At 38.7% G+C, this 268,877-nt stretch overlaps 22 protein-coding genes across 36 annotated transcripts; 11 read left to right on the forward strand and 11 right to left on the reverse strand.

The window, feature by feature from the left end:
• Positions 1–689: 689 nt before the first annotated feature.
• On the reverse strand, positions 690–19,201 carry LOC122671745 (kinesin-like protein KIN-12E). 4 transcript variants are annotated; one of them, XM_043869145.1, is made up of 34 exons: positions 18,348–19,201; positions 18,099–18,254; positions 17,881–17,964; positions 17,678–17,797; positions 17,477–17,590; positions 17,302–17,394; positions 17,063–17,223; positions 16,910–16,984; positions 16,182–16,269; positions 16,004–16,062; positions 15,674–15,737; positions 15,506–15,571; positions 15,251–15,418; positions 15,052–15,156; positions 14,407–14,642; positions 14,224–14,293; positions 14,081–14,134; positions 13,903–13,982; positions 13,462–13,528; positions 13,323–13,379; positions 10,678–12,837; positions 9,101–10,498; positions 8,900–9,007; positions 5,036–5,202; positions 4,878–4,947; positions 4,692–4,766; positions 3,998–4,237; positions 3,635–3,733; positions 3,472–3,546; positions 3,296–3,354; positions 1,829–1,940; positions 1,615–1,725; positions 1,371–1,538; positions 690–1,105 (listed from the first exon to the last, which is right to left on the reverse strand). In XM_043869145.1, the coding sequence occupies exons 1-34, from the start codon at positions 18,918–18,920 to the stop codon at positions 1,082–1,084; spliced, it is 7,356 nt and encodes a 2,451-aa protein (XP_043725080.1). In that variant the 5' UTR covers positions 18,921–19,201; the 3' UTR covers positions 690–1,081. The 4 variants fall into 4 exon arrangements, with proteins under 4 accessions (XP_043725080.1, XP_043725081.1, XP_043725079.1 ...); XM_043869146.1 differs by having other exon boundaries at positions 10,678–12,780; positions 14,072–14,134; XM_043869144.1 differs by having other exon boundaries at positions 14,072–14,134.
• Positions 19,202–22,386: 3,185 nt separating this feature from the next.
• Positions 22,387–34,978, forward strand: LOC122671748 (26S proteasome non-ATPase regulatory subunit 7 homolog A). The gene is made up of 10 exons (XM_043869152.1): positions 22,387–22,699; positions 30,070–30,162; positions 30,273–30,354; positions 31,759–31,855; positions 32,060–32,135; positions 32,295–32,353; positions 32,565–32,687; positions 34,133–34,190; positions 34,279–34,364; positions 34,661–34,978. Exons 1-10 carry the CDS (start codon positions 22,513–22,515, stop codon positions 34,730–34,732), a joined length of 933 nt encoding a protein of 310 aa, XP_043725087.1. The 5' UTR covers positions 22,387–22,512; the 3' UTR covers positions 34,733–34,978.
• A 30,210-nt stretch (positions 34,979–65,188) lies between these two features.
• LOC122670391 lies at positions 65,189–67,240 on the reverse strand. Its single transcript, XM_043867244.1, has one exon. It carries the CDS (start codon positions 66,837–66,839, stop codon positions 65,223–65,225), a length of 1,617 nt encoding a protein of 538 aa, XP_043723179.1. The 5' UTR covers positions 66,840–67,240; the 3' UTR covers positions 65,189–65,222.
• Positions 67,241–73,925: 6,685 nt separating this feature from the next.
• LOC122670890 (ubiquitin-40S ribosomal protein S27a) lies at positions 73,926–74,468 on the forward strand. The gene has a single exon (XM_043867911.1). It carries the CDS (start codon positions 73,991–73,993, stop codon positions 74,459–74,461), a length of 471 nt encoding a protein of 156 aa, XP_043723846.1. The 5' UTR covers positions 73,926–73,990; the 3' UTR covers positions 74,462–74,468.
• Positions 74,469–81,306: 6,838 nt separating this feature from the next.
• LOC122670888 lies at positions 81,307–85,906 on the reverse strand. Its single transcript, XM_043867907.1, has 8 exons — positions 85,507–85,906; positions 83,876–83,909; positions 83,462–83,695; positions 83,281–83,370; positions 82,601–82,666; positions 82,010–82,101; positions 81,855–81,902; positions 81,307–81,610 (listed from the first exon to the last, which is right to left on the reverse strand). The coding sequence occupies exons 1-8, from the start codon at positions 85,863–85,865 to the stop codon at positions 81,493–81,495; spliced, it is 1,041 nt and encodes a 346-aa protein (XP_043723842.1). The 5' UTR covers positions 85,866–85,906; the 3' UTR covers positions 81,307–81,492.
• Positions 85,907–90,629: 4,723 nt separating this feature from the next.
• LOC122670889 lies at positions 90,630–96,436 on the forward strand. 2 transcript variants are annotated; one of them, XM_043867908.1, is made up of 7 exons: positions 90,630–90,866; positions 91,558–91,657; positions 94,971–95,066; positions 95,177–95,229; positions 95,544–95,592; positions 96,076–96,123; positions 96,268–96,436. In XM_043867908.1, exons 1-7 carry the CDS (start codon positions 90,643–90,645, stop codon positions 96,358–96,360), a joined length of 663 nt encoding a protein of 220 aa, XP_043723843.1. In that variant the 5' UTR covers positions 90,630–90,642; the 3' UTR covers positions 96,361–96,436. The 2 variants fall into 2 exon arrangements, with proteins under 2 accessions (XP_043723843.1, XP_043723844.1); XM_043867909.1 differs by lacking the exon at positions 96,076–96,123.
• An 887-nt stretch (positions 96,437–97,323) lies between these two features.
• Positions 97,324–100,773, reverse strand: LOC122670885 (probable protein phosphatase 2C 49). The gene is made up of 5 exons (XM_043867905.1): positions 100,383–100,773; positions 98,850–99,047; positions 98,523–98,761; positions 97,838–98,411; positions 97,324–97,692 (listed from the first exon to the last, which is right to left on the reverse strand). The coding sequence occupies exons 1-4, from the start codon at positions 100,569–100,571 to the stop codon at positions 97,847–97,849; spliced, it is 1,191 nt and encodes a 396-aa protein (XP_043723840.1). The 5' UTR covers positions 100,572–100,773; the 3' UTR covers positions 97,324–97,692; positions 97,838–97,846.
• A 7,424-nt stretch (positions 100,774–108,197) lies between these two features.
• Positions 108,198–113,965, reverse strand: LOC122670883 (hydroxyproline O-galactosyltransferase GALT3). Its single transcript, XM_043867903.1, has 8 exons — positions 113,701–113,965; positions 112,520–113,461; positions 111,490–111,728; positions 111,094–111,372; positions 110,477–110,605; positions 109,658–109,834; positions 109,458–109,565; positions 108,198–108,752 (listed from the first exon to the last, which is right to left on the reverse strand). The coding sequence occupies exons 2-8, from the start codon at positions 113,292–113,294 to the stop codon at positions 108,546–108,548; spliced, it is 1,914 nt and encodes a 637-aa protein (XP_043723838.1). The 5' UTR covers positions 113,295–113,461; positions 113,701–113,965; the 3' UTR covers positions 108,198–108,545.
• Positions 113,966–114,702: 737 nt separating this feature from the next.
• On the forward strand, positions 114,703–116,600 carry LOC122670884 (pentatricopeptide repeat-containing protein At1g26900, mitochondrial-like). The gene has a single exon (XM_043867904.1). It carries the CDS (start codon positions 114,788–114,790, stop codon positions 116,534–116,536), a length of 1,749 nt encoding a protein of 582 aa, XP_043723839.1. The 5' UTR covers positions 114,703–114,787; the 3' UTR covers positions 116,537–116,600.
• A 699-nt stretch (positions 116,601–117,299) lies between these two features.
• LOC122670886 (probable receptor-like protein kinase At5g18500) lies at positions 117,300–122,424 on the reverse strand. Its single transcript, XM_043867906.1, is given in 10 exon segments — positions 117,300–117,687; positions 117,690–117,776; positions 118,343–118,555; positions 119,963–120,092; positions 120,287–120,457; positions 120,557–120,679; positions 121,125–121,229; positions 121,335–122,009; positions 122,205–122,260; positions 122,336–122,424. Coding segments are annotated over 8 exon segments (1,560 nt in total). The 5' UTR covers positions 121,985–122,009; positions 122,205–122,260; positions 122,336–122,424; the 3' UTR covers positions 117,300–117,606.
• A 10,466-nt stretch (positions 122,425–132,890) lies between these two features.
• Positions 132,891–134,028, forward strand: LOC122672563. Its single transcript, XM_043870024.1, has 2 exons — positions 132,891–133,596; positions 133,781–134,028. The coding sequence occupies exons 1-2, from the start codon at positions 132,891–132,893 to the stop codon at positions 134,026–134,028; spliced, it is 954 nt and encodes a 317-aa protein (XP_043725959.1).
• A 6,564-nt stretch (positions 134,029–140,592) lies between these two features.
• Positions 140,593–174,017, forward strand: LOC122670377 (serine/threonine-protein kinase haspin homolog). 4 transcript variants are annotated; one of them, XM_043867224.1, is made up of 17 exons: positions 140,593–140,643; positions 140,777–140,891; positions 141,009–141,086; positions 142,072–142,168; positions 142,720–143,231; positions 146,322–146,445; positions 146,527–146,636; positions 146,960–147,071; positions 147,448–147,540; positions 147,625–147,686; positions 147,793–147,923; positions 148,020–148,090; positions 148,175–148,227; positions 148,613–148,679; positions 148,888–149,047; positions 162,288–162,297; positions 174,007–174,017. In XM_043867224.1, exons 1-15 carry the CDS (start codon positions 140,628–140,630, stop codon positions 149,035–149,037), a joined length of 1,791 nt encoding a protein of 596 aa, XP_043723159.1. In that variant the 5' UTR covers positions 140,593–140,627; the 3' UTR covers positions 149,038–149,047; positions 162,288–162,297; positions 174,007–174,017. The 4 variants fall into 4 exon arrangements, with proteins under 4 accessions (XP_043723159.1, XP_043723157.1, XP_043723160.1 ...); XM_043867222.1 differs by lacking the exons at positions 162,288–162,297; positions 174,007–174,017 and having other exon boundaries at positions 148,888–149,178; XM_043867225.1 differs by lacking the exons at positions 147,448–147,540; positions 162,288–162,297; positions 174,007–174,017 and having other exon boundaries at positions 148,888–149,178.
• Positions 150,367–153,394, forward strand: LOC122670376 (G8 domain-containing protein DDB_G0286311-like). The gene is made up of 4 exons (XM_043867221.1): positions 150,367–150,709; positions 151,053–152,573; positions 152,698–152,755; positions 152,846–153,394. Exons 1-4 carry the CDS (start codon positions 150,637–150,639, stop codon positions 153,093–153,095), a joined length of 1,902 nt encoding a protein of 633 aa, XP_043723156.1. The 5' UTR covers positions 150,367–150,636; the 3' UTR covers positions 153,096–153,394.
• Positions 153,679–159,063, reverse strand: LOC122670378 (nuclear envelope-associated protein 2-like). Of its 2 annotated transcripts, XM_043867227.1 has the most exons (7): positions 158,834–159,063; positions 157,942–158,173; positions 157,685–157,792; positions 156,414–156,455; positions 155,134–155,595; positions 154,921–155,022; positions 153,679–154,176 (listed from the first exon to the last, which is right to left on the reverse strand). In XM_043867227.1, the coding sequence occupies exons 2-7, from the start codon at positions 158,122–158,124 to the stop codon at positions 154,009–154,011; spliced, it is 1,065 nt and encodes a 354-aa protein (XP_043723162.1). In that variant the 5' UTR covers positions 158,125–158,173; positions 158,834–159,063; the 3' UTR covers positions 153,679–154,008. The 2 variants fall into 2 exon arrangements, with proteins under 2 accessions (XP_043723162.1, XP_043723163.1); XM_043867228.1 differs by lacking the exon at positions 156,414–156,455.
• On the reverse strand, positions 169,065–179,980 carry LOC122670379 (novel plant SNARE 13-like). The gene is made up of 10 exons (XM_043867229.1): positions 179,670–179,980; positions 177,118–177,210; positions 176,761–176,854; positions 176,586–176,623; positions 171,251–171,348; positions 170,458–170,537; positions 170,321–170,377; positions 170,124–170,216; positions 169,964–170,038; positions 169,065–169,471 (listed from the first exon to the last, which is right to left on the reverse strand). Exons 1-10 carry the CDS (start codon positions 179,744–179,746, stop codon positions 169,373–169,375), a joined length of 804 nt encoding a protein of 267 aa, XP_043723164.1. The 5' UTR covers positions 179,747–179,980; the 3' UTR covers positions 169,065–169,372.
• Positions 179,981–193,337: 13,357 nt separating this feature from the next.
• Positions 193,338–201,198, forward strand: LOC122671638 (pyruvate dehydrogenase (acetyl-transferring) kinase, mitochondrial-like). 2 transcript variants are annotated; one of them, XM_043868975.1, is made up of 7 exons: positions 193,521–193,652; positions 194,613–194,728; positions 194,910–195,168; positions 195,329–195,509; positions 196,214–196,361; positions 197,366–197,579; positions 200,945–201,198. In XM_043868975.1, exons 2-7 carry the CDS (start codon positions 194,690–194,692, stop codon positions 201,001–201,003), a joined length of 900 nt encoding a protein of 299 aa, XP_043724910.1. In that variant the 5' UTR covers positions 193,521–193,652; positions 194,613–194,689; the 3' UTR covers positions 201,004–201,198. The 2 variants fall into 2 exon arrangements, with proteins under 2 accessions (XP_043724909.1, XP_043724910.1); XM_043868974.1 differs by lacking the exon at positions 194,613–194,728 and having other exon boundaries at positions 193,338–193,652.
• Positions 201,199–205,679: 4,481 nt separating this feature from the next.
• Positions 205,680–206,330, reverse strand: LOC122672564. The gene has a single exon (XM_043870025.1). The coding sequence runs from the start codon at positions 206,328–206,330 to the stop codon at positions 205,680–205,682; it is 651 nt and encodes a 216-aa protein (XP_043725960.1).
• A 1,253-nt stretch (positions 206,331–207,583) lies between these two features.
• Positions 207,584–211,891, forward strand: LOC122672777. Its single transcript, XM_043870266.1, has 3 exons — positions 207,584–207,914; positions 209,569–211,009; positions 211,101–211,891. Exons 1-3 carry the CDS (start codon positions 207,620–207,622, stop codon positions 211,285–211,287), a joined length of 1,923 nt encoding a protein of 640 aa, XP_043726201.1. The 5' UTR covers positions 207,584–207,619; the 3' UTR covers positions 211,288–211,891.
• Positions 211,892–215,619: 3,728 nt separating this feature from the next.
• Positions 215,620–219,422, reverse strand: LOC122671472. 2 transcript variants are annotated; one of them, XM_043868702.1, is made up of 7 exons: positions 219,269–219,422; positions 217,797–219,190; positions 217,022–217,708; positions 216,830–216,913; positions 216,661–216,736; positions 216,110–216,426; positions 215,620–215,995 (listed from the first exon to the last, which is right to left on the reverse strand). In XM_043868702.1, exons 2-7 carry the CDS (start codon positions 219,144–219,146, stop codon positions 215,768–215,770), a joined length of 2,742 nt encoding a protein of 913 aa, XP_043724637.1. In that variant the 5' UTR covers positions 219,147–219,190; positions 219,269–219,422; the 3' UTR covers positions 215,620–215,767. The 2 variants fall into 2 exon arrangements, with proteins under 2 accessions (XP_043724637.1, XP_043724638.1); XM_043868703.1 differs by having other exon boundaries at positions 215,620–215,980; positions 219,269–219,418.
• Positions 219,423–228,819: 9,397 nt separating this feature from the next.
• On the forward strand, positions 228,820–239,457 carry LOC122672634 (pectinesterase-like). Its single transcript, XM_043870095.1, has 4 exons — positions 228,820–228,828; positions 233,471–233,479; positions 237,265–238,293; positions 238,742–239,457. Exons 3-4 carry the CDS (start codon positions 237,267–237,269, stop codon positions 239,440–239,442), a joined length of 1,728 nt encoding a protein of 575 aa, XP_043726030.1. The 5' UTR covers positions 228,820–228,828; positions 233,471–233,479; positions 237,265–237,266; the 3' UTR covers positions 239,443–239,457.
• Positions 239,458–243,676: 4,219 nt separating this feature from the next.
• LOC122672565 lies at positions 243,677–244,555 on the reverse strand. Its single transcript, XM_043870026.1, has one exon. The coding sequence runs from the start codon at positions 244,553–244,555 to the stop codon at positions 243,677–243,679; it is 879 nt and encodes a 292-aa protein (XP_043725961.1).
• A 6,312-nt stretch (positions 244,556–250,867) lies between these two features.
• Positions 250,868–267,866, forward strand: LOC122672635. Of its 5 annotated transcripts, none has more exons than XR_006334445.1 (4): positions 250,868–251,553; positions 251,584–252,020; positions 252,127–252,196; positions 267,752–267,866. XR_006334445.1 is itself a non-coding variant. In XM_043870096.1 (3 exons), exons 1-2 carry the CDS (start codon positions 250,922–250,924, stop codon positions 252,017–252,019), a joined length of 1,068 nt encoding a protein of 355 aa, XP_043726031.1. In that variant the 5' UTR covers positions 250,868–250,921; the 3' UTR covers position 252,020; positions 252,127–252,672. The 5 variants fall into 5 exon arrangements, 2 of the variants coding, with proteins under 2 accessions (XP_043726031.1, XP_043726032.1); XR_006334447.1 differs by having other exon boundaries at positions 267,777–267,866; XR_006334446.1 differs by lacking the exon at positions 267,752–267,866 and adding an exon at positions 254,752–255,481.
• The last annotated feature ends 1,011 nt before the right edge of the window (positions 267,867–268,877 follow it).

Below are 268,877 nucleotides of genomic sequence, written 5' to 3' on the forward strand. Positions count from 1 at the left end.
TTGGCGGAGAAGCAACATTTTGCCTTACCATTCCTTCTGCTATGGCTTACCGACTGAGATTGACACTGAGACATTATCCTCTCCACGATGAGCTAGGAAGTTGCAGAAGAAGCAAAAGAGAAAGGGTTCCCACCGACAACACAGTAACAACTTCTTCAGCCTCGCCAACGATATCTTCATTCTTCAGGGGATCTGGCTGCAGTTTTGGAAGAGCAGGCAAACAGTCCAGAACTGAATTTCATCCCTAAGAATGGAATTTTTTTTTCAGACCTAAAAGATTTGGGGAGATGAGGGCATTTCGGTCAATTAAAACACTATTCTTCCCTATGAGACTAACTGAAGTTTCATCCCTAGTGAGGGTAAAAATGTAATAGCACCTCATCCTGAGGTACATATGAAATTAAGGGTATAATGGGTATTTATGTTACATTTGAGCGATGGCATCATCACTTAACTGTTCTAATCTAACGATAGGGATACGGATGTAAAAATATATCAAAATACAGGGGAGGTTTTTGAAATTGATCAAATTTTGAGGATAGTAGACATAATAGTTTGAAAGCACAGGGGTGGTAAACGTAAATTTCCCTCAAATATATATTGCATCTTCAACTGCGTAGTATTGAAGTTCTAATTCAATTGTACAAGTTTACCAATAAAAAAAAAAATTTCAATTGTACAAGGCATAATAATTTTGGTGGGGATTTTCCAGGAAAGGGAAAATCTTGCATAACATTATATATTGACGTCCCCTTCATTAACATATCAGCAACCACCACCAATAAATTTTATATTGATTTCAACTTGAGGTGTTGAAATGGGAAATATTGTCAGAAACAGATCTTGATCTGGACCATTTCCATATCCACAACATTCATAGGAAATTTTTGTCATGAATCTGATGATCTGCACCAACACACAACACGTCAGAGTTTCTCTTCTATCCTTGGACCTCAGATCATAGTTCATGAGTTTCACTTCACACCATACTGCAGCTGAGAAAGCAAATGACCCCTATTTTGATCCATTTTTGTCCTGCGTTGTAGTCATGAGGTTAAAGAAGTGCATAATGAAGTTCAAGCTACTCAAATTTAGTCTCTGATTCCTGTAAGACATCATAATAGTCACTGCATCAGTAGGTAATCAATTTGCAAGTAAATCAAATTTATCATCCAATTGTCAAATACTGGGGAATCCCACCTATTTATGTGGGGGGTGGGTGTTTGGGGTAGGATGATGAGATTAGTTGCCAAAGCAAGGAACTTGGCCAAGTCAGTCCTGTCAGGATTGGCCAAGTTACATGGTCGGCATAGGATCCTTTGATGTAATCTAAAATGCATCTGCCGTGTGGCATCCTAATAAGCACTTGCCTGTCTTCTGTTTCTGTGCCTTTGTTCTTCTTTGCCCTTGCTCTTTGGATTGCTGCTCTCCGACTTGCAATACCAAGCAAGTTCATCATTCACACGAGAAAGAAGCTGCTGTGAATGTGCTAGCCTCTTGTTAAGCTCTCTATTGCCGGCCCTTACTGGGTTTTGCTCCTATTGGGGAAAAATAAACTTCAGCACAGGAAGAATCAGAGGTTTTTCTCATGAAAAACAAATGCATGCATGATACCATCATCTTTGGAGGCTGTTGAATATGCTGATGGACATTCAGTGAACCAAGAACTTTCTTCAACATTTCATCCAGGTCTGCACTCTTCCTCTTTAGACTTGTATTCTCCATCTGTGTAAAAGATTAGAACAATCATAAGGAGAAATCCATGGACAAGACAGGGTGTGTACTAAGAGCAGTCATGAGCTTTATTTCTGTGTTTTGAATCACTAACCTGCAACATTTCATTCTGTGCTGCGAGTAATTGATTTCGCTGTTGAAGTTGCTCAACTGTCAGCTGTGCAGCTAGTGTATCTGCTTCTCTTTTATTTATTTCCTCAATGCAACTGCAAAAGTAAGAAATCCGTGCAGCAGAAATGCTAACTTATGTAAGAAGATGTAGAACTAGAGTGAGCAGAATGTTAGGCTGACACTGCCAGGATCCCTGTCATGCAGTGGGCCACCATGTATTGTCATGGGGCCCAATGCATAGCATAGATTCCGCCATGTGTCATCCAATGGTGTGTTTGGAAGGCACTCCTAATGAGCAATTGTTGAGTTCTGCAGCAGAAAAGTATTTCTTTGGAGGAAATATAAGGTGTCAAATGGAGTTTGATTTCTAGACTGTAAAAGAAGTATCAGCACGTAGGCTCGTTTGTTTAGAGGGGAAGGTGGGGTGGGATTGTTGGGAAGATGGGACCCACATGTTGGTGGGGTTTTGTTGGGATGGAAATGTTGAAGTAAAGTTACTTTTCCCATGAACAGTAACCAAAGTCCTACCAAATTGGTGGGACTTTGGATAACGAAGGGGTGGGATTTTGAAGTGCCACATCAGCAGACAAAGCAATTAATGATGTCCCCTGAGCTTTTGAAAGTTCACCACCCCAAATTAACTAAACAAGGTTGGGGTGGGATTTTGAAGTGCCACATCAGCATTTTCCCACCCCAATTCCCCCACCCCACCTAAGTTCCCTCTAAACAAACGGGGCCTTAAGGAGTGAACAAATGCCACCCCTGAATTGGAGTTGATATACAGGATCTCAATGGTAGAAAGATCAAAAGACAACTACAATAACCCCTTCTTTTGATTTCTGAAACAAAATTGATTTTTAAAATTTCTTGTTCCCCTCCCCCTTTTTTTTTACAATCATCCAATATAATAAAATACATTAGATGCTCACAATCACCTGAAGGCCTACTTCTGATACAGGGAACCTCCTAACTGAACAAAGTGAGTTAGTTTGGACCCTTGGTTGCATGCACCATTATGCTGTAAAAGTTTAAGACACTTTTTGGTGATTGCCCCCCTTGTTTCTGTAGGTGAATAGGTCATATTGTTCACATGGATAAGAGCTCAAAACTATGTTGAACTAATATCTGATTTAATGAATTCATTTTATTTTCTAGTCTTTCCTCTTGCTTCATCATCAGTTGTCCAGTTTCTATAGCCTAGACTGCTGATCTGATCCCGGTTTCCAAGCAATAAATAAACAAATAAAAAGGAACAATACTTTGTTTATTTAAATCTATTTCTTTTTTGCTCTGTTTTATGGGTTAGGCTTTGGGAAGAAAGACACTCACCTCTTTCTTTCAACTGTCAAATTGTTAAAATCTTTTCATAGATTTAGAATGTCCTGATCCTAACCAGACAGAAATAAACTTCAATCTTTTGGGGGTCAGAGCGAGGTAAGGAGAAGTTTACCTCTCTCTTTCCGTTGTCAAGTCATTAATCTTTTTCCGTAGCTTGAGAATCTCCTGCTCCTAAACCAACAGAAAATAATTAAGATTAAGTTTTAAAAAATGATATTACAGAACCAGGCAGCCAAAAGCTACTGAATGTTTTAACGACAGTGAATAAAACATCTTGACAAATACAACCATTGCAAGGGACTCTTCTGTTTGACGGTGAGCTTCCTCCAGTAATTTTTGAATTTGGTCCTGGTCTATCAGATTCTAGTGCCAAAAAATGCATGCCGAATTAGATGGATGTGTCTTTTGAAAACTGCAACGAGGCTCTTTGGGGTGCAAGACTGGTACTTACTGCGTAGTTGGTTATGTCCAATTTGACTCCAAGTAAATCCCTAATCACATCATGCGTCATGTTTTCTGCTGCTGAAAGTCTGGCATTCAACATACATACCTGAGAGCAATTTAACTTGTATGAATGCAAACTGTAACAACTATAACACAATATTTTTTTTGCAATATCAAATTCTACACACTCAAGAACAGGTCCAAGATTGAAGGAGACATCATCATTTCAAAAATTTTATACCACCATTTGTAGCAAAGGCATCATTGCGAAGAAGAAAAGGAAGCACTAAAGATTTGGTCACCAGATATACAACTTAGTTGGACAAGATGGGTTTTCCATAAGGATATCAATAAGACAGACGGTTATTACCTCTTTGTGCCTTTTAGCAGTTAGTGCCTCCAGGTCTTCAATTCTGAGCTTGGCCATAGACAACTCCTGATCTTTCTCTGAGTTCATCTGCTGAACTAAACTTGCAATGCATCTGAATGGTGAGCTAGAACCTCTAGTCCTTGTTGCTGTTTTCTCACTTTTATCTAATGTTAATGCTGCAGAAGTGGAAGTTGATGGATCTGATATTACCTCCCGAACCATGTTCTCCAATGCCTTGTACTGTTTCATTGCAAGAAGAATAGATACATCAAACCAATATTAACATATGAAGAATGATTTTGCCCGGAAAAATGAGTAATTGAAGCCTTTCATTCTCTACATCCAAGACACACACATAATATTCAAGAGTGGGAGATATCCTGCATCATGATTAACCCATTCAGATGTGCCTTGTCATCCAATTCAAAGGTTTTTTTACTTTTTTGGTTCTGGATCTCTTTCATCAGTGTCCCAACCAACCCACAGATTGAAAGAGATAAGATGCTTTGGAACATCTGATTGGGCATAATCTTGGTATATGAGAGACTTATGCAGGACATGACATAAAGGATAAGCATTCTACTTGTGCAGAACAACAAGGATCAAACTGGCACACTTCCCTGCAACAGTTCAGATCTCAATAACATAGACATACATGAAAAACAAAATTCAGCTTATGAATCTTCCATTGTACCTTTTGCTGGTATTGTGTTGCCTGGGCTTCAGCATGCAATACCAGTTCCGAGATATACTCCTTGCACTGTTTTATCTTCATAAAACAGATCATTTTGTCAGTACAAGAAAAGGCAGATGCCTGAAGAATTCCACTAAAAGTGGGATTTGCAAGAAAAGATAAATGATCTAGAAGGATATGAATCACCTCTTCAGCCTGGTCTGCTTTCTCCATTTCAAGAAACCTTATTCTCTCTAGTATTCCATTATCAATGTGCCTGCACATGGAAGCAGAATTCTTTCAAACTTCAGGTATCGAAACCAGAAAACAAACGTATTTGAACCACAAAAGAAGGTTTTTACAACTTTGATGTTTGATCTTCTTCTTGGTCTTCAACATTTGAATTTCCAGAATCCATATTTTCTGCTGCGGTCTCAACAGTCAACATTCTGTGTCTTAAAGCTTGGAGTTCTAGTTCCAAATCATCTCTCATTCTGTGGTGCCTCTCTACCTCCTTGCTCATTTCATAAACCTGCAAAAGGGATTTTGTGACTTCAGTAATTTGAAAAACAGTACCCAGTCAAAGGAGGCAAGTTAAAGCCTAAGGTGATGCATCCATGATATCAAAGCAGAGCTGCATAAACTGCTGATAATTTTTACTCCTGAAGTTGAGTTGCATTTTTAATACTTTAAAATGGAGAAGTTGGACTAACAGAGTGGTTAAAAATTCAAAATATAGATACAACTCAAGTACTCAACTCAAAACTCAGCCGTATCCCAACTAACTGGGGTCAGCTACATGGATGATGGATTCTTTTTCTCCATTCAGCTCTCCTCAAAGATTACTCGTCCTAAGTTATGAATGTCTTTCCTCACCACTTCTCCTAGAGTCATTTTAGGCCTACCCCTGGCTCTTTTACCTCCTTCAATCTAAATCAAATCACCCCTCCATACTGGAGCATTCAAGGCCTCCATTGCACATGTCCATGTCACCTCAAACAACTTTCATGCAACTTATCATGTATCAAAGCTACTCCTAAATTAGCTGTAATAAGGTCATTCCTTATTGGGAAAATTACTTGTACACCCCATGTACTATGGCCCGATTGCTTGATAAACCCAACTTTTCAAACAATTACTTGACACCCCATGAAAATTGACGGTGTTAGTCTGCTGTTAGTGGTTTAATGGAAAATTCCACTTCACCCTTATCAGCTATTCAATTGAAACGTGTGAAGTTAAAATTACCAAATTACCCTTTAACTACTTCTTCCTCCAACCACACCTCCTGCTGCAACCCACCCGTACCCCCTGAACTTCACGCCACCCCCGCTGCAGTCCTCTCCACCCCTGCCCTTGCCCTGCACTCCCAGCGACCACCGCCAAACCCACCCCAGGCCCCAGCCCATCCGCATGGGGACGAAAAAGTAGGGCTTGGGACTTGGGGTGGGCTTTACTCTTTGTGACGGCGAGCCATTCGACCTGCAACTCTGCAGGAGAGGAGGAAATTGGGTGATTCCTACAACCTCCAAAACCACTACTGGCCTCAATGAAAACACCCATTTTGGTGATTCCTACAGTCTTGATGAGCGATTGCTGAACTGGTGTCTTTGTGGGTATGAAAATGGCATTCATGAGGTTCTCGGACCTCCCCTAGAATTCCCATTTCGAAGCCTCAAATTGTCCCGCAAAGCCACCTTCCTTCCCCCTATTTGCGCTGTAGCAGTATCTGAGAAAGTGGAGAAGACTGGAAACGAGCTCAGAAACCTAACCCTCGAAGAGGCTCACAGCCTTGTTGATTGGTTACAGGATGAGTTCGGTGTCTCTGTTGCTGCCTTTGCACCGGCCGCGGCTGCCACAGCAGACCTCGATTGGGTTTCAGATTTCAGAGGCATTTCACTTTGATTCTTTGATCCTTTCCTCAGATTTTTTAACCTTTGACTTAGGCCATTCATAAAATCCTCTGGCTTTTGTGAAATTAGAATGACGGATGACAAGAACCCACTTTCGCCTTAACCATCGTGAGCCAAAACTCCAGTTGCAGAAATCTTCTCACTACAATTGAAGACCCAAAGAAAGGCGTCTCAAAATCTGAACTTCCCTCTAGAAAATCACAAGACAAATAACAATCATGTCATAAAATCTCTTGTGACTATAATGCAATAATCCAAACCGACAAATGTAAAGGGCGAAACGCTCAAAATCCAAACCAAGGAACAAAACTGGAAGAAGGTACTAAAATCTTAATTGGGTCTTTCCAGAACTCACACCATCTCAAAATCTGACCAACATTCCCAAAACACAGAACCCGTTCTTCAATTTCCTTTGCATGTTTTTGGCTTAGCGATGCAAGTGCAAGCACTCAGATTTGGATCCTCCCGTGTAATTTTTAACATCGCAGGATAGGATCTTTCATTTCTTTGCATCTTTTCACATAATAGATCCATCAATGGCAGTGCTGAATTGGAGCCAGAGGTTTCAAATTATTCAAGGTGTAGCATCTGCTCTGTTTTATCTGCGCCAAGAATGGGAGCAGGTTGTGGTTCACAGAGATGTCGACACGAATGTCGGCTATACGGAACGGAGGGGGAGCACCTGGATCAAAATCGTCTTTGTTGCCGACCTCATTAACCACATTCACACCATTCAAGACTATATTCTCTGCTCCTTTGCCCTCTTCATCAATGGATGGGACCTTCAATGGAGCGCTCACCTCGAGTCCCCAATCTCTCCCTAATCTCTCCCTCTAGAACCATTTGAAAGGCAGATCAGAAGGCGACTGAGATCTGTTGGTCAAACAACAGCTCCGCCCTTACATTTGGGCATTCAGGTGGGCTGGGGCCTGGGGTTTGGCGGTGGTCGCTGGGAGTGTAGGGCAAGGGTGGCAGGGATGGCAGGGGCAGGGGTGGCGTGAAGTTAAGGGGGTAGGGGTGGGTTGCAGCAGGAGGTGTGGTTGCATGAAGAAGAAGAAGAAGTTAAAGGTAAGTTGGTCATTTTAGTTTCATAAGTTTAAGTTGAATAACTCTAAAGGGTAGTTTGGACATTTATGATTTTTCTAACCCATGACGTCATCACTAAACGGTGACTGACTAACGGATAGGGGCTAGTTGGAAGAAATTTTAAAATGCAGGGGGTGTTCAAGTACTTGTTTGAATAGTTGGGGTGATCAAGCAATCGGGCCATAGTACAGGGGGTGTACAAGTAATTTTCCCTTCCTAATTTTATTTTTTATAGTTTTACCACTCATCCCTCTCAATATCCTCATTTCAGCTACACTAAGTTTGTTCATTTGTTGTTTCTTCATTGCCAAACACTCAGCTCCATACATCATTGCTGGTTGTATAACTGTCCTATAAAATTTCCTTTGAATTATAAAGGAATACATCAATCACACAAGACTCCGAACGCACCCCTCCACGTCATCCAGCCTATTTCAATTCTTTGTGCAACATCATCTTATATTTCTCCTTTATTTATGATTGAACCTATTTACCCAAAATTTTCACTTTGTGGTATCTCCCTATTATCAATTTTCATTACCTTACTTTCAGTCCTTTTGTTATTAAAGTTACATGCCATATACTCTGTTTTTATTCTATTTATTTTAAAACCTTTTGATTCCAAGGTTGATCTCCATAATTCCAACTTTATATTTATCTCTGCTTCTGTTTCATTCATCAAAACAATATCTGCAAAAAACATACATCAAGGGATCTAATCTTGAATGTCTCTAGTCAGTTTGCCAATGATAAGCGCAAATAAATATGGGTTTAAGGCTGATCCTTGATGTGATCCAATTGTAATTGGGAATCCACTGCCCATACCCCACCCCAACAGTTCTTATACTAGTAGTCACTACACCATTATTCATATTTTTAACTATGTCCACATATTTAGTCGAAACACTTTTCTTCTCTAGACTTGCCAAATTAACTCTTTAGGGACTCTATCATAAGCTTTTTCTAAATCAATAAAGACCATATGGAGTTTCTTCTAACGTTTTCTAAATCTTCCATTAGTTTCCTAAACAAATAAATAGCTTATGTGATTGATCTTCCTGGCATAAAACCATATTGGTTATCCCAAATATTAGTTTCTTATCTTAGGCGGGTTTCAATTACTCCCTCCCATAATTTCATACTATGGCTCATAAGTTTTATTCCTTTATAGTCATTATAGCTTTGAATATAAATGGAAAATAAACAGATTGAATTACACAAGTAGCTTACCTTTTTCTCCAGCACATCCACTGTACACTCAAGCTCCCCAACAGAACGTTCAAGAATCTTAACCTCCTCCTCCTTCTGTTCTGCATAGATTTTGCTTGCTTCTGACTCCTGAAAGAGTTTAAATCCAAGTAGAATTGGAAATAAGATCCAGCAAAAATAAATCCAGTGTGATAGATCACAAGGAAGTTTCTAAATTCATACCTGGCGAGCTTCAATAGCAATGGCCTCATTCTCTTCAGCTAAAGTATTTGCCATTTCAAGCTTTCTATTCAGGGATATGACCTCTTCATACAAGCAGTCCCTCTCAGCACTGACCCTTCTCAGGTCATTCTCAATGTCCACAATTGAAGTTAGAATCTTTTCCTCCACAGAAGAAGCCAGACGAATTATTTCTTTCTCCAAACATATCACAACCTCATTTGTTTCTTCCAATTGCTGTTCAGCACTGTTTTTTCTTACATAAAGATCTTCTAAGAGGTGTCTCAGCTCTGTGTTTTGATTTGACAATGTGATTACTGTAGCTTGAGCTTGTTCAAGTTGAGAATTTGAGATAGAAAGTGCAGCTACACGATCATCCAACTCAGCTCGGAGTTTTTGTTGTTGAATTAAGATGTCATCAAGCTGAGTTGTTTTTACTGCTAACTCATGTTGAACAGAGGTCAGAGCTGCAACATTCTGCTCCATTTCTGTTTTCTTGTCATTGGCACTGGCAGCTGATTCTTGCAATAAACTAAGATCAAAAAGCAACCCTTTCAAAATAACATCTTTCCGGGACAATTCCCTTTTAAGTGACAAATTTTCAAATAGAAGACTATCAAAGCTTTGACTCAGTTCATCTTCCTTCAATTTTGCAAATGTTCCACAGGAATAATTGTCGTCCTGTGTGTTTACTAGCGTAGAAAGTTCCTCCTGTGGGTTCTTATTTTGGCTTTGTTCCAAAATTCCTTTAACCACAGAGCCATCCTCCCCTGTATTCATGCATATGGTACCCAAATTGTTTAATGACGAGCAACATTCTCTTTGTCTATTTTGGAAAAGGCCAAGATCTGCTTTTAATATTGGGATTTTCCCAAAATGTTTTCCAACATGGCACTGATATAGCACAAACAAAGCAAAATCATACTGCATCATGCTGGACCAAATATCTTCCAATGATGATCTTGAGTTGTGAAGATGGTCCCATATGTCACGTCGCAAGGAAAAAATATCAGAGAATAAAACTTTGAACCAGTCTTCCACATTTCTCTGCATTTGAAAAAATGATCCTTCCAGCAAAGAAAATGAACTTGTTACTTCTACCAAACTGGAACTGATTTGGTCCCGCATAAATTCATATTCTTCTTCTTTGAGATACAAGGAAGCCTTAAGTTGTTGAACTTCTTCAACCAAGCAAGCTCTTTCTACCATCAACGTTTCGCCTGCTTGCTTCCACTCATCAGTCGTGTGTTTTGCAGTTTCATTTGCTTTCAACAACGCATTTAACATAGCATCAGCCTCTTTCATAGTAGCTTGAGCCTCCTCACATTTGTTGAGGAAGCTGTTAACCCTGTCTCCCTCTTCAATAACTAACCTGGGATTGCTGAGCTTGAAATGCAAGACCTGTAAAGAATGTTTTTTTTTAAAATGTCAGTTAACCCATGTCTTTTGTTCTTCAAATTTATGGTATTTGTAAAAAAATAGTGTTAGAAATATGGTACAACTAACTCATCCCATTCATTTGTCTGGTCAGGCAAGACACATATTTTTGGGTAAAAGGCTGGAGTTTAAGTCAGTGTTACCTCTTTGTCCTTGTTGCAGTTTACTACATCCTGCTCAAAGGATTGAATCTGTTGACCCATCTCCATCACATCAAGCTTATCATGTACTTTCTTATCTGCGTGGAAATGGTCATTATTCCCTAAGGCAACTGATTCATGGAAACACCTTCCTTGTACATAAGGACAACATGCAATTTCCTTGTCATTAAAGAAAGTTTCCAAGTGAACTTGTATTTCCAGGAAACTATTGAATACCAATTGCAAATCCTTCCTCAGGGATTGTATCGTTGCATCATTGCAAAATAAATTTTCAATAGGCTTCTGAGAATCTCCCAATTTTCCTTTATCTAGCATGAATGATACATCTCTTTCAGATATTGAGTCCCAGTCAAACCCATTGAATTCTACTGGGAGTACACAACAGGAATTAGATGATGATGTTTCATCAAATTCACCCATAAGAGCAATTCTTGATGTAGAAGGATCAGAGCTGAGTTGAAAAGAATCAATACTTGATGCATCTGTTGCTGGAAGATCTCTGACTTTTCCCAGCAAGCCATACACATTCAAGAGCTTTCCAATGCCAGTATTGAGGGAATTCAGTGCCTTGTTTGTTTGACCAAGCTTATCATTTATTTCCTTAACAATGTGATACTCGTTTTCAAGCATTTGAGACCCACAGGTCACCAATGATGATGGTCCCATCATGTAACTTCCAGCAACTTTATTTTGCTCTTTCAACTCTACAAAGTTCTTCTTCATGACACGGATCTCTTCAGCCAAGTCTTGAATAAGCTGCATGAATATAGAAGTAGTCTCAAGAATTTCGGACGGAAGGGAAGACAAATGCATCTGAGTATCTATATAAGCTGCATGAATGGCACTCTCAGCCTCCAATACTCTTTGTCTTGTCATCTCAAACTGAACCTCAATAGCTTCTAATGTTTGAACACTTGCTTTATCCTTCATCTCTGGAACCATATCCTTACCACCCTGAGTGGGACTAGCCCAAATTAACCCATGAATTTCTTGTTCACTGCCATTCTTATGAGTACCACTCTGGAAATCCAAAAGCCTTTTCACTATGATGAATGCAGCATCAGCACGTTTTACTGCTTCAGTAATATGTTTCTCATTATTTTTAAGTTTCTTCTCTAGTTCTTGCACCACAGAATTCTTCTCATTCAGCAATTTTCTTAACTGATTTGCTTCCTTGGTACTTTGATCGTTTTCTAACTGCTGAACTTCAGTTATGGCTAGTGTTGCCCCCTTCAAGGAACTCAATTTCAACTTCATCTCCTGTCCTATTTTTTGTGCCTCCTCAAGACTGTTTTCTAGACATAATATTGTTTTCTCCTTCTCAACAAAGACTTTGGCAGCTCTCTGTGCTTGTTCACTAATTATCCTTTGAGGAAAGGACATTGAAATACTTTCTATATGGTTGGAGGCATCTTCAAGGGACTTGCAACCTTCCAGTAGGAAGTTTGTAAGGTCCAAAGTTGCCTTCTCCCATTCCTCAGACAATGCCTTTATTGCATCCTCCCCAGAAGCTACACTGTTTCTCAGTCTTGTATTTTCTTGGGTCAGCGAACATAATTTCTCCTCAAGTGTAACAAGCTCTTCTTGTAAGTGAAGAATTGTCTCAGCTGTCTCCATCTCAACCTGCTTTCGAATTTGTTCAGCTTCATGTTGGTTGGATAATTGTGATGCTTGATTATCTTGGTATCGCCTATTCAGTATCCTGGCCTCCTCAAGTTCCCTCTGCATCTTGTCAAATGTATCTTGTTGAACCAATCTTGTAAAGCCACCTATGCCCTCAGTCATAAGACCTGTATCTTGATGCCCTAGTTCAGTTTTTGGGCATCCTTCCAACAGTCCACACTGAGTACCAACATTAAGAGGGAACTTTATGTCTTTGCTATCTTTGTTCATTAAGAATTCCATGTATTGGGAATGCCCCTGTTGAAGAATATCCAGCTCTTCAACTAACTGAACCTGCTCAGATTCCATGGTTTCAATCAGGGATCCTTCATCCCTCAGTTCTTTCTCAGTGACAGTAAATGCCCATTCTAAGACATCTCCAAACTTCCGGTTTTTTTGTAATCCTATGGACTCATCGGCGACCTGATAATTGGATGCAATTTCATGTTCTGAATCAGATGTAACTGATATGATATCAACCTGTAGAAGTTGTATTTCATCAGCAACCAAAAAATGCTTCTGCCAATTTTGTAAATTTCTATTGCAATTTGATATCTTAGTATATCATTATAATCATCACCTGAGCCCTACTTGCGGTCATAATTCAAGGTGACAAATCATGCAACAATTAGATTTTTTTCCTCTAGCATGATTTATTTACTATCTTTTGGATTTAGTGCTTTTTTTATTTTACCAAGGAAAACTTCTTTGGTGAAAATTTCTCAGCATGATCTTACTCTCAAAATATGCCTTGCAAAATAGATGGCAACATTTTAAACATGCTGAAATCTTATTTTTTCTGTGAAATGTCATAGTAGCAGATGCAAGCGGAGCATTTAATTGTCCCCCCCCCCCCCAAAAAAAAAAAAAAAAGACATCAGTTTTTTGAAAGATTTTAGTTCTTATATAAGCCTTATGCAAGGCAAATGCAGATGAGAATGAAAATGTAAGCTTAATTTGCTAACCGTGGAGTATTTATTTGTGTGTTTAATTGAATCTTCTCCACATAAGGAATCTGCAACCTGCAAATGTTGCAAAATTAAACTTAGACAACGATTTATACCATATAACCAAATGCATTAATAATTTACTGAATATCCTTACTGAATGAGATGCAGCATTGTTACATTCCAAATACTCTTTCAATTCCTTCTGCAATTCGTCAAGTTTCCTGTTGACATGAACCATGAACAAGATAACAGTTAGAGAGAGAGAGAGAGAGAGAGAGAGAGAGTCTCAGCAACTGTAGTATTTAATGATATGAACATGGTAAGATAGAGTCATGTGACTACTATGGAACAGTATCTGTTGCACAACAAAAATGCATCATGCTTCGGTTTTAACTTGACAGTATTAGAAACAAGTAAATAGAATGGATTTTGATAGCTGAAAAAATAATGTTTAGGATAAAACTTTAAAAAGGCTGAAGTGTGTTGACAAGCACTTAATTCGCCCACACATGCACAACCAAAAAATAATTGGAATGGCCAATCGGACCAAAAAATTCAAACACTTTCAAAACAAAGGTTTAAAAGAGAGAGAGACCTAGTCAGTTCCATGTTGCATTTAATTGAGGCACTAAGATTCTTCCTGCAATCTTCCAACTCCTTTAAGGTGTCAGTATCCTGCAAGACAGAGAAGCATGTTAGGATAAAAATATATAAGCATACAAACATACAGCTGCCGGTAGAAGAAAAAACAATTTATTTTAAACCTGAACTACCCTTCTTTGGCAGAGTTCAAGTGGCTCATGGTTTCTTTCAAGGGCTTCCAGAAGCTGCAAATATCAAAAACAGTTTGAGAAAGCCAAAACCACTGAAGGAAGAGAGTTCTCGTGGAAAATATAAAAAAATTATCTGCACAGACCTGATCACGCATTTCCGAAACCTCAGCCAACAAAGTTTCACGCTCCCCTTGTTTATAGAAATCTTGAAGCCTAACGAGTAAGAAAAACAATGCAATAGAATGAGTATTTTTATCTCATCTTGGTGTATAACTTTATATAAAGGACAGATGTCTAGTTGCTAAGGAATATTTCAAAAGAACTACACTCTCAGATGATCAAGGAGTCTCATGTTCTCCAAAGAAAATCGAGTCAATTCTGGATTTCTATCAATTCTGGCTTGAAGCAGCTGAATCTCTTTGGATAAAACACTATTTTCTTCCATGAGATACTGATCTCCAGACACTAGGCCGTCTGCAAGTAACTCAAGCCTCTTAATTTTCTCCCCAGTAAGTCTTAGCATCATTTTGGTACATTGAGCATCCTCTTCCCTTTGATGCACCTATAAACAATGTGAAAGCTGTGCAATCAGTGCCACTCCAATAAATCCAAAGCAACTATTGTTTAATACATAATTTCAAGCTTTTGAAGAAGTTAAAGAATATTCACTAACTACTGGGACTCATGGTATATAGAAGCAAGATTCTAAATCTCAGTTTTGAGGCTGGTTTCAGTCAGGCCCGAACCGAGATGTGTCTGATTTTGTTTCGAGGTTTCGATACTGGGTTCCGATCCTTGGCCATCTTGGGTTGAAACCCATAGTCGAAACTTCTGGGTTTCGTTTCGGCCAGGCCTGAAACCAAGACAACTCAAAGGTTTTGATCAGTTTCGACCGAGATTTAGTTCCATGTATAGAAGAAAACTTATCAAATGATTTTAAATTGAAAAGTACATTTAGTAAACAGGTATACCAAATGGTTCATGTGTTCAACTTCAGCTTCTAACTTCCTGACTGCAGCCTCTGCCGTTTTCTCTCTCCTCAGGGCACCAACTAAAGCAGCTTCTAGACATTTTATCTGATATGAAACAGCAATTCTCATTCATGACTAAATGATGCCACTTCTCCAACAAAAGCAAGTATATTTTGATGTGGATGTTATGGGATTTTACCTTGCTCTCTGGGACTCCTGTATTATTCTCACCATCCAGGGGTCTTCCTTCAAGAGAAGAGTCACATTCTTCATGACAATCACCTGATTTGGATTGTTCAGACCTTGGGCAGCTAAGTAATGGAGACCTTGATAGGTTATGATGCTTGAGGAGAATGGTCAGCTGGCCCTGTTTGTTACCCATTCAATTCACTCATTTCCACTACTTGAAATGTGACTAAAGAAAAATCTTCCAAAAAGCACAAGCAACCCAAACCTTTAATTGTTGTACTTCCCGCTGCAATGCCACTACGTCACCTGAAGCATCTTCATTCACTTTAGCCTAGAAAGAAAACAAAATAAAATTTTATTAAGTAAATTCTTTTTTCCCAACAACTTTGATTTTCCATCACAAAACAGAGAAATATGAGTTTCATAAGTATACATTGTTTTGAATAAGTTTGGCACGCTGAGCAAACTTCAGAGTACTTAATGTTTCATTTGCAGAGCTGCAAAAGAAATAAAGAACAATGAACAAATGTGTTGAGATGTTGGGAGTTATAGAGGTATAGTCCCACATCAGTTGTTTTGGTCCTTTGGACCTCAAATGTGTCTAAATATACCCCTAGGCCATCTCCACCAAATGCCTTGAGGTTTTGGGTCACACCCCCAAGTGGTATTTTGTGGGCTTTCCCACTTTATTTGACAAACTAAGCAAGAAATAAAAGAAAAACACTCTAGAATGCCAAAACAAGCAAAACCGAAGAAAACACACCAAATTGATGGGCTGACATTAGCAATGATTGTTGTCTTCGAGTTTCCACCAAGAGAATCCTGCATCAAAAAATGTAGAAAAAGGTTGACAAATTATCCAAAATTTAACTATTTAACAGAAGAATCAAGACATATTGACAGATACAAGACATTTTATCGAGAAAATTTTCATCTCTGACCTGAAGGAGAAATGTGAGCCTTGAATCTCTATACGGGATATGACGGTGTTTCCCTTGAGCAACATCCACCAGAGTCATGATCACAAGACTGCATGCAGAAAAACCGACAAAGACATGAAACTAAACCACACACAGTTCAAAAATCTCTTACATAAAGGAGGGGGGAATATAAATAAACCTTCCATAAACTCAGCTTTAAGCCTTATATTTACACAGAACAGTGAAAGAAGCAGAAGAAGATAGAAAGAGATCATTCGCTGCCTTCACTGTGCATGAGGCATTTGGACTAAGTGTTGGGGACCCAGCAAAAGGGTCAACTGGATGAAAAGAAACTATTTTGATGAACTCATAAAGTCCAGGACCTTCTTCTCAGTTTATTCACCATATCCATTCATAAAGATCCAAAAAAAAGAAGGAAAAAAAATATACACATACACGCATTTTAAGAAGGCAATCCCCACACACCCATCAAGAGGCATGGAGAACACTTCTTTCTGTTTCAATGTAACCATCTCAACTTTCACATTAGAAAGAACAAATTGTGAACATAACAGAAAATTTGAAGGAAATGGCAAATCCCTTCTAGAAATGCCATTAAAATGCAGAACGATTTTACCTGCATCAAGCAACCAAACAAGAAGACTCTATACAAAAACAAGAAGAAAACAAACACAAAGAGTCACTGCATTAACCACAAAATAACTTGGGAAACAGGCCTCTGAATATACCCCAGAGTTGAGAGGGATTTGTTGATATTTGCAGCCTCCTTCAAACGCTCTCCTTCTGCACCAGAACTTTTCTGCCTAATACCATCAAGATGGTTTAGTGAGTGGACAAGTTGTAATATAGCCATATTGGCAATCCTGGAATGCAAAACTTACCTCTCAGAACCAGCTAGATCAACCAAATTTAATCTTGCAAATCTAAGGTGGTTCATGGAATCTTTATCCCATCGGCTCTCGATGATACAAGTGAAGACACTGTGAGACCGGCTGCTCTCACTGTTCATGTGGGTTGCCGCCATTTTTCTGTTTGCAGCACCCTGATAGATGCATAAATAATGAACAGATTTGTCCTCACTAATTGATAAAAGATACCTAAGTTTTATTATCAATCAAACCTGTAACAAAAGTTCCACAACATCTCTGACAGTGGTAACTTCATGTTCCGTAAGGTTTTCAACATATACACCTTTCTTCATGTCTTCCCTTAGCTACAAGTGAGGAACTCAAGCATTAATACATCACGCGAACTACATATCAGAAACCAAAACAGATCAGAAAGAAATAAAGTACTTGTAGATTAGTTGATGAAGGTTCAAGCAGGTCCGTTATCTGCTCATTGTAAATCTCAAGGAAGGAACACTTGCAACTGTACTTTAACTTCTCATCCCTTCGGTTCTCCTCCTCCTGCACCAAAATGAAGTTTTTGGTTTAAATTATTTCTTTGTTGATTGAAGGAAATATGGAGGATATCAATTAGGAGTTCTATCTTACGGCTCTAATCGTCATAAATAAATATTCGAAAATACGGGGGGTAAGCCCACAATATTCATTGAGCTTTCCATCCATCTCGAATATTTCACCCATCATAGTATACGTCTTCCCACTACCAGTCTGCAAAGAACACATCTAGACTTCAGTAATTGACCCACATCTGCTTACAACCATCCAAAATCTCCAGCCAGAGCCAAGCCTACCTGACCATAGGCGAACATACAGCTGTTATAACCAGACATACAATTCTCCACCATGGGCAAGCCCACAACCTTGAAGAGCTCCTCCTATAACAAATTTTGGCCATGCCATATGAGAACCAGCATAAACTGTGCTAGATAACTTATGACATGCTGCATAGACTGTACATAAAGGATGCCAAAGAAGTAAGCAATGCTATGACAAATTTATCAAATGGAACCTGGGATATAGTTTCACATGCAATGTGATCAAAAGTAAATCTGGTTTCAGGATGCCCGAGCCACGTTAAACTCTGTACACTGTCCTGCCTTAGGCATCTTCCGTAGCCTTGCAAAGCTCTCTCTGTAGTACTGAATGGTCGAATTCGTATCAGAACCTAAACGCAAGCATGATGCATCGTCTTAGGTCATGATAAAATTAGAAGTAAATATGAGAGAAAGAGGGAGAGGAGTACAGGGAGAGGACAAACCTGCACATTATGATCCATCCAGAAAGATGGATCTTCAACAAGCTCAAAGTACGGAACTTCCGTATATGATGCAAAAGGTCCAATTGAGATCCCTCTAGGAACTCTAGAAGAGGTCCCTCCTCTTGCTCCAATGTATTGAAGTGTTCGAGTGCCAGTACAAATACCCAACGCTGCACTGTTAGAAACCTTAAAAATACTCTTTGCTGGAGTGCTCTGAGCTGAGTTTGGTTCGGAGTGAGCTTTCCCACGAGCAGAACTTCTGTGGATTCCACTGTTGAGACCCGTATTTGGTATCCCCTTTCTCAACGCAAGCGAATAATCAAAAGCTCCAATCCTTCCATCCGATAACCCACCAACCTTACTACTTTCGAATTTAGTGACAGAGTCCGGATCGTATTCTTCAATTCCCCTGGCGTATTGTGAAGGGTCGGGAATAGCATTAAGAGGGGTTCTAGGTGGGGGGAAAGGGATTGAATCTGTGGGATTGTCGAATTCATTCTCGTTCCCTTCCGACCGCATGTTTCTTAAACTGTTCCGTCTGACGATTCCGAAGGAAGACGTGTCCCTCGACATGATCAACTCCTTTGATATCCCAGAGCTAATGATCAGCTTATTCAGATTTCAGATAAGAGGATGTGAGCCCTAACTTCACCCATGCAGAACAACAACTGGTGAAGTGAAGTTGAAACATGAGATTTGCGAGTGCAAATTAGGAGAGTTTGGATGAAATTAGGAGTTCAGACTCATCGGAACTGTGATTCTGTCCGCCATTAACGAGCTGCTTCGAGATCTTGAGACTTAAAGTCAATTTGTAACACAGTAAATGGAGTGAGAGAGGAGACGAGACAGAATAAAGGAGATTATGATTTATGAGGGCAAGAGATCAGCAGAATCGCCTGAAGGATGATGATGCCCCGCCCATTTCAAAATTTTAAAATATTCTGTTTCAATGGGGACTGACCGGTAAATGCTCGCGTGCTCTTCCTGTGTCTAGGATTAGGAACCACGCGACCAGTTAGCTGGCGCTCTTTTTGGGATAAAAGGGAAAGAATTATATTACTAGAGAAGGAATTTACATCCTAGGGTAATATTGTCCGGCTGCATCTTTAGAAGCCAGATGCACCGGTGGGGAATGGAATCTATACAAAGAGATATCTCAGTTGGATAATGGACAAAATTGGCTAGCCAATCGGCACAGTGATTGCCTTCCATGTAGCAAAAATGAAAGGAAGATAAATGGAAAGAGGATGCCAAGTTCTTGATCTGGTAGATAATTTTCCACGTATGCCAGTGGGTTGAGGAAGCCCCAATGATGCTGTCCACTATCGCTTTGGAATCAGAGTAGATGATTAGATGATGGAGATTCATCTCTCTAACAGTTTCTAACCCCCGAAGAATGGCAAGTAACTCCACTTGAAGATGGAGATAGTAGCTTGGGCATCCGCTTTCGCAAAGATTATAGTTCCCTCATGAGTCCTACCAATGCAACCATAGCCCCCCATTCCCTCTCTAATTGAGCTATCGCAGTTAATTGCAACGTAGTTAGCTGGCCGCAGGGGGGGGGGAGGGATCATCTGTGGAAGGTCTAGTGCTTGGGCTTGAGAAGAATCGGGATGCCCCAGTTTGTGAAGAACTCTCTATTGTAGGTGTTGTCTCTGATTTTTCCTTTAAATATAGAGAATCACAGCCTAGTGTCTTGAACAATAGACTGCACCACTTGATGGACAAACCGGTTAGAGGTGGCACGAACTCTACCATTCCTCTTTTCCCATTTTATATAGAGAATCGCAGCCTGGTGCTCTTTTTTATGGTGAAAACAGTTTTCTTCACCACTCACGATTGTTATAGCAAACACCAATCAAAAACACGAAAAGAAACAAGCACAGAGCAAGAGGACACGGAGATATAACATGGTTCACACACCAGTATGGTATGCTACATTCACAGGCGAAGGCGAAGATGATTCACTATGCAAATCGGAGAAAAATTACAATAGAGATCTCTCAAGAACACCCAAAACGGTGTTGTTGTTCTCTTCCATAAACCCTAAAAAGTAAAAACCCCAACTCTTACTCTTCTTTACAATAAAGCAGGTAAAGAACATAAATACTCATCCATCGGATCTGGGTCGGGTCAAACTGTACCACGGGGGCTTCGCCCTCGCGCCCCCAACGAGATCAATGATGGGTTCGATAGGCCCAAACCCTTTGCTACCATCACAGATTTCAGAAAAAAGTTCCATTCAGGTCGCCACCAAAAAATGTCGGAGCGGGTCATTCTTTGAAACGGGTCCAAGAATTTGAGACATACATAACAACGATGAATAGATTCTAGGCACTATGACCATCACAGGAGGTAGATTAGTACAAGTGATCGTTGTGTAGTGCCTGCATCAACGTGAGGCGCGGGGCTAATGAAATCGCATATAGGGGCATCAATATAGATGCAACTTTGTAACTTCTTGGGGGTTCAGGATGTTACTTTCACACACTTCTTTCTTTTTCCCTTTACTTTAAAAATATCCTTTTTTTGGATTTTCATCCACTTAAGTGCGGTGCACTACGCAATGCACCACACTTAAGAATCCAACTGTAAAAACATGGTCAGTGGCGTATTTTTATCCTCTCAAGTGTTGGGTGGACAGTTGGATTCTCGAGTGTGGTGTACTGGGCAGTGCACTGCATCTGAAAGGATAAATTTCCCCTTCTTTCCTTATCTCATTATTCTTGTCCAAGGATTTTAAATTCAGAACTAGGGTTCAAATCGGAACCAGCCATAATTGATCCAAAAACCAAATCGATCCTTCATATATGCAAACTTGGTGATCTGCTCTCAAAAGTTTAAAAATCGTGATTTGTCATTCTTGACTCTGGTTCAAATCGGTTGATTCAACTGATACAATTCCGTTATTTAAAATAGGGGAAAGAGAACACTAATAGATGGTGTAGCCCCTGCACCAACGTGGGAGCCAATGAGAGTGTGCATAGAAGCATGAAGAGATTTTCATTTTCATTAGGGGCTGAGTGGTTTTTTCGCTCACTCCTATGTATGGGCGTAGGAACCACACGATCGATTAGGAATATGTCGATCACACAGTACCCCGAACACACTAGTCCACTTCATTCATCTTATCTTAATCCTCTGGGCAATATCACCTTCTTTATATACGATTAATCCCATATTTCTTTGAGGGATCTCTCTCTCACCAATGATGACCGCTTTATAGAATAGAATAAAAACAAAGATGGCCGTAGATCAGCTTACTCTCCACTTAGTCCCTAAGATTTAAGCGTAAACACCGAAGATGAAAAGTCTTGTGAATTCAAGAACATCTTATGCCTGACGGGAAGATTTGAACATTTTAATATCCACAATAGAATGGTCTTAACAAATCCAAACCCGACCTTCACCTCGAAAAATTATCAAGTCAAGTACTTGACGAGGTCAAGTGCGCATCGTGCAACTGGGCACTGCCCATGTGCGCACAATGGGCCCCACCGTGCGCACATAGGTGGTACCCAGCCGCACGATGCACACTTGACCGCGTCAAGTACTGTCAAGTACTTGACGCGATAACGATCCACCCTTCACCTCTGCGTCTATTAATTTGCTCCTCTGATAGTACTTGACGCGATAACGATCCACCCTTCACCTCTGCGTCTATTACTTTGCTCCTCACATGAAATAACCTTGTGATACCGTTTCGTCACACCACATTGTTGCATTCCCTTATGTTGTTTTTTCTTTTAAAATTTTTGGGTAGATTATGTTGCAGGTTCAGACTCAACGATCACAGAAGTGAGTTATTGACTCAGTTGGATCGGCCAGCAGCGGAGGGATTTTTATTTCTGTCTTTTGAGTTTTAAAACATTGTTTGAAGAGTCACATAAACCCTTGTCCCTTTTAGTGTTTTACATCAAAGTATTCATTGCCAAAAGAGGAAATAAATATAAAAGAAAGGGTAATGAAAGTCAAAATCGGAAATAAAAACAAGAGAAAGCTTGTATAACTCGGTTTCCTTTGGCCAGGGAATCTCATACCTACCTTGGATCGAAAGTCAAGACTCGAGACTCTGCAAATCATTTTATAGTTTCGACATCATTTTGGTAGCTAATCGAGTAGAGTTTCTGGAAAGAGTGAGCGTGCCAAAGGAGAAGATCTTGTGATGGATGTTATCAAGACACAGCAGATCTCGGCAAGGCCGATAGAGAAGGTTATAGTTCACCCTCTCGTTCTTCTCAGTATTGTCGATAATTACAACAGAGTCGCTAGGGATACTCGGAAGCGCGTTATTGGTGTCCTACTCGGGAGCTCCTTTAAGGGAACTGTTGATGTTACCAACAGCTATGCAGGTTCAGTTCTCCTTTCTCATATATATATTTTTAAAGAAAACTCATGAAAAAAACCAAAACAGAAAAGTTGCAAATTCATTCACGAAACGCTGTATCTGAGAGTTTTGTTGAGAATTTGATTTGGTTGAGTTAACGAGGGTTTAGGATTTTGGCATTTTTAAGCAAAATAGTGCCTTTGTTTTGGTATCAGATTTAGTAATGAGAATAGGTACGAGGCCTGTTGAATTTGCCTCACCTAGGTGATGGAGGAAAATTTTGAATATGGGTCTAAGTCCTGTTGGGAAGGAAAATTAGGGTTTACACCTTGCGTTGATGTTTTAGTATTTTAGAAAGTTCAACATTGGTCTTCTCCCTGTAGAGATAGCTTGACAAGTCATATTTTGGCATTTTAACCTGAAGCATACCACATGTAGGGTTTTGCTCATCAGAATTCTTATATATTTCTGTAAGGAATTAGTCTCGTCCTTGGTTATTTGTTAGCCTACCACACTATGAGGATGACCTTTTTGGTTCCATTCACTATCCTTCTTTAACCTAGTTTGTGAAGTAGTTGTAGCTTTAACTGAATTCTCTACCTTTAAAAATTCCAAATTTATTGTAGACCTTTGTAACTGTGAATGGAGTGTTTCCGTGATGAAGGCTCAAGCTTAGCCCTTAATTGGGGTACCCCTTGGACCATTTGCTTGTAGGATTTGGTATCTTCCTACTTTAGTTCATTGCACCTGTCTGTAGTGTGTTTTTGTGTGTGTTTTAATGTCCTACTTACAGGGAGCTATGTTGCATAGACATGAGTATAAAATTCATAATTTTTCACAGATTTGGAGTGTCAAAGTTGTCAAAATCTAAAGAACAGTGTTCATGAATGTGGCAGTAATTTTCAAATAGAAGATATATATATATGTATATATTGTTGGGGGGGGGGTGATGATACAGTTACACACGTTTAGGAGTTATTTTGTAATTTTATTGCAATTAGAAGGTTAGCTGTCGTAGGAGTCAGTAGGAGATTGAGTCAAGTTCCAAGTCTATTTTCAGTTTCAGATTATGAGTAGGAATGCTTTGGGTCTATTTATATTTGATGTAATCCATCGATAGAGATGGAATTGATTGTAATAACTACTTACGTTGAGTGCTGCTCTTGTACAAACCTTTGCAAGTGTTATCTCTTTCTCTTCTCTCTCTCACCTTACTGCTTGATTCGATTCTGGTATTTCTTCCCTGGTCTGTCTTACTCTTTTATTGCACTTCTTCTTATATTTCTTCTCCTTGTTATTTTCTACTATTCCCTTGTTTTGCTCTTACTTTTGGTTACTGAATCCCCTTCGTTCTTGCTATCTGCGATATATTTGGGTTGGCATAAATTGATAGAACTCATTGATTACTTACCGGATTGGCTTGAAATTTTCGGTGGTGTTCACTTACCTTAGAGGGCGATTCAGACCCTAGAGTGCCCCACAGTGCTCTGTTGTGAGAAACCTGATGAACTTCAGACCTGGTTCTAAGTTCTTCCGCCAGATTAGTGATGCAAGCAGGCCCAATGAGCAATTCTGTGATCAGAGCTGTTATAAAGGAAGCAACTGCATTGTTAGGGGAGGAAATCAGATCGATGGAAGAGGAAGGAGAAGAGATGAGATTAATCTTCTTAAGAGGAAGAGGAGGAAAAAATGTGGAAGAAGAGAGGAGAAGAGAATAGAATAGAACAAAAGATAGAAATTAGGTACCAATCCCGCATGCACTGCTCAACAACACCAGAATTCTTAAAAAAAAAAACATATTCTTTACTCAAATCATCGCTAATTGATGGGGGTGTATTACATATATAAGTACCTAAAATTCCTAAATTGATTCATAAAAGCACTCCTAAATCCTAATCAATGTAACACACTCAATATATAAACTCATAACCGAACTCTATCTAACTATTAAGTATTCTAATCTAACTCAAACATTTAACTAAATTACTAATCCAGTGTACTAAATTTATTCCCACTTTATGGGCTTATAATTTTGGCCCATTACAATGAAACCCAAAAAAAAAGGCCCAACCTATAATTTAACTACTCAAAAGTCAATTTCTGCCCATTAACACCTTATGGATCTCCCAAGATTTGATATAGGCTTCTATACGGAATTAATGCCTTATGCAGCTGCATCAATTCCCCCGGTGTTGAGAAAAACTTGCCCTCGAGTTTTGTAGAAGGACAGAAATAAAGACACAATAATGGGGGGTTGCTGCTCCTGGTCTGTAACTTGAACAAAATCCAAAATATGTAGCTTTGATGTTGCATCTGTGTCTTGAAACATGTGGGGAATAACAAATTCAATGAACACCCGTTGTTGTAGTTGAATCTGTTATTGCGTCACCCACAATAACCGTCTTGTCTCCCTTAACTATTACTTGTCCCACATCAGAGCGGTTTTTCCTCTTGCGTTGATCCTTTCAGCTCTTTCTATGGGTGCATTGTGGGTGTCGCTTCGATCAGCTATAAGGAGTTATCATGTGGTAACCCTTTCAAAACAAAATTGTGTTGTAGATGGGAGGGCTTTAACATACATACATTTGCTTCATTATTGAGAACACCTTGTCGAGCTTCCAACCATTGTCAACCAACTTTGATGATGTGTTTTGAAGGATCAAACACCTCATAATAAGCACCATCAAAATATGGAGAAATAAAAAATTCAACATAAACATCATCTTCAGATTCTGTTGCTCTTTGATAACATCTCCACCACAGACCGCAAGCTGAAATTGTCGCTCTGTTCTTCATCGACGAATAGAATGGCAATATCCTGTTGGGCAAACGAACGCTGGTCTTGAGAATTTAGGGTTCCATGGCCAGGTTGGGCTCTAATGCCAAATGATGCAATCTGAAAATCCAGATTATGGATCTCAGATGCAAGCAAGCCCAATGATCAAATCTGTTATCAGAACTGAGATAAAGGAAAAAATTGCGTTGTTAAGGGAAGAAATCAGATCGATGGAAGGGAAGGGAAAAGAGATGAGATCAATCTTCCTGGGAGGAAGAAGAGAGGAGAAGAGAAGAAGTCAAGTTTGGGATACCAATCCCGTATGTACAACTTAATGACACCAGAACTCTTGAAAAAAACTCATTTTCTTTACTCAAATCATCTCTAATTGATGGTGGTGTATTACATACCTAAAGACCTTCTAAAGTTCTTAAATTGACTCATAAAAGCACTTTTAAATCCTAATCACTCTAACACACCCAATAAGGTAAATAAAGAACTCTATCTAGTTATTAAGTATTCTAATCTCACTCAAATACTTGACTAAACTACTAATCCCGTATACTTTTATCCCCGCTTATGGGCTTGCAAATTAAACCCATTACAATGAATCAACCTATAATATAACTACCCAAAGTTGAATTTCAGTCCATTGGACTGCCACTAACACCTTATAAGTCTCCCAAGCTTGGATATAGGCCTTCATATGGGATTAATGCCTAATGTAACTGCATCAATCAGTTTCAGCAGACTCAATTCTTTTAATAACTAGTTGTTTGACCTGATGGTTGTTTGCATTCAATAGATCTAGAAGAGAACAATCCCTGCCCAACATTTCGTGTTGATTGGATTGCTATTGCATGAGATGTGATGATCGAAACCAAACAGGGTTACCGCTGGTTCTCCTCTTCTTATCGTGAGGAAGGAGGAGGACTTTCTCTTATTTGCTGCCAAAAGCATATTTTATATTATTTACACGAAACCCTCTCCTCTTTTAGGATCCTTTTGTTTTTTTTCCCATGCTTGTTTAAATTTCATATTTGTCCTTTCCTTTGGTTGTTAGTTTTTTATTCGTCCCAATTTCTATTTTTCCTTTCCAAAAGGGTCCTAAACTATTCTGAATATTTACGAAATTGCGACTGTTCATTGTAATTGAATTTTCCATTATTTTGGTTGGCCCATAGCAAACAAATTTGGGGTTTCGGAACCCTAGGTTGCATCAGGAGGCAATGATGAGCATTTTAAGAATAAATGATGAACTAAACCTTGAGAGGTGTTGCAAGAGAAATTTTTTGGGGCATCAAAGCTGATGGGTATGAAACTTGTAATCGCTTTCGTTGAAGGAGTTCATGCTACATTATGTGAAGGGATTAAAAAGGGCATACCCAAACTCCCACCACTGCGGGGTTTGGGGAGGATCATAATGTACACAGCCTCACCCCCGTTTTGCGGAGAGGTTGTTTCTAGGGACTTGAACCCGTGACCACTTGGTCAGTGGTCACAATGGAGCAACCTTATTGTTGCACCAAGGTCCACCCTTATGTGAAGGGATTGTACATTGCTATTAATCACGATTCATCTCATCACTATCTGTTTGCTACCGTTTCACCTAAAAGCTCGAACTGTTAGGGAAGGGCAGCGTCAATGTATGCATCGACACTCCCCCACACATGCAGGCCAAGATCCCATGGTCCTTGCACGTGGAGCTCACACGACATTTCCTTAATGCGGCACCGAGGGAGAAGAAATGTCGGGAAAATTCTTTCGATGCACTTCCTAGGAGTCGAACACTTGACCTCTCTACTCTGATACCATGTTGGTTACCGTTTCACCTAAAACCTCGAACTGTTAGGGAAGGGCAGCGTCAATGTATACATCAACACTATCAAATACTGACGATGCTCGACCTATATTATTAGCAAGTATTTGTCACAGCTAAAAGTTGTGAGCTCTGTGTTCTTTGTATAAGGAACATCCGATTTGTAACATGAGGTATTTTTCTTTTGCCACTTATCTTCATGATTTTGTGTAGATTAGTGGGTCATTTGAACCGAAAGGCTGCAATAAGATCACAGTTTCAGCATGGTCTCAGTTAAAGATTTTGTGTCAATAGAAGAATCTTTCACTTGGGAGCTTTTTTATGAGTTTTTGAAATGGATGAGTATATCTGGATGAATTCTCTCTCTCTCTCTCTCTCTTTTGGGAGAGGGTTCTTTGAGCAAGTGGCATAGGGGAGTGCACCAATGAGGTGCAACAAAACGGTTTCATACATAAGGGGAGCAGAGAGGTAATTTCATGTGAGGAAGGGAGAGATAGAAAGAGATTGTGCTAGCGTACCCTTCACTGGCTGCTCGGAGAACCTGTTCCTTTTTTTTTTTTAATGATTTTATTACTTTTGTAACAGGCAATCATTCACAAATTATTTGGTTTTGGTGTTTATGCGCCCCTACAATCTATTCATGGTAGGACATGGTTTCTCTTGACGAGCATATCTAGAGAGATATCTTTTGACGAACGTTGCAGTTCTACCATTTAGAATGCTGATGTGGTAAATCAAACTTTGGATGGATAGATCACCCTTTGATTGTCTACATTTCCCATCTAACCATATGGCCCACGTTGATTTTTTAGATTGGAGGAGGATTGATATGGTAACTCTTACAGTTAGACAGAAAGGGGATCATGTGGATTGACCAATGGTCAAATTTTGTTGCGGAACTCATCCATATGGCCCACTATGTGTTGAACCTTTTCCCTCTATATTGTCAGCCATCCAAATGTTGACCAAAATTGGCCTTTTTATGGTATGATATTGTATAGTGTCTTTCAGCTGAAGCATACACTAACGAATCAAGGGTGTTTTGGACAAGTGGTGGTCCATGAATTCTGTGCACCAAGTGGACATGAGGTAGATATACGCAGTATAAAACCTAGAAACTAGATTCTCCTACAAAGATAACATGCTAAACTAAGGAAGTTACCAAATACGCTTAAAGACTGTTTAGTTAAGGAGGGCAGCAACATACATGATGCACATACATGAGGGGGACAGCAATAACAATGAGCAATGAACAACAGAAATTATAGGCTACATTCATTCATCTAAGAAATATTCAATTAGATGCCATAGAGGTCAGAATTCAGATAACACTTAGTCAAATACTAGCATGCAGGAGCTTTCAAGAATCCTAAAATTATAGGACTAAGCATAAGTAAAAGTAGCAGCCAACATCCATGTTACGACAGCAACACATTCTACATAAAGAAACTATAACATACAATAGGTGAAAGGAGAATTAAAGAACAGGGTAGGAGAAATACGTACCACTCAGAGTTAGGGGCTGCAGTTAGTGAACAGCTTCCATAAAGTTGTACTTCTGTTCATTAACTTCACTGTACAACAGAAAATTAAAAAAACTAGATAGCAGTATCATGGGGATGGCGTATGGAGAAAAAGAAGGCAGCAACATAAAGGGAGGGGACAGAACTTGTGGGGTAAATTAAAATAAAACAAAATAAAAAAGAAAGAGAGAACAGAAATAGAAGGAGTAGGGAGCAGGACTTAGAAGAAGAAAAAGAAAAAGATCGTGACAAGAAGAAGAGGAAGAGAAATTGAGAGAGGGAGAGTGAGACTCACGCATGGGGGAAGCAATTCCATTCTTTATTAATTCTTCATCTATTCTGTTACAGCCTTGCCAAAGAGGCACTAAAAGAGGAGACAAGTCAAACCTTGGGGCTGAGGCAATTTGGATTTCCTCCAGCCGTGGCGGGAGCTGGAGGGTCCAGCCCAGCCAAACAGGGAGGGTTTTGGTCACTTCACAGGTGGGACCCAAGTGCCCCCCCCCCTCTTTGAAATGACCATACCCCCCCTGTTTTTGTTGGCTTGGACCCTCCAGCTTCTGCCACGGCTGGAGGAGAGCCAGATCCGGGGCTGAGGTCGGTCGTTACAGGAGGTAGTTATAACTACCTCTAAAAGACAAAAAAAAAAAAAACAAAAAACTAAAGAGTGGGGGAGGCTAACTTGTGGGGAAGGGGAAATGGGACAATTACATCATAAAAAAAATAAAGAAAAGAAAAGAACCCTTCTCCTCACATACACTCATAAACTAAAATAGAAATAGAAATAATAAATAAATAGAAAACAGAATGACTAGCTAATGATAAAAGCCGCTGCAAGTGGGGTCCACAGGCTGCGTTGTAGCAATACGATAGCTGTAGATCTCATCGTCAATCCACAGAGAAGAAGTGGATGGCTGAGATCTACAACGTCTCCTCTGGTAAACTCAGAGTCCTCGCTTGGATGGTGTGATGTCCTCATCAGTGACCAAGGCTGCTTATCTGGAGACACCTCTCTATGCATGTTTCTTTCGATACTTGTGCCTTCCTAGTAAAGTTTTTTTAATATTGCATGGTTTCTTAATTTGTTGTATGTGTTCCTAGTGGATGAATTTCTGAGTCATGCAACCTGAGATGGTTGTATCTAGTCAATATAATTTTTTGGCACAATTTGGAATTTACTTCATTCTTGCTTTTCATCAGTCTTTGCTTCTCAATGATACAGTCTTGCATGCGGAGGTTTAATTATTATCTGTGTAAATGTTTATATCTCAAATTTGCAGTGCCCTTTGAAGAAGATGACAAGGATCCAAGCATCTGGTTTCTCGACCACAACTACCATGAATCAATGTTTTCTATGTTCAAGAGAATAAATGGTATTCTTTTTCTGATCCATTGGCAATATGAAACTCTTTTTATCACATCTTGTAGAGAGAATCTGCTGGGTTGTTCAATATATAACCAAATTTGCTGATATGTATTTCAGCCAAGGAGCATGTTGTCGGTTGGTACAGCACAGGTCCAAAGCTGCGGGAAAATGACCTGGATATTCACGGATTATTCCATGAGTAAGAAAAAAAAAATTTAATTCCCATGAACAGAATTGATAAGAGCACATTAACATCTTTTGTTGGCCTTCATCATTGATGCCTTTCCCCTCCTTTCTTTGACCTATTTTCGCCCAAAATTCTTTGATATTTTTCTTTTTTTATAGTTGCTCATCTTTAGATGATTTCGCTGATGAGCTTTGGTGGGTTGTGGGACTTTAATGAGCTTAAGAATAGAGCTTTTGGTGTATGTACATAGCCATCTTCTTTAATCTGAACTAGGAATTTATAGTTATGTTAGAATCTGTCCTCCCTCCACTTCTGGTTATGTTAGGATTTGTCCTTTGTGATGTTCTATGAGTAAGGTCTGAATTTCTGGCTTCTTCTTCCCATTTGTTTACAAGTTGCTGAAGTGTCGGTTTAGGAGGCTGTCTCTGTTGAAAAGATGTTGAACAATTTGCTGCCTTCTCCAGCTATACTTTCTTTTAACGTTTCTTGAATAATTTACTCCCCACTCGCCTTTAAAAGAAATTGAATGATGATTTGTTATGATAGGCCTTTGTTCCAGGCATACTCCAAAATTGATTAGTGTTTGAATGGAACTTTGCTGTGACTTTCTTCCATTCTGCAGTGACGCGAGGAAGAGATCTTTCTCTCTAATATAAATTTCACAAATCTGTGAGACTGACAGTTCCTGTCGAAATGTATTCTTAACGTTTAGTTTACACCATAAGTTCTCTGTAGACACTATTGGGAAATGAAGGTTTTATGATTTTATTGGGGGTGGTGCAGTGTTCTCTGTTTAGAACTAGATTTATGCATGGAGGGAGAGGATGGTCATTTAACTCTTTTGCACCCATAAATATTTTTTGAATTAAATTGGGACTTAAGAAGACAGAAATCTCATCACAGGTTATCCTATCAGTGTTTTTGCCACAACTTAGTTTAGGTGCTTTATTTGTCTTTGGTTCCATCGTTTGTTGCTTTGTCTGGTTTAATACAACTGCTTATCCTAGTGAGTTTTTCGGGCCCACTGGGCCTCCCTATCTGATAGAAAAGGGGCCAATGATCCTGAACTGATCTTACCTGGGATCGCAAGTCCCAAGTTTGTGTATGATGAGCAGTTCTAATTTTGAAAGATGAATTTGGATTTGGAAGATCTTGGTCTTGTTGGGAAGCTAACCGAACAATCTTAAATGACCCGAGAGAAACTTGAAGAATTGGCTCCCCTCTCCAACAACCAAAAAAAAAAAAAAAGAATCTTCTGCTGTATGCAATGGATGTTAAGTTTTGCAGCATTGTTGTTTATTAGTGGAAATACCAAAAGAAAATGAACTTCTTTGGTATTTATTATCACTTTGTTGACAATGTGAATTGGAGACATTGGTAATTCATTTTCCTCTAATTTTGATTTTGATATTGTAGCTATGTTCCAAACCCTGTCTTGGTCATTATTGATGTCCAACCAAAAGAGCTGGGAATACCCACTAAAGCTTACTATGCTGTTGAGGAGGTCAAGGAGGTGAGTAAAATCAATTTTCTTGTTTAGCAGTGGCCATACTGTTTCGTGCATGTTATAAGCTGCCGTAATATATCCAATACAATCTAGAAACTTGAAGTAGGGAGAGATGAATAAAAGTTACAGACTGTTGATTGTTTCTTTGCATGCATGCTGCTTCCATATACTGTTTACTGTTGAGAGCTGAATTTCTGTTTGGTTATCCAGAATGCAACTCAGAAAAGCCAGAAGGTGTTTGTGCATGTACCTTCGGAAATTGCTGCTCATGAAGTAGAGGAAATTGGTATGCTACGAGACCAGACTCTCATGTCTCTATTGAACTTTTTTCCCTCACTTCAAGTTTACTCTTTTTTTGCTTTCTAAGTATTTGAAAATTCCCCCTTCCCCTCTTTTTATGTTGATTCACATCTCTGGTACTTACCACTTTATCAATATTAAATAGGAGTAGAGCATTTACTCAGGGATGTGAAGGATACAACAATTAGCACCCTTGCAACAGAGGTTCTTTCTCTTTCTCCCTACTGCGCTGTTGATATAATTGTTATCTTTTTACATATCAGTTTTTGTATGCTTTTCTTATATTTAATTCAGAAAGAGAAGAAAGAAGTGGGAGGTATTAGTATGTATGTATGTGTGTGTGTGTATATATATATATATATATTTCGACTTCTTTTGAGAACAGAATTAACATTTCAGTCCTTGTTTTGTACAGGTTACAGGCAAACTTGCAGCATTGAAGGGGCTGGATGCACGACTCCGAGAGATACGTGCCTATCTTGATCTTGTTGTTGATGGAAAACTCCCCTTGAATCATGAGATTCTGTACCATCTACAGGTACATTTCTTCTTTACTTATAATAAATTGCATCTCAAAGCCTGGAATAACCTTCTCCTTGGATTACCTTGTCCAATCCCCTCTCTCTCTCTCTCCTCTGAGGATTACATTGTCTGATTCTCTCTCTTTGATTGTAGTAGGTTTTTCTGGAAGTGGTGTGGAGAGATGGCTGATGACTTGTTAGATTTTGAAATTGGGTGGAGTAGTAAAGAAGCTAGGTCCCATACTTTTAGCGCTTTTTGGCATAGAGATGAATCCCATGGACCGAAAGCAATATTCTTAGATTTATGGGATGTTTTAGTCCTCTAAACAGTATATAATCAATAAATTCATGCCAACCTTGCCTTGTGTACTCCATCTTGTCCAAAATACCCATGAAATCATTGTTCATTTGGTAAACAGAGCCCAAGATGGTCATTTGGCTGCTTAGGAGTATTGGATCATCATTGAGGACCAAGTCAGGTTCTTAGGGAGAAACAGAAGTTAAATGAACTATTTTTCTAGCAGTAATGCTTTGCGGATGGATAACTACAAAGATGAAAGTGGTTTTACCGTTAGATAATTAAATAATTTATTCAAGAAGATGAAAAATGGCCATTGAGAACCTGGAGAGGATCATTTTGAGTAAATTGTGATTGTAATCATGGCCAATTTGTGTGATTTAGATACTTGGGCCCTAGTGTGTCAGATACCCAAGGAACCATACCATATAAGATATGGAGCATTGAAACAAGCTGAAAGGGGAAATTCCCAGAAACTTGTCTCTGAATGTGGAAATTATTTATACCTATGGACCTAGAATCTTTCTCTATCATGGATGAAACCAATTAAATTCATGTATTTCAAATCTCGAGAATATGGAGATGGCAAATTAGTTTAGCTACTCTTTTGATTGATCAACCAAACTTAACAAATCGATGTCACTAGTTGAATGTATTGCTACTGAATCAGAGTCTAGTTAACCATTAGACCTGTGGATTATGTACTGCCAATTGAAATGAATTGGGTTGAAAATGGGTAGCCCTTTCTTGTGTGGTTGTAGAGGTCCATCAAGGATGAAGGGCCTGAGGCTTGTCATGTATATTTTCAGGAAATGTTACGAGGATTTGGTCAGCCAATTCTCTAGCTGACTCTATTACTGAAGAAGATTTCTTTTTGTAGGGCATAATCCAATTGTGTAGTGCTCTTGTGGGTGGCCTTGTTTTGAATAAGAACTTATTAACCAAAGATTAAAAAAAGGAAAAATGTTCTCTGTATGGTACTCTGGTGGGAAGCCTGGGGGATGATTGTCCTCTGGTTCATCATAAATGTTCTCCATGCTCAACAATAAATGATGTGATTGTGTACTTTCTGAAGGGTTTGATAATTTTTTTGGGCCTTTTTATTTTGTTATGGTGTCTTCTTTGTTATGATGTTGTATTCTCGTCAATATCCTCCCTTGTTAGGATGTCTTCAACCTTCTTCCGAATCTTAATGTGGCCGAGTTGATCAAGGCTTTTGCCGGTAAGGAAAGAGAGCCCTCAGTATTTTGTATCTTTGGCTGGTCCAGCTGGTAATTTGGAGCTTATTTCTCTTACCTTTGTATTTGCAGTGAAAACAAATGATATGATGTTGGTTATTTATCTATCCTCCCTCATCCGGAGTGTAATTGCCCTACATAACCTGATCAACAACAAGGTAATATGCTCACCTTGTCTAAATTCACAGTTCAGCTATAGCAAGTGGATCTAATGCATTGAGTTTGGGCTGAATTCAAAGATAAGCGTCAATATCCCATCAATGTTTGCTGGTGCAGTATTTTCTTGTATTTGTCAAGGGGGAAGATAATTTCATAACCCTCCTTATGAGCTAACTTATTATAAAGTGATACAGTACTCCTATATTAGCCCACAAGTTTTGTTTGCTATTCAATGCGATAATAGGCTGTTTCTCTATACTGCATGATGACCGAAAATATGGGGATTTGGTTTCAGATGCTTAACAAAGAACATGAGAAAGCTGAAGATGCGAAGCCAGCAGCAACGCCATCTACATCTGGGAGCTGAAAACAGGATCCACCGTGCTCAGATTTCCTGCCACCATAGAGCTCACGCTTCAATTGCACAATGCGCCAACTATGTTCCTCTTTGTATTCTGCTGTTATCTCTGAGTGGGACTGGAGAGAGCATGGATCTTTGAATCTATACCTTGATCCGTCGCCCTCTGATATAAATTTTTTTTTCGGGATAGTTTTTTGTACTCAATGTCTTTAGGTACATTAGACCAGATACTGTTTTGACAGCATGGATTGCCCCCCAAAAAGAAAAAAAAGAAAAAAAAGAAATCATATCAAGTGATTCAGTGTTTCGACAGCATGGATCTCTCCCCCTTTCCTCCTCCTCCTCCTCCCCCCCCCCCCCCCCAAAAAAAAAAAAAAAAAAAGAAAGAAAGAAAAATTTCATACTACGTGATTCAGGTCCCATATTACATGGGTGAATCAATTTCTGTTATTTTTTGGAGGCCCAAGTATGGGAAACGTATCATTTGGTACGCAAAATGAATTCAGTTTGTTTTTGGATCAATTTGTTGTTTTTGCACTTTACATAATAGAATCTGACGGAATTTCACATTATATTGTATTTGGTGTGCATTCTAGGCCAATTTTGCATTCTCAAACCATAAAAACAATTATTTTTATCATTTGAGAATGCGAAATCAAACTTAGAATGCATTCTAAGAATGTATACCAAACACAGTCTACTTAAGTTATCTTGGGCTGTATTTGGTATGCATTCTCTCAATATATTAGAATGTATTCCTAGATCCAGAATATATTCCAAGAATGAATGCATCAAACACAGCTTAAATTTCAAAATATGCAAGGAATGATGTCAAACAAAGTTTTGAACTTAAACAAGACCAAAATGTCTTTCGTTTGAATCTATGGTTTTAGTGCAAGGTATCAGATTGGGTTTCGATCATCTTATAAAATTGATATGATGCAGATGCAGATTTACATGGTTTAGTTTGTATCAAACAAGTTTGCCCTCGATCTCGATCTGTTTACCATTACCATTGTCTCACAGGAATGGCGAGTACTGCGATAGGCCCTCCTACGGTCAAATATACAGCTCTTCGATCATCAGTCATTCCAATCCACTTGTGAAGTTGGGGGGGAGTCGGAAAAGTGAATATGGATAAAGAAAGTGCTGTGGATCGACTCCCTGCAGAAAACTCCGAAGCATATGGTGGTGACACCTGAGAACTGGAAGCCAGGCGAACCAGTACTGATGATATATCGCTCCTAAGTACCGCCGTCTCTAATAAGGAGGCGAAGGAGTTGTTCCCCGGGGGTTACCAGACTACTAAGGTTCCCTCCGGAAAGGACTACATATATCCGCTTCACCAACGTTTGATCATATCGTCTCCTCATCCTTTCCCTCTTCTCTCTAGCGCTTATTAGCATTATATAGACGGATGCAAGAGTAATATTATGGTGTAGTAGTCTGGAAAATTATCTCTTCAAATTCGCTGCCCGATCAGTTCCTCAGTCCCTCTAAGAAAGGGGTGGACCCTACCCAGGCAGAATGTTTGGGCAGAGGTAGGGTGGTCATTGTGCCCCCTTCTATTTTATGGGATCTGGGGTCTGGGGGATTAATGAAAAACAAAAAAGGGGAAAGGTTATACACTAAGCCCTAATATGTTAATGACTAATTGCACTTTGATGTCTTAATTTGGTTTGAATCTGTTGATATTTTAGCATGGTTTATATTTTGATATTTAAAAAAAAATAAATAAATCTACTCTTAATAGTCTTATTAAGAACACTTCCATCAATACGAGATTAGGCAGTATCGGAATACCGATATGGCAAATCTACTATAAATGTTTGAAACCATAGAATTGATCTGAATTGGTTAAGAATCGGCCAAAATATGCTCTAGTCTCAGAAATCTAGTACAGATGATATTAATCCAGATTGACTTGAATTGAAATTGTTATTGGCGTGGATCTAGCCGATGCAATTTGGTGATGACACATAGTCCTTATTCTTTGACAAAAATGCCCTTCTAAAATGGTAGTACAAAGAGATATTTATTTATTTATTTGGTAAATACAAAGAGATATTTATGGAAGTATATAGACTTGTGTTATTACAAAATTAGTGTGAAAGACTATCCAGATTTGTGCTACTTGTCCTTTTAAGTGAAGAATTTTCTAGGCAAAGTATGTGCGGCTAATTAAGGGAGATAGATTAACCCCTAATGTCATAGGTATGGAGAAATCCGTGATTAAATAATATTAGAGCTATAAATGTTTATATAGAGATTATTTGTATTCTGTAACAAATATTATATGAATTGCGATGGCATTTCTTTCATGTTTTTTTGTACCATATTGTTGTCATAATCATCATGTGAAGAGTTATCACACATTGTTTGTTGTTATACCCTCTTATTTAAATCTCATTTGGTTTGGTAAATAAGAAACTACAATAAAAAGGAACAAAAGAAAAAATAAGTTTAATAGCGGATTTGTCTACAACTTGAGATATTGGAGGAAACTAAGATAAGGTCATTGCAGATTAAGCATTTTCTGTGTGTACGCAAAGAAACGATGATGGCTACATGACTAACCCCAACACCTTTATTCAAGCACCAATGTATACCTAGAGCAAGGATGTAAAGTGTTCATTGTTGTTCGTAGAGAGAAAATGCGGAAGTGAGACAGGGTCACAGCGGCGGAAGGAGATTGAAGAAGGCGTTGAACGTTAGCTTCTGTAAAAGGTGTTGCATATGCAATTCGCCAATTGATAATTTTGAGCTAGTAAGGTTCACATTGATTCCTTTGCGCACAGAATTCACTTCTGAACCTGATGTTCAACCAAAATGAATGAAATCATGCAGTTGGAGTATGTTTTATACCACTATCACTTCTGACCTCAAATATGTTGTTTGATTGTTTGCTGAAGCTGTAAATACGCCCCTTGAGTAATATCTTGTGAACCATCCTATAGATTTATACCTTTAAATCTGACTTTTGTCAAAAAATAAATTAAAATAATTCATTTATTTATTAGTGAAAAAGAGAAAAGTATATCTCTCTCTCTCTCTCTCTCTCTTTGCAGTCGTTGGAAAGTAAGCAAGCAAGCAAAAGAAGCCAATACAACGAAGGTGAGATTTTTGCATACAATTTCGCTTCTTGTTGCGATGATGTTTCCACTGAATTTCAACTTTCGGATCGGTTGTTTTAGAAAGTTCTCTCTTATGGCATACAAAAATTTATAGAAGAATAAACGAAGGAAGAAACACCAGGTTAAGAAAGGAGTAACAAGAGGGAAGTGAAAGATAGAACAGACATGAGAAATGCTATTTGGTTTGTTGTTTTGCCTTAATGATCAAGCTTCGGAAGTGTTCTCTAATACCTGTTTGGAAGACTTTCTAGAGATAGCCAGTGGATTTTCTGATTAGGTGAAAGAGCATGATTTTGAAACAGACCAATTGCTGAAGCATGTGGATAAGATTCTCAGCTGCATGGAGAAAAAGTAGAAGATATTACATGGCACTCACCTGGAGATTCCGGGCAAGCCAAGAAAATTTAATATCATGATCAAATACTTTATATTTAAATGACCAGCGAGACAGATCGGGCTTATCATCTAAGATCTGTAAAATACCACAGACATCAGATCTTCCCAAATTGCTAAATTACCAATAATCTTATGCATTTTAAATTCAATGGGCATGCCAAACTAAGATAGAGTTCATGTGGCAAGTATTGAACTGGAAAATTTTTCAATGCGTAGGAGGTCGGCATAGTAAACCTCAACAAATTCCTTTCTAGTAAAATCATAGCATCCAAATCAAACATGCAGAGCCAATCGAACTGGAAATGCATGAACCGTGGACATGGACAAGGAGTGTTCGGCACAGCAACCCCAAGAGCCCCAAGTATTCACTGATGAATTGTTATTTGACATGCAAATGAATATTCAAGTTTCTGTTAGAAGGAGAAAGAATATCTAACTATTGGTCTGTTTGATGCAAGGTTATGGTAGAGACTTTTGTGCTCTTGCTTCATTACCTGAAAATCATGTCAATGGTAAGTCTAACCAAGGGGAACACAACCCCTGCCAACCCCCGAATTTTTATCCTATGCAGTTATTGCTTGCACGGTGCAGTACTGCATCGTGCGGCTGCTGCAGAGGCCACATGGCCTCTGCTGCACCGCACGATGCAGTACTGCACCGTGCAGTTACAAGAGAGGATAACCCCCCCCCCCCCCCCAAAACCCAACAAAAAAAGGGCGGTTTGTATGGCCTCTTACAAGCTGTAATACTATCCACTTTCCATACTATGAATATTAAGGAGTAACCCCCCTCCCAGAAAAACAAAAAAGGGCGATTCTTTTCTTTCACATTGCCCATGGTAACTAAAGATTCAAATTCCAGGATTACAGCTCCCTGTTGAGTTTTCATGATGAACAACATCTATGCAAAGTTATAGATACTATTAATAGCTAACGGAAATCAACAGGACTGAGATGGACAAGCATACAAGGTTCTTACAGGTAAGGTTACCTAGGGTTTTAAAATGGCTGTGGAGACATAACAGGGTCCAGTTGATGGTGGCTTCACAAAACGAATGATTTTCTATGAGTATACCTTAGGCCTTCATATAGGCTTTACTCATAATTCAAGGTGTTGGACTGTTGGGTAAAAAGCCCGGTAGCAAAGGAACCAGGGAAACTTGTAGATTCCATAGAAAAAATAAATGACAATGTTCTTGGTTCTTACAATTTACTTCACAAATCATGATTTGGTGTAAAAGTCCCAGGCTTTTCTTACACATAACATTTGGATCCTCCTCAGAAATAATGTATGGATTAGTCATTGTAGAACACTTACTCTTTAATAGTTCACTTTAAAGTGGACTAGGTCTAACACCCATACCTCCCAAAACTCTATTTTAACACACAACCCCCCCTTAAAGTAAACAACCCTATCTTGGGAGCCCCTATATGTTATTTTCGAACCAGGGAAACCAACGGGAGATCCATTGCAGCCAGGATCAACACAATAAGGAAGAACAAATTGAATATAATTGAAACTTTATTGCTTTTTTTTTTTATTTTTTATTTTGCTGTTTACATATGAAAGAACAAACATAAAAGGATAAGAATAATAAAGGGATATAGAATAGGGGATAGGATCAACTCTCTTAGCCAGACTCTCTCAGCCCATCATCCTCTCACCTAGGGCCTCTCACCATGGTCTCTCACCGTTGCAGCATCTAACAGCTTCAACCATAACTCTTTTCTCTTCAATCTCTGTCTTTCTCTGCTCAGTCTCATACTTTTATTTATAATAACGCAATTACAAAGCAACCCAGTGTTCCAATCTAATTAAGAAACTAAATAAATTTGGAAAAGGAAACTACTAATTTATAATACCCATAAAAGAGAAACTTAAGCCTACCTTCTAATTCTGAAATTATAAACTAATCAAATTAGAAGACTGAAAAGAATCTCAGAAATCCTGCTCTAAGCCAGCTGTCAAGGTGGGCCACAGCACTGTTCATGTGAACAGTAACACGTGGCACTGTTCATGTGAACAGTAACTTCTGAATAAACCCTTATTCAGAAGTTAAATCCACTTTGCACTGTAAATGTAGGGTTCACAGCATCAGTCTTGCACATACAAAGAAGAACTTCAAATCATTTCTCCAATGTCAGGAAGATGTCTCCCAACAAATTCTAAACCATATTTAAGTGATTATTAAATAAAGAGAAAAGGCAAAACGAGGCCAAGATTTACAAATCTGAAAAAGACACCAGCACAAACAATTATTGGTACACTACATATTCAATATAAAGGAATTTTTGAAGTATTATATGGTCAAAAAAATAAAAAATTTAGTTTACATAATAAATACAGATAGTGAACTATAAATCCATTTTGCACTGTAAATGTGGGGTTCACAGATCGCTGCAGATTTTCCATATATATGTCATTAATTAATAAGGAAGCAGGAAACTAAAACCTTCATGCAGGCTAATAGGTTATACTCGCAGTTTATAAATGAACAGACCTTTACAGATGATATAAAAGGCATCCAATGGGGGAATGGATTCACGATCAGAGTAACAATTATAGGCAACCGAACAGGGGACATCAATTTCCATCTTAGCCCTGCATTCAAATTTTTTTGGCTGACAGTAGTAAGTCGGAAAGCATGGGACCCAAAATGGATGCGAAGTTGCTAACCTATAGGATGAAGGCAATTTGAAGGCAAAAAAATTCCATAACACAAGACACACCTGATACTTGCAACCAGTTCTTAAGTGGTAAGGGTCCAACTGCAAGAACATTCTTGGACCAAAAAAGTGAAAAAATGGTAGCCATACAGCTACATTGATAAAAGGAAGACAATTACAAAGAAATATTGTCTAAAAAAGCATATGAAAGCAGAATTTTTACAAAGGAATATTGGCCAGCAATAAAATTTTGTCAATCTTCACAAGTTGGCACCACACAAACATGTTAGGAAGTTAACGAAAGGCATAAGCTTCTTTGAGTGAATCAAAAAGCATACGTCACTTCTAGAATCAAGTGGCTCTCCTGATGGTGATTCAAGAGTCCCTTCTATGACTAACATAGAAAGAAAATGATTGTAGGAGAGGGCTTTGGCTCTTCCATGGAACCCAAGCCAATGGGTCCTTAAAAAAGTGAGGTTCCCCCCTGCTATCCTTAAAAACAAACCTGGACAGGCCTAGTTTCCCCTACAAACAATAGATTTTGTGGCAACCCAAAAGAGGATACCAAGAGATCCAATAACTCAGTGCAACCATTTTAAGAGGGAAAGAGTCCCATACTGAAAACAATCTCTTACAGTGCTGAAGCTTTTCCGTCTTTAGACATAACTGCTAAATAAATGAGCTTAACGTAGTTCTTTCAGCGATACGGGATGGATGCTATTTCATGTTCTTAGAGATCCTCACATCTCTTTAAATCCCAAATCCTCTGCAGTATGGTAAAAAACGAACTTGTCCAAAGCTCTATACTCCTCACACCAAAAGGCACAAAACGTGAATACAAAAACTAAAAGTCACCAGTCACTGTTACCCATGGTATTCAAAAAACATTCAAAGAAAGGCTCAATATCAGCAACACAACTGAGAAATAAAATTAAGAGGTACTCAAATGTTCTACTCCGCATAGCAAGAAGACAATCATGAGCGAGAAGGCATTATGGCATGTATGCTCACTCTCTTTCCTTCCTTCCCTTTTATAGTAGTAAGATATGTATCCATAATCCCAAGAAAGGGAAATCTAACCTCATGTGCAAGTGATTGCATATCAAAAGATTATATAATTAGATAAATCAGCATTTATACATCAAACAGCACAAGGAATTGACATTGAAGGTTCAGATGCCATAGAGCCTTGCTTCCAGAAACAAACACAACTAGAAACATGATGCTACATAGAGATCAATATAGACCTAAAACTTGAAATTATGGTCGATTCCTCCCAATAAAAAATAAATCCAGAACTTAAATAGAAATAAAACCTAATGAATGGGAGGAAATATGAGGGTGGCCAATCCATGGATCATCAGGCAATGAAGGTTGATGACTGCAAATCCAATGCAACAGAATTAAGACCAAAATTCCCTAGAACATCTTTTTCAAGCAACTCCATTGCTGTCTTCTGCTTCTGTTCCTCATCAAGAAGGTTCATTACTTCATTTTCACATTTCTCTTTTCCAATGATCTGTAGGTATGCTTCTTTGTCAGTCTGGTATTTTTCCTCGTACGGCTTCTTCTCTTCTGGGCTGAGGTTCTTCCATTTCAATCCCAATATGTTTGAGGTTTCTTTGAACTGTGCCTGTGGGTTCTCTTTATTTACCTATATCAACATCCCCGGAGAACAATTTCAGGAGGAATCAAGCAGGAAATTGCTAAATATGTGAAGCTATTTCTTCCCCCTGTTTACCTTGTTCCATTGGTCTCTGCACCATAGGATATAAGCCAGAGATGGCTATTTGATGACTGGGTCTGCCTTCTTCTTTCTCTTAACATAAGTCCTGCCTCCAAGTCTATAAGGGGAAAAAAATACCACAGGTGCTATAAGGAACAAAAAACACCACAGGTGAAAGCTGTACAGGTGCAATTTCCATTAGTCCACCATGACCAACAACACCATAGGTGCTATGAGAACATATTTAGGCATTTAACTAGTAGAATATTGTGGCAGTCTACCAATGATAACATCCCAATACAGAGACAGGCAGGGATTTGAACAACATAAACAGAGCCAGGCTGAAAGATTTCACCATCCAAAAAAACCAATTAAAAATAGCAGAAATGAAGAATTTTTTAAACTGCTGCTCTTCGTCCCCATGCATAAACCTATAGACTGAAATATAGATAGACCAATAAAGTTGATTTATAGCCCCTCAGTTCACTTGTTGTGCATTCTATCCACAGATTAGTCACAAAGTTCAAGTGGATTTGATTCACAAATGATTCAAAGGATTTTCCCCATTGTAATCATTTGTTGGTTTTGAACTTATAATTTTATGTGAATTGATGCCTTGAAAATGTATGGATATTCAGTACAGGGTCCTCCCTCCCTACCATCTCTCCTGCTCTCACATTCCCTCTTCTTGCCTGTTTTTGTGACTTTCTTTGAGATTTTTTTATTAGTAATATATATATATTTTTTGGGTGGGGCGAAGGGGTTGGGAAAAGGAGGACAGAAGCCTGAAGAAATCAATTGTAGATCATATTGACAATATCTCCTCAGAACAAGTAGAAGCAAATAGCACAGCCACAAATAAAATGGTCATAAACAATCAGGGAACCCAATGGTATTAATATTTTTAGCAACTGTTTTATAAAATGCTGTTTCAGATTGGAAAGAAAAACCAATACCTAAAAATCCAGAGGCTACAGCTTCTACAAATGTTCAGAACATGGACAAAGGCTCATGATTAGGTAGTAACCAACCTCACTCCTTACATGTTAAACTTGAAAATTCAAAATCGTTATGGGTTAACCAGAGTTAGCATGTTAAATTTAAAACCAACCGTTGGATACCTCCACGACACGTGTTGTCTTCCTAGTGTGGAACTAGGGAAGGAACTGGGGGATGAGAACCGGAGGAGATAAAAATCCGGGTATGCTAGCACCCTATGTGTCTATCTCTCTCTTCCCCCTTTGAAATGATTCCCTTACCCCTCAAAGGTAGGAATAGAGAGATAATGAATGTGAGCTTATATAATTCACATTCCGATTTATTTTTGAAACCATGAGAAGGAGAGAAATAAATTCTGATGTTGTAAATAGTTAAGACTATTGCAATTTATATATCAAACACATTGCTATAACAATAATGTTTAATTTACATTAAAAAAAAAACAATAACTTTTAGCCACAGAAAGAAACATAGGAATGCAAGGAATCAATGACGACCAAATTATTATTATTATTATTACAAAAAAGTAATGTGTGAGAGTGTGTTATAGACCGATCCATCAGGGTTTCAGGCAAGTTTCTAGTATTTTTGGATGAGGAGAGAGGGGCCAACAGAGAAAAAATGGATACAGGTCCACATAATCACATTGGAGGTCTCGGCCAAGGTACTGAACTCTTTCCAATCTTGGAGTAATGTTAAGGTGACAGAGGCAGATGAAGCCATCGAAATTGATAAATATAGCTTCGGGATTATGAGGATGGAACGCCACCAGCCTGACTAGATAGGAATAGCATGGGGGTTTAACAAATGGTGGTAGTGGACCGAATGGCAGCTTATGTCTCATCAACCATCGTTGTTTCTCCTTTGACTGGAAAACCCATAAAGTAATCAACGTTTTTGCACAATTGAGCAATGCTATCTGGAGTAGGCCGTCAGTAGACTCTCCCATGACGTATTGATGGGTCTGGACCGCGAATGGAACTCCAATTATCTCCATATGCTGCTGCTCATCTACCTTATACGGATCATAAACCCAAAGTTGGAAACCTATCCAATGAATGACTCCTCTTATTACGGTGGCCTCCATCGATAGATCCAAACGCGAACAAGAGCTAGTGACAGTGACAGCCACCGTGGATTGCCTCCATTTGCACGTCTCTGAGGAGAAAGTCTCAATCTTAATGGTGTTCCTTGTATTATTAATGTTCAAATCGCCAGTCTCAGCATACACCACTTTGTATCGGATTGATGAAGTATTGGCATTGGCAGTGGAAGAGGATACATCATCACAATCGGCGGCGACAGCAAGACCCATGATTGGCATAGAAGACCCAGACCTTGACTTTGACTTGAACGATTGTTGATTACGAGGAGGAAGTCGGTAACACTCCTTGGTGATAGGGTTGAATATATAATAGATACTGCGGTGAATACCACAAAGAAGAAGACCATTGGAAGAACAGATGATGTTGCCGAGCTTATTTAGAAGTTTTTGAGATGATTCCAAACTGATGATATCTCCACCTTCTCTCGCTGCCAAACAAGTCGATTTTGGTGGTGATGCTAAGAATTTAAATGGGGTTTGGAAGAAGCCCAAGAGGCCGCATTGACAATGAGGAGATGCACTATTGCTGCTGCTTCCATGGGAGAAATAAATATTACGGAAACAAGGGTTGGAGATAAGGTTGTGCCACCTCTTTGATACACACTTGCATCTGAAGACTGATTCGAGTGGCAAACGAATTAGAATCTCTGTTAGAATGTCGTCGCTGCAACACAAATCTGCACCAACATCCCTGACTTGTGTGTTGAAGATCTCTACTGGATAGAGCCTTCCCAGAACTTTCATAAGAGGTGCACCAAAACCCTGAAACTTCTCTACCTCAAGGGTTGCACTCATCACCACCAGTTTCATATCAGGCCTATTTTTCAGTACTACTTTCAACAGCCCAAATAGAACATCTGTTGCTGAAGTTTTTTCATGAGCCTCATCAAGTATAATAACTTTATAATGTTCCAGAAGGGGATCTGACATAGCTTCTCTCAAAAGCATACCATCTGTTAAATACCTACAAGCCAGTAACACAAAAACAACAAATTCAGGAACAAATGTTAGCAAGAACTATTGAACAGCCAGTATTCAGATTCAATATTGTTTCATTAATACAACAAAGGAACTTACTTTAGAACAGTTTTTGAACTACTGCAATCTTTAAACTGGATGCTGTAACCAACTTCTTCTCCAATTGTTACATCCATCTCTTCGGCAACTCGACGGGATGCAGACATCACATCCACCCTACAAGGCTGTGTGCAGGCTATCATCATCTTTTTATGTTTGTCAGGTGTCTCTAAGTCAATAGCATCCAAAACAAACTGAGGGATCTGTAGAGCAGCAATATACATATTGTCAAATATTTTTCTTGTAGAATAAACACAGAAAATGAATCGAGCTCCCCAATCCAAGCTATTTTCCCTAAAAGGTAAGAGGTTCTTTTTACTATGAAGCCCAGCCCCTAATAATGTCTCATTTGACAAACATCAAGACCATCTACTTCATGTTGATTTCCACATCTATGCATACCAACAAGTCCAAAATAGACACTTAAAATGCTCTTTTTGAGTTTCCAATGAAGAAATCAGTCCATCTCCTAAATCTACTATTCCAAACTGTTGCATACAACAAGCCATAAAAAGGAAGTTTAATTATGCTCTTGTTCTAGTCTGCGACAAAAAAATTACTCCATTCATCAATCCATTATTCTAGAGTTTCCATAATAAGCGCACCCGAGGATGCTATGAACGAGATATAATCACTAGAAGTTTGTCCCTGTCCATGATAGAGGCAATCAAAATGCAAGCAATGTCAACAGTTTAGAGAGCTATGTAATTGTACATCTACACATTCAAACATACATATGATGACTACAAGTGATACGAACTTGAAGAATGTTATGTGCCTAATGGGACTCAATTTAGTGTATGGGATTTAACACATTTCATCAGCTCTTGAGTTTTTGGAGTATCAGTCTTTTAGCGTTCCAGAGCTAATGCAAGGCGATAAATCAAACTTTTTAACCTATCACATACTACGCTGGCCAAATCTAGCACCCATATACTAGATCGAGCCTCATTAGGCACATAGCAAAGCAACAAAAGAAGGTCTATGCCAAAAAATAAACAGAACTCCTTGGCATCGTGTAACATATATTAACACACAAACACAAACATAACCTATACCGGTTATTCCTCCAAATTCAATAGCCTACACAGGTTATTCCTCCAAATTCAAAAATATGAGTTTCGAAATCACCATAAGAACCAAGGTACAACAGAACGTACCTCGGACAACTAGATAGGTTGCCTGCCAAAACTATTACCAGATCGACATCGGAGGCGGTCCAAACCTAGTTACGAGAAAGATTATTATAGAGAATGGGACTCTGTCTTTACGCAAAACTCATGGAAAAAACCATCCATTCAAATACCAAAGAGGTGGAGAAGAGGGGGAAATTTTTTATTATCCACACCAACCTGAGTTGTTTTGCCGCTACCAGTTTCTCCAACTAGTATCAAGGACCGGTAAGCCTTTAGAGCCTGGAAGAATTCTTCTTTTTGCTGCCATACAGGAAGAGTCTTCCTTTTCTCCAGGATTTCAAAGTACCTCTGTGAGTAAGGTCGGCCATTCCATTTATTAATGGCATGGCTGAGCAATGAGCGACCATTAATACACGCTTTCTTCACGGGGACAGAAGTTTCGCCCACCACATCATACAATCTCACCTTCCCTTTCCTATCTGTAGACATTCTTATTAATGACTCAAATTCAATAAACCTGGATGAACGAAGAAGCTAATAAGGAGAAAACAAAACCCAAAATCGCCGAATTGTAATCGTGAACAAACGGGTGCAGGGCCGAATTTGATAGGAGATACCAGAACGATGAGTCAAAAAGTATATATAGAATAGCGACCTGATCTCCTATGAAGAAGATAAACAAGAAAATGCGGTCTTAACACGGTAGGAATCCGAGTCCGGATCAGGGTAGGAATCCGAGTCCTGATCTGTTTCTGCGTTTTACACGCAGGCAGAGGGAAGTAAGGGTGTCTCAAAACCAAATCAGAACTGAATACAGAACCCAAAACCAATCCGAACCGAATAAATTCGGTTTGGTTTCAGGTCTGCTATATGCGGATTTAATTCGTTTCGATTTAGTTACGGTTTTATGTCAAAATCTATCGGTTTGAACTGCAATCGAACCGAATACCGCACTTATTCTTCACAAAACCTCATCCTTGCCCTTCCAGATCTACAGAGGACGAACCGCCTTCTTGGAAATCTAGGGCTCTTGCGATGTGCCGGCAGAGAGTTCCAGATTCTAATGTTAGTTTTATTGAAGAGACTTTGTTCATTTCTTGAATGAGTTTGGTAGAAGCTTGAATGAGTTAATATCATATTCATATAGATGATGATGTGCGGTTCTCAAAAAAACCCCTTTCTGTGATTTTTTATCTCCCTGATTCAACTACCAAAAGAAAGGGGAAAAATATTGAAAACCCTCTTTCATGCCCTCTTTTCTCTCCCAGAGCTCTCTCTCTCTCTCGTTTTCTCCCCAAAACTCGAAAACCAAGAAGGGAGACATATCTCTTTTGCTTCTTTTTTTTGTCTTATGAACCAACCCTCAAGATCTCACTGGAATTTCCTCTGTCGAACCTTTATCGTCGAAATCAATGTAACCATTAAACATGGGAGGTTGAGATGATATTTTCACACACTAAATTCTGAGAATCAACCATGGAGGACTTCGATCCTATTACAGAGTTGCCTTCTGTGGTCAAATTATAGCCAGAACACGAGAGGCGCAACATTCGACGCTCCTAAACTCAGTCTCAAAATGTTGGATCTCACAAGGATTTCAACTGTGAATCGATAACTCAAGCCGCAAAATGTTCAAATTTTTGTTGAGTTGCTGCAATCTCAGGCGAGCTGTCGTGATCTCAGACTAGCTGCTTCAATTTCCAGATTGCACACATCAAGTTGATTTAAATCAAACTTCACCAGAGGTAAGCATTCATCAGATTCTCATTTTAGTTAAATAAGTATTCCACTTCTCATCTTCTTTCCCAATTTTGATTTGGAAATAATTGAATATTGAAATCCAATTTATGACATTCCATCCCTAATTTTATTCTTTTTTTAATTATTCATACCAATCCATGTGAATCATTGATCTGCAAAATGTTCAAATTTTTGTTGAGTTGCTGCAATCTCGGGCGAGCTGTCGTGATCTCAGACTAGCTGCTTCAATTTCCAGATTGCACACATCAAGTTGATTTAAATCAAACTTCACCAGAGGTAAGCATTCATCAGATTCTCATTTTAGTTAAATAAGTATTCCACTTCTCATCTTCTTTCCCAATTTTGATTCGGAAATAATTGAATATTGAAATCCAATTTATGACATTCCATCCCTAATTTTATTCTTTTTTAATTATTCATACCAATCCATGTGAATCATTGATCTGCAAAATGTTCAAATTTTTGTTGAGTTGCTGCAATCTCAGGCGAGCTGTCGTGATCTCAGACTAGCTGCTTCAATTTCCAGATTGCACACATCAAGTTGATTTAAATCAAACTTCACTAGAGGTAAGCATTCATCAGATTCTCATTTTAGTTAAATAAGTATTCCACTTCTCATCTTCTTTCCCAATTTTGATTTGGAAATAATTGAATATTGAAATCCAATTTATGACATTCCATCCCTAATTTTATTCTTTTTTTAATTATTCATACCAATCCATGTGAATCATTGATCTGCAAAATGTTCAAATTTTTGTTGAGTTGCTGCAATCTCAGGCGAGCTGTCGTGATCTCAGACTAGCTGCTTCAATTTCCAGATTGCACACATCAAGTTGATTTAAATCAAACTTCACCAGAGGTAAGCATTCATCAGATTCTCATTTTAGTTAAATAAGTATTCCACTTCTCATCTTCTTTCCCAATTTTGATTTGGAAATAATTGAATATTGAAATCCAATTTATGACATTCCATCCCTAATTTTATTCTTTTTTTAATTATTCATACCAATCCATGTGAATCATTGATCTGCATGTATATTGTTATGATGAATTTTCGTGATGAATTATTCCAATTTGTGGATTTCTAACGAAATTGGGAGGTCTCGACTCTGGAACCGGATGTTCTGATATTCAAATCGAAGCACCGGTGTTGAATAAAAAATCTGTCTTGTGTTCTACCACTCATCACTTCGATCACTGGGCGTGATTCAATATCTTGGAGCCATGATCGAGTTCTTGTTAACCTTGATTTCATTTGGGAGATTTAGATATTTCGGCTATAATGACGACGTAGATTCTACAGCTTTCAGAAGTTGAGATTAGAAGGAGAACTGATATTCTCACATTACACATATTTCATCGAGGATTTTAAATGCAGCAAGTAGCCGCCACAGCTTCTGTCTCCTCCCTTTTTCTTTTTAGTTTATCCATTAATCTCAGTCTATAATAATTCCCCACCCCCCTGATATTGATCCATTCACATCTGGTCCCTTCGTGTTTAATCGCTGTCAAGAATCCCTGCTGTGGGACACAACATCCCAACATCTCTTCAGGTAACTCCCTTTACTGCAACTCGCATTTTATTTCTTTCTTTCCATTTTACTTCCAACTATACATTTTTTCCTGTATGGAATGCTTTCCCCATACCCTGAAGTATTGAGCTTCTGTTGTGGTCTCTATGATTGATTCACTATGATTGACCTTTGCTGGAATCTTTTAGACATTCGTCGGTTTCCGATCATCTTCCTCAGCAATGGCTGAAAATCCAAAAACTCTTTTCTGTGATTTTTTCTACAAATTCTTCCATTCTTTTATTTTGACTACTTTTTAATGGGGGAATGGATTCACGATCAGAGTAACAATTATAGGCAACCGAACAGGGGACATCAATTTCCATCTTAGCCCTGCATTCAAATTTTTGTGGCTGACAGTAGTAAGTTGGAAAGCATGGGACCCAAAATGGATGCGAAGTTGCTAACCTACAGGATGAATGCAATTTGAAGGCAAAAAAATTCCATAATACAAGACACCTGATTCTTGCAACCAGTTCTTCCAACTGCAAGAACATTCTTGGACCAAAAAAGTGAAAAAATGGTAGCCATACAGCTACATTGATAAAGGAAGACAATTACAAAGAAATATTGTCTAAAAAAGCATATGAAAGCAGAATTTTTACAAAGTAATCTTAGCCCAGCAATAAAATTTTGTCAATCTTCACAAGTCGGCATAAGCTTCTTCGAGTGAATCAAAAAGCATACAAGGTCACTTCTAGAATCAAGTGGCTCTCCTGATGGTGATTCAAGAGTCCCTTCTATGACTAACATAGAAAGGAAATTATTGTAGGAGAGGCCTTTGGCTCTTCCATGGAACCCAAGCCAATGGGTCCTTAAAAAAGTGAGGTCCCCCCTGCTATCCTTAAAAACAAACCTGGACAGGCCTAGTTTCCCCTACAAACAACCACCAGAATAGATTTTGTGGCAACCCAAAAGAGGATACCAAGAGATCCAATAACTCAGTGCAACCATTTTAAGAGGGAAAGAGTCCCATACTGAAAACAATCTCTTACAGTGCTGAAGCTTTTCCGTCTTTAGACATAACTGCTAAATAAATGAGCTTAACTTATTAGTTCTTTCAGCGATATGGGACGGATGCTATTTCATGTTCTTAGAGATCCTCACATCTCTTTAATCCCAAATCCTCTGCAGTATGGTAAAAAATGAACTTGTTCAAAGCTCTATACTCCTCACACCAAAAGGCACAAAACTTGAATACAAAAACTAAGGGGAGTCAGGGTTGGATTGGGGTTTGAAAAGCCCAGCCCAACCCGACCCTGTTGCAGCCCTATGTAAGTCTGAAAATTTTTGCCTTGAAAGCGGGTCAGATTGGGCCGGGCCAAGGTTGAGGCCTCAGGTTAAGCCTGGCCCGACCCGGCCCTGTTTTAAGTTATACTATAAAATATATATTGATAATATACATATATATATATATATATATATATATATATATATATATATATATATATATAAAACTTTAAAGTGAGTTCATCTTTCATCTTATTTTTTTAATCTTTTTTCACTGATTACCTTCTTTCCTACTAAACTCTTTCTTCTGCCATAAACTTCAAGAAAATTGTATTCAAAATAATGATTTCTTTGTTTCCGTTTATTTGTACCACCTGAGGCATGCATTTAGCTTTTAATGGATTGGATAGGTAGTCTTTGGTAGGTATCATTACTCTTGTCCTCTTAAAACCCAAAAAAAACAAAAAAAGCTCATGTCTTCTTGCATGTGCTTTTAATTCTTGCAATTGCCACTCAAGTTCACCAGGGAACAAAGATAAAGAGGAATTCACACAAACCTCAACATATGACCTGTTTTAACTTGATTTGGAGTTATATTTGATCAATTATACTTGCTTCTGTGAAGTTAGATAGGTGAGAAAATATTTGAACAGAGATTTGCTATTGGAAATGAAATCACAGATCTTGGAATCCAGTACCAAGCTTATCTCGGATTAAGAATTGGACATGTGAATAATTCAGGAATTTGAGTACAAGATTAACAAATTGATTCAAGTTTGTTAAATGGCAATAAAGCTTTGCGATAATTCTTCTTATCTCTGCTGGGATGCTTGTTGAAACCAACAGAAGTGGGGTAAATTTATGTTATTTATGTATAACTTGAAGTAGAATTGAGAGTGGGAATCTTGTAACTCTTCACAAGTAATTAATGTCAGACTTTGAATTGAATTATTTTTTTGAATAATCTTGTAACTCTTCACAAGTAATTAATGTCAGACTTTGAATTGAATTATTTTTTTGAATATACTGCATCATTTTAGTTGGTCTGATCAAGAGCTGTTTCTTTCAAGGTTTGAACCCCGTATGAGGAGTTGGTGCATTCTATTTCTTCTAGAGAAGTGCTTGTTCATTCATCTGGAAGACTAAGTTGAACCTTGAACACGTACTGTTCAAAAATTTAATGGCCATTTTTCGGGATGTTATATGCAATGATGGGATTGTGAGAGATTGTCTGTAGCAATTATGTGGCCCAATTTGAGTAAATATGGTTGGGAGGCTGAAACTAATCCCAAGACTTTCTATCCTACGGTTGAGCCATTAAGTGTTTTAGCTAGCTGTCTAACAGTCTAAGGCAGTTCCTGATTCTTCTCCAAGCAACAATTCATCGTGGGAAATGATGAAGGTATTCATTTGTTCAGTTAATTTCCAATTTCATGTCTCTTTATATTACCTACTGACTTTTTTGTTTTAATTTTTATGAATGTTTTTTCTCTTATAATTTTCAGGAAATACTACTTTGCTCAGTTATTTTCAAGAATGAGCCTATTGATCAAGTCATTTTCTATGTACCCATGCTGTCCTAATATGTTTGATGGGAGTTCTTGCCGATAATTTGTAAAGACATGTCACTTAAGTTTGGGTTTTCGCCAAGGTAAAATTATACCACACTTATGGGAGAAGAAATCTGATTTGTTATCGGAAGTCTATTCAAGAATTACGAGATCTTGTCTATTTTTGAATGAACACGTTTGAGTTGCTATTTCATACATGGGAACCTCGTACTATGTTTACAAACCAATTCCTTAACTCCCTTTTTCCACAAGCAATCTCCCCTCTCTAATATCTCTTCTTTGCACCCACACATGGTCACACATGCATGTTTACTAGTATATATATATATATATATATATATATTTTAAACTTCAGTCATCACCTACATTTTGTTATATAATATATTATATATAAAGATAATAAGTAATATGGGAAAATTACGTCTATCACCTTTGTGTTTTCACACAATTACATCTATCACCCCTAAAATTTTAAAAATTACATATGTACCTATGAGTGCTAACTCTGTTAGTTTTATTTTGAAAAGACAATTTTGCCCTTTCTTATTTATTATTAAGGAAATTTATGTTTATCACTCCTGTGGTTTTAAACAATTACGTCTGCCACCCCCTAATTTTGTTTTAAAATTCACCAAATAAAAAAGGTGTTTTTACAAATTTACCCCCCATTTGTTTGAAACACCATCGTCTCAGAAGGGAAAGTCGTTGCACACACATCCTCTGCAAAATCAAGCGTAGCACTTCCGTAGGAGCAGCAGGTGATCGCAAAATGTAAGGTCGTCGGCTCCCAAACCCTTGTCACTCCAGAGAATAGGGTATGCAACGATAACAAGGTTGGATGGGGTGAGTTTATTAATAACAAATAAGAAAGAGCAAAATTGTCTTTTCAAAATAAAGCTAATAGAGTTAGCACTTAGGGATATGTACGTAATTTTTAAAACTCCAAGGGTGATAGACGTAATTATTTGAAAACACAGGGGTGGTAGACATAAATTTTCTTTATGTAAAAGCACCTTCATTAAGGGTATTATGGGCATTTAGTTAATATTTAGGCAATGTCATCATCACTTAACTGTTCTCATCTAATGGTAGAGGTACATTTGTCAGAATCTTTCAAAATATAGGGGAGGTTTATGAAATAGATGAAATTTCAAGGGTGGTAGACGTAATTGTTTGAAACCACAGGGGTGGCAAACATAATTTTTCTTACATTTTATTATAGTGTTATTTTACGTAAAATTGATAATTTTCTCCCCGGCCCATTCAAGCACATGCATTTCCTTCCCCCTCCTCATAATCAGGGCCAATCAGGGTTGGATTTTTCAGGCCCTAAGTCGGGCTCGGGTTGGACCTGCAACCCTATGGAAGACTATGGAAGGCATGTGTGTCAAGGCTAACTAAGGGAGATGGATTACGGAATCGTAATATCCCTATTGACCCCGATGTCGTAGGTGTTGAGAAATCCATAGTTAAATAATATTAGCTATAAATGTTTATATAGAGATTATTTGTATTCCGTACCAAATACCATATGAGTTGCATGGCATCCCTTTCATGTATTTTTGTAGCTTACCATTGTCATAATCATCATGTGAAGAGTTATCACACATTGTTTATTGTTATACCCTCTTATTTAAGTTTCATCTGGTTTGGTAAAAAAGAAACAGCACTAAAATGGAGCAAAAGGAAAAATATGTTTTATAGCGGATTTCTCTACAACTTGAGATATTGGAGAAAACTAAAATAAGCTCGGATTAATTAGTTTTTGTGTGTACACAAAGAACGACAAAGAACAATGATAGCAACATGGCTGATAACCTCAACGTCTTTATTCAAGCACCAATAAATATCTAGAGCAATGACCAATTTACCAAGTGGGTTCCGATAACAGTTACTGATATATCTGAACCACTCTGACACCTCAAGATGAGTTTCAATCACGGTAGTGTTCACTTGGAGCATTTCAGAGAATCTGGCTAAGGAAGTGAGTTGGGGTTGCACCGGCAAAATGAGATTAAAGCGGAACATTGCAAATTTTCATATGCAGATCCACCCAAATTTTACGTTTACGGATGTACGAAAGTTCGAAGGGCATTAGATGTCAGGGATTTAGCTGTGAAGAAGAAGGCCAACACTCATCTGAAGCACGGAACCTCGAAGTCCTTTGCTAAAGAGATCCTGCAAATTGACATTCAAGAAATGCCAAAAAGGACGGCTTGGAAAGACTGGGAGACTCAAAGTCTAAGTGATGATCAGATCCGTTATGCTGCACTTAACTGCTACCTTGTAGCTGCTATTGGCAACAAACTCTATTAAATGTAATAAGTGAATTTCTTTGTGATGCTTTTGTTTTTACAGTCTAAGTGAAAGAGATTATATGTACCTGTTCCTACTTTACTCAATGAATGCTTGATATATATTTTTTTTTCCCAAGAAAATTACACCTAACGCTCCTAATTGGTTAGAATATCTATCCTTTATGCTGGGTATTTGCCAAGTTTTCTCAATCTTATTGTTTACCTCTTGTTATTGCTTCTGTTGAATTTTGGCAAATGGAAACAGCTGTAACAGAATTCTACTGAGTTTTGTAGGTCCGTTCTGTTACTAGAGTGGACCACTTCGATCAGGTTTCTACCTTATTTTGATATCTCAAGCAAGATTTATAAATTTTCTCCTATTTCTGGTCTATATGCTCTGTTTCTGCGACCCTGTGTGTACTAGTCTCTTGCATGCCACTATTCGTAGTGTTTCATCTTGCATGATCTTTTGGCAGTGTAGGGAGGAACAAAAAGTACAGCAAAAAAGATTTAGAGGAGTTAGAATTGACCATTAGATTCAAAGCTCCAAACCCTGAGCCCAATCATTTTGGATACCATGTCTCTGCAGGGTATTGAATGATAACGACAAAATCTTCATATTTGAAGTCTCCTACCGTCCTATGCACCTGTGAATTCTCAAACCTCAAACAAAAACCATACCATCATGCAGTCTGGGAATAAAGAGCAAAGGTGTCAGGATATGCTTTGCTTTGTAGCTCAAAGCATCTATCTGCCCTATAATGTCCAGCTATAGAGCTGTTGAACGTTAGCTTCTGTAAAAGGTGTTGCATATGCAAGTCGCCAATTGATAATTTTGAGCTAGTAAGGTTCACATTGATTCCTTGGGGCACAGAATTCACTTCTGACCGTGATGTTCAACCAAAATGAATGAAATCATGCAGTTGGAGTATGTTTTATACCACTATCACTTCTGACCTTAAATATGTTGTTTGATTGTTTGCTGAAGCTATAAATACGCCCCTTGAGTAATACCTTGTGAACCATCCTATAGATTTATACCTTTAAATCTGACTTTTGTCAAAAAATAAATTAAAATAATTCATTTATTTATTAGTGAAAAAGAGAAAAGTATATCTCTCTCTCTCTCTCTTTGCAGTCGGTGGAAAGTAAGCAAGCAAGCAAAAGAAGCCAATACAACGAAAGTGAGATTTTTGCCATACAATTTCGCTTCTTGTTGCGATGATATTTCCACTGAATTTCAACTTTCAGATCGGTTGTTTTAGAAAGTTCTCTCTTATGGCATACAAAAATTTATAGAAATAAACGAAGGAAGAAACACCAGGTTAAGAAAGGAGTAACAAGAGGGAAGTGAAAAATAGAACAGACATGAGAGATGCTATTTGGTTTGTTGTTTTGCCTTAATGATCAAGCTTTGGAAGTGTTCTCTAATACCTGTTTGGAAGACCTTCTAGAGATAGCCAGCATGATTTTGAAACAGACCAATTGCTGAAGCATGTGGATAAGATTCTCAGCTGCATGGAGAAAAAGTAGAAGATATTACATGGCGCTCACCTGGAGATTCCGGGCAAGCCAAGAAAATTCAATATCACGATCAAATACTTTATATTTAAATGACCAGCGAGACAGATCGGGCTTATCCTCTAAGATCTGTAAAATACCACAGACATCAGATCTTCTCAAATTGCTAAATTACCAATAATCTTATGTATTTTAAGTTCAATGGGCATGTCAAACTAAGATAGAGTTCATGTGGCAAGTATTGAACTGGAAAAATTTTCAATGCCTAGGAGGTCGGCATAGTAAACCTCAACAAAATCCTTTCTAGTAAAATCATAGCATCCAAATCAAACATGCAGAGCCAATTGAACTGGAGGCATAGTAAACCTCAACAAATTCCTTTCTAGTAAAATCATAGCATCCAAATCAAACATGCAGAGCCAATCGAACTGGATATGCATGAACCGTGGACATAGACAAGCAGTGTTCGGCACAGCAACCCCAAGAGCCCCAAGTATTCACCGATGAATTGTTATTTGACACGCATATGAATATTCAAGTTTCTGTTAGAAGGAGAAAGAATATCTAACTATTGGTCTGTTTGATGCAAGGTTATGGGAGAGACTTTTGTGCTCTTGCTTCATTACCTGAAAATCATGTCAATGGTAAGTGTACCGAAGGGGAACACAACCTCTGCCAACCCCCAAATTTTTATCCTATGCAGTTACTGCACGGTGCAGTACTGCATCATGCGGCGGAGATGGATTTTGGGGAAGATGAGGGTATTTTAGTAATTATGCCCTAACAAGGGCATTTTGGTAATTAGATTGGATTAGGTTCTTAAGAACAAATAGTGAGGGTACGAGGAATATTGGGTGCATTATAGTAACAGAAATGAACAGGACTGAGATGGACGAGCATACAAGGTTCTTACAGGTAAGGTTACCTAGGGTTTTAAAATGGCTGTGGAGACATAACAGGGTCCAGTTGATGGTGGCTTCACAAAACGAATGATTTTCTATGGGTATACCTTAGGCCTTCATATAAGCTTTACTCATAATTCAAGGTGTTGGACTGTTGGGTAAAAAGCCCGATAGCAATGGAACCAGGGAAACTTGTAGATTCCATAGAAAAAATAAATGACAATGTTCTTGGTTCTTACAATTTACTTCACAAATCATGATTTGGTGTAAAGGTCCCAGGCTTTTCTTAACGCATAACATTTGGATCCTCCTCAGAAATAATGTATGAATCAGTCTTTGTAGAACAATTACTCTTTAATAGTTCACTTTAAAGTGGACTAGGTCTAACACCTATACCTCCCAACACTCTATTTTAACAACCCCCCCCCCCCTCCCTTAAAGTAAACAACCCTGTTTTGGGAGCCCCTATATGTTATTCCTCTAATGCAAAGGTTGACCTCGAATCATGGAAACCAACCGGAAGATCAATTGCAGCCAGGATCAACACAATATAGAGAATTCAAGCACAAATTCTGATGTTGTAAATAGTTAAGACTATTGCAATTTATATATCAAACACATTGCTATAACAATAATGTTTAATTTACATTAAAAAAAAAAACACAATAACTTTTAGCCACAGAAAGAAACATAGGAATGCAAGGACTCAATGACCACCAAATTATTATATTAGAAAAAAGTAAGTGTGTGAGAGTGTGTTATAGGTTGATCGATCAGGGTTTCAGGCAATCTAAATTTCTAGTATTTTTGGATGAGGAGAGATGGGCCAACAGAGAAAAAATGGATGCAGGTCCACATAATCATATTGGAGGTCTCGGCCAAGGTACTGAACTCTTTCCAATCTTGGAGTAATGTTAAGGTGATAGAGGCAGATGAAACCATCGAAATTGATAAGTATAGCTTCGGGATTATAAGGATGGAACGCCACCAGCCTGACTAGAAAGGATTAGCATGGCGGTTTAACAAATGGTGGTAGTGGACCGACCGGCAGCTTATGTCTCATCAACCATCGTTGTTTCTCCTTTGACTGGAAAACCCATAAAGTAATCAACGTTTTTGCACAATTGAGCAATGCTATCTGGAGTAGGCCGTCAGTAGACTCTCCCATGACGTATTGATGGGTCTGGACCGCGAATGGAACTCCAATTATCTCCATATGCTGCTGCTCATCTACCTTATACGGATCATAAACCCAAAGTTGGAAACCTATCCAATGAATGACTCCTCTTATTACGGTGGCCTCCATCGATAGATCCAAACGCGAACAAGAGCTAGTGACAGTGACAGCCACCGTGGATTGCCTCCATTTGCACGTCTCTGAGGAGAAAGTCTCAATCTTAATGGTGTTCCTTGTATTATTAATGTTCAAATCGCCAGTCTCAGCATACACCACTTTGTATCGGATTGATGAAGTATTGGCATTGGCAGTGGAAGAGGATACATCATCACAATCGGCGGCGACAGCAAGACCCATGATTGGCATAGAAGACCCAGACCTTGACTTTGACTTGAACGATTGTTGATTACGAGGAGGAAGTCGGTAACACTCCTTGGTGATAGGGTTGAATATATAATAGATACTGCGGTGAATACCGCAAAGAAGAAGACCATTGGAAGAACAGATGATGCTGCCAAGCTTATTTAGAAGTTTTTGAGATGATTCCAAACTGATGATATCTCCACCTTCTCTCGCTGCCAAACAAGTCGATTTTGGTGGTGATGTTGCTAAGAATTTAAATGGGGTTTGGAAGAAGCCCAAGAGGCCGCATTGACAATGAGGAGATGCACTATTGTTGCTGCTTCCATGGGAGAAATAAATATTACGGAAACAAGGGTCCGAGATAAGGTTGTGCCACCTCTTTGATACACACTTGCATCTGAAGACTGATTCGAGTGGCAAACGAATTAGAATCTCTGTTAGAATGTCGTCGCTGCTACACAATTCTACGGCAACATCCCTGACTTGTGTGTTGAAGATCTTTATCGGATGGAGGCCTCCACGAACTTTCATTAGAGGTGCACCATAGAAGTAACCCTGAAACTTCTCTACCTCAAGTGTTGCACTCATCACCACCAGTTTCATATCAGGTCTATTTTTCAGTACTACTTTCAAAAGCCCACAAAGAACATCTGTTGCTGAAGTTCTTTCATGAGCCTCATCAAGTATAATAACTCTATAACGTTCCAGAAGGGGATCTGACATAGCTTCTCTCAAAAGCATACCATCTGTTAAATACCTACAAGCCAGTAACACAAAAACAACAAATTCAAGACAAATGTTAGCAACAAGAACAACTGAACAGCCAGTATTCATATTCATCATTATTGCATTAATTAATACAACAAAGGAACTTACTTTAGAACAGTTTTTGAACTACTGCAATCTTTAAACTGGATGCTGTAACCAACTTCTTCTCCAATTGTTACATCCATCTCTTTGGCAACTCGACGGGACGCAGACATCGCATCCACCCTACAAGGCTGCGTGCAGGCTATCATCATCTTTCTTCGTTTGTCAGGTGTCTCTAAGTCAACAGCATCCAAAACAAACTGAGGGATCTGTACAGCAGCAATATACATATTGTCAAATATTTTTCTTGTAGAATAAACACACACAATGTATTGAGCTCCTATTTTCCTTAGGAGCGAAGAGGTTCTTGTTACTATGAAGCCCAGCCCCTCATAATGTATCATTTGACAAACATCAAGACCATCAACTTCATGCTGATTTCCACATCTATGCATACCAACGAGTAAAAAATAGACACTTAAAATGTTCTTTTTGAGTTTCCAATGAAGAAATCAATCCATCTCCTAAATCTAATATTTCAAACTGTTCCTTAAAACAAACCACAAAAAGGAAGTTTAATTATGCTCTTTTTCTAGTTTGCAATAAAAAATTTACTCTATTCATCAATCCATTATTCCAGAGATTCCATAATAAGCACATCAGAAGATGCTATGAACGAGATATCAACAGTTTAGAGGGCTATGTAATTGTACATCTATCTACACATTGAAACATACATATAATGACTACAAGTGAGATACAAACTTGAAGAATGTTATGTGCCTAATGGGGCTTGATCTAATGTATGGGTTCTAGATTTAAGATGTTCCATCAGCTCTTGAGCTTTTGAAGTGTCGGTCTTTTGGCGTATCCAAAAGCTCCAGAACTGATGCAACACGTTAAATCAAGCCTTTTAACCTTTCACATACTACGCCGGTCAAATCTAGCGGCCATACACTAGATCGAGCCTCATTTGGCACATAGCAAATCAATAAAAAAAGCAATGTCTAAGCGAAAAAACTAAATGGAACTCTTTGGCATCATTTAACATAGATTAACACACAAAACATAACCTATACCGGTTATTCCTCCAAATTCAACAATATGTATTTCAAAATCACCAAAGAACCAAGGTATATTTAATTTATTTTCGATTATTCAATTTTCGTAAAAAATTTCGACGTATTTCACTTTATTATTATTATGAGAATCAATTCAATAGAACGTACCACCGAAAACTAGATAGGTTGCTTCCCGAAACTATTACCGCAGATCGACATAGGAGGCAGTCCAAACCTAATTACACAGTAAGAGAAAGATAATTATAGAGAATGGGACTATGTAATTACGCAAAACTCATGAAAAAACCAACCATTTAAATACCAAAGAGGTAGAGAAGAGGGGGAAATTTTGATTATCCACACTAACCTGAGTTGTTTTGCCGCTACCAGTTTCTCCAACTAATATCAAGGACCGGTTAGCCTTCAGAGCCTGGAAGAATTCTTCTTTTTGCTGCCATACAGGAAGAGTCTTCCTCTTCTCCAGGATTTCAAAGTACTTCTGTGAGTAAGGTCGGCCATTCCATTTATTAATGGCATGGCTGAGCAATGAGCGACCACTAATACAAGCTTTCTTCATCGGGACAGAAGTTTCGCCCACCACATCATACAAGCTCACCTTCCCTTTCCTATCTGTCGACATTCTTCCTAAGGATTCAAATTCCATAAACCTAGATGAACCAAAAAGCAAATAAGGAGAAAGCAAAACTCAAAATCCCCGAATTCTAATCGTGAACAAACGGATGCAAGACCGAAATTGATATGAGATTGCAGAACGAGGAGTAAGAAAGAAGATATAGACTGCTGAATGATCTCCGATAAAAACCCTAATAATAGATGATCTAAAACAAGAGACAAACAAGAAACAGGGTAAGAACTAGGAATCCGATTCCTGATCTTATCAGGGTTCTGGGTTTTAAATGTAGAGGAGGCATAGCGAACTAAGTGTTTCAAAACTAAACCAGAACCAAATACTGAACCCGAAACCGATTCGAATCGTATAAATTCGGTTTGGTTTCGGATCTGCTATATGTATATTTAATTCGATTCAATTTGGTTATGGTTTTATGTCAAAACCCATCGATCTAAACTGAAACCGAACCAAATACTACATTTCAATTCAAAACGGCAAAATCTATATGACTATCTTTTTGTATTCCACTATTTCCCATTCCTCTTTACTATTTTATAATTTTACTTTTACTTCAACTCATCGTTTCTTCGAGTCTACTTTGCAGTCTGAATCGGTGCACCCTCCATATCTCCCAAGTCCCAACCTACAAGGCTGCCTGCAACAGTGTAACCGAATTAGACTCGAATAGAAATCGTATTTGAGAACTGAATTAGAATCGTAATTGAACCAAACCAAACGGGTGTCAATCGATCGGGTCAGACCAATTTCGGTCTGTCCTAATCGGATTTCCCCACTTTAGGATCTCATTCTGTGATTGACCCGTTTAAGTAATCAGGCCTCATATACTAAGTATAATCTCATTTATAAATGGTCGGTTGGATACCGGTTCTTACTCGAGTTACCAATTATTGGGCTAAATGGGCCTTCACCGTCAAGTCTCAATATTGAGGGCAGACTAACAAGAGAATAATGACCAACATTTGTTTGATTTTGGGTTTTATGATTCTCACATGTGCCAAGTTAGCATTCCCAAAAATTACTCGATGCGTGCATGAAATTCTCCACATGATCCATGATCCAATGCAAATGAACTTATTTTAGTTGTCTCCAATATCTCAAGTTGTATTTCATCAAATATATATATATATCTCAAGTTGTAGACAAATCCGCTATTGACCATTATTTTTCCTTTTGTTCTAATTTACCAAACACCATTTTGTTTTGAATAGTGTTTTGGAGAACGTTATCAAATGATCATTTTCGATATCAGAATGACGTTCTAGACCAAGAACGCAAAAGAACGTTTCTAATTAAGAACAGACGTTCTTTATTCAGACCGTTACCAAACGCACCCTTAAACAAAAGGGTATGTCTGGTTGGCTATTTGGGAGGAAAACATGAATTATTGGGAGATTTCCACCATTTTAAACCCAGTAAAAATGAAATAGTATTTATGTTCAAGCATGTTTTAATTAATAGTTCTATGTACTTTTTTTGTGGTTTCTATTGGCTGAGGGGGAAAGTCTGAACTGTTATTCAAGAAGGTCCGAGAGAGGGTTGAAGGGAGTGTCGAGGGAGGGAAGAGGGAAGGATTTTTGAAATGCTACTTCCACGAGTACTCTTCACTCGTAGGCAGGTAGAGCCCGAACCCGAAACATGAAATGGGTTATTCATTTGAAATTGGGCCAAGTAATCACAACCACACGATCCCTTTAATCCACGTGGCACTCTCATAAGGCTGCACCGCCAATGCACTGCCAGATCTTGCACTGCAGAGGATCTTTACCGACCCACCCCTTTGCTCCTCCAACACCCTCTGCAACTTCTGTTTCTATCGCTGTAGCTGATGAAGATTCCACATCCGCATCATCTCCTATCGCCTTAAACTGATATAAAACATGATTCCTAAACTCTGAAGCAGCAAATAGAAACCCGGTTTTCAGAATGCAAATTGCAACGGTAACTGGCATTGTATCAAAATGCTTAATCCTCAGCTCCGTAATAGGTTCGTTTTCGGCTTTATCAAAAAAACAAAAGGTTTAATTCTTTGTGCAGACCTTCTTAGGTCTACAGTCTATATATTGTCAGTGTCAACACTACCTCCTTCTTCCACCACCCATCACCACCACCGGCCACCGGCCACCCAAGACCTTCTCAACTTTTCTCTCTTCTTTCTGTTAGTATTCTCTGGTCAACCACAATGCAAGGATTATATCAATCCTTGTTTCCTGAGACAGATGATCATTCTTGGCTTCCTAAGACGGAATTCCATGCGGTTGCCTTCTCGGGTGGTGTTATCAACACCGTGATCACTGGAAATCCTACTGCGGTAAGCCTTTGGATAGATTGGATTCGCATCTCGTATAGGAATCTTGACCAAATTCTTATAGGCTTGGACACTCAGTCGTCTCTAAACAGGGGGTTGGAGTTATAAGTCGTATCACACTTATTGTTCTGTGCTTTGAGTCTCACTGCTTAATGTATAGGGCGAGTTCCATCGAGGAAAAAGACTAGGCGCGTATTGCGGAAAAGGTGAGAGACATGGGAGACTTGTCAATATTTCTTGGAGACGAAGACGAAAACCTCATTTTTACTGGCGATGGAATCAGAGGTGATGCTAGAAATATCTTCAATGACTTTCGTTCAAAGGTTCGGAGATCATTGGACATTAGAGATCTCGTTCATGATCCATGATCCAATGTAAATGAGCTTATTTTAGTTTTCTCCAATATCTCAAGTTGTAGACAAATCCGCTATACAACATAATTTTTCCTTTTGTTCTATTTTAACTAACCATATGAGACTTAAATAGGAGGGTATAACAATAAACAATCTGTGATAACTCTTCATATTAGAATTATGACAATAATGTGGTACAAAAAAACACATGAAAGGGACGCTGCTTCAACTCAAATGGCATCTGGTACGGAATACAAATACTCAATATAACCATTTACGATTCTAATATTATTTAACTATGAATTTGTTTGAAGGGGGTGAATGTTAACATACCTGAAACGACTCACAACCATTCAAATGGAACATTCTCACAAAGTGGATTCCATCTGAACGGCTATGAGTCCTACCTGAACATTCCCTCCACTCGTCCACTATGTATGGGTGAAGTCTTTTTACGTTTATGTGATTTCGCTTCCGGCTTCCCTTGTTTTCACAATCTTTTATGAATGTAGATTTAATTTTATTAGAAATACTTAACAGGCTACATAGAAGTTTGGAAAATAGAAAACCCTAATACCAAAGAAAAAAAAACCTAAAGCAAACAAACCAATTTCTTCACCGCAAATTTAAAAAAATAAAAAAATAAAAAAATAAAAAACCATTCTCTTTCACCATGTATGTGATCAAATGTCGCAAGATATCCATAATGGTTCCTCGAATTGACCCTTGAGCTTCTCACCATCCTTCACCTTATTACTCTCCAAAGACAAGAAACCCAATTCAATCTCCTCCGTTGATGACGATGATGGATGGTACCACACAGGTGTACCATTCTCATATCCATTCCACGTCAGCCTCTGCAACTCACTCCCATCCAACCTCACAATGTACATATCCCCGTAAGGTTGAAATTGGTTCGGCAATGAAACCGGCTCCGCCGTTACGCCGCCCATATTCGCCGTGAATAAGAGCCACGACGAGTCTGAATTGAAGCACACGTGGTTGATCCTCTCCCTATCCACGTCACTCGATCCCTCTGGTCCTGCCACGTATACTCTCCGAAGGTCTGAACAATCTGGTCGGATCAGGTATATGCTGAAGGCACTAACGTTGTCGGGGTTGTGACGGTTCGATGAGAAGGCTATAAGTTTTCCGTCAGGAGACCAGTTAGGCATTGTGTCTATCCAGGGCCCTTCCGTTAATTGACGGATCCCACCGTTAAATTCCCCATCTACGGCGTCGACTATAAACAGGTTCTTGTGACCGGATCTCCCAGACCTGAAAACCACGAACTTGCCGTCCGGCGAACACGAAGGAAAGGCATTGTTTCCGGTGTCATCTCTTGTAAGGATCTTCACAGTGGCCGGAATCTCTTCTCCTCCATCATCTGTAAGATCTGTTGGATCAAAAGTAATCCGTGCAATCTGGACCGTTCTTTTGACTGACTCGAATATAGGTCCGATAGACGTGTAGATAACATTATCTTGTGTTGGGTCCCACGAAGTACAGAAGGCGGTTCTATCTTTCAGAACCACCCATCTCTTTGTGCCGTCGCTTCTCACTATCTTCAACTCAGAATTCATTTCGAAATCGTGGTTGAAAGCTATCAAATCGCCTTTAGGAGAGAACGAAGGGAACGATCCATTGAGCCGTATCATCCTCAGCTCCTTTATGGGAGAAGTTACAGGATCCAGGTGTGGAATCGTTGTCTCTCCCGGAGCTGACTCACCTCGGAATCGGTGGTATCCCAGGAAACCACCTTTAGGGGAGAAAAAAGGATTGTAATGGTGGAAGTTTGGGTTCAGAGACTCTGTGACTCTGTAAAACGATTCTGATTCTAAATCATAGATCTCGATGTGCCGGTATTTACTATCTCGCCGTCGACTTGCGAAGGCAACGCAATTACGATCTCGTGAGGCTGATGGGGTAAACGCGTGGACTCTTGGTGGGGTTATCCGACGACTGCTGCTGTCACAGGCGTCCAAATGTTGGAAATTTTCAGGGAGATCTACTCGGAAAATGCTCCACCACCCATCATCGGCTTTCCGATGGAAGAAAATAGTGGAATCGCCGAACCACGTTGGCCATCCGCCGCGCTTACAGACGACCGTGCGTTTATTAGGATTGGAGGGTGAGAAAACGACGATATCCGTATCGAGTTCCTGAAACTCTCCCTTCCAAGGACGGAACCCGTAAGAAGCTACAGCGATGAACTTCCCAGTCGGCGAAACCGCCGGACTATAATCGACTGCTCCTTTAGGAGTTAACCGGATGATTTTCCGGTCACCAAGCTGGGTCATGTAAACCGCAGACCAGCTAGTGAACGGTTTATCAGCCGGTTCGTGAGCCGACACATAGTACAATCGGCCGTCTCGTACAACCGGTCGGTCGTGAAACAGGCTCTCGGACACGGTAGGCAGTTGCTCTGGTTTGGGATTTTCAGGGCGGTTGAAGTAAATTCGAGGTGAGCCGGTCCTCTCGGAGACGTAAACAAGGGTTGGGTCTTCATCGACAAACTAACCATTAAAGTTGATGGAGGTACCGTCTGTGAGACGATGCTCTATCCACTGAGTCAGTGTGTCATGTTTAGAAGGTAAAGCGATGGAGAAAACATCGAAGCCGTAGTACGGCCTGTCTACGGTGGTGAAGACGATGGTTCCTTTGGCTGGCATCATCGTGAATGTGAATCAGGTGGGGTTTGAGGTAAGTAAGCTGATGAGCTGACATAGGCATGGGTCGGATCGAGTCGAGTCGAGTTGAGCGGCGAATTTATAGAGATGAATGACCTAAAGGAGCATATCCTTTTTTGTTCTTTTATTTATATTTATATATCTCTCGGTTGGTTGCGCATTGCGTGACGTAGGACTGCAATAGGGTCGGGTTGGTCCAGGTTGTATAGAATCCTAGCCCAGCCCTAAGTCCCATTCACTAGGCCTAGGCCCCACCCAACCCTGACTCAGGGTCAGAAAAATCCAATCCTGACCTGCCTTCAGGGTCGGGCCGGCCTGACCCTGATTGGCCCTTATCATGAGGGAGAGAAAAGGAAATGCGTGGGCTGGAATGGGTCGAGGAGAAAATTATCAATTTCACGTAAAATAACATTGTAATAAAATGTACTATATCACTTATTGTCTTCATATATAATATATTATATAAAAAAATATGGGTGACATTTAAAGTTTATAGAATATATATTATATCAATATATACTTTATAGTATAATTTAAAACAGGGTCAGGCCGGGCCGGGCTAGGCCAGACTTAGCCCAAGCTCTCAACCTTGACCCGACCCTAACTCGGGGCCAAAAATTTCTAGCCTTGACCACCCTCTGGGCCAAATTTCTCAGCCCAGACCCTGTTTGGGCACAGGGCGGGCTAGAGTGGGTTCGGGCCAACAGGACCAAACTTGCACCCGCCGTGACGTAGGTAAGATTGAATTGAATTGAATTGGGTTTTATCGAACTTGTATAAATCAAAATTGAACTGAACCAACAAAATGCACACCAATTGAAATAAAAAACGGACCAAAGCTGATAAAAAACCGGGACCGGATAGAAAGGTAACCATAACCATAGGAAAAAGGAGAGAGAAAAAAAAACTCAGAATTTTCCTATTGATTTCCTTACATGTAAAACTTAAATTGGATCCGTTACCCAAAAAAAAAAAAAAAAACTTAAATTGGATCGGACTGAACCCGATAATAATCTAACACAGTTAGGTTGAATTGAAATTGATTCATCCCAACCAAATCGATCGATTGACACCCTTTGTTTCAATTCATAATTAGAACAAAAACCAGCCATTTAAAACTGAACAACATCCTAATTCCTAAACCATTAGTTTTAGAAAGTGAAATCGATTTGATTTGGTTTCCATTTTAGACTAAAAATCATTGGTTTGAATTGAACCAAATTGAATTGAAATCCGTACAATCATGTGTCTTTGTTAAGGTGTGTGGAATTATCTACTATGAACTTCGTTTTTGATATTTGTAAAAAAGGTTGAAATGTATAAAATTTGACATCATGGGTCTATATCTAAATGATTTTATAATTTTCTTATCAATTTATTTGTTTTCAGTAGATTGTTTCATTGAAATCGAATTTGAACTGAATCACCCTAAACCACATAAGAAATTGAAGGAAACCTAAATTGATTCCTTTCGATTTGATGTCAATTAAAATTATTTGGTTTTGATTCAATTACAATTTGTATATATTTTATAGGAGAATGTTCTCTGTGCTACAGCGTAGCCTGCGCTCAAGCGCATGGGTAGCCTGTGTAGGGGCATGGTGGTCATTGAACCCATCCCCATGTACCTGGGAGCGGGCTGCACTGCAGCACAGAGAACAACACCCCATATTTTATTCAGGACCAAATTGAAATCAAAACAACTAATCCTTATCCTTATTGGGTGAAATAATTTTTGTTCAAACCAATGACCTCGAACCTTTTTAGTCCTCAAACCTTTTTAGTCCACAAGAACTTTCCACGAAAGGAAATATTTATCAAATAATTAATGTCTTAATAGCTATCGACACTACCCTTGGAATCTAAACCAATAGGAACTCACTCCCAAAGGAAATGTTTATTAAATTATCAAGCTATTGTTACCTATCGACACTCGCCTTGGAGTCCAATCCAATAGAATCTTTCTCCAAAAGAAAATTATTTATTAAATAATCAAGGTCTTGTTACCTATGGCTAGGGGTGGAAGTTTGGAATCCGGATCAGCTACCCACTTGGGGACAGGTAGGGCCAGATCTAAATCCTCCATGGGGTGTGGGTCCGGCTAGGGGTGTAAATTTGAAATCCGGATCAGCTACCCACATGGGAACAGATCTGACCCCATCCCACACCCCCATGGAGGGTTTAGATCTGTCCTCACCTGTCCTCATGCGGATAGCAGATCTAAACTCGTAAGTTTGGCTCTGTCAGCTTGAGTCCGAACAGAATCCTAGGCTGGATTTTTTAATCACTAGGGCGTGTTAAGGTTGAATTTTCAAACCTTGAGTCAGGGTAGGGTTGGGCTAGGGTTGGAGCATAGGGCTAAGCCCAACCTGACCTGGGCTTGTGTTAGGTTATGCTTTACAATTTATTGATTACATTTTATAATTTTTGTTTAGTATTTAATTATCTATTGAATAAACATATTTAAAATTTTAAAATTAGATTAAGTTTTTTACCTAATAAAAGTCTAATAATCAATTAAGTATGAAACAAACCTGGCCCAAATAGGGTTAATTAAGGCCGACTTGGGCTAGGCTAGGTTGAGCCTGATAGGATTGAGCCAACCCGATCTAAGGTCGAGTGGAATTAGATTGAGCTAAGAAGACTCAAGATTGGACTAAAATTTTAAAAAACCCGGCCTTCTTTCACCCTAGTTATGACTATGGACACTGCCCTTGGAGTTCCTTGCAAAAGAAACTTTCTTCAGAAGGAAATATTCATTAAATATTCAAGGTCTAACATATATGATTATATTAACAAAAAGGCCAAAAAACCAAAAAAGAAGCAAGGTCCAATTTGGTTGGCGAATCATGGATAATCTTATCTCTTTGTTACTTTCCATGTAACTTTCTTTGGTCAGTTTTGTACTTTTGTTAATTGCCATGTGAAAGGGATCTTGTGGACTAATTATTCGGTCAGTTTTGTATTGATAATTGCCATGTGAAAGGGATCTTGTGGTCTAATTATCCATAAAATTTCCATTTCATTCAAGGTTTCTTTTTGAAGAAAAAAAATTGAATTTTAGTACTTACGGAAAATTTTATAGCTGGTGTATCCGAACTCTGAAGGACATTCACTGGGTTTCACCCAAAAAACAAAAGAAAACACATCCACTAGGTTGGACTTTGGAGATGTCACATATTTGTCCTGTGATAAAATTGAAAGTACCATTAAAATATAGATTATGAAGGTATAAATTTCTCACAAAATGGAATCATACTTATTATTGTTATGAAGATTTATTTCAAATTTTAAATTGTTTATAGACTATAGAGATATGCATTTATTGAAGGGTATTAAGATACGTACAAATTGCTATGATTTTGGATTTAAGTACAAGGTTGCTTAAAGCAATACACATTGCATATCAAGTTTGGAACAAACAGGTTGTTGCTTTCAGCTAATATTTATAGAAAATACTAGGGTTTTAGAGTAGATGGGATCTATCCAGTGAGACCCACCACAACCTGATTCCTTAATCAAGTAGACTTATATTAGGACATATAAAAAGGTATAGAATATACCCAACAATCTCCTCCTATATTCTATATATAGTTAACATCAAGAATAGATAAATATTATTCAAACGAAATATTGAATTAAATAAACAAAATATTTAAAACTTAAACGGATTATAAAGTAAACTATAAGAAATAAAAACCTTCGAGTTTTAGATCGACTCTAAACTCAAACAATAAGAAGTTCCACATGCAAGTGAACAAAAAAGAAAAAGATCCTTATAATCTTTAATGAGTTTACTCATCAAATAAGTCATCTTCATTGAGATCCATATTTAAACGTTATCCTCCATTTTCGCCAACCTCTGTAATTTATGAAATATGAATTTCATAAGAAAAATGAATTCAATCATTTGCATAAAGATATAATAGTATCTAGTTCAACAAGAAGAATTTAGTACAATTCATATAATGGCTAAAAATGAATCAAAATTCAACAATAAGCATTATCGTCAAGTTTCTATACAAGAACAAGACCCTATATAGTCTCTTTTATAAGGACCATATCATGTTTTCTTTTGGAATATTATAATCGTCACAGCAATCACAAATGTTATATCATCAAATTTGAAATGACACATCATGCTATGAAGAACTAGAAGACAAGCATAATAGTAACAAAACATATCGAAGACAAGCATTCCTCTCTGTATGATGCCCAATCATCCAGTCAAACTAATCACCAGTAAACATGCTCTAATTGTACAACAAAACCAAAATCAAGAAACTAATATGACCTTATGTAGGAATTTGGGAACCATTGAGAGAAAAATGCATGTTTGGCTTTTACAATCAGGGCATATATACCATAACAAGGAATGTGAATCACAACCAAGCACAACTACCTGTGAGATGAAAGACCCAATTAGATTTCTAACTGAAAGGACAAAAAAAAAGAAAGAGAGAAAAGGAGTATTGCAGGTCTGACAATCAATACAATGGGTTTTCCAAAAGATCAACAGAGTTATGCCACATTCAGTGATGATGATAGATAATCCATGTTACTTAATCAGGCAAAAGGTTTAAGAAAAATGTGATTCCCTTTAAGCAAGCCAATGGAAAATCAGTTTTTTAAAGGCATGCAGTTATTGAAAAGAGATGACTGAGAAGAGTTAGGTTTTTTTACCATACTGGTGCCCATGAAGTAGAGAGCTCAAGGAAAGGATAAGGCCACCTAGGAGAAGCACAAATAAATTGTCATATACTTCTGCAAACCTGAACATCAAACAATGTCTTCTCATAACAATAGTAATTTGTTCTGAGCAAATAGAAAAAAGTTACCATGAAAAGCCGCACGCATGAAGAACCCACTGAAAAATGACACAGAGACAGCCTCTGAGAACCAAATACGCAAGCCGGAACCAAGGGAATGGCTATAAACAAGAAAAAAAAAATAATTTTCATAATTTCTTCTTTGGGGAGACGAGGAGAAAAGAGAATTGTTCAGGACAAGTAAGGTACTCACTGAGTATACAACAAGGATGGTTTTGCTACAGGTTATAAATACATGTTGCACACATGAAAAGAGCTAGCATATAATTCAGTGGGTCTTATTAATTGTTGGGGTTACCAAGCCAAAGCTATATGATGTCTGCCCATCTACAAGTAACTAATTGGCTATACTTCTGTTTTTTTTGGTTGGGGTGGGGTGGGGTGGGGTGGGGTGGGGAGGGGTGGGGATCATTTGGGTGGTTAAAACAATGCTGCTGATTGATTTGAGTAGTGAGAAGAAGAAAATAAATGTTATGCTCTTCATGAGATGTGCACTATGTGTGTTACCATTAAGCAATTGATAGAACCATCCAATCTAACACCTTATATTTCTGAAAATAAAATGAAGAACTATCTTTGTCACAATGCCATCAACTTATAAGCGTGTTAAGTGCAGTGTCAAGGATACATTTTATGAACACATCTCCAGAATCCATAATCCATGGAAGAATTGGGCCAAACCGTCGTACATGTCACCCGACAGAGCCCTCTAAGCCAGGGAAACAGTCACGCTGTTAATGTCCTTTGGAACAAAGTTAAAATTACAAGCAACAAAGTATGAAGTTAAAAATTGAATGTCTTCAGTTTGCACTACGGTTGATACTGCTAGATAATCAGTTCGTAGATAGACTTACGGTTACCAGCATGATAAGGCAGCAATTAAGAACCCATACTTGGATAGACATTATGGGAAACACATGGCATGTACAACATTGAGATCATCTTGACAGTTAAAAAAACTATAATTTTCTCCATCGTCGCCTATCGGAGTTGAACGTCGGTCATCTGAATGGGCAGAACAAGACCATAACTAGAGTGAATTTTTCAATTGTCTCTGTGTCAAACTAAATCCATGCGAAGATGAATAAAATCCTAATGTAGGTCCTGTAGAGCATTCTTCCAGTTCCGAACAGTCATGATCCGATCAATGAGAAGTGCTAGCATCATAAAATTGCACACAATGATGAAGTAAACGGTTTAGGGGGAGGAGAAGTGGATGAAGTTTGAAGTGGCCATGGTTTGGTCATGAAGATGAAGCCTAATCATGCAATCTTATTTATGCAAACATAATCAATGATTGCAAAAGTGGAAGAAAATGATAAATTTCAAACTTGCAGAGCACACGCACAAAAGCGGACAAAAAAAATATAAATAAGGATTAGAATGTTAGATGGGAGAGAAACGTCCCAACTCCCAACCCTGCACTTCGTCCCTGTTCACGATAGAGATAGAATTTTTCAATGAAAATGAGAAGAAGTTTGAGAGAAGTTGCAAAAAGACGGTTATTTTTTTTTTTGGGGGGGGGGGGGGGTTGGGATAGATCATTTCAAGGTTCCATGGATTGAAGATTTGGTTAGACCAGTTGACCCTACTTTCAAGGCGTTTGATACATTAGCTCTCCTTTGGTTCTGCTGCGCCTGGCCAGTATTGTTGTGGACCTATGGTATGGACTTTTGTAGTTCTAACCCATGAACGGGCCAAGATCATGTGAGAGAAACCGATTTGTAAGGGTTATTCTGACAATTCACTGATGTGAAAGGATCTTTTTGTAATTTCATCGCACATCTAAAAAACCCTAGAGCCAAATCATACTAATAGAGTATAACACGTCCATCTCAAATTCTCAATAGGGAAAGGCAGAGAGGCCAGAAGAGACGAGTGTGAAAATCAGAAACCCTAGATTGGTGTTCCCAATCGTTCTTCTCCCCGAAGATGCAGATCTTCGTGAAAACCCTAACAGGGAAGACCATCACCCTTGAGGTGGAGTCTTCTGACACGATCGATAATGTGAAGGCAAAGATCCAAGACAAGGAGGGCATCCCTCCCGATCAGCAGCGCCTCATCTTCGCTGGAAAGCAGCTCGAGGACGGAAGAACCCTAGCCGATTACAACATCCAGAAGGAATCGACCCTTCACTTGGTTCTCCGTCTGAGGGGAGGAGCTAAGAAGCGAAAGAAGAAGACCTACACTAAGCCCAAGAAGATCAAGCACAAGAAGAAGAAGGTTAAGCTCGCCGTGCTTCAATTCTACAAGGTCGATGATTCGGGGAAGGTTCAGAGGCTCAGGAAGGAGTGCCCCAATGCTGAGTGTGGCGCCGGGACCTTCATGGCCAACCATTTTGATCGTCACTACTGTGGCAAATGTGGACTTACCTATGTCTATCAGAAGGCTGGTGGTGAATGAGGAGAAATATGGCTGCGCTTCTGGGGAGTATTCTTACTCCTCAATTTCTTTAGGATTTTCAGAGTTGTTTTGTTGTTATGCCTTCGATCAATAGGATCGTTTCTTTTGTTTTCCTCATAATATTGAGGATTATGAACGTCGTAGTGTGTTATAATTTTTGTTTCTGAGTGGGTGGATGGTTTATCAGAGTAGCGATACATTTTTTTCTCTACTTCGTTTCAACTTTTTGGATTAACCTTTCTTCTTTATATTCCTCTTTAATCTAATAAGCTTTGCTAGTTCCTGTGCCCTTTTTTTGATTTCTTAGCATTCACGTGTTATGCATTAGGATTAGGCTTATTAGAGTTGTCCCGCTTTGAATCTTTTTGTTAATTCTGAGATGAAATAATCTTTGAACGTTATAGTTGATTGATGGAAGTGGTTCTTTGTTTCATTTGCTGATTGTGGGTTTATTTGATAATCAGTTGCTTCTCTCTGTGACTCTGTTCTTCCCCCCTCCCCTCTCCACCCCTTACCTGGCTTGGCATTTTTGGTATCCCTGACATATACTGGGACATATATATGATCACTAAATTTCTCTCGTCGCTAATTTGAGTCTGCAATGGGCTTCGAAGCGGAGAATACATGGACAACCTTTTATGAACTGCCCTTCCTCTGGGCTCTGGTGAGGTTTGGTTGGATTCTTTCTGTGGCCTCCTATATCTTTCGTGGCCTTGATTGTCTTAACTCAGGTTTGGCTGATTGATCTGTTTTATTCTTAGAATACTATATTTCGTTTAATCTACAATCACAAATCAAGCTAGGATAAGGCTGTGACGATTTTAGGGCCTTCTTTTGATGATTAAGAGGGAATATTCTTATGTTTTTAGGACAGATCAACTTGAGTTCTAGCTATAAGATATGTTTTTTTGATAAGCTTATCTTCTACCTATAAGATATGTGTTTTTGAGTTCTACTCAAGATATATCTTGCCTTGTTGTCAAGGTTTTCTAGGGTTTTGATGATTCATTTTTAATGGCTTGGATCAAATCTGATTCAAATAGGAACTGAATTAGCCTGAAATCGGCAAGTACCCTACAAATTGGAATTGACAACAAGAAAAATTGTCAGGAATTTGTTTTTTTGTCTTTTGATTCAAAAGACTTGTAGGTAGATTTGAGGTGCGTTTCACTGATTTTCTGCCATCACTGACTAAAAGAAATTGAATCGTGGGTAGTGAAAGGGAAATGAATTAGATTCAAATGGATTCATAAGGTTCTGTTTGGTTTCGTAAATCAGTTGGAGCTGACACTGATTCTGGATGGTATTCCACTAAGCTGCGTACTGTGGATTCATTATTCCAGAAAATAAATTGTTCCGTTGTCATGATTCTGTGATGTGAATCTTCCTGAAAAACTGTTAGGTTGCCCCGAGTCCGTCATTTGGATTTATCTTGAATCTATTTGAATAACTGTTTGGTTACCCCAAGTCTATCAGTTATTAAACCTTACATTTAGAAGTACAAGACACATTAACCAAAAATATAAAAAAATAATACGATTTCCATAGTAACATTCCCAAATAATTAATTAAATCCAATTACCACCCAACCTTATATAACCTAAAATTACTAATATGCCATTGTTATGTGTGAGTGTGTGCTTAGGTGTAGGGGCAGCAAGGGGTGGGGGTGAGTGTGTGCTTAGGTGTAGGGGCAGAAAGGTGTGAGGCTGACTGTGTGCTCAGGTGTAGGGGCAGCAAGGGGTGAGGCTGACTGTGTGAGTGTTGTGTTCAGGTGTAGGGGTAGCAAGGGGTGGGGTGAGTGTGTGCTCAGGTATGACAACATAGGTGTAGAAGCAGCAAGGGGTGGGGGTGAGTGTGTGCTGCTCAGGTGTAGGGGCAGCAAGGGGTGAGGGTGATTGTGTGAGTGTTGTGTTCAGGTGTAGGGGTAACAAGGGGTGGGGTGAGTGTGTGCTCAGTTATGACAACATAGAGGGTATGACTCAGTGTATCAGTTCATTTCAAGATAAGAAATTAAATAAGAAGCTAAAGCTACTGCTACATAAGAGTCGTGATGGAGTTGAATCATCATCTCCCAGGTGCTCTTCCTTTTGAGTTAAAGACTCACCTGCCTACATGAACCATGTCACAAAAACGTAGAACAACTGAACAAGAACGAAAAAAACATTTGAAGCCAACCCACAGGGGAACTATTAAACGCAATCAACTAAAAGAAGGGAATTTTCTAGCAACATCTCTTGAACTTGCATTAGAAAAGAAGGTAATTTTCCAGTTGGGAATCCACTCTAGTCTAAGAGAAATTAACACCTTGAGAGCTACTGTGAATCCATCCCATTACACCTATTTTTGGAATTAACAGTCCTCTTCAGGTTTCTAATTTCAACTACAACTCAAAATTAGAAACTCTTACCTCTAATAGAAAATGTGTCGTGACTTCCCAATTGGTACAACCTTATGGTAGACTCAAGGTTTAGATCAAGCCCTTCCAAGTGAATTCCATTGTGTTATAAGGGTGCAATGCCACTATATTCCAATGGCAGGCCTTAATGGTTGCAACTCCTTGGCAAGTAATTAACACAGTCTATGATGGCTCCCATACACTTCAGTTACAGATAGTTGACAAACTGGCATATCTATAAGAGCTTGGACAACCTACCTAATGGTATTTTCTAATTAACCAAGGTGCAGCCAGAGTGAGAGCAGATGCAGGAAGAAAAGAGCAACAGCACCCAAGATTATATTTGACAACTTGTACATGGCGCCTTTGTTTTTTTTTTTTTCCTTTTTTCTTCTTTGTGGAAGGGGGGTGGGGGTGGGGTAGGAATACCAAAACAAACACCAAAGGTGTGGAAAAGTCTCATGAAAGAGATATCTCAAGCACTTGAATTAGAGGACCTGAAGTGCTTTTTCTCTTAACTATATCATCCTCTGCCCAAGCAATTTGAAGGTGCAGTCTTTGTACCAAAAAAAAGATACAAGGTGTAGTAATGATTGGAAATAAACATTAACAATTTTAATAGATACACGTATAAGATACAAGGTGTAATAATGATTGGAAATAAACATCAACAATTTTAATAGATACATGTATAAGATACAAGGTGTAGTAATGACTGGAAATAATATAACACCCTCTGCCCAAACAATCTGAATAGATACATGTATAATCTATAGTCTGCCCAAGCAATTTGAATAGATACATGTATAGTTGCTTCCACTTTCCAGCATGCACTAGCTAATTGCTATACACTCAAAGAGAGCCAAATATCCATGTTGCTGTTTTTTTTTTTTTTTTTCCCTCTAAACTTACACTGACCCGAGTATCCAAGCACCAAGTGGTCTTGAGTATAGATTGTCATTCCCAGTAAGGCCTTGAGGATGACATAAATAGGTTTCAATTGCTGATTGCGTAGCAACAGACTTGGCTAGTTTCCAAGTATATAAACCAAACGAGCATGATTGTATGACTGAAAATAATATGACCCAGATTAATCTGATCCAAAACTCAATTTTTATTATGTTTTTTCTAATAAAATTATGTTCCCAAATCATTATAGTTCAAATCCATCAATTCCTAATATTTAATCCAAGTTCCTGCAATCCTATGCTTGTGTCTACCATATTTTCCTTCTCTATTCAGAACTGAGAATATGCCCTGAAGCACAGCTGGTCTAAAATAGACTCAAAGGTCTAAGAATTTTGTCCTAATAGAACCACAAGGTTCTTTAGGTACCATGGTCCACTCGAGCAGGGACTTTAGAGTTCAGCCGAATAGTTATCACCTCCAATACCTCCAATTCCTCTAATAGTGGGGAGTGGATCCCATCTTGGGCAGTGATTTCGGGCAGGGGATAGGATGGTTATTTCTGCCCCATGTGAGGAATTGGAGGAATTGAAGGGGGCAGCAAATTGGGGGGATAACGATTTGAGTTCAGCCCCATTGATTACTTATTTTTTTTCTGAGGAAGAAGGCATAAGTTCTCCTTCTCCAGTAAAACCCTAAATCTGGTTCTGTCCTTGGCTTCGAGATAATTTATGGGACACATTGTATAATTTAAACCAAAGGGTAAAGCTGTTTGTAACCATCCCGGTTATAACATATCGGTTATGTTGTAACCGTATTTTATTTCCCTTTTTACCCTTAAATTTTATGTACACTTTTTTTTTCTTTCTGGTGAGGATGTTTTTATAATTTCCCCCTCTCCCCCTCTCTCTCGCACCTTCTTCTCCGCCTTCGGTGTTCCCTCTTCCTCTGCCTCCCCCTGCTTTGCATCCAATCATGCCATGGACGAAGCAACGATGTCAGGCGATCAGCCAGGTTTCGTATATTTTATGGTTCCATCTATCCTACAGGCGAGAAGCCGTTGCCGCATCTGACTGATGATGCCATTTATCCCGTCTCTGGTGTGGCTCTTTGTCTCCACTCCCTACCTGAAAGGAAAGGAAAATGAGAGAGGAAGTGGCGATATATCACATACTTGCAAAAAACAAAGGATGGGTCATTGGGTTGGGAAGATCAGCATAGACATGTGCTCATCATGAATGAAGCAGATACAATAATTGGGGGGGGGGGGGGGGGTTGCAGAGTTTTTACTAGATCATGTAATATCTAGTGGATGGCGAGTTGACTGGCTGGCAAGTTCTTCTCAAGTTCTGGAGTTATTAATGATAGAAACAAACTACAACAACCATGTATGTGATCACGAAGGATCTTCACTTTTCGGCCCTTCAGCTTAAGAAATTGGTGATAGAAATTTCTCTCCAGGGATCATGAGGGTGTTTTTGGAACTGGTTTCAGCAAAGTTCCTTCGTGTAGATGTCGAGCATATTTGATTGGGAATTACAGTGCTCATTGCCGCTGTCGATGTGTTGCTCTCAATTACAGAGCAAGTCCCCATGATTCAAGCTCTCTCTCTCTAAAACACCCGGATCCCAGAGCAAAGCCCGTGGCCGGGTTGCTCCCGATTAAGACCACAAGCAGAGGCAAAGGAGCCACCGATGGTTGCAGCTCCTTCCAGGTGAGATTTTGTCGTCGGTTGCAGCTCTTCAAACCCAATGGAGTCCATTCTATTGCAATTTTAAATAGTGGGTTTTGAAATTATGTTGTAATTTATTCTTAGACATTGAAGTTTCATAAAAGGCTATTTACAGGGATGGGAGCGAGGGAGGGGGAGTTGCAGGGTAGGGAAGGGTGGGGTGCAATCGGAGTTTCGAACCGAATTAAATTACTGGCGGCGAGAATTGATCGGTGAGAAGGTAAAGCGATGCTCCTGCCGGAATTTGGAGGGTGTATGTGTGATTTGTGGAGGGATCGGAAAGAAAGAAATAAATTTACATTTTTGACCCTTATAAATAATTGATACGTCAAATCATAAAGGGCAAAACTGTATGGTTACAAAATCTGCATGTAACCTTCTTGATTACAAACAGACGCACCCTAAACCAAAAAGCCCTAAATCAAATGCCGTGTATTTGTGAAACATACATCCAATATTTGTTACCAATGACAAATTGTGACGAAGGAAGAAGATAACAAGAATCTCACCTGTACTGGAACCCTACTTGAATATCAATTTAATTTGAAACAAAAAATAAACAAAACCCTAAATCAACTATAAAATTTATGCCAATAGAGAAAATGCAAGAGAGAAAGAGAGTGCAGAGATGAAGGGTAATGAAAAAGAGAGAAATGGACCAAACAGAGATGAAATAGGGTAATGAAAGTGAGAAGATTGAGATCGATGAAGATATAAAGAGAGGGAGAGAGAGAGATTGTTACCTTTTTCAGCAGCTTGGTAGCAGGTCTCGTCCAAGCTCAACCAAGCTTTTCGTTAATCAAACCAACTCTAAGGTTGAAGCCACGGAAGGGGTGTAAACTCTGAAGAACAAGGTCGACAGAGTGAAAGAGAGCAGAGACGGGAGAGAGAGAGAGAGAGAGAGAGCGCAGAGGTTACAAATGTAAACGTTCAGGCCAAGGAAGACGACGACAAGTAGAGGAGAAGCTTGGTCGCGATTTTCAAATCGTTTTTCGATTTAGGGCACCAACCTTATGATTCAAAGTTGGATGATGCTATTTATACTAAGCTTAGAATTTGTAATTCATATTTGAGTTCACCTAAAGAGTTGAACTCAAATATGGATCACGTTTAGTGTAAAAATCGGAATCATGTAATTCGCATAATCCATTGGAATTAGTAAACCAAACGGTTTTATTAACTTAGAATTGTGATTCTACAGAGTTGCGTTCAAATTTACGCAACCAAACACAACCTAAGGAATTTGTCTATGATATTGAATGTTTGTAAACAATTTTATCTCGGTCTGTGTTAAGGAGGTGGATGGACAGCGGTTATGGTAGTTCATAAATTAGCCAACTTAGCTAGAATTAGTCATATGCACGGGGATGTTCTAAACAATATTGTCAACCTCTAATATTCCTAGTTTTAATAAATTTCGTTGAGGTGACCATAAAAAAAAAAAAAAAAAAATTCTTTGGGCAAAAGTATGCTAACTGGTCATGTAGTCCCTGTACAAGCATGGGAGCCAATGAGAGGACACACAGGCATTAGTTTGAATAAATGTTAAATTTCACTGTGGGTTGAGAGACTCGCATAAATTATAAAAAAAAAAAAAAAAAAAAAAGGATGGTTGTAGTAATTTGACACAATCCTGATTCTGATCCTCAGAAGAGAGTCCTTTTCGACTCTTGTCATTCGTCCTCAACTGGCGCTACCGATCTCATCGTCCAGGTTGACGCTATTGACAAGGAATCTAATTCCACTTCATTTTTCAAAGGGGCCTAAATTACAGTTCATTACATTGCTTCTCAATCAAAGGGGTAAGCATAAGCATATAAAAAGTTTCTAGTTTCTCCCATTCAAAATAGTATGAATTCAACCTGGTACAATATAAATCTTTTCCAAGTTATGGAGGAAATTCTGTAAACATTCCCCTCAGTATGCCCAATCATCCAACCAAACTAATCACCAGCAAACACGCTCTAATTGTACAACAAAACCCAAATCAAGAAACTAATATGACCTTATGTAGGCATTTGGGAACCATTTAGAGAAAAATGCATGTTTGGCTTTTACAATCAGCGCATATATACCATAACAAGGAATGTGAATCACAGCCAAGCACAAATACCTGTGAGATGAAAGACCCAATTAGATTTCTGACTGAAGGAAAAACCAAAAAACATACAATGGGTTTTCTCAAAGATCAACAGAGTTGTGCTACATTCAGTAATGATGATAGATAATCCATGTTACTTAATCAGGAAAAAAGTTTAAGAAAGTTGTGATTCCCTTTAAGCAAGCCAATGACAAATTAGTTTTTCCAAGGCATGCAGTGATTGAAAAGAGATGATTGACAAGAGTTGTTTTTTTACCATACTGGTGCCCATGGAGTAGAGAGCTCAAGGAAAGGATAAGGCCACCTAGGAGAAGCACAACTAAATTGTCATAAACTTCCGCAAACCCAAACCTCAAACAATGTCTACTTATAACAATAGTAATTTGTTATGAGAAAATAGAAGAAAGTTACCATGAAAAGCCGGACGCATGAAGAACCCATTGAAAAATGACATAGAGACAGCTCCAGAGAACCAAATACGCAACCCGAAACCAAGGGAATGGCTATAAACAAGAACAAAAAAAGGGAAATTTCATAGTTTCTTCTTTGAGGAGACAAGGAGAAAAGAGAACTGTTCAGGACAAGTAAGGTACTCACTGAGTATACAGCAAGGATGGTTTTGCCACAGGTTATAAATACATGTTGTACACATGAAAAGAGCTTGCATATATTATTCGGTGGATCTTATTGTTGGGGTTAGCAAGCCAAAACTATTTGATCTCTGCCCTTCTACAAGTAATTAATTGGCTACACTCTTTTTTTGGGGGTGGGGGGGGGGGGGTTTGGGGTTTGGGGAACAGAAAGGAAGCTGATCATTTGGGTGGTTAAAACAATGCTGCTGGTTGATCCAATTAGTGAGAAGAAGAAAATAAATGTTATGCTCTTCATGAGATGTGCACTATGTGTTACCATTAAGCAATTGATAGAACCATCCAGTCTGACACCTTATATTTCTGAAAATAAAATGAAGAACAATCTCTGTAACAATGCCATCATACTTACAAGCCTGTTAAGAGCAGTGTCAAGGAGAAGAAACACTAGATTGAGAGTATGCATTAACCCCATCAACTGTCAACAAGAAGCAAGCAACTTTTAGTAAAGTGAATAGGGATAGAAGCTCCAAAAGTACAAACTTATCACTCAGTAAAGTAACCTAGATGGGAACACCCAAAAAACAAAGGAGAGCATTAAGTTCTTAGATTTTATTCTCCTCTTTTGTTCAAATAGATATTGAGATTTATGCTTGATCCATCCTATGAATTCAAAATTCTCGAGCCATTAGAAAAGAATTCCAAAGATGAGGAGATCAGAACTCTGTTCTCTTCCCATTTTGATCTTGTTTTGTATAAATACCAATGATGAGAACCACAGAAGTAGGCAGCTGTGGAAGAACTACTTCACCTGGGGTTACACAGTGCATTTATGTGTAATAACTGATCCCCGACTAGGAACCAGCTATTGTGCCATGATATTTGTTTTATGTAACAAATAACCTGGAAATAACCATATAGAAGTTTTGGATCAACAGTTGTTCCATAATAGTATATCTTCCATGCATACCCCAAGACTCCAAGTTATTGTAAAGGATATTGTATTATAGATTAAATTGCCATCATTTTATCTAACAGAATTCATTTGATGTCAAAATTTAATCATTTAAATGTTCAGGGAAAGAGTCTCACCAGGTTAAGGGTAAAATGTTCAATTGACAAAAATGGAACTATAACAAACCAAAAGACAATGTCCGTGATTATTACAGCACCTGCACTAGTCTGTAAAAGAAAGCACCAGTTTCAGCTAAAATTCATTTGAGTAATAAAATTTTCACAATAATCATGGAAGATCTATCTCAGATAGATTAACCTGATAAATAGTTTGCATTAGATATCCCCAAAATCCAGCCCTTTGCAGAGTCTCCTCCTGCTCCCAATGGCTCTGTAACTTTATTGTACCCCTGATTTGGTTTGTTGTCAAAGATATTGATGTTGCAGATTTATTATTCTCTTCTAAATCTCTTTTCTGCAAATGATCACCTTCCTCATATTCAGGTTTCTTGAAACACGTCCACCATCCATAGGCAGATATAATGGTGCCAAGCTACATCCAAAAAGGACAGGCATTCAGCTGAACGATTCCTTAAACAACCAAGTGTTATATTTAGGGTGTTAAAATAAATTTGTTTTTATCTACAAGGAAAACCAGTTTTCCAGTAGTTTACATTCTTATTGTTGACCTAAAAACAAATCAAAGAGAGAGCAAAGAAAATGTAGGACATACCGTAAAATAGACAATGACCAATGTAAAAGTCCACCTGTAGATCAGTTGCATCATGAAAATATAAGTTTAGTTTCCTTTGTTGTCGACTCAAAAGAAGTTCATCTTAAAAACCATAATTGCTGAATAGAAACTAAGGCTATATCCAGAATGAGAATGCTTCTAGTTGATGATATAATGTGAAACACTACTGCTGAATATTACTTGCAAGTCCAGATGTATAGGGAAAACTGTTTTGTTTTGTTTTTTTATTTTTTTAAGGGGGAAGTAAAGATGAATACAAATACATCAAAATCCTTAACATGCTTGGGCAAAATAAATGCCCTCCTAATAAAGGAAATACATCTTATGGAAAATCATGTTGAATATGACAAAAATGACCACTAACAAACCAAAATGAATCATCAAACAAGAATAATAATTTCTTTCTTTTTTCACTCGCATTAAAAAGGATTGAAACTTATGATTTAGTGGATGATAGGATCCTTACAGAAGTGGGATGGTGAATAGTTGAACAGGATTAGTTTGATGGATCTCAAATAGCTGGGATAGAACCTTGTGTTGTTGACAAAAAAGTATATATAGCACTTTTCCCATTAGCAGATCATACTTAACAGACAAATAGGATTTAAAACACCCATCAAAAGAATAGAAGCAAAAAAAAGAGCCATTTTAAGAAATATAATTCACCAGAGCATAAGAATTTTCGGTTACTTGACCAAGAATAAAGTAAGCAAGCATAGCAGAGGATGAAATTTGCCAACCATTTCACCTTCTTACTTGCCTACACTGATAGTAGGACTCTTTAAGGAACAAATAAGCTGAACAACAGCACTATCAGGAGGTCCTATTGTATATTTTTCTAGCTATATGTGTACCTTTATGACAGAGAACAAATACTGAAAAGATTCAGAACCATTAATGTGCTGTCATATCCTTATTTCTTGTATCTTTTAACTGTCCATTTCCAAATTTGGGCATCTTTGTAACCGAATATTGAGCAAAGAAAGAGTGCTGTCCTAAATTACAGAGCAGGTGAACAAAGGCTGAAAGCAGGAGGAAAATTCAATCTGTGGGAGACAAAACAGACTTGAAAACTAGCTAATTTTTATTCATTAGCTAATGTTTCCATTAACAAATTTGATGAAATACAAGCTGTTACTCCTTTACAGATACTTGCATAGCTTCATGCTTATCCTCTGTTTTTGAACTGGAGGTAAATGATTCAGGGTCACTTAATAGAGTTATTATTTGTCATTCTAAGTATTAATTATAGGTTCACTTGTGCAATTTGAAGGAACCATTCTCATTGGAAATTATCTCCAGCCTCCAAAACTTGCTGTCAGGGTAAGAGGCATGAAGGTCAGAGCACACAGAGCCACTTGCCGTCAAAGCCAGTACCCCAAGCCTTGCTTGGCCGGGTTTTATATTTCAATAGATACAAACTGATGCCCCTAGAGGTAGAACATCAAATTCATCCAAGATTTATGAACAAAACCCAGATTTTGCAGAGACTGTTTTAGGCTTTTTTGTTCAAATTCCGGAATAGCAGTCTATGCAACTACCCCCAACTACTACTGCCTGGGACTGTATGTGTTTGTGTTGTGACTTGTGAGAGAATAAGTGTGACTCACTCGGTATAATAAAGGAAGATGCTGGAATCGTATCGACGGACATCCCAGCACAGAAGGCCGACCATGACGGCAGCAGAGAAGATTCGTAGAGAAAGGAGCCATACAGGGTGAAGTCCTCGCCAGCAAGTAGTCCAGAGCTGAGAAGAATCGAGGTGACCTGAGCGCCTGACTATTAAACCCTCAGCTTCAAAGCCCCCATCTCGGTCGGACTGAGCAACTAAGAGACTCTCGTACATGGTCTGGTCGTAATCGCATTTGCCACCACCTTCTTTCCTTTGGAGCATCCACACAGCGAACAAGATGGCTCCTGCCACAATGCCGAAGCAGACGAAATCATACCAGTACATCACCAGAGCCATATTCGGATCTCAAACACAAACACAAACACCACTAGTTGAAGATTGATTTATTGATTGATTGATGATGGGTCGGTCTCTAAGTTTTGAACAAAACCCAGTTGCATCAAATTCAAAGCAAGCGAAGATGATCTAGCTTGAAATAATATTCATATCATCGTATCTGTAGAGAATTTTAGTTAGTAGTTGCAGCGACTATTGTTTTACAACTTAAAAGTCTTTATAAAACAACTGTTTGATCATCTCTCTCTCTCTCACTTTCCAGTTTCCAGAGAATTTGGTGGTGGAGTGGCGGGCTGGTAGCTACGACCGTTTGGTTTTGACCTTCATGGGTATGTCTGAATCATCACGTACGTACACATGTCTTTTCAATGCAGTGGATATTTATGAAAATGAAAAAAGACGGGTGTCATCATTTCATGCAGTTGTTGATTTCCAGGCTTGTTTGTTTACACACGAATAATTATCGGCATCACCTCAATAGGGAGAGGGGATCCCACTTTGGGCAGTATTTTTGGGCGGGGGTAGGATGGTTATTTTTGTTTTCATATGAGAAATTGAAGGAATTGGAGGGGGTAGCGAATTGGAGGAGACAAAGATTTATTTACACATCCCTCTCCCTTTGTTTTCAAAAATTACACTTGTACCCCTTCTGGCTGACTGTATTAATCAGGTGTTAATTGTGAAACATAGAAGATCATTTTACCCTTAACCCTTTCTCTGCATCATCTACCTCAATTCGCCCTCCTCAACCCTTTCCCTGCAACCCCACCCCAGCCCTACTATCAATGCAACTCACCTATAGAATGTTGGGTGAGACAGTCTTTTCACTTCTCACTGTGTCTGACGCTGCACGTGCAATCCGAGTAGAGTGCTGGAAGCCAAGTCCATAGAATCACTTGGGAACATGAAAAGACAAAAAAAAAAAAAAAATACATACAAACGTTTGTTTTAGACACATTTGGGAATATGGCCTCAAGTCCAGCTATGGATATTCACCAACCATTCAACATACAACAATAAAGTTTTAAAATTCTTTCACGTTTTCTTTCAAACTAGCTTAGAGAGGTTAGCACTTTGAGAAGGATATGGGGTTGGAAGTTACTGAACAAGTCATACGAGACTAACTGATAAAGTCCATGCAAATTAAGTATAAACAGTAATAAGAGAAGAAAGTGTGATTATGACCGGTCAGGCTCTAGAACCACAAATAACTGTAGCTTTTTACACATCCGGCCAGAAAACCAGCAAAAACCATAATAAATAAGGGAGCAAGTGATCCAATTGTAGGAATATAACCCATCCTTTCACAGAAACAACTGAACAAAAATCTACCAAAAGCTTATAAGATCCCAATTTGGATCTTCTAGTGCCGAGCTGCTCGGCAGGGTAAAGCGGTCATTTATCGTCTTGCTGTGTCTTGGCAGTAGGGTCCTGTCGGATAGTTTGGCAGTAGGGGATCAGGGTCTGATCCCAATCCTAGATATACCCCCAGGAGCCAAATACCATGCTACAAACCTTCACGAAAAGTAAAAAATACCAAATACCGCATATTTTGACCTATTTAAGGTGAAAATTGGGATTGTTCCCTAAGCAAAATTAGGATAAAGTTGCGCCAAAAGATTTCAATTCAAGATAAATTCATGAGGAAATGGGGATTTCTTTAGGATCTACTCCACCGTCTAGAAATTGATTGATCGATAAAGATACATGTATCTGGTGTCCTGCCCGAGAAAGAGACCCAAGTCCTAGTAACCCCGCTAAGTGGTGATTCAACATTGATTTTATAACTTGGAATCAAGCGGAAAGGTTTATAAAAGATCAGCAAGGTGCAAGTCAGCAATGAAGACTAGGGGGGATAAACACTAGGTCCAACGGGATCATAGAACTCATATTTATCGATCGATGTGTCGGCCGGGCTGATATTGTCTTGATGGGAAATTGATACCGAGCTGATACAGTTTGGCCAATGCGATTAAATTTTTATTTTTTGTTTGTATTTTTAACTTTGTAATGTCATTTTTTAGCAGAGAGAGCGCATCGGTGGGTGGGAAGGATTTAACCCAAGCATGGTTTGAGGTATCGGATCGGATCGGTCGAATTTTAGTTGGATCGGATCGGTATCGGCTGAGATCGATCCCGATATCGGTCCAATCCAGTTGTACGAACAGAGGTAAAAATGTAAAATATTAGTTTGTGTTTTTTAAGAAAACAGGAACAAAAGTGTCATATTTGTCCGAGTTTGAGCAATCCCAATCCGTATCGGCAGATTCGATCCCTATCCGATCCGATCCAGCCGATACCGAGATCACGAAACATGAACCCAAGACACCCTCCCCCCCACCTGAATCACTCTTAAGCCCACAAAGCCCTTTGGAATGAATTCTACGATAGAAGAAGCATATAGGATCTCCACTTTGTGTCTTTGTTCTCTTAGTCTGTCTCTCTTTGGTGGAGAAGACAGGAACCGATAATTGTCCTTCAACAATTGCTGGTGGTAATGTTGGCTCTTCATTATTTTGAGGTATTAGCGGCACTGAATATGGTGGTGCTGGTGGCAGTGCCAATCGTAGTTGTTGTTATAGTGACGAGATCCTCCATCTCTACTAATCAAGGTTTTGGTAGTCCAGGAATCCGTCCTGAATCAGGCCAGATTAGACGAAATTGCTTTGATTTTTAATAAAAATCAGTTTTTATTTATCTTTTTATCCTTGGGTGGTACCAATGAATCGGTACCAAATCAATTATGAATTGGCATTGACCTCCACTGATAATGATCTATCCGAGACTGATAACCATGCTTGTGACTCGTTCCATCCTCCCTGTCTTTCTCCTCGTATTCTCCTTCCGGCTCCGTTTGGTTGCAAGAGAAATCAAAAGAAAGGGAAGGAAAAAATTTCAAACCTAAAAAAGAAATTTCTGTAATCATTACCCCGTGTAATTGCATAAACTACTTAAATTTCATACCATATTTAGTAATGATACATTTTACATTTTAAACCAAAGGAAATTAGATGCAAAGTAAATTAAAATTTTATAACCAAATATGGAATGATTTGAAGTTATTGATATTGTCACATGGGGTAATGATTGCAAAAATTTCTTTTTAAAATATGAAAATTTCACTTCCCTTCCTTTGAATTCCCTTTGCAACCAAACTGAGCCTCCCTTTTAGAAAAGGGAAAGTAATTTTCTTTCCAAGAGTGCTAGCATAGATTATCTATTTCCCTGCTTGGCCTTGGTGTCATTACTTTTATTTTTTGGTAAGTGGTTAATTTATTTCAAAGGGGGGCGAGAGGAGCGCGAGACATCTTAATTACAAAGATCCAAGAGACGATAATGGCCACATAGTCTGTCTTGCCACAGACAGGGCCCTCCGGGTTAAAGAGTGCGTCACACGGTTCGCTTCTCCAGAGATACAAGAAAAGGAGCAACTATCAATTTGGGAGGTCAATACCTGAACGTCATGAAGGGTGATCATGATAGAGGTAGGAGGGTGACACGTTGACTCATTAAGGAAAGCAACCAAATCAACGTTATCAGACTCAACCAAAACTTGAGAGTATCCCATTTCCACGGCCTTTTGAAGTCCTTTAAACACCGCCAACGCTTTGCCTGCAATTACATCAGGAAGGTGGGACGGTTCTAACAAGGCCAGCAACGATCTTCTACCATAATCTCTCAAGATGACACCCACCCCACCTCTAGAACCATCAAGTGGAAACGCTGTGTCACAGTTCACCTTAATAACATCCGCTGGTGGGGCAGTCCAGGATGAAGATGTGGGCTACATTTCCTGGCTACTCTCACCTGAGATTGAGTGACCTGGAGTGTTGGAGAAGAATTCCCAATGGGCTTTATGCGCTCCGGTAAACACCTCCTCAGGGGTCCACTCCTTCTTACCAAGTACATTGTCATTCCTTGCCAACCACAGGGAGCCTTGGTGTCATGATTCACGCCTCCCACTTTTGAGCCCATCTGATGAGTTGCTCGTTGCATCATGTGAGGGCCTAAAAGATTAAAACCATTTTAATTTATTTATTACAAGCAAAACGGTATCGGGTAGGATATTAATATTAAAATTCTAAGTAGGGTTTCCAGATCCTTTCCAATTACATTTAATCACTAGAATCCATCTTACATCATCCATGGGTGTGGTACGTGGAGATCTGGATCTTTTATTTTCGAGCTGTCCCTACTTTCGTGTGCCCCACACATAGCAAGGCGGTCTCGACTGCCTTGTCCCCACTCAAGTAGGGATAAGGCAGTCTTTTAGCTACCTTGTTGTGTCTGGGATGCACAAGGCAATACGGGCATCTCGATAGTAAAGGAGCCCAACACGCCACCCCATGGATGGTGGGAATTTTTTCACGTTTCTAAAGGCAGCAAAAAGACCGCCATACTCCTATCTAGGGGGGTACGGCAGTCTTTTCTGTCTTGCTGTGTCTAGGGCGCGGCAGGCAGCTCGAACGTAGAGGATCCGGATCCTTCAAAAGGTGGCTTTCCATCCACCGGCCACCGGGTGGTGGAGGGAAACTGTCATTTTCTATTTTCTTTTTATGAAATCTTCAGATTTGACCTTCACACCCTTTGTGCTTAGAGCTTCAAAGAGGCAGGGTGAAGAAGCCATGACTGTTCACGAATATAAAAGAAGAAGAAGAAGATATCTATATATTAGTAAGGAGGACGAGGAAACAAGGAAGATCAGGATTTGGTGTTCCATCGTCTCACTCTTAGATCTTGTAGAACTTAATTTATCTGCTCTCTCTCTCTCTCGGCCATGTCTGCGGCAGCAACTTTGGTTTCAAGCTCGACTCTCAACTCTCTCGCACAATTTAGAAAAACGAGGAAGAAGATTCTTGAGAATACCGTTTCAACTTTCAGAAGTTCCTCAAGTCCTCTCACTGTAATCTTTCTCAGAAACTCATATGGATACAAGAGAAATTCAATCTCCATCACCAGGATCAAACGTCTTTCACCTGTCATGCAATGGCAGGATTGCTCGTAAGGTTTTCTTCTTCGCATCCATTAAAGAAATGTATATTTCAACCAATGATTCTCAAACCGTCTGGAATCGAATGGATGCTAAAAACTGTTGTTTGAGATCAGAACTGGAACTAGTCCTGTCTTAATGCTTTCGGCGTTTGCCCATTTGCATTCTAAGGACCCACTGGCTTAGGTTCCATGGAATAGTCAAAGCCCTCTCCTACAATCTTTTCCTTTCTATGTTAGTCATAGAAGGGACTCCTGAATCACCATCAGGAGAGCCACTTGATTCTAGAAGTGACCTTGTATGCTTTCTGATTCACTCGAAGAAGCTTATGCCTTTCGTTAAATTCCTAACATGTTTGTGTGGTGCTGACTTGTGAAGATTTACAAAATTATATTGCTGGGCCAAGATTCCTTTGTAAAAAATTCTGCTTTCATTTGGTTTTTTAGCCAATATTTCTTTATAATTCTCTTCATTTATCAATGTAGCTGTATGGCTTCCATTTTTTCACTTTTTTGGTCCAAGAATGTTCTTGCAGTTAGACCCTTACCACTTAAGAACTGGTTGCAAGATCTCAGATGTCTTGTATTATGGAATTTCTTTTGCCCTCAAATGGCATTCATCCTATGGGTTAGCAACTTTGCATCCATTTTTGGTCCCATGCTTTCCGACTTACTACTGTCAGCCACAAAAATTTGAATGCAGGGCTAAGATGGAAATTCATGTCCCCTGTTCTGTTGCCTATGATTGTTACTCTGATCGTGAATCCATTCCCCATTGGATGCCTTTCATATCATCTGTAAAGGTGTGTACAGTTATAAACTACGAGTATAACCTATGACTCTGCATGAAGGTTTTAGTTTCCTGCTTCCCCTTATTACTGAGATATATATTGAAAATCTGCAGCGATCTGTGAACCCTACATTTACAGCACAAAATGGATATATAGTTCACTATCTGTATTTATTATCTAAACTAATTTTTTTTTATTTTTGACCATCTAATACTTCAAAAATTCCTTTATACTGAATATGTAGTACCAATAATTGTTCATGCAGGTGCCTTTTTCAGATTTGTAAATCTCAGCCTCTTTTTGCTTTTTCTTTTTATTTAATAATTACACAATAATACGGTTTAGAATTTGTTGGGAGACATCTTCCTGACATTGGAGAAATGATTTGAAGCTCTTCTTTGTATGTGCAAGACTGATGCTTTGACCCCAAAACGCCACGCTATAATAAGTCCCATCGTCAATACACATGTATAAGTTTTAACATAATTCTTGTATTTGACATCTTATTTCCTCCCTTCATTTACCTAGTGGGGAACTAAACAGAGAGAAAGGGTGGGGCAATTAAATTATAGTTTTTCTTATCAAAAAGGCTCAAAATTTTAGTCTTGACTAGTTGGATCAGTTTATCTCCCTTGGACCCCCCCCCCCCCGCTCTTCTTTCCAAAAAAAAAGTTGATCTCCCTTGGATGGAAAGAGTAATGAGAACATGGAATCCAACTCCAAACAGAAATGGAGAAGATGCTGAATTTAAATTCCAGTCTTCAGAACTCCAAATCCCTTCAATCTTCTGACAGTGAGCTGATGTAGATCGAAGCACGAAGAAGAAAATAGCAGGGAATTTTTTTTTTCAGAAGTTACTGTTCACATGAACAGTAGACCATGTGTTAGTGTTCATGTGGTACTGTTCACATGGACAGTGCTGTGGCCCACCTTGACAGCTGGCTTAGAGGAGGATTTCTGAGATTCTTTTCAGTCTTCTAATTTCAGAATTAGAAGGTAGGCTTAAGTTTCTATTTTATGGGTTTTATGAATTAGTAGTTTCCTTTTCTAGATTTAATTAGTTTCTTAATTAGATTGGGATTGGGTTGCTTTGTAATTGGGTTATTATAAATAGAATTATGAGGCTGAGTAGAGGACAGAGATTGAAGAGAAAAGAGTTATGGTTGAAGCTGTTAGACGTGGCAACAGTGAGAGACCGTGGGTGAGAGGCCCTAGGTGAGAGGATGATGGGCTGAGAGAGCTGATCCTATCCCCCCCTTCTATATCCCTTTATTCTTCCTCTTATCCTTTTATGTTTCTTCTTTCATATGTAAACAGGAAAAAAAAAAAATCAAGAAGTTTCAATTATTGTGTTGATCATGGCTGCAATTGATCTCTACTGGTTTCCCTGGTTCGAGGTCAACTTTTGCATTAGAGGAATAACATATAGGGGCTCCCAAAACAGGGTTGTTTACTTTAAGGGGGGGTGGTTAGAATAGAGTTTTGGGAGGTATGGGTGTTAGACCTAGTCCACTTTAAAGTGAACTATAGAAGAGACTAATAGTTCTACAAACACTGATCCATACATTATTTCAGAGGAGGATCCAAATAGTATGCGTAAGAAAAGCCTGGGACTTTTACACCAAATCATGATTTGTGATGTAAATTGTAAGAACCAAGAACATTGTCATTTATTTTTTCTCTGGAATCTACAAGTTTACATCGTTCCATTGCTATCGGGCTTTTTACCCAATAGTCCAACATCTTGAATTATGAATAAAGCTTATATGAAGGTCTAAGGTATACCCATAGAAAAACACTCGTTTTGTAAAGCCACCATCAACTGGACCCTGTTATGTCTCCACAGCCATTGTAAAACCCTAGGTAACCGTACCTGTAAGAACCTTGTATACTCATCCATCTCAGTCCTGTTCATTTCCGTTAGCTATTAATAGTATCTATAACTTTGCATAGATGTTGATCATCATGAAAACTCAACAGGGAAAGCTGTAATCTTGGAATATGAATCTTTAGTTACTGTGGGCAATGTTAAAGAAAAGAACTGCCCTTTTTTTTTGGGAGGGGGGTTACTCCTTAATGTTCATAGTATGGAATGTGGATAGTATTACAGCTTGTAAGAGGCCATACAAACCACCTTTTTTTTTTGTGGGGGGATTTTTTTTTTGGGGGGGGGGGTGTGTTAGTCTTGTTTTATATCTGATAAAACTGATCTTGAAGCTGGCTCTGGTTGAACCTATTTAGATCATCCATAGAGTTCCAATTTTCAAAACTATGCTTTTCTTTACAATGCTTCACATGATCCTACATTGATCTTGCTTTCCTGTCCTCCATTTTTTCTATTTTATTTTATTTTTCTTCTGAATTTCTCAACTAACATGTATTGTAGATGAAAGAATGCATTTGTGTGTGTGTGTCGCGGGGGGGCAGGGGGGGGGGGGAGGTTGGCAGGGGTTGTGTTCCCCTTGGTTAGATTTACCATTGACATGCTTTTCAGGCAATGAAGCAAGAGCACAAAAGTCTCTACCATAACCTTGTTCAAACCACCTTTTTTTTTTTTTGTGGGGGGGATTGGGGGGGGGGGGGGGGTTAGTCTTGTTTTATATCTGATAAAACTGGTCTTGAAGCTGGCTCTGGTTGAACCTATTTAGATCATCCATACAGTTCCAATTTTCAAAACTATGCTTTTCTTTACAATGCTTCACATGATCTTACATTGATATTGCTTTCCTGTCCTCCATTTTTTGTATTTTATTTTATTTTTCTTCTGAATTTCTCAACTAACATGTATTGTAGATGAAAGAATGCATTTGTGTGTGTGTGTTGCGGGGGCGGGGGGGTTGGCAGTGGTTGTGTTCCCCTTGGTTAGATTTACCATTGACATGCTTTTCAGGCAATGAAGCAAGAGCACAAAAGTCTCTACCATAACCTTGTATCAAACAGACCAATAGTTAGATATTCTTTCTCCTTCCAACAGAAACCTGGAATGGTTTAATTTTGGGATATTCAAATGCATGTCAAATAACAATTCATTGGTGAATACTTGGGGCTCTTGGGGTTGCTGTGCCGAACACTCCTGGTCCATGTCCACAGGTCATGCGTTTCCAGTTCAATTGGCTCTGCATGTTTAATTTGAATGCTATGATTTTACTACAAAGGAATTTGTTGAGGTTTACTATGCCGACCTCCTAGGCATTGAAATTTTTTCCAGTTCAATACTTGCCACATGAACTCTATCTTAGTTTGACATGCCCATTGAATTTAAAATACATAAGATTATTGGTAATTTAACAATTTGGGAAGATCTGATGTCTCTGGTATTTTACAGATTGTAGAGGATAAGCCTGATCTGTCTCGCTGGTCATTTAAATATAAAGTATTCGGTCGTGATATTGAATTTTCTTGGCTTGCCCGGAATCTCCAGGTGAGTGCCATGTAACATCTTCTACTTGTTCTCCCTACAGCTGAGAATGTTATCCACATGCTTCAGCAATTGGTCTGTTTCAAAATAATGCTCTTTCAACTTCCTTGCAGCCTATACCTAATCAGAAAATCCACTGGCTATCTCTAGAAGGTCTTCCAAACAGGTATTAGAGAACACTTCCGAAGCTTGATCATAAGGCAAAACAACAAACCAAATAGCACCTCTCATTTCTTTTCTATTTCACTTCCCTCTTGTTACTCCTTTCTTAACCTGGTGTTTCTTCCTTTGTTTATTCTTCTATAAATTTTTGTATGCCATATGCATGCTACTATGCTATAATTGAGCATGTGGGGACATGCTTATTCAGCCTTCAGATTTTTTTCTACGTGATATGTATGGTGATTTGAGTTTTACTGGATTTACTCATGTTTCTTGATCAGCCTTTAAATTTTTATCTACTGACCCTTGAAATGGCAGGGGAGCTGTCAGATTTTACCCAAAAGGTCCTTCATCATGCATTGTAGACGTGAGTATGGTTTATAAATATTGGTATATTGGTTTCTACACTACTCTGTGCTTCTCTTCTCTCTCTCTCTCTCTCTCTCTCTCTAGTTCCTATATTAGGCCCACATGGTTGAATCATGCCAGCAAATCCAATTCATGCCCCATGCTGCAGCAGGACCAACAGGATCAATCATAATCAATTGAAATCTCTAGTATGTTGGGTTGATCCCTTTTCTCACCCATATAAAATGATGCGTCTCTTTTGGTTGTTGATAATGCCCAGGGGAAATTACTAGGGTATGCAGATCAACCAAACACTGCAGTCTTCCAATATACTCATCTCCTTTTTTGGGCTCATCAATTGGATCTGGCATGTATGACTTTACTGTGAGCGTAGTAAGGGAAACAGAGGAAGGAAACTACCATAAAATTCGTTTGCTGTTGTTTCCTCTTTCATTGGTTCAAATTTTATTAGAGATCCTAACTCTTGTGATTCTCAACTCAGCTTACTTTGTCATATGAAGTCCCACAAATTTTGATTCCGGTGTCATCGGTAAGTGTCTTTATAAATCACATTCAACTTACCACTATATATCTAAGATATTTGAATTGCTTTTTCATAGAGAACTTACATCTTGGTTGAACTAGAATAAATTGACAGAACTCAGTGTTTCCTTTTGTTCCAATTTTTCTCTAGGCACTGCAACCGTTTCTCAAAGGTTTGCTCCTGCGTGGTTTGGAGCGGTTTGCAAAGATTGCTAAAAGCCAACTTGACTTTACAAAGTTATAATGGGCACAACTGTGTACTTGAGTCCCAGAATAAATAATTATTCCATTGCTTCACCAATTCTCAAAACTCATCCCCCTCCCCCTTCTTCCCCTTCCGGGAAAAAATTTATTTGATGGATTATGTACATTTGCACACTCTGTAACCGGTTATACAGTTGTATGAATCTAACACTATGTGACTTCAATCTGCTATTACGTGCCCCAAAACATGTGCTGTGGGGATCTATTAGGAAACTAAATCCAACTTTTGATCTGAGACAAGAAGGAACTGAATTTCTAGGTCTCTTTAAGAGAGTTCAAGCTAGCCTCTGGTTAAACTAAGCTTGTGAGAAAAGAACTGAATCATTGCAAATGCAAGAACCTCTTTTCCTGTAGATCACTTCATCTTGAGACTTGTATCAGTAAGCCTGGATACAAAACAATATCATGAAATATGTCGTGGAATCCAAGAGAGAGTAATAATTGGCCGAGAAAGAGAGAGAAAGAGAACATCATGGTTGCCGATGATACTGGGTTTAAAGCAAGTGAAGTCAGCATCAAGCATTCGAGCACATACCTACAAAATATTTATTTTTACATTCCAAATCCGTTAGTCAACTCCTCTGTTTACCAAATCTTCGAGGCAACATCTTGTTCCACAGAAACATTTGAATGCTGCTTTACTTTCGAAGCTTTTTTGATATTTTATGGGAAAGTAAAGAAACTGGGTCGTCGTAGCCGACCTCTTTGGCTTGGCTTGGGAAAAGTTTAGCAGAGTTATCCACGGGAAAAGGAATTTGCATTTCCAACCATGTGAGGTTAGCTTGTAGATGTGAAGAAACTTTAGAGAAAGGTACATTTTTGGGAGCCCAGTTTTAGGTGAGCGAGTAGAAGAAAAACAAAAAAATTCCTTGCAACAAATGCAAAAATGGTCAACATTGCTGAACTGGTAATGGTGAAAAAAGCTATTAGACCTTAAATTACGAATGGCAGCTGAAAAATGAACTATATACATATACATGAAGAAGCTGAACAAAGCACAAACAGGCGGAAGGGTTGGACTCCATCCAATACATCACGCCCACCTCAATTTACCCAACAAACGTGAAAATAGAATAGTTTAGAGAACTACAAACAATGGCGATACTCTTTCCCAATCCACCTTCTAAATAAATATTTACAACAATCGTACGCAACAACACAAGTTATAATAAAACACAGCCCATAACCTGACCACCCCTAACCCGCTCCTACAAAACTGCTGGCTGCTTTTTCCTATCTGAAACAGCCTCAAAACAGAAATAAACCCTCTCCTCGCTGTGATGGTTTTAATGAAGATAAGTCACATTTACACAAGTTATGAAAAATCAGAACTACCAGTGCCAATTTCAATCCGAATCCATCGTAACCAGTATCTGTTCAGAATAGGACAAATCAATCATGGCTGATTCCTCCAATCCGAATCAACCGATCCAGATCCGATTTTTGAAACAATGCACTCAACAGTATCAGCTGCCATCCAGCAAGTTCCTCAGGCTACATAGAGCCTCCGCAGAGAGGCTGCAGCACTTCAATCTCCTTTGTCTTGGTGGAGATGGTTCCCTTTGATGGTCAGGCGAGGAAAAGCAAACAACAATCACAGTAAGGTTGTCAAAGGTGTTGAGACGGAGAGCTTCCATGACCAGGTCTCTCGCAGACTTCTCTGGGTCATCATGTCGGCGAAGTCCACGGCGCACAACGCTGACAGCATGTTGACTTGACATGACATCCCAGATGCCATCACACCCAATTATGAGGAACTCGTCATCTTCTGTAAGGACCACCTGCCTGAACTCCGGCTCCCCAATGAGAGGTGAGGAAGAACCCCGTGGTAACTTCATATCCCAATCTCCCAACGCCCGGGAGACAGATAGGACACCATTGAGATACCCATCATCAACAAACCCACCCAGCTCCTTCACACGCTTAAGTTCTGATGGATAGATGGGCTTGTGGTCTTGAGACATATCAATTGCTTCTCCTTTCCGGCAAAGGACTGCCCTGCAATCCCCAGCATTAGCTACTAGCAAAAGCCTGCGACAAGGAAGGAAAAAGGATCAGAGAAAGTCATATAAAGGCCAACATCACTACAGAAAATTCTTAAACACAAAGACTCCCTATTCCAAGTTAGCAGCTAAGACTAACCTTCCAAGGACAAGGGCAGTGAGTGCTGTTGTGCCAGATGAACTGCTAACAGTGCAGTCATCTGCCAACGCAAGGTCAGCTAGAAGGAATGCCTTGCGGAAGGAATTTTCAACTTCTTCTAAGAAAATATCATTAGCATCCTCTGATAACTCTGGGAAATCTGCTTCTTCAAAGAAGAACCTCATTGCATTCCTCCTCACATATGCCGCTGCATCAGGGCCTCCATGACCATCAAACACCTATATTACGATCCAGCTCAGTTAGTAACAGAACAAAAAGGAGTAAGTTGACACATGAACCCATAAAAGATCAGGCTATATTAATTACCCCATAAAAGGCACTTGGGTTAGGACATCTGATGAGTGACCCCAATTGTGTAGAAAGATCATCAATCCTTATATGTTCATCTTCCATGAATCTCCTAGGCCCAACGTCAGCAAAGCTACCTGAACGGATGGTTGGGACAAACTGAAGAATGGCAGATTCAACAGCATTATCTGAAATGGTGCCCAATGTCGTCGCATCCTGCAAAAATAAGGAAGTCAAAGATCAGTTATTCTCGCAGCTCAAAACCAAGTAAAAATGTAGTCTGTTCAAAGCACCTGAATAAGGGTGAGAACTCATCAAAAGAAGCAAATGGCAAAACTCTTATTGCTGACTATATAATCACAAGCGGAACAAATAATATCTCAGAACTCGATCAAACTGTAGCAAAGCTCTTGTAGGTAAAAAATAAATTGAATTACTGTTGAGATGTTGAGAGTTATAGAGTTATAGTTCCACATCAGTACAATCAGGTTCTTGGTGCCTTCATATACTTGAAGAGCTATCGCCACTTAATGCCTTATGGTATTGAATTGGATCCTCCAACATGATAACAGAGCCTAAGTCCTTTTTATCCTCCCCAAGTAGTCTTGTCCAAGTTTAGAGTCAGATATCGAAATCTACATCTGTTTGCCCATGTCCTTGGTGCCTTCATATAATTGAGGAACTATCTTCACTTAATGCCTTTAAGGTTTTGGGTTGGACTCTCCAACATTGACAGAGTAATGAACACAAATACTTGTACTTTACTAGAATTTTGCACTAGGAACAGGTAAAATTCTAATACTAATTTATCTTTTTTTTTGGGGGGGGGGGGGGAATCGGCAACCAAGAAGGTAAAGGAATCAAATATCATGAAGAAAGCTAACACACACACACACAAAACACAAAAAAAAAAAGACAATCCTTCCCCAACCCCCTAAAAAAAAAGAAAGAAGAAAGCATATATATATATATATATATATTTGGTTCAGCATCAGATTGAAGTCATTATTCGCTCTGAAACATGAGATATGATGTTGCTAATCGCAGTGAATTTATTTCATAGAGGGCATAAATTTACATACATAACAGAACCAGGTCCACAAGATGTAGTAAATTTCATTAAAAAAAAAAGTTAAGAGGGGGGAGCAGACTTTTTTGCTGTCAAGTGACACGCCAAAATTGTGCAATATTCTTCAAACTCTAAAGATATGATGATCCTATGTAAAACCTGTTCATAAATTTTGATGGATCATCCAGCACCAAGCTTTCTGAAGCAAAAATTCCTTAAACAAAGCGAAAAAAAGTTCACATATAGTAATTCAGCTTCTAAAATTAATCAAGAATATCAAACATTCGAAAGTATAATTTAAGAAACTATAGAAAGAACAAACATGAAAAATCCTTCATCATCGTCTAACTTTCATCCTTAGTTCTTTAAAAAGAAAATCCAATCCTTGCTAAACGGCGTATTAAAAAAAACGAAGGCTATAGAATCGGACATCAAATCTCGCAGAACAACCACTAAAGGAAGAAAAAAAATAAGGAACTCACCCCTTCGGAGCGCGAAATGTCGGTGGAAACCGAATCCAGGGTACGAATTTGGTCAATTAAAGGAGGCGAAGGTGGAGAGACGACGACGATATCATCAATCTTCTGAATATTGCTTCCCTTCGCGATTCGGTACTGAACATCCAAAACAGAAATGCTTTGGTGACAAACAACCTCTGCTCCTGCTACCATTTTTAATCCACGATCATCAGAAACAACAACAGACGAAAAAGTTCTTCGAAGTCCTTCCAGTGGACAAATCTCAACAGAATTCAGAATCGGATCTTTTGTTGTCGCAGAAAAATTAGGTTTTTAAAATCGTTTTAATGGATGAAAACAGAAATGAAATGTTTCGATAAGTTAGGGTTTCTTCTCTTCACAGTCTCTCTTTCGATTTTCGTTTTCTCGCCAAAGAAGTAAATCTAGATCAACTATGCTCGAACTTCAATTTATAGTTCCAGGATATGGAAAATGAACCCGGCCGTCACTAGAAGCTTTGGAAGTCTGACCGACACGTGGGATATTTTAGACCATTTGATTAAGAGACTTTCATATCACGAAACTTGTGATTGGTGCATGACCTTGCCACGTTGTTATTTCGATATTTCTTGGTTGACGCGTGAAGCGTGACTTTGACGAGGGGACACGGTTGGTTCGATCAAACTGACCAAAATACCCTTATCGGCACCTACCCAGTGCCGACGTTGTGTTTGACTTTGTCCCATTATATAATGAGGGTGTTTAGGGAATTAAATAATTTTTTAAGAAACGTAGGCACGTGGGAGAAAGCGGAAAAGTAAGCTATGGGTTTGTCAAGGAATCTTAGGGGTAATATTGGAATTGCACATCTTAATAGCCGATGGAAGGATCTGGATGATTTCTGCTTTCACACCTTCTTACGTCTGCTTACGTCACTATTTTATTAGTGGTCCATGAATGGGATTCCTCTTACCTTGTGACTTAAAATACCCTGTTATCATATAAAATTACAATTAATTTTTTTTTTTTTTTTGTTTTCCCAAGAGGAAAAGTGGATTCCATGCGGGTGGTGCTCAGATCTGAAAGAAGGTCCTAGTACAAGGACTTGAAGGTTATTTCATATGAAGGAAAGAATTTTCTAAGCAAACCAAGTAAGAGGGTGCACCAATGGGTTGCGATCAAACAAAATCAATCATAGAAGAGAAAGAAGGTCGAGATAGGCATAAAGGTGCTAACATATCTTACCCGAATGGCTCAAAGAATCATTTCTCATTCATACTATTGTTTATGGCAATGAAAGACAAATACCTCCACTATAGGCTAGTCCTTTGAGATGAAAATTTAACATGATATCAAAACTTATCTTAGATATTCATCTACATGTGAAGATAGTGTTGGATACCCATATCAACTTCGATGAGACTTAACTTTAGATGAATTAAAAAAAAATGATAAAGTTTTCCTCCACCCATGGAGGATGATTCACCTATCATTCTAGGGTTCACAAATCCCTCTTGAAGTTTTATTATATTCTGAAATACCCTCTCAATACTCGTTCCCATCCCTCAGTGAATGGAATCCCATTCACCGTGGGTGAAGGAAACTCAATCGAAAAAAGAATACAAAAGATATCCCAAACAAAAAAAGACCTAATTTTCGTTCACCTACAACGAAGAAGAAATCCCCTTACCATTGATTAGACTAGTGAGGGGTATTTACAGTGTTTTATAAAATATTTCTATAATTTAAATAGAAATTAATGTTAAAAATTATTATTAAAAAAATTACTTCAAAATGATTTCATTTCATAATTCATTTGAAAATAGGCATAGCCTAAAGAAAACCTTAAATTGATAAAAATGGTTTAAATAATTCTACAAGATACATTTACATAATTTATTTGAAAACAAGCATAGCCTAAAGAAAACCTTAAACTGATGAGATGAGATGGCTTATTAAATAACTCTACAAGAATCTTTAGTAGGTGATCATGAATACTTTGGATGTTTCTCCTTCAAGTTTGTTTTCAAGACCACGTGAGAAATAATTTTTTTTTTGGTATTTCCAAAGCATGAATAGGATGATTTAAATGATACTAAATAAATGATTTATAATAGTTGTGCTTTTCAGCTTAAATTATCAAAAAGAACTTTGGTAACGGAGCCAGTGCCACTTGATTGTCAACACCTGTTTAATCATCTATTGCTAATCATACAAAATATAAGAAGGGGGAATTCTTTATGATTTGTGATTTCTCAAGGCTTCTCAAATTGTGCCCTTGTGCCAAGTGGAAGAGGGATGTGATCATTGGACAGTTAGATACGTATAGAAAATAGTTTAAGTTTGTCACCTGTCAAATATCAGAACCAAATTCTTTGTAATTTGAGTTGAGAATTTATTTTTTACCATTTTTTTTTAATGTCTAATGGATTTTCAAAGCTTTATTTGTTACTTTGTCAATCTCTGTTTTTTTTAAATTTTAATTTGGGCATTGCTATTATATCAATTTCTTTTTTCTTTTTCTTTTTTTTTATTTGGGCATTGCTATTATGTCAGTTTTTTTTTGGGTAGAATGAATGTCTATTCAGCATAACAGATTACACTCATGTTACTCATAACAGGTGTTACGAAGAAACATGGATCGGAATTGAACCACATATTCTGATCCGAAAGAGTCTGAGCCCTCTTGGCAAGGGTATCTACTATCTACTATAGAGTTAACTTCACTTGGAATACATAAGAAAATACATTCATCAAATATATTATATATGTTGGGTTAAACTTAAGCTATAAGCATGGTTTCTTTGGCTTTACATTTTTAGAAATTTCAATTCCTTCTAATTTTCCACATAGCAAATATTTCAATAGCAAAGAAAAACCCAGTTTTTTTTTTTATCGAATCAATCATTTTGCGTATCAAATATATATTATTTGGAAAAGAGATCACCACCTGACACATGTTTGTGCAAAATGACCGTCGCATCGCCTGGAACCTCATAAATGACTAGGGGTGTGGCGGTTATTTTGCACACCCCTGTGTCAGGGCACAAGGGCGGCATGTCTGGCGCGACCAGATGGTGCTCTTTCTCCCAAATTATTTTTTAGGGAAAGAAGGTTGTCAGGGTTGCGAAGCCAATGGAGTGTGCACATAGGCATCCAATAGAGATGACGGGCTCACTAGATAGGGTGGTCATTTCAACCCTCCTTGTGTCTTAGCATAGATACCACTCGACTTGACAGCAATCCCTCGCCGATTATTTTTTCTGGCAAAGTATATCTAATCAAAGGCCTAGTTAGATAAGATTTGGTCAGTCCATAAATCTGCCATGTGGTATTGTGGTACACTGGATGGATCCAAAATTGTTGCATATATACTCTGTTCCTTGTTCACATGTCAGGTTTAATCGTGTCTTTTCCCATAAAAAAAAAATGTGTTAAACAACGATAATTCTTAAATAGTGATTACAATTTTTTATCACCAAAGTGGTAAGAAGCTGTAACATTCTTCTAATTTTTCTAGTCTTATACTAAAAAATTATTTACTATAGAGACAGAAAATATTTCCAAAAAATTCAATTATTCAATACGAATTTTATGTGAAATGATAAAATTTACCCTTTTACTGAAAAAAAACAATGTGTCATACCAGAAAGGGCAAAAAAATATAAGGTTACATCTCTTATTATAGATTGTAACTAACCTTGGTTACAATGAAACCTTCTCTTCAAATTATTAGGAGAGAATGCGAAATAGTGATTGGATTACCAAAGGTTCATGAACATAGAGCCGTGGTCCTTCAATTTACGTAAACCTTTTAATTGGGTACATTTGCCTAGCCAATAGAAATACTAACAAGTGTCGTAGTTAATGGGACCCAGTTAGATATGTTTCAACCCAAGAGTGGAGGGGAGAAACCAAAAAAAAATCTCAACCACCACTTGTTCCATTTTGTAAATAAAGAGTTTGAATTGGTTAAGCAATTGATGAGTCCAGGAAACACCAACAACATGAACAGCCAATCCTTTTTAATTTAAATTTCCTGTAGTATCCGCGGGGCGGCGATGCACATCGACGGCACAATAGAGAGCATGCGTGCCATATGTGCCATCTGGCCTTTGCTTTCTTCGGTGTTTTCCTAATGTTTTAAAAAGCAAAAAAGATAATGAAGAGTTTATTTCGGATTTTGCACCCTTTATCACCAGTTATTAGGTAGGAATTAGAATGGGACCCAATCATAAACTAAAACTGGGAAATTATAGGAATATAGGATCAGTGGATCACCACGCCCTCATCATTATCCACTCTATTATTGCTGGATTCCAGTTTGCTTTACCTAATCAGGGTTACACACTTTGTTTGGACCCTTTCTGTCATTTCATTTTCCATCCAGAATCTTAGAGAGAGTTATCCTCTCAAGTGCGGTGCAATGCACCTTTAAAATGCAACCAACGATGATCAAGAGCATATTATTGGATTTTTATCGTCTCAAGTGCAGTGGTTATCGTCGGATGTACTTTGACTGTGCGTTGGACTGTGCACCACATTTGAAAGGATGAGAGAGAGAGAGTTTGGTGTTGCATTGGTAAGAGTTAGGGAGTGGAGTAAAAGGGTATCAAAAGGATCAAGGGATGTGATCTCAGAATAATTCACTAATAACAGATTGGTCGCTTGGTCTCTACACAAACGTCTGGGCCAATGGGTGAGCACAATTGGGTATCTACTTAGGGCGCAGAAGCATCATCGTATCTTACGGTGCTTTATGAGAGGACGTAGAAAACACCACCAAGTAGAGATCTTTTTCCCTAAATGGGTTAGTTTGTTTTGGTGTAAATTTATACTTGGAAATTTTCACTTCAAAAAATTTAACATGTAAAGTTGAAAAATATTCCAATGTTTGGTTTTTTATGAAAAAAAATATTGAAAAAGTTTCAACAATAAAATTTTATATTTAATAAGTAAAATTTACCAAGGAAAATTTTCCAGGTAAAATTTTATTCGGAGACAAATGGAAGAAAAATAGGGACAATTTCTTAGATCTATCGGATAAGAAAAGGAATTACAAAATCAGTGGGTATATAAATTAAGTGTAAATCCTCTGATTTTGTAATCATTTTTCTTATCTTGTAGATCTGGGAAATTATCCCATAGGAGAAAATTGGGTGTCCAATTAAGGGTGTAAAAAGTGAATCAAAACTGAAATCTACAGTTTAAATCAATTTGGTTTTGGTTTTGACTACTAATCTTTGGTTCGTTTAGGTTGTGGACCTAAAAATCGTCTGTTCCAAACCAACTAACCGAATAAACCAAAAACCATTAAACCAAATAGAAATCCAATGATTTGTAGATTTCATCTTTCTCAAATTAAACCGGATAACTGAAACGGACTAATATTTGTTTCGATTTGGAAAATGTTTGATATCAGTTTTATATGTATTTTCCACCAGCAAGCATTGTGAAATTAATGCGGATGGAGACTGATAGGCTTTTCTTCATTCAGTTTTTTACTATAATTGTGTTATCAATTGAAGGTTTATTCTCTCCAACCAAAGATTTCAGGTAAGACAGCTGACACAGTAGGAAGTATGAGGTTAGATCTCGTTCTAGCACTCATGACTCTCAAATCCTTAAGGTAGAAAAAAACCCTAATTTCAACAGGAAAGAACAACAAACAATGCAATTTCATTAAGGGTTATTTTCAAATGCCCCCTGAAAATGGTCAAACTTACAGTTGTCCTCCTAAACTTTTATTAATTCCCCATGCACCCCTACTTTCCAAACTAAGTACCACTATAGTCCCTGCTGTTAGACAGAGACGTTATAACATAACTGATCCTAGTTTTTGAACTTCGATGGAGCATTCTGCCCCTAGATAGGGTAAAATGATCAAAATGACCTTACCTGGAAAAAAAAAAAAAAAAAAAAAAAAAAACCTGCAACTTATCTTCTCCAAATCGTTTAGGGTTTGGGGAAGATGAGTTTTTGAACCTGCAACTCACCTGCAACCATGTAATGTCCCCACCTTCATATACACAGAGACGACTCCCCTCAGATCTGAAACCCAACAATCCGATCCCAAAAACCCCAGAATCGGCTTCCCTCGGATCTGTAAACCCAACAATCCTATCACAAAATCCCTAGAATCGACTCCTCTCAAATCTGAAAACTCAAGTGATTCAGTCTCAAAAGTCCTAGAAACCCTAGAATCGGTTCCCCTCAATCTGAAAAACCTAATGATCCGGTCCCAAAATCCCTAGATACCCTAGAATTGACTCCCCTCAGATTTAAAATACAACGACCTGATCTCAAAATTAGGAATCCTCTCCACCAAAAAGTATAATAGCTTTCCTAACTGGATCATAATAGTAATCCTCATAGATAAATTACAAAAACTGAATCCCAATCTTGCTCTCAGTTCTATTTGCCGTGAAGCAACTGAGAGACTCTTTGGCATATTTTTCCAATCTTGTCCTTCGTCAAAAAGAATATGGGTAGGTGGACCTTTGGGACTTGGAACAGAGTTTCTGCAAGGAAATAGTATTAAAGATGCTTTTTCAAACCTAATCACCGACCCATCTAAAGCAAAAGTGGATGCTTTTTCACTCCTTTCAATCTCTTCCCATCGGGACCTCTTCCTGTGTATGTGAAGGTGGGGACATTACATGGTTTCAAGGGATGATTGCAAATGGGTTGAAAGATACTTGCAACTCATCTTCCCCAAATCGATTTGGGGAAGATGAGTTGCAGGGTTTTTTTTTTTTTTTTTTTTTTTTCAAATAAGGGCATTTTTGTCATTCTATCCTATCAAGGGGCAGAATGATCCATCAATGTTAAAAAACTGGGCTTTGTTATAACATAACGGATCTGTCTAACGGGAGGGATTATAGTGGTACTTAGTTTGGAAAACAGAGGTGCACGTGGAATTAGTGAAAGTTTAAGGAGACAACTGTAAGTTTAGCCATTTTCAAAGGGGGCATTTGGAAATAACCCTTTTATTAATAAACTTCAAGATACTTCAGTTCGCCCAAAACGCCTCTTATAAGGAACTTGGATTACAAAAGGGAAAAAGAAAAATTTCTAAGGCATGGTAGACCCCTTAAACGTGTGAATTTGATCCTGAAACCGAAATTATGGCTCGCATAATTCCACCCAAGTGAAAAATTACAGCTCTTAGGAATTGTGCTGGCAAATTAGTACGTTCGACTTGATCAGGTGGACTTCTGCCGGTCATTGATTGGGGTATCGGTATCAAATCAAGGGTAAAATCATCTAAAAATAATAATAATAATGAAACCAAGGGTAACCGACCAATCTGGGCTGATCCGGATTGATAGCGGCAAAGACCGATACCCATATCTCAATCCTTGCTGCTGGTCCAAACGATCCAGAGATTCTTCAGAGATCATCTCTACATCACCAAAGGTCCAACCACAACAGAAGAGGCGCCTATCAAGGGGAAGAAACCTTCACACATATAACCCCAAGATCCTCCCAAAAGAAATTGATACATGCGGATTGGGCAGTGGGCAGTTTGAGTCCGAGACATTTGAGCTCCTGAAGTTATAAACTAGGCTGGGCCTTTGGCTTGGTTGAGCTCAGCTCATATGTGCATGGGTGGACAAGGGTCAATTTTATCATAGATTTCTCATCAACCTATGGATGGTTATGGAACCTCTATCAGACCACTGTGATGTTCACATCCACTTACCTGTAGATTCCTGTTCTCAGAGGTTAACCATTGGAAACAATTCAACTTTCATTGTTTACACTGTAACAGACCCTGTATGTACTAGACCTAAACGGTGAAGAGAGAATATGAACTGATAGTTCAGAAAGGAAGCATGAAATAAGAATCAATTAAAATGATCTTTGCACCTGATGGGGTTGGGGGATCTCTAGATGACCTGTTACAAGCGAAAGTCAACATCATGATTCATACTACAGTAGTACATAGTGTACAAAAATAGTAATCGGATAGTATGTCCATAAAAGAAGCATAAATCAAACAATTACACTTTCTGGGTAATTAAGATGGGTTGAATCAGAAGTGTACAATATTAGTAAAGCTCTTCAAACCTTGCCTGTGGAACTCCAGTTTCAGTTAATCTCTCACTTTAAAACTGGCTTGGATGGGTCCTAGTGAGAAAAGAGTGTCATTCAGTAGCATACGACGTCACTCCACATTTGAAGTCACTCACAGCAGAGAGGTTGATGTTGTACTTGCAGTTTCTCCCAAAGGCATAAAACCAGCCTTGGACCTTGATAATGGGCTAGAACATAATCTGATTCACATCCAGTATTGTAAAATCTATCATCATTGATGTAGTGCACTTCCTGGCCACTCTTCTTAAATTGTTCAATCCATATGCCCAATGCAACATCTTCTAGTTTAAAAAGCTTGAAAGCAACACAAGAAGAAAGAAAGTGTTAATGGACCAAGTATGAGGGTTCAAATATGGTAATCCTTGTCAAAAACTAAACCACGGATCCCATCTTTGGAACATCAAAACCCCAATCCCATCTTTGAAATTTCATTCATTGAAAATATTCTTATAGAGAATTTCAGGGGAATTATGGTCATGATTATATGGTGTCTCAACTTAAGAAATGTTGCCGTTCATTTATCGATTTACTTGTCCTTTTAGAAATTTGTACTGTTCCATTTAATTATCCGAATGAAAACTAACACAAGAAGGCAAACCAAAAGAAACATATGTAGGCTACAAACAAAGTTACATGCATAACTGCAAAGCTTAAACAGCATAACAGGCATGCTCCAAGCCTGTTCAGGCCTCGGTTAGGGATAATGCCAACTGTCTCTGCTTTTGAGAAACACTCTTCTCAAAATTCTCATCAAAACCGTGCTTATCGATCATATTTGAATCTGAAGCATTTGGGTGATGATTTTAAGATTAAGATAAAACAGCCAATGGTACTATATCAAATTATCAAGACTAGCAAAGATGCAACAAGTTGTTAATATTTCATAGAAAAACAAAACTATAAAGCCATGTAACAAGGTTCCAGGAAACTATGATACATCCAGAGTGAAGCATCTGCAGTAGTATGTTTTTCCTATTGTTATATAAATGATATTATTACCATAAGATGCCCTTCTTGGTGGCCTTGAACAATGAATTTTGCAATGTCTCGAGAAATAATATATCCCGGACCATGAGCCCAGGGGGGGTATGAAGCATGTGGCCACTCCTGCACAATCGAACCCTCATTAAAGTGGAACTTCTATTTAATTCAAATCCGAAAGTTTCTCTTTTTGAAAGTGAAAAGCTTAAAATTGATACCTCCACATTGATGTACCATTTGCTGTCTCTGTCTCTTTGAGGTTCTGAATCAAAGGATATACGACCATACAAGAGACCATTAGAGACCTTTCCTTCAAGACTAGAGAGAACTTCATCAATCCTAACAAAAGCATCGTCATCGGTTTTCATTATATATTTAGCAGGAAGAATTTTAATCTGCAAAGACATAAGGAGAATGCTATTACCTGACAAAGGAGGAAAAAAAGTAAATATTGCATGATTGAAGAGAAATATATAGCAAGTACAAAGGCATCATATGTACATACACAGTACAAAGGCATCATGTGTACATACACATGAAAATACAGAGGCCTCTAACCTGATTAGGTCCACTAAAAGATATCTACAACAGAAATCTGAGAATGTCTTCCTTGAATATGTCAGATGATCTAAACTATTCAACTTTACTCAAATTTGATGGTCGAAAAAAGACTCAATATTACAGGAAATAAGTCAATAACTGTACAGATCAGACAGCCAAAATTATCTAACTATGCTGATTTTTGGTCATGGAGATTTCCATGCAACAACAGTCCCAACTAGGGGTGAAGTTGCCCAATGTACTTGAAATTTAGGTCTTTGTGGGCAGCCCCATAAACACCCAAATTCCAAACCCCATATCTGCACCTTATGTGGAGTTCCTATTTCTGAGTTTTAGGAAATTATAAAACTAACAAAAAATATGAAAGTTAAAAAATCAACTCAGATGAATATTGACCCTTTAAAAACATAAATTCACTTTTTTTTTTAACTTCAAACGGAAGTGTCACCCATTTAGCTAAAATTTGAATGACATACCCCCAGGATGCAAATAGCAATGGTTTTCAAGGTGATCAGACTATAATAATCAACAAATGGCACCAGCTGGATATCTCCAAAGAATTGAGATTCTCTCCACAGCTTGATGTTGACTTGCTTATTCTTCTGCTGCAGATTTGGAAAGCATGAAGTCGTCAGTTCAACAGCTTTTCTGATAAAACAAAAATAGAATGTTGGTTGCAAAAGCATCACAAGTATATTGATCCAGGCGAAGTCAGATTGACTCCATAAATAATGGACAGACTCATACCAAAGCTTTCTCTTCTCAGTCCATAAATAACCAGTGGAAGTAAAGAAAAAGCAATGTAAAATTCTTTCTGATAAAGATCAGGAGAAACTGTAGCTACTGAGGAAAGACCATAGGTCTCTCTTTTCGCTGCATAAATGACTAACAGAAGTGGAGAATGATGACAGCCTATAATTGTCTATGGTAAAGATCAGGAGAAATTGTAGATATTGAAGGAAATCTTTTTATCAAGTAAACAACTGGGTTTAAAAGTTCCATTTATTGCAGATCCAAATCTTAATCTAGTACCTTGAACTATTCAACAATCTGAAGTACATCAAGCTCTCTTGAACTGCAATGTATCACTTACAAGACCAACAAAAAAGCGGACAGCCACATCCCCAGAACGTACAGCTTTGTACTGCATCCAAGACCTTCTCAATGCCATTCGGCGCTCAAAATTATTTCCAGTTGAGAAAACTCCAACCAAAAGTTTAAGCCTTTTCTTAGAGACTGGAGGAGCTTTCAGGTCCTCAGCATCACCAATTACATCCAGATCTTCAGAAACAGGTAAACCATTAGCTAGCGCAGATAAGAGACTTAAACCACCAGCCACTTTGACTCCACTAACCAACCATGGTTCAAATTTCTGCAGTGGAAGAGATAAAATCAATCATAAGGAAAACAAATCCTAAAACTGCAGAATTCTAATGTATGCACCAGCCTTGTCACTTGATCTATGATTAGACATACATGCGTCACCTACCTCCCTGTATGCAAAAGATGTTTCATGCCTTCCATTCACAGTCATATGGAATCCTTCTGAACCAACCCAAACTGTGGCAGTAAATGGATTTCCTTCGACAAATGGGAAGTTAACAACGCTTATCTGGGAAGTCCCCTCAGAAGCATTTGTTCTCTTGCTACTATTAGGCTGAATCCCACCAAGGTTCTCCCCAACCACAGTTCTTATGATTTGTTCATTGCATCGAACGAGTCCATCAACTGTTAGATGTCAGCCAAGATTAGTTAAAGAACTTCCATTGAAAGGAATATAATACCCTATCCAGTAAAAATCAAGAAGCAATAAAGAAGACATATAAACAACAGGTTTAGAATTTGTCATGTTTTGCTTAAAATATACTCAAAATCTACTGGTTATGGAAGAGACAGAAAGTAAACCATAGAGTACTAATGTGGTTATCGAGGCATTTGCATTTTTAGGGTCATGCCAACCAAAACATTTGCATCTGTATCCTTTAATTAACAAATGTATGAGCACTTCCTGCAGTATTTAGATACTTTGGGCCCAACAAGACAATATTAACTTCATAGTGTCATGAGAGTAGATGGGCTTGGGAATAAGGTATTCCAATGAAAAAACGACAATTGGTGTCATGGAGGATTTCACTTATTGGGGGACCATATAATTGATCCGCATTGAGTATCCCACTTGGTCAAGAGTACAATTCAATTAAATTCAAGCAACCAACTGATGTAGAGTGTTTCCCTGAGTTTTCAGTATATATTTAACCTTTTAGAAAAACAAGAAGATTGGATGTGATGCAATTGTCTTGACTGAGTTAACTTCTTTACTGAGAAGAGTTTCTTGTTTGTAACAAGTCACCCACTCTAAATTTCTATATTCAACATTCCAGTATTCGTAAGGGAAGTTAGCTACTTAGAAACAAAACTAGTGATTAAAAAATGTTATACACCTCATACAAATTATTACAAATAACATAAAACTGAAGGGCTCCAGAGAATAAGCAGTAGCGGGAAATGAAATGCCAAACCTTTCAGGTTACTAGTGGAACCACGAGCAGGACATCTTTCTTCTTTGCCCCACCCCGACTCGGTACTCCACATATTCTGAACTATGACTGGATCTTCTATCAGTTTATTCCCTGGCAAAGTAACATTATAGTGCAATATAATAGGAGGCTTAGGCTCCCCTTTAAGTTGTGAACCTATAAGTTCAATTTGAAAGCCCCCACGATGTACATCAGGAATGCCAATCACTGTAATGGAAGAACCATCGACGAGCCCACAAGGAAAATTGAGGACAACTCCATCACTAGATATTGTATTATCCAACATACTTACAGAGAAAGGACAGTTCTCATTTTCAGCATCACATCTGGGTTCGCTACTATTCATAAACCTGAAAGACTTCTCGTCAATAGTGGCCAACAATTCCTTCCAAGCATTGGAAGCTTCTTTGACCCCTTGAGCTGTTTCAGGCAAAGAATCTGACCTAGCTAATAGGAAGCGCATCTGAGCCCATACAACCATGAACCTGGATTCCTCTACTGAAAAATTCGTCGGGGAGTAAAGATCACTCAGTCCTTCAACGTTAATAAGGTTAGGCCTCTTCAGACGATTTCGTATTTCCTGCTTTTGCGAAGGCTTAATGGCACCTTTGTCTTCTAAATGAGAACTATTGGTTGGATGGTTTCTAAAAAAACTATAGGCAGAGTGCTTCTGTGACTGATTTTCCATTAGGCTGTACCGAAGAACCAAAACCATAGCGAGTACGATGATCAAAATGCCTCCAGACCACTTCTTCATGATCAACTCTCTTGAATCAAATACTTACTGAGCATGCCAACTACAGCTTCCCCCGCGAAGGTAACTAAATTGTCTTCTTCAATTCCCTCCAGAACGAAACAAGCCCGGTATATGCTTCCAAAAGGGAAACAAAAACAGAGAAGATCTGGATCCCTCTGTGTTTAGAGCTATCAGGAAAAGAAGGAAAAAGGTGAAAGTAAAATGAAGTAACACAACGGCAACAAATGATAAAGATATACCCACCTCACGAAGAAAAAAAAGGTCTTTACTCTATGGTGAACGACCATGAGAGTGACAGACGAAAATTTGAAATCTAGGCCATCGAGACAGAAGCTCTCCAAGCTTCGAGATCCTGCCAATGTTGCTAGAAGAATTAATCTCAAAGATTTCTTAACACTAAACCGACCTTTGAAATCTGAGAGCAGTAGAGAAGTAGAAGCCTTCAAGCTCTTCTTCTTCTTCTTCGTCTTCTGCTTCTCCCACTAACTCTAGTAATGTCGATCCCTGCAACTTTTTGGGATTCGGTGCACCGCCATTACTTCATCGTCTACTGCTCACTAACTACTGCTGTTCCACTTCCACTTCCACCACTGCGAAGCAGCTTACTACTGTATAAGCCTACTAGGATACGCTCCGAGTGTCATGCGCACCCGTGTCTTATGGCAACTTTTTTGGATACTCGCCGGAAAGAGATCTCAGCATCTCTCGAATAATTTGTGCAAGCATTTACCCGGCAACGGCGCATTTGGATGTTACTTGCCACGTCGCATTTAGGGATGGTATCGCTATCGCCCACACACCGCAGATACACTTGCTAATAATACCAGAACCGGTTGGACCAATCGATAAAAATTGGATCAGATCGGATTGAATCTTTATAGGTTTGGTTTCAATTCAATATCAAAAACCGACCAATGAACACCCCTACTTGGCCTAATATGGGCTAAAATAGAATTAAATTTAATGAATTTTTTTTTTCTTGTTTGCGCATGATGAACATCAATAAATTTAATAAGGGGTTTTTGGTCATTTTGATCAATCGATTGTCACCATCTGACGACCTTGTGCGCAATCATGCACTTGGAGGTTGATGCACAAAACTTTTTGCATATACATAATGGACTCCACTGATTGATGTAAAATATCAAATTATTCATTTTATATTATAAATTTTGGATTTGACTACTAATAAACCCATATTTTTTTAAAAATGATTAAATTGCTTTGACAATAATTAATAGTGACAGAATAAGACAATCGAACCATCGAAATTGGACACAAACCAGACCAAACCAATCAAACCTGGTTTGACCGTCCATTCCGTTCCAGTTCTTAATACCCAAATTACAGCACCATAGACGAAGAGCGCAGTGGTGTAGAAGGCGGGAAAATTATTAGCAGTGTTGGGAGAAATGCACGACAGAAAAACAACAGAGCGATTAGCGATAAAACCAGTCATTACGGCCAAAAAAATTGTGTAACACTTGGGGCTAATGATCTTAACCTTAATTACTAATTTGGTTTGGCGGCAACATTCCAGATTCCGGTTCTTCATTCGTTGCCAAAAATATTTTTCCATTTCTTTGGATCATGAAAACCTAATTCCTTCATTGAAATCATGCAATCAGACCTCAGAAGCCTCGCAAATCCATGCCCACATGATCAAGACTGGACTCGACGTCATCCCCTTCACTGTGAGCAAACTTCTTGCTTCTTGCGCACTCCTCGACATGGACTATGCCGCCTCAATTTTCAACCAGATCCAGAACCCCAATCTCTTCATGTTCAACACAATGCTGAGAGGCTACTCGATTTGTGAACATGCCCAACAAGCCCTTTTACTCTTCAACTCCATTAGGGCTCTGGGAATTCCGCTAGATCAGTTCTCCTTCATCTCCACTCTCAAATCTTGTGCTCGCGAATTAGCCCTTCAAACCGGCCTAGGGATTCATGCAGTTGTTGTTCGGTGTGGGTACGAGTTTTTGATCAATGTGAGGAACACACTCCTTCATTTTTACTGTGATTGCGGAAGGACTAGAGACGCCCATCAGTTGTTCGATGAATTACCTCAAGTAAGAGATTCGGTCTCTTGGAACGTTTTGATGGATGGCTATATCCATATTTCTCAACCGACTGTAGTAATGGATTTATTTGCGGAAATGCATATTTCAGGTTTTCAGGTCAACACCCCAACGGTATTGAGTGGTTTGTCTGCCTGTGGTGAAACAAGTGATCTCCTCGGAGGAGAATCTCTTCATGCTGCTTGCATCAAGTGTGGGTTCTGTGCTGACAAAAAAGTGGTAGCTGCTACCATAACCATGTACTCTAAAACTGGATGCATGGATTCTGCGTGGCAGACATTTCACGGGCTCAGAGAGAAAGATATTGTTTTATGGAATTGCATCATAGACGGGAACGCCAAAAATGGTCTACTAGAAGAATCATTAGCTTTATTACGACTGATGAAACTTGATCGAGTGAAACCTAATTCGGCCACACTTGCTGGTTTGCTGGGGGCTTGTGCCTCTAAGGGAGCTCTTGACATGGGTCATTCCGTTTATGAATATATACAAGAGGAAAGACTGCAGTTGGATGCTGTTCTTGGTACAGCTCTTATAGATATGTTCTCTAAATGCGGGTTCCTAGAGAGATCTGTTGAGATTTTTCATAGGATGACGAGTAAAGATGTGAAAACTTGGACAGCGATGATTGCAGGTTATGGGTTTCATGGCCAGGGAAAAAACGCCATTCGGCTCTTCAATGAGATGGAAAAGGAGGAAGTAAGGCCTACTGATGTCACCTTCTTGGCTTTGTTAAGCTCTTGCAGCCATGGAGGCCTGGTGGCCGAGGGGAAGGAGTTATTTGAGAGGATGGTTCAAACATATAGGTTGTCACCTAAGATTGAACACTATGGGTGTATGATCGACCTATTGGGTCGTGCTGGGTTGTTGGAGGAAGCTTACAAACTGATCAAGTGCTTGCCCATTGAGAGGGATGCTACAGCTTGGCGTGCATTACTTGCGGCGTGCCGGGTCCATGGTAATATTGAACTGGGGGAAAGTGTCAAGGGAGAATTGATTGAGTTTAATGATGAACACCCGACTGATTCAATCCTTCTGTTGAGCACTTATGCCATGGCAGGGCGGTGGTCTGATGTCGCAAGAATGGAAGTTGAGGAACCAAAGGTGGTTCCAAAAGAAACAGGTCGCAGTTCAATTGAGGTGGTGGATGGTTTAGGATGAGAAGATAGTTGTTGAATTCATTATCATTTAGAGCTTTCCCAAGTTTTCCCCATGGTCCCTGCAAAAAAATAACTGCGTGGGTGACGAATTTTCTTCTCCTGTCCACTGCCCGGACAGGACCGTGTTGTCCCCTCACATGGGGGTGCGAAATGACGACTTAACCTCACCCGAGCAGTGTGTTCAGTCAGGAGTAGGTCGTCATTTCGCACCCCCCATGTGAGGGGACAGCACGGTCCTGTCCGGGCAGCGGACAGGAGAGGATAACGATTCGATGGATGACACATGAAGGGCAGGAATGCGATAAGTCCTTAGCTGGAGGCACAAATAGAGGTGACTACACAGCAACACTGAGCTCTTGCGTTCCCTTGAAACCCCATAGTTAGAGCAACACAAGGAATGCTAGTAGAGCTCTCCCTACTGTTTTGTCATGTGTAGAGCATTACAGAGCTTCTTCTTTACATCCCTATACTCATTATGTCGATGTAACTTGCTTGTGCTATAGAAATTTAAATCCAGGAGCCTTCTAAGTGATGGCCCATTTTGTTCTTCATGTTGTACGTTTCTTAAGAATCAATGAAGAACTACCATTTGATAGAATACACGTTAGAATGTGGTACAGGATATTGCTCCCAATGTGAACTTCTAACTGAAAGACCAACCTAGTATGACACAAAATTTAAGGCATAGACTGCTATTTCCCACTGAGCTCTGGACCCAAACACAATAAGGCGGAGGAAGAGCACGCTAAACCTTCTGCCAACCGTTTCCATCAACACCAACAGAAGCTTATATGCATATATATAACACACAAAAAAATCATTTTCACAGCACAATGATTTTATAAAAAAACTCCATGAGCAAACATCTGTACACACCAATGGTCATTTGGGTTCTTCATTGTAACATCCTTCACACACAAAACAATCTCCTCTCCAAAATCTACACATAAGATGCAAGTCGCCCAAGAGCGAATAACATTCCACTTCCACTTCTGATCGTCCATACTTCCCTCTTTGTCTGATCTTACACAGGCAAAGTTCAATAATGGAGGTGGTCAAAGAATGTATGTATTACCTTCTATATATCCCTTGAATTCTCAAATGGTCACTGCTATAATTACATCCGCTTGTTCCTTCTGCTTTCAGATCTGAAATCCATAGTCACTTTTATCAGTGTCAGAATTTTCTCTCTGTGAATCAACCTCCATGCTCGCTGCTTGACTCCTTCGGTGTCTTCTATCCTGGGAATTTTCAAAACAAAGTCATCATTCAGAGCCGCTGAGTGGAAGTATAACTCATAACTCTTACTAATATGCCTGGCATTTCTAAAACAGGCAATGGAACTTTGAACTTTACGACAAAAGATTAGTGTTTTGGGCTTCCCCATTTTTGGGAATGAGCAACCAAGAAATGTGACAGACAAATTCATTTTGGATTAGATATGAACCACCCAGAGAGATAAAAAGGCAAAAATGTAGAATCAACACTGAATTACGGAGGAGAATATTGATACATGAATCCCAGATATCTACATAAATGAAAGTATTGATACATGTCTGATACAGACTTGTTTCCTAAAAGGTAGACTTTAATCAGGTCTGAAACTTGAGAAGTCATGTACCATAAATGGATGCTTTTAAAATTCTGCCCTTTTGTATTTGGATCATTTTTTAGGGTGTCAAATCACTTCATTTTCTGAAAATGATTTTGGTAAAGATAAAAGCATTGCAGAGATAATTCCTATGATTGTGAAACCACTGCTAAATTCCATGGTTAAGGAATTTGAAATATCACATCAGAAGCATACCTCTCGATGTATAGGATATTCATCTGACTCAAGCATGCGAACAACTTGGCCCATCTTTGGTCTCTTGTGCGAGTCCGGATCAACACACCGTAAAGCAGTCAAAAGGGCTCTTTTGAGGGCCCTAGTTGATGGCCTTCTCTCAATATTTGGGTCCACAACTTCTTCAGAGCGCCTACTGCCAACCATCATCTTGAGCCAGTCAACCAGATTCACCTGCAAGTGCCACCAAATCACATTCAGAGAGATTGAGATGTCAATATTTATGAAATGTTAAAACATACTTATCAAACCAAAGTGAAACCCTGCTTCTTTTTTGTTTTTGTTTTTGTTTTTGTTTTTTTTTGGGTGGGGGGGGGGGGGGGCAACATTATGAAAGGTTCAAGTCTCTAAATTGAGCTTGAATTTTTCCAATGTGAACTCAAAAACCCCAAAATGATACAACCAATCCATGAAGGCTTGAAGTAGAGAGCTGGTGAGATATACTAATCCAACAAAGATGCTAGGGATATATATATTGTGGAGTTCAATCCCTTCTAGTTAAGTTTGGTGAGGATTTAATAAATTATCAACAAAACAAAATTCCTAAGAGCATGAGTGCTGGACCAGACCATTTTCATCAAGAAGAGAAAGAGTTGAGTTATTTCAATCAGTTCCTTGAGTAAGCAATCTTGGTCAGAATATACCCTTCAAAAGGTTAAAAAAAATAAAATAAAATAACCCAAAAAACAAAAATGGAACTCTATCTCCTCATTTCCTCTTAATGGCTTTGCCACTTCTCTCCCCAGCAATGACCCACTAATCAGGCCACAAACTTAGAGAATTGGTCATGTGAAGTTCTGGCCATGGATGGATTTCGTTTTGGATTTCACACAGCCAAAATCTCTGATCTGCTCAGAGTTGTCGATGACCTCTCTCTCTTTAACAACAAGAAGATCTCTTGCAACACCTTAACATCACTCAAATCCTCCTGGCTGCAGAGAAACACAGCAACATTAACAGAAATGGCAGTGATGGATTGTTTGCTTTGGTTTCTCCAGCAAAGGAAGTCTGCATTTCACATGTGGATTGTTTTTTCCAGCAAAGACAGTCTCATCAGTTCCAGCAAGGAGAGTCTCTCAGCTAACAGTGACAGAGGTTCGACCAACAGAGCAGTTCTGCAAATTTTCCGAAGTTCATGGTTTTCAGTTGGATTTTGTGACCAGTGGATATGCCTGCAGCTGAGCGTGGGGCAGTGACAAACATGGGAAGTCTGAGTCCATGCATGTATAGAAACTGATCGGAGCATTAGCCAAAGGCTAATCAGAAGGAAGCAAAATGCCTTAGAGAGTTAAACCATCTATTACTTATGGATGCTCAGAAAGTAAATCAATGGAGTTCATGTAGCTAAGAGTGAACCAGGGTTAGATATGAATTTGGATTTACGATAAATTTCATGAAATAACTGAACTTGTAAGAATGACTAGAAGGCTGAAAAGTCATCAAGATCAAGTGAAAATCAAAATTTTCAAATAATTATGATCGTAGTTCATGAATATTCCCTAATCCAATAGCAGAAGCATACACATATGGCTGCTGAACAACAAAATCCCGTAAAACTACCTCTACAGCCGTTTAACATACCTCATCGGCAGGGCGACCGTAGTCCACAGGGTCTCTTCCAGTAATTGCTTCCAAAAGCAAGACCCCAAAGCTATAAATGTCACTCTTTTCATTCAAAAGGCCTGAATTTGCATATTCTGGAGCCACATATCTAGAAAATTAAAGGAAAATATATATGCGTGAGAGAGAGAGAGAGAGAGAGTTCCTCTACTCATAGCATTCACAACTTCTCAATTGAATTTTAAAAACATTGACATTCATCCAAAGAAATACCAGAAAGCACTGATAAGCATAATTGCATAAAATATCCACAACATGAAGCTTGTAAAGTTGAGTTTTAAATACCCAAAGGTCCCCATAACTCGGGTTGTGATATGACTTTTCCCAGAACCCAGCAGCTTAGCCAACCCAAAATCGGATACCTTAGCATTGAAGTCATCATCAATCAATATATTGCTGGACTTGATGTCCCTATGCACCACTTTTGGCTCAATAGCTTCATGCAAGTAAGCAAGCCTGTAGCAAAAATGGAATGCTATTTAAAAAAAATTGAAAAAGAAATCAAAATGTAAGGAAATAAAGTCCACAAATTCATATATGAATGAATCAACTTACGCCTTAGCAGTGCCAAGGAGAACCTTCATGCGGGCTTCCCAAGTAAGATACCCATGCTGACGCATAGCACCATGAAGCCATTGCTCTAAATTCCCATTGTTGACATACTCATAAACCAACAACCTAAAAAAATTTAAAACAATGTAACCAGAACCATTCCCAGACCAATCACTCACACATACGAATCTGTAGGTGAATTCATTCATTTTGCAGAAATATTGGTCCGCATTCTTGTCCAAATAGTCTATCAAAGTAACATTGAATGTATAGGGTGGTGTTCCCATATATGAGCGGTTTTGGTACAAAGAGTTCAAGGTAGTTATTCTAGAACAGCCAAAGTAACATCAGTGCATAGTTCATTCTCCAAAGTATTAAGTAAATTAGTAGAGAGGAAAGGGGTTGAGGAGACGAAGGCACTTCATGGACATAAAAAGTATCCTCGCTACCATATAACATATAAATAGATATAGACATATAAATGTTGAGGTCGAGAGACGGACAGACAGATCAACAGGTATACCAATGAATGGTGGCCATGTTCCTCAAAAGCATGGAAAAAGTATCATACCTGTGAGTGCCTTCAACACAGTACCCCAGTAGGCGAACTAAATTTTTGTGTCGCACCTGGCCTATAGCTTCCACTTCCACTCCAAATTCTCTCTCTGCTTGACCTCTGTAGGAAAGTATCCAATACGTTATATGAGCTACAGACAATTTGAAATAAGAAATAAGGAACACAATGCAATTGGGAATACAGCAATATATTCTTTGAACTTACAGATTGTTAAAGAGTTTCTTCACTGCCACTGGAGTCCCATTTATCAGTTGGCCCTGGTAGACAACTCCATAACCACCCTCGCCAAGGACATTGTCCTTTGAAAACCTGTTGGTTGCAAGCTCTAGATCCCTCAATGTAAACCAGTGGCCCCAACCAAGATGAGAGAACTCAGGCAGGCCAGTTAGAGGTGATGGAGCAGTAATGTGATATGAAGAAGTAGGTCTGTGGACAACATGTGTTCCAGAATTCCCTTCTTCTCCAGATTGAAACCCAGCACCATCTTTCTCCATATGATGAAATGAGCCCAATTGACTGCTATTATCTCCATTCTTTGTTTTGGCCACATTTAAATGGACCAGAACCTTGTCTGACTCTTTATCACTGGATTTATCATCAACAGTGAGGATAATCCCTTCATGGTTTGATACTTGGTCTATCCTTACCTCTTTAATTTCCTTTGAAACAACTGGGATTTGGCTAAGGGGAAGTCTATTCTTGGACCTTCTGGATTTCCTCCGTAAAATAAGACAAAAGGATAGCACAGAGAGAATGATTACAATAAATACACCCACACCTATCCCAATTAAAACCCAAACCCTGAGACCAAAAATGTTCGTTTTCTGGGATAGTACAGCAGTAAGATTAGCCATTTCTCTTTCACCGACGTTAAGGAACCTACAAGACAAAACACAAGAAAAGTGGCCTGAGCTTCCACTCTTTTCCCTTCCACCAAGAAAATTCCAGGAGTTTAAGGATAACAAAAATTGATTAAACAAACCAAAATAATCCATTTCCGATACCCTGTCATATAACATCTTCCTGAAACAAAACTGAAAATCTAAAATTAAAGTAAGATGATCAATCTGGTACCTGCGACGGGATTCAAAAGAAAAGGCTCCACAGAATAGATCTCTGAACCCTCTTCTCCATAAAGAGTCCAAAGGGCAAATAAGTGAACCACCTTAACGCCGGATCTCTGATCATAGAAATGCAGGAACCCATGTTGAGAGAAGCCCAAAGGAAGTCCAAATCAACCTCACTGTGAAAAACACCAGATAAATATGCGATTGAATTGGGTTTTCCCTCCGGGTTTTCTGTGTTGTGTACTAATGGGTCTTTGAATCTAAGCTCAGAGGTAGCTTTCTGATACCACACCTTCTCCTACCTGAAAACGCTAACCCTAACGCCAGATGACAACAATAATACGCAACTGTCGATGAAGAAGGTATTTGCAGAAAATACTGGGACATGGAATTCAGTATTCGTAGTGGGGTGGGGTTAGGGATAATAAGAAGTTATGGAGTAATCAGTGTTAGGTGACAACTGACAAAGAGATGCCTCACGCTTACAAACAGTGAAACAGAAGCATGGAATTGGAAGGTTTCCTGGGTTTTCCCTTGATTTCTTTAATAAATGTCTCTCTTTTGATGATGACTGGTTATCAGAAATTTATAATTCTGAAAGACCCAGAAAAAAAAAAAAGGACTATTTGAGCTTTTACTCTGAATTTTGCCATTTTTTGTTTTTTTTTTGTGTTTTTTTTTTCAATCTCTAATAAGACTTTTTGAATATAATCTCTGAATATCTTATAGAAGCTAACAATCAATAATAATAGATATGTTTCAACGATCAAAGTAAGACAGATTTGGATCATTTTGATGACGAATAAGGAATGTAATCCATTAATTCTCAAGTTGGTCGGTAGTCAAAGAAACAGACTGGATACCAAACCAAAATCTAACACCGTCAAACATCACAATTGCACCTCCACCCCCTATCCTTCCTTTGAATTACGGAAGTACCCTTTTACAAATTGCAACTGTCACGAATAGTGTGACAGAAAAATAGAAAGAGAATGATCTAATGTCGGCGCCCTGACAACCAAAGGATTAAAATCTAATCTTGAATTCTCTCTAATGATTTTCTAAAAAGTGGTCGCTTATAACTTGTGCAAATATTTCTATTTTTCAATTACAGATATTTTTGAAACATCTCTTATGAAGTGGTAAATAGTCAATTTTAAAATAATTATTATTAACCTCTTTTATATATGAATTTATGCGATCTAAAAGGGAAGAACTTGCATTAGTATCTCAATTTCAATTCAAACATGGGAGTGTGTGCGTAAATATAGACTGACTAGTTGGGTGGGATTTTTACCTTTCCATGGGGGTAGGGCGGTACTTTCCATGAGAGCAAGGATGGCATTGTGTATACGTGCAAGAGCCACTCTAACCACGTGACCAAGTAGCGTTCTTTACCTCATATTTATATTATGTGAAAAAGAAGTCTACTTTGTCACGTGGTTCCTATGCTTAGACATAGGAACGCGTGAAATTATCACTCACTCTCTTCTGAAATAAAAAATCTCATGTGTGTTAATGTCGTTGTGCACACTCTCATTAACCCCTGTGTTGTTGCAAGGACTACATGACCAATTCAGCAGTGATCTCTTACTCAAATTGGGGAAGAGAATGATGTTATATTGTGTAGCATACGTTAACGCCTTATTGTGTCCATCTATTTCCTCCTTCCTATGAATAACATATACTTTTATTGTGGAAGAAAATAACTAGACATAAAGAGGTACTAGCGTACAAAAATTTAGGAGAGCGTTTTTTGAGTAGGCAGCATAGAGGAGCACACCAACGAATTGTGTCAAAATAGTATCATGCATGGGAGAGCAACGAGGCCATTTCATGTTTGAAAGAAAAAGATATCCCAGCAACCCTGATAATTTTTTTCCCAAAAATTTATATAGTCTATCACCAATAATTGCAACGTGGTTAATTAGATGAGGTTCAAATTTTTTGGGCGGATAACCCCAAGAAACGAAATAGAGTTGGTCAAGTGGTAAAGAATGAAGAGCCATATGAAAATTATAAAAAAACAGAATTGAACGGTTGAAACTTCAATAAATTTTATTCTTTTTATTATTTTTGTAAAAAGTAAACTATGATTAATAATAAAAAAAAAAAGAAATAAAGTATATAGATAGACGACAATATGCCTTACCTTCTCTTTGTTTGATGCAAATATCCCTAACACCTAATGTAACAACTATGATTTTTATTTTATTTTTTGATAAAACAATTATGACATTTTTTTTTATAATACTATATGTAACGATTCACGTACATTTTATTTTATTTTTAATATTATTGCCCTTCTTTATCTAATAAAAATATAAACAAATAGAGTATTTCGATATTATATGAATTCATTAAAGATATTATCTAGACAACTAGTAGGGGCAATAAACCTTTCTCATCACATCTTTTGGCTTGGTTCCAGCCTTTGTTTGAGGGGATGAGTTGTGATAATGGAGTGGGAGTCACAATTATAGGAAACTGTTTTCTGGACGGGAGTGTGACCTATGCCAGTACTCCCTTGTGTTAATCTCTCTTCTCCTTAAAACAAAGGGGCAAAGGTGTCTTTTCAAATGGAGAAGAGAGAGATAGACTCATGAGAGTGCTGGCATAGGCCACACTCCCGGACAAAGAACTTTCTCCCTACAATTATTTAGCAAAATAGCTATAGCAGTCTAACTGACACTTTGTACCATCATCTTAATTCAAAAAAAAAAGAAAAAGAAAAAAAAAAGTAAAAAGGTACGACTTTGGAACACCATTTTAAGAATCGGAAATCAAATCGATGAATCGATTGATTCAAATCGAGCTCAGTTTATGACCAATCAAAGCTGATTTCTGTCAATTATATTTCATTTTCGATCTGGTCGATTCTGATCCGATCAATATTAGTTGATTTAAATATGAATCTTCAAATCCTAGTTCCATTTTTTTAAACTTTGGGTAGGTGAAAGTTTTCCTTCCCCTTTGTCACTTTCTAAACCACTATACTTTGCCTCCAAGATGTTGAACTTTAATTTTATTTATTTATTGTCTATGAAGATGATTCTCTAAGCTAGCAAGGTACTCTACACCCTCTCACGTTATTTGTTTTAATAAATTTTTTCTCTTACTTAAAAAAAAAATAATATAATCATGTATGTAAGGAGACACAATGGACGCTTTAGGTTCAAAGAGCATTTTCCTTCTCTTTTATTAGTTAGGTTGAAAGTAGGATATTATAAATTCGAGGTTGAAGAGTTTAATAAAACGTTCTAGATAAACAAGCTTTTTAAAGGGTTCTATTTGCAAACAATATATGAGAGTACAACAATGAGGTGCGACAAAAGTAAATAAGCTTCTCTCACATGTGATTAAATGATATCATCTGTCTTGTTTTTTCCTCTCCACCTTTCTTTCTTTTGTAAATTCCTCCTTTTGTTAATTACATCTTCAAAATATGAATAAGGTTGAACATATTCTAATCCAGACTGAGCAACATGATCCAATGTCCTCTACTCACATGTTAAGTTTTAATCCAATTTGAGTTGTCAAGTGGCACATATCCTTTCAAATAAGCAAGATTGGACTGATATAAACCTAATAAAAACCAAAAACCATAATTTTTCCATTAATTTGCTTGTGTATACATGTAAACCCAAAAACGCGACCAAACTCAATTGTACGAAAACAAAAAAACGATAAGAAACCACATCAAATCAGAACAAAATAAAAAACTCCTTTAATAATTTGGTTTCAGGTTGGCCAAATAATATATCAAAAATCGACCAGACAGACCGATTGACACGCCTATTTCCTCTTCTTTTTTGGAGGGGGTGAATAAGATGCCAATATACATGCTCGCGTTTTGATCCTTCTTTTTAATTAAAAAATGGGCTCATGTTCTCTGTGTCATAGCGTAGGCTGCGCCCAAACACATGGGCCTGCCATTCAGGGGACAGGATGGTCATTGCACCCACCCCCATGTGTCTGGGCTTAGCCTACGCCCCTGGCACTGAAAATATTCTCCCTTTAAAAATAGACAAAAAATTACAAAAAACATAAAAGAGTGTAAAGCATGAGTCATAGGGCATATCGCCATTTTTATTTTTTTTTCTTTGTTGCAAATGGAGGAAACTATTGGGAATAATTGTCGGCGGTCTTGTTTTATATTTTTTTAAACATACAAAATAATGCAAGTTGCAAGCCCTGCAAATTAAACATAATAATTGATGCTGATCAACGTATTGGTGTTTGTTTGGATGTTTAATCTTCAAATAGCTTATGGCCTTTTTATACCTAACCACCATTGAGTCCACGGACATAATGATCTGACTTCGGTGAATTAACTCGATTTTCTGTTCTGGGCCATCTGTAATGATCATAGTTTTGGCATAGGTCAACTAATAAAATATTTGGAAAATTGTTTCTGAGTCTTAAAGATTTTTTTTAAGGATTAAAGTTTTCCTCCACCAATAGACGACGGTTCACCCACCATCCCAGGGTCTTAGTACGTTCCAAAACACTCTCTTGGTACCCTTATCCCTCCTTGTGGTGGGTGGAGGGAAATTAGGTATTTTTTTAATGTCTTTTTCATATTTGTAGTTTTATTTTCCGTTTCTTTTTAAATAATGAATAAAACATTATGAAAAGGGATTCGCTATCAAGCTACGTGGCCTGTGTTAACATGGAAACCAATGGGAGTGCAAATAGGCATCCAAGAGGAGGGGTGGGGTGGTGGTGGCCGTCATTTTTCAGTGCCCCATGTGAGAATGTAGGGGGCGGCAGGGTGTTGCCAAGCAGCATTCTTTTTCCCAAGATCTCATTGCCCTTATGTTGGTGCAGAGGACTACACCACCACGCAACGATCTTATGACCATATATCTTTTACTAATGAATGTGTACGTTAACAACCATAAAGCTTCGTAGCTATGTTTTACCAAAAAAAAGTTTCTTAGAACCCTTGTGTGCCCTTGACTGAGATGCTTATTAAACTTGTCCTCTTCTCATAATTTATACATGGGTTGGGTAAGGTCACAATCTGGTTCAGATATGTTGGTTTCATTTATAATCACTGGGCTGATCACGTGGATTTTCTTCCTTTGGTGCAAGAGGTGTGGAACCAGCCGTCTTCTAGTTCTCCTATTTTTTATTTGGTTGGTAAATTGCATCAGCTTAAGCTTAGACTTAAGCATTGGAGTTGGCGGACATTTCATCATCTTGATCACCATGTGGAGGTCCTGGCTAGACAAATTGATGAATTGCAAGACCTTTTGCAGCTCTCACCCCCTGACCCACTTGTTGTGGATAGGGAAAGGTCTCTCTCGGGACAGCTTCGGCATTTGTTAAATATTCGGGAGTCAGAATTGCGGCAACGGTCTCGTGTACGTTGGCTTATGCTTGGTGACCGTAATTCTTGGTTTTTCCATAGAGCCTTGAAGTCCAAGAGAAGTAAGAATCGGGTTTGTGCCATTCATATTGCTGATGGGGATTTTCTTGAAGATGAGGATTTGATTAGAGTTGAGGCAGCCAGGCATTTTGGGGATCAATTCATGGGTTCTCCTCAAGTCATTTGTTCACCTTTTGACCTCCCTTTGAATCGATCTCTGGATTTTGTTGATGGTGTCAACCTCACGAAGGACTTCACTGCGGAGGAAATCAAGGGGGTGGTATTTTCAGCAGATGATGATAGTTCTCCTGGCATAGATGGGTTTGGAGCGTACTTTTTCAAGAAAGTTTGGCCTGTCATTGGTGATGCTGTGTGTAGAGCTGTTTGGGATTTCTTCACCAACCTTCATCTTCCTGAGCAGGTGAAGCTTTCCAGGCTGACCTTGGTTCCCAAGGGTGATGTGCAATCGACCTTCAGTGATTTTCATCTGATTGCTATGAGTTCTTTTCTTTATCGGTTTATTGCAAAACTCTTGGCTAACAGACTTAAATTGGTGATTCATAAGTTGGTTGGCTGCAACCAATCGGGTTTTATGGAAGGGCGTCAGATTGCTGACAATATTCTCTTGTGCCAAGAGTTGCTTTATGGTTACCATTCCAATGGTGGTATGGCTCGTTTTGCTACAAAGATTGACTTGCGCAAAGCTTATGATTCAGTCCAATAGAGCTTTTTATTTACTTTTTTGCACCATTTGCATTTTCCACCTGTGTTTATTAATTGGGTTTCTAGGTGCATTGTGAACCCTAGTTACGTTGTGTTCTTGAATGGTGCTCAATCTCCAAAGTTCTCTGCTAATAGGGGGTTGAGACAGGGTTGCCCTATGTCCCCCTTTTTGTTCAATATTGTGCTCCAGGTTTTTTTAGATTTTCTTGCTAAGGAGGCCATGGCTGGAACTTTTGCATATCATCAGTTTTGTGATAAGCCAGCATTGACTTCTGTTTGTTTCGCCGATCATCTCTTTGTTTTTGGTAAGGCCACCTGTGCTAATGCTGAGACCTTGAAGCGTGTGCTCAATGACTTTTCGGGGTTGTCTGGATTGTCTATCAATGCTGGGAAGTCTTCCATATTTGTTGCTAATACACTGCCTGATGTACGTGCTTTCTTTGTGAGTTCCTTGGGTATTCAAGTTGGAACCCTTCCAATCAAGTACTTAGGTGTTCCACTTGGTTCGAGAAGGCTACGCAGCAATGATTTTATGGAGTTAATTGCAAAGGTTGAGTGCAGAATTTTATCTTGGAAGGCTTGGTTGCTTTTTTTTGCGGGAAGACTTGCTCTTATCCAATCTGTTCTTATGGGCTTGATTTCCAACTGGGTTGCTGTTTTTCGGCTTCCTCCAAAGATGGTTGGGACCCTGGAGGGGATGATGGTGAAATTCCTTTGGAAGGGTTGTTTTGAGCATGGTTCTTATAAAGTGGCATGGAGTGCAGTGTGTCGCCCAAAGGAAGAAGGGGGTTTAGGCCTATGGCACCTACAGGATTGGAACATGGCTGCTTTGATGAGACATATTTGGACTGTGATTTCTGCTACTGACTCCTGCTGGGCTTTGTTTGTGAAGCACAGGTGGTTAAGGCGCCACTCTATTTGGTCCCTACCCATGCCATCTAACTGGTCCTATTACTTTTGTGAAATTTTGAGGACTTGGCGGTTTCCTGAAGGTTGTACTCTATTGCTTATCCATTTTGGCGAGCAAACTTTGTTGTGGTTTGACCCTTGGTTACCTAGTGGTTCCCTTAGGCACTAGGGTGTTCTAGTTGCTGAGGCCCTTGGGCGTAATCCTTTTGATTCAGTGGGCAGTTTGATTCGTGATGGGACATTTTGGGAGGACTCGCGGTTGGATCCGCACATTCAGGAGCGATGGCCAAAAATTGTTTTAACTAAAATCAATGCAAAGCTTCAGGGGGATACCTAGGTTTGGACTCCTACTTCGCATGGGAAGTTTAGCTTACGCACGGCATGGGATGTGGTGCGTGTTCATGGTGGTAGGGTTGGTTGGAGTGACCTGGTTTGGTTCCCATCGGCGCAACCTCGTTTCTCTTTCATTTCATGGTTGGCCTGTCTGGGTAAGCTAACTACTCGTGTTACTCTATTGCAGTGGGGTTTAGCTGTTGATACGTCATGTGTGTTGTGTGATGATGGTATTGATTCTATACAACATCTCTTCTTTCATTGTCCATTTTCTACTGTGGTTTGGAGGGGTGTCCTTCTTCAAAACGGCTTCTCCAGGGACCCTTTTGATTCTTGGGATGCGGAGTTGGCATGGCTGATTGTACACTTCAAGGGCAATACATTGCAAGCATTGATGCGAAAGTTTAGTTTTACGGCAATTATTTATCGCTTGTGGCCAGAGCGGAATGCTAGGATCTTCAGTCAGCGTAGTGATACTACACCAGTGGTTCTACGCCGTATTCTTTTGGATACTCGTGCCACTTTTGAGAGTTACAAGAAGCCGTTGCCTAATACTGCTCTCACCCAGACCTTCTTTTCTCGATGGGGTATGTCAATTCCTCTATCACTTCCTACAGTTTCTTTTCATGCTTGGGTCCCTCCACCGGTTGGGTGGGTTGCCCTTAATTGTGATGGGTCGGTGAGAAATGGAAGAGGTGGATATGGTGCACTTAGTCATGATCATATGGGGCCCCCTTTATTTGCGGTTGCAGGGGGATGCAGTGATGAGAGTATACTGAGTATGGAGTTGGAAGCTATCAAATGTGGGCTTAGCAAGGCTAGTTCTCTTCATCTGCCACATATCCAGGTGCGGTCTGATTCTATGATCGCCATCCATATGATAGTTGGAACCTTCCAGATTTCATGGGTTGTTCGGTGGCTTATCGAGGATATTTGGCAGTTGCGTGGCACCTTTGTTAGCTGTATTTTTGCGCACCATGTTCGTGAAACCAATAGTTGTGCAGATTTTTTTACCAGTGTTTTGCACTCCACGCCCTAGTTGTTTAATTCGGCGAATTATTCGCGAATAATTCGGTCGAACCAAATTTTACGAATAATTCGTCCGAATCCAAATTGGTTTCAAAGAAGCAGCAAAATTCGAAAATAATTTGGGTTCGGCCAAATTATACCCAAATAATTCGGATTTTAATAAATAAAGGGTAAAACTATAAAAGATGAATCATTGGCTATAGGGTTAGGTTTTAGTTTCACGGTTTCAGTGTTTCACACAATAGCACTTTCACTCGATACTCTTTTTCTCTGTTTCTTCTCAATAGAGAATTAGAGATAAGAGGATTGAAGATTTAGAGGTGAGAGTGTGAGACAGCAAGGTTATGGAAGTGGGGCATTAAGTTGGATTGTTGGAACTTGGAACTTAAAGTGAAAGCATAAACCCTTCTTCTTCAATTTGGATCTAAGATATTGCGTTCTCCACTTCTCCCTCTTATCTATAAATCTCACACACCCTAGGTTCTAATTACTTCTTTCGTTCTTTATTATTGCGCACATCAAGCACTGGGTTCTCTCACGCACATCTGTGGTGGTCAAACCCAAATCTGGGTTCTAAACTTCTAATTACTTCTTTCATTCTTTGTTATTGCGCACATCAAGCACTGGGTTTTTTTTTCTTCCTGTTAATTGATTTCTGTTTTCTTATCTGATTTGAAGCCTGGGTTTGGTTAGCATTAATCCCTGATCTCATTCCTAATATTGGTGTTCAATCCCTACTGTTATCAACATCATTATTCTTTGACATCAGAATTTGGGCATCCCCTGTTTTAAGTGTATATTTCAGCAACCTAGATCTGCAACCGCATGCAGGCCTGGTTATCAGAATCAACCCATATTTTGGGGATTTCAAGAGGGTCCTAGGGGAAGAGTTTGATCCAAAATTTGGCCCATTTTGAGCCTTGAATTTTGTGCCACTTAAAAATCTCCTATTTTGATGTTTTCCCTATTTCGGATTTTAAAATTTTAAAATTATTTTCATTCTAACCAGCTGATTGTTTTAATATTTTGGGGGTTGAATTATCAAAATTATTTTCTTTCTTTAAATGTACTGATAAAGCCATTAGCAAAAGAGTTGCCTCTGCTTCTTCTTTTCTTGCAAAATTTTCTTGTAAGAGAAGTAGTATTCCCTCTTCATCAACTACTTGTCCATTCTTCTTCTCCTTAATGGAGATGCCTTTACCCATTTTGAGAAATTCAATTTCTCTTCTCCTCCTCTTCCTATATCTTATCCCACAAGCATTACACAAGGACTGCAAAATAATAAGAATAGCAAATAAGTGAATAAATACACTACATTTGTACACTTAAAATCTGAGAATCTAAATCCTTAGGCAAACAAGTAAATAACCCATTTTGCTACAATTTTTGTTCTTTTCTTTTCAATTTTGTTCTATGGTTCTTATACAATTTGGTTTTATGTTTTGCATCAAATAGGGAAAATGGGAAAATCGAAAGACAAGTTTTGGCAACATGTTGAACAATTGAATAATGGTTACTTCAAGTGTAACTTTTGTGAAAAACAATTTCACGGAGGGGTCACTAGGCTTAAGTATCATTTGGCTCGGGTTAGTGGTCATGATGTTGCCCCTTGTGAAAAAGTAACTGATGATGTCCAAGCACAAGTCATTCTTGTTATTAATTCTGAGACAAGTAATAAAAGACGTAAGAATGAAAGTACTACTTGTTCCAGTTCTTTTTCTATGACTTCACATGGTCAAAGGCAATCCACAATGGAAGAAGCCATACCTAGTATAGATAAGCCAACTTGGGAGAACAGCCTCTGTGAATTCTTTATTAAAAACAACATTCCTTTCAATGTTGTTCAATCGGAGTCTTTCATCAATTTATTAAAGTGTACTGCCCGTTATGGCCCTAGTGTTCCTATTCCAAGTTATTCTACCCTTCGTGGTAGAATTATCCCTGAAGCAAGAAAGGGTCTTGAAAAATATGCTGGAGAAGTAAAGTTGTCTTGGAAGGAAACGGGTTGCACCATTATATCTGACTCAAGGACTGACTTAAAGAGGCGGTCTTTTATTAATGTCATTACTTATTCACCGGGTGATGCTCTTTTCATGAAATCAGAGGAATGTTCTCATGCTAGAGTGACTGGTCCATTTATCTTTGATATTCTAGAAGGTGTGCTTGAAAGTATTGGTCCAGAAAATGTTGTTCAGATAGTGTCAGACAATGCTTCCAATTATGGAAATGCAATTTGATATGCTTCTAGGAAGATACCGTTGGTTGTTTAGGACTCGATGTGCAGCTCATGGAATTAATTTAATGTTGAAGGATATTTATGAGACTATGATATGGGTTCAAGAAATTTTTTATGAAGCAAAAGGCTTAATTGATTATTTTTATAGATCTGTCATTGTCTTACAGTTGATGAGACAATTCACAGACAGAGATCTGAAATACCCTTGTAAAATCAGATTTGCTTCCAACTTCTTAATGCTTCAGTCCATTGTTGAAGTAGAAGAGAAGCTTAGACTCCTAGTTGCATCAGCGGAGTGGAGAGGTCTAAGAAATTCTAGATCTTTTGAAGCAAGTAGGGTATTGAATACTATTCAAAGAGAATCATTTTGGATTGAGTCAAAAGAGATTCTGATGTTTATGGAACCCATCGTTCGGGTTTTTCGTTTTGTTGATGGTGATGGGCTTACCTCGGGGTACTTGTATGAGGCAATGGAAAGAGCAAGAAGGGTACTAGAACAACTTAAGGAGACAGATAATCGGTATGAGCAGATTTTGAAAATCTTTGATAAAAGAAGGGATGAAAACAGTTTGAGTCAAATTCACTATGCCGCTGCCATTCTTAACATTGCTTATTATTGTGGTCCAAGATTTAAAAAGAATCTTAAATTCAAAGAAGCAACAGAGTTCATTGGTGATACATTGGTTCCACAAGCTGAGAGGGGAGATTTTTATGAACAATTGGCATCATATCAAATGAAGAGTTCATTGATTTTTTCTTCAAGTGCCATGATAATGATGGAAAAATGTCGTCCTCGTAAGTTTTATAAGAATTTTTAATTTAAAATTTTTATTCTATTCTTTTTTATGTAAAAATTATTTGTAATTTAGAATTACATATTTATATTTCTTTTATTTTTTTTTTCAATGACAAGAGTTTGGTGGTCTCTTCAAGGTGATATTGTTTCTATCTTACAAAAGTATGCTATTCGAGTTTTAAGCCAACCATGTAGTTCTTCAGCCTGTGAGAGAAATTGAAGTGCTTGAGATGCTGCACAAACAAAAAAAGAGGAACAGGTTGTCAGCAGAGATATTAGTTGATTTAGTTTATGTCAGGATGAAGTCATTGATGATGGAAAAGAAGGCTACACTTGAACAGAAAAATATGTTGCCTATTAATCTTGACAACATAAGTGTCTACTATGATGATGAGAATGTTGAAGACATTGATAGAGAGATTGTTGGATGATGTGGATGATAGCTTTGCTGAAGACTTGTTATTTAGGCTAGTTGGCACTTTTACTGAGAGCGAGACTCAGCCCCCTGATAGTTTTGTTTGACTTATTTAAATTATAGAAACAAGTACGCTACCTTTTGGTTTTTATTGATGTTTATTGTTGGATTTCAACTTTGGACAATGCTCAGGTTGAACTTGGCTATGAATTAATTAGTGGGGATCTATGGAACTTATAGGCTTTTGTCAAATTCATTTAAATGGTTAATATTCTGTCCAAATTGTATTCTAATTTTTATATCACTTACATTTTATGTACACATGCTAATTGATTTAAAATAGTTAATACTTAATACAAATATTAAAAATAATGTCCGAACTTTTTGCCTGAATTTGGTTTTTGTAAACGAATAATTCTCGAATCCGAACTTTATTTAGTCCACTTTTTTGACCAAATCTTTAAAATTACTAATCGCATTATTTCGAATAATTCTTCTCCCGAATAATTCTCGAATTCGAATTTGCTAACTAGGCTCCACGCAGGAGGTCTCATTTTGTGTTGGCTCCCTCCCCACGATTCTTTCTCTTTTATTGCAGAATGATGCTAAGGGGAAGAAATACCCAAGAATGTAATCTTATTATGGTAATCTCTGATATATAAGCTCCCTTTTAACCCCCAAAAAAAAAAAAAAATTTGTTTTCCATGTATAAAGTGGAACGAAAATATTTCATGTAAAATATTTTTTTTTTCTTAGAATTGAAGAAGTAAGAAAATTTCTACCTCAAGGAAAATTCATGTTTTGAACTTTCGACCTAAAAAAAAGAAGGAAAGTTTCATGTAAATTATTATTGGCACAAAAGATTTTACAATTACACTGGACATTCAGAGCGTGACTCCTACTCCAAATAATAAAAAAATGAGGTCTAACATTTTATTTTTAATAATTAATGTGTCCTCTAGGAACCTGACTCTTACGCCAATCAATGTAGGGGCCAATGAGAGTACACATGGAAGCATTAGTAAGAAGCTAAGAGTGAAATTTCGGTCTTTCATGAGGTAAGATGGTCATTTCACCTCATGATCGGTATCGAATCGATATTTGTAATATTTTTTCTTATCTAATAGATCTAGGAAATTGTCCCTTACTAAAACCCTGCTCTCATAGGCCAGTTGGTAAGTGAGAGACGCAATATGATTATATGATACGATCATGGTTCAAAATCTCGTGAAATTTCGACAATATTTTACCAAATTTCGTATATCTCGAGTTGTCCGAGATACGATACCAATCCGAAATGGAAAAGTACCATATTTCGGCGCTATCTTGTGAGATATCGATGAAATATCGTGGACTCACGATATATCGCGAGATATTGAAAAAGTCACTAAAAGTGTCACGCGAGGGCCTAACTTATACCATATTTTGCAGCTCTTGGTAGATATTTCGACCGAGACCTGTCGAAACTCTGTTTTTCTCTTTTCTTCCTCATTTTTTGCTCTTCTTCCTCCCTTCCAAGCATCATCCAAGCATTGTTGAAGCTCCTTGTCGCCGGAAAGACGTTGGAGGGTCATCTAAGTTCATCATCCAAGCCTATTTTCATTATTTAAGGTAAATTCTATTTATCTAAAACTATTTTTTTTAAAAATACTTTGTACAAATGTTATTGAATGTTGATGATATTAATATATGTTAGACACCGGAGGCCGATCTACAGCCTCACGGTCTCGAAATTTTTTTTTCATATGTATTTTTTTTTTCTGATTTTAAAAATTCATTTTTCTACAACTAAAATAGGAAATAATTAGGGGTAATATGACTTAGATGGTAATGAATTAAATATATGTTAGACACCAATGGTCGATCTACGACTTCACGGTGTCGGATTTATTTTTCTGCTCTTAAAGAATTATTTTAATTTTTGAAAATTAAGAAAAATATAAAATTTAAAAAAAAAAACAAACAGAAATAAATAAGGAAAAATATGAGTTTTAAGTTTAAAAAATAATGAAAAAATATGAAAGTTATTTCTACATGTTTTGAAATGCATTACATGTATATTATGTTTACTAATTTTCGATTTTATAGTGTTAGATCAATACTTATATAAACATTATATATAAAAAATTATTTTTCATTATGTGAAAAAGATAAGGGTTTGGGAAAAAAAATATTAAATAACTATACAAGTGTATTAGTAATCTAAAAGTGTCAATTGAAGTGCATCTACATTAAGTTTTTTAATTATTTGTGTTACTTACATTGCAGTAAACAAGTATCATTATGGCGGATCGTGATAGACAACGTGCGAAGGGCAAGCAAAAGGTGGGGGAAAGTAGTCAACAAAGGGGACAGAGGGAATAAAGAGAATAGAGGGAACAAGAGAGACCAGCCAGCCAGCATAGGGGTGACATTGCATGGTTACATGGCACTCCCATTGATGGGGATAAGAGAAAATCTATATGTAACTATTGTCACATGCAATTTATGGGAGGTGGGTCCAGTAGACTTAAACAACATCTGACTGGAGGATCTAAAGATGTTGTAGGTTGTCATATGGTCCCTATTGACGTAGCTAGGAAAATTGGTGATAGTTTGAGGGGAAAGAAGAAGAGGAAGGCTGACAAGCAAAGGATAAGAGAACAACTTGAGAATACAGTGAGGAGTTCGATGGGAGGACGAAGACGATACCATGATGATGATGATCACTCCTCCTCCTCCTCCTCTGATGAGGACATTGCAGTACCTGATGACATACAAACAGCAGAGGAGGCTAGGGATTTTAGGCGGACTGTTTCAAGGAGTAGAGTAAGTTTTCAAGATGATCAGTAGAGACAGAGAGTATGGGGTAGTGGAAGAGCTGGCAGTTCTGGAAGTTCTAGGTTTTTTAATCATTTTAGAAGATCATAAAGTGTGAGGGCAGCCCCAACACCTCTACCAGTACCAGTACCACCATCAGCATCTGATCCTAAATTGCATAAGAAGAAAGGAAGCAGTCAACCCAGAATCAAAGGAGCATGGAAGGGGATGAAGAGATTGGTTAAAGAATCAATAGCTAAGTGGATGCTATATCATACCATCCCAATAAATACTGCACAAGGCCCCCATTATGATACCATGATAGATACCATTGCAGAGGCTGGCCTAGGATTCAAGGGCCCCACCCCATATGAGGTAATGAATGTTTATCTACCTCAACAAAAGAGTGAGATTGATGAGTACATTAGTGAGATGAGGAGTATGTGGGAGACATATGGGGTGACTATAATGGCAGATGGATGGACTAGGTCTACAAGAAAGTCCATCATCAATTTCATGGTTTATTGTGATGGGAGGACAATGTTCCTCAAATATGTGGATGCATCCAAAGAGATAAATGATGCAAAATATATTTACAGATTGTTAAAGGAAGTAGTGGAAAAAGATGTGGGTATTGAGAATATTGTCCAGATTGTAACAGATAATGGAAGTAACTTCAAGCTGTTTGTGAGAAGATGATGAACAATAGTAAGTACCAGCTCTTCTAAACTCCTTTTGCAGCCCATTGCATTGACTTAATGCTAAAGGATATGGAAAAATTAAAGTTGGTGAAGACTGTGGTTGAAAGTGCAATACAAGTCACCAACTTTGTATACAACCACTCCTATACAATCAATCTATTGAGGAAAAAATGTGGGGGTGACTTGGTTAGGCCTGGCATCACAAGATTTGCCACCAACTACATTGCCCTCAAAAGCATTGAGACAAAGAAGGCCGGGCTGAGAAGTATGTTTGCCTCTGAGGAGTGGTTTTGATGGAAGGGTTCCAAGACTGCAAGTGGGAGGGAAGCACAAGCAACGATGTCATCTGAGGACTTCTGGACCAAACTAAGCAAAGTGGTGAAAGTTTTGGAGCCAGTAGTAAAAGTTCTACATGTTGCTGACTCCGCTTTGAAGGGCCCAATCATGTCAGTCATATATGCTGCAATAGACTTGATGAAAGATAGTGTCTACAGTGTGGCTCATCGCAGTAGCAAACACTTCTTAGATATCATCAATGCTCGCTGGGAGAATCAACTTATGCATCCACTGCATAAGGCTGGTGAGTAAATTTGTTTTATGTTTACTAATTCATAGTATTATTATTTATTAATTACTTATGCATTTGACAATACCTCTATTCTATATGTCATATTTCAGCATACTACTTGAACCCTAAGTATCAATATAACAATAGGCTTGGGTTGAAAACTCAACTTATTGATGCTGTGAAACAAGTAGTGAATAAGTTGGAGCTAGATGGTGCACTACAAGCAATTTGCAACAATGAGGTGAGTCTTACAATTCATTTGAAAACTCAACTTATTGATGCTTTCAAACAAATAGTGAAGAAGTACTTACTAATTTTCCATATGGGTGTAAATCAAGGTATTTAGGGATGCATTGGAAAGTTCTGGAACTGAGGCTGCGATACAAGGTAGAGCACGTGGTGATGCTGGTAATTCTTTTAAGTTTAAATTACATATGTATTGAAATTTAAAAGTTGAAACAACATTTGACACATGTTTTTTTTGTTGTAAACTTATAATGCAGCTAAATGGTGGGTGTTGTATGGGGAATCGGCTAAGAACTTAAGAAGAATAGCAATTAAAGTCCTTACCCAAACATGTTCTGCATTTGGTTGTGAGAGGAACTGGAGTACCTTTGCACTCATCCACTCCAAGAGGCGCAACAGATTGGGGTCTCAACGTTTATCTGACATGGTGTATGTGCACTACAACTTGAGGCTGAAACTACAACACATACGCATGGGACATGAGGGACAAAGGGGCACTATTGATCTCGCTGACATCTTTCAAGTTGACTCAGACGATGAGAGGACCCTATTATGGATTGGGTGAGGGATAGAGGTGAGCCAGTGTTGGATGAGGAGGGAGGTAGGCCCGACCCCATGATAGCTTCTGAGATTGGTGCTGGTGTGGATGAGTATATGGGTGACAAGGGTCAGATGCATGCACGGGAAGCCTCACCCATACCATTCCAGCCCACTGGTGGCAATGTTGTTGATGATGAAGACTGGTCTAAGTCCTCAAATGATGATGATGGTGGTGATGGTGATGCTGGTGGTAGTAATGCTGGTGAAGAATTTGACGGCATGCGAGAGCGTTATGTGGTAGGCCAGGATACGGCGCCTGTAGAGCCACTCTGATTCATTGAAGAGACACAGTTTGATCATGCCACACAAGATACGGACCACGGAGCACGTGCCCCCGCACCCCCACCCTCAGGACGCCCCCTACAACCATACAGCAGGAAGCGTAGGGGTCGACAAACACAATTGCAACCTGATCACATAGATATTAATGACCTATCTAGCTCTGTTGGTGGTTTGAGTATGGGTGATAGGGAGGGAGGACCGACTGGACATTGGCATGCTCCATATTTTGACGCACATACCACTCCATTAGCATCGGATTATGGTGCATCACAACCTTACGGTGGATATGGATATGGATATGGATCATCATCATATGGGCAGTTTACTGGGATAGGGGACTATGACTACCAGTCCCAGTCCCAGGGACACACTGGATCATCTTTTATAGATGACATCTTTGCATACCCTAGCCGGCCTAGCTACAAACCTTACCAGCCATACATGCAGCCAATGCCAACGCCTCTTGCGTCGGCGCCGACATCATATCACAGTGGATCATCTTTTTCACGGACTGGATCGATTGGTAACCCTAGTTTATATCCTAAGATTGGATACCTATAGTATGTTGATGACTTCATTTACATGACATTTGTGGATGACTACACTCGTTTCTTCTTCGATTCTATATCGTGGTCCACATATGTCCTTCAAACAGAGAATAATGGACGTCGACTCCAGCGGTGTATAAGTGGGATTGATCCAGGGAGGCACAACAACTATTATTAACACTTGTAAATTATAAGTTGTAATTTGTGAACTTGTGAAGGTGTGCTTTTGACACTTTCTGTATTGCCTTTAAGGCTTTAAGCATTTGAGCTATTGAGTTTTGACTTTTGAGTTATTGACTATTAATGTATTATGGAGTTTATGAGAATATGATTATGAATTATGTCTTATGAGTTTTAATTAGTTTGTTTATATTTCTTTTATGTCTTTAAGGCTTTAACTGCCTAACCAATGTGTATTTAACCAAGGTTTATACATTAGGGTCGGCGACCGTATGTCAATCAAGGGTGCAAGCCTAAAACGCCAATTTCAATTAATGTTTTTGTAATTTTATGGTTTAAATGTGTTTATTTATCTTAAATAATGATGTCCATGAAGTTTCAGGCTTAGATATGGCTAAATAACCCCCGAGATAGACCCTCAAAATATTACAGAATAAATACAATATTTCAAAAATATTTCACAATATTTCGAATATCTCAATAGGTCCGAGATACCGATATATCGCGAAATATTGAACCTTGGATATGATTCAAGTCACATGATTCAAAAGCGTTATAATCATTTCACATCCTTTTCCCTCCAAAAAATGCATTCAAATCAAAATCTCTCTGACAATCCCTCTGCCGAGTCTGCCCTGGTGAAATCTTACGTGCTACTATCGTTAATTTCTCTCGATCTCTGTGTTAGCGCATGGCCGCTCAAAGAGGTAGGCAGAACCCTAATTCATGCTCTTCAATTGTTTCTTTCTTGCGGATGACTCATCGTCTTTTCAAAATTAAATTTTCACTCACAAATCACAAATGCCCTATCCGTCGATTCTATGAGTTACTTTCTTTCAGGCGACAATGGCATCGATCTATGGTCAGACGTCGCAGCTGCTGAAGTTGGACAACCTCAAGTTGCCGTAATTTATAGAAGACGAAGATCCGGAAACTCTGGTGTTGATGTACAAATGTAGGTGTGAACCCTCGGATTTTCACCTTCCACTGCACAACGTTTCTCAAAGTGGTGCTTATTGGGTTTTTTTTTTGTGGTAATTTTTCTTTGCTTGTCTTTTGGTTTGAATTGTAGAAGCCGATCATACAAGGAGAATCGGCTGAGTTTGGCGCCAAACAAAAGAATTAGTTGGAATCGTGCACTTTCGACCAGGTTGCTCTATTTCCTCCAAACTTTAAGAGCATGACATGATCATCTAATACAGAAATGATTCCTTTCATCCCTTGTGTATTTTGGGGCCGATATCATAGCACAGCACAAATAGATGTCACTTTATGACCATCGAAACAAAACGTACCAGAAGCAACATAACACCATTTGATGTAACGTGTAACCAGAGCAAGCAATAATTTTTACTTCGTGTTTTCTAGGATACCAGCAAGGAGACACCTGAAATTTAGTATTGGGATGTCCTCCATCATCAGTGCACTAGTAACCCCATTTTAAGATGGGTTTTGCATATCATATCATGCTGAGTTTTTAGTTATAATAAAAAAAAAAAAATTTAAGATAACACCACACTTCATATTTCTCAGTGTTACCTGAAACATGTGAAAAGTAGTTTTAAATCTTGTTGATGATATAGATTGTGTACCATACCTGTTTCAGTCTTTGAAATAGGTACAGTGCCTGCTGTGTAAATGAAGAGACTGGGTATTGCACCCATTAGTATACCATGTGTGTTTTTGAGATTTTGTTTATTTGGTTGAAATGACTCCTGCTGCCATAATTGAGACTATCCATTGAATTTTTAGGTATGTCAAGGCTTCTAACATTTATATTTGATTCCTTTATTTGTTTTCAATTGAGCTATTTGGGATTTGAGTTTGTAGATTCGTTAGCCTTTTTTTTTTATTACCCATTTAGCTATATAGCCATAGAAGTATCTCAGCATGTGGTTTTTGGAAAACTGTGTCTTTCAGACCGTAGTTGACTTCCCATGTTTCGTTAATAGCCTTGTATTAGATAATTCTAGTACCTTATATTTCAATAATTCAAATGAAAACATATGTGCCTTTATATTTCATTTTCTTTAAAGCAAATAACATCGTCCGGTTTCCCTTAACATGTTTGTCAATGAGCCTATATCTCATGGAGCCACGGATTCAATCTTAGGAATTTACTTTGTGTCGAACAGAGGGAGAACTAGCATTGCCATTTCTGCTGATGCGGAACATAGGCATCAACTAAAACAAAAGGAAGCAAAGAAGAAACCTAAACGAGCTCTTCACAATGTATGATGCTGGCTACTCCATTCTCTTTTTTTACCTTGAATGTTATTGTCAATCTTCTTTTATCAACTATAGTTCTTGACTTATATGCAAAAAAGAAAAACTATATTATGGTACAGCTTATGATTTGTATATTTTGCTAAATCATGTAAATGAATGTATATATAGGGAGAATGTTCTCTGTGCCGCAGCGCAGCCTACGCCCAAGCACAAGGGTAACCTGTGTAGGGGGGCAGGGTGGTCATTGCGCCCACCCCCATGTGCCTGGGCGCAGGTTGCGCTGCGGCACAGAGAACAGCGCCCCATATATATATATATATTAATTTACTTTTTTTTCTCCAAAGTTGTGCCTTGTTTCTTAGCTGAAATGCCTGCCGTATTACCTTAGTTGCGCTTGCACATTAGCCTAAATCACTGGCTATTATGTTTGATTGAAGCATTGAGATTAACATTTTCGATGATAAATTCATCAGCACAATTTTATGAAAAGACCAGAAGGACACGAGAGTCAATTTGATATGATCTTTTTCTACTTACTTTTTTTATGTTTGCAGCGGAAAATTCCAAAACCTCCTGACTATGGGAAAGAGCGAGCTTATTTCAAAGAGGTAGACTCCTTTGAGTTGGTGGAGGAAAGTCCCTCACCTAAAAACTTTGGGACATGGTCCATGGGCATCCAAAGTGATCAGGTTATTATACCAGATGTGGCCTCAAGATTAGGAAAATGGCTAATCTCAAGGCAGCCAACTCACAGTTGTGGGTCTTCTAGCTCACTGATTAAGATATTGGAAACTCCAGAGGTTCCTATAGAGTCAACCCATGGTGATGTTTCCAAGTCTTCAAATGAGAAAACCCCTGTTCTGATTTCTGCACAGAAGAGCAATATTGAAGCTCTAGAGATGGGAGATGTCAGTTCTGATGATTTAGGAAAAGCAATTACAAAGCTCACTCTGACATCAGACTCTGCATCTGTAGATGGCAATCACCAAGACTCTTTCTCCATGCTGCTAAGATTTTGCAAGCAGTCTTCTCCTTCAACTCTGTTGGATGTTTTCTCCCTGTATTGGTTAGTTCCATTCTTTATTATTATTATTATTTTCTCATTTTGAAAAATAAAAAAAGTTTACTTGTGAAGGCTTCTCTCAAAATGTTTCAATAGTAGCTTCTCTAGTAAGAATAATAGGGATTTCCTAACTTCTAACAAATGGCTAAACTTGCTAATCCTTCTCCAGATTTTTGTCCAATCTATTCAATTAAACACCACAAATAAATAGATGATATCACTCTATCATAAAATTACTTTGGTAGTAAAGATGCTTATAGACCTTGAACTTTGTGTATAAAGTCCTATTTCTTCTCCAAAAATAGTAGTTCTTTTAAATGTCCTCATGATAGGCTGAGCAGGACAGGGTGTTTGATTTGAGCCATGTGAGGAGCTAATAGCTAATCCAATTTCTGGATAAATAGAGGATTCAACGCATGTCGAGTTTCAGCTCCACCTCAGTTATCATACCCCTCCATGCATTTTCTTCCCCTTCTAATTTCAACAGTTCAAGTGTTCTGCACTGAGAATTGACACATAGGTTAAGGTAGGGTGGGTCTACCTGCCTTTGTTATTTGGTGCCACCTTTTGTGACATGCAGATATGGTGCCTCATTGCCACTCCTGACCCTCTCTTGAAAAAAATATAGTAGTTGTAGTAGTATTAGTCACGTAGATAAGTCACTTAGGGCTTATTTTAGTGGAAATAAGCTTTGGGTTGAGTCATATATGTATTGGGACTTTGATCCCATGGGTTTACTTTGTAATTGGCTAATTTAATGAGCCTAAAAAATGGGTAGAAAGTAGGAAAACGGGGTTTGCTTCATTAGTTTAGTTAGAGTCCTATTTTGAGTCTGTTTTCTTTGTTATTTCACTTTCCTAGTCAATTTAGGATACTTTATTAGTTAAGGATTGGATTAGGCCTTTCCTTTTTTGTGTCTAAGTCTATTTTTGAGTCTTCTATGTAAGTTGGTACTTGAGGCCAACATTATATACGAATTTGATTAATGAAATATTGGCTTTAGCCATTATGAAAATCCTAAGATAGGATGGGTGAGATGCCCAGGCTGAGATATAGCCAAACCCACCTTTCACCATTCCCTTCCATTGGTTCTTGATTTTAAACCCTAGTTTCAGTCAAATCGAGTTCAAGAGTGATACAAGCTTTTGGGATTTCTTTTCAACAGATTGTTACACCGATTTCTTGAAGATTATTACATCAAGATCATTGCTGCTTCAACAGGTTACAAATTTGTGCGTTTTTATTTGTTACTTCAACCAAGGAAACTGTTCCCTCATTTGAGTTCCCATTGTTCTCTTGGTTCCCTCATATGATTTGAGTTCCCGTTGTTCTCTTGGTTCCCTCATATGATTTTAGTCCCATTGTCCTCTTGATTCGCTCATATGATTTCTTGTTTATTGGATTGTTTTCTATTTGATCCTGCCTGGGATTAGACCTATTCTGGTTCTAGTCTTACATTAATTAGTAATGTGGTGACCATAGTATTGATTACGATGATGATGATAATGCTGATAGACACAAGTACAAAAACTTTGTTTGTTATTACTATGGCTGTTTCAGGACCACTTAATGTAAGACTAGATTACCTAGTCCCAAAATAACCCACAATTCAAAAATAGCAAGTAGGACAGAAATAGAAAGTTAGGGTTTAAAACCAAACCAGCCTGTAGAATGTCTCCAAATTTAGGTCGAATGGAGATGATGTTGAAGAGAAGCTGCACTCCAAATTTTAGCCAATTCTAATGGCTTGAAGCTGAGATATGAAGACAACCCCAATTTAGAAGGCTTGGAGATAAATTGCAAACCAGCACTGCACTTGGGCTCCAAGTAGGATCGAGTGTAGGGCTAGATGGGATGAAGCTCTGCAGAAAATTTGGTGTGGTACTGATGGACGGAAGTGGAGATATGATTTGCGGATGAAAATAGAAGGTTAAGGCTGTGGAACAATCCAGCCAATAGGACGGCCTGCAACAAGGATCGAATGGGGTGTATGGTGGTGTGATTCTATGCTCCAAAGCCCAGCAGATTTTGATGGAGCTCATGTGGAGATGTGTAGCCTTGAAGTTACAGCAGGAACTGGGACAGAACTGAATCCGCAAGGTGTGAAAAATCTCCTTATGTTGATCAAGAACAGCAGTAGCAGTCTTAGATGAGTCTGGAGATTGATTGCGGCCTTCGAATGAGTCTTCACAGCACTGTTGCCAGCAAATAACAATCACTAGTCTTAATCACAGGAACAGTGGCAACACAAAAGAGTTTGATTGCAAGGAAGAGAAGATAAGAGGGAGAAAGGGGTAGGGGGGATTCAGTTCTCACAGCCAGGCTCTTAGCAGCCCTTCATGTCACAACCATTGGACAAGAGAATCTTTTTGCTTCAAATCAATATTCATTTAACTATTCAAAGTCATGGGGAGGCTTCTAAAAGCCTTTGCAATATATAGAGGGCTTATACTGGCTCCTCAAGTTGCAAGAGAATGGAAACTTAACTTGAAAATAGAAACTAACTAATTAGTAACTAGGATTGACTAGAATAGAAACTAAATATGCTGCAGCTGGCTTTCTTCTTCATGTGGACCCCACCTAATATTCTTTCAGCCATTGACTAAGTTATGTGGTCCTCACCAAAGACTCAGCCAGCCTTGTAGTCCAAAATTTGTCAATGAAAATTGACTCTTATGCCCCCACGATCTGGGTTTGGGAGACCCAGCAACTCCCAGCCCTATTGGGTTGGCCCTATGGCCAATTGGGTTGGTTCACCAATTGGCTAGTGAATCAGCCCTTTTCTTGTGTGTGCCTCTGATATATTTCTTGTCAAACAGCTTGGCTTCTGCATCACCCCTTCAGCCAGTGTTAATAAGATGCAACATTTAGGCATAACTGCATAAGCCCTGTGGTTGTCACTATTTCATAATCCCCAGCTTGTGCCCCATGAAGGCACTTCAAGAATACTGTATTTTACTATATGATGTTCACATGTGTTATCTTCTTCTGTTGAACTCAATATTGCATTTAATGGGCTTACTCTCTTACCTTTGTTATTTTGATGGTGATTCCGCATTGCCTTACGGAAAATTCAAACTTTCTTGTGGGCAGTGACCCCAATAATATAGTTAAGATTGGTGAAGGAACCTATGGAGAAGCTTTCAAGGCTGGTGGAACTGTTTGTAAAATAGTACCATTTGATGGAGATTTAAGAGTGAATGGCGAAGTTCAAAAGGTATCTGCTATTTTAATCTCTCTTTCTCTTGGGTGTTTCTTAACAAATAATAAAAGTCTTGAACATTTTCCTTTGCTGCAGAGAGCGTCGGAATTGCTTGAGGAGGTGGTACTTTCCCAGACTCTTAATCATTTAAGAGGACATGATAACAATGAATATAATGCATGTACAACCTTCATAGAAACAATAGAGTACGTCTTCCTGTCTAAATCTTTCCAAGTACTTCAACCCTGCTGCCTTGCCTTCCTACAGTTCTAATGATGGTTTATACTCTTATTGAATGACTAGATGGTAGGTTCAACATACCATACTAATAATTCTAAAGGATTCTAACAGCAAGGATATAGTGTTGTCTTAACCATAATAATGCATTAAGGATTTTGCTTGCTTTTGCAAGGATGATTCTCACTGCATGCGTGGGCTACGACTTTGTGCAAGGCATGATTTTGGTGGCTCTCAAATTATTTGATGTTTCCACATAAAAATTAACAACTTTTTTTAATAATCTCTGCAGTTTACGTGTATGCCAAGGTGCTTATGATCCTATGTTGATCAGAGCATGGGAAGACTGGGATGGGAAGCATGGCTCAGAAAATGACCACCCAAAGGAATTTCCAGAGAACCAGGTTCTTGTTCTTTAATCAGCCAGAGTTTTGAATTTGGAAAGATGCTAAACAGTTCAGTAGCTGACCAGTCCTTTGCTCATGAGGCTTGGCAACTTGAATTGGCTATGAGCTAGACAAAATTGATTTGGCTCTGTAAACAACAATACCTCGATTAAAATTGAATACTTCAATTAGGTATAACAATGTTTGAATATCGAAAAAAGTTCTACAGAATCATGGTAGTAAAATTTTGAACAGGGTGTGCACACACTCACCTTAATTTCGCACACCCCACTGCACATGCACACCCAGATCATATTGGACCCACCTGGAACCCTTTCAAATGTTAGAAGTTTGATCTTTCTTCTTTACTTGAACCTAAAGAAATTTCTTTCAGTGTTATGTTGTGTTTGTTCTAGCTCATGGAGGTCAGGATCTAGAAAGCTTTGTACTCTTAAACTTTGATGAAGCACGGAGTTCATTTGTTCAGGTGAACAAACTGAATTTCTTTCCTCTTCGATTCTGCTTTGTGATCTTCCACCAGCAAATGATTGACCACTGCATACTGTTGCAGATTACGGCTGCCTTGGCTGTGGCGGAAGCAGCCTATGAATTTGAACATCGAGATCTGCACTGGTCTAATTCCAATCCTTTAAAATCTCGTTGTCTCTAAACAATGCAAGTCCATCGTTTTAAATATAAATCCTTTTGCACGAAAACTTACCTTGAAATAGCTTTGCAGGGGGAATATTCTTTTAACTCGTAAGAATGATGCAAGAGTGCAGTTCACTCTCGAGGGAAGGCCAATGTTGGCTCAAACATTTGGATTGACATTGTCGATAATTGATTTTACTCTCTCGAGAATAAACACTGGTCCAAATCTACTTCATATCCATTATTTTCATGATAGAGTGTCTGAATATGAAATTCATTCGGCATCTGAAATTTAAATTTGTTGTTGTTGTGCAGGGGAGTCTATACTTTTTCTAGATCTATCTTCTGACCCGCTACTCTTTGAGGGTCCAAAAGGGGATAGTCAGGTAGGCGGAGGAAGACGTTAACACAATTTTTTTGCATTTGGAAGTCACAGGAATTCCATTAAAACAATTTTTAAATGTTGGCAGTCGGAAACCTATCGGAAGATGAAGGAAGTAACAGATGAATGTTGGGAGGCCAGGTATTTTGATTATAGTAAATTATGGTTTGCTTAAATCCATGTTCCATGACTGGAGTTCTGCATCTTACTTACATAAGGCTCTCTGTTTCCAGGTAAGAAGCATGTGAAAGGAAAATGTTCAGATAAAATCTATGTAAATAGTTGAGATTTTACTCAAAATTTTCCTTTTACATGCATGTTACCTGAGAGCAACTCTAAAGAAAAACAAGATTGACTAATTTTGCTACTATGGTCATACATTTATTTCAAGGCAACATGATTAAATTGCCAATTGGAAGTTGTTATTTGGGTTCCTATAAAAGGATTTTTAAATAAAGTCAATTATTATGTTATACTTGGAGATTGTTATGGATTATCTAAACCTGTTATTGTCTTGAAAAAACAGCTGTCCGAAGACAAATGTGTTATGGTTGCAGTATTTGGTTGACATTTTGCTGTTGAAGAAATCATATGTAAGTTCAGATCAAAGCACTTACATCTTTCCAATTTCATCAAATGGTTCACCATCTGTTCTGTTCGTATTTTCCTTTTTTTTTTTCTCTTTTTGGCGGGGGGGGGGGGATCCTCTATATTTTATCTCACCTGTCCTCTCCGGTTTGGAGAGAAGCTGCACCCAGGGTTGAAGGGTATGTGACTAACTGAATTCTTTGCTTGGAACAGAAACGAACTTCGAAAGAGGAAAGGGAATTGCGTTCACTTAAGAAACGTTTGAACTCATACAGCTCAGCCAGGGAAGCAATCACTGATGCCTTCTTTGAGGAGTTGTTTGTCAGTGTTGATGAGCAGAAAGAGGCTGGAGGGAACAACTAGTTTATCCATTCTTATACATAGCTCCTGTGAATATACTTGCTAAGTTGAGTATTATGTTATTTTAAGTAGCAACTAACAAGCAAAAGATATTCAGAAGTTTAAATTTATAGCCTTATAATTTTGTATTTTTTAATGTCTTCTAAATCCTCTAAATCAATGATATGATGGATATATATGTTGGGAGAATAATCCTACATCTGTTACCCTAAAGCCTCTGTCGTTCCTTTTACCTGTGAGTTTCTCCATCAATTAGTTTAAGCTTTTGGATTGGATATTTACATGCTATCAGAGCAATCATTTCTCCAATCCTTCTGCAGGTATCTCCTGAGACGAAACTGACCAATTTGAGTTTGTCTATAGATCAAGATTGAAACGAATTGAATTTGGTTGTCAGTTATGGTTTTTTATTGTTTTCATTTTGATTTTGAGGGCAAGCATGAAACGTAGATCTCTGAGGGTAATCAACTTGGTTTCATTTGCATCTCTGTAATTTTGGATGATATAGATGAAATCGTAGAGGATCAGAGTGCTGAGGACTTGAATTGCTTTGTCTTAAAGGGTGTTTTGGGATTTCTGAGAGTGAAAACCTTGGATGGTTAGATATAAATAATATCAACCACTATCAAAATGTGTTCTGAGCTAAGAAAACAACCTACGTACGTGGTATTGCATTGTTAAAACCCATATCTAATTCGAAAAGATAATACAATTTTATTCTCCTTATGAGTCAGGAAGCAGACGCTTTCCGAGTCATGAATGGGCTGCCATTGCCTTTTAAAGGTGATAATAGATCACTTTATCAACTATTATCAACTATTATGACTCAAGTCCATCTCTTTTTGTTGATCACTTGCTTTCGGCACTGAAATTTGTGCAGAAAATGGTGTTTTATTGATCTTGAAGGAAGCTCATCCATTGTCTTGGGAAAAGAAAGGAAGCTCATGGCTTATGTCACCAGGATAAACACGTACCTCTTCCCTTTCTCGATGTGTAAAAAGGGCTGAGCAACATGCACTGATTTTTAATCTCCAAGGAAGCTCATCCTTTGTCTTGCTCTTTCAGGAAATTAAAATAATAAACAACCACGTATGGGCTTATAACAATCGCATATATGCAGCGTATGGTCCCAGTGGGGGGATATGTTCTATCCCCACTCTGCCTTTAAGTGCGTTCAGGGCCTTAAGAGAGATTAATTTACTGCTTATCACAATCTCTTTGTACAGTTTGATGTTGCACTAATATTAATTTACGGCTTATCTTTTCATCCTCACATGAGGGAGAGGAAAAGCAACCCCTTTGAACTTTGATTGATTCTTTCTACTCTGTTCCCATGCCCCAATTGCAATCCTTCTTCACAAAGAAACAACTTTGTTATCATTCCAACCAGGCATTCACTTTTACTTTTGCCTCCTTTATCGCTTCTCTTTCCGTTCTTCTCTGCTTTATCTAAAATCACTTTTGCGCCGCTCACCCTTTTTCTCTTCCCCATTTGGATCCATATGTACTACTACAATGCTTTTGTTTTAACAAACTTTGAACGCATTTCGTGAAAACATCCAATTGGGTCTCCTTCAGAACCGCGATCTCCTTCTCATAGTCATGGCAGGTGGAATTCGTAGGAGCTTCTTCATCTTCCTTCTGCATTTGCTTGTCCTCACTGTCTGTTCTTCAGGTGAACTACTACATACACTAACACTTAAATATGTTTCTCTTTCTCTCCCCCTCTCTCTCTCTCTGGGTTGCAGTGTCTTTCAAGCAAAATAAAATGCTAAATATGTCTTCATGTAAACGGATGATCTATCTTTTCGGTCCTTGGAATCTGGGCTTCAACAGTTTTAGGAAATCAAGCTTGGATGCAAAAAATTCCTCCTAGAGTTATTTTCAGCATTGTCCTCTAATCTTTTTGAAATTCCTTTATGACAATATAAGACTTCCAATTTCCATCACTCACCAGTGAATATCTTCTTTTGTGGAAAGTTTTTATTGTCTCATTTGCTTCTGTTTCCCCACTTCAGGAACTTTGGTGGGTTTCTCCTGGGAAGCCAGGAGAGAAGGTGTGATTTCATCGGCCATCGAGACAATATCCTTCATCAAGAATAACAAGGCTTCCGCTTCTCAGATCAGAGTCTCTGTTTCAGACCCTGGTGTTCTGGATTCACTGTCCAAAACAGGATTAGACATAGGTCTTTACTTAAACGAGGCACAGATTGAGAATCTGAGGAATTCCAAGACTTCAGCAGCAATTTCCCTGCTCAAAACGCACCTTGCTACTGTTCTTCTTCGTGTAAACATCACAAGCATCGTAGTTGGTTGCAGCCATGATAGCTCAGTAGCACTAGTTCAGCTACCGTCTATCCTACCCATCTTGAGATCAATCCATTCCGTGCTCAGATGCTTCAAGCTGGAGCGTAAAGTAAAGGTCTCAGTGGCATTCTCCATGTCCTCCCTACAGAATATATGCAAAAAGCAAGCAAGGGATATACGTGGGATTGTTGATTTTATCAAGAAATCCAATTCCTTCATTGTTATAGAGAGCCAGATTCAAGGAGAACTGATCATGGGGGATCAGTTTGTCCAATTGATGATTGAAACAGCTACCAAAGTGACTGCAGCTCTTCCTTGCATTGATGCTCCCATGGTTGTGATAGTCCATACCACTGCTGTCCCCAGTGCAGTAGAGGTAGCTGAATTCTCCTCCAAGATCTTGAGGTCTGTAGAGAACAACACTCGAATCCTGGGTCTTGATGGGTTATTTGTAGAAATATCTTCCATGAAAGAATCAGAGAGAGAAGTGGTGAAGTGGGAAGGACACATCTTTCCCTCTTTCCACAGAGAACTCCTAAACAACATCAACGATCAGAGACTCCTATCAGCAGCAAAAACTACCACTATACATGATTTAATCTACCCACCCCCAGCAATTTTCCCTACAACACCAATAACAAATCCTACAACAACACCAGCAGCCACAATCCCCACTACAAATCCCACACCAACCATTACCGTACCTTCGACAAACCCTGTAACTGTAATGCCAACGAATCCAGCTACAACCCCTGTCAGCCCTGTAACGGTCCCCTCAACCACACCGGTGACTACCATACCTTATACAAATCCTATAGATCCACCCACTACAGCAGGGCAAATCAATAATCCCGTTGCAGATCCCATGACACCTCCGGTTACAAACCCAGTCACCGTTTATCCAGTCATGCCTCCCAGTCCCAGCAGCATTCCCATTACAACGCCTGTAACAACACCCCCAGCAAATCCGGTGATGCCTACTCCGGCAACGGGGCAGACCTGGTGTGTGGCAAAGACTGGTGTGTCGGATAGTGCACTTCAAGCAGCGTTAGATTATGCATGTGGCATTGGAGGTGCAGACTGCTCGACAATTCAGCAAACTGGAAGCTGTTTCAATCCAAACACCCTCCAAAACCATGCCTCATATGCATTTAACAGTTACTATCAGAAAAATCCATTGCCAACAAGCTGCAACTTTGGAGGAACTGCCATGATGGTTGACACCAATCCAAGTAAGACCATAATACCTTTCATTTCTCTCTCTTAATGATCAAACTTCTGGCTAGGATATCTGAATGCCAAGAAAAAGAAATGCATCCATGTCTTGAAGCAGTTCTCTGTTAAAACTTTCAACAGGCATTGATTCTTGCGTTTATCCATCGTCATCACCAGCTGCAGCCACGACAACTTATGGGTGGGTTTTCTGCTGATTTCTACATACTAATACATTTTTTTTCCAAAGTGTTTTGTAGCAATGATCTGTTTCTGGAATCTTAATTTGCAGCTCTGTTTCACCTCCATCAGTGTTGAATGCTTCACCGCCACCAGTGTTGAATGCCAGCAACCCTGGTTCATCTTTACCAGTGTTGAATACCAGCTACCCTGGTTCAGGTACGACAACCATTTTCGGAACTGAAGCGCCTCCCGGTGTCAGTCCTTCAGTGTCCATCTCCGCCCGCTTGGAGCCATTGTTTGGCACCATAGTACTGCTGGTAACATCGATCATCACCGGAAGCTTAGTAACAGCTGTGTAAATTTCCTATTGGGGCATTAACGCCCAGGACATGAGCACAGAGCAATGGACTGATACTGCAGCAGTGGACCACAACTCCGATAGTTCAGGTAATCTGTAAAGTTGTCATTTTCAGAGAGAAGCAACTGCGGCTAGAACACAGGTGCCCAACACCCATTACCGACCTTTAAGTCTGGAACACCAACTAACCAGCACGAGCATCATTGTGAAGGAACAAGAAAGATAAGAGTAATGCCTGTTGTAGAGTTAGGCGAATTTCTTGTAAATTTCTTGGGTAGAATAATGTAACAATAAATTTTCGAGCTTGAAAAGTCAGTCATTAGACTAGAATTTAGAATCCTCTCTTCCAGGAGAACGTTTGTACCAGTAATAAGAATAGAACAGAGCTCGAAGCTGGCACATTCATGGATGTGGGTTTCCCTCATTCAAATGTCTAGACTAAATTCTTATTAATTAATATGTGGGATACAAATCAAACTACTCATTTGAAGAACAGTTGGTGGTACACCTGCCGAAGGTAGCATGGGCTCAGGTGATCATAAGATTGCTTTCCTGCTTCGCAGAGCTGTTGGGGTTGATGGAAATTAAATATAATATTACTTTCCCTCTAAAACAATGCAATGGCACATTTGACAACCAAATGCAGATTTTACCAGGCAATGCAAGACTTCATCTGGAGAAATATGTCATAGTGATTCAATAAATCAGCAATATCTCCATATCAAAAGATAATTGAAAATAGGAACAAGAAAAAATGGTCTCTGCTGTTGGCCCATAAACTAACCCTAGCAATCACTTTACAAAATAGAAGGGAGAACGGTTCAAAACCAATTCTCCCTCGTCTCGATGGAAACTAATTTATACAGCTATACCTCTGCTCTACTTTAAACCAAATTGAATAAATAAATTTGATTTTACCGTTTTGCAAACACTACCAGGATCAACATTGACATTGAAACCACAACCTTGAAACCAGAGCTCTCCCAAAAGTTTTGTTTTTCAGCACCCAACCCTGCTCCCTGTTGCTTCATAGCCAACTGATCTCTGAGTTCTTTCAGAGCTTTGTCCCTCCTCTCTCCCATCTACAACAAGTGGCAGTAAACAGATACACATTAAGAATAAGCAAAATCAAGCTGGAATGGAAATTAACATTATACTAATCTAATCAATTGTATTAATTTGATAAATATTGCGTTTGACAGAGGGACTCACACTAGAACATCAAATCTTTTTAAGGACCTTTACTTGCTATGTTTAAGTAACATGTTATAGGAAGATCCAAGCAAGGTTTTAAAAATTCGGTTGGAATCATCGCAGTCCGCCAATTCAAATCGAAATTGACAACCCCAATCTCGATTAACCCCAATTCTTAATAAACGAGTTTGGCCAATCCCATCCAATTCAAATCGGAATCAATGGAGACTGATCTTGTATCCAGTGCCGAGTTTCAGAACCATGGGTCCAAGGGCCTGTCTGGGGATCCAAACATTTGGCTTTGCAAGAGTTGCATCCAAAACAAAATGACTTGGCTATTGATACCATAGTAAGGGTTCAACCTTTACTGACCAAAACATGGAACAGGGAACCATTTGTCATCTTCAGGGAAATTGAGAGCACAATAATCAGGTATCGAAGTTCTTTTCTGCTCTTTTGATGCTATAGTTAGTTGTTATCCCAAAGAAGAAGAATAGATGAGCCTACTCTCTCAAAGGAAAGAGTTCGGACATCCAATTTCCATGGACAAGCAAGCAAAGTACACAATTGATTCCTCCATGTTTTTTTCAGCTAAAACGAGACTGAATAATTCAGGAATAAGTATACTTTACCCTTTGGAGCTTTCTTGTCTGAGAGCGAGCTTCCTGAAGACAGAACTCCAACTTCAGAACCCTCTTCTTCAATTCCTGATCAGCTTTCCGATGCTTCTCTAACTGTAAACAGGTATAATACAAACGATCCACTTAAAAAAACAGGTAAGATGAATTTTTACATAAAAAAGGAATGTTAAAGGAAGTTGTTCAAGAGACTACAAGGTAACATACCTGTGACTCCAACTCCTTAGTTTTTAGTTTCCAATGCGCAGACATAATCCTGATTTCATCTCTCAATTTGGCTATCTCTTCATCCTTCACAGTTAGAAGTTTATTGATCTTCTCAAAGTTCTTAGAAGAAAGCTCGTCAAGGATTTTCCTCAGTTCACAATCCTTGTTAGATCCAGCTGTGGCAATCGCTTGCATAATCTCCTGTTCTATTCTTAAAACTTCATCTTTCAGCTGCTTCTGAGAAACCTCTCTTGCTTGAAGGTCCTTTTGCAAGTGATCCAACTGCTCTCCTAGCCTACTAACACGATCCTCATGCTCCTTCAAAGAACTGTTCTTCTCATCAAGTTTCTTTACCAAGGCCAAACACTGTAACTGAGCTGATTGAGCAGATACAGCACTTGCATCTGCTGTAGCTTGAGTGGCAGAGAGCTGATTCCGTAGAGCATCCAGCTCCTTCAAGTACTGTGTTAAATTAAGACAAAGTCGAATGATGAGTAAAATTGAAACGGACAATGACTTGCAATACTGTTAAATTATTTGACAATAATAACAACCATGACTTGAGGTTAAAAAAAAAGGGAGAGGTCAGAGGTGTGGAGAAGCCACTCAACAACTGTTTCAACCTATTATACCCATAAGATAAACCCTAACCGGAATACCTTCCTTAAAAATTCCAAAGAATATCACAATTAGAGTGTTAGAATCTAGGTCTCATGCCTTCTCAGTATTTTTTGGTTGTCATGGTATATTACTGAAAAGAATACACCACAAGACTCGGCATTAAAATGTTGTATCAAGGGGAGCTTTAGCACATAATGGAGTACACACTAGTATTTAGTTGATTTCTACCAAAAAAGGTGGGTGCAGGATAGCATTTAGGCATTCCTAACCAAAAAAAAAAGGGAACATAGAACAGGAATTTATCTTAGATGGTCAGATGGATATGGAAATTAAAGTAGGAATTTTGGATAATGTTCTTTCAATAATGAGTTTTTAGGATATCCCCCCCCCCACTCTTTTTTATTTGATTAAAGTACAAAAAAGTCACACTTTCACAATCAATGAACTGAATGATATAATCAAAATGGGGAGGAAAGCTTCCAAAATCATTACATGCAAAATTATATAGTGTTTCAGAACTGTTCCGAGAAGGTTACTTCAATATGGAGAGCTAGCAATGCATTAAATGTGTTTAAGTTAGAAACATGAGACCTTCAAGGTCATCAATGACGAATTCAAATACATTAGCAACAAAAAAAAATCCAAAGTTCAGGCCAAACCTCAAATCTGCAGGGTGGAGTTTTGCTAGGATAGGTTGATATCTGAAAAGGCATAAATTATGGTTCTCAGGTGTATGCTAATTTAGTTCTTTCAATAGGTACAAGGATTTCGATAATAGCAAAGGATCTTTGCACAAAAGATAACCAATTCTATTAAACTGAATGCAATAAATGCAAAAAAATTTAAAACCAGCATTGGAACTCTCTCTTTCTTTTTTTTTTGGGGGGGGGGGGGGGCGGGGGCGGGAGGGCAGGAAGGAGGGAGAGAGTTGTGAAGCTGTATTGGATAAAGGATATGGTATCTACATATATCAGTGGGTCCCCAACCCCTTTTTCTTCTTTGGAGGTGGGGAGAGGGGGTGGAGAAGGTCAAATCGAAGCCTATAACTTTCTTCTTTCTTCCGTGTCAATTGTGACTACACATCCAACCTTTGGGATGGTTCCAGACTTGGTGCTAAGCCCATACTTCATTCAAGTAATGGCTTGGGGATAAAAAATTATATAAATGGCATTAGAGTTATAGGGTGAAAATGAAAATTTAAAAAATTTGAGCATAATGAACCCATATGAGACACAGAATTTATATTCACAGTCAGCTAATGTTTTCTGATTAACAAATTTGAAAACAGCTATGGCCAATTTGTCAACTTGGAGTTCATAAATAATAAATAATAACATGAAATAAATTGGAAATAATACACAATAACTCATAACTTGTCCGTATTTGACAATATAAAAAGTTTACCCCCTCCTTCCAAAAAATAATGAAGGAAAAAGAACTGACTTCCAAAATACAATGGAAAAGAGAGTTTGGTTTATGAATTACATTGACTTTCTTATTTCAAAGCTAGATTTCAAGTATTCAGAACAAAGAAGAAAAAAAGACTCAATTCATGCTGACAGAATTTCTTAAAAGAAAGAAATTTTTTTGGGGGTAACCTCTTAAAAGAAAGAAAGGTAATTTAAAAAAGGGGGACGAAGATAACAATTTGGTGCCAATTCTGCCCCAAAAAACAACGACCAGATCACCAGACGCCAAAACAAAGGTAAAAGAAGAGAAGAGGGGGGGGGAGGGGGGGCGATATCCTAAACAATAGAGCTGGATAGGACAAACTTACCGAACCGGATCACACTTTTCGCCGGATGGGCATGGATCCAGTACTGACAACTAAGGGTTAATTCAACGGGAACTACCACGAGGAAGAGGAAAATCGAAGCGAAGAAAACGAAAAATAGAAACAAAAAGAGTAATAAAATGCGATGAATCCTACCTGCTCTGCTGTAGATGCGGATGCTTGGAGCTGCCCGTCCCTATCTTCCAAGCTTTTCTGCAATCGAACCATTTCTTCTTCCAGACTTCTTGCTCTCGTCTCCGCTACCTGCAAAATCCCTGCGTGACTTGATACAGATCCCTAACGCCAGAATAGATACAGACGCGAGCGCGCGCATAGGGAAAAGGGAGAAAATAGGCGAAAGGCAAAAAGAAACACAGAAGTAGTTAGATCAAAGTAGGAACAAACTAACATACCTGTCTCGTAAGTGTTTCTCGGGCAAATGATTCTTCCTGTGAAGCAAGGCGACCCCGAACATCCTTGAGCTCCGCTGCCAAAGAAACAACATTTCGCCGGAAACTCTGTTTCTTTTCGCTGAGATCCTTCAACAGAGGATCAAATTCTCGGGTAGAGGATGACGGCTTCTCGGAGATCGACATCAACGAGGAAGGAAAAAATCTCAATGAATCACTGCTGTCCAGGAACCCGGAACCCTGATCCAACAGAGGAGATGATAGTCAGAATTTGCTCTAAATCTTCCAGTGATTGCCCTAAGCATGAACAAATGAGATTTAACAAAATCTTTCCCAATATATTATTCCTCTCCACCTCCAGGTATTGAAAGTTCTCTGACTTGCCATCGCATTTAATACGAGCCATGCGAAAGAAACGGTAATCTTCAAGTAATGACAAGTGGGAATTTTTGGCAATTTTTTCTATAGAAGCTAAGGATTTTTTTACGTTTTAAAGTTCAAGAAGAAGTGTTACCCGAAAATTCTCTCCCTTTTTTTTTCTGATAAAGAACAAAAAGTTCTCTACACCATCTACATGCAGCCAAGAAAAAATTGTACTAACTAGGAAAGGAAACAAATTAGCTTTTCAAGTGAATTTCAGGCACGCGTTTGTTGTTGTCTTATTACATGAACCAATTTTTCGCCTTTTAACAAAACCAAAGATCACGGGAAGGACGTTTCTTACAACGGGAAAAAGGTTTGAACAAGCGAGGAAGAAGGACAAACAGAGTTTACTTTGGCTGGAAAAGCTTTCCAGGGGCAACTTATCGATAACGATAAAAATAAAAGAAATAGAAAATCGACTGTTCTAAGCGAACTGTGTTTGTAGAGATACTGATAAAGAAGATGTTTACCGATTTCTAGTCGTCCTATCTGAAATCCACTTGCAGAGTATATCGGAGAAAAGCATAAAACTCTTAGATGACAAACCAGGTCCACCTGTTACAACTCCTCGACCTTCATGATGAGATGGATTCAAGTAATACAACTCCTCAGTTCTCACCAACCTTTCTACGACCCAATAGTGGATAGAATGGCAGTTCAAATTCAAAAACTGGAATCGAACCCTATCTCCAGAAACCTCCAGAACAAAGCCTTTCAAACCACAAAATGAACGGTGGAAATCAATATCAAAACCAACAGATGAATGAGTTGAAAGCAGCGTAGTATCGTCTTCTGAGTCGAATCTTGTGAAGAACTTGAGAGTCTATCAAACTTTGTAAGAGAAGTAAATCATGTTCCGGCTCTACTTCGAACTCGAAGAACTCGAATATCTGAGATTATAAGAAATTGAGAGCATTCGAACTGAGAATCGTGAAAAGAAACACTACTTCTGCACGCTTGATGTGAAGGTTTTGTGGAAACCCAGGATTTGGCGTTACAACTCGGCAGAGAATCTGCTTCCAACAACCAAAACCAGCGTCATTCCTGCACTGATTTAATTTCTCATGATTATAGAAAACACACAAAAAATAAAATAAAAAAATTGGGGGAGACATTAGAGTGAAACAGATCGGGTGGGGAAGGGATAGATGATGATTGATGGATGTGGTGGGGTGTGGGTTGTTCTAATACAGACAAACATGTGGCTCGAAGTTTCCGAGCCTGAGCTTCGGATATGTGGCGGAGGCTGTAGGATTTTTTTAGGTTTGAGTTTTTAATGACCTAAGCAGCTAAGCGCGGGCAAATCCAAATTTTCAATTCGAAGTTTGAACGCACGTGACCGTCCACCTGCACAGTGTACACAGTAGTAGTACCCTTCACTACTTCTCGGTAGTAGAGTAAGGCAACGATAATACGTGATTACGTGTACACATTTGCGCTGGTCCGATCTGGAAACGAACGGCTTGTAAAAGCATATTCCAATCCAAGGTCTAAAGGCTTATGATCCTTTTGACTCGAGTAAAGTCTCTGCTATTTTTTTTTGTTTGTTTGGTAGAAAGGTCTGTGCCATCAGTTCCTATCATACGCTCTCACTGTGTCCATCTCTCTCTTAATTCCCCCTTTGAAATGACCCCTTCCCTCTTGTATGATATCCATCTCACGCCCCCATTGGTGTCGCTCACTAGTTTACAACACATGGCCAGTTTGCTTATCCATCTCCCTTAGTATATAAATATGGACAAGAGATCATTGTTCGACAAAGTAGCCCCTACACTAGCACGAGGCCAATAAGAGTGGGCACACATGGGCATCAACATAGATGTGAATTTTGATTCCATGCGAGGCAAACTGGTACTTTTGCATATTCCTTTGTCTAAGTGCAGGAGTGACATGATGTGGTTTTTTTTTTTTCCATATATAATCTGTTATGTGTTTAATGTGGCCCACTATAGTGTATGGGCACTAGATTGTGCCAGCCTAGTATGGGATAAGTTAAAGGGCTTGATTTAACACGTTCCATCAGCTTCGGAGCTTTTGGCGTATTGGTCAAGTACTTAACATTTGGTATTAGAGCTGGGCACCAGGTCAAGGATTCGAGTCACGAAAAGGGCTACCTAGGAGAAGGGCTACCTGGAGTAGAGTGAAAGCCGTCAAGAAAGGACTACCTGCTACCAGGCAAAAACCTTGGAGCAGAGTGAAGCCCCTTGGAAAGGGCTACCTAGCTGTGGAAGCGTGGAAGTTTGTTAACGCGTTCCACGTGGTAGTTTGTTAACGCGTTCCATCAGCTTCGGAGCTTTTGGCGTCCTTGGAAAGGGCTACCTAGCTGTGGAAGCGTGGTAGTTTGTTAACGCGTTCCATCAGCTTCGGAGCTTTTGGCGTATTGGTCAAGTACCTAACATATTCTCTCATATAAAAAAGTATAAACAATTATTTAATGAGAAATTTACACATACCACCCCTGAGGTTTGACGAAAGGATATTTTCACCCCCCAGTTTTGAAAAATTTTACGTACCCCCCTGAGGTTTGCAAACAGTAACAAATAAGCCCATTCCGTCAGTTCATGACTGACACTGTTAAAAATTAGACTTGAACTGATGGGATTGCCCTTACAAGAAAAAAAAAATGAAAAAACACCTGCAACTCATCTTCCCCAATCGATTTGGGGAAGATAAGTTGCAGGTATCCTTGTAGGGAACACCATGGAACCGATCCTGATTCACTCTCTTTCCTTTCCCTCTTCCATTTGCTTTAGGTTTTAACCCATTTGTATCTGAGTTTCTAGCTTTTGCTTTTAACTCTAAGATCAGCTTTATTTCTGTTCAGAATTTAGGGTTTGTTAATTGTCACCGTCTTCAAAATTGCAATTTAAATTCAAAGAGTAATAACTAATGGGGTTTTCTGCTGCTTTGATTAGGTTAAAAAATTCCGGATTCGTGAGCTGGAGTTGTCATTCACGCAAGGTCGCTGGAACTACAAACGATGGGGTGGATTTGATCCTGTATCGAGCGCAAATGCGAAACCTCCCAGAGTTGAGTTGTGGGTTGTCTTCGATGTCCCCAAGATCAGGCCGATTCAACCTGGAAAAATCTGACCCACACCTTCTCAGGTCTCTTCTGTGCTTCGATTAACTTCTATGTCCGCACAATTTCCTCCCCATCTCCTTCTTCTCGGGCCGGGTTTCCTCTTCTTCTTCCTAATCTTCTTCTATTTTTTCTGCTCCACATTTCTTTGCACCACAACCGACAATGGATTCTAGAGAGCTTGAAAAAAATGATGGCAGCCAAAGGATTCTGATTCTGTGTTGGGTTTGGAAAAATGGGAATAAAAGAAAAGAAATAGGGATCCGATGCTTATTGGGAGGGAAAATGGAAAAAGAAATCAAAGACATGATGGGATCAGAAATGATAAATTAGTTGAGGATGGGTGTGGTCATGGCTGGAATTCAGATTGGGGTTTTGTTTAGACAAGGATGTGGGTTAGATTAGAAGTGAAAAGAAATGGAGAGGAGAATCGGTGATGGTGGGATGAGGGTTTTTAAAATGAAAATGATAAAAAAAATAAAGAGAAAAGAATAGGGATGAAAGGAGAAATAGGGGTTAGTGGAGATGATGGCGGTTTTAGCAGAGATGGGTTTTGAGAGAGGGTCGGTGATGGGGTTTCGGAAATGGAAGATGTATTTGCTTTTGGGCTTGGAATCATCTACTGCTTATGCTTCTCCACATTGGAGCTTTCGACCATTCTCGAGTACCCTTAGATATGGTGCTCTGCCACGGGAGGTTGTTTTTACTGAGAACCTAACTCCCTGGTTTAAGTTGCTTCCTTGTCGAGATAAAGCTGGGCTTGCTGTTCTAATGGATAGACCTTCTATCTATAGCCTGCAACTCATCTTCCCCAAAATCGATTGGGGAAGATGAGTCGCAGGTGTTTTTTTTTTTCTTTTCTTGTAAGGGCAATTCCGTCAGTTCAAGTCTAATTTTTAACAGTGTTAGTCATGAATTGACGGAATGGGCTTATTTGTTACCGTTTGTAAACCTCAGGGGGGTACACAAAATTTTCCAAAACTGGGGGATGAAAATATCCTTTCGTCAAACCTCATGGATGGTATGTGTAAATTTCCCTTATTTAATATAGACATACTCTATTTTGAATTTTGAATGAAGAGAGGGTGTTATTTATTTAATATATAAATCAATACTTTACAAGTTTTAATTGATTTAAAATTTTAAAATCAAACCAAACCATTTATTAATGGTTTCATGGTTCTAGTGTAAACGGCTAGGTTTCTACCCCAAAAAAAATAAATCGGCTACGTCCGATTTTAATAAACGGTTTTAGTTTTTGACACCCTTGGGGTTGTTGGGGAAGGAAAATAATACATACCGTACACCCATACACAGTTCAAGTTATCGGTATCGTTGCGATAGTATTAGTATGAGAAAAGTTAAACTAGCCTTAAAAAATAAAGGTATTAGTATTGTGAGGGGCAAATCTGGGGCAAATCTGATGCTAATGATCCATATTAGTATCAGTATCGACCGAAATTGATACAGGTACTTAGACCAATATTAATACCTAAGACTTTGGAGCGATATCGGCCGATTCAAAACAAAATCAATTGATCACAATCCCAATTCCTACAAATTTGAACCAGCCGATTCATACTGCTTTCTAGGGTCCAGGCCAATTCTTTACCAATTCCTACCGATTGAATCAGAATCAATTGAAGTTGATCTTGATGCCAATTCCATTTACCTTAATCTCTCTCTCCCCCCCCTTCCTTTTCTCTCACTCTCTAGTATGAAAGAGGGGTATATACTATACTAGGGGAGGGTTTCCTACAAGGGCAATGTAAGAAGGAATTTGCACACGACACCAATAAGGGGTTTGAAAATGGTATTATCCATATGGGTCCACGTGAGGCCCACATGGTCTGAATAAGAGAGAGAATGTCAGTATTGACTCCACTATTTATTATGTGAGAAATGTATAAAAGAATCTGTACAAAGAAATGTAGCATTCTTTTTTCCCATACTACATACAGGTGAAGGAAAATTTTGACATAAAATTGAAGGGAAAATGATTTAATGTAATTTTTTGGTAAATGATTTAATGTAATTAAAACTACAAATATTTAGGGTGGAGGTTGGGCACTATGCTAGGTTTCCTGTAGCTAGCTACTCAACCAATGGAGTGACTACGATGGGAGGGGCAGTGAGGTGCCACAGTCTATGATGGACTCCATATGTCATGATACTGTCCGCTTCTGTTCACTTTGGTCAAGGTTTGCCGTATGGTTTTAAAACGCACCGTAAGTGTATCAAAGTACACAATCACGATAATGTCTGATGCAGTCACATTCCAGCCCACCCTGTTTTGTTCTTGAGACTCATTTCTAGACCCAAAATGCATTGTTTTATGTGACGGTTGACCGTCACTTATATGGATATTCCATAGTCAAGGCACAACCAATGAGAGACTAAATTCTATGGCACACCAAGTAGGGGGACGTTTCCATAAAGGGAGGAGAGAAATAGACACATGTTGAGCATACGCTAGCGTGCCAGCCTTACCCAAATATTTATAAAGAAAAAGATTCTCACTCTCTCTCACATGAAATGGTTTCTTTACCATGGTTTTAAGTATTATGTACATATCAATTGTATCGGTATTTGGTATCAAGTATCAACTGTGGTTGATATCGATACCTATCTGATGCTAAATTTGTGGTACCGAAATATGGGAGGAAAAATAATAAAAAATAGTCGGGAGAAAGAATGCTATTTGGATGCGTGCGATACACTATCCCTGCATCCAGACAGGGGCAGGGGCAAGGCGATCATGCACCCCCATAGAAAACCAGAACTTACTGGGGGCACAACGATCATTTCCCGTGCCCAGGTAACATTTTTTTTTTTTTTTTGGGAAAATGTATTAGAATTTTAAGGGCAAAAGCCTCCGATCCGGTTGATCCAGCATCCGGTTTTATATGGTCAGTCCGTATGGACAACGGTACCAATATCGGTATCGGATCTTGATATCATGCCATTAAAACCCTAAAAAATGATCTTGTTTCATCGCATCTCATTGGTGCGGTAGCTCCACTACCACTCTTGCTCATAGAACCATCTCTCAATAAACAAATATGGATTGGATTCCCTCCCCCGAGGAAAGTCGGCAAATTAAGATACAAAGCATAATGATGAAGTGTTTTTGTCTTTTCTCTTCCAACGAAAAAAAGGGTTAAGACATTACAAAACCAAACCACGACTTGAGTCTCAGGAGTGAACTAATAATAATAAGAAACGAGCTTTAATAAAAATCTCAAGCAATAGTAGACCCAACCCTTTTTCTCCGTTCCCATCGTATGATCATATCCATATCATAATGCCCTAATTTTTGGAATTGACATTTCAAGATGAGTCTCTATCCATATCATAATGCCTAATTTTTGGCACTACTCAAAAACTTATCAATTGGATGGGGTCCGTTATAGGTGGATTCTCCATATGCTATCTAATTGACATATAGCCTTACTTTTTTTTTTTTTTGGGAAGTAGTTTGGAGTATGCTATGTTGCTACACTCTCATGTTTCTATTTCTCTCCTCTCATTTGAAAGGGGCATAGATGTTTTTTCATATGGGGAGTAGAGAAATAGATTCATGGAAGTGTTGGAATAGGCTACACTCTCGGATAAAGTTCTTTTTCCTCTGTTTTTTATTTTCTTCACGTCGAGCAAAGGACGTACTAGGGGTGTACATTTGGCCTTGTTGACTGAGCACACCCTGAGCCCAAATAGGGTCTGGGCTGAGATATCGTGACCCTAAGGGTGGGTCAGGGTTAGGCCGGACCAGGGTTGAGGCCTCGGGCTGAGCCTGACCCAACCCTATTTTCTTCTTCTTCTTCTCCTCGATTTGGCCTAGCCCTTCCAGTCCTCAAGATAATTTTGGTTGATAATCTTAATGACAACCTGAAATTGACTGATTTCACGTATAATAATAGATACAATAGTACTTTAGTGGGAAGATACTTGTATCATACCTTAGTAGCCCATGATACCTTAGGTTAAAATAGATAAAATTTCAAACCACGTGGTTAAAATAGATAGAATTTTCAATTTTTTTAATCAAAATACCCTTTGATGCCTTTTATCTTACCTCTACATTGTGCGGTCCAGAGGATTAGGTATCATGGAAAACTTGTGAGGACACTTTGATCTAGTGTTCGGCCGTAAATGTTGGACACCAGAGGAGGTTATTACCACAGCTCAACGTCTCTTCATAGAGTTTTGTTCTTGCCAACGAGACCAGCAATTTAAGTCTTCAACTCTCACTGGTTGACCAATGTCGCTAAGGTGGGAGAATCCCTCAGTCCCATTTCTCAAGTTAAATTGCGATGCCTCTCTAGTGCAAGACTAAGGTTTGAATGGTACCGATTTCGTTATTAGAGTCTCTTCAGGTCATCCGCTTTTTACAAAATCTGAGGTTGTACAATTCAAAAATATAAGATTGAAAGAGGCTATTGCAGTTCGTACTAGTATGCTTGAAGCAATTGCTCTCTGTTTCGAGGATATATATTATCATGGACTCAAACAATGCCGAGGCAATGTCCTGCCTACTTGATTCGTTTAAATCATCTCCAACATCCATTGAGTTAGTCATAGGAGCAGACATGTTATATCTTTCTTCCTGTTTTCATGCTTGTAAATTTCAACACATCTTTAGGGAAACCAATTCAATGCTAAATTGCCTAATTAAGAAAATCTTATCTAATCCATGTATGATAGTCTTGGTTTCTTTTCACTCCGTGGTTGATGAAATCTTGTATTTCTTCTCATACGAGCTTTACGCTTTAGTTGAGTGTAACGATGAGGATTTGATTGGACGTTAAATCACGTGACACCGTTGACATATATATATGCCTTGATGCTTAATTTAAAGAGCATGTCCAGAAAAGAAGGGTCCGGAATTGAAAGAGATTTTTAATGAAATAAACGAAAAGTCCGGGACCGACGAGGGAATTCATTAATGAGATTCCTTTTTATAATTAAATACGCAGAGCATATGGCATTATGCATAGGGCAGTCTTAATTAACGGATCTCACAAGCACGCACACGTAGAGTTTCCTCCCCCCTTTCTTCAACTGTCTCTGTATTCTGTAATAACTACTCAAACCTAATTCTGACAATCAATGTCAACACAAGACGTGAAGGGGTTTTTTTCTTGTTAGTATTTTGAGGGGAAAAATTCCACTCCAATGATGGGAGGATTTGGACACGCATCTCGAGGTATTGATGGGTATTGGGATACATGTCTAAATCCTTCTGGTCGTTGGATGAGTGGTTAGAGAGAAGTTGGATGCCCAAGTAGTACTTGAAGAAGATCCGGATCCGGATTTTAGGTATCGATTAGGATCGACTGGCATCAGAATGGGTAAATTGATGTATTCAGATCAGATCGATCGTGACTATCTATCTCTTCATATTGGATTGGTCATGATCGATCTCTTCGAAGACATTCAATAAAACTGGAACGATACATGCACATGACCATGGAAACAAATCTTGGTTTCGTAGGTAACCGAGACGAGTTGGTAAGGGAGTTTTAAAAATACATAGTTTCGGTCTATTTCAACATGTTTCAATTCAGTTTCGGTCAAAACTTGGTTGAACCAGGCCTATATAATATCAAGTTTCGATGGAAACTTGTTTGTTTCACACAAGTTTAGACCGAGAGTAACAGTTCCAATGGTTTCAACACAGGGAGGGTAATTTTGGCCCAAAACTTCTACTACATATAGATATGGGGATGGATCAAGTGTTGGGTCATCCTTTGTCGACAGTATCTTCGGGTATCCTGCTCAACCATATGTGAGGGCTCTACCTCTTTAAGTCTCGGTAAGCTCTTGCCTAGATTAAGATATCTCAAACAAGTTGATGATGAGGCTTATAGATCAACAATTATGGACTATTAAAACAATTGGACCCACAGCATGTCATGAGATACATATGTGGACCATGTGGTGCATTCAAAGGAACGGCTCCGACATCTTCAATGGTACACAACTCATAGATTAGACCAACCAAGAAACTCCGTTTGGAATTGAGTGAGTGTTGTATAATTTATGTTTTATTTGGTTAAGATGAATTATTTAGTTTTTTAGTAGTTAAAGTATATGTGAATTTAGTATTTATAATATAACTAACGTACATTGTACATTAGCATTTAGCATACACCAATAAGCTTGGATTAATAACCACAAATACCATTTTGACTAACGTACATTGTACATTAGCATTTAGCATACACCAGTAAGCTTGGATTAATAACGACAAATACCATTTTGAGTGTTTTTACTATAAAATTAGTTCATGCATTGTGTTAATAATATCAAAATTAAGCTGTATAGAAAAAACAGAACCGAAAAAAAAACATTTTTAGGCCTTGAAGCCACCAACTCGAGTTAGCTAGGAAAAAAAATACCTTACAAAATCTTTGTTTCTGGCTAGTCGAAACCTAAGTTGAAACCAAGATTTAGAACCTTGCACATGTGCACTTACCAGTCTGCTACTTCAAATTAAAGAATTCGGTCATCCAATGGGCGTTCCTTATTCGTTTGGACTCTTTCAATTAATACCAATGGGAAGAGTCACAAGGGAATAACACAGCCCTACAAAGGCAAAGGGAAGGTATCTTCAAAGGAAAAGCTTCGAAAATATTGAAATCCAATTTATCCCTTAATCCCATAGCATTTATAAGATTGCCTTCCACCCACTCTTTCTAGAACTAAATATCTATCTGAACTGAAAATATATTTTTGTACTCATCCTATTTACTAATCATTTGAAGGGAAAAAAAAACCACTAAAAAATAATGAGAAAAAAAAACCTGAAAGGCAGTAGCACCTGCACGACACAAAATAACCATCCACTCCCTTGAACAGCAGAAATCGCATCCCTATTGATGCTTTTGCACATGTTCTCATTGGCCTTGCATTGGCAAAGGAGCAACATTGTCTTTCAAGAATCCTCTCCCCAAAAAATAATAAAAGAAGATCCACTGTAAAAGCTAAACCCAATTGTAATTTGTAAGAGAGCATCCTCATGGGAGGTTGAATTATGTTTCCATTTCTAACAGGGATTCAAAAATCGAATTATGTTTCCATTTCTAACAGGGATTCAAAAATCGAGGATCGATTCGGCTGATTCTGACTCAGCTTGGCCTATACCCTTCCAAAAACTAGGGTTAAGGCATGCTTGGGCCGATTCTTACTGATTCCTGACCAACCCCGATCCCAGGGTTTTTAAACTCTGAATTCAATTGAACCCTGCACATACAAGGATCCGGCTCATCTCCTTGAAGGGCATCGCCCAATGAGTGCCCAATGAGGCATCTGACGACTGGACTGGACTGTACCGCACACATCCCAACGGCTGATTGGGCGCACGTCGAGATGTGTGCGGCGCAGCCCAACCGTCCGATGCCTCATTGGGCTCCCCACTCAGTGGAGAGGAGCCCAATCCCACATACAGTATGTTTAACTCAATAATCGGACTTGACCACTCAACCGGTACTGCTAGCCAGATCAGTGGAAGAAGTTGAGCGCTGCAAGAGAATGCTACAGAGCATAGGGAAAGAAGGGGGTGGGAGGAGAGAGAGAGAGAGAGAGAGACAAAAAGCACTTTGACACACAGAAGTAGTTCCACTTTACAGGGTAGTTTTACAAGCTTCGGCAATAATGCAGTCTTTGAACACCAAGTCTCAAGGGATTACATCAATAGATATCACTCGTACAACCCAATAGGGTTAAAAGATAAAACAAAACAGCCTCACGATATGATTTACACAAAGAATGGTAACCAGGATTATGAACATCTCAAAAAACAAAGAGTACAGAGCAAAATGACTGTCTCCCAATAGACAACCATCAATGTAATGTTGCCTCTTTCCAGCACCCTCAGTTCGATCACAAGCTGGGGCATAAGAATCACTAATCCTCTGGAACGATGGAACTAGACTCCCATAACTTGCACAGATAGCAACTTCCTCGCCGGTGCTGGAGGTGCCAACCCAGGGATGGGACTGATGCTTGTATTGTTTGGGTTCACAATCTAAAAGAACACAATCAGGTTTTAAAGAAGAGAACCAGATTCATGGATGAATGAACATGTTATGCATACCTACGGATGTGATGACAATTTTCAAGCACGAGGATGTTAAAAAACATTACAAGAAAATGAAGCAAATATATACAAGTAATGCAAAGCTACCATTGCACATGATGTGTCAAACAACAGGACTTCCTTTCTTTGAACATCTTATGAAGATGCTCATGGTTGATGACAGCTTATTCTTTTCACAAATTTTGGATTTCTTGATAATTACATCTATACTTAAAGCATCATGGAATAAGATTTTAAATACACGTTCCTTCTGGGAATAAGAAAAAGGTTTCAGATCTCTTGCCAATAGAGAATGAGGACGAAAGCCAGAGCATTAGATTGCAAATTTCATGAAATGACAATCATGAAAAATTGGTCTTCTGTAAATTTTGTTTTAAAAGAAAGCCAGGGGAACAATCATGCCTAAATTGAGAAGCATACCTTCACGACAATGATGGCTATTACACCACAGACAATAAGAAACAGAAAAAACATGATGCATTTGTCAGTAGCCACCTGGAACAAAGATTCAGAAGTCAGTTAAGATATAACAATCTTAACAGAATAGAATATAAGTAGAAGAATAGGGCCAGTGGACAACCTGCCTACCAATCTCCTTCACCAGCTGAGTAGCCTTCTTGATCGAGAAGTGAATTGAATCCAGGTCGTCTACGATACGACCCATTTGTTCAGTCTGCATAAAAAGACCAGATAAGAACTTGGCTACAAGTCTGAGGAGTACTGAGATTGACAAACTTTGCTGTACAGAGAGACTGGAGTTTAACAATCCGTACTTACTTGTCCTTTCAAGGTTACTGCAGTCTGAGATCCAACTTCAATTGTTTTTTCCACAACCTAAGAAACCATCTTCAGGGTAAGGACAAAGCGAAACATTTATGCGAGACATACTTCAGCTCTAGCTACTCGCTACTAACCATTTTAGAGCGCTCAATAGCCTGATCAGTCTCATCCATTGTCTTTGTCCCAGCATTGATAAGCTCTTGATTGGTCATTGCTGTGTTATAACACCAGTCAGTAACAAATACATCATCGGCTAAAAGCATTTGATATCTCAAAGCATTCATGTTTACCCAATGAGTAAGGCAACTATATACATAGAGAGAAGTTTGGAAGTAAAATCGTCATTACTGCCAATAGTTTTTGAGAAGTTTAACACCCTTTTCCTCATACTATGTCAGATAATGTTGCCCACATTAAAATCTGACATCCAAAAAGATGAAACTATGATAGTAATTATAGGCATGTTCATGTCAGTGTTGGAATCTCTGTCCACACAAGTTGGACACAACATCTCCAATATCAAAGTGTCCAGGAAACATAACTCTATCCCATAAATGTGGGTCAGAAGTCAGAACAGGGGATAAGGAACCAGAACTACTTGTTTATCGTAAGGATGATTAAAAAAGTTCATGATGCTTGATCCACATAAGAGCATCTAAGCATGTAATCTGTAACTAGTTACTGTTGACATTTCCAAGATAACTTTGATCTTTCAATTTATTCCTTTCCTCAGGTCGTTATTTTCAGAGTTTCTTTTATTTGAAACATTAATGGTCTTTCTATAGAAACAACATCACATTGAATGGGTGCTAGCATATGATAACAGGAAGAAGTATAATCCATGCTACCACATTAGGAAAACCAACAGCACCTAAGCCATCAAAAACAGAAAGATTCCGGATATGAAGGGCAAAGACTAGATCTCACATGATGCCATTTGAACATTTTCCTCAGCTGCAGGTTCGCTAACTCCTGCTCCCATGTCAAAGAGTTCAATCCTTTTATTACCAAGGCTACTCATATACCTGCATTACCACTAAACTGAATCAGACTCTCCTTTGAGAGAGAAAATAGATATTCAAAGAGAAGGCAATGATTTATAAGCACCCCATGAATCCCCTGAGAAAGAATAAAAGCAGCAAAAAAAAAAAAAAGGCATTCCTGAAGATGCAAAATTTGTGGAACAAAAACGCAACACATTATTTTTTGGGGGCTAGGAGAGGGGAACCACTCCCTGCAGGTGTAAGGGTCATTCTGGCATAATAACTCATGATCTCAGGTTGCTTTGGATCTAGTTTATCACCTATATTTAACTGCCAGCCTAAGTTGACATGTCAAAGTTGGTTATTTCGGATCACAAAAGAACATTGACAGGTATTTATGCTCATGTCAGATCAGATAGACAAAATACAATTCCTGGTGGATGTTAATATCTCGTCAGAAGTCAGAACTTAACTCAATTAAACTGAGCCTTATCCCAAGTGAATGGGGCACCAGCTAGTGGGAATGTTTCGCCACTAAAAAATAAGTACGTTCAGAATTCATGCTCAAGGTTTGGCTACAAGTTTTTACAATACCAATTGCCAACCTAATGCAACAACCCTACTCCTTAACCTGGGAATTTTGGCAACACAAAAGCATTGATGGATGACAATTGAAACATAAATGAATATGTTTAGAAGTATTGGTGGAGGGCCACTTAGAGAACGGGGAGAAATCTCGGATTGGCATCTCAGAGTTGCAGGGGAGAGAGGGAAATCACGTAACCACACACACACGCTGAGTAACCCAAGCACTTTATATTTGAAATTTGTGTTTTTTCATTAGGTACATGCAAGTATATAAAGAGAAAAACAAAGACTCTAACTGGACTTTAAAACTGAAACTAACTTGCAATCAAACTCTATCTACTATTCCTACATATCCAACTCAAAACAAAACATGATAAAAAGACATAAAGACTAAATAATTTACTACCAGCCCTTATGAGACCAAAAACCCAGGTTGGGCTGGGTTTCCAAAGTCGGTCATACTGGTCCAACCAGTTGAGTGCTACTGCATCAATTCTCCTCCTCCGCAAAAGAACTCTACTCCGTCAAGTTTGAATAATGACCAAGGAGGCCATCTCAGTCAACACGCTAGAGGAGGAATGATCCTGCTACCTTCTTGAACTTAATGTCATGGAGATCTTTAGCTCGAAGAAACTTCATTTCTTTGTTGTCGTGCTTGAAAGAGTAGGTATTCGCATACCCACAATGTTGTGCCTTCTTATCAAATAACCACGTTGACCAAGAAGAATATGGCACACCTTCAAATGGGGTACGTCACAATGTATTGTATCCATAAACTCACCAGTGCGAGCAAATACCTATCAGTAATCTTGAGATTGGTGTTGTTTACCCATGCAACTTTATGGGGATTTGGATGTGGCTCTATCTGCAATCCAAGCTTACAAACAAATTCTTTAGAGACAACGTTAATGCAACTACCTTCGTCAATCACCATGCTGCATAATTGGTTATTGCACTTCACGCAATTATGAAAGATACTACTCGGCGCCAATCGTCATCCTCAAAGACCTTGTGAATGGTCAAAACAAGACAAAAAACATAACAAGGGTGCTGCTCCTCATAACTGTCAATGTAGTTGACTTCACCCGACTCACGCACTGCCTCCAAATTAACTGTCTTAAGATCTGTTACTCTTCGAAGACATAAGGAATAAAAGAATCCTTATCAATTTAAGCTACCAAATGATTGGGACATGGAGCACTAATATGTCCGTTACCCTTTGCCATATAAAGGATTGAATGACTACCTTTGGCATCACAATCACAGGTGGTCTGTCGGAACCATGTCGAGTTGGAGAATATGTCCGGTTAGGTCGTGAAGATGCCATGGATGAACCACTTGCATGTAGCCTGCTGAATGACTTTACCTAGGGAGAAGATTGTTGCTGAGTGGAACTATCACCCCTAAGAAAAGTATTTCAGAAAGTGTTCGGAATGTAATGCCTCTTCAGACTCTTCAACCTGTACCGTGTCCTCCATCGTAGGCAGTCAACTAGATGCTAATGCCTCACTGATCTGAGGGTGCAAACGAACGCGGAACTTTGCCACCAAATTGGAGAAGAAGATGAGGTCGTTCGGCTCTGATACCAAATTGGTGGACAGCTGATAGGAGGAATGGGAGAAATCTGAGACAGAATCTCAGAGTTGCAGGGGAGAGAGGGAATCACGTAACCACATACTCACGTTGAGCAACCCAAGAACTTTGTATTTTTCATTGGGTATATGCAAATATATAAAGAGAAAAACAAAGACTCCTAACTAGACTCTAAAACTGAAACTAACTTGCAATCATACACTATCTACTATTCCTACATATCCAATTCAAAACAAAACATTATAAAAAGACACAAAGACTAACTAGACTATTACCAGTCCTTATTAGACCAAAAAACTGGGTTGGGCTAGTTCCGTCTAGGCTGGTCCAACCAGTCGAGTGCTACTGTATCAAATATGTAACTTTGAAAAATGTAGCAAAATCAAATATCACCAACCAGAATCTATGAAGAAAAAGAAGAGAACCGAGAGAGAGAAAGAGAAAGGGAGTGAGAGCACGATTGGAGAAATGGGGAAGAGAATCCTAGAGCAACGATTCAGAATAATCCCCAAAGTGGACTAGGCTTATAACTTATATTAAGATAAGAATCCTACTTAGAGTCCAATAATAAATAAAGACCAACTCAACAATTCAACAATGACTTAACATAAACTAACTCTAAGCCAACTCTATCGACATAACAAGGACTCCCCCTCAAGGTACACTTTAACACTCCCCCTCAAGCTGGAGTATATATATCGAAGGCTCCAGCTTGGAACAAAAAGAATAAACATTAACAGCAGAATCAGTCTTGAACATATATAGTAGTCGTAGACGACAGTGACCATAAAGAGAACTTCATTCTGGTAGCAATACCAACACAAGCACACCAACCATCAGCAACAACTGTAGAGAAAAAATGTTCGTGTCGAATATATCCAGACAGCAACAAGCAAAATACGCAATCAAAAATATCATAGCAACAACAACAACATCATAAGCCCTTCTCAAGGAACAACATAAGGCAGCTCAAAACATGGATAAAAGAACAGAATAGGTTGTTGTGAACCACAGATAACAACATAAGGTAGTTGTGAACCACAAGCAACAGTATAAGTAACAGCATAAGGTTGCTGGGAACCACAATTAAAAATTTTGTTGGTGCAAACAAGTAACCATCGTTATAAGATAAAATTGTTGTTAGAGGACAAGAGCAGATGACACGAGCAAATAAGTATATGACACTATGCTGATGACAAGAGTAAATAATCCCTCATCTCCCCATCACGTATAGCACTACATGTGGACAAATAAAGCAGGGGAGAACACCAAACAGTACTTGTGTAGTCCAATCATCATATCACAGTCCGACTCAGAACAGCGATATGTATATCCTAAGAAACACGAACTCATAATGGCACGAAACTCTGGACAAGTGTTATTTTAATAGTGCAAAATATGTGCTGAAAATTGCAACTCGATCCAACGGTCAGAGTGTAATACATGGCACACACACCAAATTATCAGGTTACCAAGAAACCCGAGAAAAACAATTCTGATCCAACAGATCTTCTGAGCAAGTGTAGAATTGAGACAAACAAAGTCTACTGCAAAAAATGGTGATAATTTGATGGCTAGATATTCATATAAAGCACATGCACATAAACAGTTGGCAATCAAGAGAAGTAATGTAATAGCAAAACTATAAATATATCAAACAAACCAGAGGGGTGGCAAATGGGCCCACCTGAATACCAAATACCCATAGTTACAACAAAGGAAAGAGTGGCAATTGGTAAACTTGTAATAAACCAGAATTTTCATGGGGCTATTTGGAAGTTAAATAGGGGAATGGACAAGAGGAGAATTAGTATATTTTGAGTGAGGTCAAACTTGGAAGCAAAAGAAAATACAGGACAAAACAGGATAAAGGATAAAGGGGAGGGGTAATAATGGAAATCAGAAATTAAATGGGGATTAAAAGTAATACGAGAGGTAGCCTTCAACCTCCTGCAAACAGCACCAGCAGTGCTTGGCTGGGTATCGATCAAGAGAACCTCCCAACCAAGTTCCAATTCGCAGGAAATCTGAAGGGCAGGTGTGAAATCCTTCACTCAATCAAATCCTCACTAGGTACAGATCCATGGATCAGAAGAAATGCCAAAAATTTTTTCTTCAACCTAATCTGGTATTGCAAGCAATAACAGTTAAGAGACTGAAGTATCTAAATAACAAGTATATCAGAAGCAAGCAGGGCAGAACAGGTCTGTAGAACCAAAGAGAAAGGGGGAGATGATGTCAATATTCTGCATATATCTTCAGTTCACCAAGAAGAAGAACATCTCATTATATACTGGTTGCAGCAAGTTTTAGATATCATAGAATCAAGAAAACTCCATCAGCAAGGCGAATACATCACTCCACACAACGAAGATCAATAAACCCCATCGCAGGGCATATGTAGAAGATCAATAAATCCTATTGCACTAAACAGCCTTAAGAAACCCTAGTTCTTTTTCCCCTTTGATTAACTAGGGTGCCATATATGTACTTTCTTCTTCTTCTTCTTCATGGCTCTGATACCATGTAGCAAAATCAAATATCACCATGCAGAATCTATGAAGAAGAGAGGGAGAAAGAAAGAAGAAGAAAACCGAGAGAGAGAGAGAGCACAATAGGAGAAAAGAGGGAGAGACTCCTAGAGCCATTATAGGATTCAGACTAATCCCTAACATGGCCGAGGCCCACAACTTATATTAAGATAAGAATCCTACTTATAGTCCAATTACAACAACAACACCAAAAAAAAAAAGGACCAACTCAACAATGACTTAACATAAACTAACTCTAAACCAATCCTATCGACATAACAAGGACTCCCCCTCAAGGTACACTTTAACAACAAATATGTCTCTTATCGTATAATTAAACAACTCCCCTGAGATCTAAAATTTACCAACAAATGTTTCATATATTATTTCTGTAGTGCAACTCTCTCAAGTTCCAAATGCAGATGTCATGTCAAAATGTATGATTTTACTTCTATATTTTTCAAAGCTTTACAAATCAATCAAATGTGGCAGCATTAGAAAAGCTCCGGATGAAAAGAATTCAAACTTCTGAAGTACATACAAGAGTAATGAGTGAAATAAACTTACGTTTTCCTCAATGCCACGTAGGAATTCAGCTCTTTGATCTGAAATAACACATTTTACTCATTTAATTGCAAAACATACAGAGGGAGAATCATGTAGTCATCCAAAGATTATATTTCTGAACATTAATGTGTCTGTCTGAGAATATACAATAGCGAAGAAATTCCAGACAACTAACCAGGGATTGTTTTCTCTCATTGAGTTGCTTATTTAACTCAGGAGGATTTCTATTTTCCTCATCTTTAATATCGCGATCGAACTCCTTAATTAACCTGAAACAAGTAATAAGCATGCAACAATACTTAATCCACTGATTAGAAAAAGATACTATCAAAACGTCATTTTGCTAAAACCCTACTCTGTTATGTAATGCAAACTAAATTTTGCACCCCATGTATGATGCTAATTAGTTGTTAGCATGAATATTTTAATGTTTTCAGAGGGTGGAAACAATCAGAATATGTTGGTGACAACAATCAGAATATGTTGGTGACAATAAAAAGGTAGTAAGCACTCTGTGGTTGATCAAACACACCTTTTACACTCCCTCATCTTTCCTGTGAGTTCCTCCAATTGTTTACTTTGCCTATTGGGGTCTTTAATCTTATCCAATTTCTGGAAACCATTTCTGCAAAAATAAAAGAGAGGTTATATACACTATCACATATTACAGCCATGCTAAAGTAGTAATGTAACAGTTATTATTATTAAAGAAGTCATTCTAGTATTGGAAAGGGTTAAATCATTAAAAATAAGGTGCAAACTCCAGAGCAAAGAATAGAAATTATTTCCAAATTGGCCGTGACATGGAAGGCAAATGAAGATGAAGCTCAGAGAATAATTTCACCAGACTACAGCAGATTAGCAGCAGAAAGACTGGTAACATGCATATGAGCCTGGATACAGACAGAAATGTGCATATGGTTGAAAATCAAGCGCAGAACAAAAGAAGTACCAGTTTTTGATCCAGAGATTGAGAAATGTCACCAATTTGGCTAGGTGACTGCCTAGTCGATAAAACGTACAAAGATTACCTACTCCCGCAAGAAGGGCCAAGCCCAGGCCCAGCTCGAGCTAGGTGATTCCAGCCCATCTGTGGATTAGTAGTAAGCTATTTAGATTTACTTTAAGTTTTCCTAGTTGAACTATGTTTTCTTTTCCTTTCCTAGTTATGCTTTGTAATTAGCAATAGGATTGTTTTCATAGTCAAACTAGGATCTGATTTCCTAGTCAGATTAGGAATAGAATTAATTTTTTTTTTCTATATAAGCTTGTAAAGCCAAGAGCTCCATACGACTTGAAGATTATTGAATTTGATTCTCTGCAAGTATGTTGTGCGATTCAGTCATTGGTTGAAGCGTGGACTGTGGGACTCTGATCCATTGATGGGAAGCCATTATTATCTCATTGTCATACTCCGTTTTTTTTCTCTCCTGTTAACAAGGTACCGTCTGAATTCAACCTTCAACCAATTCTAATGTGCTGTGTTGCTGTCTGAGTTGTGTTAGGTTAATCATATTCAATCTATTAATAATTCCTTCACTCTATTCTTGCTTTATTTGTGATTGACTGTCAAAGTTGAACTTCATCTGAGAAGGTTGACTTTTCTGTCGACTTTCTGGGTTTGGGTTTACTTGGGATCTTGTCTAGGAGGTGTTTAGCCCAAACATAGGGTCCATCCTACCTATGCCCTTACAGTATCATACATGTCTGTTACATTATATCTTTTTCCTTTCTCTTTTTGGGTAAGGTAAGAAGAAAACTTATTTATGTTAGATGCTCTTCAGTCATAAAATCAAGATCTTTCTATGTTTAGTTAAGGAAGGTTCACCTATAGATTTAGAGGAAGCGGAGTGGAGTAAAAATATAAGATTAATGAAAACCAACTTCACCCTGGGTTCTGATTTGGTGCAGACTCCGAACTCCCTTCTTGAAGGTGCCGATGCTGTCATGGACCTATTCTCCACTGCTTCTCATTGCAACGGAATTATATCCTCTTTTTCTTTCATTTGCTCTTTCTTACTCCCCCCCCCCCCCCCTTGATTGAGAACTCCATTGCAGAGCTCTATAACCCACTCTCCATCATTTTACAATGACACCACTGTTACAGCCTCAATTGGCGCATATGCACCTAAACTGCATCATCAGTTTCATATCACATCATTTATAATTCACTAACAACATCAGAACTGCCATTCATCCATCCCCAATAACTTTTAATTACATTACAGGATTCTTCTATGAATATTTCAGCACCCTTACTTATCACAAGGCCTTCTAGAACCATCGCCTACAACCCCGTTATACAGCCATATGGTCAATATGAAGCAATATCTCTTTGAAATCCAACTTCCTAAAAAAGATCCAGAATTAATCACTTTGAGTTGCTAGTGTGTATTCATGTGAATTTCAATATTTCCTATAGATTAGTTCAGAGAAACTATGTACTGTAAACATTCTCCAAAACTGTAACACAATCCTAGGCGGAATAGAAATTTACTGCAAAGTTTCCCAATTCTAAGAAGTGCAAATTCCCCGCCACCTGGTTATTTAAACCTTGATTTTGAAGTTAAAGATATCCACAATCCTCACATTCATGCAGTCTTGGTGGAGGCTTTGGTTGCACAGTTGACATAAAAATTTTCTCCTAGAATACCAAACAGTATTTTAATTTTCTCTTAGAACACCAGACTGTATTTTTATCCTAGTGTTTAATACAAGGCAAATAAGAGTATTCAGAGAAAAAGGGGATTGCCAATACCTTTCCCCAAAAAGACGAAAAAGGAAAAAAAGTTATAGCGTGCCTCGAGGGGAAGAGAAAACACTCTGCTTGTTAGTGCAATTAATACTTTCCTTTTTTCTACCTTCTTCTGGACCAACTTACATTTACAACTCTTTAAATCGAATGATATTCGCCAACTTTGATCATTACTTTTTTTTTTTTTTTGGGTGGGGGTGGTTGAGGGCTTCAGGTAAGTCATTCAGATTTCAAAAGCAGAATCTCAAGCATAAAGATATACTTTGGATGCGTGTGTGTAAGGATGAAATCGCTAAATTGAGAAGTAGAATGAATCAAAGAAATCTTACGCGAGAGCCCGGAAATTGTCGCGAATTTCTCCATCGATCTGCTCCAGTTGCGGGCTCATCTCTAACTCGTACGCCATTATAGCCGGAACTCCAAATCCGGCAACAGACTGCAGCTAATTATCCAATTTCCCAAACTCAAACCATCATTTCATTGAACCCAGATAAAAGGAAAAGGAAAAATGTGAAACCCGAACCCTGACCCCGAGTCTAAGCCTAGACGATGAAGCAGGAAAAGCGACGGGGGAGGGGCGGGGGGACCAGAGGAAGTGTAAAATGGAGATCGTTGCAGACTTCAAATTTTGAAACTAATACGGAGGAAAAGACATTCGAAGGGGTCTGAAAACCAGACGAAGAATGTTGAAAATTTAAAAATGCCTTAAAATAATATGGTTCGTCTTCGGCGAAAAATTAAGGGTTTTTTACAAATGTCCCCCTGAAAATGTCCATTTGTTCAAATGCACTCCTATAATTTTCCAAATTGTAAAATCCCTTTACTTTCAAAACACTGTAATACTTTGGTCTAATCCGTTAGTTTGGGACACTAGAGATTAGTTTTAGGGAATTTAATGACCAAAATGCCTTACTAATAAAAACCAACCAAAATTAAAGAGCAAAGTGATCAAATTGCCCTCATCTTCCCAAAATAGTTTAAGCTTTGAATTGAAAATCGAAAAAAAAAAAAAAAAAACCCTAAAATCATTCAAAAAACCATCTTCCCTAAATCCTTTGCAAACCCTAAATGATTCCCTCATTGGGAAACAAAATTAATTACCGGTTATGTGAATTTTGATTTTCTTATTAATTTCATTTTTTCTTTTCTTTTTTTTGGTGGAACCATCAATTTTATTTTGTTAGTTCAGGAGCCTCACTTGGATATGGTGGAATCAAATCATATGGAGCCAGAATAAAAGGCAAAAGTCGAGAAAAAAAGAATGAAAAGCAATCAAGGAAAAAGACAAATTTAATGGACCTAGAAAAAGAGGGAAAAACGTGAATACCTTCGGCCTTAACCCGGCCATTAATGGTGTAGCCTTTTGTCATCCTGCAAAAATTTCAATTCAAATAGAAATTCCTTCAGTGTTAAACTATGAAGAATCATAATCAAATAGTAAGGATCACCCGTTTAGAAATTTGAAGAAACAACAAAATTAGGGTTTAACAATGAAATGGATTTGAGGAAGATGGTTTTTTTAATGATTTTAGGGTTTTTTTTTATTTTCATTTCAAACCCTAAACTATTTGGGGAAGATGGGGGCAATTTGATCATTAATACATAATTTTGGTTGGTTTTTATCATAAGATCATTTTGGTCATTAAATTTACTAAATCTAACTTCTAACGTCCTAGACTAACAGATTGGACCAAAATGTTATAATGTTTTGAAAGTAGAAAAGAGTTTGCAATTTAAAAAGTTGTAGGGGTGCATTTGGACAAATAGGCATTTCAAAAACCCAAAAATAAAAAAACAAGTAAACTCATAACTTGTTCCATCAATTTTTATTTTTCTTTTTACCGGAATGCCAAATGATTTTTCAAATTTTCAAATTGGGAATTTTCGTCTATAATTTTTGTGAGAAATGAATTTTGTTACTTAAAGAGTCGCACGAATCACGCCAATACAGGTGTATTACAGCTGGTGGGAGTTGTTAGGTCCCATCGCATAAGTCTAAACCCAATCCATCCCTCCATTCTGATATTAAATGGCTTCCTATGCGTAGTCAGATTGGAATCTATGCAATGGAAATGCACTGTTACAACGTTTTTTATTATTATCCTCTCCAATTCCCTATAGTTCGGCAATAAATGAGCTCAAACTGTTGGATATCCAAGCTGCCATGTGTCGGACATCCACATTAGTACTGCCACATTGTCGAGCTATAAGGAATTGGAGATGATAATTTTCCTTTGTAAAGCCAATAGGGGATCGTATCGATTGGCATGGCTGATTCCTATCCGAATTGATCAAATTTATCGATTTTGAATTTTTTTTTCTTCTATTTTAATCAAGAATTCTCATATACTATATTACTATTACATAAAAAGGAAAATGTTCTCTGTGCCGCAACGCAGCCTGTGTGCAGGCACATGGGCAACCTGTGCAAGGGGCAGGGTGGTCATTGTACCTGGGCACAGGCTGCACTGCGGCACAGAGAACAACACCCCTACATAAAAATATATATATGATTTGATTTAAGTTTGAAATTGACATACTATCCATTAAATCATTCCCTAGACGTCTAATGGTTGAAATTTGTCATATCATATTGCCATATGGCACGAATAGGTGTATTAGTGTGTCATCCACCAAAGTATCTCTAGGTGACTTATGGAACCTTTATCCCCTGAGGTTTGCTGATCGGTATGATTGTGCGGTTCCTCTTATAGGGGGGTTGAAATGACCATTCCACCCCCTGACCGAACATACTGCCCAGGTGGGGTCCATCCCCCTTTTATTAGAGGCACTAGGGAACCGTACTGGGCAGGGGAACTGCAGTTGATAAAAATTCGTGACTTATGCATAATTTCTTTTTAATTTTAAAGTTTTAGTTTAAACATATGACCAATAATATGAGAAGGAATTTGCACACTACAGACAACGATGGGTTGGTAAATGGTATCATCTATGTGAGGGATTTGGATCCTTTGCGGCCTGGGGCTAAGTGGCCATCATGTTGTGGTCAACCCATAGGTTGCCATGTGGATTTTATACCAATCCAATGGTTATTAGACAAGTTCAATTCAAAATTCAAAATTACTACTTAAAATTAAAAAAATGCCAAGCAGCCATTTACCAGCCATCAGATTGGTATAAAATCCATGCGGTAGTCTATGTGTTGAGCACTGCATGATGGCCGCTCAACCCCAAGCCGCAGAAGATCCAATTCTCTATATGAGACCTACATGTCTCATAAATGTCAATATAAGACCCAATGTTTATTATTTTATTGTGTGAGGTTGATTTAAAGAGATTTTTTTTCCCATTTTTAAACTGTACACTAAACTAAAGCACAATGATTGATTCAACCCTCCCCCCGCCCCACACACACACACACAAAAAAAAAGCACAAATTTTTAAGTAATTGAAAGAATATTTTTTTCTTCCTTTGTTGTTGAATTGCATGAACACAAATGATTCTTGCACTTATACTTATTCTAAGAAAACCAAGTTATCTAATGTTATAAGTTTTTAATTCTAATAATATTACTTTAGAGAAAGAATGTTACTTAGGCACGTGCAGTGCACTGCCTCTATGCAACCCCTTGAAATAGCAAAATTTCCTGATGATGTTGTGGTTATTTCTTACGTCCATGTGTTGCCCCCTAATAGGGTTCTCTATCCCCTATTATTTTCGTGTGTCTAATGCATACCCTTTCATTATAGTCATAAAAATCGTTATTTACATATTTTTTCACACATGTGATTGGTGGCCGATCTATATCTAAGTGGGTAACCGAATCACTAGTCTATTATTTTTTTTTAATGAAATAAAAAATTAAATTATTAAAGAAATAAGAAGGATCCAACATCCATCCTCAAAGAAGTCAAGAGTTTTGTCTACAATCGACTTCATAGCCCAATTATTGGCAATTGATATTTCCTGCCTAGACTTCTTAACAATACCTACAAAGCTAAAATATTTCATCGGTTGAGAAACATCATTAAAAGTATTCACATGATCTTCTTTTGGTATAATTATTATCTCCAATTCGCAGTCCGTTCTAATTTTCTCCAATTCCTCATATAAGAGCGAAAATGACCACCCTACCCCATCTTGGGTAGTGTGTTCGGGCAAGGGGTAGGGTGATCATTTTTACTCCTATGTAAGGAATTGGAGCAGACAATGAATTGGAGGGGATCACAATTCTCTTCTTTTGCTGGTTTCTTGTATTAGTCAATCCATCACCTCTTGACAATCTATCCAGACTATTGCATACTCCCAACCTTGATCGTTTACTCCATGCAGCAGTCCCTGATATTCTCTTTGTACTCCCTACAAAATTGTTATTCATATAGCCCGCCATAAAATGAGAGTGAAACAATAACATAGTAGTCCATCCGAAAGCTCCAAAACTTGGCTCATAACTGCCATCACATATGATAAGATATGATAATTAATAACCCTATAAAAAAAAAGGAAAAAGAATGCTAACAGGTTGCGTGGTTAAAGTGGTTCTTGTGTCCAGACACAAACTAATGCCTTGGTGTATGAAAATACCGTTCAACCCTAGAGAAATAAAAAACCACATCCAAATCAATGCCTCTGTGTGCACTTTCATTAGCTATTATATTGGTGGAGGGATCATATGACCAGTTAACGTTCTCTTTTCAAGATTCCATACAGTATCATATTCATATTCATAATCATAATCATTGGTCCATCATTATTATTATTACTACTACTACTACGAGAAAAGTATCTCTAAGCTACAAGGGTTTCTTACATATTCTCATAGAGAACTTTTTTATTTATTTTTTCTTTAAAAAAATGATTTAATTATGGTGACACAAAGACGCCTCGCCATCATCATCAAGCTTCCCAAACTCTCTCTCTCTCCATTTCAAAATCCTTCCTTTCCAAAAGGCATGGTTCAAGTAAACGGTGTCAGATCACCCAAATCGAACGATTCTTATTAGAATCAGCAATAAAAAATTTAAATATTCTTTTAAAAGAAAATTAGGAGTAAATTTGTCCAATCCAATCAATACGGTCCGATTTAAATCAATATCAACTCAGTATCGACCAATCCCAATCCCAATCCCCGCTTGTAGAAAACTCTCCAAATTTTTAAAAATCAATAGTCGGTGTTTAGACGTGTCTATGGGGTCATCTTACGTGATGGTGTGAACTAATTCGGATGCCAAATGATCTGATGGAGAAATTCACAACCTGGCGCCTATTTTATTAATGTGCCGCTTTAGTGTTTGTGTAATTGTGTGTGTGAGAAGAACAAATCAACAGTTATGGAGAAAATGATGGCTTTGATAATGACGCCTTTCTTCTGCTACCAGCCTACCCCCTATATCAGACAAAAGGTTTGGTAAGAGCCGTACATGGATTAGATTCGGTTCGGATAGTGTTATATCTGTATCTGCATCTACATCTGATTAGTTTTTGGATGGATTCGGATAGTGCTAAATGGATACGGACACAAATATAGAAACGGATTTCGCCTATTCATTTATACCCCTAGTTTTTTGTATTATAGCAAGTCATGTATCTATTCCTAGTTTCCTACCTTCGCCAAATGATATAGGAGATTGCACCAATGAGGTGTGATGAAACGATTTTGTTCATAAGAGTCAAATATATGATTTCATGTGAAAAGAAGAGAGATAGACAAAGGATGTGCTATTGGTATTTTCGATGGTTGGTTCGGAGAACCTTTTTATTGTCTATTTTCTCTCTTAGGTAGCTGACTATGTAGACCTATTGTATACACACTTGATGCATCCATTGACTTAGCATGGGAGATGCCATTGCTCGTAGATTAAAGCCTAAGGGAGGTGAAGAATGTGGGTGGGCCTTTCCAAATGGATTGTGCTTAGCATTTGGTTTTTTTTTTTTTTTTTTTTTTGGTAAACGGGATTTTATTAGGATAAGTCATGCAAAGCTCATGGAAAAGAGGATGAATATATCTCTGGTAACTATGGAGTGGAATTGGACCATTCAGTCATGCATTTTAACGACAGTACCCTCCTAGCCGTGGAGTCAGCCACGCTGTTAATCTCTCGTGGAACAAAAGTGAAATTACAAGATTCAAAGAAAGAAGATAAATAAACAATATCCTCAACGATCGGACGAATGACCAAGGGAGAAGAACCATCACCATCTTTGATATAGGAAACCAGATTAGAGTGATCTGATTCAACCAACACACGATCATATCCATTAGATATCAAGTCTAGCATAGCCTAGTATTTGTTGGATATTAAAAGATGCTAGGGCAAGGCCTTGCCTTATGTAATCTAAATTTAGGCCCAACTAATTCATGGGCTTTGAATGTACTCCTTTGGTGGTGTTGTGTATATCCCAAGTTTCTGGTGTGGTATCCTTGAGGCCATTTCCTTTGAGCGTATTTTGTGGATTGTAAGATCAATTTTATTTCTAGAGAATCCAATGGTGTAGCGAATTCACTAGCCAAAAGGGCCCTGTCTATTTCGTGTACGACAGTATGGGCGAATTCCACTCTGTAGTTGAGGGAAAGTTGTAATTCTTCTTCCATGAGTTCAACACGAAATGAATAGTCTCTTTCTTACCCCCAAAAAAAAAAAGTGTATATCCCAAGTTCGAATAAATAAAAGATAGATCAAGTTTTCCTTAAGCTACAATGAAGGAGGAATTCCTTAATGACCATCATTGTGTTTGGATAGGTGTCATGGTATTTTGAGGAGTAAAATGGTCCGATCAAGCCAAATACGATCGATATCGATGACAACCGATACGGCAATACCATGCTCTAACTGAGTTAAATTTTCACAATAGTGAGTATGTGGCGGTCTAGTGAAAGTACAATCCCACCTTCCAAATTTTTTTTTTCTTGGTTGTTGATAAATTTTGTTTCTTTGGATTTACTCACTTCAAATACCTTTTGATGTATTCTCTAAGTTTTTTTTGGTTGCCTCTCCACCACTCTTAAACTTTCTTTGCAAAATCAAAACATAAATTTGGACAGAGTTTCCTAAACCATGGTCAATGGAGTAATGGAGTATTTATTGACCGAGGAGTTCCGATGACTAGAATATAAACACCCTTAGCAACAAAACTTGAGATGGTGAAACCTTAACCATGAAAGCTGTAAATAGTGAAACCTTGAATTGAATCTAAAATCTAGGCCTTCCTCAAAGTATTAGCCCTGTCATAAATCTGAAAATCTAAACTATACTCCCCACCACCACCACCACCACCACCACCACCACCACCACCACCATCCTCTCTCAAAGAAATATAGAGAATTTATTCTTGAAAATTGAATTACCAAATTGATTTCATATTTTTACAATATTTCAAATTGTTGCAACCTAAACAATTGCAATTTCTAGACAAAAAAAATTCTATACGTTGATTATTTCATGAAATCAATCTAAAATTAAAAAAAAAAACCATACCAAATTTTGCTGAAAATAAAAACTATTTTTATCTTTAATTTTGTGTAGAAGAGTTTTATCTTATTTGGTTGATGGGTTTCGGGTGTTGTGGTCATCATTAAATAATGTAGAGACTGTCACTCTTGAAATTTTAATCTGTTTTCTATAAAATACCAAATATTTTAATTTTTAAGCTTCAGACTTGGGAGGTCAGACATAAAAGAATAGAATGAGAACCGAATTATCATACATTGCTAATCCTTTTTTTGGTAAGCATTGCTAAATCCATGATGCTGAATTTTAATTAATTACGAGTTCTTATAGTGGTAGATGGGAATGATGGTTGGGACCTGGGACCACTAGTTGTAATGGTGTCAATGGTATGTGTCAGGTCTTTCTGGAATAAGTGTTGGTCTTTTGTAGGCTTTGTCTTAGCCCCTTGTGGGTCTGTCTCTAAGGGGGGGCCCCTGGGTCACCTCTAGTGGGCTAAATTCTAGCCCAAAAAAAAAAAAAAAAAAAAAAAGAGTATTGAAACTCCAATTCGGTTCTCCTCCAGCCGCGGTTGGAGTTAGAGGATCCAACCCAGTCAAAAGAGGGGTGTTTGGGTCATTTTGCATATAATTTTTTTTCCGGTAAAGTAACTCGCATATAATTCAGTTCATTCTTTTTTTTTTTTGTTGGTAAAAGTCAAATTTATTGAAGAAGAAGGCAAGGGGAGCACAAGGTGTCCTGATTACATAAATCCTGGAGCCAAGGAGAGGAAGTAGGCCATTCTGTCTTACTTGCCAGAGACAGAGCTTTCCGAGTTAGAGAATCAGCGACACTATTCGCTTCTCTAGAAATACAAGAAAGATGGCAACCACTAAGGCGAGAAACAACAATGGAAATATCTTCTAAAATGCCTACAATCTCGGTCGACGAATAGGAAACATCTTTATTGATCAACCACGAAACCAAATTTGAGCAGTTCGATTCCACAAGAACATCACGAAGGTTAGCATCCATAATTGCACACATCCCGGCATGTAAAGCTAAAGCTTCAGCCATCAGTGGACTAGAGGCCTTAAACAGCTCAGAAAAGGCCATGATTGGAGCACCCTCATGATTGCGAATGACAATTCCCAACCCTCCAGAACCAGATGAGGGAATGTAGGAGGCATTGCAATTGAGCTTGAGAGAACCAAGAGGGGGGCGAATCCAAACCTGAGGCAAGGGGGATTCAGGGACTGCCGGCTAAAACTGATGATGACTCCCACTGTAGAATTCCTAATGGGCCTGATGGGCTCTGATAAAGACTTCAATAGGAAACCCCACTCTTTGATTGAAGACGAGATCATTGCGAGCTAACCAGAGATGCCAGCAGATGAAGGCAAAAGGACTGAAAACTTCAGCTTTTTCCTTCTTGCTAGGAAATTTAATCTAATCCAAAAACTTGAAGACACTAGCAAGCATCGGAGGCTCATCAGAGGGGACGGTGAAGAAAAGGTTACTGCCAAACCACGTGGCTCTTGCAAAGGGGCAATCTAGGAGGATGTGGTCGAAGGTCTCAGAAGCATGACCACATCGCCTGTAGCTAGGATCAATAGGAATTTGCCTTCTAGCCAAATTGTCACCTGATGCTAACCCTTGAGTGCATGTTCTCCAAAGAAACGCTCAGTTCTTCGGATACGTCTTGCAATTCCAAATCATTTTCTAGGTTGGAGGCTGAATTTCTTCCCATGCATAACGACGAGAAGAAGAAGTGCGGAAGTTAAATTGCCTATCCCTTTGATTGGAAATGAGGTGATAGGCAGACTTAACTGAAAAAATCCCATTGCTAGCTCCACCCCAAATGAGCCAGTCTTCCCTAGGAAAAATACTCAACTTCACCTTCAAGATAGCATCAACTTCTTCAGTAGTGAATAACTGGTCCAGCAGATCCAATCTCCAAGTTTAATTACCCTGATCAATAAGCTCTGAAACCCTGCTGATAAGGCAATGAGTAGGCTTCAAACTTTGGATTTGGAAATCTGGTAAAGAGGGGACCCATCGACTTTCCCATATGTCCACTTCATTTCCATTACCTACTTGCCATAGAAGCCCACTCTCAATAACTGATCTACCCAGCAACATACTTTTCCAAGCCCAAGAAGGTTTGTTCCCCGATCTAGCTTCAAGAAAGCTTGAGTTAGGGAAATAAATAACCTTAATGAACCTAGCCCAGAGCGAATCTTGGTTAGACCATAGCATCCAAGCAAACTTAGCCAGTAATGCTCGGTTATGAAGAGTTGGATCTCTAAAGCCCAAACCACCTTTTTCCTTAGAGTAACACAGGCGAGACCAAGAAATCCAATGCATTTTCTTTTCCTCCCCTTGTTGACCCCAATAGAAGTTTGAGACGGTTTTCCTGGTTGAATCATGATGAGAGGCGGGGAGAGCAAAATGGGATATAGCATAGCTAGACATTGAACACGCACCCGACTTGATGAGCACCTCCTTGCCTGCTTGGGATAAAAGCCTCTGCTTCCATCCCTAAACTCTGTTGTAGGTTCTAGAACAAATATCTTTGAAAACCTCTTTCTTTGACACCCCAAACTCCGAAGGCAGACCCAAGTACTTTGAGGGCCCATCACCATATTTGGCTTTAAGAATCCGGAAAAACCATCATTTGAATCTGGGAGGAGTATTAGGGTGAAAGTGATACATGACTTTTGCAGATTGATGTCTTGGCCACTTGCTTTGCAGTATAGAGGGAGATAGGCTTTCAAATTAATCACTCCTTACAGCTTAACCTCGAAAAATAACAGGCAGTCATCCACAAATAAAAGATGAGAGATGGAAGGAGCTCTGTTACGAACCCTGATTCCTTTAATGAGATTACCGCCTTCTGCCTCACCAATGATAGAGCTAAGGACCTGGGCACATAAGATGAAGATAAAGGGGGAGAGGGGGTCCCCTTGTTGAATACCTCTAGAAGGGATAAATGAGCCCTTCTCAGTGCCATTAAGAAGTAAGGTGTATGAAATTGAAGAGATACATTCCATCACAAGGTTAACCCATTGGTTACAAAAGCCCAGATTGAGGAGGGCAGCCTTAATAAAGGGCCATTCTAGTCTATCATAAGCCTTCCGCATATCAAGTTTCAAGCCCCAAAACTTTTTTTTACTTTTCTTTTTATGTTTGATATAATGGAATAGCTCATGTGCTAGAAAAGCATTATCAGAAATCAAATGCTTAGGAACAAAGGCTGATTGGTAAGGAGAAATAATACCTTGAAGAGCTCCTTTAACCCTATCTGCAAAGATTTTTGAGATAACCTTGACAGCAACGCCACATAAACTTATTGGCCTAAAGTGTTCAACCAACTCAGGATTTGAAGCTTTTGGGATTAGGCAAATATATGTTCTATTGAGCTCCTTTGGAAGACAACTTGAGGAGAAGAACTCAGACACCAGTTGATACATATCCTCCTTGGTAATCTCCGAAAATTTCTAATAGAAAATGGGAGGGAAGCCATCAGAACTCGGGGACTTAAGGGGCCCCATAGATGTGAGGGCTTTCACCACTTCTTCCATAGAAGTGGGGGCACATAAAGCAGTGTTGACATCAGCAGGAACCTCAGATCGGAGAGATGCTACGGCTTCTTGGAGAGAGTCAGCTTGAATACCCTCGGTGGTAGCAGTTTCTCTGAAGTGGGAAAGGAGAACATCAACAACCTCAGAATCCGAATTGGTCCAACTACCATTGTGGTATTTAATCTTCAAAATCCGATTATGCTGTCTCCGTTGAACTGTTGCAGCATGGAAGAACTTTGTATTTTTGTCACTGCTTTGGAGCCACTCGATCCAAGATTTTTTATGCCAAAGAACTTCTTCGCATGCAAGCTCTTCATCGAGAAGGAGCAACAAACAATCCTCTTCAACTTGGCAGAAATCGGATTCATCTTGGCATTGAAGTTGTTCCAACTGGGTCTTAAGACTTTGAATTTTGGACTAAATGTGGCCAAAAACTTATCTATTCCACTTCTTCAAGGCAGATTTACATCGGTTGGTTTTTTCAGAAAGCGAATGAGACGCAGGGTCTATCAGAGGAGCATCCCAAGCTTTTAAAATAACCTCCTTGCACCCAGAATGGCAAATCCACATCACTTCAAAGTGAAATGGCCGAGGACCAGAAGATTGACCTCCCACTGTATCAATCAAGAGAGGGTTATGGTCAGAGCAAAGAGTCGGCCTAACATATACAGCAGCATCCTCAAAAGCGCTATGCCATTCCACATTAACCATTGCTCGATCCAAATTTAGTCTGATATTAGTGCTACCACTTCTCCTATTATTCCAAGTATAAGAGGGACCATTAGAGCCTAGGTCCAGCAGGCCAAACTGATAATTAAGAAAATCACGAAAGTTATTGATGTCACGGTCACCAAGACGGTTCCCTCCGGTTTTCTCATGCCAACTCAAAAATGAGTTAAAGTCTCCAAGGCATAACCATGGTTCGTGGCGATTAGCTCCAAAGGCCGCAATGCGATTCCACACCAATTGTTTATTACCTTGGATTGGGTCACCATAAACACAAGATAACCAAAATTTGTTACTACCATTGCTGACTTCATAATCAATCAACCTATTATCCCCTGCCTTGATATCAATACTGATACTCTCATGCCACATAATAGCCAGACCTCTTGGTGCTCCTATAGCATCAACTGTGAAAAGGTTTCTGAACTTCAACGCTTTTAGAATTCTGTTCATTCTACTGGTTTGGCAATTTGTCTCAGCAAGAAAGATGATGTCCAAATTTTTCAACTTGAGGATATTTTTGAGAGCTCGAACTGACCTTGGACTCCCCAACCCTTGGCAGTTCCAGCTAAGGAGTCTCATGGTTCCCCGTGGGACTGGCCCTCCCCAGTCCCCACGGGTCCATAGGATAAAAAATGTTCAGCCCCGATTTCCACTTGATCATCTTCCACCATCTTAGAAATCTGATGTTCTGCATTCCTTTTACTATGACGGGCTTTCTTGGATTTAGTAGAGGTGCGAGAAGGCTCAACAATTGTCAGAACCAGATGGACTTTGGGTTGAGCAGGAATTCTTTGCCCCCTTGTAAGACGGGTTTTCGTACTGGATTCCAAATGCTGGTTAAGATGGAGGGAGGATGTTAGCAGGGGTTTCATATGATGCGGATGAGTGTGTGGGAGTCTGGGTGATGGAAGGATGAAGAATGTGGTGGTCATATGTGATGGAAGAATGATTAGGAAGTGGGTTTTCATACTGAGTAATAGAATAAACCTGAGATGTGACGATTGGGTTCTTGGAAATACCACTTGAGTTTAAGTGATTACATGAGGGTGGAGGAAAGGACCTGTGATGATATTCCAGCATGATCAAGGGGAATAGGCTGAGGTGTAACGGTGGGGATGTTGGATTGCAACATGGGCTTAGGTGACATGAGGCGGTGATGAAGGGAAAATTATCACCTCCAGTTTGCTGACCGGCCCAGTTCCCCAGTTCCTCTAATAGGGGGATGGTCGACCCCACCCGGGCAGGGTGTTTGGGCATGGGTAGAGAGGTCATTTCAGCCCCCCTTTGTTAGAGGAACTGGGGAACTGGGCCGGTCAGCAAACTGGAGGTGATAAAGATCCGTGATGAAGGGTTTGGGGAAGGCTAAGAGGGGGTTTGAGTGTCGTATGCACATCGACAGCAGGAGGAAAGGGAGATATACCAGGCAGGTTTTGCAGGAGGGGACACGCAGAGCTAGTCGGCCGTTGGTTGGGATGTGTCAATGACACGTCAACCATGTGTTGAAGGAGAGATATCACCGCTGAAGAATGTTCAGGACATTGGGTAAGATAGTCATGGATAGAAGAGGGAAGGTTTAGCTAGGTAGCAAATAATTCAGTTCATTCAAAAACTATGAGAATAGTGCTTTTCAAAGCTGCAATCAAGTGGTCCTAACAATCCTTTTTGTATGTAATGCTTTTTCAGTTTTATACAGCCACTTGCATAGATAAAATGCCTTTTTCAAGCCCAAGCCCAAGCCCATGCCCATGTAGTCAAACCTAGGGCCCCTTAGAAAAATAAGAAAGAACAAGGGTAAATCATAGGTCGGATCCGTATTGGTAATGGTATCGGTTTCAGTTGACCTGGTCTGATACGATTATCGGTCTGAAATTTATAAGAAAATGACCAATATGCCCGATATCATAAACTATGAATATCACGGATGATATCTGACGCTTGATACTGTTAGGTCATTTACTCTTTTGGTCGGAGTTTTGAAGAGGGACGTTCCACGTTTATTGTTCTAAATTACCACCGTTGGATTCTAACGGCTTTAAAGTAAAACACTGGATGATTCTGCACCACAACAGAATTAGGCTGCCCGTATTTTTAACAAGTTGTTTGTTTTTTTAAACCATAAAACCCAGGGTTAAAATTTTAACCCTAATTAGCTAATTACCATTAAAAAAATAAAAAAAATTCTCTCATTCTCCGCAGTTAAAATCTGAGTCTCATCTCATTTAGTACCTTCAATTGCTACCTCGTCCTCGTCGTTCTCGTCGTCTCTCTCTTTCTCTCTGTGGCAATATATGCTTTGCTTGGCCTCTTGTGTTTGCATGTTTGTTGTTCATATTTTGGGGTCTTGGTGGTCTCCCTTCGTCAGCCATGGCCACCAAGAAGTTGTATGAATACTTCTCTAAAGCTTTGATTGATGAGGTACAAAGATGGGGTGCCATGAAACAGACTGGTGTTGCCTTGAGATACATGACCGAATTTGGTTCCAAACCCACTGAGAAAAACTTGCGCATTTCTGCTCAGTTCCTTCATAAAGAGCTGTCTATAAGAATTGCAAGGAGAGCCATTGAGCTTGAGACCTTGCCTTATGGTTTATCTGATAAACCTGCTGTTTTGAAGGTATTCCACTCTTTGATTTGCTTTCATTACTTTCTTATCAGACTCAATTGTGTTTTGTGGATTTTTATTGTTGGGCTATTGCCGCAGTTGATTTGTAGATTTATTTTTTTTTGGGGTGGGGGTGGAGTTTTCTGCATGAATTATCTGTTTCTAATGTAGCTAGCTATTCTTTAGATGGTTATTGGGTTTCTCATTATTTATGGACATTTTCTTGTTTGTCTTTGAGTATTCATTAGAATAACAAGAGGAATTCAAAGTAAGTCGAGTTTTAAGGGAAGGGAGGCTAAATGCGAAAAACAAAGACAACATCCTTTTCCTCAAGGTTTCTAGCCTTTATGTATGGTAGTGGTTATGTGGTTCATCTTCTTATGTATGTTGGGACATGAGACTTTTTGTCCAACTAAGGCTAGCCGTGGATTCTGCTTTTAACTGAAGGCTTTCAATGGATGTTGCATGAGATTATTGGCTTCTGTAAGGACTTCCTTTTGTCGTTTTTTGCTATAAAAAAATCTGCTGAACCTGTTCTGTAGGTTGTTGGCAGAGTTGTGGAATGAATTTAGTGCAGACACACATGCTGGTTTTCGTGTTTTTATCTGGATTACTTGACATTTGTTACAATTGGTGCAGCATTTTTGCTGATTCCTTGGATGGATAAGTGCCCTTGGTGTTTAATCCCAAAGGTCTATGTGATTTTAGTTCCCAATTTCTGTTTTCCATAGGTTGTTGAGAGATGATTATCTGAGTTGGCACATGGGAAATTAGTCTACTACAAGTCTAGAAATTCTAAATCTTGTCATAGATTATGAGGGTTTTTCAGTATTTTCGTATTTAAGTTTTATTGGGTCCTGTTCTGCATAGTGCAGGTAGAGGTATAAATGTCTATCCATTAGATCTTTCTGAACTTCTCTGCAGAGATGAAATTTGACACTTTGTGTAATTGTTTTGGTGTTTCCCCAACGGGTTACAATTGGGTTCAGCATTTGTGTAGATTCTTAGGATAGATTTGGTTCCTCCAGTGTTTCATACTGGCTCTGCACATGATTTTAGATTTCATCTTTCTAATAGCTTTAGTACAGGTCTGTTGGCTTTATTCATACCATGTGTTGTTGGGAGATGATCCAATGAGGTGGTGCGTGGAAGGTCTAGTGCAGTTTAGACCCTTTTTTTTGCAGTAGATTCAATGATTTGGCATAGGGTCTGTTAAAACTAAAGGTTTGACATCATTTCATCTAAGTTTTTTCAATATCTCTATTATAGGTTCGAGATTGGTACTTGGATTCTTTCCGTGATCTTCGAAGCTTTCCGGAGATCAAAGGTACAAGTGATGAGTTGGATTTTACGCAGATGATTCAAATGATCAAAGTGCGGCACAACAATGTGGTCCCTATGATGGCTTTGGGCGTTCAACAACTGAAGAAAGACTTGAATCCAAAGGTCGTGCCAGAAGATCCAGATGAGATTCATCAGTTTCTTGATCGTTTTTACATGTCAAGAATTGGGATCCGCATGCTCATTGGTTAGCTTTTTCTTTGTTATTCTTATTTACCATATTTAGTTTCCCATTTATCCAAGCATTTGCCTCTCTTGTCTTCTAAATATTGAGATGTTCTCAAAAATTCTGTGACATATTTATATGGACTTTACTGACCAAACATTGGTTTTTGGGTGAAACTCAGGGCAGCATGTGGCATTACATGATCCCAATCCACAACCTAATCGTGTAGGTTACATACATACTAAAATGTCTCCTGTGGAGGTAGCACGAAGTGCCAGTGAGGATGCCCGTGCTATTTGTTTGCGACAGTATGGGAGTGCACCTGATATTAACATCTATGGTGATCCCAACTTTACGTTCAGGTATGTTCCTTTTTTGCAATTTGGTTGAAGTTTAGTAATTTTTTCCCCCAGGAACGTAGCACTCCTTTCCTGGTCTTGTCTTGTCACTCTATCTCTTGTTTGTGGTTCCTTTTCACATAATTTTATTTAATTATTATTTGGTAAATTCTACCAAAATTTACAAATTTAATCTTTCATTGTTGCATAGGGTTTTTGTAGCACAGCGAAAACTATCAAAAGCATTGGAGCTTGCTACATGATCTACTAATGAAAGTTAAAAATACCACCAACAGAAGCTGATGATTCTGCCAGTACAAGCTCTCGACTTTCTGACGTATAATAAGTTAAAAATACCAGTTTCAGAAAACATCTTTTAAATTTGTAGCTGATATTGACTTGGATTAGGAGTAGGTCACCCAATCCACCAACAGAAGCTGATGATTCTGCCAGTACATTAGATAATCCATTTTTTATCCTCTTTGGAAACTCCCTGATGATCATTGATTCCATGAACTAGGTTCCCAAGTATTTGGAATTGCATAAAAAGTCCTTGGATGGATCTGGGCAAACCGCATTCTTGTTTTGGTTCTTGGTCTTGTGCATTGATGATAGAAATGTTTAATCCATCCAAGTAGACTTAATGAATTTCAGTATTTTTTGAGGATGTAACAGAAACCTTATCCTTCAATTTTGTAGTATATTTATATTTTTTGCTTCTGTAATAGGTACGTTCCAACACACTTGCATCTTATGGTTTTTGAGTTGGTTAAGAATTCCTTACGTGCTGTCCAAGAGCAGTTTATGGATTCAGATAAAGTTGCACCTCCCATTCGAATAATAGTTGCTGATGGAATTGAGGATGTTACAATAAAGGTATCATTCATTCCTTCTGATACGTGGAAACTATTTTTCTGATATGCGTATTTGAGTAGGGAAAAGGCTTGGTGCATTTAGTTGTATTTCGTTGAGTATTGGATAATTTATTCGAGGCTTTCTGTTCAGGTCAAACATTGAAAACATTTCTGAAACTAGTATTGTATTACACCTCGATTAAAGTGGTCAGTTCTATGGAGAAGTTAAACTTTGCAAACTAGTAGCTTTTAATTACTAATTTTATGGGAAATGCCATACAGTAGACAATTATTTTTGTCAATTTTGCAAGGATTTCTTGTCTGACTTTCAGTCAGCTAAGTCCATAATTTTAGATGAAGAACAAGAATTATCTGGCCTTAAGGGATTAAATAAATTTCTAGAAAATATTTTCAATATATTTCAAGAAAACACATGCAATTTCAGTGTGAAATTCTTTATGCCTGTTAAGTTTTAAGAAGGTGCTCATGTGTTGTGTTGTTTATGATTGGTTTAATGAGGGATTAGAATACACAATTGTTGCAGGCATCTGTAGAGCTTTTGTTTTTGGTGCCCATGCATCCCTCTAGCAGTAGATCTATCCCACTTCTGCCGCTCCCATTTAAAGGGTGTACCCAGTGCACGAGGCTCCCTCCACTGCGGGTTCCGGGGAGGGTCATAATGTATGCAGCCTTACCCCTGCTTTCATAGAGGGGCTGTTTCCAGATTCGAACCCGTGACCATTTGGTCACAATGTAGCAACCTTTACCATTGCACCAAGGCCCGCCCTCTTCTGCCTCTCCCATTTGCATATACAAATTCTTTTTGAGTTTATATCTCTTTATATATTATATGCTTATGATACAAGAATCATGCAGCCAACACCTGCTGGTTGGGATAAGTTTTAATTGAGTTGAGTGAGTTATATCTCTGTATAAATTAAAAAAATAAAAATATTGTCGGCTCTAGGAATACCTTTAAAATTATTAATTTTTATGCGAAATAAATTGATTCCCTTCATATTGCAGATCTCAGATGAAGGAGGTGGAATAGCAAGAAGTGGCCTTCCCAAGATATTTACATATCTTTATAGTACAGCAACAAACCCATTGGATGAGCAGTCGGATCTTGTATCAACTGATGGTGTGACAATGGCTGGATATGGATATGGCCTTCCAATAAGTCGCCTCTATGCTCGATACTTTGGAGGCGACCTGCAAATTATTTCAATGGAAGGATACGGTGAATCAAATGTCTTCCTTATCTCTCTTTTTTTTTCTCATAAAATTAAAACATATGTAGCTTATTCAGTGAAAATATTAGCAGTTTACATTTCTTTCTTTCTCTTATACTCCCTTTTCCTTTCAGCAGAAGGTCTTCACTATGTTTGACAAAGTGAAATTTTGTTAACAAAATTTCCCCCCTCCTCTTCTGTTAAAGCCAGAAACACTTGTATTTACCTACAATATATCTTGATTTGAAATGCTTTCTCTAGAGTGATTTAACCTTTTGATTTAATTATTCCACTCGAGTTCAGATTCTCAAAATGTGCTTAATTTATTTTACTTGAAGAGTTATTTTGTGTCAAATATTGATATGAAGTGTTGGGCATTCTACAAACATAGAAATAACTGAAAGAGGAAAGAACACTAAAATTTAAAAAGAAGGTGCTCAATCATTTTATTCTTCTATTGTGGTAACAATATGATCATAGAAGTCTAAAAGTCATGTAATTTTAAGCTCTCAATTGGATATTTCTGAACTTCTTGATCTTCACTGTTTTACTGTTTAAATCTTCAAATTCATTAACAATTGTAGCTGTTGATATTGAAGGTAAATCTTCTGAATCTTCTTTCACTTTGTATACTGCTTGCACTAGGTTCTGTAATTTGCAGTTGAAGATGGAATGTGTGAAGTGTAGCTTCTCATAACTTTTGGTGTAATGAAGTGGATGCTTGCTGTCGTTCTTTCATGTTTCAACCATTGGTTTGTGTTTGTAAAGCACCAATATTTGTTTTTTAGTTTAAGCCTATTTTAATTTTTTTTCCTACATTCATCCAAAAAAAAAAAATTTCTTTTTTCCTACAAATCTAGGGATCTAGATGGTACTGCAATTTGATCTCTGGTGATGGAAAAGATTCATTAACAGTTCTACTGGAAAGATGAAATGATATTGTCTTTTATTGCTTTATGATATGCTAGTGACTTAAAACAGGGACTTGAAGCAAACACTCCCCCCCTCTCTTTCCTTCAACTCAAAAAAAAAAAAATTCTGAAACAGGGATTTTGTAACCATTAGAGATGCATGAGTCTGACCAAAACCTATATATTTAAGCTTGCTTGACCTATTTTAATGGAAGTAGATAGCCTGTTATTGCTTAAAACTTTGCAGAGGCTCTCTTTCACTTGATAGTTTTTGCAGAGATATTCCAAAAGATAGCAATATAAGAATTGACTTCAAGTTTTCACTTTATATGATGTTTGAGTTTTATAGACTTTGGCTCTATAAAAAATGTCTCTAAATGGTCACTCACAGAATGGAGGATTAGGGTCATATCTTTAGTTGTTTTCCCTGTTTACAATGTACACCCCCACACAGTGGAGTACTAGGTCATCTTTTAGTTTTCCCTGTTGACAATGTACCAAATTTTTGCAAGTGTTGGGGAGAATGGGACAAGTTTCTAAATGTGACTTTAATGGTCAACTCTTTCTTGATTCTAAGGTCTAGTTGATGTTTAATATGGTATGTCTTATTTATCTGGTAGGATAATGCTGGCTAATATTTTGGTATTCTGGCCTGTTTATTTTTAAAAACTATTTTCACTAAAATATTGGTTTTTATTTTGGTTAACTATTTTGAATTAATCTATGCCATAAATGTCTAAAAATGCCTATTTTACATATGTTATGGCAAAATGTTTGCAAAACAAGGCACTGAGTTAGAGTCTCAAATATGCTCTTTGCTATAGCGTTTTCAGTGCTGTATGTTGCTGACAGCGACAACTGTGGTTGAGATTCTGGCACATTGCTAAAAAGAAAAATATTTGAAGGAAAGAGTACCTGAAGGGTGTCATTTATTTTCGATTGACTGAATTTTTCACAATTATTTTGTTTTATCGTAACATCTTTTTGTTCCCTACGTGCAGATAATATTACAATTGTTTTTATAAAAATGCCAAAGTGGGGTGGGAGAAGGTCTCCTTTATCATCATTGAATATCTGATGTTCCATTAATGGAAGAATTATTTCCTTTGGCATATTTAAATAGTACCAAAAAACTGATATTAGAGCTAAGTTTGACTGTAAAATTGATATTTTGATCTTAAATGTGCCACGCAGAACTGAAAACTGAAAATAATTGAAATTTTTTATATTTATACCTTGAAATTGCCTGTGTTGGAAGAGTGCCACTAAGTCAGGTTGCATTTTCAAATGGCTTGTGTTTTAGGACCTAGTTAGTCAACTTGGTCTAATCAAGATATTGTTCACTTATTGAATGGTAGATTATAACTCGGGCATCTGAGGAAATAACATGTGCATTATATGTTATGTCCCAGTGGCACCACCATGCATTTGTTTTAAACAACATGCTCAACATGTCTAAATCTGCATGCTGCTTAACTCTTCTTTGAATGGAACTTTCTAGACTGATGTGCCCTCGTGCCACATGCAACTTAGAATGGTGCAAATGGGCAGTTCTTGCCACTTGAAAAAAGAAGAAAGGGAATAAACTTTTCAACTGATTTCTGTCTCTAGTCGCTACCCCTCTCGTTTGCTTCTTTTTATTTTAGTCTGTTCTAGAGCAATTCACAGGATTATTTCTTGAAGGGATTGATTGTTGATGCCAATACAAATCCACATGGATCGGCCTCTCCTGGAAACTGTTGACTGCAAGAGAACCCAACATATTCTGTACCAATACATCTCTGACATTAGTTCTTACATTAGTGCGCAGAAATAAGGGTACCACCCTGTCAACCACCATCCCTCCCGTCTCCCCCACCCCCCTCTTTCTACTGTCTTTTTTAATTTTTGGGCATTTATTAGTTAGACATTAGAGTTGACTCATCAGTTGTGCACTCTCTGGAACTGCTAGAGCTGCAAAAGAAGGATTTATTGCCAATTCTACAAATAATAATGCGTATGTTGAAGATGTTCTTGGCTATCACCTTTTCTGCAGGTCAATTGCCAGGGCTATCTCAAAAATATCAAGGGAAACCTAGCTTCTTGATTTTTTTATTTTTTTATTTTTTTTGGGGTGGGGGTGTGGGAGGGGTGGGAGTAGGGGTCCGGTGGAGCAATTCTAGTAGTGTGAGTGTTGGTTGGTGTTTTGGGTACACATGCCCTACAGTCATTGTGTCATGGTGACTGTCAGGCTCATAATTGAATTCTGTTCATGGTCATTACTTCTTCATTGTTGCTATTGTAGGATGACTGCTATGTTTCATTAAGAAGGGACCCCAGAAAACTCATCAATTATAATAATCCTTAACACAAGTTGTCCATGCTACCAAAGTTCATGACATACTAGTTGGCCATGATTATTTTATTTACTCTTTACCCCTAAATACATCCTAATATCAAGATCTGTAATGTTTTTTCTACAGGGACTGATGCCTACCTTCATTTGAGTCGTCTGGGAGATACACAAGAACCCCTGCCATAATCCTAGGCCCTGCTTGAACTTCAGAGCTCCTATTCAAGAAATATGAAATGGGAAGGGGCCTGCTCTATCATTGATGTAAGCTGGGCTTACCTTTCAGATTATTTTATCCTATATTATGGGGAGTCGCAGCATTCTTGTACATTCTTTCTCTCCATTCCTATTTTATCAGGTACGTCATAATGCTCGATTTAGGCATCTGCGTGCCTGGGATTTCACCAACTTATAAAATGCTTTGGTATGCATCCTTCTGCTTATATTACGAAGATCACCTCTTGTGTCAAATGAATTTCAATGTGAAAGATTGGGCAATGGTGGATGTTATGGCTCACCCACAAGATTGGCGATAATTGTGAAATGATTCAAAAGTGTGACTGCTCCAGTTGAGACATAAACAATGGGATTTCATGCTGTGCAAACTTGAATTGTATAGAAAAAATAGTACTGGGAATAGCTCAAGTATGTAAAAAGAATGTGTTTAAGCAAAAATCTGTCTCTTATTTATAAAAATTGTTGCTGTTTGGAGGAAGGTGGAAATTTGGGTTCTAGGAGTGAACCAGTACATAGAGTGGTGAATGACCAAAATTCTAGAATTGTTCCTTCTTTCCTCTTCTTGGTTCCTCCCTATGGGTCTCAAGATCAATTTGGAATCTGCTAACCAGAGGTCAATGGAGACACAACTTTGTTTTGTTGGAAGCATTGTCCAGGTTGCAAGTAACTAAAGATCAAATTTAGGGTAGTTTTATTGTCATAAGGATGTTTGAGTTACTCTGCAATATAAGTCATCTCCTTTGAATACTTAAAAACCTCAACAGCATTATTTATTTAGGGGAAAAAGGGGAAAAAGAAACCCAGACGCCCATTCCTTTACACACCCTCTCACATTCTCTCCACATTGAATGCCTCCAATTTGAAGATTCTGTCACCCACGATATCTTAAAAGGGTGTACCCAGTGCACAAGGTTCCCGTGGGATTTGGGAGGGTCATAATGTACGCAACCTTACCCTCACTTTGTAGAGAGGCTGTTTCTAGAGACTTGAACCCGTGACCACTTGACCACAATGGAGCAACCTTACCGTTAGCTCCAAGACCCCTGATGTCTATTGGTGGGAAATTGCACTTGGTGTCATGGGGAACCTCTCTTCATTTATTTATGTCATATTCAATGTCATGGCAGTGAAGAGGAGGATCCATATTATAATCTCCTTTCTTTTAAGGTAAGTGTTATAGGTTTAAACTTAAGGTTTGGTAAAGTGCAAAGGTTTATACTGCATGGTTTGGTTGTTCTAGTTGTTTTGATGGAAAAATTCTCTGAATAGCTGGTGATCATTACTGCCATCATCTGGACTGATATTCCCAGGTTGACACTGAAAAGGGGGTGAATAAGGTTCACAAAATTCTTTTTAAATTTATTCTCAACATAGATCGAAACTTACTCCTTGGTATTCCCAACAATGATGGCGTTGTATCAATCAATATGTTACATTGTTGCTTGGTGTACTTGAGCTAGGTACGCAACAAATGATAACATTCTTTAATGGAATCCTTTTTGCCACTGCTTGTGCACGCGATATAATGAATCACTTGGTGATATTGTGTGATGTCGTCACATGGAGTCCAATGCGCTCAACGAATAAAATCGCGCGTGATAAATTCTTGACGAAAATACTAAATGCACCCTTGCACACCATCATAGAGGCCTCAGATTTGGAATCTAATGATCTGAGCCGTGACAACTTGAAATGGTGTATCCAGGAACACCCGAAACTCCATCCTCCCATCCAACCAGAAGCTAGGAAACGGAATTTATCTAATAAAAATCTTATTTTACCGAAATTTTGAGTGATTCCAAAGAGAGGAGAGAGAACAAGAACTTCCTCTCTATGGTTGGCAAGGAAATTATCCTTAAGACTGTAACCACTTTTCATGCCCTTGTATGCTATGTCTCTGTCTTTGTTTCTTGCAAAGCATTTGTGAGGATTCAATCGGCAAATGAGACAGATTTGGTGGAAAGGAAATTCTAGCAAAGGGGTTTCTAGATTAAATGGGATCATTTGTGTCAAAGTTAAGAAATAGGGGGTGCAAGTTTGGCCCTGACAGCCCGAGCCCGCCTTGGTCCGTCCTGAGCCCGAACAGGGCTTGGGTTGAGATACCTTGGCCCTAAGGGTAGGTCAGGGTTGGGAATTTTTGACCCTGAGCCAGGGCTGGACCGGGTCAAGGTTGAGGCCTCAAGATGAGCCCGGCCCAGCCCAGCCCGATCCTGTCTTCTTCTTCATGTTCTTTCCTCTTCTTATTCTTCTTTCTTTCTTCTCTTCTCCTCCCCCCCCCCCCACCCCATGGTCAGGGCTAATCAGGGTCAGCCCGACCTGACCCTGAGGGCGGGTCAGGGTTGGATTTTTCTAGTCTTGAGTCAGGGTCGAGCCGGGCTTGGGCCCAGCTAAGGATTCTTAGGGTTGGGTTGGGGTTTTAAAATACTCGGCCCAACCCGACTCTGTTGCAGCCCTAATAAGAAATCTGGGGGTTTGGGTTTTAGAGATTTAATTAGTTTTAATCTATTACTTTTGGCAAGGCAATGTTAAAGGATTATCCACAATGGTGACGCTCTTTGGGTCACGGTTTTGAAGGGGATTTTTTTTCCTAACTCCTCTTACCTTGATGCAGCACTCTTCACGAGAAATGTATTCGTCGAGTTGTGGTTCCAACGCAATTGGTTTCGCGCCGCTTCGATGTCGCACGATGAAGTTACAAAGGTTTTTGTGTCGTAATGGAGAGAAAGTTAAATAAGCTTGGATGAGTTTTGGAGTCACTTTGGAACATTTTTCATGCAGATGTGAGTGGTTCTAGTAGCTTACCTCTCTCTTGCACAGGGCCCTTCACTTACTGCTTGGACCCTTTGCCAAACATTGTATAAAGACCTAATACATTGTCAATTTGTGTCTGACAAGTTCAGATGCCTCTGTAACCCAACCAAATGATCAAATTGCCTTTGTCATTGTGTAGTTGACTGTATGACTATTTTAGCTCTTCCAACTCACTAGAATCCACTACCACATCATCAATATGACCATTCAAGTTGCCAACAATGACAACATAGCTTTAGAATACTCCACTTGACCAACCTAATTGCCAAAGTTTGGTTTACATGTTGAAGGGAGATATGGATAACGGGACTTGGGATGTTTTCACTGTTTTTTACTAGATATTAAAATTTTTATAAACCAGTTTGAATATGTAACTATTGAGAAACAGGATCGTTCTTATTATTAGGGTTACTACTCTTTTAAATTGCATGTTTAATTTTGGAGGCTGAAGCATTCCTCCTTTTAAGGTAAAATATGTAGCTTCATTTGTATCTTTAATTTATATTTTCTACTACCAAATTTTTTTTTTTATTTTCTTTAAAAAATAAAGGCATTGCTATTGACCAAAAGGACCAGAGAGGGGGAGAGAGAGAGAGAGAGAGGATTTGAATCCCCAATCTTTTTGAATGAAGAAAAAATACCGGTTTTCAAACACGGAACTATTTTTCACCATTAAGCCACATGGGTTAGATTGGGATCATAAGGATATTTACATCAAATGCATGGGGAAGAAATAAAAAAAAGGCCGTACCCAGTGCACAAGGCTCCGTCTGGGGAAGATCAATAGCATTAGGGTTTTTGGTAAAAACTTGTATACTTTATTATTGAATATTATCAAAATTCTAGTATGATCTTACCAAAATTGCTAAAGATTGTATTTTTCATCATTAGTCAAAAAGGCGTATCAAACGCATGAGGCTCCCACCATAGCGGGGTTTGTATATGGTTATAATGTACAGAGATTTATCCCGATCTGCCTCGCAATCTTAACTCGAACCTATGACCACTAAGTCGCAATGGAGCAATTTTATCGCGTCGAATCTCACTCTCTTTTCCATCATTTATCAATAGGATGGAAACAAGTCTTACTCGATCTGTACAAGGATTAAATACTTATAATTGGTTAGAAATTCCAGAAGTCTTTGGTTTTGGATTTGCCTTATTTTTTTATATATATTCAAAAGTCTTGTAAATTTATCTACAAAAAGTAGGTTTCATTGATCTTCTAAAATTTTAGTAACCAAAAGGAAAAAATGTGTACATAATCATGCAAATCCAAAAAAAAAAAAGTTTTGAGAATCATGCATAATCGGAATCAGAGTATTTTGAGTCGAAGTTGTTATAGTAATCTTCTCTTAAAAATAATTTTTCCTTCTCCAAAAAAAGAAGTTATTATAGTAATGTCGTTTTGTTTTTTGTTTTTATTTTGTTTTTATTTTTTGGTTAACAGGGCGCTTATATTAATAAAATAGAAAGTTACATATTACATTCTAGAGTACACCTTTCCCTTGGCATCATTCTGAATCATCTCAGAGAGAGCCAAAGGCAGGCCATCCAAAGTAAAATGGAAAACCTGTGCCGTATAAGTGAATCCAGCCAGATAATCCGCACAGCTATTAATCTCCCTTACATGGTGAATGAAGGTGCAACTGCGGAAAGTATCCTGCAGGTCATGGATCGCCTCAACTAACCACAAAACTCGCCAAGGCACCCTGTAAGTACCAACAATCATTTGAATTGCAACTTGCGAATCAGATCTAATTTGCACTTGAGCCAAATTAAGGGACCTTGCCCGTAGTAACCCACTTCGAATCGCCTCAAAGCTCCAAACAAATAACACTCGTCTCTTGTAGCCCTCCTGCTAGAGCAAAAACCGGCTGCCCCAGATGATTCCTCCCAATGGCCCCCAAACCACCAGATGCATCCTTCACAGAGCCATCACAATTGATGGCAACCCACCCCACAGGTGGAGTTGGCCAGGTGTGTTGCGTAGCCAATGGCAAAGTAAACACCACCGGAATTCCCCATCTCGCAAAAAAGTCCCTGTGTCGGCTAGTGTCCTCCATCTTCATCTTCAAAACCAGACTTGAAAATCTGCCTCTAACATTGCTTATAATGCGATTCAAAACTGATGTAGCCGAGCTCGGTCGTCGTTGATGTGCCCTTTCATTCCTCTCTTGCCAGATCCGATAAACTGAGGAATTGAAGCTAAACTTCTGAACCGAGTTAAGCAGCGATCTCCCATCGAAGTGGGTAACCAGCCATTGAACTTCATCATTCCAAGAGCCCACCGGTTGTCTATTAAAACCATTCAGAATGAGAACATCCTTCCACACAGCAGAAGAGAAAGCACATTCAAATACAAGATGATCAATTGTTTCCACTGCAGCCCCGAATAGAACACAAGAGAAATCTGTGCCTATCCCCCAACCAGCAAGTATCGATCGAACCAGCACCCTGCCCCGCATAAAAGATGATCAATTGTTTTTATTTTTATTTTGTGATGAGAAATAAACATATATATTAAACAAGAAAAGAAAAGAGGAAAGTCTTCATACACGGCTGTGTAAGCTTACACGACTGTGTATGCTTCTCAAAATATATATATAAATATATTATAGTAATATCGTCAGATACCTTTTATCCCCATTGATGTTAGGGAGGGAGGGATTCACCATTTTGGATGCAATTATTTTTCTTTTTCTTGTCTCCAAGAGGCTATTTTCAAATTCAAACCCGTGACCACTTGGTCATAGTGGAGCAACCTCTACCTTTGCATCAAGGCCCAACCTCATTGAATTAAAAAGACAAAAAAATACACAAAGAGAAAAGGCTACACACACCATTTACATATTGTGAGCTAGCATGCATTGTGTCTTTCACTCTCTTTATTTTTTTTGAGATGATCCTCTTACTCATCCTGTATGATGCCTCGTCCCATACTTCTATCGGTATCGTTCGCTAATTTACAGCACACACCGGCAGTGTGTTTATTCCTTAAAAATAATGACAAAAAAAAAAAAAAAAAAAAAAAAGAAAAAGGGATCCTCCGCGTCAATGGACAGTTTTTTTCTCCTCCTTTATGGCAATACGCGTCATTGAAACATACTTTTCTTCTTTTTTGGAGTGACTAGTCCGTTGTCCCTACTACTTTTCCAAGTTCCTTCCTTCCTTCCTACCTACCTTCTCTGGTTCTTTCCCTACCGCCCTCAGATCCAAGAAAATATAAATAAATAAGGAAATCCCTTCCCAAGTCCATTTCAATGACCAAATGGTCTTCTCTGAAAGGGACCGGACTTGGACTCAACCAAATCTGTCCGTGAAGCGCGTTGGTAGGTCCGACCCGGTTTTGATCAATTAAAGTTCGATACCGGATTGACCACTCATCAATTATTAATATCTCAATTAACCTATTGAACGAATATGAAACCAATTAGGACCGACCAAAACCAACCGGTCCAACCGACTGAACCCATCCGCATTGGTGGATAGATCTGTAAATTCACGAGATCAATCAATCACTCCGGTTCCCCTTCCGCTCCACTGCCATAGAGGCATAGACGAGACGAGACGAGACGAATATATAATCTCTTAGACTGACTAATTTAATAACAGAAAACACAATCACAGAGAGAGAGAGAGAGAGAGGGGAGGGTTTGGGGAGTGGAAGCGGTGATGTGAGAGACTATTACCGCTATCGTGCGCCGGCCTCTGTAGAGAGAGAGAGAGAGTTTCAGTCACAGATTCACTGCATATTATGGGTGGTGGTCGTGGAACGACAATGATGGCCGGAGGAGGAGGAGGAGGAGGAGGTGGGGCAGAGGAGCAGTATGTAAAGGCGAAGACGTCGGTATGGTGGGACATTGAGAACTGTCAAGTTCCAAAAGCCTGCGACCCACACGCGATCGCACAGAACATAAGTTCCGCGTTGAGCAAGATGAACTACTCTGGTCCCGTCTCCATCTCTGCTTATGGAGACACTAACGGTATCCCTGCACCCGTCCAAAAGGCCCTATCCAGCACCGGAATCGCTCTCAATCACGTCCCCGCCGGTATTCTAATTTTTTTTTTTTTTTTTTTTTTTTTTCTTTTTCTGTGTATGTGTGTGGATCCTGACTCTAAAACCCCTAATTTTGTGTTAGATCGCTTGAATCTTCTAATCCTGAGGGGTTTTCTTTTTTGACCTAGATTACGGCTACTTCTTTCGTTATTTTCTTGTTATGTGACGTACCAACCGTAGGTCACTGCTTACACTGTTCGTTGACTGTTTGTTTAATGATAGTTAAACTCCTGGATTTCTGTTTTTGTTTATCGTTTGATGTGTATAGTTATAGATGAAAGTGTGGTGGACTATTTCGTTTGCATTTTTCTTGGTTGATACTAATTCAGGTCTCTGACTTGTTTCTAAACATTCGTAGTGATTCGATTCTTCCCTCCGCCAATTGAATCCATCATTATTTAAGCATCTTTCTAGCTTCATCATTTGTTTCCCTATGTTTTACTCTTTCTGCACCCTTTCCAAATTGACTACTGTAGTGGTTCCCCTTCTAAACCCCCACATTACTCCATAATCCCCACCCCCACAAAAATAAAAAATAAAAAACTTTGAATGACCAAAATTTTCTGCTCCTCTCCTGCAGAATCTCATACTGTTTAAAAAAAAAAATGGATCTGACTCTTAAAATTAGTTGAATGATAGGCAAATCTTGGGGGTTGTTATTCCACAGAACTGGTTGTTTAGAGTATGTTTCTGCCCAGAAATGGGCCTTTGTTGCATATCAATATGTGTTCCAAGAGCAGGCAGTGGTGGAACAGCAAGAATGTGTTCCAGGCACATTCCTAAACCGTCTCCCAAGATTTATCTTCTCTTCGTTGATGATTGATTTTGAACTATATAGAGGGCTCCTATAGTTATTCCAACCATTTGATAGATGAGGACTTTGTGGTGGCAACAGTCACATTGGGATGCCAACTAAGCTGCCACATGTAAAGTATCCACCCACTTATAGCTCTAAATCTATGAATTCAATCACCATTCCATTGTCATTTCCATTTCTGTTAATACATGCTTTGTTCCTCTTTATTCTCCTTGCTTGGGTCTCCCTGTATACAATTGAGATATTTCTACCTCTCTTATGTCCATAGTTATCAAGGCGGGAAGGCGACCATGGCGTTTTAGAGGGTCGAAGTTCAAGGCGACACAGCCATGGCGTCAAGGCGTCCAAGGCGACCAAGGAGCCTGGACGCCCGACGCCTTGATAACTATGCTTATGTCCTATCAAATGATCATATACACATCTATCTTTATTATGTTCTTGTCGCTTCCATTCTTGTGTTATCTGTTTCTAATCATCATCATATCTCAAGCTCTTTTTATCACTTATAGATTATAATCATTATGATTTTGTGGATTTTTCTATTTCATAATTTTCCCCTTGTTTCAAGTACATTCTTCTACTTTATGATTTTATGTATTTCTAATATTTTTACATGGTGTATGCCTTATCCTCTTGCCATGATTTCTAGAGGTCAGTGTGATAAACAACATTTGATGCCTGGTTGCTCAGCATCAAAGTGCAGTGTACCTAAGGATTGTTGTTGAACACAACAGGGTCTCTTGTTTCCTTTAATGAGCCAATCTTACCAAATTGTAAAATAGAAATATTTGTTTAAAGCTTTTAATAACTGGAATGCTAATTTGGACAGGAGTTAAAGATGCCAGTGATAAGAAGATTCTTGTAGATATGCTGTTTTGGGCAGTGGATAATCCTGCTCCAGCAAATTATCTGCTGATTTCTGGTGATCGTGACTTTTCCAATGCACTCCATCAGTTGCGTATGAGAAGATATAATATTCTTTTAGCACAACCGCAAAATGCATCTGCCCCGCTTCTTGCTGCAGCAAAGAGTGTCTGGCTTTGGACAAGTCTTCTGGCTGGAGGACCACCGCTTCCAAATGGTGAATCATTTGAGCCTTCTAGTAGTAATGGTTTAACCAACTCTGACATCTTACAAAGACCAACAGCTGACCTTGGACAGATAAACCACTTTGTCGATTCTATTTCTGAAAGCTCTACATTTGGAAGTCAAAAATTCTCCACCAACGAAAGGATTGGTGATAATAAATATAAAGGGAAACCAATTCAGAAAAATCCAAGCCTACCCAACATATCAAGAGCCTCAAGTGTGCCAGTTGGGATTCCAGGGGGTCAAACCAATGGAAACGGTACCCAACCTGGGTATTTACAAGCAAAGCAGTTCAAGGAAGCACCTCACGAATTCTTTGGTGCTCACAGGCATAAAGCCCCCATAAACTTCTCAAACAACAATTATCAGCATCAGTTTCCACCGACATTAAGGCCAGCGAACATCCCTATGCAACATTCTTTTACACCGGGTAATCTGTTTCCGAATTCTCAGAACTATCAATCTTCTCAAGTCCCTCTAAGGCCTGATGGGCCCTCCTTTACCTCTGGTCAGCCTACAAACGTCCTTGATATCAGCAGTAAACTGAATATTTCCGAACAATCTACCAGCGTTCACAATCCTAGTAGTTTTCAACAACGAAATGTTGGGGAGCTCAAACCAAATTCTATTATGGAGTCTTACCCTCCAAGTTTAAATGTTCCACAAAATGGACATATGTTGCACAACACCCCACCTTTTTACCATGACCAATTGAACAATAGGTACCCTTCTCGGGGACCGGAGTTTCCTCCCCCGTCTTCCTCTCCAATGGGTGGTAACCCTGTACCCACTAATGGTGTTTGGGGAACCCCAGGATGCCCAAAGCCTTCTGAATATGTCCAAGGCCTTATAGGGGTTGTATTACTCGCCTTGAACACCCTAAAAAATGATAAGATGACACCAACTGAAGTGAACATAACCGATTGTATTCGTTATGGAGATCCCAGGCAACGAAATACGGATGTTAGGAAGGCCCTGGACTGTGCCATTGACCAACAAATGGTAGTGAAACAAATTGTAGGTGCATCACAGTATTATGTGGGTAAGAATGAGAAGCTTTGGAAGTGTGTGAACCCTATTGGTGGTAATCCTAAGCATTATCCAAAAATAATATGGGATGGAATCCAAAAATTTCTGAGTTCCTCAGTTGGGCGCTCTGCTATGATGGCTTCAAATTGCAGGTAGAGCTTTTTACAATGCTGACTCATCTTTGACTTCTTAAGACTATATGCTTGATGAAACTTTTTTGCTTTTTTTCCTTTCTACTAACAGGTATGAAGCAGCTATAGTCCTAAGGAAATTGTGTTTGAAAGATCTTGTACTGGGTGATATACTCAAGATATTGAATATGATTACGGACAGTAAGAAGTGGATTGTCCCTCATCAATCGGGATGGCAGCCAATTACTATTACTGTTGCAGAGATTGATGCCGATGTAGGTACCAAACCTAGTGCTTGATTTGAGAAGCGCAGTTATGGTTGAGGGTACCTGGACGTTAGAAGTAAATACTATCACTATGGATAAAAGGAGGGTCTCCTACTGGCAATGATTGTGGATAAGTTTCTGTGTGTTTTGGTTATTACAGAAGGTGGACCAAGCAATCAGGGATGCCATTTTCTTCCTCTATTTTAGTTTTGATTTTCAGTGGAGTTCTTTGCTGGTATCAGGAAAATGAAGTACTTGGAAGTGCTGCATACATTAGAGAAATAACAACCCGTATGAAGCATTGCAGCAGTAGGTAGCTTTATGAGATTATGAGGGTTTCATCAATTGTGAGTTCAATTAAATCTTGTGCCTCGGTTAGTGGTTGCTTGATCACTGTCTTCATTCAGTGGAGTTGGTTTACACCATCACAGAGGAAGCTCTATGCCAGCAATATAAACCTTCAAAGTGAGTTGATTCAGCATGGTCTAGTCTCAACATTTAACCTATCGAAACAGGGTAATCAACCAGGAGTTCAATGCCAGCAATATGAACCCTCAGGCGAGTTCCTGGTGAGATTAGTTCAGTTTGTGTCTACTTTCTCAATGAGAGATTTGACAGTTTGCTTTTGCCAGACTAACAAATGCTCTTGACTAAAGAACAAAGGACCAGTTATGTGATCTATTGCAAAAGTCTCAAAATAAAGTACAAAAAAGAAAGAACAACATTTTAAGTGTGTATGGGAGCCACTAAGCATGCAAGAGAATTTTCTTGAGGAAGTTTATAAAGTATATGATTGGTATCGTCGTAATGATGGTGCTAGTTGGAAGCTGATTTGTTGGCAAGAGAAATATACACCTTTGTCATGGTAATTTTTATGGACTGCAGGTGATTGATTATCCCTTGGAAACTGTTGTGTAGAATCTGTATGGATGCAGTATAGTCACTGAAACCATGAAGCTGTATAGTGGATACTGTTTTAGAGGCTGAAGCATTCCTCCTTTAAGTTTAATCTTGGTATTTGGTGAGTGAATGGTGTTTATTTCGTTCATGGATGTGTTTGTTAAATCATTTGAAAACCATGAAGCTGTGTAGTGGATACTGTTTAGATTCTGAAGCATTCCTTTTACGTTTAATCTTGGTATTTGGTGAGTGATGTTTATTTTATTCATGGATGCTTGTTAAATCTTCTATTTGTAGATCGATGTATCTTCTCTTGGGAAGAAAATACCTGCTCTTTACTAGAAGAGAACACATGATAAACCAACTTGCAAGGGTCTCTTGTATTTTGTTCCTTTCATGCTTATGACATTTGTTGTTACACAGGATATGGTGAACGCTGAGATGTGATGAACTCAATTTAGGCTTATGATTGTGAAAGTATGTTTTTTATTCCTAATGATTGATTGTTCTTGTAGCTTGGTCCAAGTTCCCTTTGGTAACAAAAAAACAGACATTAATAAGAAAAAAAAAATGTAATAATTTTTTTGGGGGGGGGGGGGAGTGGAACTGGGTTGTGTTAGAAATGGGTTTCTGTCTTGTTCTTCCTTAAACTATGTTTATTTGGAAGTTTTTTGTATCTCATCTTTGTATATCTTTGTAATTTTTTTTCCTTTTTTGGAGAGAAACACTAGCTAATACTGGGTTTAATTTCTACTACAAATCCATAGTTGTAATGATATATGTTGATCTCTGTGAGAGTATTGGTTTCATTCTAGTTTTGCTCAGATTTTCTTTTCCTCTACCATTCATTCCTTTTCATTCTAGCTGAACTCCATAGAAGTACACCTCATCACGTCCAAACCCTTTCCATCTTACTGTCTATTAGATCCTTTCAAAAATCCTAAAACCTTGACCTGCAGCTGCCAAGCTCCTAGATTTCTCCAATTCTCTAGTTTCTTCATGGCTATGTTTCCTACTCTATTTGGCCAGGCTTCGTTTCTATTGAAAAATCCCCACTTCAACTTTAATACTTGCCTCTTTCTAGGTCAAATTTTTTACTCAAATAAATTCTCTCAGCAAACTTGGAATTCCTCTTAGCTGTTAGCGGTGGGTGGGACATGTGGGCCTGTGTTCACGTGGAAAATAGTCAGCATTTTGATGTATCTTGCATTGTTTAAGTGGCCGCATTTTTTTTTTTTACAAAAAAAGAAAGAGTTGGGTTGGGGACCATCATGCTTGGCAGCACATGGAAAATTTAGGAGTCCAACGTGGTCTCTTTGATGCTTGATCAAGTAATAAGAGTTAAATGGATACCTTCCCCTTATTGCGAAAAGTATAAAGTGAGGCTTAATAGATGTATTATTATTATTTTTTTTATTTTTGGTTTATTAAGAAAGGGAAGTAGCTTTCTATCCGGGAGTGTGGCCTAAGCCAGCATTCGCATATGTCTATCACTCTCCTCCTCAAAACAAGCCATACTCATGGATAGAGTTCTTTTTCTTATTTTGAAAATATGGGGTTCACATGAATTGATATCTTTTTTAGACCACTCATTTATGGTAGCTTGCAGTTTTCTTCTCATGCTGGTAGTGTAGGAAATCCTCTTCTCTCACTTTATATGGATTAATAGAAAAAGAAGGGAAGTGCCATTTATGCTTTCTGAGAGTTTTCAAGTTTAGTGGCTCTATTATTGCTTGATGTACAAGAAGAGCACCATAGATGGATTCCTACAGAAATCAGTCAGCCTTTTTCCTCGTCTCTTCTGTTTTTTTTCTAACCTTTATTTTGTATGTCAGAATCTTCATTACATGCTCCTGCGGCCTTGCACCTCCTTCATGAGTTTGCCCCTCGGTTCTTTTATCTAGGGGATTTGGATCCTTTACGGCCTGGGGTTGAGTGGCCATCGTGCTGCGCCCAACCAACAGGCTGCTACATGGATTTCATACCAATCTAATGGTTGGTAGACGATTGCATGGTATTTTTAAATTTTAAGCTGTAATTTTGAATTGTGAATTGAACTCGTGTAATCAAGTATGGTTATTGAGATTGTGGCCAGCTAAAGTAAATCAAATAACACTAAAAAAATTATTTCATATACGATGACATTATACTTTTTTAGTTATGGACGTACCACTTGTGGTGTGATAACATTTGACTCTTACAATACAAAGAATACCACCCATAGATGCGATCACAACTACCAAGTGGGGGGGGGGGGTTGGGGGCATGCATTCCAACCGGTAAGCCACTAATCAATTGAAAGCCACTAATCAATTGATCAAACGGTTGTTTGTAGTAATATTTTCGTTTACCATTAAGCTTCATAGCAAGGTATTATTGAACTACAGGAGCTAAATAAATAAATATAATCGACTCCATTTAGTTGGGATAAGGTTATGGTTGTTGTTGTTACCACTATCAAAAGCTACGCTCAAGTACCTCCAGCCGTGGTGGGAACAAGGGTGGACTGGTCATTTCACAGGTGGGTCCAGCTTCTTTTTGTTTTTGTTTTTGTCATTTTGCAGGGTTTGTCCCTCCAGCTACCGCCACGGCTGGAGGAAATCCATTTCCTGCCCAAGTTCGAGCCTTGAGGGCAAATATCAAAAGATTAAGACTTGACTCCAAAACTCATCCGAAACCAGGACCTCACATAAGCAGGACCACCCTTGGACAGTTTCCCTTTTTTTTGGCTGCAAGTATCAACTATCAAGAGCTAACATTGTCTTGCGTGTTTTCTGAGTTAACATGTGAAATGATAGGATTTTATCCTCATTAGGGAAAAAAAAAAACAAGGTGCATTCAGGCACTGAACTTGTAATGGCCATCATTAGATGAGAAACTCAGGAAGAATACGGATATCTATCCCATGTCGATATTATTGTTTCTCTTCATTGGAGTATACGCTATATACTCAACGAAGAGTTTTAATATTCCTATCATGGTTTGAAGCTCACTAGTTGGGCTGCCTCTTACACTACAGCCTGCAGATAATTAATCAACAACCACATGTGACTCGAGAAATACCTAAAAAACGGCAACAAGACAAACAAATCGAAATTGTGATAATCAATCAAGAATGGCTGACAATTGGAAAAGAAAGTTGCGTAGACATTTAATATCAAACCAATATCTAATGGAAGGAATAGCAAGATACAAATCCTTTCTATGAAATCCACAAATGCCAGATATCAGAAAAAGAATGAACAGGACCTATCATATAGAGGGTCATAACATACCTATTACAGAGATTAGTTGCGATTATAAGCTGAGAAATATTAAAACCGGACTAAAATTAGTTTAATCTGGAAGCTTGCTATCAATCTACTGAATCATGTAGCAGAGAAGGTAGATACTCAAAATTGAGGCTTTTCACACTCTGGGGAATCAGGCAATCAGCATTGTATGCCTATCGAAAGATACAAAATATTCAACTATTAATAAATTACACAACAAATTACATCATCAGAATTGCTCCTGGGAAACCTCAAAGCAATGCCCTATCACATCACTATTCAGCTATTGGAAGCATTCTTAATTAACTACATCCATATGTGAGATGAGTAACATAAATCAATTAATCAGTCAAATCATCGTCGAGAAAATCAAGATCATCATCATCATCAGTAGCAGCAAGCATAGATGCAGGGTTAACCCCCACATGTTCAACTACTACATCCACCAATGTCCCCATGTCCAAAGCTCCCTTTATTTCCTCAGCATTTGCATCTTCATTCTCATCCATCTCATTTTCGTCAGCCTCCATTTTCAGTTCATTATAAAGAATCTCCTGTGACCAAAAGATTCAAGGCTGTTAGTCAATCTTGTCATAACTGAAAGCAGAATCCAAAATTATTGCTCAATAGAGAATGACACTTGAAATTATTTTTTTTTTAAAAAAAAGGTATGCAAAAAGAACCTCGTCTTCCTGCAGAGCTTGCGTCTCTGTCTCCACAATCCAGTCATCTAGTAGGCTTTCTAGCATGACATTGTCAAGGGAGATCGCATCATCAGGTTTTCTTCCAAATTGGTGTTCCCTAAGTCGCAAGTTGTAATGAACATAAATAAGGTCATTCAATCTTTTCTGAGCCAGGCAGTTGCGCCTCTTGCTATGGATCTGATCATAAATACTCCATTTATGCTCACACCCAAAAGAAGAGCATGTTTGGCTTAATATGCGAATGGCTATTCGCTGTAGTTCCAAGCAATTTATCCCATGTTGTTGCCACCAAGCAGCTAAGAAGGAAATAATCAACAATAGAAATTTATTATTAGAAGATGTAAAATGCCAAAACGAAAAAGGAATGAAGCAAATGGATGCACACACACACAAACATGCACATCAATATATACATTCACGTACTTGTTTATCAAAGTACCATTTGTAAATCAAGAAATCTATACACAATCGAAAGATTAGATGTATTAAAGGAATTAAAGAACTACTTTTTTGCATTCTAATATAGTCACCTGGATCAAGCTCTGCTCTAGTACTTATGGCCAACTCAGTTCCAAAATCAGCTTTTGCAGAAACAAAATCAGAAATCTGAAACAGCATCCAATATTAACTATTAGACAAGGAAGAAGAAAAGATAGGTCAACTGTTGGTAACTTAAATGGATAAGAGAATCATTAATACCTGCATGGATGCACAAATCCTCCTTCCATTGTCTGGCTCTAGTCGAACGATACATTCATTTAGTCCACGAATTACCTCGGGGAGCTACAGTCAAATAGGAAAGTAAAAAAAACTTATATAGATTGCAAAGAGAAAAAATAAAATATAAAATAATAATATTTGCAAGCAACGACACATAAGTATTCCTCATACCGCTAAAAAATCAGGACAGTAACGATATGATGGATTGAGGAAGTAGGCTGCCACATATAGAGGATGATGAAACAATGAGTTCCAATGGTTATCTATGACAGCCCAGAATGGTCCATATTTGCGTACATCATCACCATGAATAGCTTTCACTGCTAGCTTAGCTCTATACATATCATTATAAATAGAAGGCATTGAAAGGCCTTCATCACTATCCACCTTTTGAAGAACTTGCAAAATTGGCTTGACAGATTTTCTAACATACTGCATCTTCTTCCAAAATGTAGAATTTAATACAATTTTCTCCACTTCCTTTCCCTCATCCAATTGGGCGAAATGAGATGAAAGCCATTTATTTGATTGGAACATCCTCTTAAGACCTATCCTATTGTCCAACAAGCTTTGTAAAGTAATAAAACTGGTAGCAAACCTTGTAACCGCTGAATTGAGAAGATCCCGGCCTTCTGTAAATTCTTTTTTCATAAGATTTAATAACCAAGTTCGGTTGTAAATGAACTTCGTAATTTTTTTCCCTCTGTCCATGCACTCTCCTACCCACTTTATCTTTGCAAAATCTTCAAGCATCTGATCGATACAATAGGCAGCACATGGTGTCCAGAATAAATTCCCCCTCTTCTCCTCCAGCATCTTCCCAGCAGCCTTGTAACTGGCAGTGTTCTCAGTGATTACCTAAATAGAAGTTAATGGAACACAGTTAAGAAGGCTTCTTATTTGAGTAAAGTTGGAAACAACCAAAAATGAATGAAGAGTGGAGTACCTGCACCACATTTTCTTCACCAATCTCTTCCACCACTTTGTCCAACAACTTGAAAAGGTTGGAAGCATCTTCCACTATATCTGTTGCATCAATGGAAGAAACAAAGTACACACCACGTGGACATGAAACCAAAAAATTGATCACCATCCTTCCCTGTGCATCTTTCCAACTATCAGCCATAACAGTACAACCAGTAATTGACCATGATGCTTTAAATTCCACTAAATATTCTTTAATTGTTGTAATCTCATCCTGAAGAAATCGACCAGAAATCAACCGGTTAGAAGGGCCTTTCAGCCCTTCACCATATTGACCAACCAACTCCAGCATCTTATGGAAGTATGGGGAACTTGCTGCATTCAAAGGAATTGCTGCGTGATAAAAGAACTTGCATATTGCAGATATCACTTCCTTACGAGTTTTTTTATCTGACACTGTCTTTGTCTTCACCTGTTTATAGGACAAGGTCTGACTTTTTGGTGATTTTAAAATGACAGAATCCAATCTTGATCTCTTTAGCGGTGGTTCAGAACCACCGACACCATCACCAGGGGACCTTCCCATGAGTCTGTTCCTCATGTCTTTGCCCAAAATATTATCATCAATTACCTGGTTCTCCATACTTACATCGTGTAGAAGATCCTTCTCCTGCTCTTCCTCTTCATCCTCATTATCTGAATGCATGTAGAAAGCTGAAATTTCTTTAGCTTCAGAACGGCGCTGTCTCCTGCCAGTTCGGTGCCATTTCATGTTTTCCTTCATTTTAAGATATACTTCCTCTGGAGCCATTCTACAATATGCAACTTCCCCTGGGATCCTGGCAAGATGTTGTTTAAAACGGTTTATACCTCCACTAACTATTTTTTCACAATAATTGCATTTTACCTTCTTTTTCCTCCCATCTTGAGCAACACCGTGTTCCCATCCCGGGTCAACATATCCTAATGACCGAAGGGGAGCCAAACAAATTACCAAATTATCATCACCCATCGCACGTTTACCTTTCCTTCTATAACCAACAGGCTCTTCCTCCTCCTCCTCATCATCATTAGAGTGAAAATCCAAGAATGCCTGTTCTTCATCTTCAGCTTGCCTTTGTTTCTTGATACACCTACATCCCTGCAAATTTTCCTTCATTTTCAGGCATACTTCTTCTGGAACCTTCCTGCAATATGCAACTTCCCCAGCAATTCTGGCTAAATGTTGTTTTAATCTGTATATTCCACCACTAACAACTTTCTCACAATAATTGCATTTGACTTTCTTCTTTCTCTCATCTTGGGCAATGCCATGCTCCCATCCAGGGTCAATGAGTCCTGTGGAGCGCAGCGGGGCCATCTCTTCAAGCATCCAGCAAGTTGCACACTATCAGCTTTTACACTTCTCTGGTTTATATTGAGAACACAGTCAGTTAGAGGTGCAACAAAATGAAAGGACATACAGAACACTAACTGATTTCAAGCATTCCATGCCTTCATATTATTCTTTGGCGCCAAAAGCAACAGCATAACAGATTATTTTCCCCGCATCAACAAAGTTGCAGAGAAGGAGAATTGAAAGAGACTGTGGTCCTTTGACTTTCACAATTGTCAAGTTGATCGGGAATCCACTGGCAGTTCATATAAAATGTTAAGAAATTATGAAAAGAAAGGAATAGAAAAAATAAAACATGCCCCATATCAAGTTAAGCCAACGTAAGTTGTGTTGGATTTCCACCCCTCTTTTTCCCTTTTTTCCTTCAAAACATTCTCTGTTTCAGCAGCAAATCCCCACTAAAGAAACCATTTTCCACAACCTTTTCCTCATAAATGTTTAATCAAAAACATGCGATTGAAAAGGGGGGGAGGGAAACCCAACTTCCACCAGTACAAGATAGAAATTGCTTTATGACAGAATAAACCCACCACGTAAACCTATCTGAACCAACATCTCTATAGACACTGATTGAAAATGTGCAGTTCTCGAGCACTAGGAACTGATACACAGATCAAATGGAATGGTGAAATGAACAGCAGTAACATTGCACTATAAATAGACAAAAAGACTAGTAATTAAGCAATAACATGTTGACAGAATAAGATTTAGCATAGATGAGGATGCTGGAATGAACAGTAAACATAAGAGCTGGGTATTATGCTTCACCATGGGTCTTTTTATGTAGATGAGACTTGCAAGGCCAACATACTCGGGATCCAAATCCAACCAAGATCCAAAAATATGCATCAACTACTTCCGTAAACCGGAGCTGATCCCATTCAAAACATATTCGATTTTAAGATCCAAACTGTTAGCAGAACAATTAGAGATGCAATGCTTGAATGATCATATGATCACCCCAAACCTCTTAGTTATAATTGAAGAACAAATTACAAAGGACAGTAATATCCCTACTATGGCCGACTCTACTAAGAGTCAACTACACATAAAAATAAAACCCAAAAGACCAAAATACCCCCACGGTATTCTGGCATACATAATTTAACACTCTCCCTCAAGTTGGAGCATAGATATCAAACATGCCCAACTTGACAATAGGATGAAACAATCGACCACCTTAGTGAAGATATCAACCAGCTGGACACTAGATTTCACAAACAGAACACAAACCAGTCTTGCTTCTAACTTCTCATTGATAAAATGCTTGTCAATCTCAACATGATTGGTATGATCATGCTATACCGGATTATGAGCAATGTTGGTCATTGCCTTGTCACAATACAACATCATAGAAGACGATTGAGCCGTAACAACTCACAAATACCTTGTGCCATAGCACGGAATTTTGCTTCAGCACTAGAACAAGCAACCACATTTTGCTTCTTACTGCGATAAATGACAAGATTCCCACCTACAAAGGTACAATACCCAGAGATAGACTTTCTGACTGGAGAACCAGCCCAATCAGCATCTATATAGGCTTCTATCCGCAGGTGATCATGAGGAGACAGAAGAATCCCTTTCCCTAGAGCTAACTTCCATATGAGAAGGGCCACGCATAAACTGACTCACAAGACTCACCGCTATAGCAATGTCAGGATGCGCATGTGAAAGATAAATCAACTTCCCTACCAAACGTTGATATCGACTCTTATCAATAGATTCACCCTCCTCCTTGAGCCACACATTAGCATCCATAGGTGTATCAGAAAGCTGACATCCTAATAACCCAGTCTCAGACAATAAATCCAGAATATACTTCATTTGAGAGAGAAAGATGCCCTTTGAAGATTGGGTAACTTCAATTCCAAGAAAGTACCTTAGTTTTCCCAGAACCTTAATTTCGAACTCTTGTCCAAGAAACCTCTTTAGTCGACTGGCCTCATCACCATTATTTCCAATCACCACAATGTCACCAACATAGACTATGAGAATGGTGATCTTATCACCCGTCCTTTCAATAAACAAAGTATGATCAGCATTACTCTATTTATATCCCATAGAAATCATAGCCTTGTGAAACCTGCCAAATCATGCTCGAGTGCTCGAGGTGATTGCTTCAGCCCATTAAGTGCACACTTCAATTTGCAAACCTTGCCTTGGGTTTTGTCACATAAGAAACCTGGTGGAATATCCATGTATACCTCCTCATCAAGCTCACCATGGAGGAAGGCATTCTTTACATCCAACTATTGCAAATTCCATCCCAGATTTACAGCACAAAACAATAATACTCTGACAGTGTTTAGTTTGGTGACTGGAGCAAAGGTCTCCTGATAATCAACTCCATATATCTGAGTGAACTCCTTGGCCACAAGTCATGCCTTATATCTATCCACAGTGCCATCCACTTTCTGCTTAAACACAAATACCCATATACATACAACTAGTCTTTTCCCTGGAGAAAGATCCACAAGCTCCCATGTATCATTTTGTTAGCAAACAGTGGGTTAGAAAGAGAGAATTAGAGAATAGAATGTGTTAGATTCATTGATAGGTAATAGAGGTGAAAGTTACAAAGGGATTGAAATGGACATAATTACCCCTAACTACCTAACTCTATAAGAGCAGTAACTTAATCCTAATATCATAAGAATAAATCTACCCCAAAAGGACCAAAATACCCACACGGTATTCTGGATTACATATTCCAACACTCCCCCTCAAGTTGGGTTATACATATAAGTAAAGAAGGAGGATCCAGCTTGAACTAATAAGAAAAAAAAAACTCTCATAATAATGCTAACACTCCCCCTCAAGTTGGAGCATACAAGGCACTAATGCCCAACTTGAACAAAACGGGAAGAAACAAAGTTGCAGCAAAGTCCAGCTGGACAGATGAATGCAGCTCCCAAATAAACCTTCATGAACTTGAAAAATAGATTTTCAAAACCTGGGCAAACTTGACTCCTCTACACTTAGTTTATTCATATGACACTTATTAATTGCCCAACATTCCGCACCATACATCATAGCCGGAAGTATGATAACCATAAAATTTTTCTTTAAGCTTTAAAAGAATACGCCAATTACACAACACACCGGATGCACATCTCAACTTCATCCATCCTATTTTAATCCTCTGAGCAACATCATCATCTATGTCATCTTCTTTATTTACGATAGAGCCCAAATATCTAAAATAATCACTTTGCGGAATCTCCCTCTCATCGATTTTCACCACCTCATTATCTGCCCTAGTGTGGCTAAAATCACACATATATTCCGTCTTAGTTCTATTTATCTTACGACCTTTTGATTCCAATGTTGATCTCCATATATTCCGTCTTTGTGGAATTAATGCTTGCAAATCTTTTATGTATGATGTTATCATGCTGGTGTCAAAGGAATTCATGAATAAAGGCAGCCAGACAAGTATGGAAGTTGAGTATACCAATTTGAGGTTAATCAACGCCATCCTCAATGTTCAAAATCCTTCATTACATATACAACAAACACAGCCTTATCCTAACTAAATAGGGCATGGATCCTTGCTCTTCAATCAATTGTATTCAAAGTCATACATGATATGAGGCCTAAGTTAAGCATGTCTTTCCTCACCACTTCTTCTATGGATATTCTAGGCCTGCCCTTGGCTCTTTTAGTTCCTTTAATTTGAATCAAGTCACTCCTTCGTACTGGAGCATCCCAAGGCCTCCGTTGAACATGGCCATGCCACCTTAAACGACTCTCTCGAAGCTTATCATGGATCGGAGCTACACCCAACGTAGCTCTAATATGGTCATTCCTCACTTTATCCTTCCTGGTTTTGCCACACATCCATTTCAACATCCTAATCTCCACTACACTTAGCTTATCTATATGCCACTTCTTAACTGCCCACCATTCCGCACCATACATCATAGTCAATCGTATGACAGTCCTATTAAAACTTTTCCTTTAAGCTTTACAGGAATATGCTGATCATACAGCACTCCGAACATACTTCTCCACTTCTTCCATCCTATTTTAATCATCGAGGCAACATCATCCTCTATATCACCTTCTTTAATTACGATTGAACCCAGATATTTAAAATAATCACTTTGGGGAACCTCCCCTCCCATCAATATTCACCATCTCATTAATGGTTCTAATGTGGCTAAAGTTACACACTAATTTTCTGTTTTAGATCTACTTATCTTAAGACCTTTTGATTCCAAGGTTAATCTGCATAACTCCAACCTAGCGTTAATCCTTGCTTATATCTCATCCACCAAGACAATATCAACAACAAAAAGCATACACCAAGGAACCTCATCTTGTATGACTCTAGCTAAATCATCTATGATAAGTGCAAATAAATAAGGGCTTAAGATTGATCCTTGATGTAACTCAATTGTAATTGGGAATTCACTACTTTAACCTCCCCCCACCACAGTTCTTACGCTAGTTACCACACCATTGTACATATCTTCAATTATGTCCACATATTTACATGACATCCTTATCTTCTCTAGTATAATGCCAAATTAACTCTCTAAGGACTCTGTCCTAGGATTTTTCTAGGTCAATAAAGACTATGTAATGAGTCCTAGATAGACAAAGGGTCTACTAGGAACCAAACAACCAGGACCTTTCAATACTGTTGGCCGATTGGGGAAGAATTGAGGATTTAGGTCAGAATTAGGATTAGTTTTAAGGTAATTGTTAAAAAATTATTTATCCACCCGTGTCCCCCTTTGGATAGTCCGCCGTGTTAGAGCTCTTGTATGATATACATATTGTTTCCTCCCTTTCCTAAAAGGTCGGCCTTTTAGAGGAAGCGGTTTCTACATGGTATCAAAGCAGGCAGGGGTCACGGTATCGAGTCCCCCTGGGAGCGGGCAGGTGTTAAAAAATTATTTATCCACCCGTGTCCCCCTTTGGATAGTCCGCCGTGTTAGAGCTCCTTTATGATATACATATTGTTTCCTCCCTTTCCTAAAAGGTCGACCTTTTAGAGGAAGCGGCTTCTACAGTAATGGATGTAAATTTTATATGGTAATGCTAGGCAGGTTTAGAGGTAGTCTAATGAACTAGGTTTTATTGGTTTTGGATGAGTAGAAATAGTTTAGAAGTAATTGGGCAGCAACTACTAGGCCCTAATCTTAGGGCCGATTCTTCTTGCGGATGCTTGGATCTGCATTAGCTCTCCCCTGCTTAAAAACATTCATCTTCGATGAATGGGAGTCATCATCTGAGTAAATCCACGTGTTGTCCTGACTTGAAGGAACTCATCCTCAAACCTTGCAACGATGGGGGGAATTAACATGTGAGTAGCAGCTTTGAACATTCCCAAACAAAACTCTGGTGATGCAGGAACATGAGGAATAAAGTCTTCAAGGCGTTGAGCTTTCTCTTTGAAGAACCATGGTGGCATAACAAACTCTATGTGTTCGACTTCTGAATTAATATCAATTGTGAATGCCCTTTCCATAAGTCTTCAGTGTTAACAACCTTCTCATCTAATACTTGAGGCATAAGCTCCACCTCTTCAAGAACAACATCTTGAATATCATTGATCTCCTGTGGAATGTTCTCGACCACCTCTCCATCTTCTACTATATCAACCATCACTACTTGAGTAATAACATGAACTCCTCGATTATCATCACCCCAGTCTTCATAATAACCAACCCCGTGATCATCATCACTTGGGGGATAAACTAATAAACCCGGTTCATCGTTATTATCAGGGGTTTCCTCTTCTTTTACAGCTACATTGACAGACCTATGCTTTTGGGGACAATCCTTGGCATAGTGTCCAATTTCACTACAGTGGAAACACTTGTAGGGTTCACTACTAACCATGGGAGCTTTACCCTTATCATCAACACGTAGGGGAGCTGTAGGGCGAGAAGAACTACCAACAGAAAAACCTGATCGAGTATGACCAGTAGTAGTAGACTTGGATGTTGGAAGAGATGCTTTGGTGTCTTCAATGGAGGAACCAAATCTTCTATTTCCAGCCAATAACTCTTCAGCCTTCAATGCCTTCTCAAAACAATCCCGAACATCTCTGACAGCAGCTATTCCAATACCTCTGATAATATCAGCCCTCAATCCCAATCGAAACCGAGATAACATCTGAGTGGTATTCTCTCTCGTGCCAGTGCGAGAAGAAAGAGCATCAAACTTCTGCATGTACTTAAATACAGTCATGGTCCCTTGGCGTAGGGAGTTGAATTGATTCTGTACCTGTGCACTCTAATGCCTGGGCAAGTATTTCTCTCTCAAATCATACCTCATATCCTCTCATGTAGTGAGTGCATGGCCATCAAGTTCCATGTCTCTTTCTGCAGTTCTCCACCATTCTCGGGCAGGGCCAACCAACTTGGCACGTGCCAATCTCATCTTCCTATCTTTAGGCAAGTCATACCAATCAAAATAATCATCAAGGGCAGCAAGCCAGTCATAAAATACCTGAGGATCATGGTTCCCATCGAACTCCTTCAGCTCAAGCTTCACCTTCTGTGTGTCATACCTTCGATTAGGAACTTCATCTGTGGTGAAGTATAATCTCAAGTACTCTTCAAAATTAGGCCTTCTAGGCTCTTCTCTATTTCTGGCCCTGTCATCTCTATGCCCATCTCTGTCATTCCTGTCATACCTGCGCCTGTCTCTGTGATCTCTGTATTCCCTATGCTCCCTGTGATCTCTGTGATTCCTGTGATCTCTGGAGTGATCTCTGGATTATCTTTGTGATCTTTATCTCTTCCTAGTGTTCCTTGTACTTCTGATTGAACTTGATATCTATCTTCTAATAGGGGATTGTTGTTGTCCCTATTAGGAGTGTTTCTCTGCTCTTCCAATCGTGTCACCTTTTCATTCAACTTTTGCAGCATCTCCATTATAGCAGCCATAGGATCAAGTGGGGGTGGTATTGTTGGATTCAGCATTGGATTGCCATGCTCATCCATGGCTCTGATACCACTTAATGTAGTCCTAGATAGACAAAGGGTCTATTAGGAACCAAACAACCAGAACCTTTCAATACTGCTGGCGGGTTGGGGCAGAATTGAGGATTTAGGTCAGAATTAGGGTTAGGTTTAAGGTAATGGATGTAAATTTTATATGGTAATGCTAGGCAGGTTTAGAGGAAGTCTAATGAACTAGGTCTTATTGGTTTTGGATGAGTAGAAGTAGTTTAGATGTAATTGGGCAGCAACTACTAGGCCCTAATCTAAGGGCTGCTTCTTCTTGCGGATGCTTGGATCTGCATCACTATGGAGATCCCTTTTGTCCTGTCTATATCCTTCCATTAGTCTCATAAGTAAGAAAATAGCTTCCATCGTGGATCTTCCCACCATAACACCTAATTGGTTCTCTAAAATAGTAGTTTCCTTTCTTAGGTGGGTTTCAATAACCCTCTCCAATAACTCCATCGTATGACTCATTAGTTTTATAACTCTATAGTTATTGCAGCTCTGAATATCACATTTATTTTTGTAAATCGGAATCTCCATTCATCTGTCATTTTCTTTGTAGTCATAATCTTGTTAAACAGCTTGATTAGCCAAGATAAACCACAGATCCTAAGTGCCCGCTTGATAACCTTACCAGAAACAAAATCGCTTGATAACGAAGTGTTTTTTGTGACTATTTTTTGAAACATAAATCAAAATTTATGCTCCCTAGAAGACTTTTGACAGAACATGTCCAACATGTTCTGTCGTTTCTCAGCACAAATTTGCAAACTTGTTCCCGATAAAATAGAAATAATTACCTAACCACTCTTCCAACTCTCTCACAAGGTCGTCCTCTTCACAGGGTCTGAGAAGAAAACCTAACGGCGGGAAGCTTTGGTAGATCCGTAAGGTTATCAGGTACCCTCTATCTCTCTTGACTTTCTCTGTCTTTCTCTCTCGGTCTCTCGCTCTCTCTGTCTTTCTCTCTCGCTCTCTCGCTGTCTCTGTCTTCCTCTCTCGCTCTCTCTATCTTTCACTGTCGCTCTCTCGCTCTCTTTGGCTTTGTGTCTTCTGCAAATCATACTTATCTCAATAAATGAATTGCATACTGGTTTCAATTTCTGATTTCAGTAATCGATCTTTTCGTCTATCAGATTCTATGTTTCAATTTCAGAATCTATGGAATAATTACAGTATCTTAATCTTACTAGGACTGTTTGGTTTTGATAGATTAGTGATGTTTATTTCAGTTCTGTCCACAAAATTATTCAATTGAAAATTTCTCTTTCATAATCTGTCTTCAATTTCAGCTTCTGTTAGAGTACTCGATAGAGTCCTACTTCGAGTAGGATTTTTTTTTATGGGTTTCATTGTTGAATTCTATACCCAGTCATTTCCATGGTACTAAATCTTGTTTCGTTTCGGTGTTTCGGTCTGACCAAAATTTCCGAGATACCGAAATTTCGTCAAAATATGGTATTTTTCTGTGGGTGTAAAATGCCAAAAATGTCCGAGATTTCCGAAATTTTCGAAACGAGATGACCGAAATTTCCGAAATATTAAAATATTGCATTTTTTCATTTCGGACTTGCGTTTCGTTTCGGACAGGTCGAGATACTCGAAATATTCGATATCTCGACCGAAATTTCGCGAGTTTTAGTACTATGGTCATTTCTGGTCTGATTTGTTTGAAATTGATATAATAATATCAGTTTTTTGGGGGGGGGGGGGGAATTCTGTTGTCTGATGAGTATTCAGATTTGTTTCATATATCTGATTGCTGGATCTTGTTATATGAAATTTCTACCACAAACTACTTGCTTGTCTCTCTGTTTTCAATTCTGTTTTGGTAATGTTTTAGTTTCCTAAACCAGTATTACATTACCACTTCATGCGTTACATCTATCGCATCTGTCAGCCATGATGACATGTCTTTGAGGGCCTCACATAGAGGCAACCTCTCCTCATATCCAAACATTAGGCACCATCTACTTCACAAAAGGTTACATTGCATCAGAATTTAACCTTGAAATAACTATTATTTGCTTTGATACCTTAACATTCTCTATTTGGTTGAGAAGGCTGTTTTTGCTGGTATAGACTTTGAAAGTCAAATAGGTGGCAAAGCATGTCACAGTAGGTTGTAAAATCTCCTCATAGAGCCATCATTGATCCAAAATCTGATCATGCTGATAAATGACTTCTGTCACTTGCTGCATTCTCTACAGCATCACACTGTACTCTCATCTTCCTAATGGGCTGCACACTAAATCAATTTAGAGTGCAGCAGTAGTTAGGAAGTGCATTTAGCTGTAGATCTCAAAACTGCAGAAGAGCGCTTGTTTTCACTCCACTATTCTCTGGAGGAAGAAGATTTTTATTTTTGTTTTTCTAGAAGGACCTGTGCTGCATGAACAGACCCCTCCAATTGGAATTTCCGTATTTGTTTCAAATGGATAACAAGGAAAGGTGTCTGATTGTACAAAATAAGATCTGGACTCCATACTTGAGGAGGAATCTAGATGGCTGGGGAGTGCAGATATTTGTTTGTCTGATGGGGTTTTTGGAGAGTACAGCAATCGGAGAAGGTGTGGAGCATATAAGAGTTCAGCTAGAAAACTAAGGTCTTTTTAATTAGAAAAATCTCAATTTGAAGCTTGAACTAAACTCTCTCCTTTATAAAGCTATTTGTTTGAAGGGAATTCCTACAAGAGTGCAGTTCTTTCTTTGGTGTGCATCTTTGGATGGTATCCAAGTTCCTGATACATCTAACTAGCTTTAAACATCATATTGAGCCTTCTTATATCTGAATCCAACTAACTGAGCCTTCTTTCGGATAAGGTTGAGACTCCACAGTTGGCCCGGCCTGGCTGGCCCGACAAAACCTTTTTCCTTTTTTCTTGTGATTTGCTCTATTTTGGTAGGACTCACATGATGGGTCCTGTACTCATCATGTGCAGTCATTTTATTGTTACTTTAGTTTTGTATTGCAGCATTTTAATCTATTTAAAAGCTTTGAAGAGAGAGAATTCAATGCTTTCACACTTTACAATATATCAGGTTTGTTCTTGTTAAGATATTATTAGATCTAAAAAGTAAAAAATGCAGTTTTATGGTGGATTTTTTTTTTAATTATTTATTGTTGCTGATAATAAGGCTTCTTATTAATAAGAACCATCTGTAACTGCAGGCTGATCTGTTATTCAGATTCAACCCATCTTTTGGGGTTTAGGAGAGTAACCTAGGAGCAGAACTTGACCCAGGTTTGGGTCCATTCTGAGATTTGATTGTGCTGCTATTTAAAAATCTCTTTTGTAAATATATAGCAAACTGATGTAAAAGTTTATTTTAACCTTTATTATCTAAAGTACATTATTCAAGACAAATATTATTAAAATTGGTCACATTACATGTTCCCAGAAACAGATTTTATCAAGCACCAATGGTGCTCCAATTGTCTTCTGGAAACGTTTCCAGAACAGGTTTACCAAGCGGATCAAAAACGGTTTCTCAATACAGAAAATGAAAAATCTGTTTTGCTGTTTCACAGCACATAACCAGAACAGAAACACCCGTAAGGTTATCAAGCGGGCACTAAGCTTTTCCAAACTTCTATGGGGACCTATCAGGGTCTGTTGCCTTGCCTACCTTCATTACATATACCATCTATTTAATGCTATAGATCCTTTATTCTAAGAAATCAATGTGCTCGTGAATCATGGATACGTACCAAGTGGCTGGCTCTATAATAATCATCTGAAAATGATGGAACAACAAATTAAAAGATTTGAAATAGTAAGATGATAAAAGGGTATTGTGGCACTTAATGCTTCATACACCAATCGTTTCATCTCCTTCATTTACAGAAAACAAATATTTTTCCTCTCTCACATAATTATAACTCATTGAGACAATTGTGGTAGCCACAAACCTTTCCCCACACCAAAAACGCTTTCTGGCCGATTAAATTCCATTCAGAAAAAATTCTGCCGCCTAGTACCAAAGCCCGCACAACAACGCAAGTAAAATTACCGGTTCCACCAATTAGCGGAGAAACCCTAAGCCCTAAAAGAAAACGAACTACTGTGCACAAGGAACCCCAGCTGTAACAGAACAAACTTCGCCACAGCAGAACCCTATCGACAACATCTAACGACGGATTCATGTACAAACTCCTACCTCGATATTGAATTGCTACAATCCTTCCATTTTTTTTTTTATTATACTGTTCATTAACAACCCCCCCCTCCCCTTCAAACTACAAATTTGTCACCTAATATTAATAAAGCTCGACGAAAAAAGAGCAGAAAACAAAAGCTGGATCTAAGGTTTTAAGACATCAACTCTTAAGAGTGAAGTTGGAAGAGTAAATTGCTGGTTTTACTAACCGTACCTGCAATGGTGTCAGGCGAGAATTCGGTGGAAAACCTAGCAACTCCCTGGCCTCATCGCCCTGCATCTCCTCTGAATTTTCTTCGGTTCTTCCTCCCGCATTTCGATCATCTTTTACAATAAAATACAAAAAAATTGGGCTTCATTACAGTGAGCGCAGTGCGTAGTCTGCTCTGCGGACTTCATAATCAGAGAATCTAAATCGTGAGATACGATTGGAACGCAATATAAGCGTACCTCACGACCGGTGTATCGTAGGGTTTCCTCTCAGAATATACTTCTCGTTTCACTATAAAATGCCCAATGATGAACAAACAGAATCACAAGAACAATAAATTGATGAAAATATTCTCAAAAGACAATTTGCGATTAGGCTCCCCTCCACTCGAGAGGCGGGAGCTGGAGGGTCCAGCCCAGCAAAACAAGGGTGATTTTGGTCATTTCACAGGTGGGACCCAAATGGTCCCTATGAAATGACCATAATCCCCCTATTTATGGGTGTTTTTGCAGGGCTGGACCCTCCAGCTCCTGTCACGGCTGGAGGAGAGCCAGATCCTTCAAAGGTAGGATTGGGCTCCTCTCGCACCCCCGAGGTAGAGATAGTCCAAAGCGGTAGCAAATGCCGACACGTGACTAAGGTGTCGTTCAAATGGCAAGGACAGATGAAGTACATCTAAATGTGGTGCACATGCGATGGAGATAAAGGATTTCTTCATTTGAAATCCTTTGATCTCGTTCAATTAGCACATTTGTTGCGTCGAACGATCTTCACTCTGGGTGCACTGGAGAGGAGCCGAATCCAGGAAGGAAGGGTTTATGTACATCTCTTGAAGTATTCATATGATAAATTGCCATGCCATCTTTCCATGTGGAAAACAATGGTGTCGGACTATACATGTGGCCAAATCAGCTCCCTGTATGTGGAGAGTAACAATTATTCACGTGTGGTTTTGTGATAAAACAAGTCATTTTCTTCCAGAAATGTCTTTCTAAACACTCCTAATATCAAAATGGAGGGACATTTTATGAAAACAAAAGACCACGCGTTATCACGAAACCATACATGAAGCCTCTAGATATGTGGAGTTGATCCAAGCTCACTGGACATAACTTTTTGTCTTGCTAAACTAGTTTTCCTTCACTTGTGTAGAAGAGATACTATCCTCTCCATTAGTGATGTGACCCTGTGTTCCGAATGCTTGTGTCATCATTAACTTTCATCCCCTATTGTATAGGATGTTTTTTTTATTTTTATGGAATGTTGTATAGGATGTTATATAAGATTGAAAAATACTCTTTTCATTGCTAATCAAATGATTCAAATCTCCATGGTGAAAAGATTCTTTTTTTACCATGGGTGACGAAAAACTAGGTACTTTATATTAATGTTTTGAAAGATAAACAACTAAGATGAAAGTTTTCCTTCACCCACGATGAAGGGATGTTCATCCGCAAATACACCATTATCATTACTCCCCCAATATGTTGGAGGTCAAAAATGCCCTTCACGGTCCCCCCCCCCCCCGATTCGTGTGCAATCATGGCTCAAGGAAAAACCAGTTCAACAATCAATTTGCAATTTTTTTTGCAATAATCTACTATTTTGATTGGATTTTTCATAAATAGTACAAATAAATTTTTTGAAACCTAATTGTAACCACAACATGATTCTACCGCATGGAAGAATGGTGTTGTATTATCGGGGAAAAAAAGAAAAAATAAAAAGGAAGAATGGTATTGTAGAGTCAACCGCTGGATATTTAGGGAACTACCTGGTTTGGCCACATTTCAAATTTCAACGTCAAATTCTATCATTTACCCTTTCAGTTAATGGCACTACCCTTTTTATCCAAGCTCCTTTTTCTAGTCTCATGCATCCTATCGATGTAAACTTAGACATATAAATATGAGTCTTATAGGTCTATTTGTCCACAAGTTATCAGTCTCATTTGATGTCTTGCCACTTAGTATTGTCGAGGCCATGGTTACACACAAAATTTTGTTGCTGCCTAGGTTGCAGTAATGTTCTTGATGCCTCAATTGCAGGCGTTGACTTGAAATCCCAAAGGGTATTTTGGAAAATACAAAAACCTAAAGGGGTATTTGTGAACCCAAAAAGGAAGGGGATTATGCAAAGTTGGCGCCAAAGATTGGGGACAGTAGGAGCAAAAAAAATCCCCATGAACGTTACTCTTCACAAGTTCTTTAGAGATTCAAAGTTGTTAACAATTACTTCCACATTGCTACTTGTCTCTCTTGGATGTGTTGAAGCTATAACATTTAGGTGTAATTTATGCAGACAACTTCAACTTCAACAAAACCACCGGACCCTTTGCTCGCCTTAAAACAATTCTTACAAAACTTCAAGTGGTCTTTCAATCGAACCGATTAAGAACTCTTATCCCTTTTAAGTGTAGATTGAATATATTATATGGGACAGAGTTCTCTGTAGGGGAATATGGCATCTGCATGTGTGTATGGAGGTCAATGGAAGTGCACATGAAGATATTAACAGGCAGGCATTTTCACCTTTCATGGGGGTAAGATGGTCATTTTGCCCCCTTTATGTTTGGCACAGCACGCACGCTCATCCCTTACAAACATATTTATCTTTCTCTATCTTAATTGTATTTTACAAATGCAAATCATTTGAGGACAAATTTAGATCGTTTGAGGAAGCCTAAAGACATCCACTACTATTTTTTGTAAAGTAAAGAACATATATGCCCAGTTGCAGAGAAGCCAAACAAAAAAAACAAAAAAACCATGGACATATATTCTTTATCTTTTACCTGCACCATTGGAGTACTCCTGAATAAGGATGTAAAAACTCAAACTGAAATCGTTTACTGAATTCATTTATTGAAACCAAATCAGGATTCGGCTCCTCTCCAGTGCACTTGTGTGCCGCACGGCCTGCAACGTACATCGTACTGCTAGGGAGCTCCGATCCACACGCCGACACACAGCCCAGTGCACTGGCGTGTGGATCGAGGCCTCCCCAGCCGCATGATGTGTGCTGCATACCGTGCTGCGCAGGAGAGGAGCTCAATCCCTTGAAGGATCCGACTCCTCTACTTCCATTATTTGTACTTCCATCTTACTTCTATGGCTTGTCAACACGCCATTTGTCTTTTTGAGCATCCAACGGCTGTGAATGTATGAATTCAAAATTTTTTGAATTTCACCTTAGCCATGTCTGAACCACCATAAACCCCACTCAAACCAATCCAACCGGTTTGTATCAAACCGAACCCAACCCAACCTTTATCACAACCCTAACTTAACGTACTCTACATCGTTTTGTTCCAACTCTTCTTCCCAAATGAACATCAAACCGCCGTTGTTGCTCAAAACGATTCCGGTGAGATCGTAGAGTTCTCCTCTTCTATGGTTTAAAATGTAAAATATACAGCCGATATTAAAGAGTTTGTTGGAATGGAAAACCCAAACTTGACAAACAGCAGGAACTGGGCACCGCCATTTTTGTCAAACCAGATCTTGGTGAAGATGAACCAGTCAAAACAGAACAAAAGAACTTTAACCAAGGCCGGTAATGAGGGAGGATTCAAAGTTCAAACCCGGTATCCGATTACTTACGTAACTCTCACAGGTTACTGAAGCTATATTCCAAGAAATCTCTTTGTTTCCCATAGTCTGCTTTCTTTGATCATAAAAAACACAAACAACTAAAGAAAATTCATTATTTTGATATAATCTACTCGTTTTTCAATTGTTAACTTGGCCGGTATACCCACTTCTTGAAATGATGAATTGATGATGATGAAGAAGGGTTCTCTTAATTTGCTGGTCTTGCTATCAGTCTTCATAAGGTTAGGGACCACCACTACTCTGTTCTACTCTAATTCTATTCTATTTCTAATAAAAGTTGTGCAAACAGATTATGTAGGATACCAAAACGAAAACGTATTCATCATGCGAAACCAAAGCCAAACATTTTAGATCGAAATAGTGGTGTAATAAATTGAATTAACTGATGAATCTGAGATCAGAGATCACAAATAATCCATGAAACTGTTTATGTATGTATGTATCGGCTACAATATAGTGATATATACATGAAAAAATAAATAAATACATCTCCCCAAAACAAAATTGGGGGAAAAATTAGTTTATCTCTACTGCTTCCAGAGACCTACTCCATCCAAAAACCAAGAAACGGAATACGATCACAGAAGCCAAAAGGGAATGCAGCATTTCATGATCTAATGCTTGAAGAGAGCGAAGAAAGACAAGGCATGAGACGAGCTTAGAATAGCAGCGTATATTGGCAATGCAAACACAGCTCCTGCCTCACTCGAAGGCGACAGCGTCGGAGACTCGGCGGAATAATCGCAGCAGCAGAGAAGATGGCGAAGATGCAGAGAAGCACGCTAGCCATCGAGGAATTATTGATGATCTGTGCCATTTCTCTCGTGATACATAAACCTTTCATCTGCCTAGGGTTTCAAAGAAGAAGGAAGAAGGGAACGATGGATCAGATTTGGGAAGAAGAGGCACGATCTGAAACCCTAGGCAGATGAGAGGTTTGGGTTTAGTTTGAGTGAAATGGATTTGGGTTGATGAGTCGAACCGGTCGGGTGGGTTTGTTTTGGGTTCATAGGTGGTTCAAACATGTATCATGTGTTTTTCAAAATATTTTGAATTTATGTGGCACACTGTGAGCTGCTGGAAGTAAGATGGAAGTACAAGGTTTGGAAGTAGAGGAGTTGGATCCTCTATCGAATCAAGCTGTTCATACTGAAGCCGTGAAACCATTTAATATATAGTTTCATTTTAATTTTAAATTTCAGACCGTTTAATTAAACGATTTTACACCAAATCAACCCTTTTAAAGAGATGGTAAGCTGTTAAACCAAAACAAATATTAATAATATGTAATGACAATAATTAACCATTAGTAGTCCCAACAACTGTGGTTGGAGTTTGAGCTTTCTGAAGAAGGTGAAGATGCAAGTATATAAACTACAGCTGGAATTGCAAACTACAGCTGGAATTGCAGTCGGTGTGGGAGAAAGCCTTCCAACTTGTCACCATTTAGCCAACATTTCTTACCCTTCCCTTTATGTCTAAGGCAATCTTTCTGTCTTGATCGGCATAGTAATGGTATAAATAAACAATTGTTTAAAGAAAGAGTAAATTACATTTATGACACCCATTGAAAATCGAACGAAACTCAACTCACCCCCTCTTATTTAAAAATATTCATCCATAACGAAAAGAGGATAGAAGGGGTGACCAAACTGATTGAATATGCTCTGAACTTCTTGTCGCAGACGGGTCATAAGAAATAGAACAAAACTCATTAAACTCAATCTCAACCTTCCGAATCACCTCTTTTGGAGTCCAAAATTTTTCATTGAAAATCAAGTCATTCCTTTGACCTGCATAAGTGGTCCAAAAAAATCCAACAAATGTTGATCTTACCATCTTTTTCTCCCAAGAGAAAATGTGTTGACATTTGTTTAAGTTCTTATGATGAGAATCTGGGAATATAAAATGGGAGACGACAAAACTGTTCAACATAAGAGTCACTGATTTTAACATAGTTTCTTTGCCAGCTTGGGAGAAGAGTTGTTTTCCACCTCTGCAATTTGTTCATAACCTTATCATTGATGAATCTAAAAAGTTCAAAAGCTTAGAAATCTTGAAAATGCCTTTGAAAAGCTGCAGCAATATCCACACGATCTGCGTAAAGGTGAGCCCAACCAGGGAAGAGGAAACCAAACCAAGGCACGATCGATCAAGTCGCCACTCAATACGGTTTGCCCCAAATCTTCTATTATCCCAGGTATAAGCCGGTCCAGTGAAAGGAATAAGATCAGTAAGGGCTGATGAAGCTATAAAGACCCAAAATGGCTGAAGCTGAGAAGAGGTTAGGGGACGCCCTCCTCTCTTGTCGGATAAGTTGAGACAAGAATTCTAATCTCCCATGATTATCCTGGCCTTATCAATAAAGTCCAAATGGTAAGAAAAGACAGACAATGGTGGATCGAAATTACATCTATAGACCCTCAGTTATAGTGCCACGTCGTTTTATGAGGGTAAATATGGAATTTTTATCTGTTATCGTAACTGGAGCATTACTATACGAACTCGTTGTGCATACATGACCGTTGCTGCACCGTACGATGCGCACAGCAGCGCTCCAGTTACAACAGCAAATAAAGGTCCATAAATATGTAAGGTCACATATTGACGCACCCTTTAAAAATTTGAAAAAAAAAAGAACAATATGTTGATAACAACGTTAAGTTAGTTGCTAACTCCTATCCCCGTCACAATAGGGTTCTGTCAAAACACGTGGCAGTCCACAAACGCATGCCCAGAGAAACAGAATTCTCTCTGTGTGGTATTCCTTCACGTACCATGAATTAACTTGTGATGAAGAGTTGTAATCGGAAGATGAATGAATGATGGCCGTCTTTTGTCGAATCACAATTGACGATCCTTCTCTCTATCCATCCATCCATCCATCCATCCATTAATAGTGCTAGCTAGCTAGCTCACGAATGCATCCATCCATTATTAGAGTTACCCTATAATTAGGCAGACTCTTCCCTTATACAAAAGCTCCCCCAACCAGAGTCTTCCGTCTTCATATCCACTCTTAAACCTATTTCAATATATTCTCATCCTCCTCCTAACAATCCGATCTCTCCTTCCCCACCTCTCTGCTTAATATATTGGCGGGGAAGTGAGAGCTTCCATTTTATCTTTTCTTTTGAAGATGATGGGCAAAGGCAAAGCAATAGTTGCCGGAGTTTCACTAATTCTGGTGGTGGGTGTAGTGGTGGGTCTTGTTGCCGGCATAAGCAAAGGCGGCAAGTCCAGTGAAGAATCAACAACAACTAATGTCGATAACAACTTGTCGTCAGCGATGAAGGCTGTTAAGACCATCTGTGAACCTACTGATTACAAGGAGACTTGCATGCGCACCCTTGGATCGGTTGCCAACAATGGAACTGCTAATCCCAAGGACTTCATCCAAGCTGCTGTTACCGCCACCATGGAAGAGGTGAAAGCTGCCATGAAAAAGGCAGACTCCTTGAAAAAGGATGCCAAAAACAGCACCCAAAAGAATGCCCTAGATGACTGTGATGAATTGCTTCAATACGCCGTCGATGAGCTCCAAGAAGCAATCTCGATGGTTGGCGATAACGATTTGAAGAAAGTGAACGAACGTGTAGCTGACCTCACCAACTGGTTGAGTGCTGTGGTCTCATATCAAGAGACATGTAAGGATGGAGTTACAAATCCGGAGCTGAAATCTGCCGTGGAAAATGGGCTTATAAATGCCACCCAACTGACAAGCAATGCCCTGGCCATCGTTACGGAGATCTCCAACATCCTTGGTGCCTTTAACATTCCTCCTATGGACATCAACCCAAAGTCAAGGAGACTCTTGGAGACAGAGTCTATCCAAGTTGATGCCCAAGGGTACCCCACCTGGTTCTCTGCAGCGGACCGTAAGCTTCTGGCCGCCCGTGGCGGTGCCCAGTTGAGACCCAACGCAGTTGTTGCCAAGGACGGGAGCGGCCAGTTCAAGACCATCACTGCAGCTCTGGCCGCCTACCCAAAGAATCACAGAGGCAGGTACGTTATCTACGTCAAGGCTGGGATCTATGACGAGTACATCACCGTCACCAAGGACCAGGTTAATGTCTTCATGTACGGAGATGGCCCCAGGAAGTCCGTCGTCACTGGAAACAAGAGCAACAGAGGAGGCTGGTCCACATTCCAGTCGGCCTCTTTCTGTAAGTATACTACAACATATTTCCCTTCCCTGATAATTTCCAATTAAGCATGATCTACAAAAAAAAATCTCTGAGAAAAGGAAAGATCGTCTCCCCTTAGCTCCCATGACATTTAATTAGGATCCCACGCCCAGGAATGTTCTTGCTTTGCTACAAGGGTGGCAGCCAATGCAAGGAAATGGAATAATAATTCACTTGGATCTCTTTTGGGTTCATAAATACCCTCCTAGCTTTTAGTATTTTCTAAAATATCATTTTAAGATCCCATTTTCTTGGCTTGGCTGCCAGTATTATTGTAACAGCTGGAACATTCCTGCTACAAGGGTGGGGTGTGGTGGTGTAGTAGCAAAAATTCGGGATCGTTTACACCCCATGGTATGGTATGGTATGGTATGGTATGGTGTGAGATCGATTCTGGTGGTTAACGTCTTCATTAATTAACATGCAGCCGCAATAGGAACTGGATTTATATGCAAGGGCATGGGATTCAGGAACACAGCAGGTCCCGAAGGACACCAGGCCGTGGCTCTCCGTGTACAATCCGACTTTTCAGCATTCTACAACTGCAGGATGGACGCTTATCAAGATACCTTGTATGTACAAGCAAATCGTCAATTCTACCGTAACTGCGTCGTCTCCGGGACCGTGGATTTCATTTTTGGGGATTCAACGACGTTGATGCAGAACTGTTTGATCATTGCAAGGAAGCCGATGGACAACCAACAGAACACAGTGACTGCCCAGGGAAGGGCCATGGAACATGAGTCGACAGGTCTAGTGATCCACAATTGTCGCATCGTCCCTGAACAGTTGTTGTTCCCAATGAGGTTCAAGATCCCTACATACTTGGGTCGCCCATGGAAGAAATACTCAAGGACTGTGATCATGGAGACTACCTTGGCTGACTTCATTCAGCCAGCGGGATGGATGCCATGGGACACCACTGGCTTCGCACTAGACACTTGTTACTACGCCGAGTATGCCAACCGTGGACCTGGTTCCAGGACTGACAGGAGGGTCCGTTGGAAGGGTTTCCATGTTATCACTGATAGAAGAATTGCTACTCAGTTCACCGCCGGTGCTTTCATCCAAGGAGGTAACTGGTTGAAGAACACTGGTGCACCTTTCCTCCTTGGCTTCAAACGATGATTTAATTTATTAATTTCTCCTTCTTAATTAAGATGAGACAAACATAGAGTGAATATGTAACCGGAATTAACCATGCATGGTGGCAGCAGCAAATAAAGAGAGAAAGAGAGAGAGAGTCAAGCAATTATTTGTTATTTTCTTTTCTTTTTAATTTGTATTGTATTGTATTTTTTTTATTTTTTTTTTTTAACTTGAAAATAAATTTATTTATCTAGCTCCTATGGTTTGATTTCATTTGCATTCAAATTATTCGTTTAAATGATATAAGAATCTAAGCTTGTCTCCCTTCGATTGTAATGAACTTGTTTTGAGTTTTTAAATTTGTCCTCTTCATTAATGAAAGAGTTCAGTTCCTTAAGAGTGTGTTTGGTTGCGTAAATCCTTTGGATGTTGTCTGATTGAAGATTGTCATCTATTTGAGTTATCATCAAATGAATCATAATTCCAAAAAATAAACTGTTTGGTTACCATGATTCTGTGACATGATTCTTTTGGATAAACTATTTGGTTACCCTGAGTCTGTCACTTAGATTCACCCTGAATCTATCTGAAATACTGTTTGGTTATCCTGAGTCTGTGAGTTAGAATCAATTTAAATCTATCTGAAATACTGTTTGGTTACCCTCATTATGTTAGTTGGAATTATGTTTTATTTTTTATTTTTTTATTTTGTTGATTTTAATACATGGCCTCTTTTCTTACCTTTTTAAATTTAAAATTAAAATGCCTAGACTAAGAAAAATAGAAACGAAATGAGCATAGATGGAAAACCAGTGGCCAAGAGAAATCTAAAATCACTTGATACTTTGGAGAGAAAAAAAAGAAAAAGAAATAAAGCTCCTATATTAACAGGGGAGAGATGCACTTTTGCTTCATTGTTCCACCTACACCACTTCAACTACAGCCTAATGGTCTGGTCTTTCATGCTAAGGTCCTAAAGAAAAATGAGATAATTTCTTCTAACTTCCCATAGTTGATGAGTTAAATTCCTGAGTTTGCAATTGAATCAACTACGTACCAGATAAATATGCACGCAATTAAATGCCCATTAAGCTACCATGATTACACAAAACAATTAACATAAAAGACCATCAAAATACCACCCATCCATCCTCTATTCGGTTAGACCCATTCAATCTAGGGTTACAAATATAGAGATACATTGTTTCACAAATTTTAATTTAATTACATGAGTCACATGTTTTGGGCATACACCCCCTCTCAACCCCCTCCCATACTATTTCACTTGTTAAGATTAAGTGTTTTGACAACATCAAGTAGCTCCTCCCATGTCTTAGTATGTTGTTTGGCCTCTTTAATTTTTGCTGTGAGGTATCTCATCAAATAGTCCTTGGATTGACATGGTGTTGGTGAGATGGTTGGTGCATTCATGACATTATTCCTTGGTACCTGATTTGAAGATGAAGATTCTCCCTCATCTATCAAGTTAAACAACCCACAACCATTATTTTTGCCCTATATACAAAAAAAAATGATATTTGTAAATATACGGAGACCAACTGTGTTACAAATGAAAATTAAGAAAATAAATGATGAGACACCATACCGATGTGGACCGTGGGCAACACCAGAAATCTCGTCCTACAGAAGGGCCTCTAGTGCATCTTCTAACCTTGCACTGCCCTTTGCCACAGTCACACATTCGGAAGTGGTTGGCCCACATAAAAAATGATTGGTGGATAGGGCACTTGTAGAAACTTCTGCCCGGATTAGTTTTGGTTTTGGAAATTAATATTATACATTGCTCATCACAAATGTTACATCTAGCCACAATGTCCATCTAGCCAGTTGACCAATATCCCACTAGATCTTGATGGCCTTCGACGCTAGAATCAGTGCATGAGATTGTAACAATTAAAAAAATGGGCATTTTTTGGGAAATGTAATGAGTTAATGGATTACAGATGACTATAAAATGATGTGTCGTTAAAGTTTGGTAAATTATAATGAAAGTACATGGGAGGAGAGAAGAGTATTTGTCTTCCCTAGTCTTCACATTTGGTCGTCTACTTCCATATGAGTATTCATTTTGAAACACAGCAGCCCACATGTACAAAGCACGGCATGAGTTGCCCAAGAAACCCAAAAGAGAGAGAAAAGAGAGAAGGACAGAGAGTGACCATACAGTTGGGCTCCACCTCAAAATCATAGAGTAAGTAAAATGGGGAAATAGGAGACAAGGTTTCAATGACTCATTAATTCCTACTATCTGTTGAAGAAATCTCCATTAATGTTTAGATTCTATTTTGAAGAGATTGGATCCATGAAAATAGAACCTTCAAACTCATCCCAAAAAGTTAAAAATTAATATAGTATGCATAGAAACTCCAAAGTATTTGAAAAACAATTCTAGCAATGTCACCAGAGACAGATCACCGAAAATCCATACCTGCAGAGAAATATTCTAAAACACATCTTTAATACAGAAAAGTGTGGGTTAGGCTTGTCTATGACCCTTCTTAATACAGAAAAGTGTGGGTAGACGAACTAACATGGACAAAAAACTGAACATATACCAAGTTCCAATGCATCCAAACTTAGTGAGCTGTAAATTACCACAATTTAATGGAATGCCCATTAAACCACAAAAGCTATATCTTATAACAAAATTCACAGAAAATATAATTAAAACAACAAAATTGCATCCATAAGTATGAGGTGAAATTAGTCTAAATGCAAAGGCCAGCAAGTATAAGATGAAATGGATCTATCCAACAAAACATAAACATCTTCAACTGTTTAAAACTAAGCTAAACCATCCAAAACAAAGCTAAACCAAACAAACATCTATGGCTCCAAAGCTAAACCAAACACCTATCCAACAAAACATAAACATAAAAGCATCCATTCAATTAGTTCATGCTTAAAACTAAGGATCTAACCACATCTTCAACTGTTCTGGTTCACTTGACAAATATGTTGTATGAATTTCGGCTTGTCTTCGTCACTTGCGGTCAAGAAAAGACTAGCCACGTCCTTGTCTTTCATTAAAGCTATTTTTGCTTGGACTTTCGGTAAGCCATCAATGCCATCAACCTTATCAATCGCATCGACTACACTTTGTGCAAGTTCGGTCCGTGTGATGTTTTTGTTGACTAGGTTATCTATGGCAGGCTATTCTTTTCAAAGGACTTGCAATTTTTTAGCAACCCCTTTCTTTTTCTTCTCTTTACCGGTTGTGACATCGCAGCGGCCGCCACGGTACGATCGCCACTCCCACGATCACGACGCCACTGGCAATGGGAGTGGAATGAACATCTTCATATGGAAAGGAAGTGTCAACCACATTGTCATCCATACTTGGAGACTGAACCATATGGTCATTGTGAACATAGTCAGCTGGGTGCATAGCATCTTCTCCTGTTGCTATCTCATTTCCTAACCAAATCGCAAGGGCCATATGGATGGGAAGCATTTTACGTGACTGCCAATACTTCTGTTCCTTTTTCTGTCACAATCAATTAAAATATATTGTAATATATGTATTGTCATATAATAGTTGTAAATACATTCTGAAAGAGAAAGATTATTACTTTGAACTCATTCCACACGTGTTGTGGTGCTTCGAACCTCAGCTCCACTAGATTCCAGCCCATCCCACTATTCTTTTGTAAGTCACACAAAGATTTCACCCTTGCTTTCCAAACTCTATAATGATTCCGAGTTTGTTCCCATGCTTAATTTTTATGGCATTTGCTATCTCCTGCCACTGTTCCCTCCTCAAACCATTGTCTCCAGTTTTTCCACTTTTATGCTGTTCTATGAGACGTTCCATCATGAAGTCAGAGACTTCACTGGGCCATGTTGCAATATCACGTGACTTCTTGGAACCTTCCTCTGTAGCCATTAAATCTGTTGTGCTTGACTGATGAAAAAACTATTGTACATATAAGAGAAATACTAAAGAGTGTAAATTAACAATGCATACAAGTGCAACATGCCATATTGACATACAAAACAATATGGTAATCACAATAACCAAACAAAGCTTGTTCAAACTAGTTCAATGTAAAATACGCATATGCGTATCACAAACACAAAATAATGGGCATTGTACATCAAAACATATTGTTTCTAAAAAGATTGAGATAACTCAATCTAAACACATCCACATCATACAAAATGTCCATATTCAAACTTGTTCAAAGTAGACTACACAAAAGCAAATTACAAACATATTCAAACATTTGAGTTCCAAAGAAATTGAGATAACTCAATCTGAATCATTCACATCATCAAAACCATTGAGATCATTATACATATCATCATCATCTACACCGCCTCCCATCCAGCTGCCCCACATGTTGTCAGCCATGCCTTCTCGGAATTGATCCCATTCCACATTACCAGTACCTTGAACAACATTGTCATCATCCTCAGATTTCACATCTGTTTCTACTATTATGCTAGCACTGTTGGAAGTAGATTCTTCTTCTTCCTCAGCTTCGAAAAATGACTCCTCTTCCTCATAACTATTTACAGTCAAACACAAATTATGAAGAAGAACACAGGCATTCACAATCTTGACTTGTGTCTTAAAAGGATATTCAGGCTGACTTTTCAATATCTTGAATCTTTTCTTCAAGAGACCAAACGCACATTCAATGCAATTACGCAAAGAGGCATGTCGTAAATTAAACAACTCCTTCTTATCTTGCGGCCCCAAATTAGAGTTTTTCCACTCTTTCACATGATATCGAACATTACGGAATGGTCTCAAGAATCCTTTCTGATTAGGAAACCCAGCATCAACAAGATAGAATTTGCCTTCAGGTACCACTAACCTTCCTTCTCCTACTCTGTGTATGGCATTATCCAATATTCGAGAATCTGATGCAGATCCTGCCCAGCCAGCAAGTATATATGTAAACTTCTTGTCAAAATCGCATGCAGCTAGGATGTTTTGGGATATACATCCATGCCTATCACGAAATGAACAATGTTTTTCTACTTGAACCCATGCTGGGATATGTGAACCATCTATGGCTCCAACGCAGTCCTTGAAGTATGGATAGAATCTACTACCGTTACTTGTGATTCGCTTATGCGTTGTTGTACTTGGAGGCTTGAGCAGTAGTGGGTACAATTTCATTATTTAATCCAATACCTTGTTAAAGTATCGACTTATACTCTCCCCAGAATGGCCAAACATATGTGAAACTACTTGGTTCTTAACATTATGGCCAACTGTGTGTACAAATATCACCACTTGTTCCTCTACTTGCACTAATTTGTTGTCATATAGTAGACCCCTTTGTTGTAGCATGTCACATAAGCTATAAAAAGCCCTCTTGCTCAATCTTATCAAGTTTCGACACGTCCTCTCTGAACCATCAATAATTAGTTGTGTCTCAGTAATGCCACGGAGTCTCTGAATACGATAAGGCTCTTTATGAAGGAACATTTTTGAATACTTCTCCACTGCTATTGCAATAGCAGTAGCCGCCAAGATGATTACCGTCACTATCACTCTCTATTTTCATGTCATCATCAGTATCTCGATCATAATCCATTTATAAGCTAAGATGATTACTCTCTTTCACCTATATCTTAAATATTCTTGAATTACAAAAAAAAATAATAATAATAAATCGTTAATACAAAGCAATGTGCATACTTGATGTGACAAGAAAAATCTACAAAAGAAGAAATAAGTAAAAAACAATCTTCATAAAATTGATTGCTATATCTAATAAAAGCAGGCCAGCCTGCCTCTTTGACAAAATTTGTCAAGATTGTGGCCCCTCCCCTATTTATCTAATTAGATTGGTTGAACTCTCAATCTGAGTTTTAGAAGAGGTATCCTATACTTGGAGATCTATCCCTTATGCTATTAACTAGAGTCTCCTAAGATTCTCCCATTATTATTATACATAATAATAATGGCTTCCTATAAGCCTCTCAAGGTGGAATCAATTGGGACTCAGAATTTTAGAGGAATCTAGCCATCAAAGTAACTTGATGAAAATCTTCTTTATCACATTATGGATGGATCTACCACAAACTGGAAAAAGTCTAGCATTCCTCTCTTTCTAAATGGTCCAATAACTAAGGTTTTTATAAAAAGAATCCATGCCTAAACTACATTGATTGCAGATAAAACCAAATATAGATATCTCTAGAACTTCCAATAACGATACTATATCTCAATCATAAAAGTAATAGCTGAAAGAAAACAAGCTGGAGTACATCTAAGACAATGGTTAAATAGTTTGGGAAAACTGTCCGAATCAAATAATTTTACAGATGCCCATCCCCAAGGAAAACTGTTTAATTGCATTAGAATTTACTTTCTGAATTTCCAATTCACAGATTCAATCATGAAATGGCTACTTGTTTCCCAATCGATGTACATTTTTTTTGTTAGACAATCAATGTACATTTGAGGTTTTGAAATCCAAAGCAATACAGCCATACAAGAAATATCACTGGAAACAGAAGTTTAAGAGAGGAAAATGAGAATGCCCATTAATCTACATGAAGAATATTTTCCTATTCCTTCCTGGATTACTCAAGTTCAAGCACTTTTTTTTTCCCTTTGTTTACTTGTTTCTTCTAATTTTCATGGAGAAATTCCATTGAAAGATAAGGAATTGAAAAAATAAAATAAATAGACAATATTATGTGGGGGATTAAGTGATTCTGCAATTATGTTTCTCCTCAAATATGTTTGGGTCTCCAACAACTTTAGACCTATGGAATAGAAATCATTTAAAGAGCGAAAAACACTAGCAATATGACAGTAGTAAGTTATGAGTTACAACTATTGATCCAGCAACCCAATGCAGGGCCTCACGGTGTAAAGAAGTTGGAACCAGTGTATCAAGCGGCAAGATTGAATGTGGTAGGCTATACTTTTGATGTACTAGCATATTTTCATCCAGACAATCCTATTATCAGGTACAGTTATGATGTACTAGCATATTTCCTCTGTCTATAAAAAAAATTACTATAATAATGCATGTGAGGAGGGACAGTGTACACCTTAGGCTCAGAGAACCTTATCCAAGAAAACAAAAACAGAAAATCAACAAGGAAAAGAAAAAACTAACTGTGTGAACTGCAACTCCTTCCCCCCCCCCCCCCTTCAAAACAAAAAATTCAATGAACATTTTCATACAAGCAATAGGTAGGCACAAGAAAGTGGTGAATCAACTACAAGCAGCAAAAGAGAAGGATCAACTCCACTTCAACTCATTAACAGTTATCTCAATACACTATCATCCCTTTGTCCCCTCACTCCCCTTCGAATTGGCTTTCAAAGTTTTTGGATTTAGTAACCTCCTCCCAATGACACTTTTTTTTTGTGTGTGTGTGTGGGAGGGGGGGGGGAGATGAGGTAGAAGAAAAGAATATAGAAAGTAACTGAATCCAAGAAAGTTACTAAAAGACTTGCTTTCTAATTTTTGACCTGAAACTCAAATCTAATAAATTTCTAATTCGCTTGCAATTTTAGCAACTCCAGTAAAAGCATTCCAAGTACCCTAAAAAAAATTCAGGAAAAAATACTGAATAAACACTAAATGGACAAGTATTTGGACCTGGTTTTGATAGATTTATGCCTACAATAACCACTTGGACTGGAAGTTACAGAAGCATGAGGGCATGGGTACCGAAGCATCAATCTATGCAATTACAGAATACAACTCAGGTGAACTAAAACAGTACAAAGAGAGAGAGAGAGAGAGAGAGAGAGAGAGAGAGAGAGAGAGAGAGAGTAGTTCCCTTAGCTAGCTAGGGGCAAGGTAGTCAAATCCACAAGCAAATAAATATAAGAGGAATTAATGGAGGATTCAAGGACTGAAACAAGGGCGTGGGGTGGGGAGACCATGTGACCCTTTTCACCATTAAAAGAAATAAAGAGAAATTCTATTTATAATTAAAAAAAAAAAAATCGAAAATACCCCAAACTCTCTCTCTCCCTATGTGCTATTTATTTAATCGAAAATAGAGCATTTTACACTAAGACAGACTCGGCTACTACTAGTTAGCATCTGGGCTGGTTGGTGGTGTATACCCATCACTCACTTCTGCTTCTTCGTCTGGTCTTTTTCTACTAATACTACTTGGGAGTCTTGGACTTCTATGGCCATGGGCATGGGTATGTGTAAAACAGAGTACTCTGCCTATGTCTCTATTAATAAAGTCTCTGGCAGAGCTCTCTTCTATTGGCTCACTGAAGCTGTTCATCTCCCAGAATCCAAACATTTGGTCATTTGGCTCAATGGAGGTCATTCTCCCTCTCTCTGTTTGTGTTGTTGGTGTGTGTTTAGGGGAAGGTGGTCCTACTGTTTGTTTTGTTTTTTTAATTATTTTTTTGAATGTGTCTAACTGTTCTGCATTTTTCTTGTTCAGATTGATAAACTACAATCTATTTTTCGTCAATGGGAACATGTACGTTTGAATGAAGGAGAGCACATCCATCTCATGAAGGAGTTGTTTGTTGGTTGTGAAAGCATTGAATGGCAGGTATTACAGCCGAAGGTGAAAAAATCACCTGTTTTTTGAATTTCTAGCATATTTTGGTTCAAACTGTTGTAGACTGCCACTTAAGATTGGATGTACAAAGGTAGAAACGAATTAAAGACTAAATCAAAAATCCAGGTGTAAAAACTCACCTGAACAGGAACCCTAGACAAATCTTCGGTTTACACCTGAAAGAAGAACACCCAAATTAGAACTAAAACCCTAAAAAACAAAAAATACAAACTACAAACTCCATGTTCTAGGACAGAGAGCGAGAGAGAAAGAGAGAGCACAGATGCAAAATGGGTATGAAATATCAGAGAGGGAGCGACAGAATCCGACAGAGAGAGATGAAAAGAAGAATGAGATTTAGGAACGACATACCCAGGGAGCGAGAGAATCGCGAGACACTCCTGTTCTTTCGAACGGTAGCAGAGCGGGAGGTATAGAGTCTGAGAGTGAGATCTGATCTTGCTCTCTTCTTCCCTTCGCAAGACACTCCTGTTCACCCTTCTCTTCTCAGTCGCGATAGCCAGGTTTTTCGATTTAGGGCACATAGGTATGATCCTCTTGGATTATCCCATTTATACTGAGGCTGTAATTTGTAATCCAAATCTGAGTTCTCCTATAAAGGTGAACTCAGATGAATGATCTAATATAATGTAAAATGTAGAATTACGTAATTCTTGTCGTCCGTTGGAATTAGGATACCAAACGGTTTAAAAAATTCAGTATCATGGTCCAATAAAATGATGTTCGGTCGATTTACACAACCAAACGCAGTCTACAGTTGCACGTACATGTGAGAAGCAACCACATGTTTCATTCTTGCCATTTACAAGGGGAGGAGGGGTATTTATGAAAACAAAGGGACATGTAGTTGCCTCTCATATGTAGGTTCAGATGATCAATTCTAATGAAATGCGTTGATATTGGAGTGGTAATTAATGGTCTTGAGAATAGATCATCTGCACGTACCAACAGGTGAACGTACATCTTAGAGCCAATTAGATTTTAATTTTGTTTCTATAAAAACCCCTCCTCCCTTTGCAAATGGCAAAAATAGGCCAGATGGTGGTATGCATTAATATTATGAAAAATATGCCATTCGAGAAGTTTCAAGGGTGAAATTGTCACCTAAGTGGATGTATGGAAACAATATTTTAATGAGGAAATAAAAGAGAATATTCACATATTTAATGAGGAGATGGAAGGAAATACACATATTTTCACATCTTTTAATAAAAACTTCGAAAATCAAAGATATGGATTTTTTTTGGCCATCGATTGAGGCCAATCTGGATTCCGGCCGATCTAGATCGAACCAATCCTTATATGAACACCCTACTTACAAATAAGGATGTAAATGAATCGAATTTGGTTGGATAGTGGCATTATCATATTCGTATTCAATTATATTCGTACGGATTCGGATAGTTTCCTGATAGTGATTTTTTGAATACGGATTCTCCTAAATGGATATGAACGCAGATCAAATACGAATTTTCGACCATCCATTAACATCTTTACCGTTTTGTTGAAGTGGGTTGTTTAAGAGTCCAACAACTACCCTTTCTTCTACTCTTCTTATACTTTGATTTTCTTATGTTTTTTCCTTTTGATCCTATCTTGTATTTATTTTAATGATATGTGATTTATTGTATCACAGTGCATAAAACAACATATTTAAACCAATCGAAAATCTAGAAAAATAATCACATTATCTTAACTTATAAAATTATAAAAAGAAGGAAACAAAATCCAATAAGATAACTTAAGCGGATAAACGGACACAAAGATATATTTCAGACATTTTATTACCATCAGATTGCTAAATGAATTGGATAATAATTGGTCAAATAAGGGGATTATCATATCCGTATCTGATTAGTTTTCGGATGGATTCGGATTCTCCTAAGTAGATACAAACACATATCATATACGGATTTTCAAATATCTGTTGGCATCCTTACTTACAAATCTACACACTTATTCGGGAGCCAATCCACTCGTTCAAACCAATTTCGATTATTTGACTTAGATTAGAATTGGTCGAACGAACCCGATCCCGATTCCGTATTTTAAAACCATTGTTTCAACCTATTCCAATCAATTCTAGAATCTGGTTTGAATATAATCGAAAATAGTAAATGATGGACGCTGATACTATTTTCGATTCTTGGTTTCAAAACCTTGGAGACAACATTGCAAGGATCTCCAATCCCCAAAAAGTGTGCAGTGTGGCAGTTCGGGGTGGCGATGTCAACACCTGGCAAGTCGGACATCGAACGGTACCTAGCTCAAGAAGAAAGAAAGAAAAAAAAAACCAAAGTCAATGAGCTTGGACCGTTGGATGTCCAAGCTGCTAGGTGTCAACATCTCCACCTAGCATTGCCGCACTGCACACTTTTTGAGAATTGGAGACAATTATTTTCCTAAAAATGGAGAATGTAATAGAAAGAAACTAATTATCGATCATTGGTCATGTGCAGTGCAATAGTTCGGGGTGGAGATGTAGGACACCTGACAGCTTGAACATCTAAATTTTCGAGCTCATTGAGTTCTATTGTGCTCAGACCATTGGATGTTTAAGCTGCTAGGTGTCGACATCTCCACCTACCCTCCAGCAAGGTTACCAAATGCGACCTTAACATCCCCATTTCCATTCTTCTTCATTCTCCACTTCTAATTATTTTCTCTTTCTTATTCTCAGGGTCTCACCCCAAATCTGAAACGTACTTCCAATATTTCTCTATTTTTTTCTTCCTAAAAGACGAGATTTCCCTCTCTATCTCTCTTATTCGGGACAAGCTTGGAGGGAAGTTGAAGGCTGTTGATGACGTCTCCCTAAGACCTGTGGAGAGAAGTTGAAGAAATTCTCAAACGATCGACAGGTTTATCTGCGCTTCGAATAGCATTTTTGTAGATTTTAACTTTGTTTCTAGGGTTTTTGTAGGGCATTAAAATTTGAAGGTTTCTCAATGCTGTTGCGATGGTGCGAGACCCAGCCTCTGAATGTAGTTGTTGTGGTTCGGAGGAACGTTGGCTCCTTCACAACATACGACATCATCGAGGAAGCCTCCGTCGTGTCTGCACCTCATGTGTATTGAAACTTCACCCTGGATCGTTTTGTCCTCATTGTTTCGAGGTTTACGATGGATCTCTACCTCTTCACGAGCGCGTTATGTGTTTGAAATGCTCCTCAGTTTCTCACTTGGCTTGCGTCGGGTTAGAGAATGCTCGTCAGAATGTTTGTCCAAGTTGTTTGAACCCTAGTTCTGTGTTTTTCGACGTGGGCTCGTCGAATGCGAAGAGTAAGGTTAGCAATAGGGAATCGGTGCCTGCTGGAAGTCTAGGTGTGATTGATCAGAAGTTGGCAAAAGTTTTCCTGTCTGCTGCTCGGATTGCTGCTAGTTCAATGGCAAAAGCAGCGGCTTTAGCTAGGGTTGAGGCAGATAGGAGAGTTAAAGAAGCTGCCTTAACGAGGAAGAGGGCCAAAGAAGCACTGGAACGAGTAGCTTCTCTCATGGCCAAAGAGGAGAGGAAGCGTAAGGGTTTGGGGGTTACTCCGGCTTCTGCGCTGGTGATGGAACAGAACAAGAAGGCCAAAGGAAATAGTGCAGTAGCGGCAAAGAAGCAGATACAGGATAGTGCAGCCGCAACTGTAGCAGCACAGAAGCCGATTCAGAAAAATCTCAGGACAGAAGGGAAGGGCAAGTCTGGAGGGATTCCGACGCCTTTCATTAATGGTGCTTCGACCGGTAGAGATAAATGGGTTGGGGTTCAATCTCCAAATATGGTGCAAGGGCACCCCAAGAAAGGTGTTTCCGTCCATGACAAGAATAAACACAAAGGGCCTTCTGCTCTCGTTGTTGCACGTCAGCAAGTTCAAAACCCCCTTGCAGTGAGCGCAAATGAGAAATCTAGCAATTTACTTAATTCGCATAACCATGTTGGAGTAAAGGAGGAGAGTAATGGGGTATTACCTGCTTCTCCTGTTGCTGGACAGTTGCAGCATGCTAACCATCAGGGTAAGGAAGAGCATAGAGGAAAATCAGATACGGGATCCCAGTGGCCCCAGCCAAATTAAGGTTTGTGGCTGCTTTGTGGTTTTGTTTGTGCCTCCTCCTCTCTTTCTCAATGCCCTTGTTTTCCCACGATTAATGTTATGGTTTTTTCTTTAAATGTGGACCACAGATCCATTGGGCTCAACAACTAATTCTGGAGTTCTACCTACAAGATCATCAAATACAGCGAGCTAGCTTCTGTGAGTTATTCTCGCTGGATTAAGTTGCTTTTTGGGTTACATTTTGTATTCTCTTCCATTCATAATGTGGAGTCATGTGGAAATTCTTAATAATGTTCTATATGCTGTCACTTCGTTCACTGAAGTTAAATATGGTACTTTGGCCTCAACTGTATCTTTAATAGGAAGAAACTTTCCATTTCTTTTCCTATTCATCCTGGTTTGGCATTTTCAAGTATTTACAAAGGACTTGCTCATTATTTCCAAAAAGATAATATGGAACTTGCCAAGCTTTGCACTATTTCTTTTTAATGTACAACATTGTGGTTCCATGTTGTCAAGATTTGGGATGTGATCTGGTTGAGCTTTGCCCACAATTTGTCCATGTTGCTAAAAATTGTATAGGTTCTTATTTCTTCCCTCACGATGTCACTAATCTTAGAAACCCTAACTGTATTTGAGTATTGATTAACCTGGTGATCATTTATTGTGGCTTTATGTGGTAATGTAGCGTTTATTGTGAATGTTCATTTTGTTCTGAGCAGTTATCTATTACTTATTGTCCACGATCCTTATTGCTTTGTGTAAATTCTCTATATTAAACCAAAAGAAAAAGAAATTTGGCCAGAATAATGTTTGTGGGGAATTTTTAACTTTTGATGAGACAATCCCAGAGTGGAAAATAGAAGGAAGTCCAGATTGGTGAAACAACAATAATTTTATAGATAACTCGGAATGTGATACATGACCAATTTATATCTTTTCTTGTTTCAGTTTCACAAGGATATAGCTTATAAGCATTTTCTTGTTCTCCGGAATTCTTTCTCTCTCAAGGATGTTCATCAACTCAAGCATTTCCCAACTAAATGGGGTTGTTTACATGGGTCCTGTTCCATTCAGCTCTGTTTGAAGCAATTGATTGTTGTCAATCCAAATTGTATATTTTCTCATAATTTATTCCGAAGTCTTTTTTGGCCTACTGCTTGGTCATTTAACTCATTGGTAGCATATTGTTCCTCCTTACCAGTGCACACGGTGGCTTCTGCTACGCCCATGCTCCTTCAGATGATTCTCATCCAACTTATATCCTATTGGCATCTACTCATGGAAGTTCATATGTCTTAATCTTTTTATTGCTAATATTCAAAACTTCGTGGTATGGGTGATGGAATTGGAAATGCACTGAGGTAGTTTATTTTTTCATTGTACCCAAAGTAGTGAAATACCGGGAAGTGGCAAGATATTCTTATTCTTTCTTAGTGTAAAAATGCAACCTAGGATTCCAAAACTCTGATGTAGGTAACTTTGGGCCCACCAAAGTTAATAAATTCCGAATATGAAGAAGCAGTGGCAATTTCGTAATGATTCAGAACAGTTCAGGATCCTTTTGGGGAGACATAAAGGAACCTGGGACAGAGGGGTAACTAAATTGAAGAGAAAAAGCACTATATTGGAATTTTCAGAGAAGTTTATGGGATTTACCAGAAATAAAACCAGAGACTAAGGATTTTCTGAAATTTAATAGTAGTAAGGGTATAAAATAAAATAAACTTTTGAAATAAGGGCCTTTGAAGAAATATTTTGGAGGATCAGTCCTCGAATGTAATTAAGTAGTTTCTTCTTCTACCTTGCAACAAAGCAAACGCAGGGGAAAAGAACAGAGGGAACCAGAAAGGAGTACAGGTGATATAACTGAGTCCATACTGCATCAATTGAATCGAAACTCAGGACATGTTTGTCACCCCACAACCCTCTGAACTCCAAACAACAGGCACTCAGTTAAACAATTTAAGAATGAAATTTAAAAACTGAAACAGGGTCTGGCGGTAAGATGCCAAGTTGGGTATTGAGTGTTGATTTAAATCTGCTATACCAGTAGGCTTCTGGAGAGGGTTGTAGGGAGAATCATCCTAGGCCACTCTATCCTTTGAGTTTCAATCTGATCCGTAAAGGCTCCAATAAGCTCTAAGAAATTTCTCCAACGCAGAATTAGCATCGACAACGAGGGAAGCAAGGAGACAGAACAAAAATAGTATTAAGAACAAATGACGAAGAATAAAAAAAAAAAGAAGAGGGTGGATTGTACCTGAGATACGAGGAAGATAGGAGAAAAGAACAGGATAAGTGGCAGAATAATTGACCAATCTTGTTGGAGATCCGTAGCTCCAAAACCGTGAGAAGTAAACTCAGTCTTCATTCAATTCCATCTTCTCCCATTACATTCTTATATTGTAAAGAGGAAAAAACTCCCAAACAAATTCTGAAACTGAAATAGAGTTCAAAGCTAACTGATGACTCTTGCTAACAAGCATAATAAGGAAAAAAATTTGCAATAATATCCCACAAACATATTCTATATACTCCTATTGAGGTCGGTTCAGCCTTGCAAATGCATCATGTTATCTTTTGGGGCACCTGTTTCTATAAACTTCTAATAAGGGGTGAACACACTGTCCTTGAGTTCTGATTTGTTAGTTCTTTCCATTTTTTGTGTTTGAAGATTTCATCTCAAAACATTTAGTAGTGTGTATGCATTCAACTAACATGTAACCATGTGTTTCTGTACATTGCTATAGTGCTAGAGGGATGTAGATTGATGTTAAAATCCGTATGGAGTGTGTTTTCTGAAGAGTGTCAAATCATTTGAGAAGGATTGAAGTATTTTTGTGGCTGCTGTATCTAATGTCAAATTTCCTTTCCTTTGCTGTTTATTGTTGGACAACAGTGGATTTTTTGGGATTGATGATAAAGGTGGAACTGTGTTTACTCATCCTAAGTATCTTGGTTTCAAAGGTTATATTTTTCTGAATGGAATAGAGGGGAACTTTGCTGGGTAAAACCTTCATCTGACAAAATAAGAGGGATGGCTTGCTTGTTGGGGTGTAGATGGCCCAAGCCTCTCGACCTGGCATTTGTTAAATTTTGAGTGAATTTAGCCTGAGGTATGGACTAATGTATTTTGAATTGTCCAAAGTCCAAACTTCTTCATGTGCTGGTCTCTGTATAGTGTATACTTGTACTTGCTTGGTTTTGAGTTCAAGGAGATGCACTCATCTCATTAATGAAGCAAGGCAACAAATTTGCATGATCTTTTGCCCCTTTGTTGATGCACTAATCACGAGGTCAGTTAAGTTGTGAACTATCTGCCAAGAGAGTGATTAGGTTTAGTCTTTGCTAGTCATAGATACTGCACTAATATGCTCCTATTTTAATCTTGTGGTTATCTTTATGTGGGATCTCATTTAGGGCTGCAAACGGGGAGGGTAGGATCAAATAATGCCCTTCCCGTCCTCTCCTAGTCAATACATACCTCTTACCCTTACCCTATGGGCTGTGGGTAAGAATTTTTCTTGCCCTTACCCTATAGCGTATTGGTAAGAAATGCCATTACACCGCGGGCTAACGGTAAGGCAGGTAAATGCATATTCAAATCAGATTCCACCTATTTTCCTAGCACTTTAGTATAGTTATATACCAGTATATATAGAATTTTGCATTTTTTGTTACTTATTAAAACCTAGTAATGACTAATAACCACAAAATAACGAGATATGAGAGCCTATTATGTAGGCTGGGCTAAACAAATCGTGTATTTTATATATATTGGGCAAACGGTAAGGTGGTTCGAATAGACCTCCTACCCTTTTCCTTCCTGTTTAGCCAAGTGGTATATGTAGCAGAGTATACTTGAAGAAGACCAGAACCGAGAAGATGAGGAAGAGAAGAGAACTGTCGAATACGATAGTATCCCTCACACTACTTGTATTTATAATATCAAATTACAGTAGAGAGGGGAATTCCTGATCATGTTAGGAATTCCTAATCATGGTCGGATTACAAGTTACATTAGGAAAAGAACAATGAAATAAAACTAGAACTAGGACTAACAAATCAAACTGAAACCAAGACTAACAACTCAAAGTAGAACTAGGACAGTCTCATGCTCAAAATATGTGTCACAGGAGGAGGAGAGCAATCTCGAGAATCAAGATATCCTCTTCTCCACCTGGACCCGATATACTTCAACACTCCCCCTAAAGCTGGAGTGTATGAATCATATAGACCCAGCTTTGAACTACTTTGACGAAAAGCAGGTCCAAACAGTGCCTTTGTAAACATATCACCATGATGATTGGTAGCATGGAACAAGAACTTGTGAGATCTCGCAAAGTTCTTGCTTTCAAAAGCTCGAGATGAGATCATGTGCGAAATTCATTTATACTCCATCTCAGTTGAAATCTCGATCGGGTCGAGATTTCGGGACCCGACCAAGATTTCGGCCCAAAAAACATTATGAGTGCCAGATCTCGACCGAGAGGCGAGATCTCGCCTCTAACTCGACCGAGAGGTGTCTGTTCTTGCTCCCAAGTTGCTGCTTCACCAATTTTCACCTGGTTTTCGACGTAGAACCTGTCGTTGACATCATTCAGCTCAATTTATGCAAGATTTGTTCATGATAGTGCCATTGTGTTTAAATGGCCTAAAATAGGCTGAGTACCAAGTTTAGCCTCAAAATAGGTCTAAAACTGATGCAGGTCCAAGCACCCGCAAGAAGAAGAAGCAGCCCTAGAAATAGGGCTGAATGTTAGGATGTTGGAGCCTTAGTTTTAATTTTCAGTTTTCAGTTTCTATACTTAGTTTTTTTTTTGTCAACTTAACTTGAACCGGTCCAACCATGGTTCAATATAAGTTACTCTTTCCTATTGGTTAGACTTTGTTTTATTTCTATTGGTCCTTAGAGGATCTTTTAAGTTATTTGTTTTTAAGCTAATTAGTCCCCCTCCACGATTTCTATTGAGGGCTGGATTTGATTTGTATTAGGAATCAGTCGTAGGACCCTTATTCCTAAGCTGAATTGATGCAAGGCCATTGGCCATATTATTATAAATAAAGCCCAACGTGGGAAGCTCCTCCACAGTTCAAATTTTCAAATTCTGCTTTTAGCTTTGCTGCTTATGTGCTTCTGCCTCGCTCCAATCGTGAGTGCTGCCTTGTGGATCTCAAGGTGAAGGGATTGGGGGATTACCAATTGACTTCTTGCATCTGTTCAGATTGGGAGGCTCTTTTACTCATCTTCAAGCTGCTGCTACTGTTGAAGATTAGCTCACCAAGTATGTACTTTACAGATTTGCAACACCCTTCTTCTTTTAATCCTCCAACCCAAACCTACACACTGTCCAGCTCCATTCCACCTTCAGATCTATCTTAAAATCACACCACAGTTCCAGCAACCCATTCCCCTCACTCGATCTCCATTCCAGCCCCAACATAACACATAAACCCTAATTTCCCCTCATCTCTGTGAAACCTAAAACCTCTAAAATCTGTCCAGACCTAACCAACCATCCAAACCACACCAAACTTCAACTGAACCACCCTCTCCATACCAGTGACACTTGACCAAAACCCCTTGACCTAATTCCCCCTCTAAACCCTAGATCTCATCATCTCCTTCATTCCCAAAACCCAAAACCCTAAACCTAAATTTCCTGAAATTTGAAACCTTGCTTAAATCTAACCAAACTTGCATCATTAGACTCCTAGAGACCTGCCTAGTTTTACCAAATAAAACCCAACTCCATTCTCCCAAGTATAACCCTAGATGACCTAAAATATCCCAATCTGCCCCAATCGGCTAGCAGTCTCAGAACTTCTGTTCACCTGGCTCCCGGTAGGATCCCATCTTATCTAGGACTACATTAAAAACCCAGCGAAACCGGCCATCGAGTTGAAAAAAATACCCCAACTCGTCGAGATCTCAACCCAACTCGCTATTTGGCCAGCTCAAAACCTGTACTCGAGACGAGTTCTTGAACCATGATTGGTAGTAGAGACAAATGGGGTAACAACCAACTTCTTCATAACCGCACTTCGAACAAAGTGACAATCACAACCTCAATGTGTTTTGTCCTCTCATGAAAAACAGGGTTACTTGCAATATAGATAGCGGCTTGATTATCACAAAACATTTGCATAGGCTGGTTGATGGGAAACCCTAATTCCTTGAGAACAGATTGTTTACCCACATCAATTCAGCTGTGCCATCGCTCGATATTCGGCTTTAGCACTGAATCGAGCAATGGTGGTTTGTTTCTTGCTTTTCCAGGTGACCAAATTTGCCACCCACAAAGGTACAATAACCAGAAGTAGAACGTTTATCACCATCAGCACTAGCCCAATCAGCATTAGAGAACCCAACTAAATTAGCATTTCGATTAGGTTGATAAATAAGTCCTGTACAAGGAGTACTCTTCAGATATCGCAACACACGGCAAACAGCATCCCAATGAATTATCTTTGGACACTGCATAAATTGACTAATAACTCCAATGACAAAGGATATATTGGGACGAGTGATTGTAAGATAAACAAGTTTTCCAACTAATCTTCTGTATCAATGAACATCTGAAAGTGTTCACTCTTAGTGGACCCAAGTTTTTGATGAGGGTCCATGGGAGTATCTGTTGGTTTGGAAGCAAACATTCCGGCCGGAACATCAGAAACAACATGGGGTGGATCAGGTACAGGTGGCGGAATAGTGGAGGCCGTTATAGGAGTAGTGGTGTAGGGTACGATTGGTGGTCGACGTCGACGACGGCGATAGCTTGTATTGGTTGAGGGAAGGGAACGGTGACAGTTAGTGGTGGACCTAGAAGATCTTCTTGTACACTGTGGATGGTACAGGAGTAGGGGAAAAATAAGGAGTATTTTCAAAAAAGGTGACATCAGTACTAATAAATTGTTTATTAGAAATAGGATCAAAGCATTTATACCCTTTTGGAGTACGAGAGTAACCAAGGAACAAACATTAATGGCCCGAGGAGATAGTTTATCGATGGAGAAATGAAGGATGTGGACAAAACACACACAACCAAAAACATGTGGTGGAGAGGAAAATAAAGGACAATCAAGATAAAGAATAGAAAGGGAATTTTATTATGTAAAGCCGGTGATGACATACGGTTAATAAGGCAATAGACAGTGAGGACAACATCACACCAAAAACATTTGGGGACATTCATGTGAAGCATAATAGATCGAGCAACCTCTAATAAGTGCCGATTGTTTAGTTCAGCCACACCATTTTGGTGTGGAGTGTAAAAGCAACTAGTGTGTGAATAATACCATGGGTGAGACAGAAATCAGAAACTTCAGTTTGAGTGTACTCAAGGGCATTATCGAAACGAAAATTTTTGATGGATGTATCAAATTGATTCTTTATTTCCTGATAAAATTTTTTAAATATAGTAAGAAACTGAGTCCAGTCTTTTAGCAAATAAACACAAGTGGATCGAGAGTAATCTTCCACAAAACTAGCAAAATAAGAAAATCCTAACCTATTATGGACTCGACACAGACCCCAAATGTCAGAATGAACTAAAGAAAACAATGAAGAACTTCTAAGTAAAGTACGGGCAGGAAAGGAGGTATGATGATGTTTGCCCAGTTCGCAAGCTTCACATTCAAGATGAGATGTAGACTTGCAACTAGGAACTAGTAGTTGGAGTTTAGGTGGGGATGAATGGCCAAGGCGTAGATGCCATTGCATAGGGGATTGTATGGTAGTGGATGTAGCAGCAGTGTAAGATCCGGTACCGTCTAGGTAATACAGCCCATCACGCTCAAGCCCTCCACCAATCATCTTCCTTGTCTAAAGGTCTTGAAAAACACATTAAGAAGGATAGAAAGTTATGGAACAATTAAGGGACTTAGTCAGTTGACTAATAGATAAAAGGTTTAAAGGTAATTTCGGAACATGAAGAACAAGAGAGAAAGTCATGGAGGTTGTTGGAGAAACAGTTCCATGACCATTACCTGAGTAGAAGATCCATCAGCAAGGATAACATTGGAAGAGGTTTGAACAGATTTTATGGAAGAGAATAGACTTGAATTACCAGTCATGTGACATGAAGCACCGGAATCAATAAGCCATGAAGTAGAAGAAGGGTAAAAGGCAGCATTACCTTTATAGGCTATAGTGGTGGTAGAGGTGGAGGCAGATGCAACTTCAAGTTGTTGGAGGTGTTTGATCAGTTGGTTGTAATCATCACGAGACACGGATGAAGTAGTAGAACTCTGGTTTATTTCACTGGGAGGATTCTCAGTAACAGTGTCAGTCGTGTCAGCATTGGCTAGTTCATTCATGTACTCAAGTTTTCCATGTTTTGCCCAACAAGTATCTACAATATGATTTGATTTGCCACAATAAGGGCATTGGCGGGAAGATTTGTCAATGGGTGGATGACCTGTACCTTGTCTACTAGAGCCACGTCCATGGCCTCTAAATTGGCCACAACCACGTCCTCGTCCATGATTTGCAACAAAGGCTGTGTTGTCCTTGGTAGTATGATCAGGCTTGGATGGATTAGCCAGATGGTTAATATAAGAATACACTTCATTGAGAGAAGCAACCTTCTCGCCTTTGAGTAGCTGACTCTTCACAGACTGGTAGTTAGGGTGTAGTCCAGCTAAAAATTTCACAACATGGAACTCAGCTCTTTGTTGCTTTAACTGATCCAGATTAGTAGTCAAAGGCTGATGTATTTGTAGTTCTTCAACCATGCCCTTATAACTAGTAAAATACTCATTGAAGGTTTTATCTCCTTGTTGGAAGTTAAAAAGTTTCTCATAGAGATCATACATACGGGAGATGTTCCTTTCTTGAGAGAAGCTTTCGTGTAAGTCATTCCAGACATCCTTAGCAAGGGAGTGAAACATCACATTTGAAGCAATAGCAGGTTCAACACTGTTCCATAACCGTATCTTTACAGTGGAATTTTCAGTTTTTCACGCATCCACTCCTCATAAGCTGTGAATGTGGTAGGATCCTTGGGATCACGATCAGGAGGATCATCTGTAATGTATTTCAGTTTGCCCTTGGCATGTATGTAAGCTTGAACTGCCTAGGCCCATAATAAATAATTTGAAACTCCAGAGAGTTTAATAGTGGTAATCTGAACTTGGGCATTGTCCGTTGGTGGTTTAAGATCAGCCATACGGGTAATTTATAGTCCAAGTAGTAATAGCAGCAGCAAATCAGTCGGCTCTTTGAATAGAACCTGGTTAGGGTTAACCGAGAAACCCAAACAGTAGTAACAGTAATAATCCAATCGGCAGTAGCAGTAGCAGTAGCAATAATAATATCAGAATTGGCTCTCACTTAGAACCTGATTAGGGTTTGAAAACCCAAGAAGAGTAGCAGGAACCAATTGGCAGAGAAAGGCTTTGTAAACCCAAGGTAGCAGCAGTGGGTTGAAGCAGGAACAGGAACCTGCAGAAAAAGGGTTTAAAGAAACCCAAAAATAGCAGCAATAACCAATCGGCAAAAGTAGGGTTTGAAACAAAACTATAGAATTCTGTACCTGAAGGAGAAAACCAAGTGTGGTGGATCGATTGGAATAGATAATAGTCTTCACTGTGGAATTGCAGGAAGTAGAATGATACCACTGGTGAATCGCAAGCAGTAGAAGAACTTCAGAAGAGAATCTCAAGCAGCAGAAATTATCTTCGAACTGGTAATATAAAAGAAACTCCACTCAATCCTTTACTTCATGTATGTAGTACAGTAGAACCCTAGTTTTCACTTGAAAACTTCATCTAGGGCGTGATTCTCAGAATATGCAGCATAGGGTGCTGCATCCTTTGAAGGAAAAAAATTGTTAGTAGACTCTCAAACTAGTATCGCAGATCACAAACAACCTAATGGTTGTGCTCTGATACCATGTAGCAGAGTATACTTGAAGAAAACCAGAACCGAGAAGATGAGTAGAAGAGAGGAAGAGAAGAAGATGATGAAGAGAAGAGAACTGTCGAATATGACAGTATCCCTCACACTGCTTGTATTTATAATATCAAATTACAATAGAGAGGGGAATTCCTAATCATGATAGGATTCCAAGTTACAATAGGAAAAGAACAATGAATAAAACTAGAACTAGGACTAACAAATCAAACTAAAACTAAGACTAACAACTCAAAGTAGATCTAGGACTAACAACTCAAAGGAGAACTAGGACAGACTCTTACTCAAAATAGGAGTCACAGGAGGAGGAGGAGAGGAATCTTGAGAATCGAGATATCCTCTTCTCCATAGTCCGAAATCTCGCGAGATCTCGCCAAGATCTCGCCGAGATTCTTGGTTTTCCAATTTCCCGAGTCAAGATGACCTACGAAACTTAAAATGTCAATATCTCTTCGAGATCCGAGATTTCGGCGAGATCTCTCTGAGATCTCGGTTTGACATAGGAAAATGCCCATGTAGGTCCTTTATATGAGTGCCAGATCTGGAGATCTTGTTGGAAATTCTTGGTATACAGACACCTATCTATGCCAGGAACCAAGACAGAGAAGACAAACACTTATTTATGCCTAATATCATTTGAGTAAATGCTTTTGTATTTGTATTTCATTTACTTAAGATATTATTCATAAATAAGCAAATACCCCCCCATTTGAATCCAATAAAAATAGTTAAAAAATCAAATTCCAAAAGCAAAAAAAGTAAACCCCCCAGTTCAAGAACAAAAACTGGATTTTCGGCGATAGGTGCAATTTTCAACTTTCTAATGCTGGGGTTTTTCTCAAATCTAAAAATTCCATAAATCTTATTATGGTAAAACATTGCTAAAAACCAAAAGTGCGGTAAAATATTCATTTGTTTTGATGTCCAAAAAATTATTTTCATTCAGAGCGATTTTGACTGCATTCGTGCACACCGAATTAAGTTTGACCAGTACATAACTATTTCAATATAAATCAGATTTTAGCAATCTTGGACTTGTTGGAAAGCTATGTTTTGAAAGCTTTCCAATAAGTCCAAGATTGCTTAAATTTGATTTATATTGAAGGAGTTATTTAGGCATAAATAAGACTCTTTGTCCTGTGTCTGTCCTGGTTTCTAGAATAAGTGTTTGTCCTGCTTTGCCACTAACTGAAACTCCTATTTAGACTTTGTTTTTGCAAAATCTAATAATGTCATTGTGTTTAAATGGCCTGAAATAGGCTGTATACCGATTTTTCAGATCCAAAAGAGGTCTAAAACCCACCGAGATGGGCTTCCGAGTCAGAAAAAAAAATGCACAAACTCACTGAGATCTCGGCGAGATCTCGGCCCAACTCGGTTTTTTGCTGGGCCGAGATGGCTCCGAGACCCGAGTTTTCGAACCTTGCTCTTCTCCCCTGGACCCGATATACTTCAACAGTATAAAATCTTTACCCTCACCCTCCAAATCTGAGTCGGTAAGGCAGGTAAACGGTTTCACTTGCAGTCCGAAATCTCATTGCACAAAATTATAAGGTTACTTGTGTGAATTTGGTTCACGAGATGATCTCATTGATGAAGTGAGGTACCAATTATAGGGAGATTTCTCTAAATGTACTAAATTACTAATCACAAGGTTAGTAAAGCTTTGAAATACCCTGCCGTTAGAGTTATTTTAGTTGCTATCTATGGATTAGTCTCCCACTTGGATAATTTTCTATTTCTATTGTGGAAAGAGGAATTCAGTTTTAAACTGGGATTGGAGGGGGGGGGGGGGGAGAAAAATCCATTTCCGAAGGAATTCCTACTTGGGCAAAGGTACTGTAGCTATTGGGATCCTGCTTTGAAGTATCTTAACGTATTTGGCGATACTACCCGATACAATACCAAAAAAAATTATCAACTGTATCGGGTCCGGGTCAATACGTAACCCAATATGGTTGATACTTATCGATACACTTGATACATCTCTTATAAACTATATAACTCGATCAATGACTTAAAACACTTACCAAGAACTCTGCGTTGTAATCAATTTTGTTTTGGCAAAATCAACTTGATTCCTTGTATTTACTGGCAAAAGTGACTAGTAGTGTTGATTTCATCTTCATTTGGTAATTAAACAACTACAATCAAGGATTGAAACCAGATTTGCGCAAGTACAGTTTTCTACCAAATCTTTGAATTTTTTGCTCAAATATTGATTTTTTTTTGGTCGTTTTTTGCAATGGATCACTTGGTTAGTGAAAAACAACCTGGTTGATTGCATCAAACTAGGCTCTCTTTTGTTAAATTTTTTTTTGTTGCAAAGATGTGTGTGTACAAACTCTTAACTCTTCACCAAACTGAAAATGACATTTTATTTTGGTATTAGTAGAATTAAGAAACTTCATCGTGTATACATAATCAATTTAACGCACTTGTCTCTTCGTACTTTGTTCTCCTCTTTATACATAATATATTTTACATATTACTTATTTATAGTATTTATTGTTTCAAAACTGTATTTCACATGTAGTTTAAACATTTCTGTGTGTATCTTGCGTCTATCTGATCCGATACGTCTCTTAAAATCACCTTTCCAATACGATACCCGATACTGATACTTTAAACCTTGGGTGGGGGGCTATTAATAAAAAATACTATGAATGTATTCCAAATTATTTCCTATCTATTCAATAGGAGCCTGATCTGTCGTACTTGTCCACCCAGATCCTTCTACCTTTTTTCCTTCTTTTAATGTCCTATAACAAGTTCTATTGTTATTTTATGTCAAGTCTTCTACATGTTATTCTACCCTGCTTTTATCTTTCCCCCTTTTCTTTTTTCATTTTGATAAGGTTATCGTCTATGTACAACATTTTTTAATGTCAAAACATGTTCTCATTTGTTTGTGCCTTCTTGCTTTCTCTTGCTCCATAGATATTTCTGAAACCAAAAACAAAATACTGTAAAATTCTGTAACAAGACGACCAAACATGGTAGGATGTATAATTCTAAAATCGCAAAACTCGAGAATCTCGAGCTTCTTGAGACGAGTTAACATACAAGACACAGAATATGCACTAAGTTGAATATCTCGACCGAAATTTTGTCGAGATTTCGGTACTTTGTACTGTCTCGCCAAAATTTCGGAAAATTGCTACATTCGGCATCATAAAAAAGCACCAACTCGAGAGCACACTTCAAAATTTTGAAGTAACTCGACACAGAAGGAAGAAAACCTTGTTTCTTGATTTTTTGGCGCCATCATCACTCAATACAACTGGGATACACTACTGGGGGGTTACCACATCCTACAAAGAGATCGATTGTATTGTTGGGAGTTGGGACATGTAAGACTAGTGAAGTAGGATGTCTATGACTAATGCATTGTTCACTATTGGGTGTCTATGTAATATGCATTGTGAACACTTCACGTGGAGGAGTTTGTAGTAGAAACTTTTAAGTCTTTAAATATTTTTTAAATACTTGTTCAATATTATGTGTGCGTCTTCATTCATTATTGCATAATTTACTTGTTTTACTTGCCAATTATGTCTCATAGTACTCAAACAATGTGTAGAAAAGGCAATTTTACATTAAGGGTTCGACGTTTACTGCCAACCAAGGGTGCGAATCTAAAACACCAAATTGGGTGATTTTTTTTACCATTTGAGGATTTAAATATGTATATTAAGCCTAAAACAAGCTTCCCTTAAAGTTTTGGAGCCTAATGGGGCCATTTGTCCACCGAAACATCATACCAAAACCCAAAAAAAATAAAATGCGCTGACTCGCCGAGATCTTGGTCGTCTCAACCTGGTCGAGACAAGTTTTTGAACTATGGAGTGTAAAGCACCTGTATGAAATCCATTCAAGAGGCATCATACTACAATTGAATAGGCAGTGTCTACTCCAAAAGGTGGAGCAAAAGGGTTGTGTCTGGCCCTAAAATATGCTTACGGGAGGATCTTGTGGAAGAAAACATTGTTTGCTATTTCCTGATGTATTTTGGTTTGAGATGCACTGGCGGATTTCTCTGAGTTGGAAATATTATTTTCATGGATGGTTAAAGGCATAATGCTCCCCATATTATAATGATCGAGTGTAATGCTTATTCTATTCGATCTTGCAGTTGACTTTGATACCCTGTCTCACGTCATGTTCATTAGCACTACTTAGGTTTATTCTCCTTGTGATGCCATGTATTGCTTGGTGGATGCATTATTTATGTACATGCAGTCTTGGGGTAATTCTACAGAATGAATTCTTTTGGTATTATCTGCTTGTATTTGAAAATTCCCGGGGTTGCCCCTTTATCAAAGCTTCAACTAAGGTTTGTTCCGAATGCCCCTTTTTTTATGGCTCCACACCCCTCCATTTTTTGGCCTACTGAAAAGCTAGTGCTGTTTGAAGTCATTGGGAAGAATATCTTGGATCAGTGTCTGGTCATATATCATAGTATTGAGATATTGTGGGTGGTCAATTTTCAGACTCAAATAGTTGGTGATATGGCAATTTTAGAACTTATTTGTGACAATTGCCTCATGTAGCTCAGATGGCAATAGAAATGTCTTATTGGAAATATCATTCCTTCTCTTTGAAGTTCCCTTCCTAGATAATCTGAAATGATTATGTTTAAAGATTCAGATTGCTGGCTATACTGGCTAGAAGTATATTGTAGTTGTAACTTGTGCTTCTTTCCCAAGTTGTAAGAGTCTTATCCTCCTGGATTTTTTGATATTTTGGAGAAAGATTCTGGACACATGCCTGGAAGGGTTTCCATTGTACTCATGACTAGATCTTGATTGGGAAACATGTGCAATGAATTTGATATCTAAACTGCATTTGTTTAACTGTCAATTTTCTGTAAAATAATGGTTTTTTGGGCAAGAGATCGCTGCTTGGTTGTGTAGCCCTTGTACCAGTGTGGGGGCCAATGAGAGCATGCACATGGGTATCAACACAGACGGAATTTTTTATTTCAGGAGGGGCTGAGCGGTAATTTTGCACGCTCCTGTCTGGGCGCAGGAGCCATGCGACCAAGCCGCATTCTTTTCCCCGTGTGTTTTTTTGTATGTATTTTATTTCACGTTGTCTGTCATTTAGCACTTTTTGTTGGACATGGCTAATTAGCATATTTGAGCATGATTGAGGGAAGGAGTCCAACCATATGATGGGGGTTGGATTCTCCTCCAGGGGTGCCTAGAGTACCAATGATCAAGATACTGTCATTATTTTGGTAAAACAGAATTTTGAAAATGGATTTTTTTTTTCTAACCTTTTGTATTGCATATCGCTAAAACATTTTCTCCCCTTCTAAACCTTGTACTTACTGATTTTCAACAAATCTCCTTGCGTTATTCCCAATATTTTTTTAATGTAAGGGTAAAAAAAGTTTTCAAAATAAAATTTTGAAAGTGACTTGTCATTATTTCATTATTAAAAACTACACATTTTTCAAGTAGGCATGTGAAATGACAGGATTGACCCTCATTGAAAAAAAATTGAGTTACACTAGAAGGGGGAAACAAATTAAAGCCTTGCTTTTTTTCCCACAAACATTGGTTACAACAACATTTTCCCATAATTTTATGGTGAAACAAATGCAGCCTACACACTACCAGATTGCCACATGCAGTTATGCTGGACTGGCTTCTTGCCTTGTATGCCCTTTGTGGTTTACCCATAGTTAATTTTATTGATTGTGAAGAGAATATCAAGGAAAGATGGAGATATAGAGAGTACAAGGCATATATGGCCCGAATGACCCTTGAGAACACATAAGTGGCCTGAACCTGAATAACCCTGATTTTCTCCATTTTATTGTTTAGGTAAGGACCGTTTATTGTCATGAAAGCAGAAAAGGAATGCCTTGGCTGACAGATGAAGTGAAGCTGCTGTCTTATTTCTGCTGCAGACGTTACACCAATATTGCTAGATTTGGTAAAAGTACCAAGGAGTACTAAGATTTTGCATGCAGGAGACGTGACTGGAGAGAAGCTGTGACCCAAGTTGAAAATGATGATAGGGGCTTCATGGGGGTAAGATCAGAGAAATGTGATGAAATATAAGAGTTCATTTTGGTTGAATCCAGGGCAGGTCTGAGTTTGGGTCCTGTTCTCTAGCCGGGACATCTTAGAGACCGGAGTGCCCAGAAATTTTTTGGTCTGGGGTTACCTCTTAACACAAATGGTGCTTGCCCACCTCCAGGTAATGGACCCCCAACATTTTGTGGTGCCATGAGGAAAATGCCGACAAATATCAGTATGATCGAATGGTGAATATTATGTTGTAGACATTGTCAATTGGTTACTTGTTTAAGGAGGCCAGACGTTATGGTGAATGATGGACATGTGGTGAGACTCCTTTTGTTGTGTTCTGATTCAGGTAATGGTAATGCTTCATTGGTTTTGGTGTGTGTACAGTGCTTGCCGGTGAATTAGATTTACGACACTTCCAGGCAATAGAACTGCAAGGTGGATCAAATTATATTTTGGCTTAATATATCCAGAAAGGTTTTGAAATGTTAGGTCACCAAACATTGTACACAAATCACTTGAGAGTGTGGCCAGGTTGCTAAATAAAGTATTGAAAAATGAAAGACTGGAGTTGGGTGCATTGCCAAAAAAATGGATGATTAATAAACACAGGGATGTATTGACTACTGACATACACTGGATATTTGAATCTGAAAACTTGCATGGACAATCTAGAATCTCCAGACTAATCCCTTTATATTGCATGTTCAGAATTTTCAAAATTGGTGTTCCACTAAGAAGACGACCTCAAACAGGTTGATCTATAATAACTTAGCCGTAGGCTTTGTAGGGTTGCAGATGGGGCATCTTGATTTTTATTTGAAAGAGATTCAGCTTGGAGTCCAGAGTCTCAACTTGGCAGGAAGTGTAGCCAATAGGAGTTCCTCTCACTTGTCATCGGCCATGGGTTTTTATAGTT

This window comes from Telopea speciosissima, chromosome 8 (genome assembly GCF_018873765.1).
Source record: "Telopea speciosissima isolate NSW1024214 ecotype Mountain lineage chromosome 8, Tspe_v1, whole genome shotgun sequence".
NCBI classification, from domain to species: domain Eukaryota; kingdom Viridiplantae; phylum Streptophyta; class Magnoliopsida; order Proteales; family Proteaceae; genus Telopea; species Telopea speciosissima.

What these genes read in the sequence shown, in the direction of transcription:
- LOC122672777 (XM_043870266.1), top strand. Translation starts at nt 207,620, where the DNA reads ATGGGTGGTGGTCGTGGAACGACAATGATGGCCGGAGGAGGAGGAGGA. An exon ending in TCTCAATCACGTCCCCGCCG is followed by an intron (nt 207,915 to 209,568) that starts GTATTCTAATTT and finishes TAATTTGGACAG; the next exon opens with GAGTTAAAGATGCCAGTGAT. An exon ending in ATGATGGCTTCAAATTGCAG is followed by an intron (nt 211,010 to 211,100) that starts GTAGAGCTTTTT and finishes TTCTACTAACAG; the next exon opens with GTATGAAGCAGCTATAGTCC.
- LOC122671745 (XM_043869144.1), bottom strand. Translation starts at nt 18,920, where the DNA reads ATGTCGAGGGACACGTCTTCCTTCGGAATCGTCAGACGGAACAGTTTA. An exon ending in CCAAACTTATTCAAAACAAT is followed by an intron (nt 15,572 to 15,673) that starts GTATACTTATGA and finishes TTTTCTTTCTAG; the next exon opens with GCTAAAGTGAATGAAGATGC. An exon ending in ACAATGCTGCATCTCATTCA is followed by an intron (nt 13,380 to 13,461) that starts GTAAGGATATTC and finishes CAACATTTGCAG; the next exon opens with GTTGCAGATTCCTTATGTGG.
- LOC122671638 (XM_043868974.1), top strand. Translation starts at nt 193,404, where the DNA reads ATGGCCACCAAGAAGTTGTATGAATACTTCTCTAAAGCTTTGATTGAT. An exon ending in TGGGATCCGCATGCTCATTG is followed by an intron (nt 195,169 to 195,328) that starts GTTAGCTTTTTC and finishes GGTGAAACTCAG; the next exon opens with GGCAGCATGTGGCATTACAT. An exon ending in TATTTCAATGGAAGGATACG is followed by an intron (nt 197,580 to 200,944) that starts GTGAATCAAATG and finishes TTTTTTCTACAG; the next exon opens with GGACTGATGCCTACCTTCAT.
- LOC122670883 (XM_043867903.1), bottom strand. Translation starts at nt 113,294, where the DNA reads ATGAAGAAGTGGTCTGGAGGCATTTTGATCATCGTACTCGCTATGGTT. An exon ending in TTGCTATTTGCATCCTGGGG is followed by an intron (nt 109,835 to 110,476) that starts GTATGTCATTCA and finishes ATGTCTTTGCAG; the next exon opens with ATTAAAATTCTTCCTGCTAA. An exon ending in AATGGTACATCAATGTGGAG is followed by an intron (nt 109,566 to 109,657) that starts GTATCAATTTTA and finishes TCGATTGTGCAG; the next exon opens with GAGTGGCCACATGCTTCATA.
- LOC122671748 (XM_043869152.1), top strand. Translation starts at nt 22,513, where the DNA reads ATGGATGTTATCAAGACACAGCAGATCTCGGCAAGGCCGATAGAGAAG. An exon ending in TCATGAAGTAGAGGAAATTG is followed by an intron (nt 32,136 to 32,294) that starts GTATGCTACGAG and finishes AATATTAAATAG; the next exon opens with GAGTAGAGCATTTACTCAGG. An exon ending in GTTGATCAAGGCTTTTGCCG is followed by an intron (nt 34,191 to 34,278) that starts GTAAGGAAAGAG and finishes TTGTATTTGCAG; the next exon opens with TGAAAACAAATGATATGATG.
- LOC122670884 (XM_043867904.1), top strand. Translation starts at nt 114,788, where the DNA reads ATGATCTTAACCTTAATTACTAATTTGGTTTGGCGGCAACATTCCAGA.
- LOC122670885 (XM_043867905.1), bottom strand. Translation starts at nt 100,571, where the DNA reads ATGGTAGCAGGAGCAGAGGTTGTTTGTCACCAAAGCATTTCTGTTTTG. An exon ending in ACCCAAGTGCCTTTTATGGG is followed by an intron (nt 98,762 to 98,849) that starts GTAATTAATATA and finishes ATCGTAATATAG; the next exon opens with GTGTTTGATGGTCATGGAGG. An exon ending in ACTGCCCTTGTCCTTGGAAG is followed by an intron (nt 98,412 to 98,522) that starts GTTAGTCTTAGC and finishes TCCTTGTCGCAG; the next exon opens with GCTTTTGCTAGTAGCTAATG.
- LOC122672563 (XM_043870024.1), top strand. Translation starts at nt 132,891, where the DNA reads ATGATATGGGTTCAAGAAATTTTTTATGAAGCAAAAGGCTTAATTGAT. An exon ending in GATGGAAAAATGTCGTCCTC is followed by an intron (nt 133,597 to 133,780) that starts GTAAGTTTTATA and finishes TCGAGTTTTAAG; the next exon opens with CCAACCATGTAGTTCTTCAG.
- LOC122670888 (XM_043867907.1), bottom strand. Translation starts at nt 85,865, where the DNA reads ATGGCTCTGGTGATGTACTGGTATGATTTCGTCTGCTTCGGCATTGTG. An exon ending in TAATGCAAACTATTTATCAG is followed by an intron (nt 83,371 to 83,461) that starts GTTAATCTATCT and finishes TTTCTTTTACAG; the next exon opens with ACTAGTGCAGGTGCTGTAAT. An exon ending in ACTCCATGGGCACCAGTATG is followed by an intron (nt 81,611 to 81,854) that starts GTAAAAAAACAA and finishes TTCATCTCACAG; the next exon opens with GTATTTGTGCTTGGCTGTGA.
- LOC122670379 (XM_043867229.1), bottom strand. Translation starts at nt 179,746, where the DNA reads ATGGCGTACGAGTTAGAGATGAGCCCGCAACTGGAGCAGATCGATGGA. An exon ending in AAATGTTCAAATGGCATCAT is followed by an intron (nt 170,538 to 171,250) that starts GTGAGATCTAGT and finishes GTTATAACACAG; the next exon opens with CAATGACCAATCAAGAGCTT. An exon ending in CAGTAACCTTGAAAGGACAA is followed by an intron (nt 170,217 to 170,320) that starts GTAAGTACGGAT and finishes CTTTTTATGCAG; the next exon opens with ACTGAACAAATGGGTCGTAT.
- LOC122671472 (XM_043868702.1), bottom strand. Translation starts at nt 219,146, where the DNA reads ATGCTTGAAGAGATGGCCCCGCTGCGCTCCACAGGACTCATTGACCCT. An exon ending in GGATTTGTGCATCCATGCAG is followed by an intron (nt 216,737 to 216,829) that starts GTATTAATGATT and finishes ATGCTGTTTCAG; the next exon opens with ATTTCTGATTTTGTTTCTGC. An exon ending in TAGAGCAGAGCTTGATCCAG is followed by an intron (nt 216,427 to 216,660) that starts GTGACTATATTA and finishes TTTCCTTCTTAG; the next exon opens with CTGCTTGGTGGCAACAACAT.
- LOC122672634 (XM_043870095.1), top strand. Translation starts at nt 237,267, where the DNA reads ATGATGGGCAAAGGCAAAGCAATAGTTGCCGGAGTTTCACTAATTCTG. An exon ending in ATTCCAGTCGGCCTCTTTCT is followed by an intron (nt 238,294 to 238,741) that starts GTAAGTATACTA and finishes ATTAACATGCAG; the next exon opens with CCGCAATAGGAACTGGATTT.
- LOC122670889 (XM_043867908.1), top strand. Translation starts at nt 90,643, where the DNA reads ATGTCTGCGGCAGCAACTTTGGTTTCAAGCTCGACTCTCAACTCTCTC. An exon ending in ATGCAATGGCAGGATTGCTC is followed by an intron (nt 90,867 to 91,557) that starts GTAAGGTTTTCT and finishes ATTTGAATGCAG; the next exon opens with GGCTAAGATGGAAATTCATG. An exon ending in GGCTTGCCCGGAATCTCCAG is followed by an intron (nt 95,067 to 95,176) that starts GTGAGTGCCATG and finishes ACTTCCTTGCAG; the next exon opens with CCTATACCTAATCAGAAAAT.
- LOC122672635 (XM_043870096.1), top strand. Translation starts at nt 250,922, where the DNA reads ATGGTGCGAGACCCAGCCTCTGAATGTAGTTGTTGTGGTTCGGAGGAA. An exon ending in GCCAAAGGAAATAGTGCAGT is followed by an intron (nt 251,554 to 251,583) that starts AGCGGCAAAGAA and finishes ACAGGATAGTGC; the next exon opens with AGCCGCAACTGTAGCAGCAC.
- LOC122670376 (XM_043867221.1), top strand. Translation starts at nt 150,637, where the DNA reads ATGGCAGGTGGAATTCGTAGGAGCTTCTTCATCTTCCTTCTGCATTTG. An exon ending in CCTCACTGTCTGTTCTTCAG is followed by an intron (nt 150,710 to 151,052) that starts GTGAACTACTAC and finishes TCCCCACTTCAG; the next exon opens with GAACTTTGGTGGGTTTCTCC. An exon ending in GCAGCCACGACAACTTATGG is followed by an intron (nt 152,756 to 152,845) that starts GTGGGTTTTCTG and finishes CTTAATTTGCAG; the next exon opens with CTCTGTTTCACCTCCATCAG.
- LOC122670391 (XM_043867244.1), bottom strand. Translation starts at nt 66,839, where the DNA reads ATGACCCAGCTTGGTGACCGGAAAATCATCCGGTTAACTCCTAAAGGA.
- LOC122672565 (XM_043870026.1), bottom strand. Translation starts at nt 244,555, where the DNA reads ATGAAATTGTACCCACTACTGCTCAAGCCTCCAAGTACAACAACGCAT.
- LOC122672564 (XM_043870025.1), bottom strand. Translation starts at nt 206,330, where the DNA reads ATGCGGGGCAGGGTGCTGGTTCGATCGATACTTGCTGGTTGGGGGATA.
- LOC122670378 (XM_043867227.1), bottom strand. Translation starts at nt 158,124, where the DNA reads ATGTCGATCTCCGAGAAGCCGTCATCCTCTACCCGAGAATTTGATCCT. An exon ending in CTCCACCCTGCAGATTTGAG is followed by an intron (nt 155,596 to 156,413) that starts GTTTGGCCTGAA and finishes AATTTAACACAG; the next exon opens with TACTTGAAGGAGCTGGATGC. An exon ending in CTAAGGAGTTGGAGTCACAG is followed by an intron (nt 155,023 to 155,133) that starts GTATGTTACCTT and finishes ACCTGTTTACAG; the next exon opens with TTAGAGAAGCATCGGAAAGC.
- LOC122670377 (XM_043867224.1), top strand. An exon ending in AATCGTGCACTTTCGACCAG is followed by an intron (nt 141,087 to 142,071) that starts GTTGCTCTATTT and finishes TGTGTCGAACAG; the next exon opens with AGGGAGAACTAGCATTGCCA. An exon ending in GATGAATGTTGGGAGGCCAG is followed by an intron (nt 148,228 to 148,612) that starts GTATTTTGATTA and finishes TTGAAAAAACAG; the next exon opens with CTGTCCGAAGACAAATGTGT.
- LOC122670890 (XM_043867911.1), top strand. Translation starts at nt 73,991, where the DNA reads ATGCAGATCTTCGTGAAAACCCTAACAGGGAAGACCATCACCCTTGAG.